This window comes from Halichoerus grypus, chromosome X (assembly GCF_964656455.1).
Source record: "Halichoerus grypus chromosome X, mHalGry1.hap1.1, whole genome shotgun sequence".
Lineage (NCBI taxonomy): Eukaryota > Metazoa > Chordata > Mammalia > Carnivora > Phocidae > Halichoerus > Halichoerus grypus.
The window spans coordinates 120,246,826-120,494,127 of record NC_135727.1 but is presented as its reverse complement, the minus strand read 5'-3'; the positions used below and the strand labels follow the sequence as shown (position 1 = coordinate 120,494,127).

The window sequence follows — 247,302 nt, the reverse complement described above, 5'->3', positions numbered from 1 at the left end:
GCCCGTTCTCACTGGCTTCGCATTGGAGAGACTTTTGGGGCGGAAGGCTACCGGGGTCGTGGTGGCGTTGTGTTTGTGGTTTTCTTGTGCCGCAGCAGAACGATGCTTGTTCTTAGCCACCCTGCTAGGGTTGCCTGATGTAGCAAATAAAAATACACAAAGAGTAAAATAAAATCAAATTTTATAAAAATTTGAATTTCAGATAAATACTCTTTATACAAGTATATCCCAAACATTGGAGACCTTACTAAAAAATTACTCGTTGTTGATCTGAAATTCAAACTTAACTGGGTATCTTGTATTTTATCAGGCACTCCGAAGAAAAAAATCCAAGGTCTGACCTGAAGTATCAATTCCCACTCAGACTGGTTCAACTGGCTATGGTGGTGCTTGGCCAGGAGGCTAATGAATCCGTGGAAGTGGTCTGATGGCCCTCCACCCCTTCCATTTGGTGCTTGGAGTTCCCCCAGCTCTGCCATGCGTACACTTTGGAAGAGCAGATGCCTTCCTGAGCTCTATCTTCTTGGGATCTCACATAGACTTCTTTCCGAAAACTGGCAATTGAATTTTCTTGTTAAATGTCTGCCCTCCTGGCCAGATAGTAAGCTGAGGCAGGGTTTGTTCCTGGTAATAGACATTGAATAAGTTTTAGTTGTATTAATGAATTTTTTTTATCCAATACCAGTACAGTCCCAGTACAAACATATTATATACCCAATAAAATGTATTAAAAATATTTTATGGAGTGTGCCATATAAAAATTACAGTTCAGGGGTACCTGGGTGGCTCAGTCCATTAAGCGTCCGACTCTTGGTTTCGACTCACGTCTTGATCTCATGGGTCGTGCAGTTGAGCCCAGCGTCTGGCTCAGCACTGGGCGGGGGTGGTGGTTGGGGGGAGTCTGCTTGAAGATTCTCTCTCTCTGCGCCTTCTCCCTCCCTCCCTCCCTCTAAAACTAAATAAATAAATCTTTTTTAAAAATTACAGTTCAGTGATATAATTCAAAGAGCATTTTGATTATAGGATTTGAATATCAGTGAGTTAATTTTAATGAGTTGAAGTTATTTAAGTCAAGTAGGAATAGATACGCTGCACTAATATTGAAGCATCAGAGAATAAAGATAATGAAGGCTCAAGGATACTTATTCAAGCTTAATAAGTTGCAGTTGGTTGCCCAGATCGCACCAACACTACCAGATGCTACAGCATTGCTTTGGTCTCCTTTTCATTTTTGCGATAGGTTTTAAGACACAGGGTGTGGGCAGAGACCCTGGAAAGTATAGTAAGCCCATTTCTTGATCCCCTGGTTTGCCGGTGCCATAGTTCTAATCACAATACCCATTTGAAATTCTAAGATCCTGATGCCAATATTCCTTCAAAAGAGTTGTGATCTTTTTTCAAAACAGAATATTTTCTACCTTTATCATCAAACATTTACTGAGTGCCGACTCTGTGGAAGGCTTTGTGGGGAATACAAGGAATATTAAACATAGTCCCTGTGTTTTAAAAGTTTTTTTAAATCCTTCCTAGCTTTTATATACCTTTTGCAATAGTAAAAAGCAATCCAGTTTCCTTGAAATGTTCTTTGTGTTTTAAATACTGTAGGACAGGCTGACCTTTATAAATAATTAATAAAGGCACACTGTTGCTGAGTCTCTGTGGCGGGGCAGAGGGCTGAGAAAACTACAGGCTGTTCCAGTGAAGTGTATAGGTTCTGGCAGTCTGAAAACATTGAATTTCATTCATCATGCTCCAGTCTCTGACCTAGGCACTGAGCATTAAAGGCAAATAAATCATAATTCTGCACATGGCTCACAATCTCATGTGGGTATGAGACTCTATTTATAGTCAGTTAAAATTTAAGGCTACTTTCTAAAAGTCAAAGCAAAGTTGTAGCATCAGGATTAAGTTATAAAACTAGGGATAATTCTAATTATAGTGTGCTGCCTAAATGTATGGAATCAAGGTATGCTTTTAGAGAATTTTCTTAGAAACTACTAAAATTAAAGTAAAATACTTACAGGCAGTGTATTCTGATTACACTTAGTAAAATATGAGGGCAGTCAGTACCAGTTGTGGTATAAAATGGCCTATAAATGGAGAAGGTATAAAATAAATGTCGATATCCCCTTCCTTTGAAATCGAGCTCTTTGTAAATTCAGCTCCAAGCTCCCTTGGATAATTTTGGAGTGGGAAGGCCACATATTTGTATCGAGAGCCTCCTATCTATATACAAGACACGAGGCAGGGAAATTCTGGCACGAGCTTTACACCCAAGGAACCAAGACGGAGTTAAGGCATACCTGTGAGAAAAGGTAGGAAGTGATAAGCACTGTAAGAGAAATACAAGAAAAACACTGGGAGTTCAGAGGGAAAGAGTATTTCTAGCTGCCAGCATTCAGCGTAGAAGTAAAAGGTGCTCATGCAACTGTTGGGAGCAAGATCATTCCAAGAACAATAGGAACAAGGTAGAGAGACAGGTGCTGACTGTCCAGTGTATACTACTGTGTGGTTATGCAGGGGATGAGGGCGGGGGGGCGGGGAAGGATTCAGACAGGACAACGGTGGCATTTCCAGCAAAAGTTGAAGCAAACTGGTGGAGGATCTTCCTGAGGAAAATGGACTTGATGTTGAGCCAGACTTGCAGCCGAAATAATATTTTCAATTAACATCTTGAGACGATTCACTCCCCATTCTGCTTCAAAAAGAAAAAGAGATATGAGAAAATCAAAATGTTATAGCTATGACTTAAAAAAGAACAAAGATTTCCACGTGCTGGAAAGAGAACCAAAATGCAAAATGGTAATCCAACCAAAGCCACCACAGGTCCTGGACCCTGTATGTGGAAGCAGGGAGACATGAACAGGGTTCAGCTCTTGAAGAATGACAAAGACTAAGGGCTCCGCATGTGGCTAGAGACAGGAACCAGGCTTGTAGGAGGCGTTTACATTGGCAGGGGAGGCGTTTACATTGGCGGCTTTCAATGAACCACCTTCCAGTATTCACACTCTTATCTTATCCCCTCCGACACTGACTCCAGGCTGGGCTGTGTGACTTGCTTGGCCAATGGGTCATCAGTAAATGAGAGGCAGCAGAAGCTTAATTAGTAAGTGCTTATGCACAGAGGAATGACCTAATGGATACTCTCCTCTTGATCGCCAATGGCTATGCAGCAAAGAAGCTCAGGCAAGATACTGAATGATGAAAAGCCACCTGGAGAGAGGCCGTGGAGAATGAGAGTTCATCCTGGGCTTCCACAAAATTAATGTAATACTTCTTTATTATTTACTGATTATTATTTATTAGGTACCTACTAAATGTAAGCCACTGTTTTCACACTGAGGATTATGAGTAAATTAGACAAAGTCCAGCTCTTGTTGACCAAGTGACCAAATCCATTAAGGTCACAATTTTCACCAAACTACTACTTTCCTTGAAAGCCTTAAAATGGGGGCCTCCTGGCTGGCTCAGTCAGTAGAGTGTGCGACTCTTCATCTCCGAGTCACGAGTTCGAGCCCCACATTGGGGATAGAGTTTACTTAAAAAAAAAAAAAAAAAAGCCTTAAAATGGATGATTTGTGTCATCTCCTTTATCAAGTATCTCAGTATTTTAATCTCATCCAACTCTGACCGTTATGCTGTCTAATCTGTTTCCAACTCTAAAGGGCCTCCTGCCACACTGCTTTCTTTAGTCACAGATTTATGATCTGTGCTGCCCTATTAATACATTCTCCAGCCTTGTGGCTTAGATAATCAGAGACATCATGCATCACTCACATTTACTGTGTTTGCTTTAAGCTCTTGAGGCTTCCCACATATTTTTATTTTGCAACAAATTGAGAATTTTCAGCCCACATTCCAAAGCTATTAGTATGACAAGATGACAAGTACAATGACCAGTAAATTCTAATAAGGCAGTAGGCCAGTTATCCCACCTCCACCCTGAGGACCAGCCCCATCCCAGCTCAGACGCAGCCTCAGAGATCCAAGTGCACATCCCTTGGTAGTTACGGAGAGTTAGAAGTGCAAAGCCAGACAGTAAATAGTTTTGTCCTAGCCCAGAATTCTCTATTATATCCCCATCTAAATGGCAGTTAGGAAGCCAGAGCCACTAACCAAAACATGGTTTGAGTTGGTTTTAGGGAAGATGGTTTTAGGGAAGATCTGGGAATACAGCATAAACCAAGAAATTTGCTCACAGTCATGCTTCTCTCTTTCAGGATGATCCCTTTAATTTGTAAATTACATTGTATTTTTCAAATTGTTTTCACTTTCCATAACTCAGGTGAAGTTAGCAACTCTGAGAGCAAGGAGAGGGGATTATCACCCACATTTGGCAGGCGTGGAAACTAAGGATCCATGGGGTTTCTCAGCCTCATAATGAGATTAGGTGGCAGAGCCTGTCCTTGGATTTAGACTCTCTTTTTACCAAAGATGAGCAAAGTGACTCCTTTGTGCGGTGTCCCTCGGGCTGCCTGTCTGCCCCAGCTCTCAGGGGAATTTGACCAACAACTACAGAGGAGGAGAGAGGGGTAGGAACTGAGTGAAGGAACACAGCTAGGAGTTGAATGCTAATGTGTTATGTACGAGCCCTTTCAGAAGGCTAGGAATCAAACAGTGAAACTAGAAGGAAGAAGGCCCTTTGGCTTGAAGGTCATAAAGCGGGGGCAAGAGGAACAGTGACAGGAGAGGAATGATTGGGCCAAAGCCAGCAAATGACAGAAGTGATAATGGCAGCACGATGGGGACTGGTCCCAAGCCAGGTCCAGATCAGCCGTGTCCCCAGGGCAGAGACTGAGAACTAAAGCCAGGAAAGGAGCAGGGGCCCGGAGCCACAGGCCGCAGAGGACTTGGGTGAACGAGAGGAGAATTCAGGAACTGCTTAGGGACTGGGAAAGGAAGGGCAGGGATTTGGGCCAGGATCCAGCAATTCTACCATGCAGCATCAGGAGAAACAAAACTATTTTGCCGTGTTTGTTGGTCATCTTCTTCCCCCTTGTTATTGTACAGCTTGGGTCACACAATTTTGATCAGGACAGTTTCCAATTGTAAGGAGGTCGCAGTGTATGGAGAGAGAAGCATGAACACAGCTATTTACAAAAGTGATGAAGTGTTGTAATAGATTGTGTATCTATCGATCTTTCTATCTATTTCTGCAAGATGCTGGGGAGGGCATACATTTTTAAGTTATTTGCTAAACAACTTGATTCTGTGCATTAACTTTTTAATTTGCTAAAAACACTTAATACTCGTAAAGCTACCTTCATTCTGCTAATGCTAACTCCCTCCGGTTTACCAAACTTTCAGTAAAGTCTATGCCATCAAAAAAGTATTTGTGGGAATATTTTGGAGAAAAAGCAAGGGAAGAGGCCCATGCTCCCTTCCTGGGTGGCCGTGGGACAGAGAGAAGAATCCCTTGGTCACGAGAAGGGAGATGTGAACAACCAGAGAACCAGTGCACAAAGTTGGAGCTGAAGGCACCCAGAAGACGCAAGTTCTCAAAGACATCAGGGGTTATCAGTGGGCTCTCCTCCATCATGAGATGCGGGTCAAGTGAAGTCAAATTGAATCTCAAAGCAAAGACAGCTGATTCTTGGGTCACACTTGCTTAACCGTATGTATGTATGTATGTATGTATTGTTAAAGATGTTATATATCTATGACAGAGAGTGCGAGCATGAGGGTGGAGGGCAGAGAGAGAAGCAGACTCCCTGCTGAGCAGGGAGCCTGATTGGGGCTCGATCCCAGGACCCTGGGATCATGACCTGAGCCGAAGGCAGACGCTTAACCTCATTTAGAATCTTAAACTTTCTGAGAGCTACTCCCTGGGCTTCCCCAAACTGACATCAAGTTTTGTTGTGCCCATGTCTCTCCCCATCCCTCCCCCTTCTCAATTCCTTTCTCTCTTTAAAACATGTTTTTGTCCTTTGGCATAAAATTTAGAGTGATACCATATTAAATAACACAAAATTCCATGGCCTGAATAATTGTGTTTATTTTCTTTAAATACACTTAAATATGAAACAACAGACAGTAGTTCAGTAAACTCGAAACTACAAGCTGGACAGTAATCAGAAAATCAGGGCTGATCCTACAAATCGAAATCTGCATAATAAAGAGTCAGAATGATTCACTAGAGAGTTGCATTAGCAAAGGACTTGGAGACTATAAAATTGCCTCATGGGCTTGGAGTAATCAATCATATGGCCCCTCTGATTCTAGGATGATCAGACCCTTTTCATTCACCAAAAAAAAAAAAGGGTTTACACAGGTCCCCTCCTCTCCATTCTCGGTGTGCAGGGGCATCTCAGTTGGAAGACATCTGTCAGTGAACCAGGGAATCCTTAGCTGGTGTGCAATGGAAGAGTGATCTGGAGTCACTGTGGGACTATGGGTAAAACGGATTTTTTTCTAGTACCTGGGGAAAAAAAAGTGACAGCAACTTGGCAAAGCAGCATGCTGTTTAAAATGTCAGGGATGGGGAACTTAGGAACAAATTTGAGTCAAGGATTTTCTTGACCGTGGAGCCCACAGGCAGCCTTCTTCTTTAGAAAGCGGCAATGCTTTGCACATGCTGGTTTTCCATTTGCACATGTTCTGGTGTGAAAGGGACATCTGTCCTCACAGCTGTTGCAAAAGAAAATAAACATGACAATTCAGAATAAAGGACTACATTCAAAGGAATAACTGTTCTGATTTGATTACGTTTATCCAAGTGAATTTTCCAGATATGTACTGAAAATGTCAATATAAAATCCTGAATGGTTATTCCACATGGATGCAAAATCTATGAAAGCCCAAACGGTAACCTGTAAGGGTTCTATTAATCAATAAATTTCTTGCTATATAAATCCAGTGCCAGCCCCTTCCTCAAAGAAAAAACAAACATAGTTAGGTGGACATATATTGAGAGAGATTGAACCAAAGAGTCTGCTGATCTGAAACTCACCCCCCAAATAATTGTTTAAATCTCATCAATTAACTTTTTGCTGAAGATCCATACCCAACAATAGCAGGCAGGATTTTCTTTTTTTTTTTTTAAGATTGATTTATTTATTTGAGAGGAGGAGAGGGAGAGAGAAAGAGAGAGTCTCAAGCAGACTCCCCAGTGAGCGCAGAGCCTGACACGGGGCTCGATCCCAGGACCCCGAGATCAGGACCTGAGCTGAAACCAAGAGTCAGCCGCTTAACCAACTAAGCCACCCAGGCGCCCCAGGATTGTCTTGTTTTCACACTTAATCATCACTTTATATACTCTCACTTCGTCCTCAGTTGCCAAACCTCTGTTTTACTATCCAAAAAAAGGGGCTTGGGCACTGCAAACAATGCTTTAAGAAGGAATCTCACCAAATCGGAAGGGCATTCACATTCAATGTCAGTGGGTCAAATGGAGATAAAAGTGAAAATGCCTTTGACCTGCAGGTTTCTGCGTGAAATATCTTGTGCTTCTGGCAGCAGCTCTCCAGGGTCTCTCTGCACTCCATACAACTGCAGTTTTCTGGGTGCTGGATGAGATCTCTGGGACACAGCGTCTTACAGACACACTCACAACGATCTTCGTCAAACTTCATGTGCGGCCCGCAGAGAGCCAGTTCCTGGAGATGAGAGTGGTCTAAACGGAAACAGAGACGTGGCATCAAAGCTGTTGTATACAGTCCATTATTCTAAAGATAACTGGGATTCTCCTAATCTCCTTTCCTGTAGGTTCTTGCTCCCTCATCTTTTCACGCGGTGAAGGAGGTTCACCTCTGATTTCATAATACAAACACTGAATTCATGCATTCTCTTAAGTTGGTGAGAAAGAGGCTACAAGCTGAATATTTTCGATAGCATTTTTAAAGAGATTTTTTGGTTGGTGACTTGTTACAAAATGCAAACTTTCACAACCAAGTATTAGGAATAAAACATAAGCTAGCTAAGAATTATGAGTCTGGTCCTTCCTAGTTTTTAGATGAAGATTAAAAGGAGGGAGGAACAGAAGTATTGGCATGATAGAAATACACCTCAGACCTTCCAGGCTGTGGATAGAAACAGTGATGTATTTCCTCACCACAGATCACAACGCTGTTATAAAAGATACAACAATGATGATAAACTTTGATTCCACAGACATCTGTTGGAAGAATACATTCAGCTGAGAGGAGGGTCTGAGAGGTTTTTGACACACCGAGTTGACAGCTATTTCTTCTAGAAAGTGTACACAACAATTGGGTAACTACCGCTCCATGTCCAATTCTGATCATCAAGTTGACATTCAGTGCAGGAAATGGAAGAGATAGAAACTTGGGAAGAACTTGACTGTGACACTTGAGCATTCTTGAAGGTTCTGGAGGCCAGTGCATGGTGAGTTTCTTCCCCAAACCCACTTCTCTCCAAATCTGCCTCATTTAGGGAATGGTGCCATCACTCCCGACTCTACTGCCATATTGGGTCTCATCACTTTGTCTACCTGGTTCTGCCATCCTGAATTTGTTCTATCATTTCCATCAACACTGTCACCCCCTCAATTCAGTCAGTACCCTTATATTTTTTGTGTAGATGGCTGTCACAGATCTTGCCATCACAAATTTTATCCCTTCAATCCATTTTCCACAATATTATTAAATGCAAATCTAATCGCATTGCTCTACTGCTTTAAGTTCCTTAAAAGTTTCCCAATAAAAGACTATCTTCCCACCAGGACATATGAGACCCTCCATGAACTAGAGCTTACTAACCTCCCAGGCTCATCTCTCTCCCTCTCCCCCGTCCCCCCCTTCATATATATCCTATGTGCCATCCATACCAAATTATACTACTTTTTGTTCCCCTGATATGCCAGGGTCTCTCAGCTCCATGCTTTTGGCCTTGCCCTTCTCCCTGCCTGTCAGGTACCTCCCCAGGTATCTTTCCCAACTTCTACAAGTTTAGCTAAGTGCCCTTACCCTGTGCGTATTTCCATCCTGTCCTTTCTTGCACTGTTTACATTTGTCTATTTCCTCTATGAATTAAAAATGCTGAAGGTTATGGGAATCAGAGCTCATCATTCTGACATAAAATAGGCACATGATAAATGTTGAGTTCATCTGCTGTAATAAAAGGGTCCTGAAACAGGCTCATGTATGAAGACTCTGAAGAATCCCAGCCGTCGTTCCAAGACATTGAGTTAAACCATATGTTCTTGTCAATATCTGACCACTGATAGTATATCAAAATGGCAATCTCATGTTGTCTAATCTCATAGTTTTAACCGCTCTGTGGTTGATGATATTCAAGGAACCATGTGGAAAAGGTGTTGGAAGGCTAGATCTGGGGAGATTCTTGGAATTGCGTGAAGAGGAAAAAGGTGAGCTTTGTAAGCCATATGCCAATGAGGCATATGCCACTTTTGGGCAAGTTGAGAATACGTTGTTCCCATTGGATATTCTTTTCTGCCTTGTCAAAGATTAATTGACCATATAATTGTGGGTTCATTTCTGGGTTTTCTATTCTGTTCCATTGATCTATGTGTCTATTTTTGTGCTAGTACCATACTGTTTTGATGACTATAGCTTAATAATATAACTTCAAGTCTGGAATTGTCCATTGATTGATAAATGGATGAAGAAGAAGTGGTATATATGTATACAGTGGAATATTATTCAGCCACAAAAAAGAATGAAACCTTGCCATGTGCAATGACATGGATGGAGCTAGAGAGTATAAAGCTAAGTGAAATAAGTCAGAGAAAGACAAATACCTTATGATTTCACTCTTATGTGGAACGTAAGAAACAAAACAAACAAGCAAAGAGGAAAAAAAGAGGGAGAGAGATAAACCAAGAAACAGACTCTTAACTCTAGAGAACTAATGGTTACCAGAGGGGAGGTGGGTGGGGAGATGGGGGAAATAGGTGATGGGGATTAAGGAGGGCACTCGCTGTGATGAGCACCAGGTGATGTGGAATTCAAAAGAATTGCTGAATCACTGTATTGTGCACCTGAAACTACTATAACAGTGTATGTTAACCATATTGGAATTAAAATAAAAACTAAAAACAAAACAAAACAGATTGTTAAAGGATAGTTAAGTAGCTCTTAAAAGATTAGCATGATTCACTGGGTGGCGGTAGAGATTCATTCAGACCACCTCAGGTAGAACCAGTGCCCTTCGATGCTTTAGGGAAACAGTCCCCTAGGTGTTTGTTGAGCTACAGCAAGGTAGTTGGCAGAGGCTGGTTTGAATCCCTATAGGCATTAATTAAAAGTAACAGAGACTGGGGCACCTGGCTGGCTCAGGTGGTAGAGCATGTGACTCTTGATCTCAGGGTCACGAGTTCGAGCCCCACTTTGATGTAGAGATTACTTAAAAAAAAAAAAAAAAAACAACAAGTACCAGAGACTGGGTGTAGGAGAACTGAGTGAAGCAGCAACTAGCTAAGGGTGATACCCTGAAGTATTACATATTGATTTCAATCCTAGGGAGGTTGATGATGGAATGCCATGAGTTCTGTTCCCAGCCTTGTTTCATTCATCATTTTTCTCAATAAGCTCATGGACTTCTTCCAAATAAATTCTTGAAGTTGTGGCTATCTGGAAGAATTTAAAATAGAAAATGAGGACTCCCCAATTTTTCTTTTTTCTCTTTTGGTATTGTTTGTTGTAACACTTTAAAGCTATGATCTGAATCCAATGAGATGAAACTAAACTGGTCTTGGATTCACTAACCCACATGTGCTCGCTCATTCAGGGAAGAGAAGACATTGCGGATGGAGAAAAGGCAGTTGGCGTAACAGCCACATATGTGAAAAGGGTGTTTAGTGAACAGTAAACTCAGTATATGTCATCAGTTTGATGAGGCCACTGGAGGAGTGACCGTGATCTAGCTACCCCATGCCTCTCACTTCCATCACTGCTACAACTTCCCCCAAAGTCCCCTGCCGCCTTTCCTGCCCTGGGCCAACACATCCTCTTCTACCTTGTCACTGGTTGATTGTGTTAAAATTCAAATTGGTGCCGCCATGGGGTGCCTGGCTGGCTCAGTCCGTTAAGTGTCTGACTCTTGGTTTCCTCTCATGGTTCGTGATCTCATGGGTCATGAGCTAGAGCCCCCATTGGGCTCCGTGTTCAGCGGGAAGTCTGCTTGAAGATTCTCTCCCCTTGCCCCTCCCCCAACTCATGTGCATGCTCTTTCTCTCTCTCTAAAATAAATAAATAAATCTTTAAAAAAAAAATTTTAATTGGTGCTCTCACTCTCCGGCTTGAACCAGTTGAGGGGTTTCCCTTTGCCCTTAGCATCACATCCAATCTCTGGGACAAGGTGCCCAAGGTCCCCTGTGAACCTCTCCAGCTTCCTCTCACATCTACCCAGCCCTCTCCCATTATGTTCGCACCACGCTGAACTTTTTTTTAGCACGCTGACATGCTGCCTTCTCGCACTTCCAGTCCTGAGCGCTTATGTTTCCCCTGCTCAGAGCTCTTCTCTCCTTTCCTCAGCACACACGTGCACCAGCTGAGTCCCTCCCCGGGATATCTCCTTTATTAATTGTATATTGATCTCATGTTGAAATGATTCTATTTTGACATGTTAGATTAAATAAAAATATATAAAAATTAAATTTACTTGTTCTTTTGACTTTCTTAATGTGAGTACTACAAAATGTAAGTTACATACATGACTCTCACTGTCGTTCCATTGAACAGTCCGGTTCTGGAGAGAGAGACTGAGGTTCAATATAGCTTACTAACTAAAAAGAGTGTGCCCAGGGTAACTGGGCTGCCTTGGTGGGTGGCAGGCTCCTCCATGACTGAGGTATATTCTAGCAGAGGATAATCTGAACACTTGGAGGGAAGGATGTAGATGACATTCAAAACCTGCATGAGCTTTCATGAAAGCATTTAGAAGGAAACTGAGAGACAGAAGTCTAGAAAATAGAATGTTATTTACGGTTTCTAGGACAGCATTGCGTAGAGTTTAGTCCTTACAGAGTCTTGCTTGTAGATCATAGTTTAAAACAAGCAAGGTTCAAAGTGCACGACTCCTTGTGATTTTTTTCAGTGGAATCCTGTCATGTTCTCTGGGAAATAAATTTTAACAATGCACTCATTTTCAGCCAAAGAGTCATCACCAAACATCACAGCATTACGACTTCTGAGCAGTGATGACATTTGGTTCCCAACTCCTCTTAGCCCAATAGCTAGCCATGTTTTGCTTTTACTTTGCCCTAGTTTCAGAAAAAGTTTTCTCCTACTCCCCCTTTTTTTCCTCAAATAATTGGCCTGTTTTCACATGCCACCGTTGAAAGAAACCAACAAGTCTAAAATTACTTTATGTTCCTGTGAGACTTTTATACAAATAAATTAAGTAAAATGTGGTTGACTAGTGTTTAGCTCTGAAGTGGCTTTCATGAAAGGCTACCCGTGCCTTTCAAATCCAATGCTGTGGGATGCTCTAATCACTGGGCTTTTCTTTAAGATTAAAACGCAGAGTCATGCATCGGTAGACTTACTATATAATGAGAACACAGAGGGCTCTGGAACCTGACTGCTTCTATCACTCTTAGCTGTGTAATCTGGAGAAAATGACGAGACATCTTGGTGTGTCCATTTTGTCATTGTAAAAGAAAGGGATAATAATAGTACATTACAGATTGTTGTGAGGATTAAGTGAGTTAATACATCTAAAAGGCTTACAACATTGCCGGGTCATAGTAAGCGCTCAATAGATGTTAGTTACAATTGTTACTTTTAGTATTACTATTATTATTTCCTTACTGTTATCATTACCTTCCATTCCAACAAGTGGATTCTCCTCCTGTAAAACACATTTACATTTGTCGCCATCCCACAGCATGTCAATAGGACAGAGTTTCTTAGAATGGGAACAGCTAGGAAAAGAAAACAATAAACCAGATTTAAAATCTTTCAAGGGCAATCATACCTTTGGGGCATTTTTAAAAAAATGTTGAATACATTTCTGAGTGGAGAATAGTTAAGATTTTTAAGGAGCTTAATCCATATTTATGAACTGTATGTTATTAGATAGTAATTCTGTAAGCACAAATATTCTATTAGGAAACTAAACTGTAATTTTGGACATTTATAATCTTTTTAAGAAGATTGCTGTTAAAACGGTGCAGATTAGCTGTCGACAGAGCTTATTTACCAAAAGTAAACATTGTCTTGACATAGCTCTTAAGCACTACCTTCTTTAAAATGGAGATAAGGGGCGACTGGGCGGCATAGTCGGTTTAGCATCCGACTCTGGGTTTCGGGTCAGGTCGTGATCTCAGGGTCATGAGATCGAGCCCCATGTCAGGCTCCATGCTGGACGTGGAACCTGCCGAAAATTCTCTTTCTCCTTCGCCCTGGCCCGCACACATGCTCTCTCTTTCTCTCTCAAATAAATAAATAAATCTTTAAAAATAAAATAAAATGGAGAAAAGAACACTGGCGAGGACAGCAGGAACAACCTGAGGATAAACGTTCTTTTTATAGGAGCTTTCTTTTTTGCTTGAGAGCAATAGGAGTGTTTTCTTGGCTCGGTAATAACTAACATAAGTACCAGCTCACTCCACTTGCCACCCACCCAATACTTTTACGGTTCTACTTCTGCAAGATCTAAGTATCTAACTTAGTTACTTTAGGTTTTCGTTCACTGGCATTTGCCCTTTGTTTCTCTTTACGGAATTCTTTTTTTTTTTCCCCAAATCAGTGATTCTTACCTTTGATTTCAGGACACCAGGGCGTCATAATTTTTCTCATAAAGAACCACAGACTACTCTCAGGAAATTTCAATGTCAAATTAATTTTAAGCCATTTTAATTTAAAATAAGACTTTTCCATTTGGTACTCTTTTTTTTTTTTAAAGATTTTATTTATTCATTTGAGAGAGAATGAGATAGAGAGAGCATGAGAGGGGGGAGGGTCAGAGGGAGAAGCAGACTCCCTGCCGAGCAGGGAGCCCGATGCGGGACTTGATCCCGGGACTCCAGGATCATGACCTGAGCCGAAGGCAGTCGCCTAACCAACTGAGCCACCCAGGCGCCCCTTCCATTTGGTACTCTTAAGAGGAAAGTCAGAAAAGTCACCAAACTCAGATGCAGATAGTTTTACCACTCTCAGGGACTTTGGAAACCTCCCCCCTCCCCCAATTTTGGGAGTTAAAAGGATAAAGAGCTGGAAATGAGTTTCATGTAATGCTTGTTCTGCAACAGGGACATGTGCCAAAGTCGAGGCTGGAGTAGAGTTAAACAGCCACACTGGACTATGCATATTAAGAACAAAGGTTTCAGGGCATCTGGGTGGCTCAGTCAGTTAAGCATGACTCTTGTTTTAGGCTCAGGTCATGATCTCAGGGTCGTGAGATCAAGCCCTGCGTGTGGCTCCATGCTCAGCCTGGAGTCCGCTTGAGTTTCTCGCTCCCTCTCCCTCTGCTCCTCCCCCCAACCATGCTCACTCTCTCTTTAAAATAAATAAATAAATCTTAAAAAAAAAGAAGAACAATGGTGTCTAGGGGCGCCTGGGTAGCCCAGTTGGTTAAACATCTGACTCGTGATTTCGGCTCAGGTCACAATCTCAGGTGGTGAGATCGAGCCCCGCGTCAGGCTCTGCACTGGGCATGGGCATGGAGCCCACTTAAGATTCGCTCTCTCCTTCTCCCTCTGCCCCTCCGACCCCTATCCCGCCCCCTGGTTTCATACGCACACACCCACTCTCTCCCCTAAATAAATAAATAAATAAATAAATAAATAGAATAATTTAAAAATAGAACAAAGGTGTCTATAAGTAGATGGGTAAGTTCGTAACCACTGAGCTTTTTGGTCCTACTGCAATATACATCTAACACCTAATTAATGAAGTATTCTCCACATACGACTTTAGCAAACGCAAGAACAAGCATAGCTGAATACAAGAAGTACTTACTGATCTTCTTCTGGGATCTGGATGGATCTTCTGATAATGGAGTATGAGTGGCGGGGAGCCGTTGGCAAGCACTTACAACCTGTATGGTTGGCAACTTTAACAGGCACTAATTCAGGTACTGAAGTCAAAGGCACTGATATCTCAAAGAGCTAGAAGAGAGAAAGAACCATAACACATATATATTGTTAGATAATAACTTCTAGAGTCTGCATTTTTGCCTTTGTCCTTTATGGTAGTGACTTTAGCAAAGCTGTCCATTAACAATAGAACTAATAAGGATAAGGGCTGGCATGATGGAAAGGATGCTGGGCTGGGAGTCAGGAGACCGGGGGCTTACGCAACTTTACCAAATATTTAAGCTTGACCAAATCTCTTAACTTTTTGGTGTCACTGGTACCCCTGTAAAAGGCACTGTTGGTCCCTGCTCCTACTTGAAATGTGAGTGTAAATTATACGGACTAAATGAAATTATAGCTATGAAGTTTCTTTGAGACCATGGTGAATAGATTATTGCGTCCTTTCTTTCCTTTTCAGTCCTTTGGACTTGGCTATGTGACAAACTTGAACTGTGTGTGCTTTGTGGGCTCACTTTCTCCTGCGTATGCTGTAGCCATGAGAAGAGCATGATTTGGCAGGTGTGCTGGCCGAAGAGATGGGAGACACAAGGAACACACCTGCACTTAACAGCTGTAGCTTGGAGTCAAGCCCAAGTGAGCCCACTCGAAACTAACTGACCCTTGAATATATGGGTAAGAGTAAGTCATTATTGTTTGAAACCACGAAGTTTTAGAGTGTGTATTACACAGTAATACCTGACTGATACAAGATCATCATGCCCAACCAAATAATTATAAGTAACATGAATATCATTCTTTCTATGTTTCTATATGCCAGGTCCTGTTTTATATTAATTCATTTACCCCTTATAACAACATTATAGGGTGGGTTTTTTCTTTATCCACCCCCAATTCTACAGGTGAAGAAACAGATGTACAGAGAGGTTACATAACTTGCCTAAGGCCACATAACTATTTATTGGAAGAGAGGGGATTTGAATTCAGGCAGTCTGCTCTAGAGCCAGAGCTGATACTCTTAAGAATATGCCTTATTACTTTTTGGAACAAAATGTCCGTGATCCGAAGAAGCAAGGTGGGATCTTGCCAAGTAGAATTCAGAGAAATGTCAATTACTTTGTTTTTAGACTGGTTCTATGGTGTATGGATAAATCTGAACTTGATTTTAGTGTTCTGTTCACTGAATCCCCATTCTACTACGCAGAGTATTCATTTATTCACTTAGTTTCAAAGATGTGTTTCATCAGATAGCCCATAACTTTGGGGTGAGAGGTAGTTTTTTTTAAGCCACTATTAAAATGTTCAAGTGTGCATATTTGGAAAGGAAAACTGCTGTAGACTTACACTTAAGTACATTCTTTAAAACTAATCATTTGTTGAGTGCAACAGTCAAAAATAAAGTACTCAACTATCTGTTAAGTGGAAACAATCCATTAAAGTTGTGTTTATTCTGACCTTTTGATATGTAATGGACCCTTTATGAGTCTAAGTAAGAGAATGTTTTTAGAGTGTTTACTTTGCATAAACTTCGTATTCTTGCGAAATTTTTCAGCTATGCTTTAGGGAACAACATGGTCATGAACCAAAGCCTCTTACATTATGCAAGCTTTGTTTCTACTGACAGTTGATGCTTAGCCATACTTATGTCATTTTCCCCCGATTGTCAAATAGTAAGAAGTCAGAATTTTTACAAGTTCCAAGATTCTCTAAAAGAATTTAGAAAAAGAAACTCAACAGTTTGTGAGATATTTTAGGAGGTAGGGGGAACAAAATGAAGGATAAGTTAACCTATTATCAAACAAATCAGCATTCCATTCTTCCCATCCAATTAAGATAATTTTCCTCTAAAAACAGGTGGAGGTGCCTCGGCGGCTCAGTTGGTTTAGCATCTGACTCTTGATTTCAGCTCAGGTCATGATCTCAGGGTTGGGAGATCGAGCCCTGCGTCGGGCTCCGCACTGGGCTTGGGGCCTGCTTAAGATTCTCTCTCTCCCTCTCCCTCTGCCCCTCCCCTTCCTGGTGCCTTCTCTAAAAAAAAAGGTTTTTTTAAAGATTTTATTTATTTATTTAATTGACAGAGAGAAAGAGAGAGACAGCGAGAGGGGGAACACAAGCGGGGGGGAGTAGGAGAGGGAGAAGCAGGTTTCCCGCCGAGCAGGGAGCCCGATACGGGGCTCTATCCCAGGACTCTGGATTCATGACCTGAGCCGAAGACAGTCACTTAACCAACTGAGCCATCCAGGCGCCCCTAAAAATTTTTTTAAAAAAAGATAATTTCCTACCATGGATATATTCATTGCATATGTAATTTTATTATACTACCTCTGTTCACAATCAGAGAATAGATTGCAAAGGTAAATGTGACAACTGAATGAATACATCAACATGCACGAGAAATGTGCAACACAGAACCAAAAGGAATGTAGTTGGACTTACAGCCTTTTAATGTTTTCCTAAGTTTGTGATTACTGCTCTTCAATGCAACATTTCTTACATTTGACAATAATACGGTAGTGATAGAAAAGAGAACTTACCTACTGGGCAAAAGAGATTTTACAAGATGGAGAGGGAAGAATTATCTCTTTCATGGGGACTATAGACTAACTTTCAAAGATCTTTTGTGCTAGATACGCTCCATTTGCGACCCCAGAGATGCCGCCCTCCCTCCTTCCTTCCCCACCGGGCTCTGGGTCTCAAGACGCTGGCCTCCATGTCTGCATCTGTAGGTCCTCTTGCCTCCTCCACCCCCTGCCCCCAACTCCTTGCCACCACTCCTCCAACTGGTCCAGCAGCTCTCGTCTCCCCTTTCTCTCGGGGTTCCTGAAACTGCTCGAGCCCCTAGCCTCTTTGGCCCAAGGGTGGCAACAGCTCCCCACTTTTGCTAGCACTGGGTACTTCACCAGCCCTTCCTCCTTCCCGTAGCCCTGCCCACACCACCCGTCCAACTCTTCTCACTTGAACAACACAGAACCCAACAAATACACGAGACAGTGCAGATGTCTTCATTCCTTTTATCGTCTGTTCTAGTTAACTCCCATATGATTTTCCGATTCTTGACGTTACAGCATCAGAGAGACCAGGAGCTGATAAGAGTTCAGGCCCTGGAGTCCCACAGACCGGGATTTGAGTCCCAGCTCTGCCCCAGATAGCTCCCTGAGCTCAGTTTCCTCATCTACAGAGGAGGATAATAGGATACCCTTTGAGCTTGTTTCGGGGATTAAATGAGATGGTGCCCACAAGGGCATTTAGCCCGGTGCGGGGCAATAAGCCTAGTGGTAGCTGTCAACGCGCTTGTCCTCGGGCCTTCGGAGGGGGGCACAGTGGCGGATGCCCTCCTACCTGCTTGGAAACGTACGAGGTGCTGGTGTTCATACAGACGAGGCTCTCTTCATTGCAGCAGCCGCCGCACCGGTACACATTCACACAGGGCGGCTTGAAGAAGGTGTCGGTGCTCCTCCCCAGCTCACTGGCCACCTCCACGCACGTCTCTCGGGGGCTGCACTGGGTCCGCTGCCATTCCTCATCTATCACTGCAGAGAGGAAGCTCATGGGGGCCGGCCCCGGAAATGGCCCTGACAGGCCAGCACGCGCCAGGGTGGTGCTGAACACGGTCATGTTCACATGAGCAGTGCCGGTTATCTTACGAGATGGATAACTTGTCAATCCCTTAGCCAAAGATTTTTTTCAGAAAAATTAAACCCCAAATCTGTGCCCCTTCCCATGTATACAGTACCTTCTCTGGTAAAGAACACCATCTCCCTATAAAACAACATTGGGTACATCTGGATGAGCTGGATAATAAGGGGGTAAATGGAAGCATGTAAAGAAATAACGTGTAAGTGTCATTTGTTAAGCAATTTAAGGACACAGCTGGATAGCCTTTCTTCTACCTGAAGTCAGGTGTGGGTAGGTCTTCGCACCGTCAAGAAACACATTTCTGTTGGTTGCTTAAGTAACTACGGTAGGATTCAAAGCAAGCAAATTACATGAACGGAAATTTCAGTGGAACTAATCTTTCCTCGAGCGAGGGTTTTCTCGTGTGCGAGTGCCCAATACCGATGTTTAAGTAAAATAATGAAATAGGCCAGTTTTATTCGATGGCAGGAGCAATATTCTGGCCGTTCTGGCTAATTTGAGGGAAACAAGAAAAAGAGACAAGCCTCTGGGAATAAAAAGATTACCTACTTTCACGTAAAACAGTACTTGCTTTTCTCTCATAGTTTATTTTTAAAAATTAGATGCTGACACTTCGATACTCAAAGTTGTAGAGCCTTTTCTACAGATGTTTTGGGAAATGATTCAATTTTATGATAAAGACAATTTTAAAGGTTTTCTTTTAGCCTGTCGTGCAACTGAAGAGTGTATTATATGTTGGAAGGGGTGGTGAAAACATCCTGTGGTAGGAAGCTTCTAAACTGATTCCCAATGATGCCTACCTCTTGGTGTTCACACCCTTGCACAGTCCCCTCCTCTGTATGGGCTGGGCCTAGTGACTTGATTCTTGTGAAGAGAATACAGAAAAAGTGACGGGATGTCACTTCCATGATTAGGTTAAAAAAGACTGTGACTTCTGTCTTGCTAGCAGTCTCTCTCTTGCTGGCTCGCTCTTTCTTGTAGGCTTTGATGAAGCAAGCCGCAATGTTGGAAAGGTCCACATGGCAAGGAACTGAGAGCGGACTCTGGCCAACAGCCTGTGAGGAACTGGGGCCCTCTGTTCAACAGCCTGCGAGGAACTGAGTTCTGCCAACAACCTCTGAGTGAACTGGGAGGCACATCCTGCCCGGATTAAACCTTGAGAAGCCGCCTGCAGCCCAAGATGACACCCTTGACTGCAGCCTCTGGAGAGATTTTGAAGGAGAGACACCCGGCTACACCATGTCTGTATTCCTAACCCACAGAAACTGTGAGATAAAAAAAAATGTTGCTTCAAGCAGCTAAGTTTGAGGTAATGTGTTATACAGCAATAGATAAACTCTTCTCCATTTTCACCCCATCTTCAAGTTTGTACTGATCTCTTCCCACATTATTCTGAGTTCCCACAGATGTGAACATGTTTCCACTCGAAAGGACAAAGAGAACTTCTGCTCGAAGTATACAGATACGGTATTATTGTTGGGGATCTGACCCAAGTGTCTAAATTATTCCCTTAAAACACCTTTCCATATCTTTATTCCTCCCCCCCCATCTTAATATTCCTCAGAAGTTGCTCCTTCGGTCACTGAAAACACAAAAGACAAGATGTTTGGCCACCCGAGAAACACTGCATACGCTACACAATTTGCCTTAAATTTGTTTTTTCATCATAAAATCTTCTAACACAAGAGACCCTTTTAACTTTCCAATTATGAATATTTATATAAAGAGCCTAAAGACTGTAACCATGAGACATAAATTACCCAATTAGGCATTAATATGAGTATTATTTAATTCACTGTTATTAATCACGAATCCTGGGAAAAACAAGTAGTCAACTTATGAAAACATTCTTTGTTTAAAATTCTACTTAGGGCGCCTGGGTGGCTCAGTTGGTTAAGCGACTGCCTTCGGCTCAGGTCATGATCCTGGAGTCCCTGGATCGAGTCCCGCATCGGGCTCCCTGCTCGGCGGGGAGTCTGCTTCTCTCTCTGACCCTAACCCCTCTCATGTGCTCTCTCTCATTCTCTCTCTCTCAAATAAATAAATTAAAAAAATCTTTAAAAAAAAATAAATAAATAAATAAATAAATAAATAAATAAAATTCTACTTAAATGTTCCTTTCCATTTGCTTTTTTGTAAAACTAAGTTTTGAAAGTCGGAGTGGTAAGATTTTAATAAAAATTGTGTGGAATTATGACTAATGCCACTGCTTAAAAGCTTCATAACTCTGCTATCCTTTCCTACTGCCCAGCAGGACTGCTCTGCCTCAGGGAATCACCCCAAAATCCACGAGGGAGAGTTGATAACAAATTACAATTGGTGTAGCACATCGATTTGATTATTTACCGCTTCGAACTTAGTAAATCTCTTCAGATGATCCCCCATGTAATAAGAGACATTTTAGAGTTGGCAAAATGCCATATTTTTATGTTTTTTTAAAAATATTTTTGGGTGCCTGGGTGGCTCAGTCAGTTAAGCGTCTGCCTTTGGCTCAAGGTCATGATCCCAGGGTTCTGGGATCAAGCCCCGCATCACAGAGGGGCTCCCTGCTCAGCGGGGAGCCTGCTTCTCCCTCTCCCTCTGCTTCTCCCCCCAACTCATGTACGCGCACGTGTGCTCTCTCTCTCAAATAAATAAAATCTTTAAAAATATATTTTTATCTTTTTTTATGGTTTCCTCCTTAGAGAATGTCAATGTCACTGACTTTTTTTTTTTTTAATTGCCTAGTCTTGGTTGCATGGTAAATGCTTGTCTCTCTCCATTCTCACAGAGTACCTCCAGGCTCACATCACGCTTTCAGACAGGGAATCTGGTTAAGGCCTTGGATCTCCAGGTGAGGTCTGACCCCTTTATTTCCATGAAGTCCATGCCAATTCACGACACAGAAACAACTAGAGCTTCAAACCTCCAGCTAAAGTGGGTTCTAGGCCAGAGTGCCAGCTATCTCAACTCACTTAGACACACAGTCATACACACGAGCACAAAGAATCCCCTTCACACTCCTGCCCGCTGTGCTGCCAAGGGATTTATCCCAACTATGCTCAGCCTTCCCCACAGCTGACAACAGGGGCCTGTGCAACATCATCATCTTTTTACAAATGGAAAAAAGATAATTCTAGAAAAAAGAAAAAAACTAATTTTGGCTTAGTGGTCAATTTGCATTATGTGATAGATACAATCCGTTACTAGATAATCATATGTTAATCAAGTCTCAAATGCTAGATCAACAATGCCTCAGTGGCTTCTTGTGTTGTGTTGCTATTTCATCCAAAAAGTTAGATGCCTAATCAGAGGCCACAGAACTATCCTTGGCAAGCTTCATTCAGGTATGGCACAGTACATATAGGACAATGGTTTTCTTATAAAGAACCTCCATACCTTACTAGGGAACAATCATCCCCCTTATTTCAAATTAGGTTATTTCCTGTCTGGAGTTTGGATTCTTTCGTCTAGAGGATTTCCCACCTCCATCACCTAGTAATCTCCATATGCAATATTACAACTCAGCTTCCGACTTCTACTTTTCATTTTTACTACAAAAAAAATCACAGAATTTTGAAGAAATAAAAAAGCCCTGCCTAATCCACTGGTTTTTATTCATGTAGGTATGGCAGTAGAATGCTCCTTGCTGATGAAGACCTAGGTTGTTTTATGTTTTTAAGTAAGCCCAGTGATTTTTTTTTTCTATTAAGAATGGTCTTTCTGGGTTTGTTTTGCACTCACATCTCTGAGTTCAATATATTTCTGAATTCTGAAGTGTTCTTTTGTGTCAGTTTTAGATCTCAAAATCATATTGAATATATTTCTCTATAGAGTAAACACAGGAAACCAGGATTCTTTGCTAACACCAAAGCTATGAAATCAAAGACACCCTTTTCTTCTCCTGCACACGTGCCTACCCTACTGAAACCTTTGGAAGAAACTGGTACATGTGTTGGTAGCTGATAAAGAGCAAGAATTGGCTTACACGCATGCGCGCGCATGCACACGTCCGCACTTACATGCGCGCATGCGCGCACACACACACACCTACCTTTTAGGGTTTCAATGTCATAGAAAGTTGCCGCAAACCTGGTGGCCCGATGGGATGCTGAGCGAGAGTCTGTGCTGGTCACACTTTTGAGCTTCAGTCGGCATCTCCACAGCTTCCAGTCCTCGAAGTGTGTGATTCGCAGCAGTTCCTCTAAACCAGAAGCTGCCCTAATCTGCTGTTCGGACCGTTCTAATGTTGACCGAGATGTCCGCTTTAAAAACAAAAAAACCAAAAACACTGGTTTCAAAGCCAGTTACTGAAGTTTTAGTTTGTCTTGATAACCCTCATTGCTGACACTTAAAGATGTAAATAGAGCTGAAAAGAAAGTAGAGAAATTATTCAAATGTACACCAGTGTCTAGGAAAAATACTAGTATTTTTTTTAAATTTTTTTATTGTTACGTTAATCCCCATACATTACATCATTAGTTTTAGACGTAGTGTTCCATGATTCATTGTTTGTGCATAACACCCAGTGCCCATGCAGAACGTGCCCTCCTCAATACCCATCACCAGGCTAACCCATCCTCCCATCCCCCTCCCCTCTAGAAACCTCAGTTTGTTTTTCAGAGTCCATCGTGTCTCACGGTTCGTCTACCCCTCCGATTTGCCCCCCTTCATTCTTCCCCTCCTGCTATCTTCTTTTTTTTTTCCTTAACATATATTGCATTATTTGTTTCAGAGGTACAGATCTGAGATTCAACAGTCTTGTACAATTCACAGCGCTCACCATAGCACATACCCTCCCCGGTGTCTATCACCCAGTCACCCCGTCCCTCCCACCCCACCCCCCACTCCAGCAACCCTCAGTTTGTTTCCTGAGATTAAGAATTCCTCATATCAGTGAGGTCATATGATACATGTCTTTCTCTGACTTATTTCACTCAGCATAATACCCTCCAGTTCCATCCACGTCGTTGCAAATGGCAAGATCTCATTCCTTTTGATGGCTGCATAGGAAAAATACTAGTATTTTTGATTCACATTCTGCTCATTTATGATTGAATCAAAGAAATTATTCCCCTTGGGTTCTCAGGACATTTAAAAACAATATCGTAGTGGGTTGAATGGTGGACTTCAAAATGATATGTCCATGTACTAACCCCCAGGACCTGGGGATGTGATTTTATTTGGGCAAAGGATCTTTGCAGATGTAATAAAGTTAATGATCATGAGATGAGACCACCTTGGATTATCTAGGTGGACCCTAAATACACAGGCAAAATGTCCTTATAAGAGACAGAGAGGGGAAGACATGGGCACAGAGGAAGTGTTGTGAAGACGGAGGCAGAAGTTAAAGGAATGCAGCCAGAAGCCAGAAATGGCCTGGAGCCCCCAGAAGCTGGATGAGGTAAGGAAGGATTCTCTCCAAGAGTCTTTGGAAGGAGCACAACCCTGCCAACACCTTGATTTCACAATTCTGGATTCCAGAACTCTGAGAGAATACATTTCTATTGTTTTAAGCCACCCACTTTATAGTAATTTGGTACAAGAGCCACAGGAAACTAATACAAATTTCAAAATCATACTATTTTATGACAGGAGCCAATGACAGGGGCACCTGGGTGGCTCAGTCAATTAAGCGTCTGCCTTCGGCTCAGGTCATGATCCCAGGGTCCTGGGATCAAGCCCCGCATCGGGCTCCCTGCTCCGTGGGAAGCCTGCTTCTCCCTCTCCCACTCCCCCTGCTGGTGTTCCCTCTCCCGCTGTGTCTCTGTCAAATAAATAAATAAAATCTTCAAAAAAATAAAAAATAAAAATAAAAAAAATAAATAAAAATACTGAAGTGGGGCGCCTGGGTGGCTCAGTTGGTTAAGCGTCTGCCTTCGGCTCAGGTCATGATCCCAGGGTCCTGGGATCAAGCCCTGCATCGGGCTCCCTGCTCCGTGGGAAGCCTGCTTCTCCCTCTCCCACTCCCCCTGCTGGTGTTCCCTCTCTCGCTGTGTCTCTCTCTGTCAAATAAATAAATAAAATCTTAAAAAAAAAAAAAAGGAGCCAATGACAATGGCTTTCGTTCCTGTGATCTGAGAAACTGACCCACAAAGTCCTGGGGACCCTGCCTGCAGTCACACAAGAAGGAAGGTTTTAAGACCCTGAGCCTTTTTTGAAAAACTTGTTTACTATTTCAAAGACATCTTTTTTTTTTCTGATAAAATACACTTCTAAAGTTTATGTTGAAAATTTGCTTTCCACACAGTTGCACGAACTGTATCGGCTGACAACAATGCATGGAATTTTGAGACAGCCAATACAATATTTTCTTTTTTTTTAAATTTTTTTCTTTTTTTTTTAAGATTTTCTCCATTTATTTGAGAGAGAGCATGCAAGAGCGGGGGGGGGGGTGGCAAGCAAAAGGAGAGAGAGAACCACACTCGCTGCTGAGCAGGGAGCTCGATGCGGGGCCCGATCCCAGGACCCCAGGATCATGACCTGAGCTGAAGGCAGACGCTCAACCTACTGAGCCACCCAGGCACCCCGCCAATACAATATTTTCAGTATGGTGGCTAAATTGTTTAAAATTAGGGGCTTGGTTATATCAACAATGATATATACATACAATGAAATACTACGTGGTCATAAAAACCAGTGATGTAGATGTATACTGGGACAGAATGAATCGAGCTCCTGCCTGGAACGTGCTGGAGAAATGATACAGTGGTCTGTCCCCATGGTTAGGCACCCGGATTTTCTCCTGCCGAGCCTGTGGTTTCTGGATCTTTGTTTTCCTGGGCAGCTGGGATATGCGGGCTGAGGGGACTTTTAGAGCTGGGTGAGGGGGGGACCGAGGGACCAGGGCAACTGCAGGATGGTACTGAGGAAGGTGGACAGAGAGGTGGAGATCAGCTGCCTGCTGCAGGGGGAGGAACAGCAGGGAAAGAGAGGTGAGCAAATGGGGCCTTCAGGAAGCTTTATGTTGAGTGGTGTGATGTACACCCCCTTCCACCGCCCCTGAGAAACTTAAAACCTGCATCGTTCATCAGTATTTTAGGAGTAGGATTTTTTGTTTTTAGATACAATGATGGGTACTGAGTGTTGTCCAAAAGTGGGTGCCCAGAGGAGCAAGTGTGGTCCAAGTTTTGTATGATTCAGTTATGATGCCTTTTTAATTTATGTGTGTATGATGTACATGATACATGTATGCATATATAAGCAATTAACCATCATTAATCATACACGTAAAATTATATATACAAAATATCTGGAGGGATGTACATGAAAATATAAACAACGGTTCCTACTCTAGATCAGGGGCTGTCGAACTACAGCCCGCTGGCCTAATTCAGCCTGCCACCTGCCTGTTTCATGAGTAAAGTTTTATCATTCATTTACATATTGTCTGTAATGGCAGGGTTGAGAAGTTGTAACAGAGACCTTCATAGCAGTTTGAACCTTGAGGCCATTTCAAATTTCAATTCTTTATCTTTTCAGGCATTATATTTTTCATTATTCCATGTATTACATTGTCTCAATTCTATTTTTGAAATACTTATCAGACATATATTGGAGGCTTTTAATGATCTTACATGTCTCTTAAATGTGCTTTCATATTTATCTGTTTTGTTCTCCCTTCACCTCTCTTCAATGTGCAAAATTAATTGATTCATCTTCCCAATCACCAATTTTCCAATTGTGTGAGCCTAGAGTTTATTTTGGTAAGTTTTTCATTTCAATCACCATATTTCTTTCTTTTTTTTTTAAGATTTTATTTATTTATTTGACAGAGAGAGAATGAGAGAGAAAGCACATGAGAGGGGGGAGGGTCAGAGGGAGAAGCAGACTCCCTGCCGAGCAGGGAGCCTGATGCGGGACTCGATCCAGGGACTCCAGGATCATGACCTGAGCCAAAGGCAGTGGCTTAACCAACTGAGCCACCCAGGCGCCCTCAATCACCATATTTCTAATTTCAAATATTTCCCCTTCGTTCTCCTTCCTTTTTGTTTCATTTCTGTATGTTTCTCCTAATTTGTCATTTTATCTTATATTATTCCTTTATCACTTTGAGGGTCCCAAATATACTTATTTCTTCAAATTCTATTTTAACTTAATATATATGACTTATATCCTGATGGTAAATGTTATTGGCGGTCTCTTAGTAATAATTACCCGTATGTGCTTTGGAATTTTGTTTAGTAGTTTCACCTTCATTGGGGGGTTTGTCTTTCTTTCTCTCTATTCTTTCTTCATTGAGAAGTTCTGTGGTTGCACCCCCTGACTCCCAGGGCCCTGAATCCAGAATCTTGTTGAGTATTTATGACTCGGATCAGCTTAGTTCGAGTCCTGGTTGCCAGGAAGTATCTGCTTCCTCCTTTGCCCCCAGTTAGTGTCAGAGAAGACACGCTCCAGGCAGCAATGAGCGGTAACTCTTCCTTCGGCTTCCAGGGAGCTGAGGGAACGCACTCACAGAGCACACTGCCCACTGAGGGTGTATTCTCGGGGGCCTCCGCCTTCCAGACCCAGTTCTGCAGCTTCAGCTTCATGTTTTTTGAAAGTTTATTTGTATTGAGATATAACGGACATACAACTTGGTATAAGTTTAGGGTGTACAACGTGTTGATCCTTTCAGCTTCTTGGTTTTGGTACCATTCCTGCCAATGTTTGCCATCTGCAGATGTTTACCAGCATTGGATCAATTTTTTTTAAAGATTTTATTTATTTACTTGAGAGAGAGTGACAGAGATAGCGAGAGAGAGCATGAACGGGGAGGAGAGGGAGGAGCTGGCTTCCCGCTGAGCAGGGAGCCCGACGTGGGGCTCGATCCCAGGACTCTGGGATCATGACCTGAGCTGAAGGCGGACGTTTAACTGACTGAGCCACCCAGGTGCCCCTTGATCGATTTTCTATTTTACCTATCACGGCTATGGACTATAAAAGATCTCAAAACATGAACTGAGAAGGTCATCTTGCTTGGAAGTTCAGATATGAATGTATGTGTGTTTAATAAAAGCGGGGGAGTCTTGAACATATTTCTAAGCCGAGGGAAAGCGCCACCAGAGAGGAAGACACTGAACACATATGCAGGAGAGAGAAAGCAGAGGGGTTGGTTTGACCTAAGTTCCAGAGATAAATGGATTCATGGATGAGAGGATCACCTTCCGAAATAGGAGCCTCGCAGAGAATGACATGGGTTTGTAGACAGCAAGGACGCTTGTGACCTATGATTTCTCACTTCTCTGTGAAGTTTAAATCAAGGCAATTTTCAGGGAGCGTGGGGAGGAGGAAGCTTGAAGAGCAAAGATAGGGTTTGTGGAACAGGCATCAAGTTTAAGCAGCAGGCCACAGCTTCTTCATCTAGGAGATCTGGGGATGAAACTGCATAATTGCTCATGTCTCAAAGCAACTCGGAAATGCGATGGTTCTCCATTAAAGGCTCACTTGTCTTTTCCTGATTATTAGATGTATACTGGGACAGAATGAATCGAGCTTTTCCTGATTATTCATTGCCTCTTCTGGTTGGACAGTGTTACTTCTTCATATTCAACATCATCTTTGAAATAAAATTTTGTTACAGCGTTGCTTCCACATGAAAATAATGAAACCGATCAAACAGCTTTTTAAATGTTTTAAAAATCATGCTGTAGCGAAAGGATTTTTATTTATTGAGGCAAATTTCATTCAATACCATCCATAAATATAGAGTGATGTATGTATCCATAGTTCTGACAGGCTTTAATTCAATCTCAGGAATGTTTTTAAAATATCCAACTGAGAACTCAGGAGGAAAATATCAAATCTCTGGATTGCGTGAAAGGCACCAAACGGCTCATATGACTTGCTCATCATAAAAAAACGCAGTGTTTACTCAAATACTCAGAGTTATCTAAGCATGCGTTAAGCCTCATAATTTAAAATCTAGTTTGAAATAGCTGAGAAATTGCAGATGGTCATTTCACTATTACAAGTGGGAGTACTAACCACTCAACATCAGCTGAAATCTGACAACTAATTCATCGGGGGATACGTCTACAAAGGGTCAAGAAAGGCTGTTGGTCTCCAATAGACTTTCCGCACTGGTTGATTTTCGTATAATTAACTTGATGTTATCTGCTTGGGAAGACAAAAATTAAACTCGGCCAAGCGTAAAATAGAGTCCCGAATCTATATTTAAACCATTGATTTCAACGGTTTTAACTACCAAACATTTGCCAAGTAAGTTGCTCATAATTTCTTCCTCTTTTCTAGTGGAAGTCCTAGTCAAAACTAAAGTAATTAGAAAGCACTCAGCAAGAGGAAGGAAGGGAAGCAGGCTTACCGAGTCTCTGTTTTTGTCTTTTTATTCATGTGTGCGATAATTAATCCGATACTGTTAGCAATTTCACTCCTAAATAACAAATCATTCTCTGATGTCCTGGTTACCACAGCCAGTTTCTAAAACATGAGGCTTAAAGTCTTTGTACAAGATTGTCTCCTTATTTAAATGTATACTGTTCTCTGCAGTGTAAGACGAAGAGTAGCCATTTCTCCTTTTGTTAATTGCTAAGCTCCCGGGGCACTTGCCCCCGAAGAAGCAGGAGCAGCTCCCCAGCTCAGGCTTAGTCGGCAATCTGGGCCAAGTGTGACTAAAATGGCAGGCAAGATGCTTGGAAAGGTATGGTGGCTGGGTTTGTAGGAGGGGTTTGGAAGTGTCCGTGTTGTGGGGAAACCAAAGGCCTCCTGTACGCCTGATAATTTAAATTCTAAATTTCCATCCCCCCTCCTCCTCAAAAATATCTAGTCAAGTAACACATTCAAAGAGCAAACAGAGGCATGATTTGGGGATATCAAGAAGCCACACTGAAAAGAACAGTGGGAGGGTCACTTTGGTTGGGAACGGAGCAAGTTGAAGAGCGGGAGGACGGGCAAATAAGATTAGGGAGAGGTTGGCGCAAAGAGGTACCACTTCACATCCACTAGGATGGCTAGAGTCAAAAAGACTAGCAGTTAGTTACACCAAGTGCTGTCGGGGATGTGGGGCAATGGGAACCCTCTTACGTTGCTGATGGGATTGCAAAATGGTGCTGCCACTTTGGAAAAGAGTTCAGCAGTTCTTTAAAAAGTTAAACATAAATTTACCACACAACCAGCCCATTCCACTCCTAGGTATTCCACCAGGAGACAGAAAATAGATTATTGGCCACCTGAGGCTGGGAGTGGAAATGAGGGTTAATTATAAAAGGGCACAAGGGATCTTACATAGATGATGGCTGCACAACTCAGTAAGTTTCCTAAAAATCATCGATTTACTTAAAACAGGTGAATGCGTAAGTTTTAGGGTATGTAGACTGTCTATCACCATAACCGTCTCAAACCAAAAGAGGAAGGGTTGGAAGCTTAAAGGCCAGGCTACTTGTACCAATTCAGGAGGCAATGGAAAACACTGGAGAGCTGAATATTACTGGACATCCATTTCATTGGTTTGCTCTTTTGTTCATTTCTTCTTGCTCTGGCCTTGGTCCACGCTGTTCCCTCTGCTTGGGAGTGCCCTCCACTCTCTGTCCAGGTAAGCCTTTCTTAGCCAGGTGTTACCTTCTTAGGGAAACCTCCCCCACAACCCCCTCCCACCTGGGTCTGGTCCCTAGGTCACATGGATTCACAGCACCCCATTTTTCTCCTTCCCAGCGCTTATCACCACTGACATTAATGAATTATTTGTGTCATTACTTGCTTAGTGTTTGTCTGCCCCACTGGGTTGTAAGGGCTACTGAAGCAGAAATGAGATGTCTGAGCTAAATAAAGATTTATTAAATATATGAAAAAAATGGATTCATCAAATGCTAGAGAAAATCTAACCCTGAGATTATTCATTTGTTCAAACTACGTCACTTATCTTTCAAGTATCTTCCTCCAGGTGTCCTCTTTCCAAGTCCAAATCCAATGCCGCTTCCTCCATCAAGCTTTATATGATGTACCTAACTTAGACTCTATGATTTATGAACACGTTGCATTTCCTTACTAGACTGTGATCTCCTTGAAGGTAGAATACATGTCTGCTTCGTCCTTTTTACACGATAAGCACTTAGTACATATGTGAGGAAGAAACTGATGAGTAATAAATACATACATGCATTTGACAAAGAGCAATCAGACCCAGGTTTGTGTGGTCTGTTTAATGTTTTGTATAGAGTAGTGCTTCTCAAAGTTTAACGTGCATACAAATCACCTGGTCATCTTGTTAGAATGCGGATCCTGATGCAGGAGGTTTGGGGCGAGACCTAGGATGCTGCATTTCTTTTATATATATATATATTTTATTTATTTATTTGACAGAGAGAGATCACAAGCAGGGGGAGAGGCAGAGGGAGAGGGAGAAGCGGGCTCCCAGCTGAACATGGAGCCCGATGCGGGGCTCGATCCCGAGCCGAAGGCAGACGCTCAACTGACTGAGCCACCCAGGTGCCCCAGGATGCTGCATTTCTAACAAGCTCCCGGGTGATGGTGGTCCTGCTGTTTGGCTGAGCATACTTGGAGAAGTAAGGGTTTATAGCAGCGGTTCTCAATCTGGGCTTCGCGTTGAACCTACCGGGGAAGAAGCTTCAAAGAAATACTGATGCTTTGGAATCCCATCCTCAGAGGTTCATATTTTATGGGTCTGGGCTGCAGCTTTGTCATCAGGATTTTTTTTTTTTTTTAAACTTTCCGAGTGTTTGCTAGTCTTCGGGGAAGATGGGCGGGAGATATATAGGAATTCTCCATACTACCTTTGAAATTTTTCTGTAAATCTAAGACTACTTCAAAATAAAAAGTTTATTTTAAAAAATCTTCCCAAGTGATTTGGGGCATCTGGGTGGCTCAGTCAGATAAGCGGCCGACTCTTGATTTCAGCTCATGACCTCAGGGTTATGAGATCAAGCCCCAGGATGGGCTCCACACTCAGCAGGGAGTGTGCTTCTCTCCCCTCCCCCCTCCCCCCCTCGTGCTCTCTCTCTCCCTCTCTCAAATAAATCTTAAAAAAAAAAATCTTACCAAGTGATTTTAATGAGAACCACTCATTTGGGGGATGGTGCATGCTGGTGTAAGTCCAAAGACCTTGGTTAGTGCCTGAGCTATGTACAAGTCCATTCAGTAGGGAATAAATGGTAGACGCATGCTGAGAAATAATCTTATTCTTTAAACCCTTTTGGGTTACACCTTGGATTCAAAATACTTGTGTAAGTATCTTGCTTTACTGGATTTCCAAAGCCTTTCTTAACTCAAGTCAGCTGATTGATTGATGGTGGACAGTTCCCAACCTGAATGCCTTTTTCGAGATTGAAGACCAACAATAACGTTTTCCAGGCCAAAGAGCATGAGGAGGTCAGCTGCCTTTCTTGAGACCAGGCTAAATGACAGAATAAATTGCTTCTCAAATTTCCAAGGACTCAAAACAACCCATTTCTCAAAACAGAAATAAAAATAATAGGCAGTGCTTTGACCTACTGGAATTCAACAGGGAAGTGTAAATTAGAGTCCTTTCACAAGGCAGTCCATACAGTATTTGAAAGAAAACATAAATGAGGAGTATAAACATGGATGCTGAGGCGGCAGGAACAGGGCTTGGAGTACACGGCAGGGCTCAGATCCTGGCTCCGAGCTCTCAGACTTTTGGCAAGCAATTTCGGAGTGGGGTTGCTGACTACTTTCTTCAAAGCGCCAGGAAAAGCTTTTCTTGGGCCATCCAGTCCCATGCTATTAGGAATCCTCCTGTCCTAGATAAGGAAGACCAATTTTGCAAAATTCCTCCCTGGACCTTTTGAGAATGCGGAGTCTAAGCCTGGGATTCCAAGCCTCTTAAAAACTTAAAAAAAGGGGCGCCTGGCTGGCTCAGTCGGTTAAGCGGCTGCCTTTGGCTCAAGTCATGATCCCAGGGTCCTGGGATCGAGCCCCGCATCGGGCTCCCTGCTTGGCGGAGAGCCTGCTTCTCCCTCTCCCTTTGTCTGCCTCTCTGCCTACTTGTGCTCTCTCTCTCTGTTAAATAAATAAATAAAAATCTTAAAAAAAAAAACTTTAAAAAAATGTTATTTTGTCAACCATGTTGGCAATATCTTCAGGAAGTTCGGTAATAAGGAGGTGGAGTGAACAGAATTCATATATCGGGAAAAATCCAGAAGCTTCTGGGTGAGCTATGGAGGGAACACATTTCACAAGACTCTCCCTAGATTTGCTCAGGGATTTACAAGTGTTGCCTGGGGACACAGTTCTATTACTTGCCCCTGGAGGTCGGGGGCATTGAAGCAGTCAGCAATTTCCCTTTGCAGTGGGTTTGGGGAGATGGATCAGGTGCAACACAAATAATTCTGCGTTCCCTCCGTCTCTTAGTAACTTCTGTTTTGCGGCAAGAGCATTTGGCATTTCAATTCCAACAAAACGTTTAAAGCTTAGCCAAAACCACCGAATTCTTCCTGGTTTGGGGTCCAGGTGGCACAGTCATGCTCCCAGCTGTCTTCCACGAAGACTGTTCCCCCTGCCCCTCGAATCCCTGGGCCATGTTACCCTGCTGAGTCCAAATGAAGTTTTCTGCCTTTGCCTCCCATAGCTCCCAAGTAAAAATAACATTCCCTGAAAGGGAGCTTTGCCTGATATCCATAAACCACAGCTAACGAGAGGGGAACACATGGATTTGAGTTGTTCACGACTGGTTTTTAATGGAACAGCACTCTGGAAAACATGTTGGCAATTTCTGACAAAGTTCAGCAGACACTCACCATATGACCCAGCAGTCACATTCCTGGGAATTTACCCTTGATAAAGGAGGACTTATGTTCACCCCAAACCCTTTACACTAATGTTTACAACAGCTTTCTTCATAACCGTCCCCAAACTGGAAACAACCCGTATGTCATTCAGTGGGTGAGTGGTTAAGCAAACTGCTCCATCCATCCTGTGAAATGCCACTCAACAAGAAAACCGAACGATCCAGTGCGTGCAGCAACTCGGATGGGTCCGTGGGGCATCAGCAGTGGAAGAAGCCAACCTCAAGAGGTTACCTACTGTGTTACTCCATTTATGACATTCTCAAAAAACCCAAATGATAGAGCTGGAGGACAGATCAGAGGCTGCCAGAGCTTGGTGGAAAGGAGAGCATAAATGAATGTTTCCCTATCTTGATTACGGCGCTGGTTACACAAATCTCTATGGTGTGTGAAAATTCATGGAACTGCCCGCCAAAAGGGAAAAAAAACATTAATGACTTTAAAACATAAAGTAAGCAGGCTTTGAATCAAGGCACTGCTCCTTTTTAGCTATGTGATTGAGGGTCAATTATTCAGCTTCCTTAAGGCTTGGTTTCCTTTCCTCATTTTATGGCTGGCGATGCTCCCAGTGCCCACCTCAGCGAGCTGATGGGGAGATTACATGAGGTCCCATGGGGGAAAGGGGCAGGCATAGAGTAGGTGTTTAGCAAAGTTAATGCCCTTTCTTTCCTTTCTTGGGGGTTGGGGGGGACTGGTCCTGTGCTGCAGTTCAGAGGTCTGTGTCTTCTGGCCCCTCGTCTCCCTCAGTAACCAGAGGTGAGTCTGACAAGAGCAAGATGGCGCAACCTCAATCACAGCAAATAAAAATTGAAAAGAGAAAAACTTTTCCAGGGTAAAGCAAGGACAAGCTTTTTTGTCTTCTTTTTTAACATTTCTTGGAAGTGTTTTCAGATGAAAGGCCAATTTCAAAGTAATCTGCTCAGGCTTTACATATATCTTTATAGATGGGTGAAGAAACAAACAACCCACTTCTTAAACCTTTGTGTTCTGTTATTGGGGTCTGGCCTTACCTAGAAATAGATGGTACCTAATGGAACGGGGTGCACCAACTGAGGGCAGGGAGGAGAAAGCAGGCTTGCTAGTAATTACTGCTGGAGTTGCTCAGAGGGAGCCGAGGGCCTGGTCCTGCTTCTCTGAAATCCAGGAACCTGGCCATCTGGGGGCCTCCTGCTCTCGGTGGCTCTTTGACTTAGGTAGTTCTGTATTGAAATGTATATACATGAGAAACCTAGGGTGTTTAATTAAACTTGACTAAGGAAAGGAATCGCAAACACAGGGAAATTGTGTGTGTGTTCGCACGTACTCACAAGCACGCACACGCGTGCATGTATTTGTGTGTGTATGCATAGCCGTCTGGGTATTTTAGGGGGATACTGGAGGACTAAGATGCCTGGGACCTCCACATCCTCCAGTTTGATGAATCCTGTGGGTGGTTTTCTCCCCCGCCAAGTGGGGAGATTTGGGGAGATGTCTATGCCCCCCTTTACATTTTTTTAAGTCTAAATATTAAAAAAACTTTTTTTATTAAATTCAATTTAGTTAACATCCCCCTTTACATATTTTATTTTTATTTTTAAGTAGGCTCCACGCCCAGCATGGAGCCCAATGTGGGGCTTGAACTCATGACCCTGAGATCAAGACCTAAGCTGAGATCAAGAGTTGGACACTTAACTGACAGAGCCACCCAGGCACCACCCCCTTTACATGTTTTAAATCCAGGCTCTACTCAAATGCCTCTGCTCCCATCTGATGTATCTGTGCTTAGGAAATGTGGGGTAGATGAATGTGGGATGGACTTGAGTGGCAAGACTCAAAAGGGTGCTCTGAATAACCCCAAGAGTATATATTCCTGAGGTCTGTTACAGTTTCTTTATCACTGATCTCAAAGATCAAGGGCCCAATGTGTAAAGAAACAACTCAAAGCCTTCATGGTAATTAGGTTATTGTTAAAAACAACTTCACAGCTGCGCCCCAAAAGGGAGAAGTATTTAAGCCCTATTGATGTTGGGCCATGTGACTTGCTTTGACCAGTGGGACATTACAAGATATGACGCAGAGTACTGAAATGTACTCACGAGTGTACACTTCTATATTTCTGCCATCACAAGTACCTGCCCCTGCTAGCCCACTGATCCAAGGAGGATGAGAGACATGTGGGGCAGACCCACACTCAACCGATGGCTTGAGCCTTGATCCTGACTCCCAGCTGACCCAGAGCAACACAAGTGAGAATAGATTTTTGAAGCCACTGAAGTTTGGACTGGTTTGTTACACAGCGTTATTGTGGCACAGTTAACTGCTACAGCCCTATTTCAGCCTAAGTGTACCACAATCTGTTGGATGGGCAGAGAATCTTTACGTAAAACTTCATGTCTTTTTGGCAAGGCACCCCACTATACTGCTGGCAGTCAGCCCAGTGTGTCCCACTTTTCCCTTCTTCTAAAGACGCAATGGTCTCACATCAACATCCATGGCTCTCCTTCTCTTCCTTGCCAATATTCTCTGCACCATCGAAGATGCCCAATGATCCCCAGTCTTGCTGTGAGGGTGTAGTTATGAACCAAGCACACCACTGCAAAGTCTGCATTTACTTCTTCATCCCACTCTTCTTTCTGAAGAATCTTTTTAAGATTTTATTTATTTATTTGAGAGAGAGAATGAGAGACAGAGAGCATGAGAGGGGGGAGGATCAGAGGGAGAAGCAGACTCCCCGCTGAGCAGGGAGCCCGATGTGGGACTCGATCCCAGGACTCCAGGATCATGACCTGAGCTGAAGGCAGTCGCCTAACCAACTGAGCCATCCAGGCGCCCCTTTTTGAGGAATCTTAACTTAGGATGAATTCAGGGCATTCACCCAGTCAAAATTACACCCTTCCTAACTCTCTGCAGAATGGAACCATAAGCAACAAAATATCCCGCAAATGTCATTATCTCTCTCCAGAAACAATTTTAGCCAAACCTAGATTTCAGAAAAGCAACACTTTTCTCAAACATGTGAGTGTTATAATTATTTAGGTAACAATGAACAACAACCAAAAAAAGACTCCTAAAAATTTACATTATTACCTAAAGTTCCAGGCCTTAAAATTATCCTTCCCACAGGCCAAACTGAACTCCTCGGTTGTTGGTAAGACATGAAAATAACTAAGACATCTTTATTTCATAAAAATATCATTTCCACTCATGTGCCTGGCACATCATAGACATTCCACAAATACTTACTGAACTGAATGTACAGCTGTTCCTTTTCCAGGGAAAAGGAGCCTACTCTTGAACAGGAGAAATAAACTTAAGCGTCTTCCTTCAGCGACTCTACCCCAGTATCCAACCATGGTTGTTTCCCATCTCAAAGACATGTTCAAAAACATTTAGAAGCAATCAGAGTTGCGTTAGTCATTAATACCGTTCACCAAATATTTCCAGCTTTCTATCTTCTGGGTACATGGAAGGACTGCACTTTCTGGCCCCTTGTGGTTCAATGGAGCAATGGGTCAAGGGGCTGTGACCAGAAGTGACATGTGTCACTTCCGGGCCAGAACATTTAATTGCCAAGGCAAGACTCTCCGGGGCTCTCCTGCCCTCTGTCGCAGTGATTAATGACATTCAAGATGTGGAGGCTCAGCCAGTTTCATCCTGAACTAACCAGGATGGTCCTTTGGTATGAGCAATAAATAAACCTGTTTCTGAGTTGCCACGATCTGGGGGGTGCTTATCGTTGCAGCAAATCCTGGCCTATGCTGACTGATAAAGTATCCAACCAGAGTACTTTGCCATAATCTACCACATCCCCACAAATCACCAATCACCAGATGAAAACATGGAACAGCACTTCTCAGGGATCTCCAAGGTGAAGGAAATCATCAAGATGTCTGTGTTTTATCCAGAGCTGCCGTGTGGCCCAATGCTGTTCTGCCTGTCTCTCTTTCTGTGACCACTAGGCTAGAATATGGGCAAAGGGGACTTCCTTCTGTAACTGGCTCCTAGCAGTGAACACCTTACGGGAGGGCTTGTGGCTAAAAGGACACTGTAGGGTTCTTTGATAACGCCATGTGAACCCTCTCTAATCCCCAGAGGCAAACCGCACAGGGTGAATCTACTGCCTTATCAAAAATGCTTCCGAATGTAAACAATTGAAATCAGACAAGCCATGGTGAGAGTAGATGTTGGAGATTATTTAATGCAGCAGTTTATAAGCTGGGTATCTCAAAATCCCAGAGGCCTTGTCCATCAGTCAGTCCACACACACTTCTTTTAGTATCTACTCTCTCACGGGCTTTGTAGTAGGTGACTGAGATGCCGAAGCACGTAATGCAGAGTTCCCATGCTCAGGGCACCCTGCAGGTGGTAAGAAGGCCACGCCGCAGGTGCACTGGACTGGCTGCCGTTGGGGCAGAGGGACTCCGGCTGGGGCCGGAGCAGGGGCGCATGCCCGACGCCAAGGAGCATAAGCAACTTCTTAAAACGAAGGAGGAGAGAAAAAAAAAAAGAGACAAGTTCCTGTTCTTAAAAAGCTTTCCTTCTAGTGGAGGATGACAAAGCACTAAACTTATACCAAATTAAAAATTTCAAGTACCGATACATACAATGCAGAAGATAAAATCATGTAATGATATAGATCAGGGTTGGCAAACTATGATCCGTGGGCCCAATCCAGCCTACAGCCTATTTTACTATGGCCCATGAGCTAAGAATTATCTTTTTTGTAATTTTAAGTGGTTGAAACAAATGAAGAGAAGATGGGGATTATCTCACAACGCATGAAAATGATACGCAATTCAAATTTCAGTATCCATAAAGTTTTATTGGAACACAGCCACACCCTCTATGATCTGCCCTGGCTACTTTGCCAACCTCAGCAACTGTGGTTCTGGCGCCCCCTCCCTCCCTATTCCAGCTTCACTGGCCCCCTGGCTACGACCCAAACCCCCAAGCCACCTCCCTGCCCTCCCCATGGCCAGTGCACAACGGTTGCCGCGGCCCCCCTCACTTCCTTCAGGGCTCTGCACGAGTGAAATCAAATCCGAGAAGTCTCCCCCACCCATCACTCTGTGTCTCCCCCTCCTGCCTGATTTTCTCCATGGCACGACCCCTGACAGGTTATAGGTTTGCTACTGCCTGCCTCTCCCCGCCATTGGAATGTAAGTTCCAGGAGAGTCGAAGCACTGTCCTCCTTCCTGTTGCATTTCCAGCACGGACACCAGTGCCCAGACATCGTAGGCACGCAGCAACTGAGTGAACGAACTGTCGGACACAGTTAAGTTCTAACGCGAGGCAAGGGAGATCTTTTCCCAACTGGGACCTTATGATCGGTCAAATCTTTCACGATGCAGGGAGGCCTCAGTGTGTCTTTGCTTTAGAATGTCCTAGTATCTTGCTAGAGATTATAAGAATTTGTGCCAAGAGAGAAAAAACTGGACTTTGCATGGAAGCCACCTAAGAAGAAAGGTCTCCTTGCCTCTCATCTCAGTGACATTCCCAATTATGTATAGTTCCCCACCCTCTCTGCTAATCTCGAGTGGTAGGAAAGAGTTAAGTTTAGAAATGTGCTCAGAAGCAAGGTTACTGTCATGTGTGTCCCTATTTCTCTAGGACCTCCAGCCAATTGTGGTAGTGATAAATGTACCCAGGAGTTCCAGATCTTACGTCAGGCTCTACATGGAAGGGTTCATGTGTCCAAATACTGTATTTTCATCCCATAAACTACGTTTTATAAGCTGCTCCCAAAAGGGGTTCCATAATGGAACTCGTTCAACATTTAGCATTACTGGTATTTTTTTCCTAGTGCTCGTAGGGGCCTACAATAAAGGTTTATCCACAAGTCCAAATCAGGATTTTTAAATTAAAAAATAAGTCATACAAGGAAGATGTAAGATACGGTGGGTTCTATTGTATCCTGAATACCAATAACATGCTATGGTGATATAAAAGCTTCAACCACCAGTTAAAAGTGACTGACTAGGGTAGAACAGATCTGTGTATAGAAGCATGTAATTCAACACAGTTAGCTACAGGCTCATAAATGAAGAAGTTAATAGAAAACATTTCAAATGTCTTTTGTGCCAAGGACTGTGCCTGATCGAAAAGTGAACAAGAACTCATTGGGCCATGTGACCAGCAACAGTCAATGGACTTCCCCGGTGAATGACTTAGGAAGTGAAAAGAGGGAGGGGAAAGGAGGGTCTGCTTCCTGGAGTGAAATAAGCAAGGTGCCCTCAGTTCTTGTTATTCAATTCACTCTAGAGTCGATTTCAGGAGAAGGCACGTGACACCAAGCTTATGAAGTCCTGTCGGCCATGGGACTTCTCATGAAAGTTCAGACGTTCCAGTGGGTCTTGGTATCACATACAGTTTGAATGGCTCCAACATCCAGCAACATTCATCCACCAGTGAAGAAAGAGGGGGCTCGGAGGTAGTGTGGAGGAGAAGGAAACCAATTTTGCCAGAAAAGAGTTGGGGAAGCCTACCATAACCTGCAGTTATTCCTTCATCACTCTAGTGGTATGTTTGCATCAGTGACTTTGAAAAGATTTATGGAGGCTGGTTTCATAGGAGTGCTCAAGGAGATGCCAGGATTCCCGATGACAAGAACTGCTTATCAAATAAACCAGAAATAGTGCTGGCCAGACAGTCAGTGTGAACGACTGGACAGGGAAATTATAGGTAATTATGACCGACTGCCCAGAATGTGAACACTGTGGTACTCAGGGCCATCACATACAGATGTGAGTCTATGTAAAGCTTCCTAGAGTTGGGCAGTGCACATCCTGTGCAACTATATAGGACTATCCCAACTGTAGAAAAAAATCTGGAGAAAACAGACACCAATAAATCCCACATCTAGATGGTTAATCTGATTATATCAGTGAGCCAAGATCAGGCACTGGGTTAACCCTGTTTCTAGAAGAAAATGTGTTCTGCTTAGATTGAGAAACTTAGCAGCTAAACAGTATATACAGATTTGCGTTGAGATTTTCAAACAGAATTATCTCAGTTCACAAAGTCCATGCACTGCTGACCCCAAACAGCTCTCCTAAATACAAGTAGCAACACTAATGAAATTAGGATGCCTCACACTCCAGTGGCATTAAGTGCAATCGTCTGGGGTATCAGTAGCTGGATGCATGGTTGTTGCAGGAAAAATATTCACAGACTCGTATAATTAGGGTAGAGGCAATGCTAGTCTAACCTGAAGACAAGGACAATGTTCAAGGACAGAAAGTGAGGACTGTAAGGGAAGGGCAACCTAGGGAACAGAATTGGCATTGCCATCCATTTAGGAACAGAGGGGGCTAGAAGACAGGAGGGTGGAGAGAAGAACACGTTCATGGACCTACTACTAAGGAAGAACTTGAAAATGTCTAATAATAAATGGAACATTTTTATCTCCCAGAGCAAAAAAATAAATTCATATCCCAGTGTTCATTACCATCTTGAATACACTTCCATACTAAATTTTCATTTAAACAAGAACATTAAGAAGCATATTTCTTCTTAGATTTTCTCTTAAGAAAAAGGGGCTAAAGGAAAAGTCCAATAACCAATATGGTGCAGCTCCTTATCCCTCACACTACCCAGTCACATCTATGCCAAAACTTCTGCTTACTCCAGGCACCCCCGCCCTTCACATCGGAAACATTTAATTTAGCTAGGGGTTGGGTAGACAGAAGTGCAATATATGGAGCTTCACTTTTTAAAGGAAACTCAGACATATATGAAAAAATCGCTGATAGTATATTACTAAGCATATAATGCTGCATCTTCCATGTGTAAGGACATGTCTTCTGTCACATGCAAATTCAAACTCTTTCTTCCACCGCCCCACGAAATAAGTTCATGTGTGATCAGTACATCTAAAACACTCAAAACCTCACCATGCCTAGGACACCTAAAGAATTCTTGGTGTCTGAGCTCTTTAAAAGAGCGGAAGAACCTCAAGCATATTACTTCTTTCCAACAATTCAAAATCTCCTCTTGTGCTGTCCAATGCAGTAACGTTCAAAGTCAAATGGAAACATTTTTTTAAATCCATGCATAACACTGGAGAGGAAAAAAAAAAAAAAAAAAAAGCTTCCATGAACCCAGCACATCTAAAGGATTCCTGAGTTTCGTGGACTTCAAAAAAGCTGAACAGCCTGAGAAGTCTTATTTGCTTCGAACAAGTCCAATTTCTTCCCCTGCCACCTAGGCTCAACAGTGGATTCCTCTCTGCCTACCATCTGGCATCGAGATGCAGCCCGCACGCTGGTGGCAATGAGGGGGAGCCGAACAGCAGCTGTGGGTTCTCCGGAGCGCATGTGGAATTTGGGAAGCTAGATTTTCCTTTTTTCTTTTTTTTTTTTTTAGAAAGACTTGAGTAGACTGCCAGACAAGGTGGCTGTCCCCTAGCACAGCATTCAACCTTCACAGACAAACTGTGTGTCTGTTTACGCACCGTTATGTACATCTGTGCTCCACATGGAATGAGAGGAAGACTTGTTCACCCCAAGGACCAATCTTCTCCTGTTGGGGGCGATATCACCCCTGTTGAAAATGCGTGTCCTAACAACGGCTACAAAACCTCAAGTTCACATCTGACTGCTCGTGGCCAGAAATTCCTTAATCAGTAACAATTCAGCGCCGCTTCCGTCAAAACAATTAAATCCAAATCATTTTCAAACTAAAGAGCTGAAGAAAACAGTATAATCTACAAAATACATGAAACTGGGCAAAATATTGCTCGCCAAGTAACATCCCAGTTAATTCTTTTGCATTACTCTCAACTCATCCGGCTCCGAGGCTTGCCCATAGAACCAAGGATTCAATTACTGTTGAATTTTACACATTTCAAAAAGCCAAAAACCGAACGACTTCCAAGAAGACATTTTTCTAGATGGTAGCTATGGGTATTTTAGAAAACCAGAGAGAAACTATCTGGAGAAAGTATTGCAGTTTGCGATTTACAAAAGAAATTAAACTAAACTAACGTTTGCTGCTTACAAACAATGTGAATAAATGGCCCACACAGTTATCCGTGTCACAAAAACAAATCAGTGTTTCATTAGAAAATCACTGTGCCATCTGCATATCTAATTAAGGAGAAACTTAGCCATCTGAAAAGTGCCCAGAAGGCTCATTCATGTTCTATTACATCTCCAAAAAAAAACAAACAACAACAACAACAACAACAAAAAAAAAAACAGCATTTTCAAACACACATGGCAAGAATCTTAGTAAGCCTAAGAACCAGAATACTCATTAACCAACGCAAGATATATCCTGTCCACTACTAGGAGTGTCTTATATTGTCTGGAAAATGGGGGGCAAAGAAAGAAAGTCCTCTGTATAAGCCAATAAGAAAACTCTGCATCACACTAAAAATTAAGCCACCTACCTTCACTGGTCCATGTTCATAACTGGAGCCCTGCACCAACTGCAGATAAGACATCATGAAAACATTCAGCATGGCCCATTGTCTGTACATTTTGAGTATTTTAATATCCACTGGTTTACCAAGCAGTTGACATCAGGCAGCGAGAGCAAACTGTTTCAAAAGGCATTCTCCAGAAGGAAAGTTCGAAACCCCAAGACTTCACATGGAAAAAAACAAATAATCAGTTGTGATCAAAATCCAATGAAATGACTTCAATTAGTCAAGGAACGTTTTTGCTCAATCTTATGCGGGGAGAGAGATAAAAAAAAAATTTAAATGCTCTCATGCTCCAAAAATAATCAGGAGGTGGACATGACTTGCACTTGATATGAAAAAGCACTCGAAATTCACTTCACGTCCAGCAAATTAAAAAAAAAACAAAACAAACAACAACCCTTCCACCCTATGCCCCAGGTTCTAGTTGCTCTGTGAGGAGGTGATGTGGTCACCAATGTCAGCAGCCACAGAAGGCTGGAACCCAATTCTGGATTCAAACTTTTTTCGCAACCCTCATGGAAGGTTGAGGAAGCATGTGTCTTAAATCTGACAGCGATTTTGGCAGAAAATGCAGGGAAGTCTTGGCTGTAATCCTGTCGCGTCCCTACCAATAGCAGGGCCGGTTTAAAAACGGACTCAAACCCTCAGGACTGCTGTTACTTTAACGCACATAACCTGTAATGTGAAACCCCAGCACACAGGCATGAATGTTGCATGGAAACTGCATTGCCCGGGAAGGAACCTCAGACGCTCACACATCGACTGCCAGGGACATGCAGAAAGCAATCAGATATGCTTACAAAACTCACCCGTGCGCAAAAATCACAAAACATTCATATACACATGAAAAGGGAAACATACACAAAATGATTTGTTTAAACAGAAACTTAATAACTTAGATCAAAATGAAGAACACTGATTTTTAAAGAAGCAACAATTAGGTTTATTTGCATGGACCAGGAAATATCTCGTGTGCATTGCTATAAAAACCGTGTTATCACTTTAGAAGCATCGGCTCAGCTTTGGAAACTCAATGTGCTGAATGGATGGATGCCTGGCAAAATTCTAGAAAGCACGGAGACCTGGTCTGGTGCTCTTCACTAGTTTCCAATCTTTGATTTCCAGGTTTGGGCTCTTTCAAACCCATTTTTCGCATTTCTGAAATCAAGAATGGCCTGAGAAATCTCTTCATTGGTGTTCATCACAAATGGACCTAGGGCAGAAAGAGACATTCTGAAAGTTCTGGGTGACGATAATATTTTCTTCTATTACTTAAAACAATATATATTTCTGGAGTTCTTAATCGGAAACCAATCCAGGCATATCTGAGCAGTAAAAGATGATTTTCGCAGCGTCCAATCCCTAAGGACTATAATACAAGTTTCTTGACTAGTATTGTGTAGAATTATAAAGACCAAACTTCAGATAAACAAATCACATAAACAACTGCATCCCACTCAAGTCACTGTTGCAAGTTGTTTTCGGCAATGGTCATCTCTTCATTTGAAATATTCTTGGGCTTGGTTCCATTACAACAATTTTTATAGTTGTGAGTTTTTTCTTCCTTTTTTTTTTTTTTTTTTTACTGAGGGGTAATTGACATATAACATTATGTTGTATTTTCAGGTGGAGTTTCAGGTGGACAACACAATGATTCAATATTTGTATATATTGTGGAATGATCAGCACAGTAAATCTGGTTAACATCTGTCATCACACACAGAATTGTTTTTTCTCATGGTAGGAACTTTTAAGATTTCCTGTGTTTGTTAGTTTGATAGCATCAGCTGAGGTCAAGAACTGAACCAATCTGATGCAAAGAACTGGCAAATGTCACAGTTTTGGTGTCTACACAGTATACAAGGCTGTGCCCTTATATGAGGGGTTTGAGTCACTTTTGAAAATTAGCAGCAACTCATTGGCAATAAACAGGAGATTACAAACATTTTGAGTCAAGAAACCATCACATTTTGGTTTCTCTACCAGTTGGCAAACTTTTTCTGTAAAGGGCCAGATAGTATGTATTTTAGATTTTGTGGGTCAAACAGTGTCTGTCTCCACTACTCAACTCTTCTGTTGACATAAGAGGAGACATAGACTATATGAAAGTGAATAGGGATGGCTGTGTTCCAATAAAACTTTATTTACAAAAACATGCAGTGGGCAGATTTGGCCCACGGGTCACAGCCTGTTGGCGCCTTTGTCTAATTCCTACGTTTGAACTTGGGTTTTGCTCAAAGTGGACGAATTGAGGATGGGGGCACAGTGCTAGAAGGAGAGACTGAAGGGGGGAAGAATGGCCATGCAGGAAGAGGCCAGACCCCTGTGGGCTTTGGATGTGGTCTGTGGGAAGAAGTTCGGGCATAATTCTGCAGGCGATCAAGAGTCACTGAAGGGTTCAGCAGACAGTAATGTGATCTGATTTGCAGTTTTTAAAGACTTTGGCACCAGGATAGAGAAGGTATCTGGCCTGTGAGGCTGAGTTGATGGTAGAATTGTTAAGGGCAGCTGAGATACCAGACACAGGAGGCTGTGGGCAGAACAAGGAGTCCAGCTCTGGATATTCTGACATGAAGGAAGTGGAGACGAGAACAGCTTCCTGGCAGAGGTGCTTGGTGTGTTACTAGAAACATGGATCTGGGGCTCATGAGATAAATTTCATCTGGAGATAGAGACCTGGACTATATCAGGTAGGAAAGAATGACAGAGCTCTCATATACAAAATCAATCCAAGAGGGCACCTTGGAGAAGTCAACTTTTTTTTTTTTTAATTTATTTATTTGACAGAGAGATAGAGAGAGAGCACAAGTAGAGTGGCAAGCAGAGGTAGAGGGAGAAGCAGGATCCCCGCTGAGCAGGGAGCCTGATGCGGGGCTCGATCCCAGGACCCTGGGATCATGACCTGAGCCAAAAGCAGACGCTTAACTGACTGAGCCACCCAGGCGCCCTGAGAAGTCAACTTTTAAAGGACACATAGAAGAAAGGGAAATGGAACTCAAAATGAGAGCAGATCCTGGGCCAAGGACCAATTTCTTGCACGTCATAATACCACTACAGTCTGGATTTGTGCAGCACCTCTCCCATCCCCTGATTATTTTTCTGAAAAAAATGGTATACTTCTGGGCTTCCATTTTGACACTTTTCTACAGTACGATGCTCTGCTTCTCAATTTATAATGTGCATGTGAATCACCTGGGAATCTTATTAAAATGTATATTCTGTTTCAGGAGGTCTAGAGTGGAGTCTGAAACGCTGCATTTCTCACTATTCTTCAGTGATGCAGATACTGCTGGTCCGTGGACCACACTTTGAGAAACAAGGGAAGCACTGGAAGCTTGCCTTCAAAAGCCGAGCTGAGGAAGCTTGTCTCCTCGAATCCTTAAGAGGAAGAAGAAAACTAAAACCAGAAAGCATGTTTTTGTTTTTCTTTTCCTTTTGTTCTTTTTTTGCATACTATATCACTAAATTTATTGTTTTTTGAAATCGAGGCATAATTGACACACATTGTATTAGTCTCAAGATGTACAACATAATGATTTGATATTTGTACATACCGTGAAATGATCACCACAGTAAGTCTAGTTAATATTCATCACCACACAAAGTTACAGATTTTTTTTTTGTGATGAGAACTTTTTTGGGGGGTGGGGAGAGAACGGAGGAGGGCAGGGGCAGAGGGGAAGAGAGAATCTTAAGCAGGTTTCACGTCCAGTGCAGAGCCCAACACAGGGCTGAATCTCATAACCCTGAGATCATGACCTGAGCCAAAACCAAGAGTCAGACGCTTAACTGACTGAGCCACCCCGGCGCCTCAGTCTGGTGATGAGAACTTTTAAGATCTATTCCCTTAGCAACTTCCAAATAGGCACTACAGTATTATTAATTGTAGTCGCCATGCTGCACATTACATCCCCCAGAAAGCATATGTTTTTTAATCGATCAACTGTAAGGATTATAAACAAGAAAATTATTTGATAGTCATCAATAATCTTGTAAATACTCTTTCAAACTACAGCTTTCATCTTTTCTCTAGTTAAACCTTTACACTCCCTCCTGAGTAATAAAAATGGTGTGAGTTCAAGCTCTCATTATGTAGAACCCTGGTATAGTGGAGAGCACAAAGCATGGGGTCAGAAGACTAGGGTTCGAATCCCAGCTCCACTACTAATCATCACTTCCCAACAGAGAAGCCAGAGGGCAGAGCGAGGGTCAACTCAACACGGTAAGCAGCAGAAGGGCAGGGTGGTTGGAAATCAGACAGCCTGACTGTGAATCCAGCTATGTGGCAGTAGACAAGCCAATGAACCTCTGTACCTCCACTTCCTCATCTGTAAAATGGGGATGAGGATACCAACCTCTTAAGGTTGTCCTGAAGATTAAATGAATTAATAGATGGAAAGCACTTTGACCCATCATAGTAAATGATAAATACTACCCAAGTATCTGTTACGTAAATAAATAAAATATAGTGATTTCATTTTCCTCATTTATAAAAAGGGACATGACTACATCGATGCTAAAGACGTTTCCTATTCCAACATTCTGTGACATTCCATGCTTAATCTGTAGACACATCATTAAGGACACTCCCTGATAAGAAAAACAAGGTCCTTGGCTAGTTCATTACATTGGTACTGGTTCCCAAACAGCCAAGAGATGGTTGTGGCTGTCTTTAAACACACACAGGTAAAAGAAAAACTTTCTGGGGTTTAAAAAGTAAAAATAAACAAACAAAAAACCCCACAATAAACAAACCAAACAAAATGCTTTGCCTCTCATTAACAGATGTCAAGGCACTTATCTATCTTGTCTGGTTAATCTGAGTTTGGTCTCCTGCTCCTCCACCATCTTGCTCCTCCCTTCTTAATCCGAGTTTGAATGTGCAGGCTTATGCAGTGTTCCCAAGATCCAAGCCTCTGAGAGAGGATTCCCCTAACACGAACGGAGGCGGGGCCCCCAGCAGACCCACCCCTTCGGTCTGTCACCTCATTTGGTCGGACTCTCATTTCTCATCATTGGTGCAGAGGCAATTATTAAACTCAAAAGACTTACATCCCACACGTCCTTTTCCCACCTAAATTCTAGCCACTATGAATAAATATTATGACCCTTCTCAATCTGTCTTCAGGCTTCTTCCAGAAGAACAAATGATTTCAGTGCTCTTCAATCAAGATAAAAGGAAACTAGAACCATGCACCTTTGGAGTGGAAACTGAAGCATGCAAAATGGAGGCCAACCACTGTTGGCTAGGTGGAGTATAATTTAATGTTTTCCCCTCAAGTTATTAATAGAACAAAAACAATGTTTTTTAAATAATCAGTAGTTCTTGAAATGTATGATCAGCTGAGCTTTTTTCCCTGAAATCACTGTGTATACCTGGGAATTCACGCAAGGCAAGGTAATACGATGGGATTTTAAGGCACGCTAAATTTCATAATTAGATAAGTAGACATGTTTTATAGGCAGTTATCTAAATAAGTTGGCAAAAAAATTTCTTAATAAAAATGAATATTAAGTTGGATTCTAGGTGCTTTTAGATGTTCCTCATTTAATAAAACAACAATATTATGAGGAAGTCAAGACAAAGTGAAGTGACTGGTTACTTATTCCAGGAGTTTCTGCCTCCAACTAAAGTCCTATTTCTACTATACCACAGTTCCCTCTATTCATTTTTGTTTTTTAAACAAAGAAGGAGTGACTCAAATATTTTAGAAACTGCCACAAGAGATATTCTTAAGAGGTACCTATTTTTCACTAAAAATACAATGGATTACAAATAGTATTGAAATCACTGTTGTTTTTAGTAAAGATAAAAATGATATTCCAGCAGCAGGCCACAAAACCTTTCTGTAAGTTGAAGTTCCCTATGACAGAATGCAAAACACTACTTCTGTTTCCCTACAGTTCTAAGCTCAATGTCCTACACGTGATAGGTATTCAAGAACTGTTCCTTTAAAAGAAGGAGAGAATGAATATGGAAATAAATGCCATGTATATATTTTCCTCCGATGATGGAACAATGAAACAAAATCTTCGAATTTGTAGGTAAGGAGGACAAAAATCCAGCTATTATTCCCCATAATACTATACATGTATACTACTTTCAAAGAAAAAGAAATCAACCAGGAAAATTGCCATCGTTTGAGGCTTACCATGTTGGACAACTGGTTCTCTTAATGGCTCCCCAGCAATTAGGACGAAGTGGCTTCTCTCAGGATCCTAAAGTTAAGGAAGAAAACATCAAACAATAAACATGCTTTTTTTTTTTTTTTGAAGATTTGATTTATTTATTTGAGAGAGCATAAGCAGGGGGAAGGGCAGAGGGAGAGGGAGAAGCAGGCTCCCTGCTGAGCAGGGAGCCCAACATGGGGCTCGATCCCAGGACCCCAGGATCATGACCTGAGCCGAAGGCAGACACTTAACTGACTGAGCCACCCAGGCAGCACCCTAAACATGCTTATTTCTGAATGTCAAATTAGGAATAATTTGAAGCTGACATGCTGGCCAGATGGATGATGTTCCTAATTCTGAATATAAATTCCAAAGTATTTTCTGTGTAACACTCAATATGGAAACATTTATTCCTTAAGATGATTGGTCTTCTCAATCAGCACTCAAGAGTACGTCCAGACCACCAAAAGATTAACCTTCTCAGATAAAGGAGGAGAATGCAAATTAAAAGATTTTCTTTAACCGGAAACACCCTTAAGACAAACCATGGGATTTGCTTATCGTATTACAGGGTTTATAATCTCCCATTAACAATTTTTAAAAGGGAACATTATCTATGCAAATCCAAAAGTAAGGTTTGATTACTTTTGACATTTTTTGCTATTAATGTAAAATATGACCCAGAAATGTTGCACTAAATGGAACCTTCTAAAAACATCCAGGTGACATCTGCTCAGGTAAATTTCTCTCCAAACGGGTCCTATTATATTAAAGTCTCTAAAAGTTTGTCTTTAGAATTAAGATTCGATTTTTTCCCCAAAACTGGAAGTATGAATTACAATGTCCAGTGCCAGTGTGGATGCAGGGAAAAAGACACGTTTATAGATCATTTGGGAGATTTTAAGCTGCTACAGGAATCCTTCCAGAGAACACTGACAGTATGACTCCGAACCCCCACTATCGCTGATGTCCTGTGACCTGGCAATGCCAGAGAAAGCAGAAGAAGAACCCCCACCTCACTTGTGAGAAACAGTAACTGTTGTAAGCCACTAGAGTTTAGGGTGATTTGTTAATCACTAATAGAGAACTTAACGTTACATAATTCTTTGGAGGCATCTTTTAAGTCTATCTAATTTAGAATAAAATAATAAAGCAATAATGATGAGGAACTTTAGAACAAAGCCTTCAAAAATTGTTTAAAACTTCACCCTATTCTAATAAGATAGCATATTTCTTTTTTTAATTTTTTTCTTTTTTAAAAAAGATTTATTTATTGTTATGAGAGAGAGAGAGGCAGCGTACACAGGAGGGACAGAGAGAGGAGAGAGAGAATCTCAAGCAGACTCCCTGCTGAGGGCAGAGCCCTCCCACAACCCTGAGCCAACATTGAGAGTTGGACACTCAACCCACTGAGCCACCCAGGCGCCCCTAATATAGCATTACTTCTAAATATGTGGTAAGATAATTATACTACATCATATTATATTTATATACTTCTAATACAAAGCTTATTAAGTAGAAATCATTATAATGTTACTAGTACCAGAAGACTTATCTGGATTCAACAAAAATAAATAATTTTTTAAACTTCCATGTAGTTAAAAAAAAATTCGTATTGTACAGGACTGAAATTGATTTCTCCTTCTGCCTCCAACTTTAAAGTATTAAAAGGCAAGCTGGGGTAGAACGGTTTCTGCAAAAGTCGTAACTTACTCCCTACAGTCCCAGGGCTGGAGTCATTTAGCACAGCCACCCAGCGGGTGCACTAATCAGTTCTTCGTGTTTAAAAAACATCTCTGTTTAACCATTTCCAGGCTCTATTTATTTATACATCATCACCTTACCTATCCATAACCCAACCTGCTGTCACAGTATGCTAACATGAACTCACCTGAAAATCAAAACGCCTAAAAAAGGCTTCTGGTAGTTCACATTTTAAAAAGAGATGTCATAAACTCCATATACTAAAGATTACTGCTTTAAACTAAGTGCAGACACTCAGTCCCTACTTATTCTTGCTTTAGACATCATGCTAACAATTAGGCTTTGTGGTTTTCAGATCTATGAGGGATTCAGAGCTGGAAGACAGAAAAGTAACTACTATAGAGCAATACAAGAAAATAGCTTAAGATCAATGATGGAAATGAAAAAAAAGACTATGTAAAACAGGCACAGAAGCTTAAAACTTAGTCTAGGACCACTTAGTTAAGCCAACAGGCTCTACCGACATCATCATACATTATAGCTCAGGACAATAATTAATACACATGCTGATGATCCAAGGTTATGAACAAGTTAAATTGTGTATAATATACACTAAGCCCACAGGAAAGGGTGGGGTTTCTATCGGAAATGATGTCTTTTTTTTCCAACATCACGTTTAAATGACTAAAAATTCAACTTAAAAAATGCAGTTATCAAGAAAGCTTTATTCCTGAACGACTATGAAGTGGTGAAATTTAAGTGTGAATCAAAAGACATTTGAAAGAAAAGTATTTTAGAAAAATAGTTCTGATCATCGGTACTATATCATATATAATTTAATGTGAATGAAGATGTCATTGCATAATGATTTGAGGTGCTTTTTCAGAGACACGCTTGAGTTTTACGGTCAGCAGGTGGAGAAAGGGTTGGGGGTTACGGGAGAAGGGGCGAGGAATGGCCGACCTCCTTGGGTCATGGATGTGCCAACTCCTCAGAATGTAAATTTCTTCAAAAAAAAAAGTTTTTATTTTTAAGTAATCTCTGTACCCAACATGGGTCTCAAACTTACAACCCCAAGGTCAAGAGTCACACACTCCACCCACTGAGCCAGCCAGGTGTCCCAAGAATGTAAGTTTCTTAATTCAGAAGATGTACCTTTTGTGAATGACAAAGTATCTTCCAGTTTACACATTTAGGAATGATGATCAAGCTTAAAAATAAGAGTTTTGCTTCTTTTGATATTACTTAGATCAAATGATGACTTTCCATTTATAATTTGGACAGTATAATAAAGGGACACTTACATTTGATGTGAAATGAAAAATGATTTCACTGCTGGGTGTTGAGGAGGTCAGGAGTTTGGATTCCCATTTCAGAAACCTGAATGATGGTCCACACTTCCTTTAATGACCTTTCCACTAAATTAACCTCTCAGTAGCCCCTTCTCCTCTACCCTAAACCAGATGTTTGATGTCCTTTTCTTGTTTCTTAAATGTATCTTTTTTTCTTTCCCTATCTAGCCTTCTTTGGTGAAAGCTAATCATCTTTCTGTACTTTAGTAGAGTGCTGATGTGGTTAAAAGTCCCAACTGCTGTTACCTTGAAAAGTCCTCATCTACGGTGACCTTGTGTATAATGTCAAATGATGAAAATCATGCACAAGAAAAGAGAATGAAGAGCTGTTTCAGACATGAGTCCCTGTGAGGATCTCAGTAAATACCTTTTAGGGCTTGATGAAAAGACCCCATACAAAGGCAACGGGAGCCCACTTACTGCTTCATGTATAGTTACCCCACCTGAAGATCATGATCACTTCCAGCCCAGACCATGTCTTTGACTTCAGTGAACCTTCTCAGAGTTCTTAGTTCAGAGTTAGGCCCTTCTGGGTTTACTGAATAATTTCCTCTTACAAATTGCTCTTGTTATCCCGTAAATATTATTGCCAAGATAGGTCCTGAGTTCCACTGATACCAACAATAAATGATCAATAACCAGGTGAAGGCCCTATGATTCACTGAAGGTGTTGATAACTTCTCCACTGTTAGTATGGACTCACAGTCTGATTGATTCTGAAGCTTGAGATGGCAGTAGGACTCTGAGAATGAGTTAAGGGGCATGCTTTTGGTTTAAGGACACCTTTCATAGTGATACATTACCTCAAAACAATTACCAGGAAGAAACCGAACTTTAGCTTGACTTAATTGTATGCATTTGTTCTTACTGGATTTCACTGTTCACACTTCTTAGGCCAATTTAAAGATAAAACAACGAACTGTTATCAGTTTTTAAAAATTAATGGTTATGAATTTTTACCCATAAATAAGCAAAAAAGTTGTCTCTAGCTTTAATAGGGTGTTTTGTTTTATTTCTGTCTTTTGATCTGTATTTGAATCAAAAGGTTAATCTGTATTCATTTACTGAGTTCCCCATGAATGGTGGCAGTTAAGAGTATCGTGACTCTCAAATATTGTTTTGGGGGCAGCCAATGAAGAACCGATTGTCTACCTTGACAAACTACAAGTGAATCTGCTGATGCGTGAGGCTTAAGACTTTCTCAATAGGACATGTCTCTCAAGGTGACATCTAGCCTTTCATATCAAACCAATGTGCTCCTGATCAGGGAGCCATCCTGGCACCCAGAGCACCAACTGTGGGCCAAAGCAGCACAGGGAGCCTTACTCCCTGAAACTGAGGCTGTTTCAGGGTCATCAGTACAGTCCAGGATTAAATGCCCAGTGCAGCATGGGTTTGATCCCAATCTCTAAGAACTCTGAATAAGTTAAGACTATTTTGAAGCCACTGTTGGGAGTTAGGGCTTCCTCCAAAAAGTCAACGGTCTGGCTTAAAGACTCTGAAATCTGGCATAAACCAGGCCCCCTGCAGTTGCTACCTGCCATGGAAGACTTCAGAGTAATAGTCACAGAGGACAATCCACCCTCTGCAAGAAGACAGGGGTCCCTGAAGCCGAAAATGTGCTGACCCTAAGACAAGTCAAATGCTAAGATGGAGCAGGAAACCTGGGGACAGACGTGATCCACATCAACCCTTTGGTGCCCCCCTCTCCTGCCCCAGAGGCTTGGCCACTCTAGAGGAAACCACACATACCACTGGTTAACCAGGTAGACAGGCATGATTGTGGAAGACTCAGAAGTAAGGAGTACTGAAAGGGCTAGACGGAAGCCAGGGAATATACCAAATCCTTATTCTTGACCACAACTCAGTGCAAATGGGATTAGGGGGAGCATTAGGAAGTCACATCTTCCTTCTTTAATCCTCAAGCTCAGTTCCCAGTGCAGATAACCCTGACCTGGGGCCATGGAGTGAATCAGGACACTTCAGAGGCTTTTTCTAGCTCTAGAAACTGTTATGTGCCCTGAATCTTCGGGCCTAAAGTATGAATCCTCATTAGGTAACATGTATCTGACATGACTATCTATTAAATTAGGCGTTCAGATCAGTGAACTTTCTAAGCTACCTAGATACCTTCACTATTCCTTCTCCATTGTAATCTACAGGGACTTGCTGCTATCCACGGACATAAGCATGACACACCCATTGAAATGCTAGTTTTCTAAAATCCTTTTTTTCATAGAAATCATTCTCATGCCTTGCTGCTCCAGCTGTGCTCGTATACAGCATTAATGACAGAAGTGCCCACAACAGAACGGTGCCTTTGGAGCCAGTGAACTGACATTTTCGCCAACTCCTGGCTCTCCCAGCTGCCTCCTGTCTTTCTGGCTCTCCTCGGCAACTTTCTGGCGGTTCATTCCAGCTTCCGAGTCCTTCTCATTTGCAATGTGCCCTCTGCTAGATTACAGGAAGAACGGAGGTGTCAAGTTAAATTGGATAATGTTACAAACAAATCTGCTATCAGGAGGTTCTGGCCTATGTGTAGCTTCCATGCTTCTTTCCTGCACGGGGTCGGCACAAAGGAAACTGTCATTTCCGTAGGTCAAAAGTAGCAATTTCAAACAGTTCAACCTAATAAGAGAGGGCACGGACCCCAAGATCTGCATTTTCTCTGGTGCCCTGGAGGATTTTTTTCTACTTACTTCCTAGTTCATGGTGGTGCCATGGATGACTAAAGCAGCAGTAGGTGAGCTGCCAGAAAAGTGGGCTAGGATGTAGTAATACTTCAAATCCACTGCATTCTACAACCCCAGGGGCAGAGCGCCACACGGCAGTCAGCCTGCCTCTCCACCAGTCATCTACACACTGAAGTAGTTTTCATCCGTACTTTGAAAAATTCAGCTTGTCAGAGGCTTTTGCACAATTGTCTCTTCAATCTTCTTTATGAAAACGACACAAAGCCATCAGATTGGCTTAGCAGGCTCACAAGAGAGTAAGAGAATCACCCAAGGGAATGAAAGAGAGCCAGGGAAGAAACTAGGCAAGGGGACTCCTAAAATCTCAGAAACTCTACCTAAGAAGCAGGGGTTCAACACAAGAGGGACTACGAAATGCATCATATGCTCCTCTCGGTTCGAAATGGGGCTGACTTGCAAAGGGCTCTCTGTGAGTAAGCATGGAGATCTATATTTATACTCCCAGAGGGCGGATCCATTTTCGCTTAGTCTAAAAATAAAATAAATCAAGTGTCTAAAGAAAGAAAACAAGGAAGACATGTTGCCTCCAGATTCAAATGTCTAGGGGTAAACAACAGAGACTTCAGGTGAGTCCAGAAGATGAGCAATGGGTATAGAGAAAACCTTAAAACAAACCAATAGAAATAAAGAGGTTAATGAAAGGGGATAATAAACGTGGGGTATAGTTTCTTTGCCTAAGAAAGAGAGAAAAATTTCCAGCTGCACTGGAGATTTAGGCATTTACCTGTAAACTAGTAGAAAGTGCAATTTAAGAAAATTAACGATTTTTAATACTTACCTTGTTCTCCACCTGGACACTGTCACCTTCCCCCAGCACTGCTGTGTGATGAGGTTCTATTTTTTGTTGTGCATCATCAGGCCCTATAAAAAAGATGACCCATGAAATCGAACGTTCTTTATAGTACATTTATCACATGGTTACAAATGTGGTTAACTCCTTAGCACTGTAATATTCATTTTAACTTCAGACATAAGAGACTTAGGAATCTCCTTAAATCTCTTGGTTGATTATATCTGCAAGTATTAAAGTCTGAAACTGGCTGGCTTCCAATGTAGAAAAGAACAGGGAGGTGAATCCTGCATCATGTTTCCACTTATACTTTTGATAGCAGGTCTAACAGTTCAATTAATAAGCAAAGTCTTCAGGATTACATGCTAATAAGAATGCTTCCTTGAGCAAATTATACATACCTCATAAGAATTAAGCATACTTAGGAAAATTAGTAAATGCCATCATTAATTCCTGCCAACAAGTATTTATGGAGCACCCATAAGTGCTTAGTACTATGAGAAAATCCAAAGAAGAGCAAAGCCAATTCCTGTTGTTGTTTTTTTTAAGTAGGCTCCATGCCCAACGTGGGCTCAAACTCATGACCCTGAGAAGCAAGAGTTGTAAGCTCTACCGACTGAGCCAGCCAGGCACCCCTCAGATTCCTTTTAAACAAATAACTCAAATCTCATTGGGAGGAGCTAAATATATTTTCATTAAAGAATCAGAGAGTAATTCCCTTGAAAACTAAGTAAGTGGGATAGCTAGTGAACTATGAACAAGGCTCTGTGCTAAATGCTGTGTGTGTTGGGGGGGGTGTTTTCAGGATGGCTACGGTTCTATCCCTTCTATAATGAGACTGACAGATGAAATACAGATGAAATTGTGTCTTAGTGCAACAATAAAATAATGAGCAAAGTTCAATGAGAGAACAGAGGTGTAGGGGCTAACTCAGGTCTAGGGGCCCTAAGGATTTGTTGTGGAGCAGTTGACTTGAATAGAGCTCTGCAGGATTACAGAGACCTACACTGGGAAAAGCTAGGAGAAAGGGCATTCTAGACAAGACAATAGCCTGTGCAAAGGTAAGGTGCGGGGAACATGCAGGGCATCTCTAGGGGAAGGGTGATCCTTCTACCACTGCTGTGACGTTTCTCTGGGAAGAATGATGGAAATGTAGACTGGCTTCAGATCAAGAAAAGATTTGGAAGCCATGCTTATCCACATAAAGTGGGGGGCCTCTGAGGAGAGAGTGGGGTGTGAAATGGTCAGATCTATGTCTTGAAGACATAACTCTGGGAGCAGAGTGTAGAATAGAATGAGGGGGCAAGAGTGAAGTTAGGATGACCCGTTAGGTGTTTAATATCACAGTCTCAGTGAAAATGAATTACAGTCTGGTGGCACCTGGCTGGCTCAGTCGGTTAAGCAACTGACTTTGGCTCAGGTTCAGATCTCAGGGTCCTGGGATGGAGCCCCGCGTTGGGCTCCATGCTCAGTGGGGAGTCTGCTTGTCCTTTTCCCTCACCCTCTGCCTCTGTCCCCCTCTAGTACGCACACATGCGCTCTCTACTTTCTCTCAAATGGATAAATAAAATCGAATTACAATCTGAACTGAGAGAGTGGGACGGATTTTAGAGGTGGGGTTAAGAAAGAATCTAAAGGACTTGGCAACAGTGGGAGAGAGGAGTCCAATAGGATCCTCACTAGGAACAGAATAATATAGTGACCTGAAGATGACAGCAGTGGTTCTGCACGAGGGTAGGGAATGGAGAAGCCACGGTGGGCTGGAATAGCCACAGGAGCCTAGAGACAGGAGGTGGGGTTTGGGCTGGTTCTTTCAGTTGGGTAAAAAACCAAGACATGCAAATGGACAACAGAGAAAAGATTGCAAGCAGGGAGAAAAGCCCACAGAGACATCTAAGAGGGATACATCTTCACGACATTTGGGGATATAAATATGGGCATCCCCCTGACACGTTAAAGCTGATTAATCAATTAGGGGGTGCTTATTTAAATGAAAATAATAGCTTGAGGAATTATTATATAAACAGACACCTAATTTGTGAATTTTGTGACTACCGGAGTCCAAACAAAGCTATTTTTCTTTCTAGAGAAATCCTCCCTTGTAAACTCCACTTGGGAGATAACCTGTGTGAAGCAACAAGGCTCACTGTGATGCTTGCAAATGTGAAATAGGATTCTAACCGAGTGGGAGTTCTTAACCTAGTCAGTGCAGCCCCTGGACCCATGGATAGAACTCAGAGCAATCACTGGATGGCAGATAAACCACATCTTTCTTTTCACGAACACCTAGCTGAGATGTGGCCTTTCCTTTGGTCATGAATGTAGCCAACAACCACACTGTAGTATTCGCTGGGCCGCCGACTCCATCTCCAGTAGAAATCACAGATATTTTCCTCTCCCATTACAGTGCCGTGGCCATCCCAAAACACACTTCATGTGAATCACTACTGAGAATGTAGAGTAGAGCTGCTTGCTTCTCCCTCTGCCTGCCGCTCCCCACAGCTTGCGCTCGTTCTCTCTGACAAATAAATGAAATCTAAGAAAATAAAAAATAAAATAAAACTGGCTTTCTGGTTGGAGCGGGAGAACGAACCCAATTTGAAGCATGCTCATTTCCGTGGCATAAAAGCTCCCACTGTCGTCAATTTCAAGCTACTGATGTGAGGTGTGAGGTCAGGGAAGAGGTGCTCGATGGGCCCCTGCGAGCTTGTAACAGCCAGCCCAGCGCACCACTAAAGGTCCCTTCTCCATCGAAGATTTAGGTCAACAGGTGTCATGGAAGTGAACGATAGGCCTCCTCAGGCTTTCTACTCATGCATGGATTTGGCAATAAAACCGAGAGGTCTGGGAGTCTAAGAATAACCACATTTAGAACTGGGTAATATCTTTAACTGTAAGATGAAGAAGCATTTTATTATAGGTGCTTTACTGAGATTCCCTGGGCGCAATGGACCATGTCTTTTTATCTTCAACTCATTCATACACAATGCCCATATATGTTATCCACAAGGTCTACTCCTGGCCCCTCATTTTATGATGTAGCATGTTCCACAATACATAAACCCCAACAACTTATACAGCCCCTCCCCTGTCTTTATGGAGTGAGCTGGCAAGAGACAACTCTCAAATAATGCAGAATTGGGATTCCTCTGCACCTCCTCTCAGGAGAGCTTGCTTGACTGCGGTGTTCATGGGTCTGTGAGCACACGTGAATTCAGAAGCAAAGAGTTCATGTTGTCCTAAGAACACCAATCCTCCCTTTACATGGAGCGCAAATTTCTGCCCACTCTCTTTGCTGCTCTAGGGGAGAAATCACACTGCTGATTCTGAAGAGGCCATGTGAAATGCTCCAGCTTAAGGTAGACCTTTGTTACAGAGGCTGGAGTGAGGTTTCCAGGTCATTCTAAGTGTACCTTTAGCTTCTGTATTGTTTTATGAAATGTTTACAACAGGATCCCTGAAAACAAAGATTGCTTCTATCTTCTTATTCTTTCTATGCTATTTCACCCACCTGGTTATCTCTTGAACCTAAAATTAGTCTCAAAGAAAATATACTTTATTGTTTTTGACTCCTTTCAATTACAAACAGAGCCAAATCAGATAATAAATAGTTTCCATTGAGAAGCTTCGCCAAGAATGTTAAATCTAATAGGGCAGTTAAGGAAGATGTAACTGAAAACAATTGAATTGCAAATATTTTGGTTTGCCTAAGCAGTCCTGAAAGGGCAAAATACTTGAAAACATATTTTCAAGTTAGTGCGGCAGCTTCAGTGTGTGATTAATTGCTGGGCAACTTTTCCCTATATGCCAGATTTCCCTTCTCTTCTCTTTCTAAGGACTGCCATCCCAGTGACTGGCCAATGCACACAGGCTGGCACTTCACTAGAGTTTGATTTCATCAATTTTGTATGTACAGTTGAAGCCCTCTTATCTGATGAAATCAGGATCATTAATTGAAAGAGACAATCAGCTGCCTCCACAACATTTTAAAGTGTAAATGTGCACACATTTGCCAATTTTTAGAAATACAGTCAAGGTGGGTTGGCTGATTGGATTGAAGCCCTGTCTTTCGAAAGCACACCTATAATGACTATACCCACCAAAATCCTTCTAGATCAGTTGCCCCCATTCTTTTTCTGTCATCTTCAAAAGCTCTTCTTGAGCAATTCACTTTTACAAAGCACTGGACTTAGTTGTTCTAAAAATACCAACTCCTTTTAAAAAGATTTTATTTATTTATTTGACACAGACAGAGAGAGAGAGCTCGTGCCGGGGGCGGTGTGGGGGGACAGAGGGAGAGGGAGAAGCAGACTCCCTGCTGAGCAGGGGGCCCGACGTGGGGCTCGATCCCAGGGCCCCGGGATCATGACCTGAGCTGAAGGCAGACACTTAACCAACTGAGCCACCCAGGCACCCCTAAAAATACCAACTCTTTTTTATACTTACTTCATTAATTTACATAGTGTTTCATTAAATCGCATAATTGCAATTATCGGTGCAAGTGGCATAACAGATTTGAGAACAATCACAACTGCCTCAGTTTGGCTGGAGGGAGTAGCAATGGGCAGGCAGACCAGGGTTGCTGATCATCCTGGGTGTTCAAAGCACCTCACGCAAGGCAGTCCCCATGGAATGAGCACACTTCTCAGTCCAGTTCATTCTAGGTAAGTGGAGGTCAATTCCGAGGGCTTCTAAGTGTTTCCCCACCTTCACTGACATCCAGGAGCGGTGTCAAACTTTATACCCCCCAGAACCAGAAGCAAAGGGCTGAGCACAAACTAAGCGTGAATAATGACTTATTTAAGTAAGTCTGAAAGATTTCACTACCCGCATAAACCAGTTAGGTGTCATTTCAATAACCACAGACAAGTATTTTTAGATTTCCAAATATCTTTTCTCAGCCAAAACAGTATACCTGATACTGTCCCTCTAGGAGACTGACATCCAAGCTGATAAACTGTCCCACGCTGCGGGGATACAGGATATAAACTCCTCTACCCTCTGATCTCTGTGTTACTGTGTAATGTTATTTCCATCTCAGCTGCAGGGAAGGGGTTCAGCGCCAGTATACTTGGGATCTACTGGCTTTCTGACCGTGCGGTTTTTAGTTTCGATTTTTTTTTTTATCCTAGACTGCAGAGATGTCAGCTGAGGGCTGGTCAAAGGACTTGATGCCTCAGTAAATGATGACTGTCAAAGATCTCACTCCAGTAATCTGTCCTGCTGAAACCTCCACCTGTCCTACAACGTACCAATATCTGTCTTGCAAGAACTTCCTGCATCAATTAATATTTTTTGAGTCCTCCTAAATCTCCATTTTATGGAATCTCCGCAGATTATTGTCTCAACCCAAATGGCAGTCTATTTATTCCAGCTCAATGCACATTTATAACATCTATTCCAACAGAATGGAGGTGCGTGACATTTTCGAAAAGACAATTACTTGCTTATCAGTTCCTGCCATCTGTGGTTTTAAAAGCACGATAAAATTGAGGCAGTAAAGTCAGGAAGCGTTTTCCGGATTCTCTCTTATAGATTTTATACGTCAGTACATATTTAATAGCTATCTCTGCTTTGTCTTTTTTCCTCTGGTGATTTGTTCTTGCCCTTTTGTTTTTCTCACTAACATTTCTATGGGAGGGTAGGAGGAAAGGAAGAAGATAAAATTCAAATGAGATCATTTGGCCAGTTGCTCATTGGCTAAAGCAGAGTTCCAAGGGGCCAGTTAGGCGAGTGGATTCTCTCCACGGTCCAGTTTACCCCAGACAGATGCAAGTTCGCTCCAACGCTACAGACTGGGACCCCATTTCCTGCCAGATGTTTTGCACTTGTGGCCCACGGTCATGAGAGGTGACCAGGCCAGTGAACAGAAATGGCTCAGGAAACGCCTGCCTTCCCAAGAAAAACAAGGGGATGTATAGGTCATTCTTACCCCCTCCAAATGTTGAGCTTTTCACTTGTTGAATTCTGGGACTAAGGGTCTGTTAGAAAACAGGGCTGTAACTACTGATTAAAACAGGTTTTGTGGGGGCGCCTAGGTGGCTCAGTTGGTTAAGCATCTGCCTTAGGCTCAGGATGGAGCCCTGCGTGGGGCTCCCTGCTCAGCGGGGAGTCGGCTTCTCCCTCTGCCCCTCTTCTTACTCATGCTCACGCTAGCGCTCTCTCTCTCTCTCAAATAAATAAAATCTTTTAAAAAAACAGGTTTTGAAGAGAGGGGGATGTGGCAAAATGGGCGAGGGGAGGGGGAGGTACAGGCTTCCAGTTAGGGAATGAATAAGTCACAGGGATGAAAGGTACAGCATGGGGACTATAGTCCGGAATGGTGTTGTATGGCGACGGATGGGAGCTCCGGGTGTGGCGAGCACAGCATCACCTACTGACTTGTTGAATCACTATGCTGTACACCTGAAACTAATGTAACGTTGTACATCAACCATACCTCAATTAAAAAAACAGGTTTTGAAGATTATTTGTTAATTTTTCTCCCCTTCATCCTCCACACCACCAGTTAAACCAAAATCAAATATGAGCTTTTTGTAGAGTCCAGAAGCTAAGAAAGGTTTCTATCCTTTTTAAATGGTTGAAAAGTATCAAAAGAATAGCATTTCATGACACATGAAAAATATACACAATTCACGTTTCAGTGGCCGTAAAGTTTTATTGGAACAGCCACCCCAACTGTTTACGTATTATTGTGGCTGCTTTTGGAAGGACAGGAAAGAGTCGTTGCAACTCAAACTGTATATGGTCCACAGAGATGAAAATATTTATTATCTGGCCCTTTATAACAAGTTTGCTGCCCCTGCCCTTTCTCATTCTACACTAACATTTCCGGTATCCTTACCACCTCAGAATTCACATGCTCTCTTTATTACTTTCCATTTGTGCAGATTATTTTGTTTCTCTTGAAATCCTAAGTCAATGGGTGCTACCTCCACAAAAACAGTCTTTACTCTCCATGTGTATCAAGTTACATTGTGATACTCATGATTTTCAAAAGATCATACAACAAATGATGCTTCATCTCTTTCAGATGGTTAATACAGTTTGTGACACTTGGGATACTACTACTGATTTTTTTCACCGTTTTTCAAACGCTAAGTGAACTTTGCTTCTGACCCATAATTGAAATGCTATTCAGTGAAAGAGGAACTAAGGCCATTTTTACTGTATAACATCAAAATACATGGGTTTGTATTACCACTATTTTCCAGAAGAGTAATCTGAGGCAATTGAACTCCTTTCAGAGATTATAAAGAATGGTTTAAGTGGCTCTGGGTGTCGCCTTCAAGTCCCGAGCAGATGTTATCAATAAGCCAGCGGTCGGGGCTGTATCACCCCAGGAGGTGGGGCACGTTAGGGCCCCAGGAAGACAGTTCTTGCTGAGGAGGCTAGCGTGCAGGAGGGGGGTGGAGGCCACACAACCCCAGAGGGTCTCCGAAATGACACTCCTGGCCTGCCCCACCCCCCCCATCCACACCACGCATCACTGTCATGAGGGGCAGGGGAGGGGAGAGGGGAGGCTGGTCCTCTTATTATCACAGTCTGAGATGCATATTTAAGTGCAAGGAATTCATCCGAGAGGAGGACACAGGAAACAACAGTCCAGGAACTGAGAGAGTTAGGTAAGGGAACGAGGACAAAGAAGAGTGTGTCATCAAGTGTGTGGGTGGCTGGGACATAAGCCCACGGGGAAAGGCTAGGAAAAGGCCTCACACACAGCACTCAGTTATCCCACCTGAGGGGTGAGGTAGCTTCTGGGAATGTCAATTCGCCAGGACCGCCATCCTGCCCTGAGTGGGGCAGAGAGAGCAGCCTTCCCAGTTTCAGAGCAAGCTTCAGGCCACGAGACACAGAGCCCACTGGCGAGCTAGAAGTTGGCCAGCGAGCTCTGCGGAGCTGAGGCCTCAGGGCTGTGGGGAGGGCACCCAGAGCACCCGCTACCGCGGGGTTCCGTCAGTCCCACAGAGAGACGTGCCTGACACCCGTGCCATTTCCGGGAGGACAGGGCGACACAAGCCAGCCTACTCTGCTGCGGGGCTGGCTATAAGGTTGAGACTGGAAAAGACAGGTTCCATGGTGGGGCTGCTGTGCTGTCATGGTACAAAGATGATGGCGTGCGGCATGGGAAACGGGCTTGGGGAGTCCTTGGTTCTGGTCCCCGGTCCACCAAGGCATAATCCTGGCAAGTCAAAGATCTTTCTTTAGACTTCACTTTCGTCATCTATAAGATGACAGTTGCTTGGGTCTTGAATATCCCTCCTAGACTAGACTCAACAAGAGACAGGTGTACAACCCTTAAAATAAGAGAAAAGCAACTTTGAGATTTCTCAGCGGCACGTGGGACCGCAAATTCACCTCCTTCCACCTCCCAGGAGATAGATTCCTGCTCTCCTTAGCCCATTAGAGCTCCATCCCTTTATCAGCACGGAGGTCGCCAACCTCTTAACAAGGTGTCAACCCGCGTGATCATGCGTGGACCTTACATCCACACACAGGCCACAGTGAAATGGCAGCTGTCGGGCCTGCCGTTCATATTCTCCTCCCTCACTGAACATGCTGGAAGCTGAGAGGTGCCCTGTCCTGGGCGTACCAGGATGCAGGATGTACTAGGATGTAAAGAGGGCTGGTGCTGGACAGAAGGCGGCATAGTATTCCATTACATGAGAGGTTCCATCTTGCTTTCCCTCTCCTTCAGTAGTTTAAATTTCAGTGCAATTGAACCCAAAGCAACACCATCATCACTTACCAATATACACATTTCCAGATATGGTATAAATGAAGCTTGTCCATCCTGAAAAAGGACCAGCAACATTAAAAGGTTAGTGTCCATAATGCCAAAAGGAACAAAGATATAACGATATATTCGACAACTCTCTATGAAATATAAATATTTCTAACAGACATGAAAGACAAATTGAGATGAAATCCTTTATTTTCTCTTAGATACATATTTAAAATTTTAACTTCTGTGAGCTGTTAAAAACATATACTCCCACATTCGCACATGCATTAACATACATATACACGTACCCCTAAACCTAAATGATTTGGCCCACTATGTTTTAGAGCCACCCAAGTAGGCAGTATACAATTCACCTGACTACACAGCTATATGCCAACAGCTGTATTAACAAAGCTTTCCCTCCAGTTTTAACGTCATGCTAATAACTGCAACACCCCAATCTGGTTTATCTTCAGTTCGTTGTGCCTCCAGGTAGTTTTAAGTGTGAAGAAAATTCTAGAAACACACTTTACTTAGTTTACTTTGGTTTCTAGTGAACTCACTCCTTTTCATCTATCCTAAAATAGAGGATCAGTTCCAGGGATTTGGGGATGCATGATCTTTGGGGGTACACATGGGGTTTGGATGGTCCGTGCACTCCCTGGAACTGCGTACACAATTTTTCAAGTGTGTACACTTTTCTGGGAGGAGGGTACATAGCATTCAGCAGACTCCTACTGTGACCCACGGGGCCAAGAGCTCAGAGCCACAAACAACCAGCCACTTGCTCTCCCGATGCCAGCCAGCACTGGGTTTCCATGGGTATTCGTACCCACGGCCCAGAAGGGATGCTGCAGGGCCCCCAGGAGACCTGAATCCAGAAATGGCAAGCTCAAAACAGAATCAGGACATCACTTGTGTGCCTTCAGTGGAAAAGGAGAAGAGGTGGGATGGTAGAGTTCAAAGTGGAAGGGCAGGGCCCAGACTGGAGTCTGTGCAAGAGTCAACGTGGTGACAGAGTGAACAAAGCAAAGGCAGGTTTGGAGGGATCACGGAGGACAACATATACTCTAGGGATGTGGGTGCGAGGACAGGGGGGTTGAAACACACAAGAGAGGCACCAAAGAGACGGTATAACTGATAACACTCAACATCAACCAAGTCTGGTTAAGAAAATCCAACGGATGGTGAAACAGACCAAAACACTTGGGCGGACGCTAGAGGAGGTCTTTTCACCCTCCAATTTCCCAGTTTTTCCTCTCTGAGATTTTATCAGACTCAGTTTAAGGCCTCTGGAAGTAATCCGACTTGCTGATGGCTCACCCCTACTTGTTCTCCCTTCCGGACCCACGTGCCCAGTCTCCCAGCAGTTAGGGAACAGCACTCACTCCCGTGCATGTGCCGTGGGCGGAGGCACTGGGATGAAGAAGGCCCAGCTGGGCTGTACGAGTTGTGCAATTTGGGGGAGGGAGGTTCAGTGATGCTGAAAGTCCAGGCGAACAATCCACAGCCTACTTCCACTGCTCTCTCCACCTTCTCATGGATGCTCAGCCTCTCCAGTCCTATTTAGCCTGACATGTAACGAAACTCTGCAACAAAACCCCTTTCCTCGCTGCTTTTTTTAAAAAAATCCACCACCGAGCATTGTTTAAATTGATTTTTCTTTCTCTCTTTATTTATTTGACAAAGAGAGACACAGCAAGAGAGGGAACACAAGCAGGGGGAGTGGGAGAAGGGGGAGAAGCAGACTCCCCACTGAGCAGGGAGCCCGATGCAGGGCTCGATCCCAGGACCCTGGGATCATGACCTGAGCTGAAGGCAGACGCCTAATGACTGAGCCACCCAGGCACCCCTAAATTGATTTTTCAAAGTGCAAATGTCCTCGCTGTGTTTTTCTGATTATATATAAAAAAAAAAAAAACCTCATACCCATAAATTTAAAACATATTTTAAGACTTAGAAGTGTGTAATCTCTAAACTGAAAATCTTTCTGCAATCTTCATTCTTGGCCTGACATAAACATTGCTAGCAATTTGATATTTATGCTTTCAGTTTCTTTTTTGTTTTCGGCGCTAGGTATCATTTGCTTAAAAACCCGAACAAACTCAATGTTCTATTCTGAATACCTTTCCATGTCAAAAGAGAGAAATAACTCATCCTCGGGCAAGACTGCAAAGCATTCCAGTATAAGGACGCGTCATAATTTACGTAACCAAGCCCCTCTTTGTGCTTGAAAGGTACTAAAAAATTAATGGCTCCTGATTTTGACAAAACCTCAAAGCTCTCAATTGCCCTACTGGGTTTTTATTGGGGACTCTTTAATTGGTCTAATCTCATTTCTTCTCCGCCCTCTCTGCTTCATTCCTACTCACCCACCAAACAGAAAACTAGTCCACACATAATCGCCATGGTTGGGTTTCTGTTTTATCTTTATACACGATCCAGAAGGATCAAACATTTGCTCAAAGTCATGGCCAAGTCAATGTAGTAAATGCATTCACCTATTTTTGCCCCTTGCAAAAGTCTTCTACTAGCATACAGAGCCCTTCTTCACCAGTAGTAACAAAATTCATGTTACTGGTTGGAAGGCACACAGCATTAGGGGGAAATTGCCTTTTTTTTCCTTCTTTTTAACATGTTGTCCAAGTGCACTTGCTTCTGCTAAACCTGAAAGAGGACTTCCAACTACCTACATTTTGTCCTCAAACTTTCTAATTGATTCTATTCTTTCCGGCTTGTCTCTTGGCTCAGGCAGAAGACCCTGAGAGCAAAGCATCCCCTGATGGGACCTGAGACTAGCCCCTCAAGCAATAAGGACCACCCTGAGCCAACGAAACCCCTCCCATGATGGATTCCAAGACCCTGATTGATTTGACCTTCACTGCCCACCTGCATGTACCCAACTCAACCATGTCCCACATTTTCCTTCTGTAAACCGGAACGTATTTTCAGCACTTTGGAGATAATCTTTGAGATACTAGTTTGCAGTATTCCCGGTGTTGGAATAAATAAATAAATTCCTTTCTTGTTTCACCATTACTTGTTTCTCTGCCTTCTTCCAGCTGCAGTGAAACAAGAGCCTAATGGTGTGAACACTTCCTGTATGTTTAAGAACCATCACATTTTATGAGAAGTCTTTCTCTGCGAAGAGCAGGATTGCATCAGTAAAGCGCTCTCTGGTGAGGTGTGTGGGTCCTTCTCATCTTTCCCTGCTCCCTCCCCCCAACTTTATGCCCTGCACCAGGAATTAATGCCATCCCCGCATTTTTATTGCTCTGTCAGAGGTCACAGGCCCTACAGTTTCCTTTCTTCCACCAACAGGGTCTCCACGCTACTGGAGCTGGGCAGCTGGGAAGCCCTTCCCCTCCCTTGGGCCCTGACAGAGCAGGGGTCGGAGGTCTCATTTCACCTCTGGCCCCGCAGGATGGTTTAATCAGCACCACATGTTAACTCGGACCTCCTTTAGTCAAACATAAAAAAATGTAAGACTTTTAAATATGAAAATCATTTTCTGTGGCTTCTGCTCTCATTTCCAGGGAGGTTCCAATTCTTGCCAGTGTCCCTAGTGAGAGCTTTTCCTGGCCTATCGTCCTTGCTTTAACCCAGCTCATCCTCCTCCTGCCTCAGCTGGAGAGTTCCTTATTTCTATGAATTTTACAGCTACTCTCTACACATGTGATGTGGGAAACAGAGGCACAAGGGAAAAAAAATGTCCTTAGTACTTACAGCTCGCGGACAAGTCCTTGAAACAGGTAGAGGGACATTCCTCCAGGAACTCAGCTGCCTTCATGGTAATACTTTGCTAGGGGCAAGAGGCAATCTTAGCCTGACCCCCAGGATCCTGTGAGTCTACTTTAACATATAAAAATTCCTTTGGAAACTTCCTTTATCTCTACTCCCCCCCCCCACCCCACCTAAGATACATGTTGGCAATCATCCCCCAAGCATATGGCCCACTGATACACATCTGAAGGGTCTCATGACTTTTTATTAGACAGTCATAAATGACCTTTTCCTAACAATAGCTAGCCCCCTCGAGGTCCTGGAAACCTTGCTTCCAAAATTCCTTAGAGACATTCGCTCTCACTAACCCTCCCCCCCCAACCTGAGAGTATATAATCAGTCGCTCCTCATAATCCCAGTGCAGCTCTCACTGCCAGGTCCTGTCCCCGGGCTTTAATAAAACCACTGTTTTGCACTGAAGACATCTCAAGAATTCTTTCTTGGCCATCGGCTCTGAACCCCACCACTTCAAACCACATCACTCATGACACCTCCCCTACCCTCTCCATGGCTCTAAGTTCATCTTGGGCAGGTAGCTCGTCGCCATGGACTTCATGCCTGGTGATCTGGGATGGGAGAAGACCCACCTGATCCTCTCCTCCCCCTCCTCACTTAAGCAAATTACTTTTTTAATTTTTATTTTGAAATAATTTCAGACAGGGCGCCTGGGTGGCTCAGTTGGTTAAGCAACTGCCTTCGGCTCAGGTCATGATCCTGGAGTCCCGGGATCGAGTCCCGCATCGGGCTCCCTGCTCAGCAGGGAGTCTGCTTCTCCCTCTCCCGCTCCCCCCTCTTGTGCTCTCTCTCTCTCTCAAATAAATAAATAAAATCTTTAAAAAAAAAAAAAAAAAGAAATAATTTCAGACATACAGAAATGTTACAAAAATAATATAGAGAATTACCAAATACCACCCACCCAGATTCTCTAAAAGCTAACATGTTATCACAATATGCTTTATCATTCTCTCTAGAAATACATGTGTATTTTTTTCTGAAATATTTGAACAGGTTTATAGATATGATATCCCTTTACCTCGAAATAATTCAGTATTGTTAAAAAAGAAGTTCAAAATGAAGTCATTTGTCCCCCAAGACAGCAAGCCAAGACTTAATTACAACTTTCTCTTTTTTTTTAAATTTATTTATTTGAGAGCAAGCAAGCGAGGGAGCATGAGCAGCGGCGGAGGGGGGGGGGAACAGGAGAGAGAGAGAATCTCAAGCAGACTCCCTGCTGAGTCTGGAGCCCCACGTGGGGCTTGATCTCACGACCCTAAGACCATGACCTGAGCCGCAATCAAGAGTCAGACACTTAAATGACTGAGTCACCCAGGTGCCCCTTAATTACAACTTTCAACTTCTCCCAGGAATGTGACATTTTAAGAGTCACCCTGAAATGTCCTGACCACCCCTAGGTAAGGTCATCTGCATGAAAAAGAAAGACACCCAGGGCTGACACAATCCTTTCCTTTCTTTGCTAGTATCTTGTCCCACCCTTCTTCTGCCTATAAAAATCTTCCATTTTTTACAACTCCTGGGAGCCCCTGTCTACCTTACTAGATGGGATGCTGCCTGAATCATGAACTGTTGAATAAAGCCAATTCGATCTTCAGATTTACTCAGTTCAATTTTTGTTCTTTAGCAGTATATTACTTCCTAAACACAAGGATATTTTCCTACATAAACATAGCATATTTATAAAAACTATGAAACTGATATGGTACCAATGGAAAAAAAATATACAGATATCCAAATTATGCCAAATGTCTCAGTAATGTCTTTTATGGACAACAAAAACAAAAAAAAAATACAAAAAAACCAACCACCCAACCACACAAACAAACCCCAAAACAGAAGCCCAGGCCAGGCTCTAATCCTGGGTCACAGGCTGAGTTTAGTCCCCACATCGAATCTCCTTCCATGGGCAACACTTTCTCAATGCTTTTCATTAAAAGCACAGACCAGGTATTTTGTAGAATGTCCCTCAGTTTGGGTTTGTCTGATGTTTCCTCGTCATTAGACCAAATGGTTTCATCCCTCAACTTTATTTTTTTTTAGAGATTCATTTATTTGTCAGAGAGAGAGCACAGGTAAGCAGAGTGGCAGGCAGAGGGCAGAGGGAGAAGCACGCTCCCCGCGGAACAAGGGGCCCAATGCGGGGCTCAATCCCAGGACCCTGGGATCATGACCTGAGCCAAAGGCAGACCCTTAACTGACTGAGCCACCCAGGCGTCCCTCATCCCCCAACTTTAGAGTTTATTTTCAAGGCTTTAATTGTTTAAATTCAGAAGAGCACAAAGGAGGAAATAATGAATATACGTGTTGCCATATTTCCTATCTTTCTTTTCTTTTACAGATAAAATCCTATAGGTGAGAGAAATGTCCCCTGATTGCTTTCAATCCATTTGCTACACACAGCTAAGGGGACCTTTCACTTAAAACCCTTCAATGGCTCTCTGTTCTCCCGGACAAGCCCAGACTCCAGGCCCTAACAGACAGACTCTTCTCAGTCTGGTCCTGCTTCTCCAGTACGGTCGCCCCTCTGCTCGTCCTACCTTCTCGGCTCATTCTAACCCAGGAAACCCCTCCGGGGGAAGGAGGAAGCGGAAGGCCGAAGCCAACCTTACAGGGACCTTGTGGTACCACGGAAAACAAAGGAATGAAGTAACTATAAAACAGGCAACACAATCGAATGCACACAATCACAAGCAGAAAACACAGGTTTAAAATTCAGCAAAAGACCCTCAGGGCGACCTAGGAGCAGACTGTTAGCCGGTCTGAGGCAGTTTCCTGGTGTGTCAAATAAGGAAATAATATGTACAACGCGGCTGTTACGCTGACCAAGTGACACTGTGGGCCCGGTCTAAACACATACACATACCTCTATACTACACACGTGTCCGTGCTCAATGTTGTCACCTTATCTACACAACAAATGCCAGTTCCCCATTCCTGTGCCTTCCTTCACTTTCCACTTTCCTCCCACTTTATACACGTCACGAGGTTGCAGGGGCTGCTACCCATGCTTCTGATAAGCTGTGAGCCAGGCCAGAGGAGGGTCCTTGTCACAGAGATGGCCCCACGGTCCCCAGAACACCACCCTCAACTCCAAGCCGACTGGTCTCTTGGACCACAGTATACACTGAGCAAAGCTCAGCAACGTCATTTCCCAAAGTGTAGAGAATGGATCCTTGCTGTCCTCAAGAACCCTGTGGCACTGAGGGTATTGTTTGTGTCCCATTGAACACTGCGGTCTAGAATTGGTACCATAAGGTGGGTTTTCTGATCATACAGCAGCTGACAGCTCACTAGATCTACAAGCTCGCCAAGCACAGGCATTTCACCCCCATCTTATTAGTAAACACAAACAACAAGAGAGTTATCGGCATTATAGCTCTGCCAAAGAGATAGGAAAAGAGGTAGGTCATTACGTGACCTTGTAGGAATTCTAGCAAAAGAAAACAAGAGAACACCCATTTTACCAAATTTGGTGACATCAGTGATAAAATGCCCAATGATATTGCATAGAATGGTACCAACATAAAGACACTTGAGATGACTGGCTTTCCAGAATAAAATATACTCAGAATGTTTTATATACTCAAGAATGATCATACTTCAGTCTATGTTTATAAGCCATAGGCATATACCATTAAGAGCTATCTCTAAAGGTCCTATATTTTAACAAGAAGAATTGCAACCTACAAGAAAACCTTCCCCTATGGTTCAGTCCACCACTGATAATATTGAACATTCACTGCACCAGAGACTAACAGAAAAACTAAGAAATGAATAAAATTTAACATTTTGGGTGAGAAATCTATTAGCAGCACAAGCTCTCTAGAATGAAGACAGCCTTCTATGTGCCCAGAATGGAGCCTAGCCCTCTGGAGGACAAGCTCTGCTGATTACTTTCTTGTTAATAAAACAGCAAAAAAAAAAAAAAAAAAAAGCATTAGAATCCCCTGGGAGCTTCCTGCTCTTTACAGACTAAATCTACAGGGAAGTTTTCCCCACCACTGAGATATATTAATGTGATCATTTTTAACTAAAATAATACGTTACTATTATTTCTTAGCTTTATTTGGACAGACATTTTTCTCATCTTTATTTTTTTTTAAAGATTTTATTTATTTATTTGACAGAGAGAGACAGCGAGAGAGGGAACATAAGCAGGGGGAGTGGGAGAGGGAGAAGCAGGCTTCCCGCTGAGCCCGGAGCCCGAAGAGGGGCTCAATCCCAGGACCCTGGGATCATGACCTGAGCCGAAGGCAGATGCGTAACGACTGAGCCACCCAGGCGCCCTTTTTTTCTCATCTTTAAATATACAGTGCTCACAGATGGTTTTTAATTGCTCAGAAAATTTCAGAAAATAATTCAAATATGTAGTTATAATCATAAAATTATACTTAGGGCTGTAAAATAGAAATGATTTAGGCATTTGAACTTAGATTAAGGCCAAGACAATTAGGAACTAAAATATATAGAACTCTAAGGATTAAATAAAGGTTCAGAAAGCAGTAGAAACCTGAAATAAGCAGAGAACACCATAAATGCCCTAAGAGTATCAAACGGCATATTTTGGCACCTGTTTTTAAGAGAAAAAAGATTTTTAAAAAAAATTTTATGGGGGGGTGGAGGGGCAGAGGGCAAGGGAGAGAAAGAATCTTAAGCAGGCTCCACGCCCAGCACAGAGCTCGATCTCACGACCTTGAGATCATAACCTGAGCCTAAATCAAGAGTCGGAGATTTAACCGACTGAGCCACCCAGGGGCCCCAAGAGAAAAAAGATTTTTAAGTAGGACCTGAAACTATGAAAAAAAAACCCAAAACACCCCCATCAAAGCTGAAATGTGCTTAAACTCTTAGAATGGTTTCTTATTTTACACTATCAATTTAATCTGTTCTCTCCTAAAGATGATATATTAGAAAAAACACAATACAGTTTTCAAACTGGGGAGACTCATTTAAAAATTTTCAAAAATTGTTATTTTTTTAACCTATCTGCAAAGTCTTGGATTTATTTACCAATATGCCCAAGGTACTACTGATAGGGTGGGTAATGGTGAGTAAACGTCCACTCATTTGTCTGGACCTTGGTAGTTGAGTCACAGCAAAAGTCCAACTGTGTAAGTCAGAATCTCATCCATAACATGCCCTAGCTAGGTGACCTTGAGTAAGTTCAAGTCAAGTAAGTAACTTCTTTGTACCTCAGTCTCCTCATCTGAAAAATGGAATAATCACAGTCCTTACCTCACAGACTTAGGAGGACTCTAGCAGTTAATACAGGGGGATTTCTTAGAGCAGTTTCTGACAAACAATAGGCACTTAATAAATGTTAGCTATCACTATTATTATTACTACAGGATGATTCAGTGAAGTGTGAGCTCCCAAAAATGTTCATGATATTCCCTATCATGGATTTTGGCCGTTTTTTTTCTCTTTTCCAAAACCACATTTTTTAAAAAAATACAATTGCATCTCACTACATATGAAAATCAATTCCAGGTGTAGATATATTGATAGAAAAGGAAAAACAACAAAGTATCTATAAACAGAACATTTTCATGATCTTAAGCTGGGAGAGTTTATTAAAGAAGCTACAGAAAGCACTCACTAACCTTTAAGGAACTGACCAATACATTTAGGAATTTTTATTTATTAACACATAGAAAAATATAATAGTATATAGAAGAGTGAAAAATAAGGCAAAAGGGAGACGATATTTGCATCATGAATAACTGACAATGACAAGCATTCAGAATATATAAAGATCCTCTGAGACCAATATATGTTAATTGAATTTAAATAAAAATAAATAAATTTAAAAAAATATAAAGAGCCCCTACAAATCAGTATGAAAAAGACAGACCGCTCACCCAAAGGTAAATGATATGAAGCTTCTCACTGGATAATTTTATGCTCAGGCTCTGGTTCGTGTTCATCACTGCTCTGAAGACTTACTAACATCCATAACTGTTATGAGTATATCCTAAGGATGAGGGGCATGGTGATTGAGTATTTTAATGTACTACTGGTAAGTAGAGAGCTTGGAAAAAACCAGCCATGAATTAAATCATGCATTCTGTGTAGTGAACAAAATCAGCCCTTCTTCGCTCTATGAAAACACCTGAAAATTTAAAATTCCCCACGAATCATCCACGTTTGGGGCATCCTCCCTTAAAAAGTAGATAATGACTGTGAAGAGACATTTAGGCAGGAACTCTGAGAATTCACCATGGCACCCCCCTTCAATTTTCAAAAAAAAGAAATCACAAGAGATAAAAATCACTACTTCATTTTCGAGTCATGGACCATCTGGAAAAACGTATGGCACTTGGACTCAAGATCTTAAGCTTGGCAAGTTAACTCTTTTTTTTTTTTTGGTTTATTTTTTATTTTTTATTGTTATGTTAATCACCATACATTATATCATTAGTTTTTGATGTAGTGTTCCATGATTCATCGTTTGTGCATAACACCCAGTGCTCCATGCAGAACGCGCCCTCTTTAATACCCATCACCAGGCTAACCCATCCTCCCACCCCCCTCCCCTCTAGAACCCTCAGTTTGTTTTTCAAAGTCCATCGTCTCTCATGGTTCGTCTCCCCCTCCAATTTCCCCCCTTCATTCTTCCCCTCCTGCTATCTTCTTCTTTTTTTTTTCTTAACATATACTGCATTATTTGTTTCAGAGGTACAGATCTGAGATTCAACAGTGGCAAGTTGACTCTTAAGACACCCACTGCCTCACAGTCACGCCCTGAGTAATCTCTTCTCTGAGCGTGGGCTGCACCCGGTGGCCTGGTTCTAACCAGCAGAACTGGCAAAAGTAATGGGATGTCACTTTTGATATCGGGTGACAGAGAGACTCTGGTTTCCATTTGCTCACTCTTTCTTCCTCTTTCCCTTGTAGGCTCTGATAAAGCCAGAGGCCACATTGTGAGCTGTCCTATGGAGAGGCCCATGTGGCAAGGAAGTAACAGCAGAGTGCCCCCAACAAGCCTGAGAAACTGAGTGCTGTCACCAACCACGTGGGTGTGGGCTTGGAAGCCCATCTTTCCCAGTCGAGCCCTGGGATTGCTGCAACCCCGATACCTCCATGGCAGCCTTATAAGAGTCCCTGAGCCAGAGACCACAGCTAAAGTGTGAGGTAACAAATGTTATCTTAAGCCACTACATTTGGGAGTAATTTGTTATACAGCAACACAGATAAGTAATACTTATTTAAACATATCATAATGGGATTTACTGAATAGCTACTGTATGCACAGCATTAAAATCTACTTTTTATTTTATTTTATTTTTTTAAAGATTTTATTTATTTGACAGAGAGAGACACAGCGAGAGAGGGAACACAAGCAGGGGGAGTGGGAGAGGGAGAAGCAGGCTTCCCGCGGAGCAGGGAGCCCGATGTGGGACTCGATCCCAGGACGCTGGGATCATGACCTGAGCTGAAGGCAGACACTCAACCACTGAGCCACCCAGGCACCCCTAAAATCTACTTTTAAAAAAAAAGATTTATTTTATTTTAGAGCAAGAGCGGGTGGTGGGGAGGGACGGGCAGAGGGAGAGGGGAGAGAGAATCCCAAGCAGACTCCCTGAGCGCAGAGCCCTGCGATCACACCCAGAGCCAAAACCAAGAGTCAGACATTTAACTGACTATGCCGCCCAGGCGCCCCTCAAAGTACTTTTTAGAAAAGCGTTTTGAAGCACCGGTTTCTATTTTTCCCCCAGTTTTATTGCAATGTAATTGACAGGGCTCCTTTCTATTTTTTCCTCCCGCAAAAGCAAACATACTGTAACACAGGAGCACAAACAATACAACCCTGTTATCTAATAATGCTGGGAGTTTGAAGTCCAAAAATGGGTCTCAAGGGTCTAAAGTCAAGGCTATCAGCAGGACAGCCTTCCTTCTGGAGGCTCTAGAGAGAAATGCATTTCCTTGCCTTTTCTAACTTCTAGAGATCACCCCTACTTGTTGGCTTGAGGTCTCCTTCCATTTTCAAACGCAGCAACGGCATCACCTAGACCAATGCTTCTACCGTCACATCTTTCCCTCTGACTCTCGCCCCCTCCTTCATTAACACAGACCCTTTGATTATACTGGGGCCACCTGGACTATCCAGGCTACTCTCCTTGGATAGTAGAAATTTGGGGGATTGATGTATATATACTGTAAAGAAAACTAAAAGGTTGGGGGAAGCAAAAAATCCTTACAAGATGAAGTTTTTTCCATACCATAACCATCGTCCATTTTTAACATTGCAGATCACGCCTTTAAATACCTAGTGGCAGTGCGGCGCCTGGGTGGCTCAGTCGGTTAAGCATCTGCCTTTGGCTCAGGTCATGATCCCAGGGTCCTGGGATCGGGTCCCGCATCGGGCTCCCTGCTCTGCGGGAAGCCTACTTCTCCCTCTCCCTCTGCCTGCCTCTCTGCCTACCTGTGCTCTCTCTGTCAAATAAATAAATAAAATCTTTAAAAAATAAAAATAAATAAATACTTAGTGGCAGAATCACTGTGCAGGAAGATGGGGAGCAACAGAGACGCTGTTCAGAGCCAAACTTCAATGCCATCAGAAGACAAAGGGGACATGAGGACCAAAAGGGCCAAGTCTCTTGGGAAAAACTGATATATTCCTAGAAATACAGATTCAGGTCCTTCTCAGTGAATGATAACAGTGTTATCTGTAAGTCAGTTTGCAGCAAGAAAAATCAGACTGCTTTATAAGAGATGGTAAAAGTCACGGCAAAACAAACAAACAAACAAAAAACCCCAAAACAAAAACAACTACTTATTCTAGCCAGAAACTAACATGAAAAACGTGTGGCCAATGCTGAAGGAATCTGGTACTGTCAGAGACTTGATAAATTGGATTCTTTGTAAGTGATGCACTGTCCAGGCTCCGTTCCTGCTATCAGCTCCCTTCCAAATCATCACTGCATGAAACATCTGTTTTCTGCAGGATTAGCCCAATTCCACAGAAATACGCCATAACCAAAGGCAAGAGAGAGATGATAAAAACCAATTCTCATACTATTTACAGGAAAGAATTCAGATAAAACCTAGTCTGATTCACAAGAAATGTTTCCAATCACCCTTAACTGGATGTCCCTTGGGAAATCCATATTTCCCTGGTATCGGGGATGCGATGGTAGGACTGCATGCCTCTAGTTCTATCCCACTGCTCTGGTAACGATACAGTGATGTCAACCTTAGATCAGTGAGATCGCAAAGCTTATGCCAAAAGCCAAACATAACCCAGACATCCATGTCAAATCCCCTTACCATGAGTAACAAAACAATCAAAATATTATAAACAAAACATGTCCAGAACCCAGCCAATGACAAACACATTTTAAGAAATATTGGATACAGCAAAGCACCCAAATAAAATGAATTTAAACAGTCCTTGGGTTTTATAATGGAATTTGGCCCGGAAAGGTGGTTTAAAAAAAAAGAAAAGGACAAAGGGTGATCTTGACTTGAATGACTTGATAATAAAATTTATGCAGCATAATTTCACCAGCCAATATGGCTGATTATAGGCACCCAGAACTGTCAAGTCTGTAAATAATAAGTGCTTTATAATACCTGAATTAAATTGTTTGTCTGGTACCGGACAGAGATGCCTCAAACTTTGGATTTGTCACTGAATGTAATGCAAACATGGATGAGTGTGTGTGCGTGTGTGTGTGTGTGTGAGAGAGAGAGAGAGACAGAGAGAGGGAGAGAGACAGACACACAGAGACAGAGACACTGAGAAAAAGAGAGGACACGCTATACCTGGAGTGATGTCTTGGAAAAGATAGGTTCTTTGACTTTATAGCTGGGTTTATAACAGACTTGTTCCAAGTGGGTTTATACTGACTCAGTGATAAACGTGCATTTCTAAGCTACTGGCTTTTGCATCCCTCCAAAAATGTTTTTGAAAACAAATCTCAGGTTTAGAATTTTTAAGGACAAAATAAAACCGAAGTCTAGCCTTTTCAAGGGACATACACACATTCTCTCATGAGACCATACAGAGTAGTGACTAAGGGTAGAACAAAACTCAACATGAACCATCCACTTAGCGTCAATGGGGTCACTGAGCAAGTGGTACTCTCAGATACTCCTGATGGAAAGTGTGATTGTGTTGTGAATTGCAGTCTGACAATATGTTTTAAAATTAAACATGCATCTACCTTGTGACCATCCCTGGAAACCCACTGTATCAGAATAAGTGTCTGTACAGAAGGACATGTGTATAAGGATGTTTATCGCAGACCAGTGTGCAGTGACCAAGTACTAGGTATGAAAGGAGTGCCTGCAGAGAGGCAAGAGCTAAATGCATCGCACTCAACCCATAGCACAGTATACAGCCATTACACAGCAAGATCTAATTTGAGTATATATCTACGATATATCCTAGAGCTAGGATATATAGAGAAGGTACTGGAAGGAACTGGAGGGAAGCAAACTCGAAAGTAAAAGGAAAAAGCACTGCACTAAAGGTTAAAGCCTATGTGCTTTCAGGCGGCTGGCTGGCTCAATCAGAAGAACGTGCAACTCTTGACCTCGGGGTTGTGAGTTTGAGCCCCATGTTGGGTGTAGAGGTTACTTAAAAATAAAATCTATTGGTAGCTGGAGTGCTGGGGGGTGGGAGGGATGGGGTGGCTGGGTGATAGACATTGGGCAGGGTATGTGCTATGGTGAGCGCTGTGAATTGTTTAAGACTGTTGAATCACAGACCTGTACCTCTGAAACAAATAATACATTATATGTTAAAAAAAAGAAGATAGTAGGAAGGGAAAAATGAAGGGGGGTGGATATCAGAGGGGAAGACGAACCATGAGGGACTATGGACTCTTGAGAAACAAACTGATGGCTCTAGAGGGGAGGGGGGTGGGGGGATGGGTTAGCCTGGTGATGGGTATTAAAGAGGGCACGTTCTGCATGAGCACTGGGTGTTACACGCAAACAATGAATCATGGAACACTACATCAAAAACTAATGATGTAATGTATGGTGATTAACATAACATAATAAAATAAAAAATTTTTTAAAAAAAGAAAAAAAAAGAAAATCTATTGGGGCACCTGGGTGGCTCAGTCGTTACGCATCTGCCTTCGGCTCAGGTCGTGATCCCAGGATCCTGGGATTGAGCCCTGCATCGGGCTCCCTGCTCCGCGGGAAGCCTGCTTCTCCCTCTCCCACTCCCCCTGCTTGTGTTCCTGCTCTTGCTATCTCTCTGTCAAATAAATAAATAAAATCTAAAAAAATAAAAATAAAAAAATCTATTAGAAGAAAGCATATGTGCTTTCATACTTAGTGTTATAAAAAATTGTGTTTAAGGGTAGTAATATGTCTAAGTGAATTAATTAAAAAGCTTTTCTGTACCTAAAAATAGCCAGAACCACAAAACCAAAGAAGAAAATAATGGATCCAAGGTGAATGCCTAATGACCTCAGGGGCAAACACTTTTAAAAATAAAATTGGCCTCAGGGCGCCTGGGTGGCTCAGTCAGTTGAGCATCCAACTCTTGGTTTCAACTTGGGTCGTGGTCCAAGGGTCGTGAGATCAAGCCCCATGTAGGGCTCCACACTTGGTGGGGAGTCTGCTTGGGATTTTCTCTCTCCCTCTTGCCCTACCCCCACCTGTGCTCTCTCTCTAAATAAAATCTTTAAATAAATAAATAAATAAATAAATAAATAAATAAATAAATAAATAAAATCGGCCTTAAACACTTGGGAGTTTTCTAATTAGTCTTTGAATTTAAAAAGTCAACTTTAGGGTAAGTCATCCATAACAATACATTTATCAAGAGATACCTATATCTCAATCAGAGGTGCACCTGTTCATAAGTGACAAAGTTGGAATTTGCCTCCAGGAACACTTACAGTCACCAGTGGCTAGGAAATCGGGACACATGGGTAAAAGTTCTGCCTTGTCCAGAAAGTCCTTATGAGGACTTGAACAAGTAACTAATCTGTTGGGTCTTAGTGTTTACACCTGTAAAATGGGGGGGGAGGGCAGACAGTCTGGCCCTAACGTTCTATGAATTCTACCTGATCTTCTTTGTTCAAAAAGCCCCAGCAGTATTTGTTAAATGTAATTACACATAAACAAAGTTCACAGAATCTTGTGCTGAGGTTCAGAAATGAACACATTTCAGGGAAAGCGGTCCCTTGTTTTTTTTCTGATGACAAAACCCCAGAAGCCATCATACCTTTAGGAATAGGCTGGCAATGCTTTGCTCCATGGTCCAATTTGAAGTCCAAATATAAGGTTGGTGTGCGAGTATAAATCTTAGACTGAAAAGGAAAAGGAAACCATCAGCATCTTTCCAAAAATAAAGTTCTTCCTCACTTCAGCTGTGCCCTTCTCTGATGGGCCTGGGGCCCTGATGATTATATTAACAATTTCTCCTTGGCAAGTGCTGTTAAAGCAAGGGGATGGGCTACCATACAGCCTCCTCTTAAGGATCTTGGTCTAAAAGTTAGTCCTCCTAGCTTTACAATATGGTTGACAGACTACTTTCAGGATGACAGCTCTCTCCCTAGAATCATTTCTCAAATATGGTCTGAGGTTAATAGTTTATTGGCCTAGAGTTGCTCCAGCTTTCTCATTTCCAATCTTGTACTTGATATAGTAGGTTATCTCATGCCCAAAATGCATGCTTCTTCCCCAGGTCTCAATAAAGCCATGTCCATTTAAAAAAAATTTTAAAGTGGCCAGTAAATATTTTTATTTGTTCTAACTTGACCCTTCTGCAAAAAAAAAGGTCATTCACCACCACTGGCTTGAAAAAGCCACAATTTCAGATGTGAGAAAGGCAAACTTCTGCAGGGTTTTCCACTGTAAACAGTGGCTTTGATTCCATCAACGGTTAAGCAGAGTTTGTAATCCACTATGATACCATTTTGAATCATTGGCACAGACCAAAATCCAAGGGATTATCACTGTTGCTATGAATTATATGATGTCTCATTGTTTATCACAAAGCCCCAGTGGTTCTGTTTGACTTTTTAAAAACTGAAAATACACACAAAAATGAAAAAGCACACAACATCAAATTTGGCAAGGATGTAGAGTAACTGGAACTTTCATACACTGCTGGTGGGACTAGAACTTGGTATAAACACTGCAAAAAACTGCTTGGCAGTATGCAGTAGAGATGAATAGATGCATAACCTATGACCCAGCATTCCATACATAGGTGGATCCCCAACAGAAATGTTTACCTAAAGTCAAGTACATGAATCTTGATAGTGATACTATCAGTAACAGCCAAAACTGGAACTATTGCAGCTATCTTTAACCATAGAAGGGATAAGTGAGTTGTAATTTCCTTATTCAACGAAATCTACTATACAGCAAGAAGAATGAATGAACCCAACTATATACAACAACTCAGATGAATCTCACAATCATAATACTGAGCAAATGAAGGCAGGCACAGAAGACCATATACCGTATGATTCCATTTCTATGAAGTTCAAAATAAGGCAAAACTAACCTATGATGTCAGAAGTCAGAAAAGTGGTTACCTTGGGAAGCTCAGTAGCTGAAAGGGGTTAAAAAGGAGATGTCTGAGGCCAAACAGTATCTGTCTCTTGACCTGGCTTTGGTTTCATAGGTGTGTTCACTGGGTGAAAATTCTTCTGAGCATATATACTTGACTTATGGACTTTTCTGTGTCTATATTCTATTTTAATAAAAAGCTTACATTCATTAAAAACATGCACGTGTAAATAGACCAAAAGAGAATCCAGAGCCTAGAATTATTTACTATCCTTGACAAAGGCATCATTTTGCAGAGAGTACTTCTATAAACACTATGAGGACATGTACATTGCTGCCTTTTCACCCAGGGCCAACCCACAGTGCCTGTCACATGGTAGGTATTCAATAAATATTTATCAACTGATTGATTTTCATAATGGAAAAATCCCATGCATAGTAATACATTTATTTACAGTATACATAGGGCATTACTCATCAGTATCTTTACCTACGTGCAGCAAAAGGGCTCTCGTCAGGACAGGTGATTTGATATGATCAAAGTGTATGTCTGTACATTAAATTTTGGAATAGAGAATTGTAAATAATGTTATCAGAAGATTGTTCCCTTTCCTGTGAATATCTCATTTGTGAAGCTCTGGGTTTTAAAAGGTCTGGTAGGTGGTTTAGAAGCCAAGCTGCATCAATACAGCTTCAAAGATTGCAAAAGAAAATTCCCCTATGCATGCATAAGTGAAACCAGAAACACTTATGGCGTTGAGTGCAACCTGAGGCCAAACATTCACAATCAATCTGAAGATGTTGAAACCTACATAAAGCCAGGGCAGCACCCATGGGACACAGGATCTAATTCTCTACAATCCTTAGGTGTGTATGGCACCATCTGGAAAGGATCTGTTTTTTTCTGAAGAAGTCTTCTAAAATTACTTCTAAAAAGATCAAGGGTAGAGGCGCCTGGCTGGCTCAGTCGGTGGAGCATGCGACTCTTGATCTCAGGGTCGTGAGTTCGAGCCCCATGTTGACGGTAAAGATTACTTTAAAAATAAATAAAATAAAAAGATCCAGGGTCAACTTCACGTAATATCATTGATTCCTCTGCCTGGGCAATATTTGGTTCTCCTCCACAAAAAGAATCCATTTCATTTAACTGTCTTTCCTAACTTCTGCCTCAGTAGCAGATGCAGTATCTCTGCCTACAGCGAAGGGATTCATCACAAAGAGGCCCTTGGTTTAATTTTTACTCGAATTCTCCCAGAATGTAGCATAAAAATACTCTTGAGCTAGAAACCTGGAGGCTTGAAAAGCTTTTCCCGCTGACTAACAAAGCACGAATCTTCTACTGGGCTTAGTTCACTCATCTGAAAATCTCTTGATAGGACTCACTGATGTTCAAACCCATGTACGGTTCTAAAATTCTGAATCAGAAAATTAACGTTTAGCCCCAAGTTCTAATTTTGAAAGTTCCCTTCTGATTTCTGAGACTAGAGCTGTCGAGAAGGGAGAATGTGTCTGGGGCAAGGAGGGCAACTGGAACAGGAGGGAGTGAGGAGGGAGTAAGTGGGGAGCCACTGGTGAACTTGCTCTACCCTTGCCCTCCACCGTAGGCATCAATCAGTCTTGCCCTCCCGGCTAGCTCTTTTTCTTTTCTTCCTGCCTCAAGCTTCTCAACCTCATCCATACGGTCCATAAAAGAGTAGCCTATCTCACTAAGACTGCCACTACACACACCCACATGTGCACACATAAACACACACAGAATTCTGTATTTCTGTACTCATTTACAAAAATCTAAACAGAAACCAATGAGATACATTATAAAGCCACAAATATATCCCATCAACTTGCAGTGTGAAAAGGGCTAAAGGGAAATTTTTAACTCATTCTGGAAGTGTTTTTTACATCTATAGCCTAAAAGAGAATCCCAATTCTAATACCCTTTTTTTTTACTGAAAATGGGGGCATTGAAAGTTTTAATATAACTCACGTCTTGAATAATCAACTACCCCAAACCTACATGTATATTATTCTGTTTCAATTAATCCATGAGATAAAATCAATTTGGAAGCTGTTCCCATGAGTATGTGTAGGTGTATATATATACATGTTATATACACATAGTTTTTTTTTTAAAGATTTTATTTATTTATTTGACAGAGAGAGACAGAGCGAGAGAGGGAACACAAGCAGGGGGAGTGGGAGAGGGAGAAGCAGGCTTCTGCCGAGCAGGGAGCCTGATGCAGGGCTCGATCCCAGGACGCTGGGATCATGACCTGAGCTGAAGGCAGACGCTTAACAACTGACCCACCCAGGTGCCCCTACACATAGCTTTTGAAAAGCAGATAGCTTTTTTTATAATTTGATCTTCCATGGTAACTCTGTTGAAATAGCAAATGTAAATTATGTTCATTTAACTGAAAGATAATGCCAGCCTTGAATGCACTTTGAGCAAACTTAGATTTAATTTTTCTATTACACACACTGTTGATTTGCAACCATAAAGAAAGATCACCATTAGAACATTCTTTCCTGTGTTCTGTTTTATTTTTGTGTGTAGTACTAAACTATTAATATGGTCCTCGAAACAGATTAAGAATTTAATGAAACAAATTATTCTTTCTTGGTTAAAACTTAGCTATCAATGTATATCTAGTTCCACAGAATTAAAACAAATCAGTCCATGACAACCTAAAATAAAATATTATTCTACGAATCCATTTCAGCATCAACAGAAATAACGTATTTAAAGTGCATCAGTGAAATTGTTTTCTTTTTCCTTTTCCCTGTTTTTGTCCTGATCAATACCTGCCTGAACAGGTACTAAAATCCAAGGCTATTCCTCTTTTGTCTTTCTTCCCATTCACATTTCTGTTAAAAGTATTTAGGAAACTTATCTTTAAAGGTTTTAGTCTGTGTTTGAAAAATCTAATCGCTTAAAATCTTAGAATTCAAATATGTAGGCAAAGCTTCCAGTGGGTAACGTAAAACTCTTCAGAAGAGGTTAAGGGTAAATTCTGGCTAACCTACAACAACAGGGGTGCTACCAAATCCAGATAAGCCTTGTCTCTCTTTCTCCATAAATGTCAGGATTAAACCTTTATAGAACCTAACACACCACTCCGATAATGACCGCAGTGCAAACAAGACCAAACAAGGTCTACAAAACCACTTCCTTCCAAACCCCAGCTACCTTCATCTCAGATCCTTCAAAGACTTCCTGCTTACCCTGGCTTTTGGTAGGATACCCTTGTCAAGCTGGCTTCCTGACTCTGCTTTTATTCGTAAATGTGATCTTAATTAAGGAGATGAAATCATTTCCACATGGAAGCCATGCGGCTTAAAACGTCTTCCCACGAGAAAGGAGAGCGCGCATACACTGGTTGCTGTGTGTGAGCATGGCGCAGGAGGTCTCTTTCATTTCGTCTCTGCTCCTTTCACACGTAACTGCCATCCACTGATTGCTGAATGCTGCTGATTTTGCCACCATGCTGGCTTTCCCTAAAAGCAAGTGGCTGCAATTTGTCACATGTCAGAGCTGTAATAAAAGCATTCCCATTTCTTTGTGGGAAGGATTTCAAAACCCCTTTATGATTTAGTTATTTTTCAGAAAATGCACTCAAATGCTCAATCTTACTATATGTTGCTTAAGCAAATTCCTCTAAGTAATTGTACTAACAAGTGCAAACCCTCAAAACCCTAGAAGACAAAGAAACAGAATATCCACCTATTCTGGGACCCTCACCCTCATGTTGGATCATCACCCTACTGTTGGATATTATGTTTTATGGCTTGTTTGGGTCTTTTTTTGGCATCGTTGCTAACTTCTGATAAACATCTTTGCACATAAATCTTTTTTAAATTTAAATTTTAGTTATTGAACATACAGTGCAATATTGGTTTCTGGAGTAGAATTCAGTGATTCATCATTTACATACAACACCCAGTGCTCATCACAAGTGCCCTCCTTAATACCCATCACCCACACACCTCCATCCATCACCCTCAGTTTGTTCTCCATTGTTAATTATCTCTTATGGTTTGTATCCCTCTCTTTTTTTCTTTTCCCCCTTCCCATATATTCATGTTTTCTTTCGTAAATTCCACATATGGGTGAGATCATATGGTATTTGTCTTTCTCTGACTGATTTATTTCGCTTAGCATAATACACTCTAGCTCCATCCACGTTGTTGCAAACGGCAAGATTTCATTCTTTTTGATGGCTGAGTAATATTCCAGCGTACAAACACTCTCACTCACACACACACACACACACACACACACATCTTTCCTATCCATTCATCAGTCAATGGACAATTGGGCTTTCTCCATAGTTTGGCTATTGTTGATAATGTTGCTGCAAACAATGGGGTGCATGTTCCCCCTTTGAATCTATATTTTTATATCTTTTGGGTAAATACCTAGTAGTGCAATTGCTAGATCATAGAGTAGTTCTATTTTTAACTTTTTGAGGAACCTCCATATTGTTCTCCAGAGTAGCTGCACCAGTTTGCATTTCCATCAACAGTGCAAGACAGTTCTCCTTTCTCCACATCCTTGCCAACACCTGTTGTTTCTTGTGTTGTTAAATTTAGCCATTCTGACTGGTGTGAGGTGGTATTTCATTGTGGTTTTGATTTGTATTTCCCTGATGATGAGTGATGTTGAGCATCTTTTTATGTGTCTGTTAGCCAAGTGGATGTCTTCTTTGGAAAACTGTCTATTCATGTCTTGTACCCATTTCTTAACTGGATTGTTTATTGGGTGTTGAGTTTGAGAAGTTCTTTGTAGATTTTGGATACTAACCATTTATCAGATATGTTTCCAAATATCTTCTATTCTGTAGGCTGCCTTTTAGCTTTGCTGATTGTTTCCATTGCTGTACAGAAGCTTTTTATCTTGATGAAGTCCCAATAGTTCGACGGGTCTAATAAAAAGTTGTTACGGCTGAGATCAAAGAGGTTGCTGCCTGTGTTCTCCTTTAGGATTTTGATGGTTTCCTGTCTCACATTTAGGTCTTTCATTCATTTTCAATCTATTTTTGTGTATGGTATAAGAAAGTGGTCAAGTTTCATTCTTCTGCATGTGTCTGTCCGGTTTTCCCAACACTATTTGTTGAAGAGACTGTCCTTCTTCCATTGGATATTCTTTCCTGCTTTGTCGAAGATTAGTTGACCACAGAGTTGTGGGTTCATTTCTGGGTTCTCTATTCTGTCCCATTGATCTATATGTCTGTTTTTGTGCCAGTACCATACTGTCTTGATGACTACAGCTTTGTAATAGAGCTTGAAATCCAGAATCGTGATGCCTCCAGTTTTTTCTTTTTCAGAATCGTTTTGGCTATTTGGGGTCTTTTGTGGAACCATACCAATTCTTGAAAGATATTGTTCTAGCTCTGTGAAAAATGCTGGTGGTATTTTGACAGGAATTGCATGAAATGTGTAGATTGCTTTAGGTACTATAGACATTTTAACAATGTTTGTTCTTTCAATCCATGAGCATGGAATGCTTTTCCATTTCTTTGTGTCCTCTTCAATTTCTTTCATAAGTGATCTATAGTTTTCAGAGTACAGATCTTTTACCTCTTTAATTAGGTTTATTCCTAGGTATCTTATTGGTTTTGGTGCAATTGCAAATGGGACTGATTCCTTGCTATCTTTTCCTGCTGCTTCATTATCGGTGTATAATGATGCAACAGATTTCTGCACATTGAGTTTATATCCTGCAACTTTGCTGAATTTATGTATTAGTTCTAACAATTTTTTGGTGGAGTCTTTCAGGTTTTCTACATAGAGTATCATGTCGTCTGCAAATAGTTAAAGTTTGACTACTTCCTTGCCAGTTTGGATGCCTTTTATTTCTTTTTGTTGTCTGATTGCTGAGGCTTTGACTTCCAGTACTATGTTTAAAAGTAATGGTGGGAGTGGACATGTTGTCTTGTTTCTGACCCTAGGGGAAAGGCTCTTAGTTTTTCCCCAGTGAGGATGAATTAGTTGTGAGTCCTCCATATATGGCCTTTATGATGTTGAGGTAAGTTCCCTCTATCCCTACTTTGTTGAGGGTTTTTATCAAGAAAGGGTGCTGTATTTTGTCAAATATTTTTTCTGCATCTATTGACCGGATCATATTGTTCTTATCCTTTCTTTTGTTAATGTGGTGTATCACGTTGATTGATTTGTGAATATTGAACCACCCCTGCAGGCCAGGAATAAAGCCCACTTGATCATGGTGAATACTTCTTTTAATGTACTGTTGAATTCGATTTGCTAGATTTTATTGAGAATTTCTGCATCCATGTTCATCAGGGATATTGGTCTGTAATTCTCCTTTTTAGTGGGGTCTTTGTCTGGTTTTGGAGTCAAGGTAATGCTGGCTTCATAAAATGAGTTTGGAAGTTTTCCATTTCTATTTTTTGGAACAGTTTGAGAAGAATAGGTATTAACTCTTCTTTAAATGTCTGGTAGAATTCCCCTGGGAAGACATCGGGCCCAGGACTTTTGTTTATTGGGAGATTTTTGATTACTGATTCAATTTCTTTGCTGATTATAGGTCTGTTCAAATTTTCTACCTCTTCCTGTTTCAGTTTTGGTAGTTCACAGGTTTCTAGGAATTTGCCTATTTCTTCCAGGTTGCCCAGTTTGCTGGCATATAATTTCTCATAGTATTCTCTTATAATTCTTTGTATTTCTGTGGTGTTGGTTGTGATCTCTCTCATTCGTGATTTATTTGGGTCCTTTCTCTTTTCTTTTTGATAAGGCTGGCTTGGGCTTTATCAATTTTATTAATTCTTTCAAAGAACTAGCTCTTAGTTTTATTAATCAATTCTGGTGTTTTTGATTCTATATTGTTCATTTCTGTTCTAATCTTTATTTTCCCCTCTTCTCCTGGCTCTTGGCTTTATTTTCTGTTCCTTTTCTAGCTCCCTAGGCATAAGGTTAGGTTGTGTCTTTGAAACTTTTCCTGCTTCTTGAGGTAGGCCTGTATCGCAATATACTTCCCTCTTAGGACTGCCTTTGCAGCATTCCAAAGGTTTTGGACTGTTGTGTTTTCATTTTCATCTGCTTTCATGTATTTCTTTAGTTCTTTAATTTCCTGGTTAACCCATTCATTAGGGGTTGTAGGATATTCTTTAGTAGGATATTCTCTAATTCCATGTATTTGAGGTCTTTCCAAATTTTTTGTTGTGGTTGACTTCAAGTTTCATAGTGTTGTGGTCTGAAAATAGGCATGGTATGATCTCGATCTTTTTGTACTTGTTGAGGGCTGACTTGTGATCCAGTACGTTATCTATTCTAGAGAACGTTCCATGTGCATTTGAAAAGAATGTGTATACTGCTGCTTTAGGATGAAATGTTCTGAATATATCTGTTAAGTCCATCTGGTCCAGTGTATCATTCAAAGCCATTGTTTCCTTATTGATTTTCTGCTTAGATTTGCTGCTGTGAGTTCAGTGTTAAAGTCCCCTACTATTATTGTATTATTATCAATGAGTTTCTTTATGGTTATTAGTAATCAATTTATATATTTGGGGTTGAGATATAAATATTTACAATTGTTAGATCTTCTTGATGGATAGACCCTTTAATTATGATACAATGCCCTTCTTCATCTCTTGTTACAGTCTTTGTTTTAAAATCTAGTTTGTCCAGGGGCACCTGGGTAACTTAGTCAGTTGTGTCCAACTCTTGATTTCAGCTCAGGTCATGATCTCAGGGTGGTGAAATCAAGCCCTGCATCAGGCTCTGTGCTCAGTGGGGAATCTGTTTGAGATTCTCTTCCTCTCCCTCTGCCCTTCCCCCTGCTCTAAAAAAATAATAAAATCTTTTTAAAAATTAAATAAAAATAAAATCTAGTTTGTCTGATATAAGTATGGCTACTCCCGCTTTCTTCTGATGTCCATTAGCATGGTAGATGGTTCTCCACCCCCTCACTTTCAATCCGTGGGTATCTTTAATAAAGTCTAAAATGAGTCTCTTGTGGGCAGCAAATAGATGGATCTTGTTTTTTGGTCCATTTTGATACCCTATGTCTTTTGACTGGAGCATTTACATCCAGAGTGATTATTGAAAGATATGAATTTAGTGCCATCATGTTACCATGGAGGTGGTGTTTCTGGTGATGTTCTCTGCTCCTTTCTAGTCTTTGTTGCTTTTGGTCTTTTTTCTCCCCTCAAAGAGACCCCTTAAAAATCTCTTGCAGGGCTGGTCACAAACTCCTTTAGTTTTGTTTGTCTGGGAAATGATTTCTTTTTCTATTTTGAATGACAGCCTTGCTGGATAAAGAATTCTTGGCTGCCTATTTTTCCCATTCAGCACATTGAGTATTTCATGCCACTCTCTTCTGGCCTGCCACATTTCTGTCGACAGATCTGCTCCTAACCTGATCTGACTTCCCTCATAAGTTAAGGGAAAAGTAGGTTAACTTTTTTTCCCTTGCTGCTTTCAAGATTCTTTCCTTGTCTGTGTATTTTGTGAATTACGATTCTTTCCTTGTCTGTGTATTTTGTGAATTTGACTATGATATGCCTTGGCAATGGTCGGCTTTTGTAGAATTTAATGGGAATTCTCTGTGCTTATTGAATTTTGATGTCTGTGTCCTTCCCCAGATTAGAGACGTTTTCAGGTATAATTTGTTCAAATAAACCTTCTGGTCCTTTTTCTCTCTCTTCATCTTCTGGGACTCCTATGATACGAATGTTATTACATTTTAATAAGTTGCTGAGTTCCCTAAATCTACCTTCATGGTCCATTACACCCTTTCATTCCCTCTTCTTTTCAGCTTCATTATTTTCCACAATTTTATCTTCTATATCACTGACTGATTCGCTCCTCTGCTTTGTCCATCCTCATTTGTATGGTTTCCATTTGGGATTGCATCTCAGTTACAGCATTTTTAATTTAATTTTGGCCTGACTAGATTTTAGTTCTTTTACCTCTGCAGTAAGGGATTCTCTAGTGCCTTCTATGGTTTTTTCAGGCCCAGCCAGTACCCTTATAATCATTGCTGTAAATTCACGTTCAGAAATCTTACTTTTATCTGTATTGATTAAATCTCTGGCCTTTCTACTTCCTATTCTTTATTTTGGGATGAATTTCTCTGTCTCATCATTTTGTCCAGAAGAGAAAAGAAGAAGAAAAACAAAAACACAAAATAAAAGACAAAGAAAAAAAAAACTAGATCTTGGGTGTGTTTTGGTCTGCTTGTTAAAAGAATCCAGATTCCACCCCCCAAAAAAAACCTGAAAATAAACAAAGAAATAAAAATATAAATATATAAAGTGTGTGTGTGTGTGTGTGTGTACATATATAAGAATTTTTTTAATTAATAAAAAATTTTAAAAGGGAACTGAAAAAAAAAATAAATGAAAAAACAATAAAAAAAGTCAAGAATAAAAGTAAAAAGGAAGCTAGATCCTATTTCCCCTAGAGCTGAAGCTTTGTAGTACTCTATGATCGGGAGACTTGGTTCAAGCGAGTTGTTTCTGCTGGTTTTCTGGGGGTGGAGCCTGCTGGGCTGATTCTCAGACTGACTTATTTTAGTGGAAATGTGCCTCCAGGGTGCAGGGGGGGCAGAGTTTGGTGTAAGCGGCTCCAGCCTGCACTAGGTGGCGCTGTTTTGCTTCCTGAAGGCTTTCAGTGTCGATGGGAGGGATGAATATAGCAGGATATGGTGGCACTCCACTCTCTTACCCCAGAGTTGAAAGTTCGGGCCCCCCACTCTTCAGTGAGCCCACACAGAAGAGCAATCAATCACCCTACTTGTGTCCCTGGTTTCCATCTGAAACCTGTGTTCACCTGCATATGTCTGAGCTTTTTTATCTCAGGTGAGTGACGGAGTTTCAAAAGTCCAAATTTGGGGATTCCTGCGACATGAATGGGCGCTGTTCCTCTGAGGGAGGGTCTCACTAAGCTTTTGCCATTTCCTGGCTGGTCCCAGGAAAGTGGTCACACGACCTCACAGCGGTTCACAGTTTATGGCAAAATAGAGCAGAAAGCAGGCACCAAGACCCACTGCTATCAGCCGGCTTCCTGGGAACACTGCAGTGGGATAGCACCACCTGTTCTTGTGATCCAGGGGATCCTCAGACCATGCTGTGACTCCTGGGATTCTGCCCTCCTTCACCACCTGAGCACCTTTAAGCCAGGCACGTTCCCCACAGTAGCAGACTTCTAAAAGTTCAGATTTTGTGCTCTGCTGTTTATAATACTTTGCAGTAGCCTCTGTAAGTAAGCAGGCTCCCTCCCCACTGCCATATCCATAGATTTAACTCCCCGTCAACTCTCTGCACCTCCTACCTTCCAAAAGGTGGTCACTTTTCTACTTGTAGACTTGCAGTTTTTGTTCTCTCAGACCTCCAATTGATTTCTTGGGTGTTCAGAATGATTTGATAACTAGCTGTGTTCGAGGGACAAGACAAGCTTAGGGTCCTCCTAGTCCTCTGCCATCTTAACTCCTCCTTCTACACGTAAACCTTTGACCACATTTCTATTTTTTTCCTTCACAGTGAAATTTTGAGCCTAAAAGTCTAGACACTATAAGGGCTCTTGATATATCTATAGGTTTATGGCTAAATGTGATGTGGCCAAAAGCAAACTGGTCAACACAATCACATGACTGAACAGCAATTTTGCTGAACAAGTCTACTGTTAGTCATTGGTTTTTCTAGTCTTGGTAATTTTTCTACACCACAGGGCAGTTTTTCAACTAGTTACATGGTCTAAATGTTGTTTTTTCCCCCCATTTAACCCCCAATTGTTAGGAAGTTAACACATTCCAACAAATCACCTATTGTTGCATATTTAGATGTTTTTCTCCAATACACCCTTGTCACAAATATAGAACTGAAGGATTAATTTCTGGGGGGAAAAAAAGGAAAGGAAAAGAAAAAAGTATCCGAAAAATCTCTGAAAAAATAGACAAAAAGAAAAAATAAGGAAAAAAGCTTAATCTACAAAAAAGTTTAAAGGCACCACCTCCATAGTACAAACACCAATATCTGAACAACCAGGGTCTAGCAGCCCTTGTTTTTGAACAAAAAATCATTTTGACCAATTCTTATAGTAACTGAATTGCTTTTCATCCAAATTGTTTCTTTGTCAAATCACTTGGTAACTACCTCTAAAAAGTGCCCATTTTATCAAAATGTTGACTGTCATATATATTTTTAATTTTAGCTAACTTAAGAAGCAGAAATTGTTATCTCCTTGCTCTTTTGATGTTGCTATACCTTTGGGTGATATTACTATTAAGTATTATTAATATAAGAATAACAATAGCGGGGTGCCTGGGTGGCTCAGCCAGTGAAGCGTCTACCTTTGGCTCAGGTCATGATCCCAGGGTCCTGGGATCGAGTCCCGCATCAGGCTCCCTGCTCAGCAGGGAGTCTGCTTCTCTCTCTCCCTCTGCCGCTCCCCCTGCTTATGCACACTTGCTCTCTCTCTCTCTGTCAAATAAATAAAATCTTTAAAAAAGAGTAACAATAGCTAAATATGTAAGGGCTTAGTATGTACCAGGCACTATTCTAGCTGCTTATGTATTAATTAGGCCATTTGTATATCCCATCTTATAAAATATCTGCTCATTACCTAGTTAAGTTTTCACTCATTTATTAATTAGTTCCCTCATTTAAAGAATACTGATTGAGAACATGTAGTGTGTTAGTCATTGGATATGTATATTGTTGAATAACAGATCTGCTCAGCCTTTGCGGCGTTTCCTTTCTAGTGAGGAAGACAATGTAACAAAATTAAATATAAAATTACACATGCTATAATAGAAATAAATAGGGTGTAGAGAGAGAAAATCAGGGGAGCAATGGAAGGCCTTGAATGAACAGAATTGAGGGTAAAAGGTTTCTGGTCAGAGAAAGGAGTACAGCCTGTGCGAAGGCCTTAAGGCAGTAAGAGGAGAGTGATATGCAGACACAGAGACGGCTGCAGAGAATGGTATGGGATGAGTTCAGAGAGTCAGAAAAGACCCGGTCAAGTGCAGGCCATTGTGAGATATCTGGGATTTCTTTAAAAGTACAACAGAAAAAAAAAGTACAACAGGAACACACTGATCCAATTTTTATCTTAGACAGATATCTTGAGCCACAATTTGGAGAACTGGAAGGGAGTAAGAACAGAAGAGAGGAGCCCCCTGAAGAGGCTGCTGCAGTGGGTCTGTCCAGCACTGGACAGGGGATGGGAGTAAGGTAGATAAATTTAAAATATATTTTAGGGATAGAGAGGTTTTGCTAACGGACTGGATGTGGGTTGGGGAGGAGAAGGAATAAGGATGGCCACGTTTTTTCTTTGAGCAGTGAGTGCCATTCATTTATTAAGATGGAAAAGACTGGAAGGGAAAGGAGTTTTCACTGGTTTGTTGTCAAGACATGTGGGAGTAGGAGGAACAAGAATTCAACTTCTACTATTTTAAATGTGACAGGCCTGGGAACATGAAAAAGGAGATGCCAAGAAGGTGGTTGAATAAATGAGTACACAGAGCTCAGAGGTAAGGCTTGCACTGTGAATATCAGTGTGGGAGTTGTAAGACTATAAATGGCATCTACGTCCATGGGATGGACAAGATCACTTAGGGAGAGGATGTTCGATGAGAGAGGACTCAGGACTGAGATCCAGGGAACTTGAGCATGTAGGGGTCTGATAGAGAAAAGGGGACCTACCCGAGAAAGGAAACTGAAGGAGCAAGGTGCACCGGGAGACAAAAGGACCCATCATCTCAGAGACCAAGGAACGGAGAGGGGGTGTGGAGAAGGAGGAAGCAGTCAACCCATGTATAAAGGAAGAGTCAACGTGAAAAGAAAAGACGACCTCTGGGTTTGGCTACATGGAAGTCAGTGGTGACTCTAGGCACTGATGGGGCTGGACGCCAGGCTGAGAGCACTGAGGATGTTGGGAAGCCGACACAACACGTGCAGACAAATCTTCTGTGACTATGACTGAGTGGGAGCCGAGAATGAGGGGGTAAGGGGGCGTCAAGGGAGTTAGGTGCTTCTCTTTATCAATTTCTATGAAAGGTGTTTTTTTTTTTAAATAAATTAAGGCTACTATGGGCAACTGGGTGGCTCAGTTGGTTAAGCGTCTGCCTTTGGCTCAGGTCATGATCCCAGAGTCCCGGGATCAAGCCCCATATCGGGCTCCCTGCTCAGGCAGGGAGTCTGCTTCTCCCTCTCCCACTCCCCCTGTTTATGTTCCCTCTCTCGCTGTGTCTCTGTCAAATAAATGAATAAAATCTTTTTAAAAATTAATTAATTAATTAAGGCTATTAGACTTTAATAATATTTGCTGTAAAAATCTCCCAGTTTGTTTTTGGCTTTAATTTCATTTACAGCAGTTCTAACATGGGTCGAGCTATCAGTCTTTTCCTTCTGATGCTTTTAAACTTAGAAAGTCTTTCCCCATCCAAAGATCATGTGTCTTCTTACATTTTGCTAGTTCTCAATTTTTAACATTTAATTCTTTATGTTGAATTTATTTTGCTATGAGGTAGGAGATCATGAGCTAAACTGGTATCTTTTTATGAACGGTTAATCAATTGTCCCAGTTGCCTTATCTTTTCCTGATGATTATCTTCTTGGGTCTATTTCAGGTAGGTTCTCTTTCTGTCAATCACAAGGAAGAGACTTAATGAAGAAAACTTCACTAACTAGCTCAGGAGCCCCAACTAACACAGGGAGATCTATTCCATAAGGAGTTCTTGGCATGATCTAGTACACTTCCCATCGGGTTTCCCAGTCTCCTCGTCCTACTCTCATGGTCTGCTGGGCTTTGCACAGAGGGGAAAAAACCCACCAGCACAGACCCTTTTTCTCTACCATTAACACCTTCACACACACTCAAGAAACTCACTGCCAGACCCCTCGGCCCCCAAGTGGAGAACCATACCTTACTCTTTCTCCTGGGGATCTTAAGGCTTTGAAGAAGTGAAAAGTACATTTACCACATTATTTAAAGCAAACTTCTGATCTCATTGCTCAGAATAAGCTGATGCCCTTCAATGAAATGGTAAGTTTTCTGTCTCCAATCCAAAGCACTCAGATTTCTGAGTTCTTGATTATTTTAAAGAATTCTGAAAAGGAGTGGGAGAGATTAGTTTCCATCCTCAGTGCCAAAGGTATCGTGGGAGGATTAAAACTTCGTAATCATATTTTGACATATACATGAAGTGCTACATAAAGAAATGAAAAGGAACACTTGGGCAAAACGCCAACAACTCTGTATGGGGTGAGAGAAAGAGCCAGACATTTTTAACTTCTATCAACCATAAAGGATTTCAGGAAATCTTGAGCATCAAGCTGTCCAGCTGACCGAGAATTTTGGACATAGCCACATTAGCCTTCAGTCCAGGGTCTACAGCATCTTATCTTGAGCAGCCCTGTTGTCAACAGTAACAGTAACACCTTCTGTTTAGGAGAGGGGTAGTGAGGAGAGAAGAGCTAAAGAGGAAGGGAATAAAGATGCTGATAGGACTCACGATCCTGATATTTAAGCAGAGGCATGTTAACTGTGAAACTGAACTTGGACTTCTTCACTATTTGAGTCAGCATTATTGCCTGAAGTTGGGCTAGAGATGTTTTAATTTTTTGGAAAATTAAAACCAGAGGAAGAACAAATACCCATCCCTTATATGAATGACCCACCCATAATCTTACAAAGACAACAGTACAGTAAAACCACAACGACCACCAAATATGCCAACAGGGAGCCTTCCTATCCCTTGCCTCCTATCCACGGGTAACGTGTTCCAAGGTTGAGCCAGCAAATCTATTAACTGATGCTAGAATATTCCTCACGGGGCTTTATAATATTTTTAATCTTTATTAGTTACATTTGGTATTTACTAAGATGTTTTTAAGGGTTCTTGCAAGAAAGTGCATCAAGATGGGAAGCTATTTGGCAAAAATAAGATCTCACAGAGCACCGGGACAGATACCTCTGTGCAGATATGATTAAGGGGGAATTTATTATGGCACAGGGCTTCTCCTACATGATCGTTTACAGGACATTCTGACCCAGTCAGGGGTATCTACTTGTACAGTTACATGCCTGAAGGTACCCTTTTGGTGTAGAAAGAGAGAAAGTTTCATTCTGAAGCTGCCTTCCATGAAAAAGAGCTAAGGCATTCCCAAACTGGAAAAAGACACACTCAGCAAGTTTATGCACCAGGGCTGAATGGTACGGCAAGGGAGAGGTGCTGTGCAAATAAAACGGGGCAAAATTCAGGAGACCTGAGTCTGGGCCTAGATTCCTTCCACAATGAGCTGTGTGACCTTGGAAAAGACTGTCACCTAGGTGGGGCTGCAGCCTTCTCCTATACCAAGTGGTGGAAGAGCTGCAGAGCTGAGCTCTCCTGTCTACTGTTGCCTGACATTCTGATTCCAACAGAAGAAAAAGGAAGAGTAGGTCTTGGTTGGTTCTGAAAAGCAACTCATAGTGTCACGAACTCTCAACTCTTGCTGCCCTAAGAACTTCATTCATAGCCTAATACACAATTATAGCAATGAAGGAGGTGAATGAATGGCAAGTTTCTTGTCCAACCATTATGTAAATAGGCCAGAGATGGCCCCTATGTTGTTTAGCCCAAAGTCTGCTGAAGCCAACTTAAATTCTCCTGCATCCAATTGCTTTAAATATATTCCAAATAAACATATTTTTAGCCATTTAGAGCCCACCTACCACACATACCCTACGAAATCGCACCCACGGTCTCCTAGCAATAAACAACACCCTGCAGCTAGAAAAGTCCCCCAAATGCGGCTGCCCTTTGGAGCTCTTTGTCCCAGAGGCCCTCTACCTTGTTGCTGAGCGACATCATCTAGACAGGTAGGCCCCCTCTCTGATTTCCCCTACTCTCTCAGGTAGTCTCTTGCGCTATTCCCCTTTTGGGTGTGGCCTTGTGCCTCTGTCTCTGGAAGGTTCCCAACTGTAAGGCACCTCCCTTCTTACGCAACCTTGTCCATGCACCACCCAAATAAAGCTTTTGTGTTACCGCCTCTCATGAACCTGTCTCTTCCTTGATCAACTTCCAAATCCCCAAACTTACTACACCAACCCATCTAAATAAAGTAAGTATATAAACAGGCTCCAGATGTATTGAATATGGCCTCCGCTCTATCCACAAACAAAAGAGGAGGTTCCCTACTATTCAGCAACAGCTCTGAGAAATTAAAGAGTTGACCAAATCAACTAAAGGGCTGGAGACCCACTCCTACCCCCATCTGGGCAAGTAGGAAGTGGTCAGCTCCTTAGCAAAATTACCGATGGGTCAAGAATCTCCTCTGAACCCTTCAACAATCCATCTCTCCTCATAGGCCTCCCTGTCTTTAAAGTTTCCACAGATAAAAACCTGTTCTCGGCAGAAAATCTGATTTATGCTGGGTTGTGCCAAACTGGTAAGGACCTATGAGCTTATGGTTTAGAGCACAAACTATGGAGCCAGACATCCAGTCAGAATGCCAGCTCTGTTACTCACTAGACGCATAGCTAACCTCGCTGTGCCTCAGTTCCTTCTCTCGTTATGTTGCTGTGAGAACCCAAGATAAATCACACAACATGGTGCCTCCTCAGAGTCTCTCAGCCTCACCAGCTCCTGAGCCCTTGGCCCCCTCCTCACTGACTGCCCCCACCATGGTGGGAACCACAGCAGCTCCAGAGCTCCTGGGCCTGAGGTGGACCGACAGACCGACTGAGGCTCTGGAGGCACACCCAGCCTGGAACGATGATCCAAGCCACTGGATGTGGTACGCGCCCTCCTCAGGGGCTGCCTCAAGTGGCCAGGTGACACAGTCCAGAAGGGCATTAGCCCCAATGGGGCGAGCTTTGGCCAAAGAGGGATGGAAGATGTGGAATGACAGAAAAATTCTTCTCTCTTTCCCCATTAGAAAGTCCTGAGGTAGGGTTTTCTGAACAGGCATCCTGTACCACCAAGTATTTGTCTCATTTCCTTTCTCCCTCACACTCGCTGCCCTGGGATCGTAGGGAAGACCTGCCCCAGGCTCTGTTTTCCAAAGAATCCAAGTAAAATTGGTGGGAAAAAATTAAAAAATAATAAAAATAAATAAAATAAAATAAGAAATAAAATAAAATAAAATATTAACCAAAAAAAATCAGGAGAAAAAAACTGATACAAGTAAAGCACTCAGAACTTCACTGTCTAATACAGTTGCCACTAACCATGAGGCTATTAATAAGCACATGAAATGTGCTCGGTGTGAATCGAGATGTGCTGTAAGTGTAAAATGCACATTGGATTTCAAAGACTTAGTACCAAAATGTAAAATACCTCATTATAAACTTACACTAACTACGTGTTGGAATGACAAAATTTTGGATAACTGGGCTTGAATAAACAATTAAAATTAGTTTCACCTGTTTCTTTCTACTTTTTTAAAAAAGATTTAATTTATTTATTTGACAGAGACAGCGAGAGCGCAGGAACACAAGCAGGGCAGATTGGGAGAGGGAGAAGCAGGCTCCCCGCTGAGCAGGGAGCCCGATGCGGGGCTCGATCCCAGGACCCTGGGATCATGACCTGAGCCGAAGGCAGATGCTTAACTGACTGAGCCACCCAGGCGCCCTCTTTTTACTTTTTTTTAAATGTGCCTACTGAATATTTTAAATTACATGTTGCTTCCATTACGTTTTTATTGGACAGCTCTGACTTAGATTTTAGTACCTTGTAAGTCCACAAGAGAGATTAGTTGTTTTCATTTCCCTTCCCAAGAAGTTCTAGAGATTTGCTGTCAATAAAGCCTAATGATAAAAAGAATGTGGGAACAGAAAGGGAGACAGACAGGGAAAAGGGAACAAATATTTGTTAAGTACCCTTAATTATATATCATACAAATACTCGAAGTCTATTCATTATTATCCTCATTTGGCAGATAAGGAAGTAAGGGCTCAAAATAATTTTCCCAAGGTCACAGAGGTATTAAACAGACCTGAAAACTGGACCCAGGTCTGCCTGACTCCACAGTCCATGCTCTTTTCAATCTAGCATACTGTCAAAGGATTGGCTCTCATGGTCTGGTATGGTTTCAATAAGTGAGGTTTTTTGACATATGTTAGGGCTTCCTAGAATTCCCTTAAATCACCTACCCAGGAGGTCAACTACACTAACCAAGTTAAAAGCTGCTGCTGAACACAAATCAATCAATCAATATCCCCCTCACCCACCCCTCTCGCTTTGAGTGCAGGAAAGGGAATTCAATTGGTCCATGGCACGTGGTCATCATACATCCACGAGAGCCCCCTTTGTTTTGTATTTTTCCCCATTCAATCCCATTCTCCCACTGGCTCTTACTTGAGCACACATAATGAACAGCCTTTCAATAATACCCTTCATGGGTGCCTGGGTGGCTCAGTTGGTTAAGCGACTGCCTTCGGCTCAGGTCATGATCCTGGAGTCCCAGGATCGAATCCCACATCGGGCTCCCTGCTCAGCAGGGAGTCTGCTTCTCCCTCTGACCCTCCCCCCTCTCATGTGCTCTCTCTCTCTCTCTCTCTCTCTCATTCTCTCTCTCAATAAAATCTTTAAAAAAATAATAATAATAATACCCTTCATATGTTTATTTAGATCTACAGGTGTCCTTGAAAAGTGTTATTGTGTGCAAAACTGCTTTCTTGTTCTGATTTATGCCACACTGTTTCCTAAAATCTAATAATGTAGACATAAGTAAATATAAATCTATTGCCTCTGGCAGCTACATCATGTTCCACCATACGTAACTACCATATCCTACTTATCCGGTCCTTAAGTGGTGACTCCGACATCGTCTCTGACTCCTTTCCACCACCTGTGATGCTGAGATGATCACTGCCACAGGTCTACTTGTTGAAGTTTTGCTGGAGTAAATATCCAGGAGCAGAAATGCTGGGGCATACTCTCTATATTCTGTGTTAGCTTCACTAAGTAACCAAGCAATGCCGGCTCACTCTCCACAATGAATACAGTTAGTCACCTGCCATGCATGAAGTTTCTAGTTCTTTCCATCCTTGCCACACTTGACAATACCCAACTTCCTAACTTTGGCCAATCTGAAGGGTGTCAAGTGGTAGCATATTATTTGAATGTCCATTTCTCTGCATATTGATTAGAAGAACATCTCTTCATATTCTTATCGGCCTTCCATAGTTGGGTAAAAGATTTTCTGAAGACCTGGTACCTGGAGTTGCCACCAACGCAAGCCTCTGACTTTTCAAGAAGGCAAGAATGTTTCAGCTCAGAGGGTGGAGGACTATGGACACATGGCTTTCTTCTCCCAGCTATAGTAAGGCTCTGGACTGACCATGTCCATCAATTTTCTGCAGATATAAACACTCTAGGGCTTGGAGATTTGGTTGTACAATGAAATCTCATGGAAGCAGGGCTGGTATTGCCATAACTGTGTCTCTTACTACCTTCTGGGACTACTTCTCAAGTGAGATGAAGGAGAAGCGGTGTAGAAAGAATTCAAGTTTGGCATCCTGATGGAGCCACATCCAGTCTGGGTGACACGCCAGGCTGTGGTGCTTATAAAGGACAAGAAATCCTGTACTCCCCCCAAGCAAAGCAGAATTAAAGTTGGGTAAGGAGGCTTTGGGACTTTATTTAGCATGTAATTAGAAATTATAATTTCTTTTGACTCAGTTTATAAAAGCAAGAGGTTTTAGATCAGGGGTTTAGATTTCTTCCTAGAAATCTGATGATGGGAGAAATGTGTGTTCAAGATTGGGACATTTCAATATTTAGGTAACTTTTATGCTACCACTTGGGCTTCTCACACACCTGTCAACATGGTTGGGAATAATTCAACAGGGAACTAGCCTAGAATACAATGCGCCTTGGTATTTATTTAATGAAAATACTCTCTATACTCATTTCAGACCCTTCTGGGGGTAAAATTTATCCCAGAGAGTTGAAGTTAGCTTTGGTGGGAAGAGGTCCACACTGACAAACTTCTGTCCTTCCCTGAGGTGGGGGGGGGGCGGTCACTGCTAAATGTCAACTCCAGTAAGTTAAGAAACAACATGCTGAGGAATACTGGGGGAGCCTCCAGACCCCTCCCTAATGTCCCCATAAGGGGTGGAGGGGAGAGGGAAGGATAGGATCCTGGTGGTAAGGGCAATCCAAGGAACTGAGCATGCTCAGCTAGGCTGTTTGCTCTCTCTCTCTCTGTCTCTTCTGCCATGAGCTAAGAGGCCAGCCTCTGAAAATGCTACCTATGACTCTAAGCTCTGCCAGGACATGTTTAATGAAGTGCAGGAAGTATTAAAAGCGCAAAAGGTCTCAAGAGACAAGTCATGTGCCTTTATCCAGATTTTACTGGTAATAAAGATGACATTTGGATCCCCATCTGGCTAACTCCTCAGAGTCTATGTCTCAATTCATCCTGAGATTGGGAGGGGAAGAGATGATAATGACCTCTTGGTCCTCTCCTCTACCTCAGCTCCCTCCATTTGACTTCCACCCAATTTGAAGTCCTCTTCTGCTTTTGTCTGGCTGACAGACTCTGGCAGTTAAAACCTATGGAAACACTTAATCACAGCCACCAGAAATCTCGCTCAAAACGTCGTTTGCACTGATCAGTAACAGATGGCCTCGAATCAGTATCTGATGCTGGGAGTCTACTAGCCAAGCCTCGGGAGGGACTCGGAGACACTCAAAATCTCCAAGGCACACAAAGATGTAAGTGGTTCTGACTCCTGACAAGCTGAGCTGGCCAGGACTCAATTCGCAGAACCTCCAATTGATGTCTAGAGACAGAAGAAAATGAAATTGAAAAGTAAAAAAAGAGAGAGAGAGAGGAGAGAGAGGGAGATAAATGACCAGAAAAGTTTTACATGGTAAAGATGATCATTTTTCCCATTTTTGTGCTTAAGACAATGAATATATATGCTTTGAAGGCCTTCTTCAAGCATGGAGCTATTCCACTGGGTCTTTCCCCACCTGGAAGCAGAAACACCTTATGAACACCTCTGGGGCTTCGTGCTGTCTCCTTCGCATTGTCTAGACACTTTCCATCCTTCTTTGTCGGGTCAGGTGGCTCCTATAGACTCGGGCCTGCTTTTCCTGAACCTTCAGATTGGGCTGAGCCTCTTATCTAGTCTGCCTTCCCCTAAAGCCGCCATGTTCACCAGTCCGGTGACTCACCACAGTATACTACTGTTAGCAGTTGATGTGTCTGTCCCTTCAACTGGGCCCTTCCAGCTCCCTGATTTCTGTCATCTTTTCCCCCATACCTTCACAGGGTCTCGCACACAGCTGGCCCTCCATACATACTTGCTGAGCTCCACCAAACTATTTCCCTTTCTGGGAAATCCTTCCAATTCCCCATGGCCAGTATGGAAGTCCTTCACTTATTGCCAGAAAAGGGCTTGTTACCACCACTGGAATGTGCTTCCTAGGTCAGCGGGGACATCGTGAAGGAATAATAACATCTGGCACCCTTTGTGCACACCAAGAGTGGTATTTCGGGGGTGAACAGAGCGTCCTGGGCAAGAGCAACCTTTTGTATATCGGATTTGAGCAAATCCTGACCGCTGTTTATGTGAACAATCCTAACTGCAAATGAAGTGCCAACCACGGCTGCCTACCATAGGACAAGTCTTTGAAGTTGCCGGATGCATTTCTTTCGTGTCCTCATCTTTATTCATCAAGACCAACAGACCGAATTGTGCCCATTCTCAACACTGAATCAGAACCAAGTTTTGCACTTGTCTGCGGAATGATGCTGATCATCCGCTCGGGCTCCATGGCCTGTGGGGGGAAGTTCCTATGGAACGGGCGGCTTTCTGAAATTCGAGAGAAGAGAAGGCTGCACGCAGCACTCCACCCTACCTTATCCTCAAACCATGCCTCTGACAACCCTGGGAGAGAGGGAGACGACGGGGGTAGATGCATACAGCCAAGGTCAGCTGTAGGCAAAAATCCAGGAGTAGACAGACCTGGTCTTGGATTTCCCTCCGGCCCCATATTTTACGCCATCTCCTTTTGCCTGGTCACAAGCCCATGAGGATCTGGTTATCCATGCAGCCTGCCATCATGATCCCCAAATAGGTATCACACTCCTACTACCCACGCCTTTTGGCCACACCGTTCTAAAACATGACCCCTGCCCCGTCTCTTTTCTTTCTTTCCCTCGCTTTACAAAGCACACAAGCAAAATCGATGGTCCCTCCTCCAGACTATCACGGAAGCTTCACGTGCTGCTGGCTTCACCTTTCACGTATCACATGATACCTCTGATGTGTGCCAGTTTCCCTTCCCCCGCTAGACCATGACCTTATTTGAGGACGGTGGTTGTTTCTTAGTCACCTATCTCCAGGGCACTGCGCGATGTGCACACAGCTGGTGCCTAATGACTGAACGAACAGAGCTCACAGAGCAATGGGACACGTGGATTAAATAGCTGTCAGTCCCAAATCCCACGGGATGTGGAAATAGATGGCTGTGTAGATCTAGGGCAGCTGAGAAGGCTTCACTGAAGAGAGGGGACATAGGCTGGACCTTGGTGAACGGCAAGGAGGTGGAGATGGTGAAATCCTCAAGTCCACGTTTCTACAGGACTGCACTTCACCATATCCTTTCCTGGCAAATGCTGTTGCCCTCGCCCTGTGTCAAAGGGAGACCAGAGGGGCACCTGGGCAGCTCAGTTGGTTAAATGTCTGCCTTCGGCTCAGGTCGTGGTCCTGGGGTCCTGGGATCGAGTCCTGCGTCGGGCTCCCTGCTCTGCGGGAAGCCTGCTTCTCCCTCTCCCTCTGCCTGTCCCCCCCTGCTCATGCTCCCTCGGTCTCTCTCAAATGAATAAATAAAAATTCTTAATAAAATAGAACAAAACAAAGGGAGACCACAAGGTTCTCTGCCTTGTGCTGATATTTCCTTTCCTCTTTCCCAACACCCACCTCTTATTTATTTAAGGTCTCAAGAGGGAAATTCGGCCAGAATTCATTTGGGTGACTGAATTTCTTAGGTGGGACTTTAACTTAGCATTCCTCATAGCATCTCATTAAACATGGACCATAACAAAAACAAAACAAAAAAAATCAATGGAAATAACAACTAGAGGAAAATAAAGACCGTTATCAGGAAGAAACATAAAATCACATCATTAAAAAGCTTGGGATTCCTAAAGTGGTCAAATCATACTAGGTTTCCAGAAACTGCCTCATAGAGATAATGGCCATCCTTTTTTAAAAATGTCCACTTACTGTTCAATGTAACATTGAATATTACAGTATTTTTCTTAACTCTTTCTTCTTTTTTTTTTTAAAGATTTTATTTATTCGACAGAGAGAGAGACACGGCGAGAGAGGGAACACAAGCAGGGGGAGTGGGAGAGGGAGAAGCACACCTCCCGCCGAGCAGGGAGCCCGATGCGGGGCTCGATCCCAGGACCCTGGGACCATGACCTGAGCTGAAGGCAGATGCTTAACCCAGGCACCCCTTAGCTCTTTCTTCTATATTTGTATCTATTTTTCTTACACTGAGAATCTTGATTCCCAAAAATATTAACAAGTTAACTCACTGGTTTTTATTTCACAATACACACAAAACTATTTTAAAACTGTAATGCCAATACTAACAATAAATGATGGAGTCAAGTTTAAAATTTTTGTGCTTTTTTTCTTTAGACTACATCCCACTAAAAATGTACTGTCAGAGAACTATGTTTAAAAGTCCTTAAAATAAATACTTTTCTCTGTGTAGTTATGTTGCTGAGAGCTTTATACACATTTTAAGGTCTTCATTTGTTTCTGTTTGTTTTTGATTTTAAGATTTGAGGTTTTTTTCCTTTTCCTTTTCCTTCTCTGGTAACTTGATATTTTAAATATGTAAACATTTACATCTTTCAAAACTGAAAAGAAAGAGACATGGAGAGAAGTGTCAGATCCGTCCTTACCCCCCACCCTCACCCCAAAGGGAACAGTTTTTTAAATACCCAGTTTTTAAGCCTATCACAGAGTGCGCTGACTTAGGAATACAATAAATGAACAGAGAAGCCTTTGGAAGGGACGATTCCTTTCTGGGCAGGTGGCATTTCTCCTCTGCTCACTCTCTGGGGCAGCTAGAGCCCATTCTCTCCAGTCCCCTTCGTCAGGAGCACACAGTGCCACTTACAACCTCTGCCACTGGGAGAATATTCATCATTCTTTTTTGAGCCAGACCCATGAACTTGTCGGCATACCTCAAAGGCAAAAAAAGAGGGGAAAAAAAAAGTGTGCCTGCGCTACCTGTTTTCATGATTTAATAGTTTTTAAATGCTACTTTGAGAAGCTGTTCTTCTGAGCTCGGGAAGGAAAGGGAGGGCTCCCGTGGAGGGGCCAGCTCTCCCCACATCACAAAGTGAATGGGAGCAAACTCAGAAAGGCAGAGGAGCAGGGGAGCTGAGACGTGGGGGGGTCAACTGTAAAGTCTGCAAGATCCGCTTAAAATGTGCCAAACACAGAGTTCAACTCATCCCGGAAATAGAGAAATAGGTACAATGCAAAAATGTTCTAAGCGTACTGTTCAGTATTAGGATTGCCAAAAACCCACTCCTGTTTGGATGTGCTATCAAGGTTACTTCCCTGAAAGCCACACAAACTCTCTATATATTTTAAATCCAACTAAGGTGCAAGGAATACTGACAAAATTGTATACTGGTGATAAAGTGTTGCAAATGACATTCTGCCTTTAAAGTTTCCTGGATGCAAACAGAAGCTCTTTCTAGCTCTGGTATAGGAACAAGTATGTGTGTGCACCAACGGCCTGCTACACAGCCGGAAAACTCCCATCAGCTCTCTGCCTAGGAGGTAACAATCAGACTTGGTTCTAAATCATGTGCCAACCCACAACCAACGCAGGCTGATTAGCGGGCAGGTTGCTTTTTGGTGGAGAGACATGCCCGAGGGACACAGGGTCACCCAGCGCCTGCCGGAGTGAAACCAGAGCGGGGGGGGGGGGGGGAGGGATATCCAACAGGGACGCACTGAAAGCTGGTAAGCACGCCCCCTACTAGAGATCAAGCCACACCTTGAAAACCGACAGGAAAGATGCTAAAGCAGAGAAGATAGCTTCCTGTGGACCCCCAAGCCTCCACATCTCTGCCCATCCCTGTTGTCACTGCTTGAATTTAAGAAACCTGCAGGGAACAATTTGGGTCTTGCAAAACAGCCTAGTATTCACATTTAAAGGAAAAAGATCTTTTTTTAATTTCTCTACTTCGTAATCCCTTAAGTAGTTTAAAAATGCAATTTAGCTAATTTTACTGTTCTCTCAACTTTTTATTTTTTTTTATTTTTTTTTTAAAGATTTTATTTATTTATTTGACAGAGAGAGACACAGCGAGAGAGGGAACACAGCAGGGGGAGTGGGAGAGGGAGAAGCAGGCTCCCCGCAGAGCCGGGAGCCCGATGTGGGACTCGATCCCAGGACCCTGGGATCATGACCTGAGCCGAAGGCAGTCGCTTAACCGACTGAGCCACCCAGGCTCCCATCTCTCAACTTTTTAATTAGCTCATATTAAGCTTATTGCAATCATTCTTAACCCCTAGATTGTCTACCTTCTTACTACTTCACCCGTTTCTCCTATTCCAGCATTCATTTACATTGTAACAATTTCACTTATGCACTTAGGAAATGTTCATGAGTTGTCTGGTATGTATCAGGCACTGTTTCAGGTGTTGAGGCACAGTGGTGAGATCTGAGAGAATGACAGGAGATGCTTGGCCAACACTTTTTGGGAAGTGAATTTTGAAAATGTTGATTATCATCCAACACGTGGATATACAATCCGTCCATCAGAAGAAAGATTCTTTTCGTTATGTCTATAGGCCACATGAACAATGTACAAAGCTTCTGCAAAGTAAAAGCAGCAAATACTTAGAGCTTATTCTGCACCAGATACTGTTCTAAGTTCTTTACACGTATTAACCAATTTAATCCTCTCGACCCATTTTACAGATGAGAACACTTGGGCCTGGCAAGCTTAAGTGGCCTTTCTAAAGTTACTCAGTGGTGGAGCTGGCCTTGAACCCAGGCAGCCTGGCTCCAGGTTGCCTTTTTCTGACCCCAGTGGGACTGAGGCCTCCTTAAGGTTTGCTTCTGACACAGTGGAATTTAAAACAGCAGGATACAAATAGAGGCATTATATTCCAGAGAGAACGGCCAAGAAACATTGCTGATTGGCTGCCTGATAAGGATGGAATGGGCTTTGGAGAATTTCATACTGTCATGAAATAAACATGTGATTTTGACCTTCCAGAAGTGACAGAAACTATGCAAAGTATCCCATTTTTATCTTTTTCTCCTTTCAGCCTTCACTTTAGATCGTGATGTTCTGGCAGAATTTTGCTCAAAATTGGTTGTGGCTTCCCGAGTGCTGAGACATACACAACCTGGGAAGAGGGACACATCTACCTTTCAGACTAAAAAAAAAAGGACTTTAAACAAGCTTTTAACACCCTGCACAAAACCCCCTCACCTTTTTTATGGATGTCAAAACTAAAATCCAGAAAAGTTAGGTAAGATTTGCCAAAAGCCACAGAGCTGAACCTGAACACCTTCCCTAGGCACGTAATCAACCTGTTCCTCATGACGAGTCAACTCCTGTGTCTTGGATCCCACAGCCATTCATTACACATATGACAAACAGCACGGGCATCATCTGGGAGCTGGTTAAAAATACAGACTTGTTGGGGTGCCTGGGTGGCTCAGTCGTTAAGCGTCTGCCTTCGGCTCAGGTTAGGATCCCAGGGTCCTGGGATAGAGCCCCACATCGGACTCCCTGCTCAGCGGGAAGCCTGCTTCTCCCTCTCTCACTCCCCCTGCTTGTGTTCCCTCTCTCGCTGTGTCTCTATCAAATAAATAAAATAAAATCTTAAAAAAAAAAAATCTTTAAAAAAAAAAAAATACAGACTCGCAGGGCGCCTGGGTGGCTCAGTCATTAAGCATCTGCCTTCGGCTCAGGTCAGGATCCCAGGGTCCTGGGATGGAGCCTCCCCTCGGGCTCCTTGCTCAGTGGAGAGTCTGCTTCTCCTTCTCCCTTTGCCTCTGCCTCTGCCCCTCGCCCTGCTCCTGCTCTCTGGCTCTCGAATAAATAAAATCTTTAAAAAAAAAAAAAAAAACAGTCTCGCAGGCCACCTGGGTGGCTCAGTCAGTTAAGCGTCGGACTCTTGATCTCAACTCAGGTCTTGATCTCAGGGTCACGAGTCCAAGCCCACCCAGCGAAGAGCCTAGTTAAAAAAAAAATAAATAAATGCAGACTCAGGCCTCACCCGACAGGCTGAATCAGTCCGCATTTTAACAAGCCTCCTCCCTCCCCCCAGGTAATCCATATGAATAAAGTTGAAGAAGTGCTGGGATGGTCACTAACTCCGTTTTCTAGATATTTTAGTTGCAGGAGGGGAGCAGTCATTGACTCCATATTGGCTAGAAGCACATCCATCTCTTGAAAGGTAGCTTCCCAGCCTCACCTTGTAATTGAACTTAAAATCATCTTCTGATGCAAAACAATCTACAGTTTGATTTAAGGTATGTCTGGGCTTTTAAGTCTCAGTCACTCCTTGGTGAACAGATATTAAGCCTTCAGATGTAAAAAAAAAAAAAAAGAAAGAAAAAAAAACTATGTTTCTTATGAGACCTGGAAAGACATGGCCAATCCCCCATCCTTACAATGACTCCTGCTGGTGTCTCTTCTTCAGAGCAGGTTAAATGCCTTTCCCGAATCCCCGCGAGTCCCTTTAGGACAGACAGCAAACATAAATCTCAGCCCAGCTCCTGCCCAAGTGAACATGAACTAATCAAAATAATAATAGTAACAGCTATCGCTCACGTGGTGCTTACAGCGTGTCTGGTGCTGTCCAGATAGCTTAAACATATCAAAAACTCACTTAATCCTCACAGCAACCCTGTTACGGATGAATACAGTGAAGCACAGAGAGGTTAAGTGGCTTGCCCAAGGCCACACAGCTAATTCAAGGTGGGGATTCTAATCCAGGCCGGCTGTCTTCGGAAGCCATGCTGGTAACCATAGCGCCACACGGCCCCTCAAAAGTCAAAGTGATGCTGCCCAGGGTTCCAAGAGTCTCTCAATAAAATGCTCCCATAATAAAGCCTGATCGTGTACTTAGGAGAATGTAGTTCACTTCAGAGATTTTACTTGACAAAAAGAAAAAGAGAGGCCAGCAACCACTAGGACATTGTTTTACAAAGTTAAAAAACATGACCTCTGGTCTCTCATTCTTGGTTGTGATCGCAAAGACCATGCATGCGGTCCAGGGCGCCTGGGTGGCTCAGTCGTTAAGCGTCTGCCTTCGGCTCAGGTCATGATCCCAGCGCCCTGGGATCGAGTCCCACATAGGGCTCCCTGCTGGGCAGGAAGCCTGCTTCTCCCTCTCCCACTCCCCCTGCTTGTAGTCCCTCTCTCGCTGTGTCTCTCTCTGTCAAATAAATAAATAAAAATCTTTAATAAAAAAAAAAAAGACCATGTGGTCTGCTGCTTGGAAGTACTTGAAAATGTCCTTCTGCCTGTAACTGGAACCGGCTCCAACATTAAAACTGCATCGTGTTGTCTATAAATGAGAAGCAGTTGTGAACTCTAAGGATTCGTGATAATGCTGGCTTTGCTTATCTGTTAAATCCATGGTCTCATTTCTCTTTTTAGCTGCAGATAGCTTTTTTTCTAAATGAAATCTTAACGACCATTCCAATATACATGACTGGGCAAAGCCTTGTGCTTTGGTTGGGAGTGAAGAGGGGAAAATCTCTTGACCTCCACGATCAGTATCCCCTGCAGGGAGGTCCCTAGAACCCCAGAGTTCTGGAAACCCAGAATGAAAAATAGCCCAGGAAACAGAATGAGCCGCTTAGCTTCTGCACGAATTCAGCTCTCCTTAGGCCTCCCTGCCTGATCCTTCCTATACACGGCGATGTCCTTCGCCTTGTACCAGGAAGACGCCGCAGGATCTGAATTCTGCTCTGTGGAGCTGAAAGGCAGGACACATTTGCCATACATTTGAAAAGGGCACTACCCAACATTCAGCAAGACAGGAGATATAAATACACACTGGTAAGTCCCAACCAATAACCCTGACCAACCTGTTAACCGTGATACGTATCCCACTGAGCGGTTGGCTAATAGCCACCGCCAAGCCATTATCCCTGTCAGTGCATATGAGCGACATTTAAATTTACAAAAATTAGTGTTTAAAATAGTTTTAGGTGCTGACCGCCCACAGGGAGAATGGCAGAGTGGTTCCCAATATGTTGATGCTCTCCGCCCCAGGTGGCATTTGTGAAACTGTGGATACAGCCCTCCAGATCCCCGAGGAACCCTTGTAACCATTTCCATGCCCCCAGCCCAAACTCAACGGCCATTAGGTAATGACTTCAAGGAAGAGAACAGGAAAGCCCAGCTCCCTTGCCCTGGGTGGGTCAGGACAACCTGAAGGCAGACTGAACCTTTTGGAGTCCCTGTCCTCTTTGCGACTTTGCTAGAGAGGACACCCTTGCTTGGCTCCCTTCCCTTCCCCGCCCTGGTTCCTTCTCCTGTTCTCTAGGGGCACTTCTTTTACAATCACCGGCACAGGAATTCCCAGCTCGGGGTCTGCCTCTGGGAAACGCCCCCTAAGAGACTACACAACCCGGCTCACTACCGTGCCACTTCACTGGCACGAATCATTTGGCCAACCCAGTGGCAGTTAATGAACAAGGGACTTGAGCCACACCCTTCTCCTACCACAAATATGTCCATAATCTTTAGCCTCAATTGGTCTTATTTGATCAAAAAGGTGGGACCCTAATCCTAAATATTATAAAGTCTCAGCTGAGAAGAATGTATAGGGCATGGCATGTGTGGGTTAAATCAATGCTCAAGTTAATTTAAAAAAAAAAACCCTTTCTATGATATAGTAGTGTGCTTTCCTTACTAAGCTGGGCTTAAATGATTTAAATAAATCTTCAGGGAGTGGAGCAGGTTTGGGTTATTTGTCTCTTAAAGGTCACAAACGTGCAGTACCAAGGAGCTATAAAACTGTACAGTAAGTGAGAGGCTATAATTCGCACACATCCTTAGACCTTGAAAATTGCTTTTGACCACATTTTTTATACGAGCTTGCTTTCTTGAAATTTCCCTAACTCTATGGGTTTGCACGTGGCAAAAAAGGTCTGGGTTCCTTTGGGTTCCACTTCTTCTGACACCTCTGAATCAAGTCCACCCCGTGGGATGTGAACTGTGATCCACCCAGCGAGACCCGGAGACCCCGATGGGGCCAGCCTCACGTGACCGCACACCTCGGCTTTCACAGACCCGTAACAGCGCAGCTCACCTTTATTCCCAGGGCTTCTCCAGAAATGACGGCAACCGTCACACCATCCTTACTGGGTTTGGGGATTTCTTTACTCTTCACCTCCTGGTACTGAGGCTCCACCATCTTCTCTGAGCTTCGCAAATTAACCCACAGTTGGAGGCCATGGGCTGGCTCTTCTGAGCAAGGCATCTCGGCGTGCAGAATGCCCCGGCCTGCGGTCATCCACTGCAAACAGCGGACCAACAAGAAGGAAATGTAACCCAGCCTCTAACAAGTCTGCAGGTGGGGCAACTGTGTCATGGGGACTAAGCCAGGCCCCTTACAAGCGCTGCTTTCGGGGTGGTGAGGAATAACAAAGCAACAGTGACAACTGCTGAAGCCATTTCCAGGATTCCAAAAGCTCTGCAAGCTTCCCCATTTGAATTCAAAGCATCAGACCTGAAAGTCACACAAATGGAAGGCTCTTCGCTTGGGCGCCCCAAGTCTTAGATTGAGCTCTGAGACGGGGAGCTGCAGGGGGACAGAATGCCGGGAACCACACTCAGGAGCTACACCTTACGTGAAAAGCACATGACCAGGCTGGGGGAGAAACCAAGGCGCAGCGCGGTTACAACGGACGCCTCGGCCGGTCCAACACGGAGCTCCAGTGTTGGCTGAACCTTCCGAATTGTCCCAAATTGAGACGAGGTAGCCGAGCTTTCCCATCCCCACATGGGCACGCCGTTAACCGGGACCCAAGCCGCGGCGGGGAGCACAGCCGTGGGAGCCCCGGCGAGCAGAGGCCGCGCCTGCTGCAGAGGGCGGGGCCCAGGACAGGACGCAGCTGAGAGGCGGCGCGGCGCGAGCCCGTACTGGCGCAGCTGGACGCCATGGGCCTCCGCCTACAGCTCCGCGCGGGGGCCCGCGGCGCCCACTGCCCCGTGCACAGGGGACTTGTCTGTGCTTGCTCGGTTCCGCTAATGGAGCCCTCACTGCCTGGAGCAGTAATTGCCTCCACCGGTGTGCACATTCTGCAAGCATCTGTTTCTGTCTTTATCGAGAGCGTTATCAGGGGCCAGCCCCAGACACTAACCTCGGGACCTAGGGATGGAACATGGCAGACAGGTTCCCCGCCTGTCCTAGCTTGGCTTCGGACACAGAAATCCCGAGACTAGGAGTGAAGGGCAAGTATTTCTTCGGGACGTGCTATAGAAAGCACAAGTGAAGAAGGAAAAAGCAAGCTCGGCAAGGGAGAAAGCCAAAAAGGGGTGGGGACAAGCAGGGGCCATCTGTGGGCCCCCGGGGCTCACAGATGGGTAGCCAACTCCCATCCCTCTCTGACAAGACTTCTTCTGGGGGCGTCCAATCCCGAGCACATCCGGAAGCTGAGAGCGCCCTCGGGCAGAGTAGCTGCGCGTGAGATGGACAGCCGCGCATGCGCGCACACACACGGGGACTGCTGCCACCTGGACTCGGGGGTGGGGCAGAGGGCCAAGAGGCAGGCCACCAACAGCATCCTCCAGCCGGCCCTCGTGCGGAGAAAATCTTTAAACAATGAGACAATCAATTGGCATATGATTGTACTTGGGGGGGGGAGCGGGCACCACGGGCTTCTGTGAGAGCGCAGGAACTGGAACAGCTTACCTGAGGGCGGAACCTTCAGGCTGGGACCCAGACAAGGAGTAAGAAGTGACCCGGGAAGGGCGAGAGGAAGGGAGTCCATACAAAGGGAAGAGCAGGTGAAAAGACTCTGAGACCAGAATGGGCAATATCCGTTCCCAGATCTGAAAGAAGGCCACTACATAGTTTAGTTTTCTTTCTGTCACTAAATCTAAATAGATTTCCATCTTCCATTTGACCAGACTGATGACACCTTCTAGTACAGGGGTCTGCAAACGACAGCCCAGGGGCCAAATCCAGCCTGCCACTTGATTCTGTACGTAAGTGTTACACACAGACGTGCCCGTTCAGTGACACGCTGTCTGCTCGCATGCTGCGAAGGTAGGACAGAGTGGTTGCCACATATGGGACTATATGACCCACGAAGCCTAAAATAGGTGCTATCCACTTCTTACAGAAAACATCCGCTGACCACAGCTCTAACACAACATGAAGGAGATCTCAGCACTGCCCCACGCTGCGCTTCTTCCATCTGATGGCAGCTATTGGGGCTCCTCAGAGACTTGGCCTCCCGTGTGTTTTTCTGTTTCGTTCAGTTTATCTCTCCATATTTTCAATCTACTTTTCATACCTTGTTTATCCTTTTTTAGATATAACCTAGTTTGGCAGGAACTTTCTTAATATGTACAGCCCACCGATTAGATTTGGAGGGGGAGAGCAGATTTCTCTTTTCCACCTCGCTATTTACAAGCTCTGAGGCCATGGACGTCTTTTTTCAACATCTTTAAATCCCCACTCTCTCATTTTTTTTAAAGATTTTATTTATTTATTTCACAGAGAGCGAGAGGGATCACAGAGGAAGAAGAAGACTCGCTGCTGAGCAGGGAGCCCGACGCAGGCTTGATCCCAGGACCCCGGGATCATGACCTGAGCCGAAGGCAGACACTTAACCGACTGAGCCACACCCAGGTGCTCCCATTCTCTCATTTTAAAAATGAGGTAAAAAGAATACTTACTTTAGAGAGATTATTCACATGAAAATGCTTTCAATTTCATGTTCATTGAAACACAATTCAAATATTTGCAGTTAAAATTCCACACAATATGTAAATAATCCCAGAAAGTCCTTGACATTGAGTTCAGACTTACAAACCCAGCAAAGAATACCCAAGAGTTGCTGGGGCTTCTAATTCTAACGTGTCTCCAACAAGCCTAGGACGGTGGCAAGATTTGGATCATGGTCTTAAGTGACAACACTTACCCCTGCAAACAAGTTGGAAGACAAAGAGTAAATTGTCACGGGATGCCTGGGTGGCTCAGTCAGTTAATCATCTGACTCTTGCTTTCGTCTCAGGTTGTGATCGCAGGGTGGTGGGACCGAGCCCTGCATCAGGCTCCACGCTCAGCTCGGAATCTGCTTCGGAGTCTCTCTCTGCCCCTCCTCCTGCCCTCACTGTCTCTCTCAAATAAATAAATAAAACCTTTTTAAAAAAAAGAAAAAATTGTCACAAATGCAGTAGAAAGGTCTAGAAAGATGAGGACAGAAAGTGGTACACTGAGTTTGGCCATGTGGACATCATGAGTGACCACTGCCTGAGCAAACCTAGAGGTTTGGGTGGATGTTGAGAGAGGCCAACCCTGATTTCTGTGAGTGAAGCATGAAATGGAAGATGAGTAAGTTAAGACCATTATCCTTGATTATGCTTTTGAGAAATGTAAGAGAAAGACTAGTTGGGAACTAAAAAGTGACTGAGTGGGTCAAGGAAAGCTTGAGTGAATACAAGAAACCAGTGCAGGTTTCTAGGCTGAATGGAAGGATCCACAAAAAGGAAGAGGTCAAAAGTTTAAGAGAGAGAAGGAGGAAAGTGTGAATGTACTGGAACTGGGTGAGAGCAAGCATGCACACCCAAAGGCTATTAAACCATCAGCAATTGCTTGTCTTTGGCCACACCTGCAGGTCTCCTGGGTTCATCTGACCAACATGTCCACAGAAGTCTTCATGGGCCATGCTGCCGCCCTCCAGGAGGTAAGATACCTTGGACAAAACAAGCAGAAGAAAAAGTTGGTGTTTGGCAGCTATGAAGAACTGTTCACTTCTTCCACAGAAAATGTGCTGAGGAAAGTGTCAGGGGTGACCAGGACAGTAGCGCAAGCTGAGAGAATGAATCTCTAGTGAAAGGACCATGCTAGTCCATACAATGTCTCTGAGAGAATTCCAAACAGGAGCCCCCTCTTCCATGTAGATGCAGCCCTGAGCATGCCAGAGCTCACAGCCAGGTGACAGAAGCCCCCACTTGTCCCCTCAGCCTACCATGATAGGTCCTAGAGCTCAGGGTGAAAGAGGAGCCTCCCTTTGAAACAGCTGGGCCATGTTACCAAGGCCATGTTCAGCCAGGTGTGTGGGACGACAGATTTCAGGTCTCCACACCTTCCCCTAAAAGCTGACTTGAGAAATCCAAAGGCAATGTATTTCCAACACCAGGCATACAAATTCACTTAGGTGCTCGATAAACCAAGTGAAACATCAAATGAATTCATATAAATTAAAGCCAACTTTTCCAGAGGCATGTCCATACTAAATCTAAGAATGGAAAGAAATTCTGTGCTGTCCGAGAGTAGCCACTAGCCGCGTGTAGCTATTTAAGTTTAATTAAAGTGGAACAAAATTAAAAATTCAGCTCCTCAGTTACACTAGCCACATTTCAAGTGACAAACCCCTGGTTCTCCCCTTCCTTTTAGGTAATCAGCCTGCCCACAGAAAGCAAGTCCGTCTGGGAGGGGCCAGCCCCCATGGCCGTGGCCTTCACAGGTCCAGCACAGCCGGTGAAATCTGAATAGAGTCTGCCTAAGTTTCGCCCACATACGGTATTTGGAACCTCAGCTACATGCAGGTAGAAGTCACATTCTCCAATATCAGCTTCATCAGAAATAAGGTATTTTTTCGTGTCTGCCATCTTTCTTACTCTTTCATCTTCTCAACTGGCTCAGAATTCATGCTGGGAAAACAGGCCATCATTTACTCTGCCTTCTCATACCCCAACCGTAGGACAATTAAAGACCTGCCTACTGTCAAGCTGTTGAAATCTTACATTGTAGCCTTATACTAAACCACCTTCTTCCTGAGCCAACTTTATTGGACGCCAGTTCCTGAAACCAAAGACTTACATAGAGCATTTATGACAGGAGAAATCAGGGCTGGCTGACATGAGGGCCCTCCATGTGTCATCCTGCCAAACAATGACATTGAGGTACACTCTGTACAAAATGGTCTCAGCAGCAACCTTTATCCCAGCAGGTGACAGGCAGACAGCTACGGAAATTGGAGGCTCTAGGTTGGGATGGTTAATTTCCTGTGTCAACTTGACTGAGCTAAGGGATGCCCAGATACACGGTAAAATGGAACTTGCTATACCAATGGCAACAGTGCAACATCGGCCCAGGAAGAGAAGAGACCCACTTGCATGGGGAATTTATATACGATGACAGCAATTCCTGATCAGTGGGGCAAGGACGCATTTTCCGATAAACGGTATTGGAACACAACTGGCCGACCATGTGAGTAAAGAGAGTAAGCCCCCACTATATATGGAAACGTGTTCCAAATGCATAGAAGATTTAAATGTTAAAAACACACTTCTGAGATCTAAATCTACGGAGACAACAAGAATACAAAATGTCAGCACAAACCTATCTTTGCAGTGTGTATTATGATAGCAAAAAGATAGAACAATCCGGATGATGGGTCTACTAGGGTACACTCACCTAATTATGGTACAGCCATACAAGAGAATATTACGCACCTGTTAAAAAGTGACGTAGATCTCGATTCACTGACACGGAAAAATGAAATACTATTTAATCAAAAAAAGCAGGTTACTGAACAGCAATTTTATTTAAAGAGATCACATACAGTGATGAGTTTAAATGGGTTCATTTTAAAAGATTGTATCTTGTCATGTTACGGTGTGCGTGGAGATGCCTGGACGGGACACACCAAAATGTGGACAGTGGTCTTCTCTAGAGGGTGGAATTGCAAGTACATTTTATTATATCCTCTTTCCGCTTTTCTGATAGTTTGGTTCTTCTGCAAGGAGTAGTTTACTTTTTTACAACAGAAACAACTTTTGTATCTTGCGAAAATAAAAAGATGCTACCGCTAATCAGCGAATGAAAAGAAGTGATATGCTTTATTCTGCAGAGACGCTGGTGAATATTTGTTCCCTCTTTAGGTGAACGGGGACTGGCCAGGAAGGCTGTGAGACAGAAGGGAAAATACAAAGAATTGGAAGAATAGCGCCATACTATGTGAGAGGACAAAAGTAGTTAGCTCTGACTTTAAGACGTTGCTAGATAGAAAAGACCTAGAATTAGTATAGAGGCCAAAATAGGAATGAAGCACTTAGGACCTCATGCAAAGCTTAAAAATGGAAGAGGACAAATAAAAAGCTTCCAAATCTCAAACAACCAGTCAAACTAGAAGGAGCAGTGTCTAGAATTGCTTTCCTTTTCCTGTTATGCATGCATTTTTAATTAAAATAACTGCATAATACAGGCAATTTTCATTCTGTTTGGGCTGAAGCTTTGGGTTCTCAAAGGAGTCTCTTTCAAATCGTATTCCTTCCATCCCCAAAGTTTTTTCAATTACCCAAGCCTAGGGACTTTCAAGTTGTTAATCATCTAAAAATATGTCAACTTGAAAAAGTAAATTGTGGTGAGCATGACTCATTTAAAGATGAAAATTTACGCAGACACCAAAAGAGGTTTGCATGCGTGTGTGTGTGTGTGTGTGTTGCAAGTTTTATTTTAGAAAGCAATGTCAACGCTGTTTCTAAAAGACAGAAGATAGTTATCTCCACTTTTCCTTTACTTTCTCAGTGTGGCTGTCCTCTTTTCTCTGGTAATACAAAAGTAAACACCATCCTAAATACTATAAAATCTGAATTAGAGAAGTCTGGTCAATGAAGCTTTACAGAGTTCATAATGCCTGCCTTTTACTACTTAAAGCAAAAACCATACTTTTAGCCATTGGGAGGGAAAAAGATCAGAAACCAATGACCCCTTATTTATGACTTTTATTTTATTTATTTATTTTTCTCAAGTGCTATAAGTGCTACACTGAGACTTTAAGTATAAATTAATGCCTGCAGCGGATTTTTTTTTTTTTAAAACCCAAGCAGTACTCTGAGTTGACACAATCCAGATGATTTTTCAGGACATTACATAATCGCAAACACCTGGAGAATGGCCGTGGGTGGTTGACTGAATTGGGAGTGTTATGTTTAAACTCGAGAGTTGCGTGTGTCTCATTAAGAAATCTGTAATCTGAAACAGGTGTTTTCTTAAAGGACTTGCCATGCGCCCTGATCGTGCTCAGTCCTTTCTCCTTCTTAGTCCTAAACTTTCCATGCATCTTCACGAAAACACTTTAGCTTCCTTGTCAGTTCTTACTTCTTGTTACGTTCATATATTCGGGAGGAGAGAGACACAACACCAAAACAGGAACAAAAGAAAAGTGGCACTTGCGATGTGAAATTTAAGAGCTATCAATTAATTCTGAAGAATTACAGCACAAGACAAAGTAAAGTTTGTTGTTTCTTTCTGGCTGGTATTTAGAAGGACAAGTGTGATGATCTCATTCAATGTTTCTCAATGCAAGACTTTTTCTTTAAAGCAAAACGTTTATATTATAGATAAAACTATGTTTACTTTTAATTTCCACGGGCCCCAAATGGTGGCTTTTTTTTTCTATTGGTAGCTGAGTAAGGAAAAAGAGAAAAACAAAACAAAAACATGGGTTGAGCCCATGGCTGTTGAGAGAAGCCAGCGAGGAACATATTGCATAATAGAAGCGGCTAGCAGGTCTTCGAGGATAGAAAGGTAATGTTCGAATCCATACAATTAAGGACCCACGTTATTTACAAAAATGTTTTAATTACTTGGGCAATCACCGAGACATCTGGAATATTACCCTACTAAATAAGCTCATCCAATCCCGACCCCACATAAACACCTTCACAAGGGCCAAAAGGCGGTTTTAACAAAAAAGGAAAAGATAACCAGCACCATTTAGGTATTCAGCCAAATATTTTAAAGCTCTACTGGGTCCTGCCTTGCCATTTCCTGTCCCAACCCTGCCCCGGGGCCAATGCTGCAGGGACTCCCACCGCACTGCCCCCTGCTGGCGGGCCCCAGTCTTGGAGAACCACTCAGGCTCTGGGGCCCCTGTTGGAATCTCAGGTTTGCCATTTACCAGGTGTGAAAGGTGGAGCCAAGTCCTTTAACTTCTTGGAGGCTCGGTTTCTTCGTGTAAAACCGGGACCTGGGAGAGGAGCTCACCAAGTGTGGTGAGTACTAAATCAAAGTGCCTAGCACATAAGTGTTCAGTAAGTTCTGGAACCAGCACACGTGCCACACTCCTGCTAGCACAGATCCTATTCGTGGGTCTTCCCTCATGCTTCCTGGAAAGTATTTCTCCTGATATTCTCACCGCTCACTTCCTCACTTCATTCCAGCCTCTGTTCACTCATCGTCACTGCCTGAGAGGACACCCCCCAACCAGCCCGTCACATTGGTCCGTCTATTCTTTATCCTCCTGTGCTGACTTGTTTCTTCTTCCTCGATTTTTCCCAAAGGGACACTATACCATACAATTATTTGGTTATTCATTGTCTGTCTTCCCTAAGAAAGCATAACCTCCCTGAAGGTTCCAGCCCAGTGCTGGCACTAAAGAAAGATCTTCCGAACGAACGAATGGATAGCAGCATCTCGTATCTGCATAGCATTTCAGCATGGACAAAGCCCTGGATTCTGAGAATGTATTATCTACATATCAGTGTTGAAAACAGCGCGGCTTAGTGCGCTTAAGTTCACGCCATTAATAAGAGCAGAGCAAGGACTTAAATTAACATTTTGTCTCTGAAAATAAAACCATTTCACCCTCCCATGCCGCCTCGCCATCTTGGCAGCCCCGCATGTGCTATGAGATCTGATGGGAGTTGCAAAATCAGCCAGGACTGGGGTGCCTGGGTCGTTCAGTCGGTTGTGTATCTTGATTTCAGCTCAGGTCATGATCTCAGGGCCGTGAGATCAAGCCCCACGTCGGGCTCCCTGCTGGGTGCAGAGCCTACTTAAGATTCTCTCTCTCCTTCTGCCTCTGCCCCTCTCCCCTGTTCATTCTCTCTCTGATGAGAGAGAGAGAGAGAGAGAGAGAGAACGAACCAGCCAGGGCTGCCAACTGCAAGGGCTTTAGGCGAACTGGCCACCTCTGGCAAAGAAAGGTCCTTGTGCTGTTGTATGCAAAGCTGAAAACAGGCCTCAGGAGTCCTGGGTGAGGTGGAGAAGAGGAGGATGGAGGGACAGGCAACCACAGGTTCCTGAGAGGAGGCACTCCCAGGATCCTTCCTTGGTGTGGACATGAAGAGCCCAACAATGTCTAACTACAGAGAAAAGAACTGACTTTATTTAGGCAATTTTCCTTTTATATTTTTCTGTTGCCCCCATTCGCAAATGTCTCCCAAACCTACCCATTTTCCTTTCCCTAGGAGTAAAATATCTGGCATGCACATCAAGGTTCGATAACAATTACATTCCTGAATCCAACTACGCAGGTGAGCTGAATCACGGACTCCCTCAGAACCTTCCAGGTGCTTCTAGAACCCTGGGGCGAGGCCAGGAATGCCCTTTCTCTTCAAACCCCACTCAGGATTCAACCTTTTGTGGAATCTCTTCAGACAAACTCCCGCTGGCTCCTCGTGTAATTATCAGGCTGACAGCACCTACATCTCTTAAAACTGCGGTCAAGGTGTTCACGCGCATTGTGTTATCATTCCTGTGTTATACTGAAGGGGCCGCAAGGGAATGGTTTGCCAACTTCTATGATGACCCGAATTTCCCACATGCAAAAAAAGTGTGTCTGCAGCCAGGGTGAGCAAGTGGATGGTTGGAAGTATTGTTGCTGAAGAGTGCCCTCTGCTGATCCTAACAGTGTGTGCTCGCTGTTTTTGTCCCATCGGACCTCACGCAAAGAGGGCTAGGCCTCGCGAATAGAGCCGCTGATAACTAAGCATGTCTTCTAGCACGTGCGTAGGGTCTCTGCTTCAAGACCGTGTGTGGGTGGCAGGTTACCATCTGGACGTCAAGGGACCAGCTCTGTTGTGGTGTAGAGGGAAGGTTTTCTGCCCCCACGGTCTCTAGTTAAAAGCTGTCAAGGCAGACACCTAAGAATGAATGAAGGTTTGGGGCTCACAGGGCTCTTACCGAGATGAGTTTAAGGGGTTTCCCTCTTGTTTTAATATTCTGTTAAGATTTCATTTTAATATTTAATTTCATTAAGTAGCTGACATCTTTAGATGGGTGCATTATTCTTATTCTCTGATTCAATTCATTGTAAGGATTTAACTTGTCAAACTTTTGGCCAGTGTGTTCCTTGTGCTTGATGTTACTGGGTCACACTTCTCAGGTTTTGGACTTCAAGAAGCAATAAAAACAACAACAAAAAACAACCCCCCAAACAAACAAACAAAAAGAAGCAATGAAAACATTTTATAATAACGGGGCCTGATAGAAGGATGTCAATTTTTTATCTTTTGCCTTTTTTAATAAACTTTAGGGGTAATTTTAAATCTCTTTCTTTTTTTCCCCTTTCTTTGCAGCTTGCACAGGGGAAATGTCATCACAAACTCATAAACAGGAAGTTAGAAATCACCCAAAAGGAACACAATGATCATCCCTTCCCGACCTTCAGGGAGCCACCACTCTAGCAGGGGAAACTCGACTAAAATATGCAGATAAGAGAACTTAATACTAAAAAGAAATACAGGGGGGCCTGGCTGGCTCAGTCAGTGGAGCGTGCGACTCGATCTCGGGGCTACAAGTTCAAGCCCCACGTTGGCTAGAGATTACTTAAAAATAAAATCTTAAAAAAAAGAAAAAGTACAATTAGTCCCTGTGGAAACACAGGAAAAAAGATTAATTCTGATGAGCAAGAATCTGAAGGAATGGGGGAGTCATTCATGGAGGAGGCACCCCCTAGCTGGTCCTTAAAAGATTGCACTACTTGGGGGGGCACCTGGGTGGCTCAGTCCGTGGAGTATCTGCCTTAGGCTCGGGTTGTGATCTTGGGGTCCTGGGATCGAGCCCTGCATGGGGCTCCCTGCTCAGCGGGGAGTCTGCTTCTCCCTCTCCCTCCTGCTCATGTGCTCGCACTCTCTCTCAAATAAATAAATAAATAATCTTTTAAAAAAAATTGCACTACTGGGGAAAAGCTGGGGTGGATGGGGCAAAAAAGTACAGAGAAGGAGGAAAAGAATTTGTAGGCTATAGTAGAAGGCCAGAAACAATTAAAGCATGGTTTTGTTAATTATCATGTTATTACTAGGTCAGAAATGGTCTTGTGGCTGCAAGAAGTGAAATGACTATCCTTAAACATCCAGGCGGTGAACCAAGCTCATCCACTTCCTCACTGAGGTTCAGAGAAGAGCATTACTTTGCAGTTACAGACAGGAAGTTGGGATCCCTGAACCACAAAAGCACTGGGTCCCACAGTAAGTAACAGAGAGACTCTTGAGGTGTTCACAGCTGGGGATCCGTGTCACAGGTACAATCTCATTTCTAATGGTATTAACTTGACAATGTTTTGAGACAATATCAGATGTATAGAAGGGGAACTCTGTTCCAGAGGGAGTGGTAGCATGGAGAGTGGACAGGTGTGGGCCTGGGATCGGATGGGCCCCCCCACACCCCTATGTGGGCTGTGTGACCTTGACAAGTCACCACTCCTGAGCCTCTGTTTCCTCATATGTAAAATGGCGGGGGGGGAACAATTCCTACTTTTCAGCATTGTTGTGAAGCTTGGAGGTAACGTACAGAAGGCATGTGGACCTTCTCATAAAGCTGGTAGCTCATACTGCATGGCAAATTTCCTTCGGGTTTAGTCCCATATGGTCAGGCATTTCATTTTTTTTAAAAGATTTTTATTTATTTATTTGACAGAGAGAGAGAGAGACAGCGAGAGAGGGAACACAAGCAGGGGGAGTGGGAGAGGGAGAAGCAGGCTTCCTGCTGAGCAGGGAGCCCGATGCGGGGCTCGATCCCAGGACCCTGAGATCAGGACCTGAGCTGAAGGCAGATGCTTAATGACTGAGCCACCCAAGCGCCCCTCAGGCATTTCATTTTAAGAGAGTCTATTGATGGAGAATTCTGAAGCAGCTTGGCTAATAGTGTTGAAGATTTACAAGGAGTTTAGTTTTTTTTCTAAAAGATTTATTTATTTTGGGGGGGCAGAGGGAGAGGGAGAGAGTCATAAGCAGACTCCACACCGAGAGCGGAGCCCGACACGGGGCTCGATCTCACGACCCTGAGATCATGACCTGAGCTGAAACCAAGAGTCGGACGCTTAACCAACGGAGCCACCCAGGCACCCCGGCAAGGAGCTTTGCATCACGTAATGATTTCTGTTCATTTACTCTGGACTTAATTTCAGTCTCACTTCAAAAGTGTTATTTAGCGACATGAAAGGAGGTTTAATGACTGGTTTACGGTCGTTATCACATCCCCTCTTCCAGAAGTGTCTACTTAAGAACTCTAGGAATGTAGTCTCTCAGACATGAGTGGTTTCTGTTTGTAATTGTAATGGGGTGGGGGCGGGGCAGATGGGGAAAGCTGCTGGGAATTTATATGGATTGCTTTTGAAGAACATTTCAGTTCACTGCTCCTTTCCCGCGTGTGACCCGTGCTTCTTGACATAGGCCGGGGTTGGATTCTCTGCTGTGGGAACAGGCCCCTGCACTGCAGGATGGTGGGCAGCATCCCTGGCCTCTCCTCACTAGATGGCAGTGGCTCCCTCCGGCTGGTATTAACCAGAAATGTCTCCAGAAACTGCCACACTGACCTCACGGAGGCAGGGTCACCCCTGATTGAGAACCTGACACACACAGTCTCAAATCCCAACTTTTAGACTTAAGATGGCGCTAATTTAGAAGGACGGCGTTAACTTGGGAGTGTCGGGATAGAAAACATTGGCCATCTGTTCGTAACTGGAGGTCAAGCACTGCTGTGAAGACCTTCCCCAATAACAGCCCAACCTATAGCTTTAATCCCACCCCAACCCTACACATCCAATTTTTTAAACATGTATCCCACAGAGCTTTTATTTTATTTATTTTTTTAAGTAAGTTCCATCTAGGCCCAACGTGGGGCTTGAACTCACAACCCTGAGATCAAGAGTCACATGCTCTTTGCCGCTCCCAGTGATTGTGCTCTCCTGCTCTCTCAATCTGTCAAATAAATAAAAATCTTAAAAAAAAAAAAAAGAGTCACATGCTCTACTGAGCCAGCCAGGCTCCCCCCACCCCCTACACATCCAATTTTTAAGTCTGACTCCTTACTCACTATTTCTAGTGTATCCCCATACCATGCCCTCTATCTTTTCCTCCACTGTCCAGAGACTTGTATCTGATTCCTTAAGGCTGTACTAAATGGCCAATTCCCCCCGCCTTGAAACTCTCCCAGACCTTTCTGTGAGAAATGCTAGCTTCTCCCTCAGAATGTGAAACTTCATCAACGGGACTTCTCTTGCTCCTCCTTAAGTGTTTTCTGACAGTCTGGCAAACTAGAAGTCCTCTGCCCCCACCCCTTCTGAACTCACCTTCATGTGTGCGTGCACGCTTGCACACAAGCACGCGCACGCACACGCGCACACACACACACACATGATTCTAATTTCCTTTTGGCCGAGGAAGTGTTAAAGAGGAGCATGTCATGCTTTTTAATCTGAGGCACTCCTTTACATTTTGTGGGACCCTCTAACGGCACACAAATGTCTCCTAAAGGAAGCTGCCCCTGGGTCACCCTCCCCATTACACACTGGCATACAGTATTAGCTTAACTGGTGGACTGGTTGATTTTATGTGGAGAGGGCAGACCCAAGTTGGAGGCCTGAGCACGAGTTCCCAGAGGGCCAGGGGGCATCAGGATCTTCACCAGCCACGAGAGCACTGTTGATCTTCAAATATGATATGTGAAGAGGGAATTCTGAAAATAGTGATATTTAAGTAACCAACACACGTGGCTCAAAACTGCAAAGGTACCACAAGAAAAAGAGGGTTAGAGTGAAAATGAACTCTTTCTCATCACTCAGTAACCCTCCCTGGAAGGCACAGGCCCGGCTTCCTGGGTGTCCTCTCAGAGGTAATTTAGGCATACCCAAGAATCAAGGCCTAAGTGGGAATCCCCCAAATGTCCATCAACAGATGACTGAATAAACAAAATGTGGCAGATCCATACAGTAGATAATTATTCAGCCATAAAAAGGAATTAAGTTCTGACACATGTTACAACATGGATGAGCCTCGAAAACATTTGCCAAGCGAAAGAAACCAGACACAAGATGCCACATATCATAGCATTCCTTTTATATGAAATGTTCAGAATAGGCAACCGCAGAGAGACAGAAAGCATGGCTGCTAGAGGCTGCGGGGGGTGGGGGTGGGGAGGGACTCTCGGTGAGCATGGGCTTTCTTTGGGGGTTGATGAAAATGTTCTGGAATCAGTGGTGATAGTTGCACAATATTGTGAAAATACTAAAAACCGCTAAATATTTTCAAAAAGCCTCATGAGTATGTATCTGTACCTGTCATTAAGCGTTTATTTTCTAAGCGCCATCTTCTGGACTTGTAACGTGAATTTTTGAATTTTATTTTCTTTGCATTAATGTAGCATGTAGAAATAATCACTTATTAAAATAGCCCAGCTTGCCCATAATACCAATGATAATAAACCATTTTTTAAAAATAAAGGTAGGGGCCCCTGAGTGGCACAGTTGGGAGTCTGTTGAGTGTCTGAGTCTTGATTTTGGCTCAGGTCATGATCTCGGGGTCATGAGATCGAGCCCCAAGTTGGGCTCTGGGCTCAGCTCAAGACGAGTCTGCTTGGGATTCTCAATCTCCCTCGCCCTCTCCCCTTTCCCTGCCCCCCACCAAGCAGGCTTACGAGCACACCCTCTCTCTCTCTCAAATAAATAAATAAGTCCTTAAAAAAATGCAATAAAAAATTAAAAAGAATAAAGGTATAGTTTTTTGTTTTTTATATAAATCCTACACTATGCCACAATAATTCTGTCACTTTCCAACTATCATGGAGATTATTCTAGATTAGAATGGATCAAGCTGTGACATTCTTCTTAATTACTATGTAGTATGTCATGTATGTCATTGTACGGACACATGTGTTTAAACCACTAGTTCTCATCTGGGGGCCATTGGGTGGCCCCCCTCCCCCAAAGCAGGCAATATCTGGAGATATTTTTTGTTGTCACCACTGGAAGTGGGGGGAGCTGCAGGCCTCTAGTGAGTAGAGCCCGGGGATGCTGCTCAACACCCTACATTGTACAGGACAGCCCCCACAGCAGGTATCCTCTCAAAATATTACTAGTGCCCAGGTTGAGAAGCCCTGATTGAAGCAGCCCATGATCAAGGAAAATGTAAATTACTTCCAATATTTGCTTTTATAAATGATGTTGAATATGCCATCTTCCAAATATAGAACTTCCTTATATGTCATTTCCAGACACATAATGATTCCCCTATTATTTGGGACACTTACTTTGTTCCCCTTTTTTCCAACTTTTTAAAATTGGAATAAACATTTGTACAGTAAGCCTTTGTTCTTACTTTGGTTTTTTTTTTTCCCAGAAAATTATTTAGACTTCTAGAAGTAGGATTACTGGGTTAAAGGGGCATAACTTTTTCCTCTGAGATATACGGGGCTCCCATTTCTCCTAGGAAGGGGATATTTCCCCCATTCTATCTGGTTATTGCTTTCATGCAATAAAGTGAGTGATCTTCGCAGAGTGATTTTATATCCAGCCACTTACTAAGAGGTTTTGGTTGATACTCTTAGCACAGAGAGAGGTGAAGGTGGCTTTCGCTTCCTTACTATAATCTGTTGAGCCTCAACTCCAAATCATGCCAAACACACACAGAAGCCAAAACCTACATGCATGCACGGTAAGCACGGCTTCTGGACAAATCCTGTGCCCTCCATCCTCCTTCAATCACATCACTACCCAAAGCTGGATGCGGCCATTGTAGGGTTTGCTTTTAGTACCGTATTACCTACAAATAAATAATTTTTCCTCCTCCTCTCCGATAGCTGTGACTGAGTAGCTCCGAAGCTTCCAGAGCCTTATTAAATCGTAATGGTGCTGGTAGAGAGTCTTGTCTCTTTTTCTCCTCAAATTAGCAGGATTAAGTCTAATATCTCAGTGTTAAGACACAACACGAGAAGTTCACTGAAGAGTCTTCATGATATTGAGAAAGTACCCTTCTTTCCCAGTTTTCCTAGAGTAAGGTTTTGTCTTTGCAAAATGGGTTTTGACTTTAATCAAGTTTTTTGTCCCCCCCACCCCCAGCTTGGCTTCAACAATTGCTATGGCTTGGTTTTGGTGTGGGCTCGAGGTGTGAATCACCAGCACCCTTCCCTTCCTCGCCAGGATATGGTCCAGGCATTGCATGCAAATGCCGCTGGCTGCCATCCAGCGAATAGGAGTGTGGCCTTTCCGATGGGCACACCCTTGCAAACAGGACCGGTCTGTTCTCCCGGGCAAAATCAAAAAGCCTGCTGAGGCTTGTAGGGAAAAACTTGAAAAAACACTCCCAAGCCCAGCTAAGAACATAAGCGACGAGGTCATCCTTAAATGTCCCTGAAGTATGATGGTTTCATAAATGTCCCCACACGGGAGTGACAGACCATGCCGCCTTCCCCGGGACTGAGGGGTTCCCGGGAGCATGGGACTTTCAGTGCTGGAACCAGGAAAGTCCTGAGGCTGTAATTTAAAGGATGATTTTGAAAGGCACAAAACATGTTTCTTCTCAGAACAGGTGAAAAATTCATCAATGGTGCACTGAACTTCAAGCGCTGCTTTTTCAAGCTAAACTAAACTTGGGCAGGGCATGGGTTTTTCAGATCATTATGTTTCTGATTGTTCATAGCTGCCCTAAGCAAATCAAGATATGATGCCTGACCAGAAATAGGTAACTACAAAATTATTCCACCCTTTACCACTCAGGCCTTCTGAAAACAGGGCTCCCCAGAGTCCTAACTCCCGGCAGGAAATACTGAATGCATTACCCCCCCTTGTCTTGTGACCTTCAGCTGTGCCTCCTTTTCCAGCACATTCCTTCTCCCTCAATTGTCAGGCAAGTTTTTAACAGAAAAGTTATAGTCATCCAAACCATTAAGTTAAAAAGAAACGATTACCCGCTAACTCAGTAAAATCAGGTCCTGGCTCTTATCTTATAGAATTACAGTATTTCTGGTTTCGAAGATTATCTAGATGGGCGCTTCTCCAGTCTTACTGCGCATATCAATCACTCGAGGATGTTGATGAAATGCAGAATATGCGTCCGCAGATCAGAGGGGGAGCCTGAGGTCCCAGTTTCACAGTTCACACTCAAGGTAATAAGAATTTTGTAGGATGATATTCTCCACGTTTCTTTGATCACATATCACTATTAGTTTAAGTGAGCATGCACCCCTAATGTATATATCTATTTATATTTTATATTCATGTGTTAGTACAACAGAATTGCACTTTTATTTTAAAAAGTTAATGTCCGTCAGCACAGCACTGACTCACGTAGCCCCCAGCCTGTTTTGAGGACCACTGATCCTGAAAATGCACCCATTACGTCAACATTCAGGGAATGCTTGTATTTCTCCAGGCATAAGAAAAGAGAGAAGAGAGAGAGAAACCGCGTGAGCAAGCACAGAGGGACAGTGAGAGGGAGAAGCAGACTCCCCAGTGAGCAGGGAGCCCGATGCGGGCCTTGATTCCAAGACCCTGAGATCATGACCTGAGCCGAAGGCAGACGCTTTACCCACTGAGCCTCCCAGGCGCCCCCTAGCTCCCTTCTTTATACTAATTAGCCTTTTCAAACTTTATACCAAGCCTGTAGAAAATGAGCCAGGAGGAGTTGATGAGAGCCTACAAGTAGGCCCTGTTTTGAACTGCAGACTTTTAACATTCACATTAAGAGACAGAGGAGCCCTCGGCTTACCTACACGCCTGGGAAAAACGGATACAGTTGATTCTAGTTTTTCCCGGTAGTTCTATAAAGTTGCCATGATCATCAGATTCATGAACACCGAACCAAAGCTCTTGGGGAAATACAGGGTCTGGTCCCTTGGAGCCTCTAACCACAACATTTTCATCAACCAATCAATATATAACCTTGTTTTATGTGTGTTTCTGTTTAAAGATACCTCATTTTAAAGGTATCTTTACCTTGACTCATTAGGTCAAGGTAATGACTCATTAACACTGAACTCAGCAAGCAGCCCTCTATCTCAACCCTGAACAAAACTATCTAACACACCTCCTTTCCCCAAAAGGCACAACACTGCCTTCTTGCACTTAGAATGCTAGACAGCACTCCAGCACTATGCTTGGGAACTATTTTAAACAGTGAAATCACCAACAAAAAGCACAGAAATGTGGAAGATGTGGCACTGAGTAGACCGCAAGGACACCTGTTTACAGTCGGAGCTGAAACGAGAAGGCAGCGTGGCCTCGTCCGCCCTCAGCTGGGAAGGCGCACACTCACGAATACAAAACCCACACATAATGAGTATTGACTGTAATTATAACTTTGGTTTTAAGGAAGGAAAATTCTTACTCAAAAGTCAAGGGCCAAACACCAGCATGCTACAGCTGAACTCCTTCACGGTTTAAAGTTGAGCACCTTACAATTTATAAATTGCAGTTTATAAAGGCAATTAAGTTTCCTTTTCCGTAATGGAAAAGAAAGCAATGTATGCCATCATTCGTTTTATTTAATATACTCATCGTCGTTAGCAAAAACTCTTCCTTATCCAATTAAATTCAGCCGGGAGTTGCTGAGTATCTCCACCTGCAGAACATGGAGAGGTGTGGGATTATCTCAGCTGAAGCAATTTATAGTCCTCTGGACCATGGGAGGGGAGGTTGAGGCAATTCCTAACCCTAATCCCTGACAGAATATGATCGAGGCCACCGTAAATGTCTCATGTGCATGAGACTAGTAAAAACAGAACGCTATGGGGACCCAACGAAGGAGAAAGTACACCCTCTTCAGATTGTCCTATGACACTTGATGGAGACAATGACATCTAAAAAGACTTTGAGGGGTTAGTACAATGGTAACAGAGCTGTGTGAGGAAGCGGCGAGAATGTCCTGATACCAGAAGCAGAGGAGCACTGTGGGGAGACATGTTCTGGGAACCGAGTCAGAATCCAGCATGGCTGTAGGGTAAGTGAAAGGAATGGTCTCCATTACTGTTGTAAGGCAAGACACAACGCCCCCAGAGTGCTAACAGACAAGAGAACTGGAAGGCCAATGGCTATGTGAGAAAGGGAGACCGGTCTAACTACCTTGATCCTTCATATTATTTCCAGAAGCTTCTTGGTTTACTCAACATTTACACTGCAGTGGTTAACTCTTTACTGGTCCACCTTTCACCTCCTTAACCAGATTATGAATTGGAAGCAAGCGCCAAGCCTCCTTCTCCCTTAGGCTCCCTCCCTCCGCAACACACAAACACACACACCCAACCTACAAAAGATCGCCTGACACCAATATCTTCATGTCGCCAGTCTTTAGTAAATATTTACTCATTCAATAATTGGCTTGACAAACACACTGAGCCCTGCTCTGTTTCCTAATACAGGTTTTTCCCACGGAGCAGATGGCTACATTTTCTCATTAACTGTCCCTGCATTTTCCCAGAATATAGGTACACGTGGAGAATGAGAATCTTTTAAAGTGCCACAATATTGCATTATACATTTTTATCTCCTTATCTAAAACTGAAAATAAGTGTTCAGCACAATCGCTACAAATCTTACAGTTAAATTTATAAATGTATTGGTATGACCTTAAAAATCCTAATTTTTAGGCTGTGTTCTATTTCAGCCCTTGAATCTATAATTCCTGAGAACTGACTTTAAATTACTAATAGTGTTCTTTGGATTGTCTTTGGAGTTTAAAATATTACATGAGATTAAACATTTCTGAATATTCTTGAAGAAAAACTAGTTTTCTACATAAAATTATTTAAATTCCATCTTAAATTGTTTCTTCTCTCAGAAATTATTTTAATTATATAAATATTTTAAAAAGCCCACTCTTTTTTTATTTATTCTTTTTAGAGGTGGGGGAGGGGCAGAAGGAGAGGGAGAAAGTGAATCCCAGGCAGACTCCATGCCCAGCGCGTGAGCCCCACATGGGGCTCCATCCCACAACCTTGAGATCATGACCTGAGCCGAAATCAAGAGTCCAATGCCCAACTGACAGAGCCACCCAGGTGGCCCAGAAGCCAATTCTTGTTCTTTACTAACTGCTCAAATAAAAATGTCTCCAGTGGCACAAATTCAAAGAATATTAAAAACAGTAAATATTTAAATTTGAATATACTTCATGTAAAGTATGCGGCTTGCCATAGTAGCTAGTCTATAGCTAAGAACTTATAAATTAATTTAACTATCATTCATTGTTTCTAACTTTGAGTTTTCTATTAGAAGTGATTACTACGGGCACCTGGCTGGCTCAGTCGGAAGACTATGCGACTCTTGATCTCGGGGTCGTGAGTTTGAGCCCTACATTGGGTGTAGCGATTACTTAAATAAATAAATATTTAAAAAAAGAAGTGAGTATTAAATTTTGAGGCGCCTGGGTAGCACAGTCGGTTGAGCGTCCAACTCTTGGTTTTGGCTCAGGTGATCTCAGGGTCATGAGATGGAGCCCCGAGACAGCTCCGTGCTCAGCTCAGAGTCTGGTTAAGAGTTTCTCTCCCTCTGCACCCCCCCACTTGTGCACGCTCTCTCTCTTTCTCTCTCTCTCAGATAGATAAATCTTTACCAAAAAAAGAAATGATTACTAGATGTAATAACAGAGGCAAATTCAAAAATACTCACTTCTGCAGTCAAATTATTTTACTTACTGTCTCAAAACCTCGATGTGGGTGATCAGGAAATCCGCCTGGTCTACCTCCTTTAAATTCATCAAACAGTAAAAATGGATCCAGATTTTTTAACTGAAATAAAAATTAAATCCAGCAGATTAGACATGCCTTTTAAACCACACTAGTAGCGGCTATATTCATGGACAGATCTAGCAAAACTCACTGAAAACGACACAGCTAATGAGAAACTTTTGCAGTGCAAATTACTTTCAGGAAAGAACTACTTACACACACACACACACACACACACACACACACACACACACACTGGCTAAGTTAAAGAGCTGATTTTATAAGAAGTACAAAGAGAGGAAAAACATTTCATGATCATCTAAGATCTAAATGGTTAAGCACAAACAAGATACTGTCTATCCTGAACAGATGCAAAAAATCAGTGATTGCATTATCATAAATGTTCTGGAGGAAGACAATTTAACACATATGTTAGACTACTCCATCTGGGCAAAGATACACATGAAATTATGATGGGAGATGGGCTGAGGATAGAGGCCGAATCTTAGAGGAGTTGGGGTTTTATCCTGAAGGTGACGGGTTTTAATCAGAGGTTAAGAAGATCAGATTTAGAAAGATCACTCAGCATTCAAGTGGGAAGATGGTTGGGAGAAGGAAGAGACAGGAGACAAAGAGTATTCAGAAGGCATTTTCACTAGTCCAGGCAAAAACACAGGTCCACTTAGGCAACAGCAGTAGAGATGGAGAACGAGAAACAGGAAGAGCACTGGATGCCCCCCAGATCTCTAGCTGTGGTGCCTAGGAAGACGGGAGCGGCATCCAGAAGCACAAGGAATCTAACAGAAGCCGCAGCCCTGAAATAGCTATTTTAGGTAGTCATTTTAGGTCACGCTGACTTTGAGATATCTACGTAAATGTTAGCTGTTATCTGTTTTAACTATGTATCGTTAGTGTCCAGTATATTGTACAAAAGGTCGAAGGCAACTGAAGATAAATCTCGAGCTCAAATGAGAGGCAGAAACAGATCAGGCAGTCATCAGCGTGTCTTGGTTATTCTTGGCCATTTGTTATTCTATAAAAATTTTATTAAATTTAAAAGCTTATAGAAATAAAAATGTTGGGACTTCTGATTGGAATCACTTTGAGTCTATGGACCAACTGGGAAAGATTGGCCTTTTTTTTGAGAGAGAGAGTGCGTGCACATGAACATGGGGAGAGGGGCAGAGGGAGAGGGCAAGAGAATCTTAAGCAGGCCGGGGCTCCATCCTATGACCCTGAGATCATGACCTGAGCTGAAATCAAGAATGGGATGCTTAACGGACTGATCCACCCAGGTGCCCCTAGGGAAGGTTGATATTCATATAATATTGAGGTTTCCTATACATAAACATAGTTATCTCCATCTATTTGGGGCTTTTAAAATGTCTTTCACTAGGATTTGTAATTTTCTCCATAAAGACTTTGTATATATATATATTTTAAAGTTTTTGTAGCTAACAGTTTTAATGACATTGTAAATAGGATTTTTAAATTATGTTCTTGAACAGTATATGCTACTAGGGATTAAAAAATGTGAATAGAAAAGTGATTTTTGAACAGTGCTAAGCTCTTATTAATTTTAATAATCTATCTGTAGCTTCTTTTGGGTTTTCTTTGTGGACATTCAGATCACCGGTGTATTTATCAATAAGCTTTTGCCCAGCAGTTCACAAATTACTTTTGCTTGCATTAGATTAAAGCTGTGGCAGGCTGCCATTTTTCTGGGTTTTGCTGGCCTCCACATGGCTTCTCATTCTCCAACCCAAGCTGAAACAGTGGCCACTATCTAGGACATGCTCATAACCAAGGACAGGAGCAAATGGAAGCCAAGCCAATAGTGCGCAATCACATTAACACGTCCCATTGGTCACACCATGTGACATGGCCAAGCCCAAGGCAGGAGGAGGGCACTTAAACCCTGCCTATGGGACTCACAGGTAATGTACCTAAAAGTGGGGGGGAGTGTATAATCCCATGGGGGGTGGGCAGTTAATATTTGGGGATAATATTCCAACTAACACCCATCAGCAAATAATGGGCTTTCCCCTTCATTTTCTTTTCTTTTTTTTAAGATTTTATTTATTTGACAGAGAGACAGAGCGAGAGAGGGAACACAAGCAGGGGGAGTGGGAGAGGGAGAAGCAGGCTCCCCGCGGAGCAGGAAGCCCAATGCGGGGCTCGATCCCAGGACCCTGGGATCATGACCTGAGCCGAAGGCAGACGCTTAATGACTGAGCCACCCAGGCGCCCCTAGATTTTTTTTTTTTTAAGATTTTATTTATTTATTTGACAGAGAGAGAGAGACAGCAAGATAGGGAACACAAGCAGGGGGAGTGGGAGAGGGAGAAGCAGGCTCCCCGCGGAGCAGGAAGCCCGACGCGGGGCTCGATCCCTGGACCCTGGGATCATGACCCGAGCCGAAGGCAGACGCCTAACGGCTGAGCCACCCAGGTGCCCCTTCATTTTCAATCTTTACACGTCCTGTTTCTTTTTCTTGTTTTTTTGCAAGCTAGCGCGTCTACAACAATGCTGAGTAGAAACGACGGTAATAGATGTCCTTGTTTTCTCCCGGATTTTATATAGATTGCTTTTTCAAGATTGACCAGCACACAGGTTGTTTAATGCAGGCTTTCTGCAGATTCCCTTCATAAGATAAAAGAATTCCCCTTCCATTTCTAGTTTACTAATTTTTTGATATACACAGTTGTTGAATTTTATTGAATGCTTTTTCTGCACTATTGAGATACCTTTTATTTCCTGTAGTCTCTTACTGTTGGTAAATTACGTAACTAGATTTTCCAACATTAAAGTAAATTTGCTACATTCCGACAATCCAAACTTTGTGGTGATGTATTATCTTTTTTATACACTGCTGTATCTGAGTGGTTAATATTTTGCTTATGATTCTTGCAAAAATGTGTATAAAAGCGATCCTTTCACTTGCTGTTGTCATCTGCTCCTGACTGCAAGGCAATGTCATTTCATGAAGTGAGGGGGGACTCCTGGGAGCCTCATGTCCTGGACAGTTTGCGCAGTGCTGGAGGTATCTGTATCTTAAATATTGGGTGAAATCTGTTTGTAAAATCATCTGGACCTGTTGTCTTTGTAACAGGCTTTTAAAATACTGACTCCATTGCCCTAATGGCTATGAAACCATTCAGAGTTTCTTCTTTCTTTCTCACTGTTTTTGGACTCTAAGACTTTCTCCAGCTTCCCAGCAGCTGAGCTAATTACATTTTCAAGTTACGTGTTTGTTTCAGGGTATCTACTGGATCATGCTGCTAGAAATGAGAGTACTAGACCCTCTCTTTGTCCCTGGCTCTGGTTTCTACTCTTATTTTCACTCTCCATGGGAAAACACACACACACACACACACACACACACACCATATACTGTGCACACACATAAATTCAACAAGCTGCTGCAAGTTTTTCACGTAACCAAGTCTCAGTTCCTTCACTTTAAAACGTGGACTGTCACCCATAAAAAGCTGGGCCCCTTTGAAGCCCATCTCAGTCGGTGTTTCATGTAGTGAAATATTAAAAGGTAACTGAAAAGGAAAACATTTACTGAATTCTCCCCCAAATGCCCAAGAGGGCACGTCAACCTCAAGGTCCATTTCAAACCGCCCTCACAGCTCTCCAGCATGTCCCCAATATTTCCATCTCCTCTCACTCAACTCCTCACACCCTCATACCCTCTCACCTTCTGGAATGGACTCTCTCTCCCACCAGGAACCCTCCTACCCCTTCCAGTGAAAATCAATCCTGGATCTTTTCAATTTTATCCTGTCACTCATAACTCCACTTCAGCTCAATGAAAGCCCATGAATGGAACCAGGGCTGGGAGAAGGAGGGTGAAAATTCTCCTCTCATATTTCTTTTTCCTCTCACAGGATAAGACGTAGCTGAAAGGACTGGAAACAATGAACGGCGAGCAGCTGGTCCAACGCCTGGAGTGCAGTAGGTCTGACACAGATGGGTGGGATCTGCTACAGCGCACCGACAAGTCTCTGAGCCATAGTTTCCCCACATGCAAAAAAGGCTTCAGATGGCTTCTTAAGATGGCTTTTTAGTTCTACACTATTAGGGTTCTATGATATTAAAATGTGGGTAAAGAGGAGATGAATATGTATTGCTTCTTGGTATCAGTTTGGCGTCCAACAGATAGGTGAAGGGCATGAAGAGGTAGAAACTTCCAGTTACAAAATAAGTAAGTCATGGGGGATGGAAAGGACAGCCTAGGGAATACAGTCGATAACACCTGTGACAACGCTGTCTGCTGACAGATGGGGCCCAGGCTTGCGGTGGCGAGCAGTTCATAATGGACATAAATATCAAATCACTGAAGCTAACAGACCATCCACTATACTTCAGCAGAGAAGTAAAAATACTGTAACACACACACACACAAAAACTAAAAAAAATGGAAAGAGTTTCACATGAGCAAATATGGCCTGCTGTTAAATAAATCGTGAAAAGCTGAGGTTCCTTCTTGCCAAGCCCACTCTCATCACCACCCACCGCTCACAGGACGATAGTCATCACTTGGCAAGGACTGTTTGTTCTGTATCGATCGCACATTCGAAACTTCTGGCTGCCAATCCACAATGCAGGGACAGACACAGGAAGAAAGGTAGCACGAGGAAAAGCCTACAGAAGCCGGAGGCTGGCTGAGGAGAGCCAGAAGGATGAAGTGTTTACGGCCAAGAGATGGGGCACAAGTGTGAGACACTCTTCCTCCAACAAGCAAGAGTATCTTGCATCAGACTGCTGTACTGAAGTGTGATTTGCAGGGTTGAGTATCAGGCTTTATTAAAGTTTCTAACATTCGAGGGGCGCCTGGGTGGCTCAGTCGTTAAGCGTCTGCCTTCGGTTCAGGTCATGATCCCAGGGTGCTGGGATCGAGCCCCGTGTTGGGCTCCCTGCTCGGTGGGAAGCCTGCTTCTCCCTCTCCCTCTGCAGCTCCCCCTGCTTGTGCTTTCTCTGTGTCAAATAAACAAATAAACTCTCAAAAAAAAAATCAAGTTCCTAACATTCAGTAAACATTTAGCAAGTATTCAAGGGCATGTCAAGGGCATGCCTTATGATCTGTAGGCAGGATTTGATTGATAGAACTCGGATTTTCTACGTTTTGACGTGGTCACCAACTCATCCACATCCTTCTCTCTCTACATATTAAACTGATGATCTTTTCAAAGTTTTTGAACAATAGGAGAATGTCCTTTCCTTCACACAGTTCCAAATCCTTTAGCGGCCAAATGCAGGTGGCAGCTTCCAAGCTATTTCTTCTGATGTCCTGAGAAGGCCAGTCAAGACCTGTGGCCACCACCCCTCCAGTCTGTGGTACTCCCTTAGTAAAGCTCCAGCTGCCTGACCTTTTATTTAAATCAGGAAACGCGCATAGCTACCAGGAATGTCAGTTCCTTGCGAATAGGGCCAACATTGTGCTTTTTTATGATGCTCCACTCCATCTAGAATAACTCCGTGTGCGTAGAAAGTACTACAAACATCCCGAGTGGTCCTTATGTTAGGTCCCTAGGCACCCTCGTAGCTGGGTGTGATCACATGACTGAATCTGGCTAATGGGGGGTATGTAGAAGTTGCTGGGTAAGCCTTTTAGAGAAACCCTTTATATATATTAAAAAAAGGATGGGGCGCCTCAGTGGTTCAGTCGTTAAGTGTATGCCTTCGGCTCAGGTCATGATCTCAGGGTCCTGGGATCAAGCCCTGCATTCTCCCTGTCCCACTCCCCCTGCTGTGTTCCCTCTCTCACTGTCTCTCATTGTCTGTCAAATAAATAAATAAAATCTTTTAAAAAATAAAATTAAATTAAATTTTAAAAAGTATGGATAGCTGGCACCTTGCTCTTTTCCCTCTTCCTCCTCTCTGCACCCAAGGGCAAATGGTTGCTATTGCCCCAACAGCTGTTTCGGGCCACAAGGTGATGCACTTAAGAAAGTACTAAAAACGATGAACTAAGCATGGGTCTCTGAAAAGTGGGAGGCCTTCAGGCCCACCCTAGACCTTGGGTTTTCGAAAGAGAAACACAAATCCTTATATATGTAAACCACTGGTTTTAGTGGCTACTTTGTTACACAGCTGAACCTAACCCTAACTGAGAGAAAGGCAATAATGCCTTGGCGGCAGCCTGGAACCAAATGAGAGCCTACCCTCCCAACACCCCACAAAACGCCAGCCTATATCAAGGCAACATGGCAGCAGCAGAAGGGAAAGGCCCATTGAAGGCAGACTCCAGCAACTCAGACTACTACCTCCTGGGCCTACTCAGCATCTAGACAGGGGCCCGACAGAAACGATGAAAAGGCAGAAGGAAACTGCCAGCACGTAGTCCAGACTGAGATCTAGATTCAGCCTTGAATGGACTTGAGCTATGACTCTACGCTCCTCCACCTGGACTCAACATCCCGAGACCCTGATAATGGAGAACGTCATCTACAGAGGCTGTATCAGTCAGGACCAAGATTCCTCAAGGTTATTTGATGATATCAAGGGACTCATAATTTTTAAGTGTGTAATGGGATTAGAGTTTTATTTTTTAAAGTTCGTATCTTTTAGAGACACAAACTGAAATATTCACAAGTAAAATGAAATGATCCACCTTTAAAATACTTTGAGGGCCGGAACGGACGGGGGATATAGGGGAAATGAGAATGTCCATGAGTTGATCACTATGGAGGTTGGGTACATGGAGATTCATTACACTATTTTCTCTCTTTCTCTAGGTTAGAAATTCTTCGTGATAAAAAAATATGTCTGAGAGTGGTCCCAGGAAAATCACGTTCCACCAAGGAGTGTCTGCTGGAAGGGGGAGTTCCACCAAGGAGTGTCCGCTGGAAGGGGGAGTGGAGGACAGAGGCAAGTACAAATGAGTCGTGGGCTTCCCTCCTTTTGGGGGCACCGTCGAAGAAGCCGCTAACATCACACTATGCAATCATTCACATCCAGCTTGGCTGCCTCGACCCACACAGAATCGTAATAAAAGGTGTGAGCTAACCCCCCTCCGTCTCTTCTTTATTGTTCATCACCAAAAGGCTCAGTGGAAGCTTTGTAAATACTTCTACTTCCTCATTTACACCCATAGGGAACAGGTCACCGAGGGCCACTCATTCCAAACACTGTTGTAAATTCTACACTCAAATAGCTTTGGGCTCCAAAGTGTCAGAGATGTTTCTTCAGAGACAAAGCGTTGGCACAAAAAGTCTCAAACGTACTGCCCTGAAACTAGATCAGTGCTTCCCTTCTCTGCTGATTGGAGGGTGAGGGGTCTACCATTCCAACAAGCTGATAGAGTGCAGGGCGCTGAAAAAATATGGTGACAATTTTAATGGTCAAAGTAGGTCCATGAGTAAGACAATAATGGTATGCTGTACATGGGAACACGTCACAGCTATTTAAATGATGTTCGTGAAGGGGGCACCTGGGTGGCTCAGTCGGTTAAGTGTCGGACTCCTGATTTCAGCTCAGGTCGTGATCTCAGGGTGGTGAGATCGAGCCCCGAGTTGGGCTCCACACTGGGCGTGGAGCCTGCTTAAGATTCTCTGTCTCCCCCTGCCCCTCCAGGCCTCGCATGTGTGTGCGCTCGCTCTCTCTCTCAAAAGAGAAAAAAAAGATGTGCATGAACAATTTATAATACCATGGGAAGTGCTTATGTTACTCTGTTAAATGAAAAAATAAGGACACAAAATTGTTTATTTTATATAATCACCATGATGTAAAATATACGGCTACATGGAGACAAAAGGAAACACCCTCTGTCTTAATCGTGATTAAACCAGGGTGATGGCATTAGGAATGATTCCGATCCACATATTTTTCCTTAGGGTAGAGGCATACACAGGAGACCCTCTATATTAGTAGAATGCGGGGGTCTTTAAAGCATAGGTTTTCAGCCAGGGACTCTTAACTGGGTACCATGGATAGAATTCAGGGCAGCTATAAACTTGGCTGGGAAAAAAATTACATCTTTCTTTTCACTAACCTCTAACTGAAAATTGTTTTCCTTTTGGATTTTTTTTTTGTAGTACAATGTACATAATAGAATTTACCAGTTACCATTAAGTACATTGACACTGGTGAACAACAGTCACCACCAGCCATCTCCAGGCTGAAATTTAATACTTTAATCATGAATACAGTCAAAGAAGCAGAGTAAATTTCCAGTATCTGTGACTCTGTCACCACTAGAAATCAAAGCTGTTTTCATATCACATGACAGTTGTTGCAAGTACACTGAACTACTTTTTCAAAGATTTATTTATTTGTTGGGGGGGAGGAGCAGAGGGAGAAGGAGAGAGAGAATCCTCGAGCAGACTCCGCACTGAGTGCGGAGACCAACGCGGGGCTCGATCTCAGGACCCTGAGATCACAACCTGAGCCGAAATCAAGAGTTGGATGCTTACCAGACTGAGCCACCCAGGTGCCCCGGTATACGGAACTATTCTTGTTCATGCTCCTCACAGCTTTGAAATTAGATAGTTATATGACCTGCCACCAAGTCTTGTTATTTAACGCAAAATTACTAGGTTACAAATTCCTTTTGTAATACTGCGTTCACCATATTTCGGTATGTTTTCCTTTGTAATCCTATGTGTTTTATTTCCTGCATTTAAAAAATACTATTCTGGGGCGCCTGGGTGGCTCAGTCAGTTAAGCACCTGCCTTCGGCTCAGGTCATGATCTCATGTCCCTCTCCCTCTGCCACTCCCCGTTAGTGCTCTCTCACTCTCCCTCTCTGTCAAATAAATAAATAAAATCTTTAAAAAAAAACAAAAAATATTATTCTGAGAAGAAACGTGTTGTTTTCATCAGACCGCCAAAGAGGTTCACGAGACAAAAAAAAATTAAGAAACCTTCAGCAGATGTGTTCTGGCAGATGGAGTAATTAAAGTATTAGCTACCCTCGACATACAATAATGGCTTTACTGATGCGTGTCCAAATTCTTCGTAATTTTTCTGCGGTGATGTGGCCTAGTACAATATGACACCACATCCATCTGTATGTCCCCAACATCCACTGTGCATTTAGCCCTTAGAATAATCCTGCCTGTGTGTATCCCTTTGGAAAACAATGTCTGAGGGACCCCAAAAGACATTCACAGATGAAAAGGAAGCTAATGGCAGAAAGAGTATGAAAATATCAGAGCAGATTTTAAGAAGAGGAACAAACTGACCTCATTTTTAAAAAAGAATCCATTTCCCTAATATACTTCTTCTTTTATTCAAAAATATTTTTTTGGGGGGGGGAAGATGCTCAACACCACCAATCATCAGGGAAATGCAAATCCAAACCACACTGAGGGATCACCTCACACCTGTCAGAATGGCTAGCGTCAAAAAGACAAGAAATAACAAGTATAGGAAAGGGTGTGGAGAAAAGGGAACCCTTGTACACTGTCCGTAGGAATGTAAATTGGTGCAGCCACTATGGAAAACAGTAGGAGGTTCCCCGAAAAATATGATCCAGCGATCCCACTTCTGGGTGTTCACCCAAAGGAAACGAAAACACTGACTTGAAAAGTGATCTGTACCCCCATGTTCATTGCAACATTATTCACAATAGCCAAGACATGGAAACCACCTAAACGCCCACTGAATGGAAAAAGAAAACGTAATATATATGTGTGTATACACACACACACACACACACACACAAAATGAGATATTACTCAGCCATAAAAAAATGAGATCTTGTCATGTGCAACAACGTGGGTAGATCTTGAGGGCATTATGCTAAGTGAAATAGAGAAAGCCAAATACCGTATGAGCTCACTTACGTGTGGAATCAAAAAATAAATGAACAAAGCTCACAGACACAGAGAACAGCTTAATGGTTGTTGCCAGAGGCGAGGGGTGGGGGGTGGGTGAAAAACATCAAGGTGTTCAAAAAGTACAAACTTTCAGTTATAAGATAAATAAGTTATAAGATCAATAAGCCCTGGGGATGTCATGTACAGCATGGTGACTGTAATTAACATTGTTTTGCATATTTAGAAGTTGCTAAGAGAGTAAATCTTAAAAGTTCTCATCACAAGAAAAAAAAGTTGTCTATGTATGGTGACAGATGTTAACTAGACTGATTGTGGTGACTGTTTCGCAATATATGCAAATACCAAATCGCTATGTTGTCCACCCGAAACTAAGACAATGTCATATGTCAGTCATACTTCAATCAAAAAATCTTTTTGGAATCGGGGATGGCGATGAGCACTGTATTCCCTGGGCTATAACCACCATTTGATACCTTTCTGTGCAAATAAGATGTTCTTTTCTGCAAGTCCCACGTCCTCTGTAATATTCAAATAAAACTGCTCTCATGCTGAGAGAGGTCTACCTAACCTAAAATCACCTCCTATGAGAGAAGATTTCATGCACCCCCGTCCCCACAGGAGGTCCACAAAGTCGGGTCTCAGTGGTTTTTCCATGAACCCAAATCCCTGGCGAGGCTGACTGGCCAAGGGGGAGGCAAGTGTGTGACCCTGGGAATTTGGAACTGGAACCTAAAGTTACTCCCTGATGCTTTGAACCACGGGCGAGTCAACTTGGGGCTATAAGGTGGGCGTGTTTGGAGATGAGCACGCTCAGGCTGGTAGATCAACCCAGGATAGGACAAGGGAATGTGGAGAGGGGTGAAGATGCTTCAGCTGCACCTTCTGCGCCGGACCTCTGTACCCATGTTAGCGAAACCCCCTTCGGGCTAGGACTGGTCCAGTGGGGACCCTAACTGCTGAGTTTAGAGTTGGCCCCTATGGCACCCCCACAAGGCAGCTCATGATTTTCCCGGGCCCTCTCTTCCCAAGTTAAGCCTCAGTGTGTCCCCCCCACCCCCCGTGCCTTTTGCAGGAAAGCACGAAACAGCCACCCAAGCAGCATACCTCGGGTCTGCCAATGCTTCTGCGGACCCTGGCTCCAACCCCTTCCGACTGCTCCCGGCTCAGCACTGACAGGGTAACCTTCTTGGAGGATGCCATGTCGAAGTCTAAAGAGAGGGTTCCGATGCTAAGCTGTAGAGGTTAGAGGGCCAAAAGAGGAGCAACAAAAAAGAAAAATCATAAGGCGGGCACATCCAAAGACTATGAAATAAAGGATATTAAATTCAGACCTGCCCGAAATATTAACAGCTACAATATATTGACTCCTTACTCTGTACAAGACCTGGATTAGGAAATTTTAAACAATAATGCTGGTGAATATGTATGAGTACTAATGTATCAGTACCACTAATTATTTGCAATCTCATATAATCCCACAGCCATCTTTTACAAGACTTAGCAATAACAGCTCTGCTGGGCACTTACCACTAATGAGCAATTTATCTGCTTTCCTTTTTTTTTTTTAAGTAGGCTCCACGCCCATCGTGGGGCTGGCACTCATGACCTCAAGGTCAAGAGTCGCATGCTCTACTAACTGGGCCAGCCAGGCGCCCCTTTATCTGCTTTATCTCATTGAAATTTCTCAACCTCCCCAACCCCACATTGCCCCCACGAGGTAGGTGCTACCATGAGGCTGAGATTTACGTGGTGACTAAGGGAACACGAAGGAAATCCATGAGGTCTGTGTCTCTCACCAGAACATGTCGAAGATCTCGGCACTGAAAGGATCTTCGAGGGTCACCAAATTCAAAGATCCATCTATCCCTAAAGTTCAGGGCCAAGTTTAGTGGCAAGAAATCTGAGCTTTGTCAGGAAGTCTTCAAGAGCGCCGGAAACTGAAGAGGAGGTGCCCTTGATGATGCATCCTGTATTTGAGGACCAGTCTACACCCCGCCTTTATTATTCAAAAGAGTTTTCTCTTTGTGGGCCTGAGTTCTACCGAATGGAGTATCCCAGAACAAACACAATCCATCTTTTCCACTTCAAATGCTTGAAGATGGTACCACCAAATCTCTAAAACTCTTCAAGCGAAATACAATCCATTCCTTCAAAGATTCCTACTCAAACCAAGAGAGATGCTTTAGCAAGAAGCATAGACCCTAGAGCCCGAGAGCCTGGGTTTGCATCCCGGCGTCACCGGGTACCAGCTGTGTGACCTGAGGCCACTTGCTAAGCCTCTCTGTTCCTCAGTTTTTCCATCTGTGAAATAGGGGTACTAAGGCTGCCTACCTCAAAGAAGTGTAGTGAGCCTTCTAAGAACGTTAACTCCTGTTATTGAGAGCACTCTACTCCGCAAGTCCCGGCCCGTCCGTCAAAATGTGTCCTCCTGGGGGCAGGCCATCAATCAATCAATACTTACTGGGTGCTGGACAGTGGGGCTCAGAAGTGAATTCAGTCCTCAAAGCGGTACAGAACCGTCAGCACCTACCTACAAGCAACTAGGAAGGGTTTTCCCCCTCCATGCGCCACTTCTAGGTCCTTCCAGACTCCCGCCCGTAAATGCTGTGCACGCGGACAAGTGACGAGGTGCTTACCAGATCGCAGTGCTTGGCGAACAGGAAAGCCGCCTACCACCTCCGCCCAGTGTCAGAGACCTACTGAAGCATCTCCCGTCCCCTCCCAGGAGCTTCCCCCGGGAGTCGACGGCGGGCTGGGGAAGGCGGGGTCCCGCGCCGTGAGCCCAGCACCCCCGCGGGCCTGCGGTCCCCACGCGGCGGCGGCGGCTGGGGCGGCGGCGTGGGGCGCGGGCGCTGAGCGCAGGGCGGGGAGGGCGCCGGGCCAGCCGTCTCACCGTGACTCAGCGTTTCGCCGCCCGCGGCCGCCGGGTGGGCGGGAGGCGGGAGTCTGCGGGTCTCCGGGGATTTGGGGGGGGTGGGGGGGAACGCGCCACTGTTTCCGGGCAGCCGGGCTCCTCTCGCGCCGCCCTCCGCCCCTCCCCTGCGGGCTCTGCTGCCCAGCGACCTCTGCGCCCCTCCCGCCCGGGAGAGATGCGACCCCCCCCCCAGGGTCTGGGGGTTCCCTGGGCCGGGCAGGTGCTCCGATCAGGGCGCTGTGGGTTCCATTTGTGCCTCCATCGCTTGTTAGCAGCGCGAGCTGGGGCCGGTGGCTCAGCCTCTCTGTGCCCCCAGGTCTTCCACTGTGAAATGGGGAGGGGGATAATAGAACCCCCCTGGTAGGGTTGTAGTGAGAATTCAATGAGCTTGGTATGCCCTCAGTACTACACGAAAGTTTGGCGCTTAGAACGGGGGTGGGGGGGCAGGGAGGAAGATGGGGGGAGTCTCAGAGCCCAGACTTTTTTGCTCCTGCCTAAAAAAGAGACTCACTCTAGTGGGGAGCCAGTTGGTTAAGAGCTTGGTTGCTGTGGAGGGCAGTGGGCAGGCGCTGGAGAGTTTTCCCAGAGCAGTGCGGACTTGCAGGAGCCAGTGAGCCGATCTAGTTCATTGCTGGGATGCTTAGCCAAGGCTATAGGCATGGCTGCCGGTCTCTGTCCTCTAAATACTAGAAAGCTCATTGTGTGGTTTGGAGAAAGGAAAGAAAGTGGCGTTTCTAAAACAGGGTCCAGAAAACTCTGTAAAGGGCCAGAAGGTAATGTTTTCAACTTTGCAGGCCACATACATTCTCTGTGAAGACGGCTCCAGGTGGCCTTGGTAGCAACAAACCAGCCATAGACAGCACGTAAAGAAATGGGTGTGGCTGTTTTGATTAAACTTTAATTATGGTTACTGTTGGGGAGGAAGGATTTCCTCTGCCCTTCAAGATCCTTCTAGCTGGACTAAGAATCACATTGACATGAGACAGATGAACAGGAGAAAATTAAATTTAATTTCGTAAATGCGGGGAATCCACACAGCCTGAAATTCCAAAGACACTGAGGCACCATGAGGTTTATCTGGCGTCCAGAGCTCAGGGGAGGGGGCGGGGCGGAGGAAAACAAAGGGAAGGAAGACCCATTTGCAGGAAGGTGCGAGATGTTTGTAAAACGACGGTTGCCCTGCTCTGCACACAAGTTTCTTAAGTAAAGAGGAACCTCTGTTAATAGCTCTCTTCTTCGTACAGGCTCTCCTTTCCAATGTAAATGTAGGCAGTTGAGGGGGAAGTAAAGCGCTTTTCCTGAATCTGCTGGGTTTTGATCTCTTTTAACTCAAAAGAATCTTCTTGCCAAAGTGGCCCATGGGGGGGGGATGCCTGCGTGGCTCAGTCAGTTAAGCGTTTGCCTTAGGCTCAGGTCATGATCCTGGGGTCCTGGGATCGAGTCCCTGCTGAGCGGTAAGCCTGCTTCTCCCTCTCCCTCTGCCCTTCCACCTGCTCCTGTTTTCTCTCTCTCAAATAAATAAATAAAATCTTAAAAAAAAAAAAAAAGTGGCCTATCTTGAGGTGACCTGCCCTTGCCCCTACTATACTGAAATTTGAATTTCATATAACTTTCACTTGTCATGAAATATTCTTTTGATTTTTTTTTTAATTTCAACCACTTAAAAATGTAAAAACTGCTCTCAGCTCACAGACTGTAAAAAGTAGGTAGTGGGCCAGGCTTGCCTGCAGGCCTGGTTTGCAGACCCCTGCTCTAAAAGAACAAGGTAGTAGAGGAACAAGGACTTTCCCCTGGACTCTTTATATGTCAGTGGGACTCAAATCCTTCCTCTCTACCTTGCTGTGATTCAAGGCTAATTGAGCTAATACATGTGAATATTAAAAGTGCCATGAAATAACACAGTATTGTTACTTATCATCATTATGCTGACTTCTGAAACTCTCTCCAAATAAAATAGAAATATGGACTCTCGGTCAGGCTCTTTGCAATCTTTAGTAAATGGTTCTGCATTTGCTACCAAAAATGTCAACATTTAGCCAATTGCCTGGGCCTGAAACTCAAGCTATCCCCATCACTCTTCCACCTTGAAATCCTGTGGATTCCACGCCTAATGTCTCTTAAATCCGATTGCCACCGGTCATCTTATCTGATAGCCGCGCCCCTCTTCCTGCCTTCAGGCTGGCCACTGGCCAATCCACTCTCCATGTCCCAGGGAAATCTAATAAAGGCCGAAAACCTTCAGGGCCCTCAAGAGAAGGTCTTGTGATGTCTCTAATCTGGCCTCACCCTCAACAGGCTGACACTTGTTCAAGGATACACGCGCACACAGAGGCACTCCACTCCCTCTTTCCACCAGGCTGACTTCTTTTAGGCTCTGGAACGTGTATTTTCCCACTCGCTGGCTTGCTGTGCCTCTGTCTGCAACTTTCTCTCTCCTTGATCTGGCTTATCCCCATTCGTCTTTTAGCTCAGTTTCCATGTCACTGCTGGTGGGAAACCTTCCCCTCAAATCTAGGTGAGATGTTTAACATGGCCATCGTTGTGAAACAGGGAAGCTGAAGGGGCTCCATGGGAAAAAAACTGCCTTTTTTCTCCTTTTCCTGCTTCTGTTCTTGCTAGGACCTGCACCCCCGCCTTATGTCCCCCTTCTAAAGGTCAGGGACTTAACGATTTCTTTGGAGTCTTCCAGCGCGATAAGTAACACCTACAGAGTGACCAGGCGGGCCATCGTGAACTTTTTCCAAGACCTCTGACTCCAGACACCTTGATGCCAAGACCCCTGGCTCCAGGGCATAAGTGACTTATGGAGGACATCAGAGCACTGGTCCTTGTTCTGACCAGTTCCTGGATGCCTGAGAGGACGCGGACACCAGACCATCGTCTTCTATAAAAACTCCAGACCCCGAGCAAAGACGAGACTCACTCCCCTTCCTTTCTGGGTCTCCCAGCCAGTCAGTATGTGCTCTCTCTCTCTGTCTTCAATAAACTCTGCTCTCCCTTCCTCCTGGCTCGCTGTTGATTTCTATCCCGCACGCAGCCGGGCCCCTCTTGGCTGGTCCTGTGAGAACCCTCTGGGTCCTTGAGCCCAGGCCAGCCTGCGACAATCACAACCACCCCCTGTTGATCAGACTCATTGTTTATCATCTTGGGGTAGAAGATTCTCTTTTCCTATAACAGCTGCAACAGTATGTCCCATGAGACATGTCTTCTGCCATGTGACTTCGATACTCCCTCCATTGCAAGTGGCGTTTACTTCTCTTCTTCCCGAGTCTAAGCAGGGCTTGTGGTTGCTTTGACCAGTGCAATACAGTGCAAGCGACACTGTGCCAGTTGTGGGCGTGGCTCTGAGACGGCCTGGTGGCTTCTGCTTCCTCCTCCTGGGAGTAGCTGGCCTGTGAGCAGAGCCGTGGCTCTGAGACCACCATCCGGGGAGAAGCCCGTGCCACGTGGATACGACAGGAGCACCCCCTGCGTCCTTCCCCACTGCCAGACCCGCAGAACTGTGCGCAAATAAAAACGGTTGTTTTAAGCCACTCGGTTTCTAGATCATTTGTTTGGTGATGATAGACAACTGGAAAATATACTTTTGTGCAAGAGGAGATGAGGTGGGTTTTCAAAGCTCCCTGGGCTAAAGAAACGCTCTTACAAATATTGTCCCTTTTAGAAAGTGGATGTGTCCATTTAAATGTTATTACCAAGGTGACCAGCCATCCGGCAAGATAAACAATTCTTTTTTTTTTTTAAGATTTTATTTATTTATTTGACAGAGAAAGACACAGCAAGAGAGGGAACACAAGCAGGGGGAGTGGGAGAGGGAGAAGCAGGCTTCCCGCCCGGCAGGGATCATGACCTGAGCCGAAGGCAGACGCTTAAAGACTGAGCCACCCAGGCACCCCGAGATAAACAATTCTTAAACTTGACTTGAGAGCTGAAGCGCTGCATGCCACGGGCCACAGCACTGAAGTCTGGAGTTCAGGGGTCCTGGAAGGCTCCTCTGTTATAAGCAGCATTTGCAAGGAGAGCTTTGCGTTAAAAGGAAGCAGAAAAGAACGGCTTCACTGCACATCATCGCCCACTTCTCTAGCAGATTTGCAAGGCTCTTGGGGGTGCTTTCAGTTGACCACCTTTTCTTTTTTTTTTTTTTTAAAGATTTTATTTATTTGACAGAGAGAGAGATAGCGAGAGCAGGAACACAAGCAGGGGGAGTGGGAGAGCGAGAAGCAGGCTTCCTGCCGAGCAGGGAGCCCGATGTGGGACTCGATCCCAGGACCCTGGGATCATGACCTGAGCCGAAGGCAGACGCTTAACACTGAGCCACCCAGGCGCCCTTGACCACCTTTTCAAAGTCTCCTCTGGGCCTCAGAACCCCCTCCACCTTCGAAACGGTACCAGGAGTGAGAGCTTCCCTTTTTTCTTGTCTTTGAGAGGCCAGTCATGGGGGCAAACTAAGTCCGAGGGCCTGCCTGGTCAGGGCAAGGCAGGGAGCTCTCTTTGCAGACCCCGTGGAGGAAAAGAATGAGGCTGAAAAGCTAGAAGACCGAAACCAAGGACAAAGCAAGGTCAGAGAGGGGCAAATGTTTACAGATGGAATACAGGGCATGGAACTGTTCACTGGCGGGGCCCACTTTGGAGATGAGCAGCGTGACCCTGTACGTGGAGCCTGGCACACTTTTCACACTGTCATCTGCCATCCAGATGGAGATGTCCAATGTGTGTGGATATCCGAGTGTGTAGCTACATCATCAACGGCCCTCAGGCTCCTGGGAAGCATAAAGAAAACTCTGTGCCAATGTGACAACGAAGAACCTTCCCTAAATGATTCTAAATAACACCCTTACAATCTTTAAAGACCCACACATTGTCGACATATTTTATTTGACCTTTTTTTCTCAAAAATTGTATTTTCCTCTTTTGTCTGACTTACTGATTTTCTTCTTCAAGATGTATTTTATAGAAATACATGGACGTCTTCCATATTTCCTCATGTCCAATTTTTGTCTCCTTCTAGCACGCAGCTCAAAAATGCTTTCTCGCAGATTGGTCAGGTTTTAGTAACTTGCCTCCCAGAGCACTACTGCGGCTCTTTGTGAAATGACAAATGTCTCTGGAATATTCCAAATTAGGCATTCAGACTCACCGAAGCCAGGAAATCGACTGGCTCCAAATCAGACACTGATTGTTTTGTAAACATTAGTTTATGAAGGTCATTAATGGGCTGCTGGTTGAGGACATCCAAATACATCCATCAGAGAGGGGTATCTGTGACTCCCACTTCCACCCTCATGAGGGCAATCTGCACAACCCCGGGTCTCTTCTATCACCCAGCCTTCTGACCCTGAAGTTACATGGGATCCACCATTGCGTGAAATGCATAATGTGTTCCTATCTTTCCCATGGGTTTTTGGCAGCATTCCAGAAAAGAACAGCTCATGACCCTCTCTTTTGAGCCACAGAAATTTCCTAGAATTCACCACAAGTAAAATGTTCTTGGCCCTGAAAGGCTGATCCATCTCTGAACCAAGGAAGTGGAGAAATTTAGGTGAATGATTCCCCTGATACTTACCTCAGTCACCCTGATAACCTTTCTCACTTTCAGCTTTTATATGGTGGTGTCTTCTGGCTAAATGGAGGCTGCTTTCAAGATCACAGTATTGGAGTTCAAATAAAAGGCTAATTTGAATTAACCTCTATCTAGGTAATGTTTGAGGTGGACCGATGTCTGCAACTTACCAGAATGCACCAGAAAATAACAACAATGGTAAGAATAGTAATAGCAGGAGAAACAGTAAGACCAATAATGTGGATCGATGGATGGATAGAGAGATGGATACACAGATATATGACAAAGCCAGTTTAGCAAAATCTAATTGCAGAATCTAGATGGTGGTGTATGGGTACTCACGGTACAAATTCTTTTAGCTTTTCTGTATTTTGAAATTTCCCATGATAAACTTTTGGGAAAGACCATTTGAATTAAAGTGGGAATCGTGGCCGGAAGGGTTCCATAAAGATACCTCCTTTGATATGTTGGAGAAATGTGTGTTTTACTCTAGTTTAACTTTTATAGGATTTGTTCCTACCATACTAATCAAATAAAACTTGAAAATGTCAAAAAAAAAAAAAAAAAGATACCTCCTTTGCCTACTTTCTTCACTTCCAACTCTGGCATCTGGTACGCAGTCCAGTTCAGTGAATGTCTGTTGAATTGAGCTGTTGAACTTAATTCCAAGCTACCAGGTCACTTCCACAGCTGGCAAGATTCTTCTAGAGCATGAGTTGGCAAATTTTTTTCTGTGAAGGCCAGATAGTAAATATTTGAGACTTTGCGGGCATAAGGTCTCTGGTACAAGGGCTCCACTAAGCAGCCACGCACAATACATCACGAATGGTCCTGGCTGTGTTCCCATAAATTTGATTTACAAAAACAGGTGGTGGTCATAGTTTGCCAACCCCATCTTTGCCCCCAAATCCTTACCTTCCACTAAAAAGTGAGAGTAAAATTGACAGCATGCCAACAGGCTCTGTAAAGATTTCATTTGTATCGGTAAAGGGGCTAACAAAAAGAAACAACAAACCTTTTCATGTCCACCTCCACCCCCCACTTACCCATCTCCTCTCATAAGGACCAAGTCTAACTGTTCCACCATTGAGCCCGAGGTTTAATAGGCAAGCATTTCTAGGAGAGGCGATACATTAATGTTCCAGCCCCATAAGCATAGACTCTTCACATCTGATCCCAACCTCCAAGTAGATCATCTTAGCACCAGGGGAATAAATGCAGAAGGTTACAGAGGGACACCCCCAGGGAAGAGACGCCCATGGAAAAACCTCAGGCCGCAGAGAGAGACGCCCTTGGGGCTTACTCTTTAGTAAAAGCAGAAAGGTAATAAATAAATGAATCGTGCAGCAGGTTTTAAGGTGTTAAGCACCGTGGAGAAAGACAAAATAGAGCAGAGTAAGGGCCATTGGCAGGCTGGGTGGAATGAGGTGGTAGGACGAAACAAGGTGGTCCAGGGAGGGCTCATTAGGAAGATGCCATTTGAAGCAGAGCCCCAAGATGAGCCAATGAACCAGGCAGATATCTGTGACAGTCTGCCAAGCAGAGGAAACCACCAATGCAAAGGCCCTGGGGCAGACAGTGCTCCGAATATTGTAGGAGGAGCAAGGAGGCCAGCTTTCAGAGCGGCAATGTGAGGTAGAAGAATCACGAGATAAGGTTAGAGACAGTACTGGTGGACCAGAAGAGGGGGGACCAAGGGAGAGTTCAGACTGGAGGAGTGGCAGGACTCGAGTTACATTGAAAAGAATCCCTCCGGCTAGCCCGTGGCCAACAGACCTCCAGGAGCAAGAGCAGAAGCAGGGAGAGAAGTCAGGAGCAAGGGCAACATTGCAGGTGAGGGACGGTGGCGATTTAGACCAGCAAGTAGCAGAAGAGGCGGTGAAAAGTGGCCACATTTGGGATATATTCTGAAGAGAGAGCTCACCATATCGTGTGAAGGACTGGATGCTGGGTGCGAAGGAAGGGGGAAAAGGCAAGGATGATTCCACATTCTTTGGCCTGAGCAGCGGGAAAATTTGTGTTGCTGTTACCTGAGAGGGGACGACAATGGGAGAAGGTAGTGTGGGGGGGGCGGGGGCGGGTCAGCCGGGAGGTCGGCACTGGGCATGGTGAGTTAGACACATTTATTAGACATTCCAAGTAGAGATGGACAAGGTGACAGTCGAATGAAAGTCTGGAATTCAGGGGAGAGGAGCCGGCTGAAATTTGGAATCATAAGCATATAGATGGCGTTTTAAAGCCATGAGTCAAATGCATTTTTTAAAGTGAGAAAACACAAAGGTCAGCCAGAAGCCAGAAGAGGCTCTTTCGTGCTCTCTCTCTCTCCCTCTTTCTCTCTCTCTCGCACACAAAATGGATCCCATCAGGTTCTTTCTTGTGCTAAAGACAAGCGCTAGGACTCCCAAGCGAACAAGCTTGCTTACGTCATGAAGTCAAATTATCTCACGCATCCCGGCAGAAGCTTGTTGCCTGCTAAAGGCTTGCAGGAACAAGCTTTAGAGCACGTTCCTAAGGGTCTCACCGGGCACAGGTGACAATGTAGACTATCATTTGAACAAATTAAATCATGTAATCGACATAGCAGGTTGCTACAACAAGTTAGAATGAAACTGAAGACATGGAAAATACAGAGCCGAAGAAAGGTCCGGGAGAGGTGGCAGAGGAAGTGAATGAATAGAATAAGTCAGTAAATCTGTGGCATTTGACTCAGAGGAAACCACTCCTCCCAGCTGCCCTTGAGTGTTTCAAGGCACAAGAAGGGATGGGAATCCTAAGATTGTGCCCAGGTGTTTCCAGGGTTCTACCGCTTCCTTCTCCGCCTCCCCGAAATTTACTCTTTATTCTAGAATTGACCTTCTGCCATGCTACCATGTTTAAACGGTGGAGTAAATACAAATCGCCGTGTGGGAAAGGGAGTTAATTAGCAGAGTGTGGAATTCATTTATTTGGCCAAGTCACTGTGCCACGGGTACTCTGGTTCACCCTGAGTTTCTTGAATGATTGCCTACTTTATTCCCAGAGACCGAAGAGCTATTTGGGGTCCATCAGTGGCTCATTTGCTATCAGGGTGTAAGCTCCCCTCTTGGGAATTCTTCTGAGGGACTCTTTGCCCCTTCCCAAATTCCAGTTTCAAACAGAAACATTGACAATAGCTCTGTAAGCTATTTTTCACACACTCTACTGTAATTAAACCTTTCCTTGGGGTTCTGCCTCCACTAGACATAAGGCCCCTGAAGATGTGGGCGGCCCCTGTTCTGTTGACTTCTGTCTCCGGCCCCTAACAGAATGCTTAGCACATGGTCGGTGCTCAAGAACACTTGACTGAATGACGAGAAAATAGAAGTGATGCTAGTCCTGTGTCTACTCAAGAGGAGACCTCTTTGAAAGTCGGTAGCTTCGCTCTCCTCTGCCAACCCGAGATTTCGTCACACCATGGATGTTGCCAAGTAAGTTAAAGTAGCCGACCATGTATGAGTTAATACGGTGTGTCGCTGCATACCAAAAGGATGATTGAGGCTTTCGGCTGTGGAGAGCAGAGCCTCAACGAATTCGTCAGGTTCATCACATAGGACGAGTCCGTGCACCCCAGAGAAGAGGGTGGCATGAGGAAAGCCGAAAGTTGCGATCCTGTCATAATGACGTCGAGTGACAATCACACTTTTTCCTTGCAAGCGTGGTGCCTGCTCCCGGAGCCAAAGCGATCTCTTTTCCACTTCTGGATTTCTTAATAACGTAAGGTGTGGACATGTGCTCCTTCTCGGTCATATTAACTGTCCTTCTCTGCCACATTTCCTGCAGCGTCCCTTCGTCCAGTGTTGAGTTGAAGCTTTCATTGCTTATTCTCTGCGCTCTTCGGCGTTACCTCATGGTTTCCTGATTCGTGAGAGAAGCCAGCGTCAGAAGTGGGGTTTTGCCGAGCTATTTTCTGGTCCTTTGCAGCCCAGAGCTCTATAAACAAAGGCAGGGTTATCACATGTCCCCGAGGGCTGCCTGGGAAAAACAGGAGCTGTGGTTATCAAAATTGGAACCTTTATGAAATAGGCTTTTGTCTCCGTTTTTGTTGCATTCAATCAGATCAACAAGTGTTGGCTAAGTGCTGAGCGTGGTTTCCTGTGGGATTGCGTAAGGCCCTTGCAGGACAATAAACGTTTTGGGGGCACTGAGTAATGTAGCCATTTCTGACCCAGCAGCCGGGGAAAATGTGAGACATTGGCTGCTGCGGCTGGCAGGAGGGCAGCTGGGGCTTGCGCTCGGGCAAGGGCGGAGGAACGGCACCGCGGCGGACCCCGGCGGCGGACAGAGCCAGAATGGTGCGTTGCGGCGGCAGGTGGCCACACGATGTCATATCCTCCAGGCAAATGGGTTCAGAATGACGAATATGAAATAGCTGGGGCTCCTCCGGGGACTTTGGATGAGACCATGTAATTTGGAGGCCTGCGACGGTCTTACTGCCGAGTCCTCCCCCAGCTCAGCAGCCTCGCTCAGGCAGGCTGTCAGGTTGTGTGTCCGTATGGCCGGCCGCTCCGGCGGGCTCAGCGCGGTTCCTCTGCGGCTTCTCCCCGACCTCGTCCGCGGGCATTGCCCTTCCGCGGCTTTGCATGCTGGCTTCCTGACTGCTTCCAAAAAGACCGAGATGTTCCTCTTACCCGCTTTTATTTAACCTGTGTTTTTATGGTGTTACTTTAACTGCAAATATTTGTTCTCAGGTTTCGGAAGGCTTCCAACGTCTGGGGTTTGGGGGGATTTTAGGTGGCGATGGAAAGACGGGGGAGGTGAAGCTTTCAGGAACAGCCACCGCCAGAGAATGCTGAGAGCTCTCGCGGACCAGGACAGGGTCACTGGATTTAAGAAGGAGTGCGCGTGCATCGCGGTCTAGGTCAGGGCTTTCCAAACTCTCATGAGCACACGAGGCACCTGGGGATCTCGCTAAAATGCAGATTCTCAGGGTCTGGGGTGGGAACTGAGCGTCTGCATTTCTCACAAGCTCCCGGGCTACGCGGATACCGTCAGTCCGTGGACCACACCCGCAGTGACATCCACGCATTGATTTGTAAGAAAGCCAGGGGCACAAGAACACAGTCCGTCAGGGGCTGGCTCACCCTGAATCTCAGGTGAGCCAGCCCAGGACTGCAAGCTCGAAACCCACGTACAGGGCAGGTGCTTGCGGACAAGACCATGCACCCGGCGTCTTCCTGCCACACCCCCCCACCCCCACCCCGCCCCCTGCTGGGAAGGGGGATGAGAACTGAGATCTTATCATCAAGGCTCGTTTCATTCTCTTCAGTTTTTAACCTTTCCTATGGTCTTTTTTTTTTTTTTTTTTTTTAACTTTACCTAGGGAGTGATGAGGGGAAGGGGTACAGAATTGGGGAGTATCTGCGAGCGTGCTAGGCATCATACTGCCGTTTTCTCTCGACTCCTACTGACCCTTCGAGGCGGTTACTGTTTTACTCCCTTTACGGATGGGGAAGATGGGCTTTTGCAAGGTTAAGTAACACGCCAGGTTGCACAGAGCTGGAGCAGAGATTTGAACCCACCAGCTGGGTGCTTCTCCCCTGACCAACCTCTATCACCTAAGCAGTGCTGTGTGTTACTAATTCAGCATAAGGTATTAGGACATGGCTTTACCACCTTTTGCTTTTTTCCTAACCACTCCATAAGGTGACTGAATTAGGACATACCCCATAGGATGGGGGGGTTAGGCCTACCCCACAGAGTAAAGGAATGCATATTTTTTTTCTTTTCAAAGGTTTTATTTATTTGCTAGAGAGAGAGAGAGAGCACAAGCAGGGGGAGCGGCAGGCAGAGGGAGAAGCAGGCTCCCCACTGAGCAGGGAGCCCAAGGTGGGACTTGGGATCCCAGGACCCTGGGATCATGACCTGAGACAAAGGCAGCTGCTTAACCGACTGAGCCACCCAGGCATCCCACGAATGCATATTTTTAAGGTGCTTTAAATAGTGCCTGGCATAATGCAAGCCCCCTTTAAATGTTAGCTAGGATTATTATTGCTACAATCACTCATATCCTTCAAGGTCCAGTTTTAATGTCCTCCCTTCCATAACGTCTTTCTTGATTATCTTAAGAAAAAGAAACAACTTTCCTTCCTTGGGCCATTCAGAGCAAAGAGAACATGGGCTCTGCTCTAGCATTTCAGTTGTTCCTTTCCCCCCTTTTCTTTTTCAGTCGTGGTTCAGTGCCCATGGTGTGCCCAGAACTTTGACATAAGCTTTCTCATTCGTGTCCCGTAAAGTTGAGAGAGCTATATAACCCATCTCATATATCCGGATCAGAAAACTGAAGCTTAGCGCAGGGAAAGGGCTCGGTCAGGGTGACCCAGCTCATAAATGACAGCCCTGTAACCTCCTCCATGCCTTCTGAGTCCACTGCTGTCCGGCCACCTCGCACGTTAATTAGCTATGAAACCTATCTCTCAAGTCTGCTCCTTGTCACTTGGGCAGTGGAGAGCTGATCCTCGTTTCTGGAACCACTCACTCGAGGTCCGGCACGCTGCAGGCTCAAAATCAAGTGTGCTGGAGAGAACTGCAGAGCTGAACTCCCTACTCTCCTGATAACATTTCCTTACAAATGCTAAGTAACCATGGAGAGTCCAAGTCACGTTAATTTAGCATTCACCTCTTACGCATGTTATGGGTTACATGACAATTGCTGGCTTCCCTAGAGAAAACGCTATATTGGTCTCTGACAGTATTTTTGGTTTTGTTTTTTGTTTTTGCCTCCCCTGCACTTTAATCTCTCTCTAGTTTCTTGTGCTTATGGAAATAGGCAGCCTGGGCTATTTGGTAAGCAAATTGACGTATCTATTCCATGTAGGTGGTAATATGAGAGCCCAGCCAAATTCTGCCGGCTCTTCTATGGAAATAGATCTCTGGCTAATACTAACTAGCTTTAGGATCCCATTTCATTTTATTTTTTTTTAATATTTTAAAGATTTTATTTATTTACTCATGAGAGACAGAGAGAGAGAAAGAGAGAGGCAGAGGCAGAGGGAGAAGCAGGCTCCCCACCCAGCAGGGAGCCCGACACGGGACTCGATCCCAAGACCCTGGGACCATGACCCGAGCCGAAGGCAGACGCTCAACCATCTGAGCCACCCAGGCGCCCCTCTCATTTCATTTTAAGTGTTTTTTTAACCTTCCCAACTGAATATACCTTAAATATGGGCAGGCAGAGCCGAATTTGTTAGCCGTCGGGCAGGCGTTTGAGTCAACAGTGGTACCTGAGCCTGTCGACTTATCGTCCTGATACAGGGAGGCAATATTACATTTCTAAAAATTAGTCATCACTCATCATCTCTTCCTATACCAAGGGAGACCATAGAAATGCCTTCATTTTAGAATCTAGGCTAATGTAGGAGAAGAGTACAAGGAAGCGATAGAAGCAAATAGAAGTAGAAAGGCAGGTCCAAACTGGAGCAGGAACCAGGTACTGTCCTAGAAGAAACTGATCTGGATGAGACCAAAGCGTGAGTCATCAAAACGGGGTTCCTCAAGTTCGTTAGGAAGCTCCGGGGGCCAGCTGAGGGAATAGAACTCTGAAGGTCTCCAAAGACATGTGTCCCCAGGTGTGTGTTACATGAGAACAACAGATTACAGACCTATCTGCACAGAGTGTGAGCTCATGTTTGTGAAAATAGACACATGCACAAGTATATTCGGAAAAATCGAGAGGTACGTTCACCAAGATGTTAACAGGTTTTTTTTTCTTTTGCTTGTTGGTAGTTCTTAATTTTGTAGAATAAACACACATCACGTCTGATTTTAGAAATGAAAGCCAAAAAATTCACAAAAGGCAGAGCTTTGGAATGAACAATTTTGTCGAAATTTGACAAATTATATTGCATCAGATGCAACAACAGGAATGAAGCCCTGGAGATTGACAAGAGAATGTGCTCGAGGACTTGGTACCCTCCTTTCTAGCCAATGTTCTTCTTCCCTTCAATATACAGAAGCAACCTTGTGAATTTCATTTGTCAATGGTGTCTGTGACTCGCCATATTAATCTTTTAGATAAAATCTCCCCCCAAATCTTTAATGTAATGAATGTAAATTTCTATAAACAGAAAAGTGTGTGTATGGTCATGAAGTACCGGGAAAGGCTGCTTCCTGCCTGCCGATTTGCCTTTTGAAAACAGTGCTTTTAATGTTACAAGTTCATTCAGCAACTGAAAAAGTTTTGAAAAGTAAACTTTTTTTTTTTTTGAAAAGTAAAAATTTTGTATTCAACTAACCAGATCTATTTAACTAGCATTCCGCTTTAAGGAGTCATGTTTTAGCTGTGGATCTAAAAGACGTTTGACAAAAGTTTTCACAGTTTTCTTTGTATGCTTTGTTAGTAAAATTTTAGAACGCAGGAATGTAAAAGGCAAAAGTGCCTTTAAACTATGCCCAGTGTGGTATGGCTCCCCCAAAGGGGAATGCACCTCCAAAAAACTAGATCCTCCACAGTTTCAGTAAGTCTTCAAGGAAATTCTCTTCCGGCCATAGACTTTGGGTGTAGAAAATCATCTTATCTGAACAGCTGCATGTGTAGAGTTTCTAACAAAGGCTGGGTTTACTGCCACCAACCTCTGCCCCATCTTTGAGTCCGGGGGCCAAGAAACCAGTGACCATGACAAATAGCACCCACTGTGCTCAAAAGAAACCCACTCTACTTTCCCAAAGGAATTAGACTCCCCCCGCCCCGCTAAAACAATATTCAAAACAGAAAGTAACCAATGGATAAGATTTGTAATGGATAAGATTTCCATTACTTCTGCCTCTAAACCAAACGATGCCCTTAGAGAACATTTGAGGGATTAATAAATAGCCACTTCATCTGTATAAATAATGAACATAGGCTGATTTTCTTGATTCCCGTTTCTAGAGTGGTGTTGTCTATGTCAGGAGGGAAGCTGGCTGGACCTGACTGTGGTTTATTCAATGTGTCTCCCTTCCCTCCCACTTCCTTGCCATAGTGGGCCCATTATGCTCAGGGCCAGTGAGGAGTGGCCTTTAGTGATTGGACAGGTTCACTTGGCAACCCCCCCCCCATCCACACAGAGCAATGCCTATGTGGGTGCTTCCTGATGGAGAGTGATAAATAGGATGCAAATATTTTCTTTGTAATGCATGATCCTGGCATAGCCAGAGGGAATATGAGTGTCCCAGAGCAGCAAGGTTTTGCTTAGAGCTCGAGGGTTGAAGTTAAGGACCCACAAGCGCACCCCGGCTGATCGAATGCAAGGTGAGTAAAGGTAATGACGTTCAGATTATCAGTAAACAAAGGAAGATAGAAACTATTGAACATCTGACGGCTAGTATTCATGTGATTTCGCAAAGCAAAGAAGAACATAAGAAAGTTGATCTCTCGTGGCCTACTGCTTAACATTACTTTTTTTTTTAACATTACTTTTCATCACCAGACCTGATATCGGACTGAGGGTTGAAGCAACAGTCTTAGTAGAACCAGAAAATCAATGGATTTATTTTCTAGAATTACCTTAAGCTTTAATGTTCTCCATGGCTTTGGAAGGAAAAGCAAGAGTGTTTTTAGTTTGTAAGGTACCAATTTTGTTCAGTTCTTTTAGATTGATTTTGATGGCATTTTTAAATGTTTTGTTCTCAGAAATATTGAAAAGTAGACCCCTGTCCTTTATGTTAAAGATCGGATCATGATCGGGAACTGTGGGGATCACTTACAATGATATCAGAGTCTCACAGTGGCCTGGATGATCGGGTCAAACAGCCAGCCACAGTGTTGGAGAGAAATGTGTTGATCAGTCACTTTAGATATGGTGAGCTGTCTGGAGTTCAAATATTTCAAAGTTTGATCATAGCCAATTCGATTCAACAAATGCCTACAGAATGCTTAAGAAATAAGGAGAAATTTGATAAGGTGGTCTGGAGGGTAGTACAAAGACAGTGCATTTATGATCCGGAGTGGGAGGCGAGTAAAACACATGAAATGTTGTAAACAAATCAACATATTTATAAAAGTCAGGGCCAAGGCCGTAGGAATGAAGGGCAGGTGTATGTGTTTTTGAGTCTGCTTAGTTAAAATTTCTTCGCTAATCCTAAACCTGATTTGTAAAAACTGTATTATTTATATTATCCCTGAATGAGAAACAGTTGACTCAAAATTCTGAAGGCTAAAAGAGAATGTAGCTAGGTGCTGCAAACACTCATTTTCATCATTTTATTTTACTTAGGACGACAATATGGACACAAAATCCATTCTAGAAGAACTTCTTCTCAAAAGGTCACAGCAAAAAAAGAAAATGTCGCCAAGTAATTACAAAGAGAGGCTTTTTGTTTTAACCAAAACAGATCTCTCCTACTATGAATATGACAAAATGGTGAGACCCTGCTTATTCGATTGTGTTTATACTATTTATATATCTTGAGTCTCCACAAAGTGCTTAATTATAATGAAACAATGTCCCGTTTCTTAGCTCACACAGCCAAGATCAACTTGCCTTCACTTATCACATTGTCTTTTCTTAACCAAGGTATGATTAAACCAAGATCAAGGGTTTTAAAATATTGGCTAATTTTACTAAGGCAAATTGTAACTTTAGAACACTGGTCCTTGACTGAGGGTGATTTTTGGCCCCCAGGGGACATTTTTGGTTATAATTTGGAGAGGGGTGTCTAGTGGGCTACTGGCATCTAGTGGGTAGAGGCCAGGAATGCTGCTGAATATCCTATAATGTACAGAACAGCCCCCATCACAAAGAATTCTCTGGCCCCAAATAGTGCTGAAGATAAGAAACACCGTGCTGGAAATCAGACTAATTCTATTCAGCTAAGAAGCCTATCAGAGTAGAAATCCTAAAATACTGTCCTAAAATTGAAACAAAATTAAGACACTCTCTGGGCGGGGGGTGCCCAAGTGGCTCAGTCGGTTCAGCCTCGGACTCTCGATTTAGGCTTGGGTGGTGATCTCAGGGTCGTGAGATCAAGCCCCATATCTAGCTCTGGGCGTGGAGCCTGCTTAGGATTCTCTCTCTCCCTCTCTCCACCCAACCCCCCCCCCCCCCGCCAAATTTTAAAAGATGCTTTCTGGAGTTAAATCTTGATCTTCCATAGATTAAGCACATGGCAGATGATGGAAATATGTTTCAAGATTATTAAACAAAATTAAGGGCTGCTTCTAGACTTGCTTTTGGAGGAGTATATGAGTTTGTGCCCACACTCGAAAATATATTCTGTTGCCACTGGATTTTGACTATGATGGAACAATTGGAAAAATTCTCACATACCCGTCCCATCTCTCAATCTCCCGCCTAGGATAACCTTCACTTTATGCTTTTCTTTGTGTCCCATTGTTTATCGCATGACACATCTTATATTTTGGTTTTCAAATCAGAGAAGAGGCAGCAGAAAAGGATCAATTGAGATTAAGAAAATCAGATGTGTGGAGAAAGTAAATCTTGAGGAGCAGACCCCTGTGGAGAGACAGTACCCTTTTCAGGTAAGAGGGACCACATTCTATTACAAACTCCATATATTGGCAATAACAAAAGATGTTGCAAAATGGCCAAGACAATGACAAGGCTTGGAACTTCCCCAGATGGGAGCTGGGCACTTTGTTGAAATTCGACCTACCAATCTGCTTTCCCTAGAGTGAGAGAAAGAAAGAGGAGCAAGTAAGCCACAGGGGGCTGACTTGCCTTGGGGCCTGACAGTCTCTTTCATTAAAAGTTGCTGAGCATTTCTAAGGGGCTCCAAGGTACTAGGCACACTACAAGGAATCAAATGCCATCCTCGTCCCCAGGGCATTTGCAGATCATTATAATGAGGGTGAGTGTTAAGTTGAAGGAGCTGTGGTGTCCTGGGAAGCGGAAGATTCACTCCTCACTCTCCAATTGGAAGAAACCAGGGGGGTTTCTTGGAAGATGCTTCAAATTTGTATCACAGAGGCATGGGACGCTCAAAAGGGCACAGGGTTCGGAGGTTCCCAGAGCTCCTAACCCCACAGTTTGTCCTGGCGTTCCCATAGGCAATGCACTCAACCCTCTATCCAAGTTCGTTTCTTCATTCGCCAAGCGGGCATAATCATCCACATTTCACAGAGCCGAGACAGGATTAAGATCTTAAAGTGTCTAGGAAAGAGCCCAGAAACTAGTAGCTATTTAATAAAGGATCTGTATCATTTACTCATAAAAACTGAATGAATAAACGAGAGAGGGATATGGGGAAGACATTATAATGTTCTGACATTTAAACAAGCATCTTAAAGAAGAGACAATGATTTCTGCTGGGGATTCCTTGGGGAGGGACCTGACCCAAGGGAATGAAGTAACAGGGAGACCTATTTTTACTCAATATAAGTATGAACTATATAATGATCAGAATATATGGAAATTGCCAAGGATGGCTTAGCAAAAGTAAAGGACATTTCGTCCCTGAAGATATTTTTAAGGATAGAGCAGGTAAACATTTTCCAATGGGCTATAAAGAGAGTCATGCACTGGGTCGGTGGATGGACCAGAACATTCCTAAGACACCTGTAATATCTAACATTTTAGACTTTTATAATTCTGTCTAAATTATAAAATTTATATGGTCCAGGGCACCCATGCCGAGACCTCAATGTTCACTGATGTCAGATGCATCGTTGCTGTGATTTTTCCCAAGTGTAGAAGTGTCTGGGATAAAACAAACTGAGAGGCGGAGGATAAAAATAACTAGATTTTTTTCCATCTAATTCCAGAGCAAATGCCTATTTTATAAGCAAACTCAACTTTTCTTTGGGATACCAGGAAATGTGCAGTCGCGCCGGAATGAACCATGCATGCAATTGTATCTAAATGCATCCAATCTTTTCCTTTCCAGATTGTCTATAAAGATGGGCTTCTCTATGTCTACGCATCAAACGAAGAGAGCCGAAGTCAGTGGCTGAAAGCATTACAAAAAGGTAATGTTAAAAAGTCATTAAAGGGAGTCCTCCATGGAGTTCTGTTGAGGCTTGGAGGGGAGAGATATGGCAGTAGAAGGACCCATGGCCAAGAGAGAATCTGCTGATTTTCCCAGGAACCTCGGAGAACGTGCCAGGCTCACTGTCATTTTGCATTCTCATTGTTACATGGAGCAAACCTGTGGCTCGCATTCCCTTTCCTGCCCTGCTCAGAGCGAGCTATTGTGCCTTCCCAGCAGGCAGCTGGAGGAAGCCAGACCACCTGCTCCCCACCCACTGTGCTTCCCTTTCCCAGGGCAGTCTCCATTCTCCCGGGGCTGTGTCAAGGCCTGTGGCTACCGGACTTTGGCTGTTTACAGAAAGTTCTATCCTACGACTTATCATCTGCCAACTGCTATGCCAAGTACTTTGTAAAGCATTTCCTTAAGTAATCTTCTTGACAAGTCCATGGAAAGGGGTGATCTTATTCTCCCTTTTCCAGATAAGTGAAGTTAAAGAGACATGGCGGGGGTCACGTACCTAATAATGGAGAACTCACAATTCGACTACCCCAACCCGGCCTTTTAACCAGTGTGGTATCAACCCTAGGCAAAACTGGGGATTTAATGGAGCTTTTGCTCAGGGATTCTCAGGTTGCTGTGGTGACAGCCCGCGGTAGAAGAGAGAACACTGTTGGTAATTTGGCGCTGTGATGTTTCTCCCCGTGATATTCTTATTTGAAAGGTAGGTGATAGTATGAGGACAGTATATAACTCGAATGAATGACTCTACTGGTGGAATTTCAGATATTAAGTCCCCAGATCGGGTGAGGTTTTGTTTTCTTTCGATTAGGGTTCTTTCGCAGTGTACTTCAAAGTATATCACGTTAGACAACCCCCTACTCCACTTTGGTGCAAATACATTTTTTTTTTTTTTTTTTTTTTTTTTTACACATAGGGCTTCATTTTTCCTCTGCATGAAAGGGTTTAGCAACCTATCCTGTAGGATAGTCAGGTGGTCCAGTGAGGGGAGAAGCCTCCCTCTCCCTGCTCCCAGCTTGTTGAAGTGAGAAGGGCATCTGTCTTAGAGACAGACAAATCTACATCCAACTCCTGCTTTGCTGTGTTACCTAATGAAACCTCTCTCACATCTCACATCTCTGGATCTCAGTTTCCTAACCTATAAAACGGGAGGTCACGTTGCTTCTTTCCTCGAGTGATCTTGAGCCACAAATGAATGACTCACATATATATTAAAGCATCCGACACACAAACGTGAGTCGCTGTGGTTAGAGTGGGGCCTCCAGGACGAGCCCTAAGAGGCTGCTTCCCATTCAGTCTCCTCCGGGGGGACTTCCTGGGAGCAGTTGCTGTGTGGACACCTCCGGTGTGCAGCTTCGAGTCATGCCCTAGAGTCTTTTGTGGGTCTTTCTGGAACTATGTACGGCAGGCAGGTTTGGGTGGGCCCTGGAGAGCTCAGGTAAAGGCATATGGAGCATAAAGGAGAGCAGAGAGAAAAAGCGAAGGTGAATCTCTTGGCCCCTCGTAAAACTTCAAAGGGACCCTATCACTAGGGCTGCCATGTGCACAGGAAGCCACGTGTATCAGTTAATGATGCTTTGGGATGCAGGTAAAAAGACGCCAAGCAGCTGTTGAAACAAATGCACGTCGGTTCCTCTCACACAGTTAACAAGTCCGGAGGTAGACGGTCTAGGGCAGGGGCAGCAGCTCAGGGAAGTCAGTGGGGACCCAGGCTCCTGCGAGCTTTCTGCTCTGCCACCCTTAGAGGCGCTCGGAAAGGCTCTGAGCTTTTCCAGAAGCGTCCCCTGCCAACTTCTGTAGATGTTTTACTGGCCGGAACTCTGTCTCATGACCACCTCTATACGCAAGGGAGGCTGGAAGTCAGTATCTGGTTTTTCTAGCCTTTCTGCTGGTAAATAGCACGAGAGAAGGTGGGTGAGATTGGCTGTCAGCTTGAAGGAAACAAGAGAGGAGGACGGTATAGGCTGTCAGCCTGGCCAACCAACCCACCGCCACCCACCGCAGGAAAACAAAGGAGTTTCCTCACTTAAGTCCTCTCCCCTGTGAAGTCTTTTTGTCTGCTATTTAGCTCGGGCATTATAAACTGAGGGGGCGTCGGAGACACGGCATTTTCCAGACGGGAACCAATACCCAGGAGGTTTGGGCCGACTGAGTGCGGACTCAGGCGTGCCAGCCACCATGGTTCTGAGTTCAGAAGACCAGATGGGGATAAAGCGTGTCCTTCTTTCCAAAAACGAAAACTGAAGGGGGTTCTACAGGGAAGCTGGCATCTGTGCATCGGATTATAGTAGAAAAAGCTTAGGGCTGAGTCTCAGATATGCTACTCACTAGAGGTCTGTGAACTTGAGCAAGGAACTCTGCACCTCAGTTTACCTAGCTCTGTAAGTGCCACGAAGACAGTAACAACTCCCCGCAAGGCTGTTGAGTAGATCAAACGAGATGATACATGTGAAGGGAAATATGTAAACTCCTATACACACACATTAATATATACAAGTTCCTCTTATTGTCATTATTAAATGGTGGGAGTGTCGCAATGTGGACTTTTGGACGTGGTTGGAAAAGAAATAGTTACCCAGGAAACGAAATTCATGTAGTAGGAAATAACAGGAATCCTGGCACATGGGGAGCAAGATCTCGGAGAGCAGGAAGGCAAGTCATGTGCCCAAGGAATGGCAATGACCATTTGGGACCAGTTTCTAGTCAGAAACTTGTGTTTTATAATCGTAACTCCTCTTGCTTTTTGTGACTTCTGTAATAATTTCCCTTTAGTTCCCATTAATATTTAGTAAAGGTTTTTTTTTTTTTTTTAATACCAGTGCTTTCAGCCAAGCTGAGCTGAGCTAAACTAAGGGAATGATAACACCTAAAGCCCACTGTTCGTTGAACACATGCTCTGAGCCAAATGCTGTGCTGGATGCTTTACATAATTATGGTTTGTTATGATCTGATGACCCAGCAAAGCACTTATTATCTCCAAACACTTCCTTGAATCGGGGTTGGAAAGGAGGAGCAGAACTCTCCTGGGATTAAAATAAGGAAGCCTTAAGATGAATATAAAATCAAGAAGAAAAGAATTGAAGTCACACATAGAATCAGCCCTCCCCACCTAGAGACTCTTCTTGAACTATTCTCTACTAAACCTTGTAGGTTTCTCTGCTGTATTTTGAGAGAGGCTCATGCGGTGTAGAAACAGTATTCTACTCCAGTATTAGAATTTCATTTCTTTGGCGGCACCTCGCCTGGGTGGTGCAGTTGGTTGAGTGTCTGACTGTTGGTTTCGGCTTGGGTCGTGGTCTTGGAGTCATGGGATCAAGCCCCACATCGGGCTCTGCGCTTGGTGCGGAGTCTGCTTGGGATTCTCTCTCCCTCTCCCTCTGCCCCTCCTGCACTCCCCCTCTCTAAAGTGACTGAATAAATCTTTAAAAAATAACAGCATATTTGAAAAAAAAAGAATTTCATTTCTTTAAACATTGTCCTATTCCCATTATTTTTTTAAAATAGGCACATATTCCTAGAAAAGTCGCCCCACAAATGATCCATTCCTTAGTGTAAACAAGTCAAAGTTATGAAAGACAAAGCAGAGATGAGGGACGATTCCAGATCAAGGGAAACTAGAAAACTAAAGGCCATATGTGATTCTGGATTGGATCCCCAATCAGAAACAGTGAATGATTATAAAGGGAATTACTGGAACAGTTGGGAAAATTTTAAATATAAAATACTCAGCAGTAGTGTTGTATCCGTGTCAAAGTTCCTGAATTTGATAATTGTATTATGGTTATGTAAGGGTCCGTCCCTACTAACAGAAGTCACATGCTGATGTATTTATGGGTGACATTATTTAGGTCATGATACCTGCAACTTACTTTCAAATGGTTAACAAAACACAATAATTTAAAAATTTTTAATAATAACAGTATGTATGTACAGAGAGAAAGAGAAAAAGCAAATACGGCAAATAATTAAAAATTGGTGAGTCTGGGTGAAGTGTATACGGACATTCATTGTACTAGTCTTGAAACTCATCTGTGCCTTTGAAATGTTTCAAAATGAAGAGCGGAGGGGAATACATGTTCATTAGAACCTTCTTCTCGTCTTGCTGAGATCTAGGACTTCAGCCTCCTGAACCCCACATGCCCTAACCCACTTGCTTCCTTTATAGATGTATTTCTAAAACCCTAGATCACCAAGTTAATCTGTATATACATTTTCTAGGTTTTTTTTTTTGTAAGACTGATAGAAGTTACTGTGTTGTTCTCACTCTATACCTGGGTAGACTTTTAAAAAAAATTTTTTTTTTGGCTTATTAACTTCTGAGTGAAAGACTTATATCCTTCGGGAACCATTTTCTCTTACCCTGGTTGCTGGCAAAATAAGGTTTTCATTGTTCTGTGATAACAGCGCTTACTGAATGTGTTTCTTCTCTCGGGCCAGTATTTGCTCATGCTGTGTTTTCTTCCTGCCTGTTCCCCAGAGATAAGGGGCAACCCGCACCTGCTGATCAAGTACCACAGTGGGTTCTTCGTGGATGGAAAGTTCCTGTGCTGCCAGCAGAGCTGCAAAGCGGCCCCAGGATGTACCCTCTGGGAAGCATGTAAGGTGACCCCCCCCACTGGGCTGGGCCCGGGGAGGACGGTGCTCCATGAGGCAAACCTGCTAAATTCCAGAACAGTTCACCAGCTTGGGAAAACAAGATGTGCCACTTCGGTTGACATCATGAAAACCCAGCCTCAAAAAATGCTATCGGGCAGATGAAGTCCAATTATAGGGTCAACTGAGTCATAAAATAATAACAATATTAACCTTCGCCGTTCTTTCATTTCGTGAGAAATGTTTTTTTAAATTGGAATCATGAATCGAGCAAGGCGCTGTTTATTTCCTCCCATAATTCTCCCTGGTTTAAGATAAACTCCAAATGGGTAGAATGTGGAGAACATATCACCATGGCTCATAACCTAAAATAATAAACTAAAAAAAAAAAATTCTTTTTAAAAATATGTCAAAGGTTTTGGTTTTAGAGGGGAGGGGGGAGGGGGGAGGGGGGATTGGTTAGCCCGGTGATGGGTATTAAGGAGGGCACGTACTGCATGGAGCACTGGGTGTTATACGAAAACAATGGATCGTGGATCACCACATCAAAAACCAATGATGTATTATATGGTGACCAACATAACATAATAAAATTTAAAAAAATATGTCAAAAGATAATATTTAAGTAACACTTTGAATCACCATATATACCACAGTGATGGATGACCAAGTTTTAAAAGCCCATATTTAAAGGGCTTACCATTCTGTACATGTTTACTGATTTCTTAATAACACCACAGAAGGTAGTGAAGGGTCTGCTTTAAGCGCAATCAGATTCTACCCAGAGTTATATTCCTAAGAAAATCTGGCTGAGACTTTATCTGGGGACAGAGAAGAAGGTCCACTGAGTGGCTTTGAAGGGGCAAGGGAGGGAAAGAATTAGGTTGTTTTCTGTTTGTGCCCCTATAGGGTCTCATCCTATCTTCAGGATATTTACATGGGGCAGTCTTTTTTTCTTTTTGAAGATTTTTAAAAAATATTTTATTTATTTACTTGAGAGAGAGAGAGCATCTGTGAGTGAGCAGGGAGGAGCCCGAGGCGGGGCTTGATCCCACAGTCCTGAGATCCTGAGATCCCAACCTGAGCCAAAATCTATAGTCCGAAACTTAACTGACTGAGCCACCCAGGCAGCTCATGAGGCAGTCTTATATATTTTAGGAGTTTGTCACTGTTTAACAAGAGTAAGTTGTGAATAAATTAAAAAGGAGAACTTATTCTGATGACAGTTTTACCAGCCTGAACAAAATATGCTTGGATTACAACTTTAATGAATTGAGTAAGATCAGTGGTGACTTTATGAACTGTAAAACCCACAGGGACATGAGCTATTATTCAAATTCACTCCATTATAGTATTGACACCCGACATTCACATTAATGGTATTACTAGTAATTTGACAACAAAAATCAATGAATAAATGTTCATTGTGTTTTCTATCTTAATTAGACTACACAGTGAATATTTATTCATCCTAAGTATATCACATTGCCCTTTATACTTGGGAATTATCGTGATTTAATGAACTATAGAGAAACTAGTGTATATGGATCCTCCCTCCACTGTAAGGGGCTGAGGAATAATGTTTCCTTAGAACATTATTTCTTTCCCCCAATTATTCTGTCCACGATCTGGCATCATTACCCAGCAGGCCAGATTCTAGCTCTGACCCTACCTCCCTGGGAAGAAGCAGGAAAAAAGGCCAGAGAGAGCACTCCCTTGGGATTATCTTCCTAGGCTCGGTCTGGATGGCATCTGCCGTATGTTCTGGGTACAACAGGCTCTTTTCCAGCCTCTGAGGAAAACGACAGAATTTGGAGGAGCCGTGGCCCATGAGCAGCTATGATATCACTTACTCCTCTGCTGGGTTACAGGGCTGCCCAAGGGTACAGTTACTAGGAAGGAAATAGTTGAGAGCCTTGCTTCCTTCCGTCTCCAAAATGCCCTGGACCATTCCTTTTCCAGGGTACGTGGCCTACAAGTAAGTTTGCCATACACCCCAGCTTGTTTGGAGCACTCTCATTCTGCAGCTGGTGACCCGGCACAATTATTAAAAGCTTACCTATCCCTGTAAGAAATGTTCCAGGCTGGTTAGTATATTGTATGGCCACTCTGCTTAGAAGGCACGTAACGGCTTTACACCCATAGCCTGGGCATCTATCTACATGTGGAAGTGGAAAGAGAAACCAACAATTATCACAAGAAATGGAAAAAAAGTATGGGATAGTTTTTGTTCACTTATAAATCAGCTACTTGGGGATGCCTGGGTGGCTCAGTTGGTTAAGTGTCTGCCTTCAGCTCAGGTCATGATCCCGGAGTCCCAGGATCAAGCCCCGTTTTGGGCTCTCTGCTCAGCAAGGAGTCTGCTTCTCCCTCTGACCGCCCCCCCCCCCCACTTCTTGTGTTGTCACTCTCTCTCAAATAAATAAATAAAATCTAAAAAAAAATCAACTACTTATAAGCATCTCATATGAGCCAATCAAAGAGGAATCAGACATGGATTCTGAACCCTAGCGTCATAGGTACTTCCCAACGAGATTAGATATCTGTATTTCAAATACAAGGTGGAAATGCAGTATAAATTAATAGTTCACAGGATTTGGAGGAACTCGAATTTTTTTATCCATTTGGGGGAGGATATTGCTAATCAAAAGTGGAGGAGTGGTGTTTGAGTTGAGCGTTACACAGGAAAACAACAAAATCACTCCAGATGCTGCGTCTAAATTCACGTCATCTGAAGCATTGATCCCATAAGCTAGTTCAATCTTTTGATTCTTAACATTGGGTGTTTGCTTTGTTTTGTTTGAAGTCCCTGCTGATATTACCTGGTTTTTCTTTTCAGATGCTGATCTGCACATTACAACCCATGAAGAGAAACACAGGGTTCCCATCTTCCCAGACGGAGTGGTAAGTCGATATTTAAAATTTTTTGCATAGCCAGGATATATTAAAATAAACCAAGAGTTGCCAGATTCAAGACTAGAAAATATGGGCTGCATTCAGGCTGCTGAGCAAAGAGAGGACAAAGGTGAGCTGTCACCGATAGCAGTGGCAGTATCGAAGGCCAAGGTCAAATATTGAACCATTTTACCATTTTATATTGTTATACTTAATAACTGGGCCTTTTCTGACCTGTAAGCACATAAATAGTCGCCAAGAAATGGGTGCATGTGGGAGATGTCCTTACGATGGCCTCACACATGAGTTATTAGCTGTCATTCCTCCCCCGGCAGCAGCCTGGCCAAGACTGCCTCATGTGAGTATCCTGGCGAAGGATGGGACTCCATAGGGCACAAGCAGAAAATAACCTAATTCTTTCTCTCTGTTATCCCTTCAAAGCCACTTGATGGGCTTTCTTCTCTGTCCCTGAATGGAATGGAATTCCAGCTGCTTGCCAATGAAACAGAATGTCCCAATTACTAGTAGTCATGAGAAGAACCTCTCAATTGTCCCATCCAATGCTATAATCATACGACTCCAAACATCATTCCAAGTTACAACTTCTCCCCTTCACATAGCTCAGGTGTGCATCAGCTGGCAGCCTGCTTTGGGGAGAGGGCCATGGAGAAGCTGAGATTTCTGACTCTGTCATGGTTGGGGCCCAGGAAGAGGGGGTCTAATAAAAAGCAGTCATTTGTGGCTGATCCCATCATGATTTTGGTAGGGGTGGCTCCTGGGTGAGACAGTTTCCTAATGCTGATTCTTTAGCTTATGGGAAACTTTCGTGGGTTCACCACGAGTGTGCAGATCCAAATGTAGTTTTATGACAGAGGGGTAGTCTTGACCCTTAGCTCTTGAGTTTCTAGTCCTCATATTTCTGCTGGGTCGATTCACCCATCTTGGACAGAGTTTCTTTCAAGGTGGCTCCCAGAACCCTCTCCCAAGGGTGGAGTTGGCCTACAGTACGACAAACAAAACCTTGACTGCTCTGCTTAGTACAACTGTATGTGACTCTCACAGTACAGGCTGTTGCTCTGGTTTTGCTCTGCTTTCCTGGGGTTGTAGCCGTAGCCTCCTGCTTTTAGGCTTCCGAGGCAGGTGTCAGCCTCCTCAAATGCCAGGGGACATATAAAATGGCCTCCCCATGATGCTCTAGAAGCTCTCCTAAAAGTAAAGGAGTGTCTCTGCCCATCCATTAGCTCTATGGTGTCTTGGGCACTTATTTTCAGCTGCACACTATCACACACACCTCTCTCTAAGTAAAAAAATATAATCTTTATGAACCACCATGAAGGACAAAAGGAAATCCATTATTGGAGTAGGTTACATTGTCTCCCAAATTTCATGTTCACCTAGAACCTCAAAATGTGACCTTATCTGGAAACAGGTCTTTACAGATGTAATTAATTAAGGACTGAGGTGAGATCATACTGGATTAGAATGTGTCCTTATAAGAAGAGGAGAGGACACAGGGAGATACACAGTGAAGAAGGCCATTTAGAGACCTGGGCAAACCAAAAACCAAATAATCCAGTTTAAAAAAGGGCGGAAGACATGAATAGACACTTTTCAAAGAAGACATCTAGATGGCTAATAGACACATGAAAAGATGCTCAACATCACTCATCATCAGGGCAATGCAAATCAAAACCACAATGAGATACCACCTCACACCTGTCAGGATGGCTAAAATGAACAAGTCAGGAAATGACAGATGTTGGCGAGGATGCAGAGAAAGGGGAACCCTCCTATACTGGTGGTGGGAATGCAAACTGGTGCAGCCATTCTGGAGAACAGTATGGAGGTTCCTTAGAAAGTTGAAAACAGAACTACCCTATGACCGAGCAATTGCACTAGTGGGTATTTACCCAAAGGATATAAAAATACAGATGTGAAGGGGTACATGCACCCCGATGTTTATAGCAGCATTCTCAACAATAGCCAAACTATGGAGAGAGCTGAAATGTCCCTTGCTGATGAATGCATAAAGAAGATGTGGTATATCTGTACAATGGAATGTTGCTCAGCCAACAAAAAGAATTAAATCTTGCCATTTGCAGTGACGTGGATGGAGCTAGAGAGTATAACTGCTAAGCGAAATAAGTCAGAGAAAGACAAATACCATATGATCTCACTCATGTGGAATTTAAGAAAGAAAACAGATGAACATATGGCAAGGATGGGGGAAAGGGAGAGAGGGAAACAAACCTTAAGAGACTCTTAACGATAGAGAACAAACTGAGGGTTGATGGAGGGAGGTGGGTGGGGAATGGGCTAAGTGGGTGACGGGTACTAAGGAGAGCACTTGTTGTGATGAGCACTGGGTGTTGTATGTAAGTGATGAATCACTGAATTCTACTCCAGAAACCAATATCGCACTGTATGTTAACTACCTAGAATTTAAATTAAATAAATAAATAAATAAACACCTAGGCAGGAGATTCGAGTTATGCTGCCACAAGTCAAAGAATGCTAGAACCACCAGGAGTTGGAAGAAGCAATCGAACATTCTTCCATAGAGCTTTTAAAGGGAGCACGGCCATAGAGAAGCCTTGATTTTGAACGTGAGGCCTCCAGAAACGCAAGAGAACAAATCTCTGTTGTTTCAATCCACCAAGCGTGTACTGATTTGTCATGGCAGTCCAAGGAAACTAATACAATTATTAAGGTTGGAGGGCTTTCTTTTGTTCTCAGCAACATTGCTATTTTAGTTTGGGTACATGCTCCAGTCCTGAAGCTTGAAAATTATGGCCTTATTAAACATCTAAGAGCAATGTCCAGAATAAGCAAATCTACAAGGACAAAGGGTTGATTAGCGGTTGCCCGGGGCCAGGATGGGAACGGGTGACCGCTAACGGTCACAGGGGCCTTATGGGAGTGACGGCAATGTGCTCAGACCGGACTGTGGTGATGGTTGCCCAACTTGATAAATTTACCAAAAGTCACCAAATTCTATACCTTCTATATGGTATGCAAATTATAATCCAGTAAAATTTGTTTGAAACAAATCTAAGAGCAGAGGATCATTTAGGAGCCAGAAACCATTGCATCTAATCTCTGGCAAGGAATTCTTGGGGAAATGTGCTGAAAATTATCAGTCAGGCAGATCATTGGCCAAGGGTTTCTAAGTCTGTTTTGATTGTAAGCTGCCCGAAGGGATCGGGGATCAGCGAGAGTATCATGAAAAACATGTTTCCCTTTGTTTTGTTTTTACCAGAACATTCAGTAGAGGACTTACTTTGCAGAGCTGAGGAAATTAAAAATCCACTTTCTAGCCCTTCTGTTCAGACTTCCGTGTAGGGAACTTTCCACAGCATTTATCTCTGGACAGAACCACCGCATAGCTCATAAACAGCAGTGTCCTGCAGAGCGAAAATTTCCAGGACGTCGTCAATCCCTGCAAAAAAGTAAAAATACGAGTATGAAAAATTAAATGCAGAGCTTATATCTTTTTATGTGAATTTTCAATTGAAGTATAACATGCATTTGGACAAGTATACGAGCCCGAAGTGTTCAGCTTGATGAATTTTCACAAACAGAACACACCCGTATAACTCTCACTCAAATCAAGGAACAGAACATCACAGAACCCCAGGGGTACCATCATGTTCCTTTTTGGTCACTACATCCCACTGAGAGTAATCACTAGCCTGACTTATAACATCATAGCTCACTTGCTTGGTTTTGACCTTTATGTAAATGGAATCATAAAGTATATCGTCACATATTATCTGTCTTCCTCTGAGACTGACCCACACTTTAGTGTGTGGTTGTCATTTCCTCTCACTGCTGTATAGGATTCCACCGTGTGAATATACCCTTATATTCATTTTATTGCTGCTGTAACAAATTACCACAAATTGAGTGACTTGAAGCAACACACATTTATTCTCTTGAAGTTCTGAAGGTCAGAAGTCTAAAATAAAATGGGTCCACACGGCAGTATTCCTTCTGGAAGCCTTAGGGGGGGAAATCTATCTCCTTGCCTTTTCCAACTTCTAGAGGCAACCTACATTCTTCAGTTTCTGGCCCCCTCCTCCATCTTCGGGGCCAGAAGGGTAGCGCCTTATGTTTAGTATCAAATAGGTTTATTATTTTACCCTTTAAATGGGCATTTAGGTCATTTCCAGTTCTTATCGAATTGAAATAATTCTGCTACGAACATTCTTATATGTGTCTTTTGATTTCACTGCTGGGTGTGCATATAGACTTTCTGGATCATAGGGTATGTGCGCGCCTGACTTGAGTAGATTCTGCAAACAGCTCTTCAATGTGGTTATATACTCTGAACTCCAACCAGCCAAGTATGAGAGTTCCAGTTGCTCCAGACCTTTGCCAGTACTTAGTACTGCCCTTGTTGCCCTTCTCTTTCCTTTCCTTTCCTTTCCTCTTCTTTCTTTCTTTTTCTTTCTTTCTTTCTTTCTTTCTTTCTTTCTTTCTTTCTTTCTTTCTTTCTTTTTTTCTCCTTCCTTCCTTCCCTCCTTCCTCCCTCCCTCCTTCCTTCTTTCTTTCCTAAGAGCTGATGTACTTAGCTTGTTAGCTCCCACTACCTGAATCTGTGCCTCACTGTGATATATTAAAATCTCTTGTCCTCCAAAGCTGAAGATTCCTCGAGCAGTTCCTATTTTCAGAATGAATGAACAATCCTCAAGTACCACCGTGGCCCAGTATGACAGTGACTCAAAGAGAAACTACGGCTCCCAGCTAACTGTCAACATGCAGCATATTCCAAGAGAAGATTGCCCTGACTGGTGGCAAGTAAGGAAACTGAAGAGGTAAACTTCAGCTTTTAGTCAGGCTGCCCAGCACGTAGGGTAGCCATCAGCCCCCTGCCTTGGACGTCAGCCTCAAAGCTGTCCACGCAGGCCCTAGCTGAGAAGGGCTGCCCTCTCCGAAAAGGCTCAGTGCTTGAGCGAGAAGCCTGGGCGAGCAGTGGCCCACTGGGACCGAATGGCATGGACTTCCCATCTAGATGATCTGATCTATGATCTAAGAAATACTTGCGCATTTTATTTCCTCCCCTTCCTCTCCCCCTTTTCCCCAAATAACACTATGTGCCAGAACTTAGAAGCTTGAAAATATATTCTTTACATGTTTCGGGTGGGCTTCCTTTTGTCCTGTGCTTACAAATGCCAAATAACACTCCCAGCGAGGCCTCGGCTGCCTTCTCAGGATGGACACCTTCAGCTCTCCTGATGTGGTCAGTCTTCACACGTTTTTTAAGCCAAAATGAAAACTACCTGGAAGGCAGTACCTAAACTGTGTATCTCTCCAGGGTCTCTGGGACCGAGCCGGCCCCATACTTGATGCTCACTAAAGATTGAACTGAATCACAAGATGACAATAGAAAAAGGGTCAAGTGACTGTCCTTCCCTCTTTGGTGCCTCAGCCTTCCTCCCCATCACATTCTTCACTGTCTGATGTCTCCTCACCCAGTCATTAGCCTCCCTGCAGGGCACCGGGGTCTGTCTTTCCCCACAATGGATGCAGAACATCTCTCTGACTCCTCAGGCATCTCCTTTGTTTTCTCCCTCGTGCTCTTATTTTTTTATTCTTTCCATCCTCATCATTTTTACCTAAAGCAAATGCCTCCCTGTACCAATGACACAACCACAGGGCCACACGGAACTTGAAAGAATGTAAGTGTATTCTTGTTGTTGCTTCTGGCATAACAAACTGTGGTGCTTTTCATTTCAAAGTGGAGCTAGAGTCCAAGTGTATTCATCTGTACCTGGCACCACAGGGGACATGTCACATTTATTTGCTGCAACCCAGTGTTCTTGTGGAAGGAGACCATCGATAGACGCAGGTCCTAGGAGAGCGGGTGTCATGTCAACTTTGTGCCGGGGCCCGCTCTCTACCGGAAGCCCCAGGGATTCATTGAGGGAAACGTGCAGTGAAACTGATCAGTATTCAAATAAGTAGTCAGCACTATTAATTCATGGGGGGGGGAGTACAACCACCAATGCCTGAATGGCTAGATCCTATCTTTTTTTTTTTTAAGATTTTATTTATTTATTTATTTATTTATTTATTTGACAGAGAGACACAGCAAGAGAGGGAACACAAGCAGGGGGAGTGGGAGAGGGAGAAGCAGGCTTCCTGCCGAGCAGGGAGCCCGATGCAGGGCTCGATCCCAGGACTCTGGGATCATGACCTGAGCCGAAGGCAGTCGCCCAACTGACTGAGCCACCCAGGCGCCCCATAAATCCTATATTTATTGAAAATATTGACTTTTTTTCATCTTGGATTTTTTGCATTAATTTTTATTTTAAAAATATCATTAACACGTTATTTACCTTGACTACTGAGTTTTTCTGACACCCCCTTAGATTTTGCACCCAAGATTCAGTCCTGACCTTGGATTCTTCCCTAGAACTCGAGAAAGCTAGTTATCTGAACAAAGAACCCATGAATCACTTCTTAGCCTGAGTAGCATTACATCAGTGAGTGAATGATGATGATTGCTAAAAGATCTTTGTGGATTGAATTTTTTTATTTTTTTTTTTTATTTTTTTTAAAGATTTTATTTATTTATTTGACAGAGAGAGACACAGCGAGAGAGGGAATACAAGCAAGGGGAGTGGAAGAGGGAGAAGCAGGCCTCCCGCCGAGCAGGGAGCCCGATGCGGGGCTCGATCCCAGGACCCTGGGATCATGACCTGAGCCGAAGGCAGACGCTTAACGACTGAGCCACCCAGGCGCCCCTGTGGATTGAATTTTAAAAATGCAGTCATGAGTCTCAGCTCACATAAGGAGATAATACTTTTTATCAACTATCCTTACTTGAGCTGCTTTTTAATTTTTTCTGAGTAGTAAAATAACGGCATGCTTCCATTAAAGCATTCAAGTGTTGCAGAATATCCAGGGTACCTTCTTCTAGAACTATGCACACGTTATTTTCTATGCACACATTACCACGTGTAGAGAATTAAAAAATCAGATTCTCACCACGTACTCTTCTGTGCCACTCTCTCTCTTCACTTCACATCTTGGACATTTTTTCCCATTTAAGTACATGAGGCTACATTTCAGTTTTAATGTGGAAAAAATATTGAATGGTGGTAAAACATAGCATACGTTTTGCCATCTTAGTAATTTTTAAGCGTACAGTTGAGAGGTGTTAGGGACATTTACAATGTTGTGCAAGCTACCTGATTATTCTGAATGTCTAGATAGTGTTCCATCATATGGATAAACCTAAGAGATGCACCACTGATGGGCATTCTCTGTGTGTTCTTAAAAAAACATAAAAGCTAAATAAATTGCTTAGCGTTTTAAAATAAGAATTTTCTTTTGAAGAGATGAAGTAAAAAAGCCACGCTAGTGAGCAAGGCTCTTCAGAAGGCAGCGCTGAGGGCTTTCTCCAGTCATTCCTTGAAATGGAGCCAGAGAAGCATTTCCTTGTTAAGGAAGCTTGTTGCTACGAAGGGTGGTTTTGAAAAAGGGCCTGAGATAGGAAGGCGAGCAGGAAATAGGTCCTACATTCCAAGCAAAACAGCCTTTGGACTTGGAGAGGCAGGCACTTCCTCATGCTCTGCCTACCACCCAAAACGGAAGAGGGAAAATGACGGGTGGCAGGGGGTGATGAAGACCTTGAGGATCCCTTAACCCCACGTGGAGTTAAAAGTTCAGTATTTTCCAGACTTTTCATTGCAATTGCAACAGCCAAGAGGGAAATAACATGTTAAAATATATAAGTGACCGAATGCTTGCATAGCGACAAAAAAATCAGGAGTCAAGATGATCTATTCATCCAACTTTTCTATTCTCACTTCTCTTTTGTTTAGGAACACTGTCAAGCTGCCTCTGGTTATTGGGGTCCCTGCAAGGATGAAAATGTGAAAAGGACTCATTAGCTTAAATTCCCAAACCAAGTGAAATACGATGGTCAAAATGTTAAATGAAGCCAAAAGATACCTAACAAAACTATTTTTCTCCTTTAACATTTATAAATAAATGTAAGTTTACAAAAATGTATCTTTTTGTCGCAGCAGTGAAGATTTTGCAGCCAGCGACCAAAGGGAAAGGACTGTTGCAAATCACAGCACCTCAAAGATGTCATGGTAAATCAAATGCAGATATTCCTTTACGTCTAGGATTTGCTTCCATTTGCAGGAAAACTAACCACATTTGCAATCATTTTGCATCTAGACTTCATGTTTAGGGTAAAGACGAACCAAAAAAATTCACGTAGTTTGCCTCTCTGAACCCTTCAGTTGGTCTGAATCGATGACTTGTGGGTTACAGTTTTCCTCGCACTGATATTTCCCGTCCATCATTCAGGAGATGCACTGCTGTTAGCACGATCAGTAATATACCTGGGTCGGGCAGCTCTAGCAGGAGGAAGAACCACCTCAAGTCGAGTTACTCTTCTCTAAGAATTGCTCTATACACAACCTGAATTTTTTTTTTTAACCTCCTACTCCAGCTGCTCCCGAAGGTATTCACCTATTTCATGAGGCTGCTCTTCCAAGAGTCAAACAAATCCACGTTCCCGGGGGCCTCCTGTGGCAAAGAGCCATTTTCTCATTAAACTGGGCACGAACTCGACTTTTGAGTGATTCTCTCTTCACTTTGCCGATACCTTCTCAGGTGCAAAGAGGGAACCCTGACAGTCTAAATTTTATTTGTGGAGGTGAAAGCAGGGTGGGATTCGACCTTGCACTGCTAGGTAATTGCATTATTTCTTGGTGGTTTTTTGCATTCATGTCGTTTCCTCTCTTCTTAAGGGGATTCCCCGAGTCAAGTTCATCTGAAGAAGAGGAAAACCTGGATGACTATGAGTGAGTCTGAAAGTCTTCTGTGTTCCTCTAAAACTAACATAGATGTTTCTATTCCATTCTTCCCGAAAGGCATTAGAGCAGATGTCTCAGACTTGCTTGGGAGGCTGTATTTACTTGGGGAAACTCATATGAGGTGCTGGGCCATTTATCTGGATGACGGGTGATAATGAGCTGGGTTGTTACTAAGGGAAATATTTTTCCTCAGTCTGGATTATCTAAACTGGCTGTACATATTCATCGGATTTATCATATACCTGGTGTCCCCTTCACTTGACTTTATCTTCGTAGATGCAGCATATGACATTTCTGCCGAGTATTTCTGTCCTGGAGGTCTCTGGACAGGGTGACCTTTGAAGGCTCTTATTAGCACTTATTAGTCCCGTTTTTGAAGTTATTTATGATACAGCAACAAGGTAGCGCAACTGAGACTTGAACTTGACCGCATTTATGTTGGGAGAGTCCTATTTCTAGGGCAACCTTATCATTTAACATCCAGATTAGGATATTTTAGAAAGAGAGAAAGAGTGCACTATTAAATATTACACCTGGACATCAGGCATGAATTGGACTCTTCTGGGTGAATAAAAATGTAGGATCACCCCAATTATACTGAGACAGGTTGGCCTAAGGGGCCCTTAAGGTCCTTTCCAAAATCTAAGACTGTATCCTTCTACAAATAGGGACAAATAAGTCTCCGGAACTTTATTTAAAGTTGGCATTAAGGAGAGGTGGGAGTGATAGGGCAGACTGCATCTCCCGGACACCTGCTCCGCAATGGTGGCCAACTCACTTGAACACCGGGATTATACATCTTTTCAGTTCTATTTTTCTATGAGTGTGGTCACTGATATATTGGCTCTAGGTACAGTGAGAGGTTTTATAAAGTACATGTCACGGTTTCGACTCTTTGTCTTACCTCTAAGCCAGCATGGCCCTAGGCGTTCCCGCCACATCAGGGAAGACGTGCTGTAGGCCCCGCCCCTCCACAGCATGGCTTTTTCACCACCATCTAGCTTCCCGTGATCCCTATCTTCTTCCCCAGTATCCACCCTCAGGAAAGCCTCTGATGGAATAATTCAAACTAAGACATAAACGCTGAGAAACACCAGCACCAAAATTATCCAAAGATAATAGCACTTTGACGGATGACAAAGACTTAAACCCATGGCAATGAGCCTCTAATTGTGGATGTTAATCTCGAGCATTTCAATGAATTGGAAGTCTCTCTTCGATTTGGAAAGCCCAGATCTGACCATATGGACGATCTCTATCTCCATCATTTCTAAATTCAAATGGTGCCTGAGAGGTGTGCACTGGGGAAACACTCAGGAGAGACCTGCCCTCTTCCAAGTCAAAGAGGTGCCGAAGGACAATCGGGAGCAGAGGGCTGCGTGATCCGAGGCTTAGCCTCTCGCACCACGCTCGGTGCCCCCAGCTTCTACCTCTCTCAGTGGCACCGAAGCATTTGTTTGGTGGGGCAGAACTTCATGAAGATTTCTACTGTGTTCTATTGAAGGCTAAGGCACTGAAGTTTAGATGGAAAATCATACCTTAGGAGCAGGCTTAAAAATCTGGTCCTCTGGCAATGACATGCTGAAATCTTTTTTAAAACAGAGCCAGATCTCAAGTAAAGTGTGTGTGTGTGTGTGTGTGTGTGTGTGTGTGTGTGTGTTGGGGGGAGGGATTTATTCACAATCCCACCTTGCTTCTCCACGCCTCTGTCCTTATTCCCGATCATCTCTTTCTTCTCTCTCTGGTATTCTGGTTCGTATTCCCTGAGGAGTCTTTTGATTAGCTGTGATTAGCTTAAAATATTAACTCAGAGGAAAATGATCAGTTCATACCTCAAGTATTAATTATATCATATCTATAAAGGTAGAACTAGAAGAGACTTTTAAACTTACATTCAACCCTCATCCTCATTTTGCAGATGGGTAATTCCAAGGTCAAAAAAGGCCAAGTGGTTTGTCCAGAGCCATACAGCTACTCATTAGGAAGTTATGTCTAGAATTCAGACCTCCAAGCTGGCTGGTGGCTCTTTCCACTCCACTGGCCTGCCCACCAGCTGACACGCCCCCCGCCCCACCTAATACATCCTCACCCTCGGGTTCTTTTTTCCTCTTCGGGTGTTATCCTCTAGCCAGAGGGTCCTCGTAAGCCCCCAAACCCATGCTCCATCCCACCTCACACCCTGTCCATTTCCCTAGTATGACATTCTAGCCAAAGCCAAAAGACCGCAGACACCGTTGATCTCACGTGAGAAACAACTCTGGAGCCTGTTGAGCTCTACACAGAAAGTAAGATGTGATGCTCTTGGCTCACTTAGTGAAAAAGGTAATATTTAAAGATCATGCCTGGCTGCCCCACATCATCTCTTCTCAGGTTGCCGTACCTGTTACTGGCTTACTATAGCCATAGAGGCTTATCTACTAAATAAAAAAATATTCATTAGAAAAGCATTTGCTTTGAAAATAGATGCTATAAAGTGTGCTTCTATCAGATTATTAAAAGAAAAATATAGGGTTGAAAGACAGGCAACCCCAACTTTCCCGTTGGAATATTCTCTCATTCGTCTCATCTCCGGCTCTCGCCTGAAACAGTGACACACAGAACTCACGGGCCTGCCCGAAAGAGGCCAAAGGTTCTTAAGTGCTAGCCCGCGGGGAAACAGGATCACACGGGGTGGTGCAGACTCGCGAGTCCGTAGTTTTGAAAAGCCCCTGGGGGGATTCTCTAGAGCAGTCGGGTTGGGAAATCCCTGATCGAAGCTGATGCCTCATTGTACGGGGTAGAAAGTGGAGTGATCAGGCACGCGGTTACAAATTATTAACTCGCAAATATCCGATTCTTTCTCCTTGTAGCTGGTTTGCAGGTAACATCTCCAGGGCCCAATCGGAGCAGTTACTGAGACAAAAGGTAAATTTTCTAGTCTTTAAAGTAGCCTTTAAGGATCTTTCTTGTTGGGCCCAGAGGGCAATGCCCTTACTTCTCAGAGAAACCGGATGGCTAATTACACAGGCAAGTGGTCATAGAGGCTGCAGTCCAGCCCCTGGGTCCCTGGGCCCTTCGCATGTAGCCACTTCCTCGGTTTTTCATTATCTCCTGCTGGGTAATAAACCACTTCCAAATTTGGCAGTTTGAAACAAGATTTAGGAGTTCTCGCCATTCTGTCCACAGGGTGCCATGGTTCTGCTCTGTGTGGCTGACGTGGGCTTCCTCACAGCCCAGCGATCCCAAGGCAGGGGTAGATGAGGACAAGCCCCGTGGTTCAGCACAAGCACTGACGGAATTTCGGCTTTTGTCAGGCCTGCTAATGCCCTATTAGCCAAAGCAAGTCTGCTGGCCTAGCCCGGACTCAGTGTGGGAGGGGACTGCCCAGGGCAAGAATACAGAGACATGATGTCCCTGCCCAGGAACACCTAAACCGGAGGACGGCAGGTGTAATAGGGAATACCTCTACCTGATTTTGTTACAAAATTGGCACGGAATTAACAGACGCAAACTCTTTCCACCTGCCAAACTGATGCTGTGATACAGTTCGACCTAGTAAAACACACCAGGGATTCCTTTGAGGGGTACTAGTGAGAACGTGATGACGTCACCACCTAACCCGGTATCTCGTCAATGTTGTCGCATTCACAGCTTATTGTCTGCTCTTTCTGAATCTGGATCTGCTTGGAATTAGCACAAGCCATAAAGAAAGACAGGTTGAGCATGAAACTTTAACAAATGATTTGTTCTGCGTCTTTGGCTTTCTAATACCTTCCGAGGTATTCTATTCCGTGGTGATAGGTGGTTTTAAGTGTTATTTCTGAAAGATTAAAATATCAGGTTTCCACAAACACAAAACAGAGAACATTATCAGAGAGGGTTAAAAACTAAGTGGAGACGGAGAGTCAAAGCACAGGGTAGGTCTCTCAAGGAACTGAGAGAGAAAAGGAGGAAAGCTGAACCGTGGGTCCCCTTCTGTGCCAGTTGTTGGGTGATCTGGGCCGTCAATGACATTTAAAGTCGATCGAAAAGATCCATTTCCCTACCACCTACCAGGGAAAATAGTTTTCAAGAATAATGAAAATGTTTTCCATTCCTTCCACTCTTTCCTTCCTTTCCAGGGAAAAGAAGGTGCATTTATGGTTAGAAATTCCCGCCAGGTGGGAATGTACACAGTGTCCTTATTTAGCAAGGCTATGAAGTAAGTATGACATGGATTTCTCTCTTTTATCTTGTGTGTATGTTCTTTGAATACGTTGGCCATTTAGTCACATTTGGGGATAAGACACCATCTTTAAACTCCGGCGTTTTGGCTCAAAGGATTTCTATCGAATGCAACCTTGCCCACCCAGCCCCGACTCTGAGCGCTTGTTCTCTGGGGGAGCCTCTTCTGCCCATCCCAGGCGACAGCGAAGTGCCCAGCGCACAGCACGCCTCAGTAAACACTTGTTAAGGGAATCTGGGGTTGTTCCCCTTGACTTGGTCCTAAGCCTAGAAAGAGAGAAAAAGTGCAATGGAGTCTGTCCACTCTTGACCCGTGCCACCTGGTGAGTTGAGGAACCTTCCCCAGTGTCTGGTTTTTAGTCAGTCTCTCCATTAGGGGCAGGGCTAGCAGAAAGTTGAATCAGTGTATCTGTGTTCCCCAGATAGCTCCTTTCTGGGGTGCTGTCCTCTTTGTGTGGTGAAGCTGCACCTCGGGGTCCAACTCCCGACTCCACCATTTCAAGGCTTTTGGACCCTGAGCAAGTTTCTTAACCTCTGTGCCTCGGCTTCCCCATTTGAAAAGACAAAATAACAATGACTATTATGTTCTATGGATGAAGTGAGTTAATTCACGTGGTGAATCACAACAGTGCCTGGCACAGAGTAAGCGCTTAATACATGAATAGCGATTACTACGATAGTTGTTACTGTGAAGGAGCGAATCTAGGTGCTCCACTCCCCTGCCCCAACACCCAGGCTCACACGACACCCCCAGTCACCACCTGCAAGTCACCATCACCGACATCAGGATCCTCTGCCAGAGTTTTACAAGCCACTGTCCCATTGGCTGTTAGCTCTTTTGTTCCTTCTAATCATTCTGTGAAGCAAACAGGAAAGCTGCTTTCACTGGCACCATTTTACAGATGAGAGGTTTGGGGTTCCACAAGCGCTCACGAAGACCCACCCACCACGTTAATAAGTGACCGACTTGAAGTTGGGCCTTCCACAGCGGAGTTCGTGTTCCTTCAACCGCACTCCTGCGTCTACGTCGAGACCCCCAGGGTTCTGAGATAACAATCTGGCCAAATCTTGACTAGGACCATTTGAAAATATATATATATTTAAAAAATATATGTATTTCTAAGAAAAATATTTCTTTTACTGGTTGGATGGCACGACCCTGCACTTTGCTGCTGCCCCCATGTATACCCTGCCCTTGGCACCTATAGGTTTTTTGGTGATAACGAGTGATTAAAAGGTTATTTTATTTTGAGAAATGTTTTTATGGAGTATCTACCTCCAGTTTGAGAGACTAGGATGTGCCCTAAGCAGTGACCCGGCATTTTCCAATGCAGGAAGCCACCTCCCCGGTGCATCTCATGGACCAGGTTGCACACCTAGATGCTGGCTAAAGCCAACCCAGTAAGAACCAGGGAAAAAGATTTGCTTCACTGAATATTAAGAGCTCTGTGACCCTCTGGCCCTGCAGTTTCAGCCAAAGCTGATAGCAGAAGTCTTCCTAGTCAAGATCCTTGACACCAGGTTTATTTTTGAAGGCGGCCAGGTAGAAAAAACAGCAAATAGATAAGGAGTCAAGTGAAAATAATCCACATTCATGACTACGGAAGCCTTCTTTTATGAAACATCATCAACAGGCTTGAATGAATTTCATGCTAAGACCAAGAGCAAAGTAGCCATTTGCAACAACTTATCAATAGTTTCTTATGCGCCAAGCATAGTGCGAATTGCTAGATATAAAATCGCATCCGATCTCTGTAACAACCAAATGAGGTTAGCTAGCAAGCAGAAGACGAGGACGCAAAGCCCAGTTCTTGACTGCTAGGCCATACCCTAAAATCGGACACAGGCACATTATTTCTGATTAGCCCAAATCGATGTGCATCAATTCACCACTATCTTCCAAAAGGAGAGCAACGGGAAAAATATATTTTATGTGGAAAAGGTACAAGTTCATGTGAGGAATTAAAGGACATCCCCACCCATTTCATCTTGCATGCTCCACTCCCCAAAGAGCCTCCCACCCCTGCTCTGGGTGAAACACCCACAGCCTAATCACCTTTGTCTCCCACATTTTAATATTCATTATTATCCTAAAAGAGAATTGGTGTTCAGAATAATGATCTTGAAGAACTGCACAGCTCTCAATCATCAAAGGAAGATTCTAGTTTTAGACTGGCTAAGGGAGGAACAGTGCAGAAAGTTGGAATTTTATTGTACATGAATTCTGTATGTGCACAAAGGTGATGCTGAGTTCAGAGAGGAGCCCTCTTCCATAATTACCAATTGTCATGGGTAGCTCTAGAAAAACATCAGCTGTCAAGACTGAGAAACCCTCTCTGCCTTCCCTCTCCAAAATTTGCAAATGCATCTAAATTATTATTTAACCATTGTTGAATCAAGCTTCAATCAATAATTAAAAACATTTTAGGGGCACCTGGGTGGCTCAGTTGGTTAAGCATCCAACTCTTGATTTCGACTCAGTCATGATCTCAGGGTCCTGGGGGGATCAAGCCCCATGTCGGGCTCTGTGCTCAGCGGGAAGTCTGCTTCAGAATTCTCTCTCCCCTTCTCCCTCTGCCCTTCCCCCTGCTCCCTCTCTCTCTCAAATAAATAAATCTTTAAAAAAAATTCTAACATTCTGTCTTCCTTACTAGTGATAAAAAAGGAACTGTCAAGCATTACCATGTGCATACAAATGCTGAGAACAAATTGTACCTGGCAGAAAACTACTGTTTTGATTCTATTCCAAAGCTTATTCACTATCATCAACACAATTCAGCAGGTAATTTCAGTTTTTCTTTTATGGGTCCTTGTTGTTAAATAGCAATTTTCTTGGATACTACCAATCCTCCTAATATTCCTAATATTATCGGGAACCATGAAAATCGGAATAAAAATGCTCTCAAGCCACACATCTGCTGTGATTTTTGGCCTACGTTTCCTGGAATATAATATTATATGCTCTAAAATGCCAGAAAAATGGAGTAAGCTGAGTGACTTAGAAGTAGAGATTCTCTTTATAAAAATATTTGCAGTCTTTTTCTGCCCATAGAAATAAGTTGATTACAAAATTCACACATTATAGAATTGTTTACCATTGGAGAGAGAGAACCTCCACGGACAAGTTGGTGTCTATCCTGACAGAATTTTTTCCTGTGCTGATACTAACACTTATTTATTATATATATTAATGAATTATATATGTGTATGTATGCACATTATATTTTCACCGAGATGAGATCATTCCACACATACTACTTTTCAGCTTGCTTTCTACATTCAACATGTCTTAGTGGTCTTTCCACGCAAATACATATAGCTTACGGTCTATTTAGGAGCTACACAGAATTCTATTGTAGAATGCTCCATAATTTATTCACCTAACCCTGTATTGATTAGCAGGTGGATCGCATACAGTATTTTCACTTTATAATCGATGTTTCTATGCACAGGCCTGTGCACGTGGCTCTGTATGAGTGTTTCTGTAGCCAGATTCCCTAGAAGTGGAATTTCTAAGATAATGTTAAGAAGATTTAAAACGGGGCGCCTGGGTGGCTCAGTTGGTTAAGCGACTGCCTTCGGCTCAGGTCATGATCCTGGAGTCCCTGGATCGAGTCCCGCATCGGGCTCCCTGCTCGGCAGGGAGTCTGCTTCTCCCTCTGACCCTCCCCCCTCTCATGTGCTCTCTCATTCTCTCTCTCAAATAAATAAATCTTTAAAAAAAAAAAAAAAGAAGATTTAAAACGTAGACATTTTCAAATGCTTTTCAGAGACGTGCACTCCCGCCAACAGCAATCTCCTTCATCCTCACCAACACTGGGTACTATTACTCTCTTTAGATTTTGCCTAATTGACCCGTGAAACTGTATATAGAAATCCCTTCCAATGGAAGCGGGAACTCACCTGGTGTGGTGATCACTTCACGGTATATACATCTGTCAAATCATCACGCTGTTTACCTTTAAAATTACATATGGCCATAACATCTCAATAAACTTAGAGAAAAAGAAATTTTAAAAAAGGAAATCTCCTCTAAGTGCCTTTTCTAGACGAGTGCCGCTTATGGGCAATGCCTGGACGGATTTCCAACAGCAAGTAAACATAAGCTGTGGGCTATCAAATTTGTGCAAGTCTGTCTGACGTGATTACATGCACATAGTGGAAATAGCCTTACTCCTGGCTTTGATTTTGGTCCTTACTTGTGTTCTTCCTTTGTCCCAATTTCCTCAATTGTGTATTTTAACCTCTAGCACCTCAAAAGTACCCTCAACAGGTATTGTATAAACAAACATCTCCAAGTAGAATGATTCCACTCCAGAGGATGCACGAGAAACTTTACAGGGTATAGAAAGAAAACATTAGAATCTTTCTTTAGATTTTTCTCAAAATCTCCTTAAGTTTTCTATTGTGAGTGTATTTTATGATTCACATAATGTATCAATACAGCAGCCATTTTGGAGGAGTGAGCTTTTTTTTTTTTTTTTTTTTTTTTTGACTGATTAAATGTTTGGGATTTAAAACATTTGGAGACCACTCATATAAAAAGTAAAGCAATATATAGAAAAAGGAAGGAGAGAAAAAGGACACATGTGACACTTCCCAGGACTTGGAAAATATCACACGTTTAAGCAAGAAACATTTTTTTCAATGAGTTCTTTCAAACCACTATAAATACTGATTATTTTAATCCAGCTTTACCATAACTTGATGTAAGCAATGAAAATGACTTGACCGTTTAATGCAACCTAGTAATAGGTTCAATGTTTAAAAATCGAGCGGTTTGCTTTTTATTTTGTGCCCTTCTGTACCGTTTGGTTGTTTTTTTTTTTTAACCAGATGTATGTGCTGTGTGTATATGTATTTAAATATGGGACTACAAAAAGATAGAACAAAAATGGGAAAATTTTTTAAATGAAAGATTCCATCGAGCAACTAATTTGATCGATTTTTAAAAATCACATGAAGTTGTTCTACTCTTTTAATTTTTGCTTTACATTGAGCTCATTAGTCAAGCCAAGCAAATCAATACACCTACAGGATGAATGGGGCCAGAATGGATCTCCTGTCTCCATCACGACATCCTGAACTCTGTGCTTTTGCGGCTACTCTGGAGAGAGCACAAGCAGAGGTGTGACCTGGTGTGATATTATGTGATGTCATGTGAGGTGACATGTTGTGATGATATGGTGCTGATTCCATTGCAGGCATGATCACACGACTCCGCCACCCTGTGTCGACCAAGGCCAACAAGGTTCCCATCTCCGTGTCCTTGGGAAGTGGTATGGACGTACACCTGGGCTCTTAAACTCCCTTTCTCATCCATTTCTGGTTAAAAAATTATATATATATTATATTTTTATTATATATATAAAATATGTAATATATATATTTATTTAAAATATATTATATATATATATTTACTTAAAAAAAAGAAGGAAGACAGGAAGAAGGTCCCTATTTAGATTGTGCCCGGGAAGGCTTCAGCAATAATATGTTTGTTCATTTTAAGAAAAAAAACCCAAACATCTTTTTTGTCCTCCCGACCTAACTCTCTAATCTCCTCAGCCTTACCAAAAAGATTGTCCAATTTGGCCTCTTATTAGACCCAATCATCAGCTTCTAGAACCCCATTGCCTGTCCTTTCTTCTTCCGGGCTTCTGTGCTTGCTCAGGAGAGCCCGTTTTCAACCTTGTGTATTTAGGATCATGACATCCACCCAGATCACAGTTTAGTTTGCTTTATAAGAAAACGCTAGTGATTTTTTTTTACCAAGCTAAGAGCATCGAGCGCGTCTTGACACCAGACGTTTCTAAGATGCCTCTGCGTGGCAGAGTGTTCTAAGCCTTTTGTCAAGAACTATAGCTGCTTCAAGAACTATATTGTCCTGGTGGCATTATCGTGTGGTCAAATAGGTCATAAGACCATGTCACTAAGTAAGGATTTTTTTAAGTGATCAACTTAAAATAAAAAGTCTTGCTGTTCTTTATATTGTCAATATGAAACTCATTGGAGAAGAAATCACTTGGGAAGCTGTCAGCCCCAAAGCCTTCTATTCTCATCCTAAAGAGTGTCTATCTTGCCTTATTAGGAATATGGGAACTGAAAAGAGAAGAGCTTACCCTCCTGAAGGAGCTGGGAAGTGGTCAGTTTGGAGTGGTCCATCTGGGCAAGTGGAAGGGACGGTATGATGTTGCCATTAAGATGATCAAGGAGGGCTCCATGTCAGAAGATGAATTCTTCCAGGAGGCCCAGACCATGATGTAAGTTTCTTCTGAGGAATGGCAGTTTGGCCCCTACAGTGGAGGGACATTCATGCTAACAGGTCTGTCCCTAACATTTGCAAGGCCTAGAGCAAGAGCCCATGTATCACAGGTATACTTAGAAGTTATAAATCAAGCTGACACATTAAATAAAATCAGTTCTATGCTCCTACTCTGACAAGTATACCTCCGTAACAACCTGAGAGGCCATATTCAAGTTTAGAATTCTCAAGTCTTTAGAGAAACCAGCCTCTGGCCCATGTGACCCCCACTCCCACACCAACTCTACCCCTCTCCTTTCTCCTCCCACCCCCTGCTCTGTCCTGCAATGTGCTCAGTAATTATGTGTACACATAGCATTCAGTGCATCCAAGCTCCCTCTGTGTCCCTCACAAACAGCTCTGTATCAGTTAAGGATCTTGGTTGGGGGTAGACACACCAATAGCGTGGTTCACTCTTAGGGGAACTGGCCCAGGAAGGGCCCACCCGGGTCCTGGAAGAGGGCTCAGGACTATGTGGACGGGGGATTCCAGAGTCCTGGTACCCCAAGGGTGACCAAGAAAAAGAGATGCATGGATTCTGAGTAGGCATGTCCTTGCCCTTTGGGGAGGTGCATGGTGGGATGAAGAACAGAGTGGGGCCCTGTAGAGCACATGCCCAAGAGCAGGAGCCTCTGGTGGCCAGGGCTAAGGCAATACTGAAAACCAGTGTCCTATGGACAACATCCTTTTCCTTCCTGGTACCTTCAGCAAGTCTGACAGAATCCCTTTCTCACCGCTTCTTTCCTCATCTGATAAATGAAGATACCCTTCCTAACAGGCCTTAGCTCCAAACACAGTCCGCAATGCTGATGTGTTCTTTCTCTCTCTCAGCTTGCTCACTCGCATGTGCTCACTTTCTCTCTCCCTCTTCTGGCCCCCTCTTATCTATGTAAGTACAAAGAATTATTTTAATGATTCTACCTCTTCTTATAAACATGGTGAATCAGACTTTGAAAGGTGACCGACCATCCAGGTTTGCCTGAGACTTTCCTGCTTTAGCAATGAAAGTCCTGTGATCCAGGGACCCCTCAGTCCCAGGCAAACTGGGACAGCTGGTCATCCTGCCTTTAGGGAACTAATCAACATGATATGAAAAACAATGCCATAGCAGGATTTTGAGCAAAGATAGTTGAAATCACAAATCCTAGCCTGCTGCAGAGTAATGGCACTTTTAAAATTTTTTAAACACTTATATAGTGCTTACAGGCATCTCTCTGAGCACTTTATAAATATTAATGCATTCAATCCTCCTAAGAAGCCTAGGAGGGATGTGCCATTGTTATTTGTGTTTTATAGGAAACTGAAGCAGAGAAATGTTAAGTAACGGGCCCAAGGTCAGCAAGCTAGTAAAAGTTGCAGAGCAGAGATGCAAACCCAGGCAGACATTCCAGTCCATTTCCTTAGTCATTCTTTTGTGAAGACCAGAGGTACCAGGAGAGTCCAAAAAATCGCTTTGACCACAATTGCAGAATTGTCTGGAAGCAGAGGTACTATGTGAACATAAGCCTGGTTTCACGGGCAAGCAACCTGCACCATTCTTGAGGGCCCCCACACTTAGGAGGGCTCTGCACTTGCTTTACTGCTGTGATGTCACAGCTTGAAATTCTTTTAAGACTTATTTACTTATTTTGAGAGAGAGAGAGAGAGTGGGGGGAGGGACAGAGGGAGGAGGAGAGAGAATCTCAATCAGACTCCCTTCTGAGCGTGGAGCCTGATACAGGGCTTGATCTCATGACCCTGAGTTCAGGACCTGAGCCAAAATCACGAGTCAGATGCTCAACCGACTGAGCCACCCAGGCCCCCACCATTTTGAAATTCTTACTAATTCTCAAATAAGGATCCCTGCATTTGCATTTCATACCGGCCCCTGCAAATTATGTAGCCTGTCCTGCCTTGGTAATTATACTGTCATAAAACTGGGGAGGAGACCTGTGATGTCCTCCTTTTGCAGGACAGAAAAATCTAGCCGAAACTCCTGTAGGCTTACGGTGTAACCCCTGGTCAGTGACTGAATTTACTCAAGGAACAGCTTTTTTTGGGTGAGGGATCTTTGTCCAACCACTAGCCTTCCCTCTGCAGGGAGCAATGCTGAGTTCCAGGCCATTCTCTAAAATAGCTGATAGAGGCATAACCGAGCTCATAGCCTTGAGCAACCTGATAAGGCCTGTCCCTAAAGTAAGAAGTAGGAAAATAATGATTTAATTAATTTTAACTATTTAACTATAACTATATAACTATTTAATAAATGCTCATTAAAAAATTCTAAAATTGACATGTTGGCTTTAAATTTACTTTACACATCAGAACATTAAAGAATCAACCTGTAAATTGATCAATTACACAGACAAGTGGATGAACACCATAATAGCAGAGCGTCTATCTGTCATGACCTACCAGAAGGGCTATGTCAGGTGGTTACTATTTTCTGAATTTACTATTGAAAGATAATATGGGGCACCTGGCTGGCTCAGTCAGTCAAGCGTTGGACTCATGATTTCAGCTCAGGTCGTGATCTTGGGGTCATGGGATCGAGCCCCGTGTAGGGCTCTGCATGGGGAGTCTGCTTGAGAGTCTCTCTCTCTCCTTCTCCCTCTGCCCCTCCCCTACTTGCTCTCTTTAAAATAAATAAATCTCAAGAAAAAAGAAAAAAAGAAAGATAATGTAACAATAATGTAAAATGAATTTCTTTAAAAAAGAAAGAAAAATCATGGGTAATCTCACTTCCGTAACATGGCAACTATTTTCATTTTTCCTGCACCCTTCATATTCTGATACAATTATTTTTTGAGAATGAAGTATTTGGACTTCAAAACTGAGAAAGTGAAATGGAAGTGATTGCCTTTAGCGTGTAGCTTCCTCCAAATCAGTCACGGAAATTCTCTAGATGCCAGGGGACTAAACAGGATTTAGGAGACAACAGACCATTGCTTCGCTGATTCTCCGTAGGACAGGCGAACCCAGCATCCATAACTGCCCAGTTGCTGTTGCGGTTGTCAGTGTTTACTAGGAGGCAGCTTTTTTTTTTTTCTTTTGCCTTCGAAGGCTGATGCTCCCAGAATAAAATCCACAACTTTTCCCGCTCTTTCTCTGTTCAAGTAGAATGGGGGACATTAAAACCAGCAAAAATCTACAAGTGATTCATGTTCAGGACATCTGGAAAGTGGAGTGTGCAAATTTAGTACTAATCTTTGAAAATCTGTGGTTTCCAGGAAACTCAGCCATCCCAAGCTGGTGAAATTCTATGGAGTGTGTTCGAAGAAATACCCTATATACATAGTGACTGAATATATCACCAATGGCTGCTTGCTTAATTACCTGAAGAGTCATGGAAAAGGACTTGAAACCTCCCAGCTCTTAGAAATGTGCTATGATGTGTGTGAAGGCATGGCCTTCTTGGAAAGCCATCAGTTTATACACAGGGACTTGGTAAGCAAAGTCGCGGGCCCCTCAAAGCAAGCCAGGGATCCACAGTCCGCGCCTCCAGAGCTGGTGCCCTTGGCCGGCAAGGAGGGCGTCTCCACTTGTGCTTTGCTCCCTTGTGACTTGCCCAAGCACATGACACTTTTGTATTAAGAACCACAATTTCAAAATAAAATATTTGCGGTACAGAAAGAGAAGAAGAAGCCGTCACGATTTATGTAGCTGTGTTGTGGTATGGAGGAAAACAGATAAAAAGGAAAGACTTTGGTCGTTTTAGTGCGTGTCACAACCATGAAACCCAAGCTGACCTTTGCTCTGGGAAGGGCTTAGCGCTAAAGCAGTCAATGAATACCAGCCCTGAGAAAAACAAAACCAGAAGGAAATGAAATTTGTGTGTATCTTTGGCTCAGGCTGGGAGTGGGGAGCGTTCTACTTACTATGCACTGCTATTTACCTTTAGAGATTTTCTTGTGCCAAACACCAAACATGCCGTGTGTGCTAGGCCAGAATTTATGCCTTCAAAGCGCCCGTTAACGCGTGGCACCCCAGTGGTGGAGAAGGAACCCCTAGAAATAGCTTTTCCCTTCTTGCTGACGAGCTGAGGTTCTGTGTTTAATGTGTAATACCCTTCATGCTGTTTGACAAGGGTGGATGCTTGGGTAAAAATACAGATGGGAGCACAGTTTCATTTTGAAAAATTGAGAATTGCAAAGGGAAAAAAGACAACTTCTCAACATTTGCGGTTTTGATAGGCGATCTTAGATTTTGTGAGTACTCTGCCAGAGAGAAGGAAGATCTTGGATTCTCATGTGGGGAGATTCTTGGCCACTTTTACTACTTGGTAATTTTGCTTTTCCCCCAAAGGCAGCTCGGAACTGCTTGGTAGACAGTGATCTCTCCGTGAAAGTGTCTGACTTTGGAATGACAAGGTAAGCCAGCTCCAGCTCAGCTCCCAAGGGGCAAGCTGTGGAAGAGGGACTTCCATTCACATCCACATGCCGGCAGAACTGTGGGCCTCGTGGCGATAGGGAACGTGCTCTGCACTGGGGGGTTCGAAACCTGGATTCCCTCCCCATACTACTTCCGACCACCTAGGAAACATGTTTTGCCTCATTTCTTCACCTGGAAGATGGGATTGTTCTTCAGAAATTATCCAAAGTCCCTTTTCCTTCTTTCAAAACTCTGATAAATATTTTTTAAACTTATAAACAAATTCCATGAAAGAATAATATTAATAATTTATATTTAAATATTAATAAATTACATAATATAAATTATGTATAATTATATATAACTATGTATAATTATATTAAAATATATATCAATAACATATATCATAATTATAGATTGTGTATAATTATATACAAAATTTATATATATAAATTTATACATAAAAACTATATATAATTATAAATTATATATTAAATATTAATAAATATTCACTTTAACATGTTCTAGTCAGATTATTGGGATAAATATGTTTTATATATTTTTTCTTAATCAAGACTCCTTTAGCTCTGTTTATCTCTTAATATTCATTCAAATAGGCATAGCATTAACACTAGGAAAGCTTTTGTTGTCACATCATTAAATTTTCTTTATCACCAAGTAAGGCGTGAAAGTAGACTTTGAGATTCTCTTAGCTGGCATCCTATCACCACTTTATGATTTAGAGAAATTATTTTATGATAGCGGTTTAAGAGTCTTCAATTTTCTTTATTCTGAATCTTCCTACTATGTAAGCCTCAGAGCTAGCGTTCATGGTTTTACATGGGAAACGAAGACATACACGTCGGCCTTTGCATTCAGCAAACATTTACTTTTTTTTTTTTTTAAGATTTTATTTATTTGAGAGAGAGAGAGATTGCGAGAGCAGGAACACAAGCAGGGGGAGTGGGAGAGGGAGAAGCAGGCTTCCCACCGAGCAGGGAGCCCGATGTGGGGCTCGATCCCAGGACCCTGGGATCATGACCTGAGCCGAAGGCAGACGCTTAATGACTGAGCCACCCAGGCACCCTCAGCAAACATTTACTGAGTACCCACATAACACCGAGGCCTTGGGGGAGACACTGATATGAATGGGATAGTCCCTGCCCTCAAAATGATCAGCTTCATCCAGAGAGCAAGTAGATGTCGACAGAGACTAAATACAGCTATAAAGTTGTGTCAGTTCAACATAAACTGACAAAATTCGGAGGAGGAATAGTGTATTTTCAAAGAGGTCTGAAGAGTTGACTAAGGCTAGCTCTATATTCAGCATCCATAGCCCTAAAACACCATAGGAGGATCTGGGTTTTTAAAGTTTATTTATGTATTTTTTTAGTAAGCTCTACACCCAATGTGAGGCTCGAACTCACTACCCCAAGATCAGGACTCGCATGCTCCTCCAACTGAGCCAGCCAGGTGCCCCAGGAGGATCTGCTTTTTAAGTCTTCTCCAAAATTCAGTATTGGGAAGTGCTCCTCTTCTGGGACACCTCAACATTGTCAAGATGTCCCTTGAGCTGTGTGCTATTTGCCATCGCTGCGACCACCACACACCGAGTCCCCTCTGCCAACACTCCAGATGCGTAGCTCTCTCAGTGTGAGAGAAAGAGCTCCCAGGACAGGGAAACTGATCCCCACCTTGTTCTCCAAGTGGGAATATTGGCTGTTATGCCAGCATCCAGGGAATATACCGTCAAGTTCTTTGTAGCTTAGGAAAAGGGAGACACAAAGTCTTGCTCTGAATAAGGAATCCTGGAGCCATGCACCAGGCCCTGCTGCTCATGAAGTCCTGTGGTGTCACCATTAAGAAGCCTGTGACTTATTTGAAGGAAGGTTTAAGCCATGAACAGGACCCAGTGCCAGGGTAGTTTCTGGGTGTCTTGTGGTGTCTAGAGGAGCTGAGGGGGTCTGGGGGAGGAAAGTGTGGAAGGTATTTTATGTAATCCTATGAAAGTGTAATTTATTATTGCTATTAATATTCCTATTCTATTCATAACATATTCATATATTAAATAAATATTAATATATTATTCACATATTAATATTTCAAAGGATGATTTTCAAAACCAGATTTTTCTGACATTTTAAGTTAACGGTAAATATCTCTAACACATTTTTGGTGTGTAAAGTTTTCCCATAAAGATCACAACCTGAGCCGAAACCAAGAGTCGGGGGCACTTAACCGACTGAGCTACCCAGGCACCCCTCATTTTCCTTTTTTCTTAAGAGTCATTATTTATTTGTTTTCTAGGCAAACATATGGGGTTCCCCTCTATTAGTTATAGAAATAATATATGCTTATTGTAAGAAATATAGCAATAGCGTATAAAGTAGAATCCGCCCCCACCCCTTTGCCTTATTCTCAGCAGTAGGAGGAACTACTGCTAACACATTTGATAGATGTCCTTTCATACCTCATTTCTAAGTATATCCAATCATATATGCAAATATGTACATTTATTGTTTGTTCCCACAAAAATGGTGAAACAGGTGAAGGGGATTAAGAGTACACTTACCTTGAGGAGCACTGAGTAATATATGGAAGTGTTAAATCACTATATTGTACACCTGAAGCTAATGTAACACTGTACGTTAACTATACTGGAATTAAAAAAATTTTTTAAATGGAATTACACTATATATATCTACTTTTGCACACACCCATTTTCCATGGGTATTTTTTTTATTTTGGTAAATATAGAGCTCTCGTTTCATAATGGCCACATACTGTCCTACTGCATTAATGTGCTATAGCATATTTAATTGTTCTTCAACATGTGGACATTGAGGTTGCTTCTATTTTTATCATTATTATATAGTGCATATACTTGAATATATATTTTTATGGTCTCGGTATCTCCAGAGGATATTGTCATTCATCATTGTTTATAACAGCAGATTAGAAGCAACTTACAAGGTGAAACCAGATGATGTTAATCCACAAGAGGGAATGCTATTCAGTCATTAAACATGATGCCGCAGAAGAAAATGTAACCACACGGGGAAAGTGTTCTTGCTGTGTCGTTAAAGGAAAAAGCAAACCTCAGTACGACAGAAACCCAATTTTGTGCATATTATATGTAGAACAAAAGATTGGAAAGTACAAGCAAAGATGTATCTTGAATGGCAGAATTACAAATTATCTTCAGGGTGAGATTGAGTCATTTGATTTTGACATTTTTGTTTTTCTACATTTCCCAAACGTTTTGCATTCCGATTTTGGTATTTGCAAAGTTAGGTATAATTTTTTAAGGTTTACAAGTCATAAGCAGCCTTGGGCTAAGCTACACATTGAAAGGAGCAAAAGATCTAGAAAACTGAGGCAATCCCCTGAGACTGCGGGGCTCTGTGTCCTTAATCAACCTGCCACAGAGGGCTTCTCATGCTACACAGCCAAGTGACTTGAGGTATGTGTTGATGTTTTCCCCCCACAGGTATGTTCTTGATGACCAGTACGTCAGCTCGGTAGGAACCAAGTTTCCGGTCAAGTGGTCAGCCCCAGAGGTGTTTCACTACTTCAAGTACAGCAGCAAGTCCGACGTGTGGGCGTTCGGTAAGAATGTGGCCACACGGGCCCCAGCCCCATTTCGTAAGCTCGCTTCCACAACAGGAAACCACAAGAGCAGCAACATCCATTTTTAGCAAAAGCCCCGAGCACTTGCGAAATGACCTTCATGGCCTGAGATAAGCAAGAGATTGAAGATGATGGTGACCTATGCTTGGCCCGTATCAGGATGTCTGCCTCGTATTGTACAAAATCCGCATCCTGCTAGCTCCTTTGTATCAAACCATAGGAGATAAAAACTCTTCCACTGAAGAATGCTAACAGTTTTAAAGGAGTCGTTGAGAACTAGAGCTGAGTTTGCTTGAAGTCCAAAACGTTGAAGGGCTTGAGATACAGTCATGAACTTTCGGCGTGAAAGCAGCCGTGACCACCATTCCCTTTGGAAGCGACCAACCCTCTGGGCATGCCTGGTGCAAACCCCAAACACAACTCAGTGCTGTCTTTAGCCCATACTAATTTCAACTAGGGTCCTCATTAAAATTCATCGCTAGATCAAGGGTCAGCAAACCTTGGCTCAGGACCAAGTCTGGCGGCCTATTTCTGTACATAAATTTTTATTGGAGCAAGCCATGCCCATTCGCTCCTGTATTGTGTCAGATTTTGTACTGGAACAGCAGAGTGGGGCAGGTGCCAGATGGTGTATGACCTACAAAGTTTGAAATACTTACTATGTGACCCTTCACAGAAAAGGTTTGCTGGCCCCTATTTTATTAAAGATCTATACTGAAATTTAGTAAAGGTCATTAGAAAACAAATAATTCTTAAGTTGTGATTTGATTTTAAGATATGATAGATTTTCTGATATCTTTCTACACTATGAAGAATGTCAGGCCTGTTTACAATCACTGTCAGATGGATCCATGATAAATAATCCAAATTATCACAAAGTTATGGATATATTAAATGCAACTGAGACCTATTTCATGTCTGTCTTGGTCCATAAGCATAATCTGACTTTTTATATGACATCCAAAAGACTGCATGAATAAAAGAAAATTTACCCATTTTTTTAATATGACACACTTTTTTTTTTTTTAACATTCCATTCACTTATTTGACAGAGAGAGAGAGCATAAGCAGGGGGAGTGGCAGGCAGAGGGAGAGGCAGAAGCAGGCTCCCCGCGGAGCAGGGAGCCCAATGCGGGGCTTGATCCCAGGACCCCGGGATCATGACCTGAGCTGAAGGCAGACGCTTAACCAACTGAGCCACCCAGGTGCCCCAGCCCACATTTTTAAAATAACTATTACTTTTGGAAAAGTAGTATTATTCACTTAAAAAAATAATAATCCAACATACACAGAAAAAGAAAAAAAACCACAAAGATAGCATTGTGGTGAATACTTGATATCCTTTCAGGCTGATTAACTTGTCAAAACTAGTTTCAGTCTCCTTGTGTTGATATGCCTTATGAAAGATGCTTTTAAAAATCAGTATCCTTACTCAAGAGTTACAGCTTGTTTTTGATCCCAAAATGGCATTGCCCAGCTTGATTACTCACCCTATGCCCTAGAAGTTGGCTCCAGATATTTTCTGGCTATTTCCCAAAACTAAATCCATTCTTAAGTAATTTGTCCCCAGTGAGGATATTCAAAATGAACCAGGGCCTCTGAAAGCAATTCTCAAAGAGGGGGCCCCACAGATATTTGAAGCAATGATATTATTTTTGAGATAAGTGGATAGCCTTCCAAAGACAGAACTTTTGGATGGTTGTTTTAGAAGGTTGTTAAAAAAAATACAGCCCCAGCAACTTGTAATAGTGCCTTATTGTAAATATTTTACATAAAATCTGTAGCCCTAAAAGTCAAAGAAATTTTGAAGTTAGTGCTTCAGTTACGGTTCTAGAATAGTTTTCTTCCTTCTTACATATTTCTGGCTTGCCAAAGCTTCGAAGCTGGCTGACTTGAAATTCTCCGGCTTGGTCAGGACGACAGCACACTGGCCACCATTTAGAGAGCATTTAAAGTGTCCTGGTGCTCTTTATGCGCTCTGCATGTCTTATCCTAGTTCATGCTCACAACAACTCTATGATGTGCAAATATCGGCTTATTATAGACAGGGAACCTGCTCCGAGAAGGGCTGAGAAACTTACCCAGCCTCTAAGCGGCAGAACTGAGCCTCAAAGGCCACATCTAACTGACCCCACTTCCACCCTCAACCACCATGACCAGAACCCGGTTTTTAAACCTGGAGTCTGCAATGGCCTTGGATGGGCTTCAGGACACCACGAACATCCAGAAACCGAACACAAACATGCTGCCTGTTCACTTTCCGAAGAGAGAGCCAATGGTTTTTATCAGGTTCTCAAAAGGACACCTGACCCACAAAGTATTAGGAACCACCGAGGCAAAACGGAGGCATTTTGTCAATGATTTTATCTGTAAATTTCCACAGGAAGGCAATTTGACGGTGCACACCACTGCCAAGTCAGAGAGCAAGAAAGGGCGAGGACTTCAGTCAGTCACTCCTCCGGGTGGGAGCTGGGGGGTGACTCTGAGGGTGACTCTGAGGGTGGAGCCCCAGCCGCCTCTCTGAAACAGCCCAAGAATCTTGACCCCAAGTGGCTTCCGACGCGGCTGCCTTTGCCATTGACCCGTTTCCCAGAACAGGCACCCGGGTCTCCGGGAACATGGAGAAGGGTACCCTGGGCTCCAGAAGTGATGGTACAGTCCCACCCTCTACACCCTGTCCTTTTTGCTGGGACTCATTTCCCGGGGATCCCTCGCTCTGACCCACAGCCTTCCTGATCTGGTGTGGGAGGCTTGTTCAACTAACTCTGTACCTTCTGACCTGGGCTCTCTTTCCTTTTTGTCTGCCGTTCGCCCTTCGTGTGGCGCAGGGATCCTGATGTGGGAAGTGTTCAGCCTGGGGAAGCAGCCGTATGACTTGTATGACAACTCCCAGGTGGTTGTGAAGGTCTCCCAGGGCCATAGACTCTACCGGCCCCAACTGGCATCGGACACCATCTACCAGATCATGTACAGCTGCTGGCACGAGGCAAGTGCCCCGCGGGGGCGGGGCTGGAAGGGGCGTCAGGTGCATCCACGGCGGTTGCCTAGGACACCACTGGGCGAGTCATTTATGAGGGAAAACACCTGCTACACAGCGGGTGCCATGGCCCCGAGCCCCTTCCCTCAAGTGTTTGTAATTTAAAACCAACAACGGAGCAATGTAGGTGCTAACGGTTTAACAAACAACTTACATCCAGCACTGTTCTAAGAACTTCATAAATATTAACCCATTTATTCATCAGGCAACACACTATGAAGTAGGCACTAGCATGACCAAAACTAAGAGGAAACAGAGACCCAGAGAGGTTAAGTGACTTGCCCAAGGTCACAAAGCTAGTAAGAGGTAGGCTGGCTAGTCTCCGAGTCCCTGCTCTTAACCACGACACTATGGGTCTGCACAGAGACAATCCCCAGTTGAAGGTTCTGCATAGAGTGAGTGTTTTGCACATTTTGGTCCCCCACTTTTAAAATATTCTATTTCACAACTTTTAGAACATTCACGATTTTCATTAGATTCCAATTTATCTTTCCCATACTTCTTTGCACAAAAGTGAGAATGCATATGTGTGTGTGTGTTTCCATTTCTTTCTTATGAAAAAAGGAGCATACAAATCCCCTCCGCAGGAGTTGCCCCTCCATCAATGTGCCTATTTTCCAACCATCTTACCAACACAGACCATTGTCAAGCTCCTGGATTTCTGCCAATCTGATAGATGAGAAATGGCATTTTACTGCAGCTTTTATATGTACATCTTTCATTACAATTCAGGTTTACTTTCAAGGGCACTGGTATCTCTTTCTGAGAATTAAATGGCATATCTTTTCCTTTTGTTCTATCAAGTTTTTTGTTTCCCTCACCTTGATTTTAAAGTTCCCTTTATAAATGAAAGAGATTAGTATTTTATCTGTGATAGTTGTAAATACTTTCTCCCAGTTTGTCGCTTATCTCTTAATTTATGGTAGTTTTTGCCATGCAAAAGATTTTTTTAAAAATATGATTGACTCTATTAATATTTGCTTTTATTACTTCTGGAAACTGAGTTAAAGTTAGATAGGTTTCCCCAGACCCTGATTATGATAGCATTCACTCAGATTCTCCTCTAGTACTTTTATGGCTTCATTCTTTCGCATTTAGATCTCTGATCTAGTTTGTGTTTGTTATCGCATACGGTACGAAGTATGGATCCAAAGATCTCGTTTTCTAATTGACTACCTGCTTGCTGCAGCATCATTAAAAGACCATGTCATTCCCAGGGGCAAGATACCATCTAATGGTGCCGAAATATCTAACATAGGAAATTTCCATATGTATTTGGGGTTATTTGGGGACTCCCTCTTCTGTTCTCCGGTCTCTATTCATGTGCTAGCACTGCATTGTTCTAATTATAGAGACTTTATAATATGTGTTAATCCTAGGTAGGCTAGCACTCCCTCATTGCTCACCTTTTTTTTATACCTTTCCTAGCTATTTTTACATACATTTTTTTAAACTGAGTTTAATTTTTAAATTTTTTAAATTTTAGCTCCAGTGTACTTAACCTACAGTGTTATATTCATTTCAGGTATTATTTCTGCATATTTTAAAAATCCATGAACTAGAGAATCAATTTGTTCAGCTTGAAACAAACTTGTTCATGTTTTGGAGGAGACTGTAGTTTATATTTTAACTAGGGAAATTTGACATCCTTGTGATACTGATTTGTCCTCTTCAAGAACAAGCAATGATTTTCTATGTGCATAAGTCTACATTTGTATTTTTCAGCAGTGTTTAAAGCTGTCCTCATTTTGGGGTGGGAGGTACGTTTTTGTTTGTATTTTATTTTGGTGTCATTGCTCTTCTAAATGGAGTTTTCTCTTCCATTGTGTCTTCTGGCTGGTTCTTGTACACGTACCTAAAGGCTATTGATTTTATATGTTAATTTTGCATACTGCTCTCCTGCTGAATTCCTTATCATTTGGGTCGGTTCTATCATTCATTCTCCTGGTTTTTCCAGGCATACAACCATATCTTACACAAATAAAGATATTTTTACTGTTTCTTTTCCAATTCTTAGGGTTCTAGTTGTTTTGTCTTTAGTGGAAATGTCCATAGTGTTTCCACACTTAAACAGTCACTAGCTTTAGTTTTGAGGTATACATATCTTCTATATTTTATTTTTAATCCTAACTTTCATAAACTAAGCCATTGGGTTTTTCTTTTATTTAGCTTCCAGAAAAGCGTCCCACATTTCAGCAACTCCTAGCTTCCATTGAACCACTTCGGGAAAAAGACAAACCTTGAAGAAGAAATCAGGAGATCTGATGAGAACGAATGTAAATGCTGGCCAGCATTTTCATTCCTTTTAAGGAAAGTAGCAAGACGCAGACAATGTAATTTAGCTAGTTCTTCTTAATAGCGTTCTGTGTGCTGTTTGCCTGTTGTATTATCTCGAAATTGAACAAGAAACAAAAGAGTTCCTTGAAATTTAGGTCAAATTAGTAATTCTGTGTATGCTGCTCTTAATATTATTACACTTCCCAGCCTATAGCAGAAGCACATTTTCTGATTGTGGTAGACAGAGGGTGTACCATTTGTAAAGATTGCATCGAATTAAAAAATTCTTTGTTGGATATTTGTTCTTTTCCTTATATTGTCACTATCCTGATAATTAAATATGCTATTAACAAGTACCAAAATGTGGACATTTGCCTTCATGTTTCAATGCTGTCAAACCTTACCATGTATGCAAATCAAAAGGAGAGTTCATTAAAATATACTCCTGGGGCGCCTGGGTGGCTCAGTAGGTTAAGCATCTGCCTTCGACTCAGGTCATGATCTCGGGGTCCTGGGATCGAGTCCCACGTTGGGCTCCCTGCTTCTCCCTCTCCCTTGACTCCACCACTCTGCTCATTTTTTTCCCCTCTCCCTCTCAAATAAACAAATAAAATCCTTAAACACACACAGAGATTCCTAAGGAACTAAGCTTCCAGATGTTCCTCGCAGTCACCCCTGCCCTAGAGGACCTCTAGGTGGTCCGTAATTCAATCTAAATGACTCAACTCTCATTTGACTTCTAGATTAGAACAAAGACTCTTTGGGTCATATATGTATGCCATGCAAATATAAAACTAAAATTAAATAGTATCATTCAAGAAGATATTAAATATATTTCCACATAGAGCAAATTCTTAAAGATGCTAAGGTAAACTTGATGCCTTTTTTTAACTTTAATCCTTATCAATTTGGATACGGTGTAAGCACAGTCTTATTTCTAGAATTGATTGCTGCCTTCTAACCATATTCAATCCTTGAGTTTGGGGCTCTGGGGCGCCTGGCTAGTTTGGTGACTGACATTTCTATTTCAGTCTTCTATCTTGACACAAAGGTACAGAAGTATTATTTCAGTTTCTCCTGGTGATTACTAAAAGGTACTTCTGCTTTTACACTATTCCTGGGACTCCTCTCCTTCACGGCCCACTGCTGAGCCCATAGGTTTTCATCTCTTCTGAAGCAGTTCACAGTCTTTTCTGTAACGTCAAGGAGGGAGAGAGAAAGGCCACTGGAGGCACAATTATACTGAAAAGACACTAAGTGCTGCTCCTCATCTCTGGATGGAAGTTAACCATCTCCCTTAAGAGATCCTCATATTCTGTCTCATCCCACTGACTCCATCACCTCCCAGCTATTTCCAGTGATCTCTCTTGGTTGTTTCTTAACACATACATGCAGATTCCTGTATTTTCAGAAGAATGGACTTTTGATAGTTTTCTATTTTTTTTTTTTTTTACAGAGGTGCACAAATCTCACCTTACAATGAAATGGAACTTTAAAATAACCACTAGGGCATGAATAACATTCAGCGAACATTTCTTGAGCAAGTACTGTCTGACAGGGTTCTTTCCTACCCAAGGGAAAAGAAGGAACCAGTAACTCAACTCCTCTTCTCCTCAACAGGCCCTCGTGAAGTTTGCTTTCCTTTCTTCTCCTTATTTCTTTGTATTTGGTTTTTTAAAAACAATCTTCTTTGTAACAAAAGTAATATACACTTATTGCTAAATTTCAAACAGTACAGAATCGTCTACTATGAAAAGAAACGAAGCAGTGCTTAGAAGCCTGGCTCCCGACATCAAGTCAAGGAAGGTTTTAAGATACCAGTAGAGGTTTATAAGAAAAGCAGCCCAGTGATGCTAGGAGGAGCCAAGGAAAGGAACAATACTCATACCACGTAAAACATGCATAATTTTGAAAATGCTATTTAACCATGTTTAGTGGTGATATCTAGCATTTACAGCTATTGTTTTAAGCCAGGGGACTGCCTACATGCTCTTGAAGTGAAGAAAAGGTCATCCTCTCCTGACTTGGCTAACTGATTCACCATGACCATTATCTCCATAGAATTTATTTTATTTTTTAAAAAGATTTATTTATTTTAGAGAGCGCATGTGAGAGAGTGAGAGGGAGGGAGCAAAGGGAGAGGGAGAGAGAATCTCAAGCAGACTCCCCACTGAGCATGGAGACCGATGTGGGGCTCGATCCCACAACCCTGAGATCATGACCTGAGCCGAAATCAAGAGTCGGATGTTTAACCGACTGAGCCACCCAGGCGCCCCTCTCCATAGACTGTATTAAGTACAGAGTTACTCTAACATTATGGTGGTCACCACAGAGAGTGAGTTGCAGGGTAAAGTTGGGATATTTTCATCAATTTTGAATCCGTCTTCAGGATCCACAGTAGTGGATGCTGTGCTCAGAACCGGGCTGGATTCTGAGGTCTACAAAAGGAGTGTTAGGCTTGGTTCCTAACTGGACAGTGTCAACAATCTTACACACCCCTCTTTAGACTGATCTTAGAGCCACTTTGTACACTAAAGCAATTTAAGAAATTGGGACACATTCCAAGACATTTGAGAGGTCAAGTGTCCCAGGCAGTCAGACAGCAACTTTGTCCGTGGAAGTGACAAGCAGACAGAATCCCCGAAGCCCCAGCACATAAGTACACGTGAGACCTCAGGAGTGTGAATCTAGTCAGTATTTATTGACTGTCTGCTTTGTGCTCAGCACTACTCAGGCATTGTGGGTGAATACAAGATTTAAGAGATTGGGTACCCACTTCCGGGGAGGACATTCAGTTGAGGTTTCTAGTCACTCCACGGAGAACAACAGAAGTGAGTTTCCATCAGGTGTGCTCTGGGGGGGCGGGTCCCAGGAGGCCCCTGGGGCTAGTCTTACGTTGTCAGGGAGATGATGATCAAGCATGGATGGAAGTGAAAAGGCAACATCTGTGAACAGCTCTCTGGATTCTTCTCTCTTCTGTAGACCTGTCATCCCGAAGAAGGCATGATCCAGTCCACTCACCGCTGTGGGCAAATCACTATAGTACTTAGATTAACTTAATGTGAAAGAGCGTGCCATCCTTTACACTTGACTTTAAGTCAAGTGAACAGCGTGTGCCATTCTCGCTCCCTGCAGTTCCGCCATTTCACAGAGACTGTCCTTAAAAGCGATCCATCCGGGCTCCAGAGAAGGCCCCACTTGCTCCCACCATATATCCCTCTTTTCTCTTTCCACTCCAGCCAGGCAACAGACATTTCCACTTCCATCACCCCGAACAGCCGGTGAGGCCAAAGACACATTTTTCTCTATTACTCTCAAACATGAACAGAAGTGAAATCTCGAGGCAGAAATAAATACTGAAAGCCAGTGAAGATGCCCTCTCCTCAGGCATGTCTTCTTGGGGTAAATTTTCCTGACCAGAGCCATAGTTTTGATATCTAATGACAGCTTTATAATCTCCTATTGTCTGTACCATAAAATTAACATTTGCATGCAATAAAATCACCTCAAGAGGAAATCAAACAGGTTTTCCTAAAATGAAGTCTGAACAGCACCAACATTTTGGAATCCTGGATTAGTTTCTCCTTTACTCAAATTCACGGAGGCATAAGGATTTTCTTCACTTCTGGCTTGATCGTTCCTGTTAAATAAAGCGAAGTCACCTTGGTACAGTGCTGAAGGACCCGGCCTCCCTTGGACCCCACTGGCCCAGGCTTCTCTCACCTTAGCATCAAATCGCTCGTTGGTGAATCTATCCCCTCCCGATGGACTGGGAACCCCTAGAGAGCATGAGATTCCCTCCTTTGGCCCCACGATTGGTTGGCGGGAAGGCTGGCAGAGCGTGGGAGGCTGCTTAGGTATCTGCTCCAGGGTCAGAGAGCGCGCACCTCTGTTCCTCCGTTTGCCTATTTGGAAAACGATGGCGGTTCCGCCAAGTCCAGGAGATGGTGCTGGCAGAGTGCTCACCGTACCCGGCACGCAAGCCTCCACCAACAGTAGCCGGGATTATTCTTTATAGAAACCAAGTGGTCACTTAGAAACGACGTGGTCATTTAGCCAAGTGCCTCCTTTTTAAAGAGCTTCCCTACTAAATGGTCAGCTTCCCAAGTGTCCAGACCAGAGCAGGACAGCTCTGTCGCACAAGCACCAGGTTTGCAGACCGGCTGTGGCTCCCAATCTGTTACTGACAAGCCGTGTCAGTTTGAGAGAGTGACTTGGTCTCTCTGAAGCTCAGTTCGGTACGTACGTGAAGATAATTAGATAATTACATATTGACATCATATGTTTGCTGAGACTATTAATGCGTCCAAGTACTGAGCAGGGTAGCCAGCATGCGGCATGAAGGAGGTTCCCCAAGTAGCTCATGTGCAAAGTAAGGATGCTTCTCAAACCATCATGTGCATACAGACCACCTGGGGGGTGGCCTTACTAAAAATGCAGACCCTCCAACCGCAGACAGGTCTCTGAGAAACTGATAATTGTTGTTGGCTTTGGGAAGGGAACTTGGAGGCAAAGGGTGGCAAGAAGATTCTGGGTATCCTTTGGAGTTTTTATAATTCTAACCATATGAATGTATTCTATTCAAGGCCTAATTTTCTTAACTGAAGCTATTTTAGGGAACTAAAAATCTCCACAGTGAAGAACTGAGCAAAATAGACCAGGGCATGTCAAAATTCCATCATGAACACGTTTAGGCAACCTGCAGTGTGCACAGTTTTGGTAGGTGCTATAAAATATTATTAACATTAATTACATAAGCCCAATGAAAGCCAGTGATTTCTCAAGGTCAGAAAAACCATCTAGTGGCAGAGCAAGATTATAAATCAGGTCTCTGGTGATTTAAATCCTCACTGGACTTGGATCTTCCATTCAAGAACACATGAGAGGGCACTGTGGCCCCTGAGCTACGGGGATGACAGGGAGTATGGGCCACCTGAGGGGGAATGAAGATGATGGAAGGGTGGCAGTTTGAGGCGAATCGCAGAGCTCATTCTAGAATGGTTTTACAGTGCCAACCATCACTGAGCCAGTCTCCGGGGTCACTTCTAGACCAAGGAAGACTAGGAGTGCGGATAATCCCCTGAGCCTGCCTGCCTCCCCTCCCTGAGTTTGCGGGACCTCCCGGCAGTAGGGAAAGGACACCGTGGCCAGGATGGAGTTTCCCCGGGCTCACTCGAAAGCCCTAGGCTGAACATTGCACGCCAGCTAGGAAGGCAAAGTGCTGACGAAATCTGGGAAATTTCTAGGGGATGCATCAGAATATTTAGGTGCAAAATTGTCCAAAAAAGTAATTGGCTTATACAACCTACCACTTGCTGCAAATTTTCCAGTTAGTTTTCCCTAAACCTTTCTGTTTTAAGATAAGGTAAGTCTAGGAAGGGTCACTTACTTCCTTCGATTTCTGATCCCGGAGAAGATGAGCAGGACGATGCCAACCACCACCACTCCCATCACGACCCCAAAAACAATCAGCCATATGGTGACAGGTGGCTGGTAAGGGGGTCCCAGTGTTGGCTGAATCCCCAGAAACTCCAGGCTCTTGTCATCCAGGCGGAAAGCATCATTGATACGGCCCCGGGACATCCTATTCCCAAAAGCAAAAACACTTAGGCAAAACAGAATTGTGTGTAATTATTTACTTCTTACATCATTGCTCCTGAAAGGATTTGATAAGCCTTAGCCTAAGACTGTACACCTCAAATAGCGATGAAATCAAAGGCGATAGCCAGGTCCCGTGAAAGGTACGAGATCTGACAATTAGGCACCTTTCATATCTTGTAGCCTAGATTAGGTCTGGCAACGGCTTCCTTGGAAAATTGGTTTGCAAGTGTGGAAACATGCAACTGGCTGGTGTTTGTTCATCCATGACTGCTGTGTTGTAAAGGCAAAGTCAGCGTATTTGGCAAGAATTTCCCTTCTGTCAGAGTAGGTGTACAATGACTTTATATCAGATAACAGAAAAGGACAATTGGGTCCATCTCTTCTACAAATCAACCAGGTCCTATACCCAAGTCTTGACGGTTGTAGTTTCCAAATAAAAGGGATTGACCTTTGGAGTCAGGGGAGGAATGCAGGAGAGGGGCTTTTGTCAATTTTTCCAGCACTGGGGATGGGATATGGCTTAATTTTAGAGAGCAAAAAAGGATGGAGGGGATTTTAAAAACCAAAACTAGGGAAATTGAGAATATTCTGAATTGAAAGCCCAAGGGTCTGGCAGCCCATCCTCCTACCCTTGGGTGTAGTACAGGTCAGGAGGTCAAAAGGAGAGAGGGAGATCTGTCAGAGCAGAATTAGCCATGTAACCTCAGCCTGAATTCGTCTCAAGTCATTCTGGAAACGGGAGATTTGGGATCCCCCGCAGCTCACAAGGAGGGCTGGGCTCTTTAATGCTGATCTCAGCTGGCACTTTTCCCCAGGACAGAAACAAGTCATTTGGAGGCCGACGGTGAAGTCTCTGGATGTGGGTGGGTTGTACACCCCAACTAAGCCAGATTTTCCAGGCCCACTCTGCCCGGCAGGTCTTGGATTTGCTTCCAGAGATGAACAGCGGCTCAAGAGGGCCACCTAGCGGGCTCCCCCATAGCAGCAGGTATCTTAAGCCTTTTTTTAGTGTCATCGATCTGTTCTTTCTTGCTGTTTGGGGAAACAGACGAGGCACCTTGGGCCAATCGTTCCTTCTGGATGCTCACTGCCCACAGTAAGTCCCTCTCCTAGTGTCGAGGCCAAGCGACAGCTAAGGAATCCTATTCTTGCCCACCTCGTTTCTGACTCTGGTTACTGAAATGATTCCTTCAAACGAGTCCCTACAACAAATGCTGGCAATACGTGTCCATGTCCCTTCTGCATTTACCATTCTGCACGCGTGCAGGCCAGACCTTCTTCAGCCAGTACGTGCTGCCTTTGCCCGAGAGCATTCTCAGGCCACAGGGGGCTGCCCGGCCTGCACACCAGAACTGCCGGGGAAGCCATGGCACCGGCCAGCACTTCGCGACCAATGGCTGGTGGGAGGCGGCGGATAAATACCCCAGCGCGGATGGACAGTTCAGGTGCATGATCTGCTCAGTGTCCCAGAATTCCCGGCACCATGGAGCTCTAGTTGCTCACCGCGGTCCCTTGCTCGATAACATGTCATTTATGATCTTCCTTCCATCCTCTGCCCCTGTGCACTTTTCTTTCTCAGAGCTTCTGGAGATCACCTCCCAAATCAACTACTTACACTCCAATACTGTTTAAGAGCCTGCGTACGGAGGAGCCCAAATCAAGAGAGATCCTTCTGGAATTAAAACCCCAGTCTTTAAGCTGAAAAAGGACTCAGAACAGTGCCCGGCACACAGAGCACACTAAACCACAAGCCCTTGTCGTGGGTGCATTTGTCAGCCTCCCTCCCCCTTAGAGAGCTTGTTTGAAAGTAAAATCACCTGATGGCCTCTTCCACGTCAGCTCTAGGAATGATACCAGACACATTTCCAGGTAAAGTGACAAAGAAGGTGAAGGAGATTCTGGGTTTCAAATCGTTCACCCGCACGTTATCCTCCCTGCAGAGAAAAGAAACATCTTCCCTTGTGGCACGGACGACACAGCAAAGAGAATGGGGGCTCCCCCTACCAGTGAAAAGGGGGTGGGAGCGGGGGGGGGAGTCACAGGGTGAAGGCGAGAGACATGGGATAGGGCGAACAATGGAAGGATGTGATTGTCCCCACATCCTCAACACTTCCCAAAGCACATGAACTCAAGGACACAAGTTGGCGCTATCCGTTCTGCCCCCTAGATGAACCCCATTTTCTTTCAATGATAGAAAAATTTCGAACTGAAGGCAGCTGAAGAACCAGCGAGGAACCATGGGTGCCCCAGGATTGTGATAAACACCGTGGCGGGCGGCGACGGCTCAGTACCACGAACAGAGGTGGTGCGTTCCTCCACCCCAGTGCCACGAGGCAAAACCCGTCACGTTACACCCACAGTGGGAGGGGGGGGGTAAGGAGTGGGCTTTACCAACAAGGTGACAAGACTGGCCTCTCCCAGCTGCCACAGGGATCCTGACAAAACCTAAGGCAGATCCTGTGGCTCCCAGCCCTTCTCACTCAGAAGAAAGCCAACGTCCTTGGAATGCTTGGGAGGCCCAGGAGAACGTTCTTCTCCCCCCCCCACCCCCACGCCCCACTACCACCCTGACCACACCTCCTACTTGTCTTCTATGAGCTCACTGCCCCAGCCCCACTGGCCTCCTTGCTGTTCCTTCAACAGGTGGAGGATCTTCGTTCCTCAGAATCTTTCCACCTGCTACCTACCTTCCCCTTGTCTGCTTTGCTGGTGCTCTCCTTGCTTCAGATGTTTGCTCAAGGATTCATGAGGCCTTTTCTGACCATTGCAGTTAAAGCCGAACTGTAGACACACCAGCACTCCCTAGCCCCCCATCTGTGGTATTTTTCTCCCTTGAACTTGTCACCATCTCATTCTAGTATATTTCACTTAACATATTTTGCTGATTGTAATCCACACATGAAGTACACATTAAAGGCAAGTTCAGTGAAGGCAGAGATGTCTGTCTTTTCCTTTCAGTGCTGAGGGTAGAGGAAGCATTTGGTGGAGGGAAAGGGAGAGGAAAAGAGGAGGGAGAGGAGAAGGGAGGAGACGGGGAAAGAGAACAGTGCTCTTGCAATCTATAAGTCAAGTAAGTCACAGTCCTCCCTAAAGAGAATGGCCCAAATTTCAGGATATCAGAGTAGTTCCAGAGTCATTAGGAGGTTTTTCTTAATTTTACTTGCATAAAAGTTTAAGCACAATATCTTTTCAGGCCCAAGAGAAAGAGAAATACTGTTTAGAGTAACTCACACAAAAGGGATCGTCTGGTTTTTGACTTTTGAAAAATACTCTCTCATGGCATATGCAATAGATGACCGGAACAAGTACATCTCATTGTCATTCCATTCGTACTGCAAATTCAAAAGAAAAACACTGCTCAGTAGGGATCATGGGATACATTCAAAACCTGATATTCCAGAAGCATTATTTTTACATTTTCTAATACTCTGGAGAATCTTGCTATTCATTAGGTCAGTGACCTCCAACTTGTGTGGGCACCAGCATCCCCCTGGAGGGCTGGTTAAACCACTGAAGAGTGGGCCCTACCCTCCTGAGTTTTTAATTCAGAAGGTCTGGCATGGGACCGGAGGATTTGCATGTGTAACAAGCTCCCAGGTGGCACTAATGCTGTCAGGCACCTGTGCTTTAAGGACCATGTTCATGGATCCTTTTCGGTTTGAGAGGAGCCAAAATAAACATCCTGAGGGCAGCTTTATGGATGGGAGCCGTGCGAGTTGTGGGTTTTAGTTAAAATGTCCATGTATTGTACACCTGAGACGAATATAACACTGTATGTTAATTATAGTGGAAAGAAAAAAATAAGTTTAAAAAAGAAAAAAAATGTCCAGGTATCGTAGGCGAAGATGCAGAGCTTTTACTGTGTATATAGTAAGTTCTCAGATATGTACAAGTGTACAAGAAAAAGAAACTTGAGGTTCGAAGGAAAAAATAACTGTTTGTCGACAAGGTAATTTGTTCTTGTTTTTCGGTGCTAAACAAACAGCTGGCGTATTTGCATAGTCTGAACATTTGCTAAAAGAGTAAAAAAGCATTCACTCTTTCCTCCAGTAGCTGGCAGTAGAAATCAATGAATGGCACAAATTTTGCCTCTCTCCTTTCCCTTTTAGAAAAAACAATGACAAGGTTTCACAGAAGATTTGTTACATTAACCTCAGCTTGATACCACTCAGGTTTGGCAAAAAAAAGCTGCTTTAAGAGTACTAATAATGTTATTAATATCGCTACTATGAATATTCTGGTTACTATTTCCATATTAAAAAAAAAAGTAAGGCAAACAATGAATCATGGAACACTACATCAAAAACTAATGATGTAATGTATGGTGATTAACATAACATAATAAAATAAAATTTAAAAAAAAAAGTAAAGGTTGAGTTCACAAAACCATGCCAAAGATCCGGTTGGACTTTGCCATACAACAGGTTGACCTGGGCCGAGATTCTGGCCCGGATGCGCCGGGGGTGCTAAAGCAGGGGGCCGGCCCCAGCAAAGCAGCCTGCTACTCTGCTAAGGGGCCTCAGAGCGGCACACCACCAACCCCTCTGAAGACCATTTAGCAATCCCTCACTGCAGGGAAAGAGAACATGGGGACAGACGTCAAGAAAACCAGATAACCGAAAAGGATCCTGATCTGCTGGATCCTTTAAAGGAACGAAAATGTATTGGGCCAAGGAAGCACTAATATAAAGATAAGAGAAATAATCCCACAGACATTCAATGATGGTGAAGAACTGGAAATCTGAACGCTTAAGGTTTGGGAAGGGATGCGCCTTCATTTTTATTCTTTCTTTCTTAAAGCTTCCTTTTTCACTCCTACTGTGTTATCTATGTTTAGCTGTCTTACTTAGCTAGGAAAATGACGCTGTAACTACCGTGGAGCCTTAGGCAATATTTAACTTGGCAGGAAACAGAAGGGGGTCGAAATGTAATCTTGGGCTCTATGCAATGCAAATCACAATTTTCTATTGCGCCCGGGGCCGCTCCATCCAACAGTCCCAGGCTGTCCTCTCATCCTACACGGCCTCCTGTGCTCCCCATCTGCCTGGGGCTGCCCGGTCCTCTCCTCTTTCCCAAAGCCACTGCTTCTTCAGCCTGGCTAGCCTGAGACAGCAATAGCTGCTGAAAGGAATTCACACGCAGGTGTGAGTGATCTGGTTTGCCGTGAAACATTCGGTTATCCCCAAATGCAGCTAGACATCAGTAGTTCTCAACTTTGGCCGTAATTAGAATCACCCGGGGGAGATTTTAAAACTCTTGATGCCCAACTCTTGATGCTACACCTCAGAACAATTAAGTCAGAATCTCTGGAAGTGGGACTCGAGCTTCAATATTTTTTAAACATCCCGTACGACTCCAGACTCCAGGGTGCAGCCAGGTTTGAGAAATCTTGTTGTAAATCAGAGCTTCCCAGTCTAGTGTATACAAACCAGCTGGGGGCTTGTGAAAATGCAGATTTGGCTTAAGCAGGTCCAGGGCTGGGGCCTAAGATTCTGCATTTTTAACAAGCTTCCAGGATATGGATGATTGACTAAAACAAAACAAAGCAAAACTATCTACAGTACTTCTAAAAACAATCTCTCAAAACATAACCTTGTCCTCTTCCTCAAATACAAGTAATGGTGGTAAGAGTGAATTAAGATGATGGACACTTGGAGTGCCTGGGTGGCTCAGTCCATTAAGCTTCTGACTTCGGTTCAGGTCAGGATCCCAGGGTCCTGGGATTGAGCCAGCATCCCTGCTCAGTGGGGAGCCTGCTTCTCCCTCTCCCTCTGCCACTCCCCCTGCTTGTGCTCTCTCGCTCTCTCTCAAATAAATAAAATTTTTAAAAAATTATTTTTAAAAAAGGGTGGACACTTGATATTTAAGATTGGATGTTTTCTCATTCATCTTCATAGCACTTGAAAGTAACGAGGAAAAAGTAGACATCACCAATCCAATAAAGAATGTGTTACCGAAAAAAAAAAAAAAGCCCAAGAGCCAGAATCTGGAGCTTGTAGTTTTTAAGAGAAACATGTGGCCTGTCTTCTTTTAGAACACACTGGAATGGGCTTATTTGTCCCAGTTAAGGGAGTGCATTAAGAAGTAAAGGACGGGGGCACCTGGGCGGCTCAGTAGGTTAAGCATCCGGCTCAGGTCATTATCTCAGGGTCATGAGATCGAGCCCCAGTGGCAGACTCCACGCTCAGCAGGGAATCAGCTTCTCTTCTTCTCCCTCTCCCTCTGTCCCTCTGCATGTGCTCTCTCTCAAATAAATAAATAAAACTTAAAAAAAAAAAGAAGTAACGGACACACTGTCCAGAATACTCACTGCTTTTTCTCCAAGAGCTGATTTTAGGCTTATCCTCACTTTAATGCTTTGGTCAGCATCTGATTAAAGAGAAATCATAGACTGTTGGTTACAGATGACAGATTGACCATGTGCATTTATTTCCTTCCCCTCCCAAGATCCCACCAAAGTGATAGTAAAGGAATTTTTTAACAGGTATAAATACATACACTTTTGGAAAATGAGAAGTAACGGAGCCGGGGGGGTGGGGGGGGGTCAGAAAGCCATGGCCTGATGTGTATGCAGAGGCAGTAGAGACCCCAAAAGTCCCACAGAGTCCCAGAGAGGCTTGGGATTCGAGTACAGCTGGGGGTGGGAAGAAGATATCAGACTGAAAACAAGGGGAATGAAAGTTAAGGTATGGTTAAAGCCACTGTGGGACACAGTTGACCCTCCTACCCCACATGCTCTTGCTTAGAAAGTCACTTGGAGTCTCTGCTGCAGCAAAACAAGAGGTGATCCAAGAAAGAAGGCATGGAATCCAGGCAGCAATGGATTCAAACCAGGAAAGCAGCAAAAAGATGGATGACTCAGGATGAAAACTGTGGTCAGATTGAGACAGAAGAATGTAGGACTCTACGAAGGAAGTCTTTAGGAAAAAATGAGGCTGAAAAGAATAGATATGTTGGAATACCTGGAAAAGATAAATGCAACAATAATAGCAAATTAGACATTAAAAGAAATAAGGCAGTAGAAACTCCAGGACAAACAAAGAGCCACATAGGAAAGGGTTTAAAATAGTATATTACTTGGCTCTTCAGGCATTATGATATAAATACTGTTAACTTCTTGTAAAAAATATTAAAACTTTATTGAGAGATGAGAAAGGGAGGTGGGAGAGTAGGCAGAAGTGCATCCCTAAAACTGACCAATAAAGAAATTGTATAAACAAAATGTTCAGAAATATGTGACTGCCAGAAAGAAGAGGTAATAGCATTAAAATTGATTTTAAAAAATTGTCTTTGAAGAGCAGGATTTGAGTGCAGTGGGTTGGGGAGTGTTATACGCTTTTATTTTTAAATATGGGGCTAATAAAGCAGACTTGAGAGAGAAAATTGTGTGTGTGTGTGTGTGTGTAGTTTTCATCATGCTTGATACATAGTAGGTGCTTAACAAATTTGTTTCCTCCCCAATAAAATGGCAGCAGTCACCATAGCCAGTCAGAAGCAGGGTCTACACAGAGGGACAATATACTCCGCTGTGTCATAGCTCCATGAGACGGGCCAGAGGAGACTAGGGGAAGCAGAAAGGGAGGCATTTGAAATGTGTCCACTCAATGTACTCACATGGACTCCAGTCAGTGTTCCAACCCACAAAAGAATTCCTGTTTTGCTCTTTCAGCCAGGTAAACAAAGGATCAAAGTAGTTGAGCAGTGGTCTTACATCCATATTCTTTGCTCCTACGACATTATACAATGCTAAGGTCCAGGGTTTTGATCTTCCAAGCTTCAGCATTTGGCTACATGAAAAAAGGGGAGGGTGGGTTTAGGGCTTTTTGAGGAATTCCAGATGTACACATATTTACACTATGATCTATGGTTTCTCCTCTTTGGCTTAGCTAAGTTTGCTCCTGGCAGATAAGAAAATCAGGTGGGTTAATGGATGTATTCATCCTTCAATCCCTTTCCTCCTAATGACTATAAAGGGAGCTCTGTAGTTATGACATGGAGAGGAGATAGACTGTCCAGCCATCACATGGTCTAGGTTCCTGTGTGACCATAAAATAAACCATTAATTTGTGGATGAGGACATTTTGAGTTCAAAATTTTTCTTTTTAGAACAAGGAAATCAAATTTTATAGAAATTTCTTTTTTAAAAAAAAGATTTTATTTATTTATTTGACAGAGAGACACAGCAAGAGAAGGAACACAAGCAGGGGGAGTGGCAGAGGGAGAAGCAGGCTTCCCGCTGAGCAGGGAGCCCGATGCGGGACTCGATCCCAGGACCCTGAGATCATGACCTGAGCCGAAGGCAGACGCTTAACGACTGAGCTACCCAGCCACCCCTAGAAATTTCTTTTTAGAACAAGGAAACCTAGGCATGGAAATGAGTAATATTGGATAGCAGGAGAGGTTCAACATTTTGAAATATTCAACATCTTTGAAATATTTCTTTTTTGAAAAAAAAATTTTTTTTGAGCTTCACCTATTTATCTGAGAGAGAGAGAGAGAGAGAGAGGGAGGAGGGGCAGAGGGAGAGAATCTTTAAGCAGACTCCCTGTTGAACTTGGAGCTGGAAGCGGGGCTCAACCCCACTATCCTGAGATCACAACCCGAGCCAAAACCAAGAATGGGACGCTCAACCGACTGACCCACCCAGGGGCCCCTTGAAGTATTTCTTACAGCAGCTTCTGCCCGGCTTCACTGGAATTGGAGATATCACATTTGTGTAGGGGACCTTCATGTTTAGCTATTTGACAAAGGGCTTCTTGAAACTGGAATTGATAAATGGTCCTTGTATAGTATCTGTAAAATAGACAAACAAGAGAGCAGTCCCGTGTTTAATTACTGTGCTAGACTCACAGATTGGGGCATATGTTTAAATTCTGAGGCTCTAGTAACCAAGGAGATACTAGTCCAACCTCTTTCTCCAGAAACACCCAAATATGAATCCTGCAGACTCATCATAACCTACTTGTATTTATGTATCAGCTGATTAAAAAGGCAGTATTACTTTGTTAAATGTTAGTTCACATTTGTATTGTGCTTTCCATATTTATGGCCCTTTCATGTAAATAATGCCAATTGATCCCTATGGCAGGCCAACAATATTATTTCCACCTTCCAAATAAAGAAACTGAGGTTCAGCAAACTCAAGATCTGGGGCTAATAGGTGAAGAACATAGGTTTTTGGACTTCAAATTAAAAATACTCTATTACCATCACTCTGAGCACTGCCAGTAACCAGAAGACAAAGATAATTTTATTTCCCCCAAGGATTCTATAAATTCCTTCATGGTAGAGAAAAGATCTCACATAAGTTTTATTGGACCCAATAAATCATGTTGAGTTAAATTGAATTAAAATTGATGATCTGTTTTGAGGTTGTAGGGGGAAGGAGGGTAGAAAGAGAAAGAGAAATTATAGTCATTACTTCATAGATCCCTATTTCTTTGCCATTAGCACAGCTGTCCACAAACCCTGGGGGTTAAACAGTGAGAAGACAACTGTCATTTACCTGATGAATGAGTAATCATTAGCAACATGGAACAGAGATGCAGGGTCACAGTATGTTTCATCATGGGGCAAGGGTTCCACCACCCCGACTAAGTCTCGCCTTTGGGGAACAAAGCAGATACGTTAGAGGCAGTTAACATGGTTTTGGAACTGGTTGTCAGGTGAAATAGAAACAGTGTAAAAAATTACAGAATAGAGCCCTTCTGTGGTTATCTCTTCCTTTTTTAATTCATCCAGAATATACCACTGGAAAACAGCTGCATCTTCAAAACACTAATTTAATAAAGTGCATCCCATGGCCAAAAATGTACAGTGAAAATCTTAATAATCCCTCTTTGGTACCACATTCCATGTGTTCCTGGCAGACAGAATTTTGTAACATTGACAACTTATTCTCCAAAGCTAGCTGGAGTGCCCCCTCCTCTGTGGGGCCTGCCCCTGATCCCACCCACCCGCCAGCACAGTGAACCCCTCCAGCTCCCTTAGCCTTCCCTAGTTGTGCTCTTTTGGCATTTCTCTCTCTGTCTTACAATTATTCATACACATCTTCTTCTTGGCCCTGGACACTGGAGCTCCTAGAGGGCGGGGCTGTCTCAGTTACCTTTATGGTTCCAGTGTCAATCATGATGCCAAATGCTAAGGAAAGACTGCATGTATGTTTGTTGAACTAATGGAGTGATTAATGCATAATGAATGATTTTAAGGGTCTGGTACCATTTACCTTTCAAAATAAACCTTTAAAGGGGATCAAAAATTAATTCAATCAGAAAAAAAATGCAGGGAAACCATGTACTTGGCATTATTTAAACTTAAGACATTTGTCCTTTCTGATGGTGGGATCATTAGAGACAAATTCAGTAATACTCAAATACTAGAAACAGTTATTTTCGCTGCTGTCTCCTTCCTCCCAAGTAGAATTTATGTCAACAGAGAATCTTGGCAGAACAGTGGCACTGACTTAAATTCATGGATACAGGGCTGAATGTTATATAGGTAGATCTTCATCACAAAAAGGAAAAATAAGAAAAACAAAGCAAAATAATTGACAGGAGTCTGACTAATAGAGGGAGGGGAAAAGACTCCTCCTTTTCCTTCTTTCCTTCTTTCCTTCCTTCCTTCCTGTCTTCTTTTGTAATTCTTTCATCCCAAACCCATTTATTTCATACCTGTGTGTCCCAGGCATGAAGAATGTAGTGCTGAAACTATTGAAAGCGTTACTATCTGTTGCCCAAAAGTGCCAGCCTCTCACTAGCCTGGAATTCTCTGTTTCCCTCTACATACACCTGGTTAACTCTCACCTCTCTCTCAGAGCTTAATTTGGATGCCTCTCCTCATCTGACCCACCAGATTGGGCTTTCGATCTTGCCTTGGATGCTCATGGATCCCCATACACTCCCATAACAGAACACATTGCCATGGTTTCATTTTCCACATCCCTCCATAGACTAAAAGTTCTTTGAAGTCAAGGAAAACATCTGAAATGATCAGCATTGGATCCCCAGTGCCTAAAATATCACAGTTTAATGGGTGACCCAGCACTTAAGAAGATAGACCATGAGAAGTTGTGTCATCGGATCCTGCTTGGGGGAAGGCGGAACCAAGGACATATTATCTGAGGAGAAAGCCCCCAAATGAAGACTTGAAAAATAAAAAGGAGGCAGTGTGTGCATGCATGCGTGCATGCTTGCGTGTGTGTGTGTGTGTGTGTGTGTGTGTGTGTGTGTGTACAAGCCAGGAAAATGCCTTTAGGTAAGTGGTAAACTCATGAGACAAAACATTTTGCTGATTCCATATTCATTGACTTACTTCATCTCCCACCATTTTTTTATCCACTGCTCTTTGGGAATTTCACCCTTAAAGACCATCCATCTCCACTTTTCTAACATGTAAGTAAATGGCAGAGTTCCAACAATTGTAAGTGCTTGTTTGAATAGGAAGTTTATGTCTGTTTCTGAAAGTAAAATGGAAAAGGATAAATATTAACATGAGGATGACAGTGGATGTGTTGTATTAATTTCCCAATCTCAAGATATTATTCCTCAAGATATACTTACATTAAGGATGATTACATGAGAAATACTGACAATGAACATAATAATATGTATCTACTCATTTTCTCAGCTAAGGGACTTGGAGGAGGGTGAAGACGTGGAAAGAACAGGTAAAATGAATCTGCAAGCAACCGCTAATCCTCATTTTTTCATTAGTGTCAATTGCCTTCCTTAAATACCTCTTATCAGAGCCAATTAGGGCTATTTCATCTACTGTCATACTATTTATTCCTGTAAGCTCCATGAAGGCAGTGACTGTAAATGTCTCATTCAAGACTGTACACCTAACCTGGTGTCTCCTACATCATACCCTCTCTGAGTCTCTGTTAAAAAAACAAATTTTAAACAGATGTGGCCAAAAGCCAGTAAACCAGGGAGGAAAAACACAAACAAAAAAGAGCCTCTCCAGAAGAAACTATCCACTGGATAATCAGAAGTACAGTACACTTTAAATGTACTGACATCTTCTTCACCTCAGTTTAAAATGCTTTAACACATTATGTGATCTCATCTATCCTTTATTTAGTGATGTAAAAAGCAGTAGAGCTCATCCCTAGTGTACTAGGGAAGCTCAGTGAACTGTAAGCAGGGGGATACTATCTACTTGGCACAGCATTGTACCTCTAGTGTCGAGAAAAATGCCTTGCACATAGTATAGGCTCAGTAAATATTTTTGGAAGAAGAAAGGAGGCAAGGTAAAGAGAAGGAGGGAGGGAGAGAGAGAAGGAATGAAGGGGTTCATTTACCATCATTCACAGATCAGGGGCAGAGCCAAGGAAGGAAACAAGAATTTTTCAAACCAGTTGTTTAACCATGTCTAGTACTATCCTAGTGATTCAATCATCTTTGCCTGCTGTCAGGGAATATTTAAAAAATGATAAAAACAACTAATTATCTGTTAATCGACTTAAGAATTATATTTTAAAATTAGGCAACAGATGTAGCTGCCGTGAACTCCCTTTCCTTTGTTGCTCCCTTCATGGGAGGATGCTATTACTCATCTATTACCCACTGGGTCTATGCTTACAGTAACTTTTTCAGACATGATGAAGACTCTACACTGACCTACTCCCAGGCCTTCATGAGATCACCAAAGTCTGGAGCCAGAAACAAGGCACAGTGAATTGCCCCCACAAGGATGGAGCTCATGACCTTGACCTCACTGACCAAATGTTTCAGCCAGTGGAGCTGATGTTTTGAGCCACATAACTAAAATGAGGGGAGAGAAATATACAGAAGAGAACATATTTGGCTCTAAGTATCCTCCTTTTACAAGGAAGAATCAAAAGTCATGGCATCTTCACTGAAGAATCTGGATCTCACGAACATTCGTCATGTGCCATCAAGTCCCAGCCGTCCAAAGAGAAACAGGCTGCCTTGGGCAAAGATGTTGAAGGATAGCATGGATCTGAGGGGATGTCACAGGGGCAAATTCATGCTTCAGCTGGATGAAGAAAACGTTTCAGTCCCATCCAATCTTGATATTCCACCACCCCTTCTTTAAGAACTCTCAAATTTCAAGTCGCACTTTGCTTTGTATAATATTATGGGAAAAGCTTTAGATTACGGCTCTGGTTCAGGTTCTGCTATGTTGCTTTTTGACCTTGGGCTAGTTACTTTTCCTCTCTTGTCTTCAGTTTGCTGCCTCTGTAAAATAGTTTTTAGAATGTTCCAGCTCTCACATTTTGGGAAGTTTTTACCTAGAACCAGGGGGATCTAGTCAGAACTCTAATATTAATTAGCTGGGTGACCTTGGATAAGCCATTTCAGTTCTGTGGGCCTGTTTTAGCATCTTTTATTCCCTGTTAGATGTTTCTTAAAGTTCCAAGACCATTCATTCAGTCAGCTCTCTTATGCCTTTTTCTTTTTTTCTTTTTTTTTAAAAGATTTTATTTATTGGGGTGCCTGAGTGGGTCAGTCGGTTAAGCGGCTGCCTTTGGCTCAGGTCATGATCCCAGACTCCTGGGATCGAGCCCTGTGTCCTGGGATCGAGCCCCGTGTCCTGGGATCGAGCCTCGCGTCGGGCTCCCTGCTTGACGGGAGATCCTGCTTCTCCCTCTCCCTCTGCCTGCTCTGCCTACTTGTGCTCTCTATCTCTCTGTCAAATAAATAAATAAAAATCTTTTTTTAAAGATTTTTATTTATTTATTTGAGAGAGAGAACGAGCATGGGGAGTGGGAGAGGGAGAAGCAGGCTCCCCGCTGAGGAGGGAGTCCGACATGGCGCTCGATCCCAGGACCCTGGGATCACGACCTGAGCCGAAGGCAGACGCTTAACCAACTGAGCCACCCAGGCGCCCCTTGTTATGATACATTCCTTAAAAAATGTTTTTACCAGTAGCAATTCCCAGTTACCCATAAATATCATATACTTTATGTGGCAAAAATTAAATATATCCCATACGTGATAATATTAGCCTTTGCCCACAACTAACTAAAGAATCCCCAAAACAAGCCATGAAGAAAAATGTCCATACCATTGTCTTCAGAAAAACCAGGTGGCAAAAGACCGATGTTTTTCAAATGCTTGGGTGTAGCCGCGGAAAGTGACATGATTTCCCCAACAGCTTCATGGAACCCTTCATTAGCTCCATTTCTTAGCAGGAAGGGTTGTACAGCATATGCCATGTCATACTGGATGTGTCCCATCTCGTGATGGGCTGTCAGGAAGTCATCCATCGTCACCTTTGTGCACATCTTGATCCTGCACAAAAACGGGCAAGATTAAAATGAATCTCAATGAATTTGATTTAATCATCACAGTATGAGCAGTATAGGATTTTGGTAGCATGGTTCATCATTCCAAGATTTGTTCACCGATGAATCTTGAGAACTTACCTTTTATGTCCTAGAAACAGTACAAGGTGCTCAATATAAAGCGATGGGCAGGGCTGAATCCTATTGCTCACAAACTAATAGAAAGATAAGCAGAGTCTTCTACTACAAAAACTCTCAGGCAAGTACTCTGTAAGTGATCAGTAGACATGGCCTTGGGCATAACAATAAGTGAATGCAGGCACAGTCTCCTAGAAGCGCCGAGAAGGGCATAACTGAGGATGCAATGAGCAACCCGGACCTTGATCAACATGTAGAAGTTTGCCAGGTAGATGGCGGGGAGGGACAAGACGTTGACATTCCTGGAAGTGCTCATTGAAAAAGGCTTGAGAAAAGGGTGTAGCATTCAGGACACAGCAGGCAGTTTGGTAGAGCCAAGATAGAGAAGTAGGAGGAGAAGGGGCTGGAAATTGATATTTGGGAGTCATTAGCATTGTAAGTCAGCGAGTTGATGTGGTGGCCCATGAAGCAGGCATAGAATGGCAAGGAAAGAGGGCCAAAAACAGAGCCCTAGGAGGTCCCAGTACGTACGGAGTGGAGAAAGATGATTCAGAGAAGATGGAGGAGGAGAGAGAGAGAGGAGTCAAAGAAGTCCAGAAGAGCATGACAATGCAGAAGCCAATGAAAAATAGCATTTCGAAGAAAACTTGTAAACACCGTCTAAGGCTGCAGTGGCCCAATTCAATAAGGACTGCATTCGGCAATTGACAGTGGTCCTGTTCAGCTTGGCAAGAGCAGTTCCATTCCGGTGAATGCAGGGGGCATATTTCAGTAGGTTCCCAAATTAATTTTCTTACCCCTCTGACCATGTCATCCCCCTGATAAATACCCTGTAAGTCTCCCCCAATGCTCAAGAAGAAACTCAGCTTCCTTAATACAGCCCAGTAAGACCTGCCTTTCTAACCTGGTTTTTCTCTATTCTCTTTTGAAACAATCACAAGAAGAGCTACTGTGTGTTTAGTGTCTACAGTACCTAAGAGCCTGGGCTAGGAAACTTACATGTACTCCCTCATTTTTAAGGCTCTCTCTAGTATGGGAGTCAGTGAATTGCTTTGATAAATGAGGCTTTGTTGGAACACAGGTGCCATTTGTTTATGTACGGTACGTGGCTGCTTTGATGCCACAAGGGCAGAACTGAATCGTTGCAGCAGAGACCTGCAAAGCCTGGACTATTTACTATCCAGCCCTTTACAGAACAGGACTGTCAGGCCCTACTCGAGTGGACGCTGCTGGGGGCCTGCCCAGACCAGCTCTCCCAGGCAGATCCACCCATCCCCCATTGTGACTGCATCACAGCCCTTAAAAGCCAACAGCTGCTTCCTTGTGCACTGCCTTTGGCTAAGTGAGAGGTGCCTCAACCAGGAGAATGTGTCCTCCCACACTCTGGGGCAGTCCGCAGCCAGTGACTGACTAATGTGGGGGTACAAAAGGCCAGTCCTCTTTTCTCAAGGTGTGACCAACTGTGGTACAAATCGGGGTCCAGAGAGCCCCGTGGGATCAGGCTGAGGCCAAGTCTCCAACAGAGGCCACATCCTTACTTAACTCCTTCCCCTGCCTACCCCTCTTCCCTCACCCCCTTTTGCCTGACGTCTGTCCCTCAGTGAAGCCTCTGTACCAGAATCTTCTTCTCAAGCTGGGGAACCCAACCTAAGACACTCACAAAGCTGCTACCTGGGGATTACCACTCCCTTTTAGAGATAAGGAAAATGAAACCCGAGAAGGTTGAATACCTTGCCCAACGCTACCTAGTCATTAAGTTACACACCTGGGATTCGAAAGCCTGTGCACCCTTCTTCACATGACCTCTATTCTAGCCGAACTTGCTGGTTCTGGTACACAATGCCAGGCCCTGCCTCTCCGCATTTGATCCTGCTTTTCTTCCAGCCCAGTGTCCTCCTCCCAGCCCTGTCTGTCCAAACCCTTCTCGTCTTTCAAGCCTAATTCAAATGTCACCTGAAAAGCCCTGTCTGAGCCTACATCCTATTCCGGGTGTAGTCAGTTCTCTTCCAATTCCCTATAGAGTGTTCTCTGTGGTTCTCTTCTAACACGTACCACCTTCTCTCTTTTATCCCAGCTTATTTATTCACCTGTCCTATCTCACTCATAAGAGAGAAACATGGAGGGGAAGAACAATGCCTGATCCACCCAGCCATCTTCCATAAATCTTAGCACCAAATCTTTCTCACGGGGACACCACCCTTCCCATGACCAGGCAAATCTAATGGGTGCATATTATTTCAAATGAGGCAGACAGGCTAAAGTTCAAGTTAGGGCCTGCTGACAATCCCCTTTTCCTGGAAAAGCCCAGATGTGCTCTCATGGACTCCCGAGTCCTCATTTAAGGAGAGTTCACACATCTCTTCTGTGCTTAGAGAAGCAGAGAAGAAATCCAAATCCATCCTCATTCCTGCCTCCGTTGTCTCCCAGTTTAGTATCAGCTTTGTAAGGATCATCCTCACTACCTGAAGTCATGCTTCCCTAGGTCCCAAGCTGTGGGGTGGCAGACCACTTTCCGGCTGTCGCCTGGCTCTGTTAGCATGGAGTTTTCCCAGAATCCTTGAGTCATGTTGGGAAGGCCAACAGACACAAAGAACTTCTCAGCCTCCTCAAATATCCTCCTTGCATCCCAATTCTGAAAGAAAAAAAAAAAAGAACGGCATTTCATTCTAGCATTAAAATAACAGCATTCTTTCTGTTGGCTATGTACATAGGCATAACCTTTCTGGAAGGCAATTTGGCGACATGTACGGACATGTCAAGCTTTCAAAGTGTTTACACTCTTTGTCTCAGTAATCCTGTCTCTAGGGAACTAACCTAGGAAATTCTCAGAAGTTAGGTCAAAGAATTACATTTAAAATGGGTTTTTTTGTTTATTATTTTTAAATATTGAAATATATTTGACACATCACATTGTGTAAATTTAAGGTATACAACATGTAAAATGATTTTTAATAGACAAAAAAGTGGAAACCACCACCAGAATGGTTAAATACATAATGATGTCTTCGTGGAATGGAAAATCTAAATAAATTCCATTCATAAAGACTTTTTATTGATGTTTTTTGTAATTTAATATTAAGTGAAAAAGTAGAATATATAAACCACTTATATAATGTGATAGTAATGAGGAAATACACAAAAAATTAACAGTAGACTGTGTGAGATTATGTGTGATGTTTTTGTTTTTATGCTTTATATTCCAAGTATAAGCAAACAAAAATGACCTTCTCTTTCCTAAAAAACTATTCAACTCAAGCCAACAATCCTTGATCAAGCTCCTTCAAGGGGGGGAGGCCCTGGTGTTAGGCTCAGTGGAAGACACAAACAATAAGGTGCAGACAAAGTCATGGACTTTTGGAACCCAAAAGGCCTGCGTGTGACCCAGTAGCCAGTAAGTAGCTGGGCCTTGGCTTCATAGTCCGTATGGGAATCTAAAGTTTCAGAATGTTCTGGAACTGGAAAGGGGCAGCAGTAGGTGTCTGCCATCCAGCAAACTCTTCTGGGAGCTGATCAGGGCTTCTTTGGGGAAAAGGACCACAAAACTAAGTTTGTGCAGGTGACAGATAATTCATAAATCACTTCTGGTGACACAGAAAACTTCCTCTGATCTCAAAGACCAGTCAAGTCTGGTTTTTCTCCTCTATCGCCTCAGGGATATGACACAGGATGTGACACTGGGGATGTTTTTTATTATTGCCCTTTAAAGGCAATATTGGTATTAGTAGGTATGGCATTCTCAAGCAGAAAGAATATCTGTATACCAAAACAGCGCAGGCTAGTAAGCACAGTTAACGTCTGTTAAATGCAGAAGGAACGAATGGAAAATGAGACTGGAAATATTAGGACTTTTGAGGTCAAACCTTTGTTGCCACTGATTGTCTTTGTGACTTCGGGCAAGACATTTACCCAGGCCTCAGTTTCCTCACCTACAACACGGATCCATCACCATCCCTATCCTGACAGTCTCGTAAGTGTGTTGTCAAGACGACCTTAGGAGAGATGGTGCGTGTACTAACACCGGAAACAGGCTGAGGAGCTATGTGCAAATGAACTTCTGCTGCTCCTCAAGTGTGAAACCAGGCCGAGCACAGTTTCGGGAGTTTGGAGGCCCTTGCAGCTTCACGTTTTTATTTTGCTGTGGCCTTTCCCCAGGAGCATGTTATATATGGGAAGATGTTCACTGCATGGCTGCTTATAGGAAAGGAAATCATGGTGCAACTCTCTGAAGACATTTTATACAGCCAAGAGAAGTATGACCATACATTGTACCCGAAAAATGTAGACTATCAGCTGAATAAAGAAAAACATACAATTATAACATGACTTCACCCATGGTAGGGAACACGGTGAATTTAAACAGTTACGCAAGGATGGTAACAAAAAGTAATATCAAAATTATTTTAAAGATTCCTATAGTATTTTTAACAATAACGATTTTTTAAAAATCTTCTAATGATATCATTTTTTCTGTTCAGAGAGACTACAGACTGATTACTTAGTGGCGACTAACTCTGGAAAGAGTAATGCCAACCAGTCGATAATTCCACATCTTACCGCTTGATGGAAAACTCAGGTCATCTCCATTTTTAGTATCTCTCAGCAAGATCAATACCATACTTATCATTCAAGGTACTTGATGTCACTGACACTGTAAATTACTTTTCCATGAAAAGAGAGCTACATCAGAAATATATTTATTATTTTTTAAGATTTTATTTATTTATTTATTTATTTATTTATTTGAGAGAGAGAGTGTGTGTATGCACATGCACCAGCGTGGAAAGGGCCAGAAGGCAAGAGAGAGGGAGGAGGAAAGAATCTCAAACAGACTGAGATCATGACCTGAGCTGAAACCAAGAGGCAGATGCTTAACCGACTGAGTCACCCAGGCCCCCCCAAGAAATACATTTAAATTAGCTTAACATTTTTTTATTTACATGGTTTTACATGCAAAAGAAAAGGAAAGAAGAGTGGCAGAAAAAGAAATGAAGTTGAGGATTTAGATTTGGTTTTTAAGGCCTCTTCCTACCTGGTTCACCATTGCATCAGTAACATCTATGTTTGGTTTCTGTCCGAAGGGGACTGTCAGAGGGTACAGGTTTGTCCAAAATCTACCCCACATATCGCCTATTTAAAAAAAAAAAAAAGATTTTGTTAATACATAGCAAAGGCAGCAGAAGCATAGACCTGATTTTACACAGTGCATAAGTTAGGATCGGTAAATAGGCCACACAGTATTCTAAATTTAATCTAGTTTCTTTTCATTACCTCTTTTTCTGTTCTCTTATTTACAATTTTCAACACTCCCTTCTTTTACTATCTCCTCTAAAAGGTTAAAATGGCAGGAGATTATCCCTGTTTCTCCCATTTTGAATTACAATTCAAAGGCACAATTTATTAAATATATGGAACATCATAGCTACTATAGATTAGAAACAGATTTATATAATCTACCATCCATGGAACAAAATATTGCCAGTTAGACTATTAGTAATTCCTAATATTGGACTCAAGAGAGATCATATAGGATCATCATCCAGGAATCTCTACTAACTAGTAACAAAGTTCCACTTTTATCAGTATACTATAGTAATACACTTAATTGGGTAATTTTTCAAACATCTCAAACAAATGCTAAATTGGATTCCAAGGCCAGAGACCCTAAAAGGCAAGATGGATCTAGAAAAAGTCAATCTAATAGCAAGACCAGGATGTTGGCACCAAAGGAATGGGGCAACATAACTACATGAAGAATATTCCAATGAACTCATGTTTTAAACAATAAAATTCAGTAGAGGTAAGGCCTAATAGAGGCCTATGCTTACATTTTATTTATTTATTTTTAAAGATTTTATTTATTTATTTGAGAGAGAATGAGCACAAGCAGGGAGGAGGGGCAGAGGGAAAAGGAGAAGCAGACTCCTCACTGAGCAGGGAGCCCTGGGATCATGACCTGAGCCGAAGGCAGACACTTAACTGACTGAGTGCCCCTCTGCTTAAATTTTAAAGGAAGATGTATCCACTATAAAAATATGTGATAAGTGACTTCAGGCTGAAACATAGCCTACATGTAAAAGACCAAAAGGGACCCAAGAGACAGTGTGACATGGCTTCCAAAACACAAATGTGATCTTAAGGTAAATAAGTAGAATTATAGTGTCTAGAACAAAGGAAGGCATGGTACCATTTTTGCTCTATATTGGCCAAACCTCATCTGGAGTAATGGTTCAGTTCTGAGCATGGTATTTGAAGAGAGACATCAACAAAGGCTAGCTTGTCCAAAGGAGAACAATTAGAAAATTGAGATTTTAAGGAATGGCTAAAAATCTGTGTAGGATATTTCACTGGAAAGAAGCAAAGAGTGTATACATGATGGTAACAATAATACCCTCTAAAATATATTGATTACATACTCTTGTGCCAAGTACTATGTTGTGCCTTATACAATGGTTGTTTAAAAGATCCAGAAGGCCATCTTACAGAAGAAGAATGGACATATTCTGGGTAACCTCATATCATGGAATTAGATGTAATGAATGCAAGGCATTAGAGGGGTGTTGATTCAGTCCCACATAAGGTAGAACTTGCTTATAATTGGTGCCACGTAGCAATAGATTAGCCTACCTTGGAAGGAAGAAAGAGCCACATCACACCAGATAGGTTTAAGCAGAAACTGAATTACTAAAGAAAGCCTACCAAAGACATTGTAGAGAGTATTTATATATTGCCTTGGAATAAAAGTCTCCACAGTTCCTTTGTCCATATTCTCTCCTGCTGAGAGAGAGCTTTGGCTCTTGAGAAGAATTAGCCACCAGCAACTTAGCTTGGTAGGAATGCTATGTATGCATGACAGGAACTTTCCAAACATGTATATCTTATTTGGCCTCAGCTTCTAGGGAGTGGTAGAGGGGAAGGAAGGATGGCCACTCTCTGGAAGGGAATTAGGCAATTCAGTAAAGGGCTCCAGGACTTTCATGGTCTATAAAGGCTCTGTGGCAGGATAGAAAGTTCTTGGAAGACTGAGTCTCCTCTTAAGCTAGGCATTTGTCTTCATGGCAAAGACTTCATTCAAAACCCATATAATTCCAAAGCACATACTTTGCAGTGAAAGTAATTGGTGCAGTTTAGAATAAACTTATGAAACTTTCACTCAAGCTATACCTTAATTCTAGAAAGCCTTTCTCTCACCCCTGACCACCCCCAGCCTACCAAGCTTCATTCCTCTGACAATATAATACTAAAATGCCAAACTCCACCTCAAGAGCTTAGCCAATCAATTTAAATTATAAAACTTATTTTCCCCATTTCCACTCTCATTTGAACTTGGAGTTCTTTCTCTAGTTATCTTAAATAACCCCTTTATCCTTTGGACTGTGGCCAACATAATAACCCTTTATGTGTAAAATAAAGTAATGCAATAGAGAACAATTTTAAATGGCTTTTATGTCGAAGAAAGTGCTGGCAAAATGTGATTTCGATAATGTTACTAACTTCATTCACAAAATTTTCCAAAAGTTTTATGTTGGGCCTCATTCAGAAAAAAAAAAAAAAAGGTTATTGGTGGAAATAACAAAGAACAAACTACACAAAGAGTTCCTGGAGTTTCTTACCAAGCAAATGGGCCGGGAGGCATCCAGTTGGGCTGATATGGGAAGGGTAGGTGTCCATCAGCTTTGCCCTCACATAAGCATGAAGATGTTGATACAATGGTTGAATCTGAAAGGAAGAAAATTTAAGACCAAGAGTAGTCTACTCCAATTTCCAATCCCCAACACTAAAGATAGGAGCCTCTTTAGACAAGTAGAATTTCCCTAAATTCTAATTTCCTCTCCTCTCAAATACTCTGGAGAGTTTGAAAGCATCTCTTCTTCCCAGATATTAATGATGACTAGCTTTACTGCTTAAAACAATTAACACACCTGGAGGAATACAGGTCCCAAAATGAAAGCAGATGCAAAAAATATTCATTTTAAAGATGTTACCTACTTCCTTTGTCTTTAAATTGAAGTACATTTACAGCCCATAAAATTCACCCATTTTTAAATGTACAGTTTCATGAGTTTTAGTAAATTTATACTGTTGGACAAAACTCTTGTCCCCATTTGCAGTCAATTCCAGTCCCACCCCCAGCCCCAGGTCATCACTGAACTGATTTCTATTTCTACAATTTTGTCTATCCTGGAAATTTCACATAAATGAAATCATAAAGTATGTGACCTTTTGTATCTGGCTTCTTTCACTCAGCATGATTTTTAGGTTCACCCATGTTACTGATGTATCAGTAGTTCATTCTTTTTATTACTGAGTAGTGTTTCATTGTATGAATACATCTGAGTGTGCTTCATTTAGTATCTCATGGATACAACTCACCAGTTAAGGACAACTAGGTTGTTCCCAGTTTGGGGCTATTATGAATAATGCTTCTATGAACTTGCATGTGTGAGTCTTTGTATGGATCTATATTTTCATTTCTCTCATATAGATACCTAAGAGTGGAATACCTTAGCCATATGATAAGTGCGTGTTTAACTTTTTAAGAAACCGCCAAACCGCTTTCCCCAGCAGCCGCGCCATTTTAACCAAAACCATTCTGGCGTGTGTGTGGTGAGGTTTTTTTTAAGATTATTTATTTATTTATTTGAGAGAGACAGAGCACGAGCGGCCGGGGAGGAGGGGTGGGGACAGAGGGAGAGGGAGAAAGACGAACAGACTCCCCACTGAGCGGGGAGCCCAACGAGGGGCTCCATCCCAGGACCCTGGGATCATGACCTGAGCCGAAGGCAGTCGCTTAACCAACTGAGCCACCCAGGCGCCCCTCTCCAACTTCCATTTTTGATGGCTCTGCCTAACTAAGGCTATGACAGAGTCGGTCTACATAAGAAGTTTGAAGGCACAGGGATAAGCGGGAGATGTGGGAATCAAAATGAAGAAATAGGGAGACACTGAGAAGAGTCCATGGGATACTCTCCTTTCCTTATAAAGACTTCCTTAGTCGAAGGTAAGGAAACAACAATATCAGTTGTCCTGAGGAAGGAAGCAAAACCTACAGCTCTGCTAACAAAGTAAGACAGTGTGGGTCCCAGGTAGTTCACAAAAACTATTCCTTCTTATAATCTAAAAGACCATTCCTCCCTGTCATCTTTCCTTCTTATAATCTTGCTCTTGGTAATTGCTGGTGAGTTCAGTGGCTGAAAAGGGGAGGAAAGCAGAGCAGTTCTGATCATCCATAGCAGTTGCCCTATTATTCTTTAAAATCTTTTCAAGCTCTAATATTCCATAACTCTGAGGCCTGGGAATAGCTGACGAGTGTGGTAAGAACAAGCCAGAATGCTTTTGGTCATTGCCCCTTCCTCCCGTGCACTGCCCTACATCGGTCCCCTGCTTACCTGGGTGAAGGTCTGTTCCACATCTTTAATCAACTGGTCGCGGCTATAGTTATAGCCATTTGTCCACTCCTCTTCATAATCTCCTCTCCAATAATCCCCATAGTCCTCATAATCTGTTTTTAAAAAGGAGAAGTAAGAGAACGTAAGGGAAAGAAAGAGATGAGGCGCTGTATACATCGAATAACCTTGCTGGGAGGTTAAAAAAGCCAAAGATCTGTCACATTTTTACTGCCCTTCTAAGTGATAGGGCAATATCCCTCAAAGGGATGAAACGAATAATAATGCTAGCTAGTGTCTGTCAAGCACTTGCTCTCTGCCAGAAATTTTAACGCATTATCTCATCTAATAAGCACAAAAACTCTACAAGAGTGACATTATCAAAGTCCCCACCATGCAGATTAGCAGGCTGTTCTTAGACAGTGAAATCATTTGTCCAGGGTTACCCCACTGGTAAGGGGCAAAGGCACACTGCGAGTCCCCTAACCCTCGGTCTCTACCTTCTCCAGACTTCAGTTTGTATCTTTGGCTTTCCACCATGTGATTGGATTTGAGTTTTTAAATTCTCCTTTTGTTCAGGGCCTTATATTTTCACATCTAACTCATCTGAGACCTTGCCACGGGGGGCCTGTGTCTGTTTGCAAATTCCATGTCGGCACAGAACATCTCTCTGCGCTTCATGTAGCATCTCTGCGTCAGCAAACACAAGCTTGCAGTAGGATGTTAGCCGATAACATTTGCAAATCTGTTCTGATAATGTTTACTTTTACACGCACACTGGCAATGGATGATCAGAAGGAAGAGAGAACGAACTCTTTGGATGGAAGGATATGGGGATGAGCTACTGTCTCCAGTTTGCCTGTGGCTTGAGAATATCAGTTTAAGTGGCAGTGAAAGACATTTAGAAACAACAGATGAAAAAAAAAATTTCTTCCTTCCTCAACCCCAGGGGGCAGTGAATCACCAAAGCATAAAGTTACTCATAATGCCATTAGCTTCAGCTCATTATTCAGGCAGGAGAATAAGTTAGGAGATATGGAAATTCTGCCCCATGTTAAGAGTTTTATGACCACACGATCTGAGTTATAATGACAACTGCAGAACAGAATGGATTTCCAGCCTAAATTAATCTGATTTTATTTTCTTTCTGGGACACCATCTTGAGTTAAAGACACAAATGGCCTTTGAGAATAAACTGTGGCCAGATAGGAGTTTAGGTGAGAGACAGTGTCTCTGTCTCCCATCCTGTCTAAGAACCAGAATCCCTACTCAATCCCCAGGCTACCTCAGGTTCCTGATACATCCCCAGACAACTGATTTGTTTGACACCCTGTAGTTCAGTCTCATTTCTGAGCTCTCTAAACTGTAGAATGTCAGTGCACCATTCCCTATTCCCTAGTAGTTTCTTCTTTGAGACACATAACCTGAATTTGTTCAGCAGATGATCATTAATTCAGGGATACTTCTTCTATCAAAGGGCAGCCTTGGTAATTCATGAGAAATAGCCCACAGCCCCATAGAGGGCTTCAGGACCTCTTTAGACCGGCAAACTTACTGTTGGCTCTTGCCATCTCATTTTTCAGGGCCACATACTCTTCATATAATGGCCTCAGCTGCTTGCCAACCTCAGACCTCCAGCCTTCCCAGGCCCAGAGCCTCTCATTGTAGTCTCTGCTGTTTGCCATTATGTCATCCAAACCTGTCATTGCAAAGCACCCAATAGGAAATCAACATGCATTTCTAATATTTTTATTTGCAAACAATTATATGAGCTTTAAATAATTAAAAGTAAGGCTGGCAGACATCAAGGTGATAAGGTTATTAAATGAAATCTCACGATTTTATCAATTTCTTCATCCTTGTTATAGTTTCAAAATATTTCTGCAGAGAAAATAAACCATTGAAATCATTTAGCTACTAACTTAATTAAATTCCTTGGAATGTGACAAAATTTACCCTGAAGTTTTGTTATAAATTAAAAGTTCATCTATGTGTTGCAACACCTATTTGGAATCTTATCATCTTTGGATTATCCATTTGAAAGGCACAATGTTATCATCCAGTGCCAATCTCAGTCAGGTAAGCATTAAGGATCCACCTCTTGATTTTGGCTCAGGTCATGACGTTGGGGTCATGGGATCGAGCCCCGTGTAGGGTTCTGGGCTGAGCACGGAGTCTGCTTGAGATTCTCCCTCTCTCCCTCTCCCGCTGCCCCAAAACCCCACGCACAGGCACATGCTCTCTCTCTCTTTCCCTCAAATAAACAAACAAATAAATAAAATCCTTAAAACTTAGAGTAAAAAAATTAAATTTCATAATCATTTCTCAAAATTAATAACCTACCTGGCTCAAGTAATAAGCACTCCTGTGGATTATTTGGCTTACAAGCTTTTCCCGTACTGTAGATGGTGCTCATTGCATTTAGGATTGTGTTCAACTGCAAATTAAACATAATAAACAAAGACTGTTGAATCTCAGATCTGTACCTCTGAAACAAATAATGCAATATATGTTAAGAAAGAAAAAAAGAAGAAGAAGAATGTAGCAGGAGGGGAAGAATGAAGGGGGGGAAATCGGAGGGGGAGAAGAACCATGAGAGACGATGGACTCTGAAAAACAAACTGAGGGTTCTAGAGGGGAGGGGGGTGGGAGGATGGGTTAGCCTGGTGATGGGTATTGAGGAGGGCACGTTCTGCATGGAGCACTGGGTGTTATGCACAAACAATGAATCATGGAACACTATATCTAAAACTAATGATGTAATGTATGGGGATTAACATAACAATAAAAAAATTAAATTAAAAAAATAAATAAATAAACATAATAAACAATGTTTAAACTGGGAAATGTGCTGTATGGAATGCTAAGGTAAAGATGTCCTTTTGACCATGTGATTTTTTTATGCCCTCAAAATACAGCAGTTCCCATCTTTGCCAAGTATCCTCCTTTATGTAGGGTAGGAATATCTCTGTTAAATTCCCCCGTATTAACTAACACAGAACCTTAGATAGACACACCTAATAAATATATGTGGAGTGACTGAAATAAACAGATCTACCAAAATTCTGGGGACGTTGCTCAGGTACACATGCACGGAGACGGGCATTTGTTGTCTTGTCCAGCATTCTCTGAGTACACATTTACTGAACATCTACTATGTCCTACACTCCGATAACTCTGACATGAACAAGTCACTGGTCCTCAAGTCATGGGACAGTGGGGCCATGAAATCAATAATTACATAACCAAGTGACAAGTGGTATAACTGTCATGAAAAAGTGATGTGGCAGTCTGGCGGGGAGTGGATAAATGAAGAACTTGGAGATTCAGGGATGGCTTCAGAGAGGAGGGGACATTAGCGCTGTGTCTTGGAAGAGAGGTACAAATTAGCCAAGTAGAAAAAGGAGAGAGAAGGCAGAAGCTAAAAGGTGATGGAGGTTGGGAAAGAGCAGGCATTTTCCAGAAGTGATGACACGTTGAAGGAAACTGGCATAATGATGCTGACTGAGGGAAGTAGGGGGTGTAAGGATGGAGAGGTCAGCAGGAGCCAGGTCGTAAGGGGCCATCTGTGCCACACTAAAGAGTTTAAACTTTACCCTGTAGGTAAAGGAGAGTAAAGGTAGTAGAGTTAAGCAGTGCTACTCAAAGTATGGTCTGTGGACCAGGGCAAGACAGTAAATGGTTTGTTTCTATTCTGTGATAAGTACAGGAATCAAGAGAATAAATGTTTTTTTTTAAAGAGAATAAATGTTTATAAACTTTTAAAAACCATTTGATATTCCCATGACATCTAGGCATGAGAGCAATGAAGTAAACCAAGTATTGATCTGCAATGGATTGGTAATAAAAGAAGAAAGGGAATAAGAGAGGGAGAAAAGGAGGGAGGGAGGGGGAAGGGAAGGGTAGGCTAGGGAAGGGAAGGGAAAGGAAGGGAAGGGAAGGGAAGGGGAGGAACTGGTTCTCTTCCACATTTGATTTAAGAAGCACTGGATGAAAGACTCTGTTTCCCTTCTCCTATTCCCTCTTCCATTATTCTTTCATTCTGCTACAAGAGTCATTATCCTAGAACATGAAATAGAGCCCATGCTTAACACTTCAACAAGATCCCATAGTCCAAATGAATCAATCCAAATTCCTTACCATGGCACAAAACTCCTCATGGTCTCTTTGTCTACCTGCTTTTTCAATCTCTCCTCCCTCCTCTCCATTGAACTCATGCATCCTTGAGTCTCCTCTCTTCCCAAACACTCCAAGCTTTTACAGGCATTTCAGCGGTTTTCAACTTTAGCTGCACATTAGAATTACCTGGGATCTTATAAAAATACAGTGTCCAGGTTCCATCTAGCTGTCTAGGCTCTAAAAGACCAATGGGCAAGGTTTCACACGGTGTCTTTGTGAAAAACACGGGGAAGCATGGAATGGATAAGATAAAGTGGATTAACAAGGAGCTGGATAATTGGATCCAAAGAATGTGGAATAATAAATATCAACTTGTAGGAAGATATGTGCCATATGGTTTTATCTTTGTCCTTATCATGAATTTTTTCTTTTTATAGATGGGGATTACAACAGAGTTCCAGAGGACAAGGAACTGAGAAAGAAGACTTTGATGTTAAATAGTCAAATATTTTAGATAAAAATGTTTTAATAGGTTAGATCAGGGGTCTGTAAACTATGATCTGCAGACCAAATACCGTCTGCTGCCTGTTTTTGTAAAGTTTTATCGGAACACAGCCACACTCATTTGTTTATGTATTAGCTATGCTGATTTCCTGCTGCAACAGCAGAGTTAACTCATTGTGACAGAGACTATATGGCCCACCAAACCCAAGATATTTACTATCTTTTCTTTTACAGAAAAACATTTGCTGGCTCCCAGGCTAGAGAGATGGGATGAGAGATGTTATTTTAACAGGGCGAATACAGGCTTTCTTAAATTTGAACAAACAACCTAGTTAAGAACAGAATTTTGAAAGCTATCATTTTAGAGCAACATTGATGGAAGAGATTTGGAGACTTCATTGACAGTGATGTTGATATGAGCCAACATGGAATTTGACTGTCAAAAAACCCAACCCACACAAACAAAAACCTAATATAGTCCTAGACTGTCTTAATAGATGTAGGGCACAGGAAGCAGAATGTCATATTCCTGCGCACCTTCATGCAGACCGGAACCAACTCAGAGTGCAGTGTTTAGTTCAAGGTTACTGACATAATGAAGACAGCAGCCAGGACTGGTTAGGAAACTTGAAACCACTGTATAGAGGAAAATTGACAGAGTGAAGGATAGTTAGCCTAGATTAAAATAAAAGGACTCAACTAGTTTAAAAAAAATATAGCTGCCTTCATTTATTTAAAAACTATTGTAGGAAAGAGCAATTTGGACCAGGAGGCGGAACAAAGTGGAGGTAAAGCACTTAATGCTCAGTGGAGGGAGTATCTCCATCAATTAGGGGGGCCCACCTATGGAATGGATGTCTTGGAAAGAGATGAATCACCCACCTCTAAAGCAGTCTGAGCTGAGGTTCTTAGCCACTTGTTAAAGACATTGCAGAGAAGAGTCAAAAATGAAAGGGGGAAAGAATTGGACCACATACGGGACTGCTCAAGCTTGGCACTATTAACATTTTGCACCACATAATTTTTTGCCATTGGGGGCTGTCTTGTGCATTGTAGAATGCTTAGCACCATCCCTGGCCTCTACCCACTAGATGCTAATAGCTGCCCCCCTCCCCCAGTTATGACAACCAAAAATGTCTCCAGATATCATCAAATGTCCCTGGGGGGCAAAATCACCCCCGGTTGATCACGACTGACATAGACTAAGCATATTCTTCAGGCTGCCTGGTCCTCAGGAAGGTGACTTCTGTCTATGGTATGCGTATATAACACAGTGCCCAGACAACACCAGTTTAACTCTGTGTCCTAACATAATTATTACCAGCGACTTCTTTCACTTGCAAAAGGATTCCAGTTTGGATGACAAATTCTGTGGTCACCCTACCTAGGCACAGAGCTCTTTCTAATGTCAGCATCACTATCTTTGCAGATAAAGGAAGCAGCCATGGGGATATTAATGTTTAATGTTTCCCAAATATTTCAGCTCTTGGGGTCAGGGCTAGAATGTTCACATACTCGTTGGCTCTTGTCTGCTGAGAGCACTGATGACCCACTGTGCTGAAGGGTCTGCAATTGACGCTTGACTGTAGAATCCTGAATTTCTTCTAGTGGGTAAGTTTTGGCTTGCTTGGACTGTTCTTCATAAAAGGCAGACCATTTGGCCCCAGCATCATTCTGAAATGACAAAAAGTAAAGTTGAAGTCAGAATGGCACTGCTTGAACAGATAGAACAGAAGATACCGTCCAAAAAACATCTGGTGGAATATCTAATATTTCCTGAGTGGTTTAGTTCTCTACTTTGCTGAAGGTCAAGGCTTAGGTTATGAGTGACCAGGCCATTCTTGGTCACTCTCTCTTTCTGGCCCAGTGCCTAGTTTTCCCAAGGGTCCTATCCCCTGAACTGGAAATGAATTCTCACAGATAATTCACATTGTGGGGCCCTGGAATTTATGGCCTTAGCACTATGACGTGGGTGAGTTAATCAAGGATTTGAGGATGAATGCTCTAAAGGGAGGGCCCAGTAAAGCTCAGAGCAAACTTAATGGGGATACAGCCCCTCATGACAATTGGAACCATAAGAAATGAGGAACAGTTTGCAGTGAGCTCCATAGTGTCACGACTTACCAGAGATTCTGATCTTAAATTATGTTCCCCAAAGAAGGTTGCCCAGGATATGGCCACTTGGTAGCCATGGTGATTTTCTAACAGCAAAAGAAACCAACAAACAGGTGATGATGCCAGAACTCACTTGCCCCCCATCTTGAACATCAGTATAGGCAAGTGGATCTCCAGACTTCTCTAGTACAGTCTTTTCTCAATGTACAAACTCATTTCCATTTATCAAAGATGAAAATGAGCTATTACTTTGTACACTGTACTTCTCTAGACTATATAAAAGAGGTAGCATATGAGACAAGTAAGAACTCCATTCTTGGGACGCCTGGGTGGCTCAGTCAGTTAAGTGTCTGCCTTTGGCTCAAGTCATGATCCCAGGGTCCTGGGATAGAGTCCCACATGGGGCTCCTTGCTCAGCGGGGAGCCTGCATCTTCCTCTCCCTCTGCCTGCCGCTCCCCCTGCTTGTGCACTCTCTCTGACAAATAAATAAAATCTTAAAAACAAAAAAGGACTCCATTCTTGTAGTCAGACACCTCTGACTAGCTGTGTGACTTTAGACAAATTACTTACCTTCTCTGAGTCAGTTACCTTATCTGTAAAATGAGAGTAATAATAGGACTTACCTCAAAGGGTTGTTGTAAGGATGAGAATAATTAACAAATAATAAAATGTTTATCACAGTATCTGATACATCCTAAACATTCAAAAAAGTTAGCTATTTTATAATTTATAGAAAAAAGTTCTTTGTCCTTAAGTTGCTTACAGTTTTATCAGACAGATAAGGTATGCATCATGAATGTTTCATTAATGAAATATAAGAGCATATGATAATGTATAAACTTTGAGTGGTCAGTTTCTGCTATAGGAAAAGAAAGACTCATGCAGGCAACTAGATTTGGCCAAGCCCTCATGGAGAAGACCCTAAAGTAGGTAGGAGTTGGATGGATGTAGAGTACTTTGTAGAATAATTTACTTCATTTGATCTTCCTACTCCCATGAGATAGAAAACCATTCTGTCTCCATTATTCATATCTGCATAAAGGGGCTGAGAGAAATAGTGGTTATGGCAATCAACTGACAGCATCTGGATCCTGGATCCTGTGGTAGATAAACTCTAAGATGGATCCCATGATCCCTACCTCCGGGTGGTACACATTTGTATGATCTCCTCCCCCTTGAGTGTGAGCAGGAGCCGTGATTCACTTCTAGCCAGTAGCATATACCAACAGTGACAGGATGTACATATTTATGTTATAAAAGAATCCTATTTTTATCTTGCTTAAACTTTGTCTCCCTTGCTGACTTTGATGCAGCAAGATGCCATGTTGTGAATGACCCTTTGGAAAGGGCCACGTGTTGAGGAATTGAGGATGGCCTCTGGTTGATATCCTGCAAGAAACTAAGGACCTCAGTCCAGCAGCACACAAGGATCTGGATGCTTACCACTAACCACATTAGCTTGGAAGTGGATTCATCCCCAGTCAAGCCTCAGCTGAGACCACAGTGCTAGCCAGGACCTTGATTGCAACTTTAGAAGACTCAGAAATGGAAGATGCAGCTAAGCTGTGCCTGGACTCCTGACCCACCGAAGCTGTGGGATAATAAATGTGTGTTATTTTAAGCTGTTAAGCTTGTGGTAGTTTTTAACACAACAGATAATTAGTACCAATCCCAAAGGCAGGGCTTCAGGCAGGACTGCATTTTCCAGGCCAAGGAATTTGACTATTATTCTTTGAATTCTAGGGAATCACTTAGGGGCTCCAAGCAGGCACATGACATGATGGGAATGGTGTGTGGTCATGACAACAATGGATCAGACAAGAGATGAAAATAGTGGCAGTAAAAATGGAAAATGATTTCTCTCTTTATTGAGCACATACAAGCCCTCAGGAACTACTTCTCAATTAATCTTCACAATCTTGTGAGGTAGCTGTGATTGTCTCCACTTCACAAATGAGGGAACTGAGGCACAGAGAGGGTAAGTAGCTTTTCCTAGGTCACACAGCTAGTAATTTGAAAGAACCAGAGTGCCAACCCAGATATGTTTACCTCCAAAGCTAACGCTCCTAACCATTGACTATAGATGGTATTCAACACATTCTGTTCTTCTCTGTAACACACGAGTGGGAAGTAGTGAGCTATGGAAAGAAGAGTTTGGTCTATGGCACAGACTCGTCTATGCAACCCACCACTTACCTCTAAATCCCTGTCCTTCTTCACCCAATCCAGGATGATTTACTGTCAAGCAAAATTTCTGGTAAAACTTTGATACCAAATTACAAGAACAATTTCGTTCTCAGTCTCCTCTGGAAACAACTCACAATCCCCAAAAGGGCCCAGTCTTAGAACATTTTTAAATTATACTGCATATAGGTACTTTGAAGGTATCTGTTTATTATGTATTCAATTTATTTCCACACCTATTAAATAACTCAGGGGTGAAACCTGGGTTTGATAAAATCTCTAGATCAGGGCTCTGTCCACCATCTGATTTTGTAAATAAAGTTTTATTACAACATAGTCAAACTCATTTATGTATTGTCTATGGCTGCCTTCGCCCTACAACGGCAGAGTTGAACAGAGGCCATAGAGCCCACAAAGCCCGAAATATTCACCGTCTGGCCTTTTACAGAAAAAGTGCTCTGCCCTCTTCCCTAGATCTATACATTTACAGGAAATGCAGGGGACAAAAGAGCATGTTAAGCAATATTTAGGGGGCACAATCGGCAAGTCCAAAAAGTGGGAGTTTCTACAGGACCCAAAATTTAATTCTTCGGCAAATAAATTTCAAAAAAAAAAAAAGTGAGGGAGGGACTCTGTAGATTAAAAGAGAGCTAAAGTACATCATTCAAAACAATTGGAAGGAGAGGACCTTGTTAGATCTTGATTCAAACAAAACAGCTGAAATTGAAAAAGAAATAGGGTGCATTTGAATGCTGACTAGATATTTGACGATACTAAGAAGTTATTGTTAAGTTTTTGGCACGGTACTGTTATTAAGGTTGTTTTAAAAGTACTTTGAGAGCGAGAAGGTGAAATACACACATAAAAGTACATCATATTTTGGATTTCCTTCAAAATATTCCAGTAAGTGTGGGGTTGAGTAGAAAACTAAAACAAGATTGGCCAAAGTGTTAATAATTTGTAAACTGGGCGATGGATATGAGGAAATTCAATATACTCATCTCTCTTCTTTTATACATGTTTGAAAATTTTTATGATAAAAAATAAAGAAAAATCATACGACGGAATACTATTTGGCAACAAAACGGAATGAAGTAATGCTACATGCTACAATGTGCAAAGTGAAAGAAGCCAATCACAAGAGACCATGTACTGTATGATTGCATTTATATGAAATGTTCAAAGTAGGCAAACCTATGGAGACACAAAGTAGACTAGTGGTTGCTTAGGGCTAGGAGCTGGGAGGAAGAGTGATGACTGACAGGCATGTGGTTTCTTTCTGGAGTGATGAAGATGTTCTAAAATTAGATGGTGGTGAAGGTTGTACAATTCTGCAAATATACTAACAAGCATTGAATCGTATACTTTAAATTGGAGAAGTTCATGGTGCATAAATTATATCTCAGTAAAGCGGTCATTAAAAGCTCTCTATAGTAAAAGCAAAGAAAAAAACCTCACCTTATCCCCCAGGTCCTATAACTAGGTCTGAAACCCCACGAAACTGCTCCAAACCAAAGGAGTTAGCCAAAATTAGCTTCATGCTCTTTTACCCAGCTGCCTGCCCTTACGCCAAGCAGCAGCAGCGGCTCCTGACCACCGGACTACCCTCCCTGCACGTAGCCGGCGGCCCCCTGCTTCCTTTTTGCATTCTAATATTTTCACTTTCCTTTAAAGGGTCCATGCTTTCTGCAGCTTGGCCACACTTTTGATTTATGCCCTTTCCTCTCTGGCCTTGGCTCTCATCAACCACTGCAATTCAAAAGTAATAACACCTAATGATCCAGAGATGCTATCAACAACCATCACTCCGTCTCATTCGATAACGTGCCTTCTCAGCAAAGGGCACTCAGCAGAACTGTTACATGTCTCTTCAGCAGTTATAACTCCCTCCCACACTCAGAGCAGTAAGACGGTGCTGTTCTCCCATGCTCACAAGCATCGAGCACCGTTCTGTGGGCTTTGGGTATGAATTCGGGCTTCACAGCCACCCTCCAAGGCGGACAGGAGCGGGAGGCTCTTTTACACAGGTGAGATAATGAAGGTGCAGAGAGGTTAATTGACCAGCTGAAGCTCACCCAGCTGGAAAGTGCTGGAGCCAGGATCCGGACCTCGGCAGTCTGGCTCCAGAGTCCTGAGGCATGAAGCTGGTACACCTTCACCAGCACCTACGGGACCATTCAGCTGAGAATGAAAACAAATGCATGGTACACTGTAGCCACCTCCAACAGAGATCAAATAAAAAGTGAGGAAAAACCAACAATAAAGATATCAGGAAAGGTAAGACCAAAAAATAGGAGACAAGAAACAAATGACCTCCTATGACCACACCGGGCTGTCAAAATCTCCAGGATTTCCTTGAGCATTAGAAAAATGGAAAACCTGGGGGGTGGGAGGATGGGTTAGCCTGGTGATGGGTATTGAGGAGGGCACATTCTGCATGGAGCACTGGGTGTTATGCACAAACAATGAATCATGGAACACTATATCTAAAACTAATGATGTAATGTATGGGGATTAACATAACAATAAAAAAAATTAAAAAAAAAAAAGAAAAATGGAAAACCTTCTCTTGGGGTATTTCAAATGAGGTGGTAGGTCTCAGGTTGGATCTGTCCCATGAGTGGCAGTAATTTAAACACGCAACCTACTCAACATTTGAAAAAATATCTGAACTACATTTTTGAAGGAATGTATTGCTATACAAGTGTCACAAAATCTTTTCTTAAGTAATGTTGCTCAATTTCCAGCACAAATGTGTAAGGACACAGCTTTGGGATCGGTGAGAGAAGAAATTCCTAAATCCTTGCCCTTGTCAAAGCATCTCGCTTTCCCAGAGCATTCTGAGATTTGTCAAAACTGGCTTAGTTATGGTTTTTCTGCGAGGGCTCTGGATGGATTCTGTGACCTTTGGAAGTCCCTTAGAGCTCCATGACAATGAAGGAAGGAACACCCAAATCCAGTCTCCAGACCCATGGTTACTTTAATTACTAGCTAGCTTTTTCACTAAGCCTCCAATTGCATTTTCCAGTTAATGTATCATTTCAGAGAGTTTTTAGATATTCCTGTTGACATTGTAGGCTTGGGAAAATTATTAACTCAATAACTTATGGCATTTCCGTGAAATGCTTTGAAACCCTGATTATGATGAGAATTATGGTGGCAACTTTACAAAGCATGTTCACTGGTTTCTAAGAATCTGGACTGAGACCAGTGAATTATTTTGTAACAGCTTCCAAATGAGCCCCAAGGTCAATTAAGTTTAGTCATCTGGGACTCCAGAATCAGAAATACTGAAGCAAACATCCAATCTCACAACTCGGAGCATTTCTTTGATTTCCCTTTTCAGTTGTACAGGCAGTAATCTAACCCTTAAGAAGCAACAAATACCCCTAGGTAGCCATGAAAACTCACCATCTTTTGGATATTCTCGTCGGTAATATTGGTGTTATAATTCCAAGAAGCAAGTGAACTTTGATAAGACAGCTCTTCAGCTTCATAGTTAAACTTCTCCAAAAATGTCTTGACCAGATCCTCAGTGGTGGATTGAGCAGCAGTTAGAGCAGCAAGGCTGAGAAGGAGCCAGGAAGAGCCTAACATCTTTCCCTATGCACCAAGATCCCATCCACTGAACAACTTTCCCTAGAGTAAAACCTCTTCATGAGTTTTTCCTCTCTCATCAGCCTTTGAACTTGGGTTGGGCACTGAGCAGGAAAGATGAAAAAAAAAAAAAAAAAGATGAAGAAGAAGAAGTAGTAGAAGAAGAAACAGTAAACAGTCTGCTGAACCACCATAAAGTTCATCCTGGAGAGGACAGATATATAAACAGATTTTAGAATGATTTTTTAAAGTAAATCAAATAAACAAATGTTATTCATTAATCCTAGAGAATCATAGCTCTCCTAGTATTTTATGGCCAGATCAGAACTTGCACATTTAGTTAATATGTTCCCAAAAAGCTGTTAAAGATACACTGAAGGTGTTATAATTTTACAGGGACCAAAGAAGCCTAGATTTAGAGATCATGGGGGTATTAGTGGTACTTACGTGTTTTCCAGACGGGATTTCATTGAAAGTCAGTTATCTCTCCTTTCTTTTTATTTCAAGCTCATATTCACAGAAAGTCTCTCTCTACTTGGATAACATTTTCCCCTCCTAAATAAACGCCTTTGCCCTTGTCTTGATGGAATTCATTTTTTTTTTCTGATAAATTTTAATTTCCCTGGCCATTTTTTAAAAGTATAAGGCTACCCTCCACTCCACTCCACAGGTTAACTCACCTGATCTGGCTTGGGTAAACTTAAAAAGGCTCGCTTTCTACTTCTCAGATGACCATGTTGAACACTGGTTCTATGGCCGACTTCACTGTGTGCCTCCTTCCCTCTCACTTACCTGTTCTAAACTCAGTTGAGGTCCCAGGGAAGTAAACATGACTCTGCATGGTGTGAAATTCAAAGAGTGTCCATGTCACGCTCTGGGCATCCAAAACCATGGGATCATGGCAACACAGAATTCAAAGAGACTTCGGTGATTATCCTGTAGAGTCTCAGGAGCTGGATCAGTGTCCTCATTCCCAGGGTGCAGGTATATCAGAGATAAAAGAGTGGAGCCACTTGAAATGGTAGCGCTCATGGGCCAGCTTGACTGTGATTATGAAACCTTCACCCAGGGAAAATATTTCTTCACCCAGAAAAACAAGTCTTCCAGGTCCAGGTGCAGTAACCAAGCTTTTAAAAAAAAAGTTTTCATGACTTTCCCTTATTCCACAGTTGTTAAATTAGTGTTATTATAGAACAGGAAAAAATAATTCTAAGTAACTGCTCAAGGCGCTTTGCATTATAATATCTCATTTAAGCATTACAACAAACCTAGAGGCAAATTTTTTTTTAAAAAAAGATTTATTTATTTATTTCAGAGAGAGAGCACAAGCAGGAGGAGCAGAGGGAGAGGGAGAGAGAGAATCTCCAGCAGACTCTGTGCTGAGCGTGGAGCCCAATGCGGGGCTGGATCTCACTACCCTGAGACACGACCTGAGCCGAAACCAAGAGTCAGACACTTAACCGATGGTGCCACCCAGGTGCTCCTAGAGGTAAATCTTTTTTTTTTTTTTAATCGCTATTATACAGATTATGAAATTGAGGCTCAGAGAACTTAAATAAATTGCCAAACCTCACTCAGCTAGTAAGTGGTAGAGCCGGGAATGCCATGTGATTCTAGAGTACAGACCTTTCCGTTGTAGTCAGTAGTCTAAGAGCAATAACAGAGGTATAAATAAATAGCAGCAGAAG

At 43.1% G+C, this 247,302-nt stretch overlaps 4 protein-coding genes and 1 long non-coding RNA gene across 20 annotated transcripts; 2 read left to right on the top strand and 3 right to left on the bottom strand.

Moving 5' to 3' along the window:
• Window positions 1–5,977: 5,977 nt before the first annotated feature.
• VEGFD (vascular endothelial growth factor D) lies at window positions 5,978–43,592 on the bottom strand. The gene is made up of 7 exons (XM_036107294.2): window positions 42,701–43,592; window positions 22,626–22,836; window positions 18,296–18,486; window positions 14,883–15,031; window positions 12,744–12,844; window positions 7,417–7,612; window positions 5,978–6,627 (listed from the first exon to the last, which is right to left on the bottom strand). Exons 1-7 carry the CDS (start codon window positions 42,788–42,790, stop codon window positions 6,504–6,506), a joined length of 1,062 nt encoding a protein of 353 aa, XP_035963187.1. The 5' UTR covers window positions 42,791–43,592; the 3' UTR covers window positions 5,978–6,503.
• A 63-nt stretch (window positions 43,593–43,655) lies between these two features.
• On the bottom strand, window positions 43,656–145,089 carry PIR (pirin). 8 transcript variants are annotated; one of them, XM_078064566.1, is made up of 10 exons: window positions 144,819–145,088; window positions 143,287–143,415; window positions 132,359–132,451; window positions 115,335–115,418; window positions 111,803–112,009; window positions 80,223–80,307; window positions 64,256–64,300; window positions 55,495–55,577; window positions 48,889–48,955; window positions 43,656–43,949 (listed from the first exon to the last, which is right to left on the bottom strand). In XM_078064566.1, the coding sequence occupies exons 2-10, from the start codon at window positions 143,380–143,382 to the stop codon at window positions 43,837–43,839; spliced, it is 873 nt and encodes a 290-aa protein (XP_077920692.1). In that variant the 5' UTR covers window positions 143,383–143,415; window positions 144,819–145,088; the 3' UTR covers window positions 43,656–43,836. The 8 variants fall into 8 exon arrangements, with proteins under 8 accessions (XP_077920692.1, XP_077920696.1, XP_077920695.1 ...); XM_078064570.1 differs by lacking the exon at window positions 144,819–145,088 and adding an exon at window positions 144,713–144,805; XM_078064569.1 differs by lacking the exon at window positions 144,819–145,088 and adding an exon at window positions 144,644–144,781.
• On the top strand, window positions 122,935–139,408 carry LOC144380495 (uncharacterized). Of its 4 annotated transcripts, XR_013444669.1 has the most exons (4): window positions 122,935–122,978; window positions 123,665–123,824; window positions 128,681–128,836; window positions 136,288–139,408. It is a non-coding gene; the product is annotated as an uncharacterized LOC144380495 (long non-coding RNA). The 4 variants fall into 4 exon arrangements; XR_013444668.1 differs by lacking the exon at window positions 123,665–123,824 and having other exon boundaries at window positions 122,942–122,978; XR_013444667.1 differs by having other exon boundaries at window positions 122,943–123,824.
• Window positions 145,090–154,809: 9,720 nt separating the features above from the next.
• On the top strand, window positions 154,810–204,087 carry BMX (BMX non-receptor tyrosine kinase). Of its 2 annotated transcripts, none has more exons than XM_036107292.2 (19): window positions 154,810–154,966; window positions 160,865–161,011; window positions 162,025–162,129; window positions 163,494–163,575; window positions 168,073–168,192; window positions 171,028–171,092; window positions 175,725–175,900; window positions 179,123–179,191; window positions 179,858–179,911; window positions 182,773–182,827; window positions 184,024–184,103; window positions 186,781–186,908; window positions 189,331–189,405; window positions 190,215–190,386; window positions 193,637–193,853; window positions 194,712–194,776; window positions 198,268–198,386; window positions 201,236–201,393; window positions 203,614–204,087. In XM_036107292.2, exons 1-19 carry the CDS (start codon window positions 154,964–154,966, stop codon window positions 203,686–203,688), a joined length of 1,965 nt encoding a protein of 654 aa, XP_035963185.1. In that variant the 5' UTR covers window positions 154,810–154,963; the 3' UTR covers window positions 203,689–204,087. The 2 variants fall into 2 exon arrangements, with proteins under 2 accessions (XP_035963185.1, XP_035963183.1); XM_036107290.2 differs by having other exon boundaries at window positions 179,120–179,191.
• A 2,314-nt stretch (window positions 204,088–206,401) lies between these two features.
• Window positions 206,402–246,576, bottom strand: ACE2 (angiotensin converting enzyme 2). Of its 5 annotated transcripts, XM_078064963.1 has the most exons (20): window positions 246,407–246,576; window positions 245,429–245,818; window positions 239,233–239,391; window positions 235,438–235,531; window positions 234,650–234,793; window positions 233,098–233,210; window positions 231,322–231,427; window positions 228,741–228,838; window positions 226,174–226,343; window positions 223,354–223,580; window positions 220,633–220,777; window positions 218,828–218,926; window positions 217,993–218,115; window positions 216,937–217,109; window positions 215,633–215,691; window positions 212,554–212,654; window positions 211,140–211,256; window positions 209,111–209,305; window positions 207,280–207,361; window positions 206,402–206,744 (listed from the first exon to the last, which is right to left on the bottom strand). In XM_078064963.1, the coding sequence occupies exons 2-20, from the start codon at window positions 245,612–245,614 to the stop codon at window positions 206,739–206,741; spliced, it is 2,397 nt and encodes a 798-aa protein (XP_077921089.1). In that variant the 5' UTR covers window positions 245,615–245,818; window positions 246,407–246,576; the 3' UTR covers window positions 206,402–206,738. The 5 variants fall into 5 exon arrangements, with proteins under 5 accessions (XP_077921089.1, XP_077921088.1, XP_077921090.1 ...); XM_078064962.1 differs by having other exon boundaries at window positions 206,402–207,361; XM_078064964.1 differs by lacking the exons at window positions 245,429–245,818; window positions 246,407–246,576 and adding an exon at window positions 239,842–240,029 and having other exon boundaries at window positions 206,402–207,361.
• Window positions 246,577–247,302: the final 726 nt, after the last annotated feature.

Coding starts and splice junctions, on each gene's coding strand:
- BMX (XM_036107290.2), top strand. Junction 179,192..179,857: donor AGCACCTCAAAGATGTCATG/GTAAATCAAATG, acceptor TCTCTTCTTAAG/GGGATTCCCCGAGTCAAGTT. Junction 184,104..186,780: donor TTATTTAGCAAGGCTATGAA/GTAAGTATGACA, acceptor CTTCCTTACTAG/TGATAAAAAAGGAACTGTCA.
- ACE2 (XM_078064962.1), bottom strand. CDS start 245,614: ATGTTAGGCTCTTCCTGGCTCCTTCTCAGCCTTGCTGCTCTAACTGCT. Junction 239,392..245,428: donor ACGAGAATATCCAAAAGATG/GTGAGTTTTCAT, acceptor TTGTCATTTCAG/AATGATGCTGGGGCCAAATG. Junction 217,110..217,992: donor GAAGCCGGGCAGAAGCTGCT/GTAAGAAATACT, acceptor TTTTTCATGTAG/CCAAATGCTGAAGCTTGGAA.
- PIR (XM_078064566.1), bottom strand. CDS start 143,382: ATGGCATCCTCCAAGAAGGTTACCCTGTCAGTGCTGAGCCGGGAGCAG. Junction 115,419..132,358: donor CACATCGAGGTTTTGAGACA/GTAAGTAAAATA, acceptor GTTTTGTCCAAG/GTATCTTACCTCCTGGAGGG. Junction 112,010..115,334: donor TGAACCCAGGAGACCTGCAG/GTGTGGCCAAAG, acceptor CGCTGTTTGCAG/TGGATGACCGCAGGCCGGGG.
- VEGFD (XM_036107294.2), bottom strand. CDS start 42,790: ATGTACAGACAATGGGCCATGCTGAATGTTTTCATGATGTCTTATCTG. Junction 12,845..14,882: donor CAGATCCCAGAAGAAGATCA/GTAAGTACTTCT, acceptor TTCTTTTCCTAG/CTGTTCCCATTCTAAGAAAC. Junction 7,613..12,743: donor TCCACTTGTTGGAATGGAAG/GTAATGATAACA, acceptor GTTTCCGTTTAG/ACCACTCTCATCTCCAGGAA.